Source organism: Pimephales promelas, chromosome 7, assembly GCF_988280905.1.
Source record: "Pimephales promelas chromosome 7, fPimPro1.hap1.1, whole genome shotgun sequence".
NCBI lineage: Eukaryota > Metazoa > Chordata > Actinopteri > Cypriniformes > Leuciscidae > Pimephales > Pimephales promelas.
Window position 1 is genome coordinate 41,180,514 of NC_142775.1, and position 284,839 is coordinate 41,465,352.

The following is a 284,839-nucleotide window of genomic DNA, read 5'->3' on the forward strand; positions in this document are numbered from 1 at the left end:
AAGTGTTAATCCGGTGTGTGTGTTTCCCCTCGCCTCATCTTCTTCCTCATCATCTTCTTCCTCATCTTCCTCACTCTTTCGCTTTCTCTCTGAACATGTTAGAACGAAGCCTCTTTAGGCTGAGGTTTCTGTAAATGAAGAAGTGGCTATATTGTCAAAGTTCAACACACACACACACACACACACACACAGACACACACATGAGTTGTTTGCTGGCACTTCTTCTAATTCGCCACTATAAAAAGATTAATTATTAATCCCCAACTTGAGTGATGCCATAATGAGACCTGTAATAATAAGAGTTCAAACACACACACACACACACACACACAAAGTCACAAACGCACACACTCACTCACACACAAATACACACACCCACACACACTATTAGTTATTAAATGTCATGTATTTTTAAACGGTAAAATATATAAATAATTCTATACATATAAAGCCATATAATAATTTATTGTATTCATTAGTATTATAAATGTTTTATATTATTATGTTTTTAAATAAATAATAATAACTATTTTATTTATTAATTACATTTATTTTTTAAAGTATTTTATATGTATTTAAAGTATACGTATATATACATTTTATTTATATAATGATACAATAATTCGTTGTCTTATTATTAATAATGTTTTATATATAATTGTTTTTAAATAAATAATGATCATTCGTATTTGTATAAATTCATATAAATAAAATGTTAAGTCTTTCAATTATAATATTTAATAATATATTTATAATATTTTATATAGTAAGAATTATTAATAATAAATATAATGTAGTTTTAAACTAGATAATATACAAATAATATTTATATATCTAAGAATGTACTTTAATATTATATTTTTTATTCTTTTATAATTGTATTATTATTATATCTTTAGAGGAAGTGAACATTTCACATTTTCTCCATGCCAAACAGCCTCATTCTCTTATCTCGGACACTCGGCTCAAATGTCAGGAACGGTTGTGTTAAGGAGTGTGTGTCAGAGTGTGTGTCTGTCTCTTCCACTTCCTAATGAAACGCTCCAGTTCTGCAAACTGAAACAAAAGTGTGTTTGAGTGGCAGGACTCGATCCTCTGACCTTCACAGGTCAACTCGCTCGCCTCCGTCCAGGAGAACACGGCCTTCACTCTCGTTCAGCACATCATGTGTGCGAATACAGGAAATAAGCACATGTAGGAGGAACAGAAACACACACACACACACACACACACAAACATAAACACACACACACACACACACAAAGAACGGAAGGAGGAAGTTACTGTGCAAAATAGCTTTAAAGTATTGCCGGAACTTCATGTGCTCAGCTGGAGAGCTGTGAGATATATATAATATAATAGAGCTGTGTGTGTGTGTGTGTGTGTGTGTGTGTGTGTGTGTGTGTGTGTGTGTGTGGTTTATATCTCAGCACTAAATCATCACATATATCAGGATGAATTCCTGCGAAGCTGCTTTAAACTTTGTGTTTTGTAATCTTGTAAAAATACATTTTACTTGACTTCATTTGACTCAAATATCAAGTTATGAGTCAAAGTGCTTGTTTTCGGCAACACTTTATTTTACAGTTACACACTTACATGTACTTACCGTAGTAAAAACAGTAAATTATGCATAATTTCATGCAACTAACCTCTATAGTAAACACATGTAGTTAATTAATATTACTCAGTCCTTAAACATAGCTAATTACACTTTAACATGACACCTTAAAATAAAAGTGTCACTTTGCTTTGTTTAGCGGTGTTTTTATTGACTGTAAACTACATTTTTTTTGTGAGTTTCTTCCAAATAAATTTGCATTACCGTCTTATTTTTGTTTAGCATCCAAAATATACTGTGCAATGATGGACTTTCTGCTTTGGATTTGATTAAATATGATTAAATATGACGACTGATGTGATCGGAGTGAAGAGGAACGTTAAAATAACGTTAGAATAATGTTCTACAAACCAGAAACTAGTGTTCAATTTCCAAACAAACCTTAAAAAATATCATTCTGGGAACCAAAAGTTTAAAGCCGTGTTTATGCGAATAACAAAGTGTGTATTACAAGTGAATAAACGTATATGTTTATATGTGGAAAAAACGCTTATACGAGGAAGAAGCTTTTTAAGTGCGTTGATCTAAAGAGGCTGTTGGTTGTTTCCTCAGCAGAGACACAGGAAGTGATGTCATTATGATGTTAAATCTCACAACGCCACATTTCCTGCTGACAGAAACACGACGCGGGCTTCAGAGACAGGTTTATCAGCGCTATTTGCACAGCTGGTCGAGTCAGGAATGAAATGCTGACCATCATAACTGTAATAGTGTGTGTGACATCCACTGGAGTGTGTGTGTCGTGTGTGAGTGTGTGTTGGCATCAGCTCTTCACATGTTTCCTGGCAGACTGTGTCACACAGCTAAAGCCACAGAGTTAGAAGAAAACTTCTACACACACACACACATACAGAGAGAGAGAGAGAGAGAGCTTTGTCTCGTCATCTTGTGACGATATTAAACACAAACGTCAAACATGCAGTGTGTTCTTCCGATCTCGTTCTCCAGCAGAATATCTAAACATCCTCACACCGAGACACATTTACTGGAGAATAAAACAAAAAATAACTGAAATGAGCAAAAATATAATCTTGTTTTCGGAAAAAAGAATAAAGAGCAATATCTGCTAATGGAGTCGGAAAATGATCATAATTCAAAGGGAATACAAGATTCTGACTTTATTCACAGATATTTGCTCTTGTTTTAAACACAAACTCACTTCCAGAAAAAGTCTTATAATATCTAATAATATAATATGCTGGATATTAAGTTACTTTGAAACATTTTCACTCAGAGATGATAAGACAGAGAGTGTGTAAGTGCTGATGTGCATTAAGGATGTGGGCCATTAAAGGCACTCACAGTCACACACACTGAGCTTTATTCCTTCACTTCTAAAACTACTGCATATCACACACACGTTTATGAACACAGAGAAATTGACAGAGTGATTCGTGCCTGTGCTTGTAAACGCTTGATCGTGTGTCTCGTGGTGCAAAACCGCACAACTTCCTGCAACGCGTTCATTCGCTTCACAGATTCAGATTCCCTGAGCTCTTCTGACAACTCTATTAACATTCAATTAAAGGGAGAGTTCACCCAAACATCTAAACTAGCCCATGATTTACTCACCCTCAATCTACGTGTATATGACACTCTTCCATAAAAGTGGATCTGTCCATCATAAAAGTGCATCTATCCATCATAAAAGTGCATCCGTCCATCATAAAAGTGCATCTGTCCATCATAAAAGTGCGTCTATCATCATAAAAGTGCATCTATCCATCATAAAAGTGCATCTATCCATCATAAAAGTGCATCTGTCCATCATAAAAGTGCATCTGTCCATCATAAAAGTGCATCTGTCCATCATAAAAGTGCATCTATCATCATAAAAGTGCATCTGTCCATCATAAAAGTGCATCTATCCATCATAAAAGTGCATCTATCCATCATAAAAGTGCATCTATCCATCATAAAAGTGCGTCTGTCCATCATAAAAGTGCATCTATCCATCATAAAAGTGCATCTATCCATCATAAAAGTGCATCTGTCCATCATAAAAGTGCATCTGTCCATCATAAAAGTGCATCTATCCATCATAAAAGTGCATCTGTCCATCATAAAAGTGCATCTGTTCATCATAAAAGTGCATCTGTCCATCATAAAAGTGCGTCTGTCCATCATAAAAGTGCATCTGTCCATCATAAAAGTGCATCTGTCCATCATAAAAGTGCATCTGTCCATCATAAAAGTGCATCTGTCCATCATAAAAGTGCATCTATCCATCATAAAAGTGCATCTGTCCATCATAAAAGTGCATCTGTCCATCATAAAAGTGCATCTGTCCATCATAAAAGTGCATCTATCCATCATAAAAGTGCATCTGTCCATCATAAAAGTGCATCTGTCCATCATAAAAGTGCATCTATCCATCATAAAAGTGCATCTGTCCATCATAAAAGTGCGTTTGTCCATCATAAAAGTGCGTTTGTCCATCATAAAAGTTCATCTATCCATCATAAAAGTGCATCTGCCCATCATAAAAGTGCATTTGTCCATCATAAAAGTGCATCTATCCATCATAAAAGTGCATCTGTCCATCATAAAAGTGCATCTGTCCATCATAAAAGTGCATCTGTCCATCATAAAAGTGCATCTGTCCATCATAAAAGTGCATCTATCATCATAAAAGTGCATCTGTCCATCATAAAAGTGCATCTATCCATCATAAAAGTGCATCTATCCATCATAAAAGTGCATCTATCCATCATAAAAGTGCATCTGTCCATCATAAAAGTGCATCTGTCCATCATAAAAGTGCATCTATCCATCATAAAAGTGCATCTGTCCATCATAAAAGTGCATCTGTCCATCATAAAAGTGCATCTATCCATCATAAAAGTGCATCTGTCGATCATAAAAGTGCGTTTGTCCATCATAAAAGTTCATCTATCCATCATAAAAGTGCATCTGCCCATCATAAAAGTGCATTTGTCCATCATAAAAGTGCATCTATCATCATAAAAGTGCATCTATCCATCATAAAAGTGCATCTATCCATCATAAAAGTGCATCTGTCCATCATAAAAGTTCATCTATCCATCATAAAAGTGCATCTGTCCATCATAAAAGTTCATCTATCCATCATAAAAGTGCATCTGTCCATCATAAAAGTTCATCTATCCATCATAAAAGTGCGTTTGTCCATCATAAAAGTGCATCTATCCATCATAAAAGTGCATCTGTCCATCATAAAAGTGCATCTGTCCATCATAAAAGTGCATCTGTCCATCATAAAAGTGCATCTATCCATCATAAAAGTGCGTCTGTCCATCATAAAAGTGCATCTGTCCATCATAAAAGTGCATCTGTCCATCATAAAAGTGCATCTGTCCATCATAAAAGTGCATCTATCCATTATAAAAGTGCGTCTGTCCATCATAAAAGTGCATCTGTCCATCATAAAAGTGCATCTATCCATCATAAAAGTGCATCTGTCCGTCATAAAAGTGCATCTATCCATTATAAAAGTGCATCTATCCATCATAAAAGTGCGTCTGTCCATCATAAAAGTGCATCTGTCCATCATAAAAGTGCATCTGTCCATCATAAAAGTGCATCTGTCCATCATAAAAGTGCATCTGTCCATCATAAAAGTGCATCTGTCCATCATAAAAGTGCATCTGTCCATCATAAAAGTGCATCTGTCCATCATAAAAGTGCATCTATCATCATAAAAGTGCATCTGTCCATCATAGAAGTGCATCTATCCATCATAAAAGTGCATCTATCCATCATAAAAGTGCATCTATCCATCATAAAAGTGCATCTGTCCATCATAAAAGTGCATCTATCCATCATAAAAGTGCATCTGTCCATCATAAAAGTGCATCTGTCCATCATAAAAGTGCATCTGTCCATCATAAAAGTGCATCTATCCATCATAAAAGTGCATCTATCCATCATAAAAGTGCATCTATCCATCATAAAAGTGCATCTGTCCATCATAAAAGTGCATCTGTCCATCATAAAAGTGCATCTATCCATCATAAAAGTGCATCTGTCCATCATAAAAGTGCATCTGTCCATCATAAAAGTGCATCTATCCATCATAAAAGTGCATCTGTCCATCATAAAAGTGCGTTTGTCCATCATAAAAGTTCATCTATCCATCATAAAAGTGCATCTGCCCATCATAAAAGTGCATTTGTCCATCATAAAAGTGCATCTATCCATCATAAAAGTGCATCTGTCCATCATAAAAGTGCATCTGTCCATCATAAAAGTGCGTTTGTCCATCATAAAAGTGCATCTATCCATCATAAAAGTGCATCTATCATCATAAAAGTGCATCTATCCATCATAAAAGTGCATCTATCCATCATAAAAGTGCATCTGTCCATCATAAAAGTTCATCTATCCATCATAAAAGTGCATCTGTCCATCATAAAAGTTCATCTATCCATCATAAAAGTGCATCTGTCCATCATAAAAGTTCATCTATCCATCATAAAAGTGCATCTGTCCATCATAAAAGTTCATCTATCCATCATAAAAGTGCGTTTGTCCATCATAAAAGTGCATCTATCCATCATAAAAGTGCATCTGTCCATCATAAAAGTGCATCTGTCCATCATAAAAGTGCATCTGTCCATCATAAAAGTGCATCTATCCATTATAAAAGTGCGTCTGTCCATCATAAAAGTGCATCTGTCCATCATAAAAGTGCATCTATCCATCATAAAAGTGCATCTGTCCGTCATAAAAGTGCATCTATCCATTATAAAAGTGCATCTATCCATTATAAAAGTGCGTCTGTCCATCATAAAAGTGCATCTATCCATCATAAAAGTGCATCTGTCCATCATAAAAGTGCATCTGTCATCATAAAAGTGCATCTATCCATCATAAAAGTGCATCTGTCCATCATAAAAGTGCATCTCTCCGTCATAAAAGTGCATCTGTCCATCATAAAAGTGCATCTATCCATCATAAAAGTGCATCTATCCATCATAAAAGTGCATCTGTCCATCATAAAAGTGCATCTGTCATCATAAAAGTGCATCTATCCATTATAAAAGTGCATCTATCCATCATAAAAGTGCATCTGTCCATCATAAAAGTGCATCTGTCATCATAAAAGTGCATCTGTCCATCATAAAAGTGCATCTATACATGATAAAAGTGCATCTGTCCATCATAAAAGTGCATCTATCCATCATAAAAGTGCATCTATCCATCATAAAAGTGCATCTGTCCATCATAAAAGTGCATCTATCCATCATAAAAGTGCATCTCTCCATCATAAAAGTGCATCTATCCATCATAAAAGTGCATCTGTCCATCATAAAAGTGCATCTGTCCATCATAAAAGTGCATCTATACATGATAAAAGTGCATCTGTCCATCATAAAAGTGCATCTATCATCATAAAAGTGCATCTATACATGATAAAAGTGCATCTGTCCATCATAAAAGTGCATCTGTCCATCATAAAAGTGCATCTATCATCATAAAAGTGCATCTGTCCATCATAAAAGTGCATCTGTCCATCATAAAAGTGCATCTGTACATCATAAAAGTGCATCTATCATCATAAAAGTGCATCTATACATGATAAAAGTGCATCTGTCCATCATAAAAGTGCATCTGTCCATCATAAAAGTGCATCTGTCCATCAGAAAAGTGCATCTATCCATCATAAAAGTGCATCTGTCCATCATAAAAGTGCATCTGTCCATCATAAAAGTGCATCTATCATCATAAAAGTGCATCTATCATCATAAAAGTGCATCTATCCATCATAAAAGTGCATCTGTCCATCATAAAAGTGCATCTATCATCATAAAAGTGCGTTTGTTCATCATAAAAGTGCATATCCATCATAAAAGTGCATCTGTCCATCATAAAAGTGCGTCTGTCCATCATAAAAGTGCATCTATCCATTATAAAAGTGCGTCTGTCCATCATAAAAGTGCATCTGTCCGTCATAAAAGTGCATCTATCCATCATAAAAGTGCATCTGTCCATCATAAAAGTGCATCTATTCATCATAAAAGTGCATCTATCCATTATAAAAGTGCATCTGTCCATCATAAAAGTGCATCTGTCCGTCATAAAAGTGCATCTGTCCATCATAAAAGTGCATCTATCCATTATAAAAGTGCATCTGTCCATCATAAAAGTGCATCTGTCCATCATAAAAGTGCATCTGTCATCATAAAAGTGCATCTATCCATTATAAAAGTGCATCTGTCCATCATAAAAGTGCATCTGTCCATCATAAAAGTGCATCTATCATCATAAAAGTGCATCTATACATGATAAAAGTGCATCTGTCCATCATAAAAGTGCATCTGTCCATCATAAAAGTGCATCTATCATCATAAAAGTGCATCTATACATGATAAAAGTGCATCTGTCCATCATAAAAGTGCATCTGTCCATCATAAAAGTGCATCTATCATCATAAAAGTGCATCTGTCCATCATAAAAGTGCATCTGTCCATCATAAAAGTGCATCTGTACATCATAAAAGTGCATCTATCATCATAAAAGTGCATCTATACATGATAAAAGTGCATCTGTCCATCATAAAAGTGCATCTGTCCATCATAAAAGTGCATCTGTCCATCAGAAAAGTGCATCTATCCATCATAAAAGTGCATCTGTCCATCATAAAAGTGCATCTGTCCATCATAAAAGTGCATCTATCATCATAAAAGTGCATCTATCCATCATAAAAGTGCATCTGTCCATCATAAAAGTGCATCTATCATCATAAAAGTGCGTTTGTCCATCACAAAAGTGCATCTATCCATCATAAAAGTGCATCTGTCCATCATAAAAGTGCATCTGTCCATCATAAAAGTGCATCTATCCATTATAAAAGTGCATCTATCCATTATAAAAGTGCATCTGTCCATCATAAAAGTGCATCTATCCATCATAAAAGTGCATCTATCCATTATAAAAGTGCATCTGTCCATCATAAAAGTGCATCTGTCATCATAAAAGTGCATCTATCCATCATAAAAGTGCATCTGTCCGTCATAAAAGTGCATCTGTCATCATAAAAGTGCATCTATCCATCATAAAAGTGCATCTGTCCGTCATAAAAGTGCATCTATCCATTATAAAAGTGCATCTGTCCATCATAAAAGTGCGTCTGTCCGTCATAAAAGTGCATCTGTCCATCATAAAAGTGCATCTATCCATTATAAAAGTGCATCTGTCCATCATAAAAGTGCATCTATCCATCATAAAAGTGCATCTATCCATCATAAAAGTGCATCTGTCCATCATAAAAGTGCATCTGTCCGTCATAAAAGTGCATCTGTCCATCATAAAAGTGCATCTATCCATCATAAAAGTGCATCTATCCATCATAAAAGTGCATCTATCATCATAAAAGTGCATCTGTCCATCATAAAAGTGCATCTGTCCATCATAAAAGTGCATCTATCATCATAAAAGTGCATCTGTCCATCATAAAAGTGCATCTGTCCATCATAAAAGTGCATCTGTCATCATAAAAGTGCATCTGTCCGTCATAAAAGTGCATCTGTCATCATAAAAGTGCATCTGTCCGTCATAAAAGTGCATCTGTCATCATAAAAGTGCATCTATCCATCATAAAAGTGCATCTGTCCGTCATAAAAGTGCATCTGTCCATCATAAAAGTGCATCTATCCATTATAAAAGTGCATCTGTCCATCATAAAAGTGCGTCTGTCCGTCATAAAAGTGCATCTGTCCATCATAAAAGTGCATCTATCCATTATAAAAGTGCATCTGTCCATCATAAAAGTGCATCTATCCATCATAAAAGTGCATCTGTCCATCATAAAAGTGCATCTATCCATTATAAAAGTGCATCTGTCCATCATAAAAGTGCATCTATCCATTATAAAAGTGCATCTGTCCATCATAAAAGTGCATCTATCCATCATAAAAGTGCATCTGTCCATCATAAAAGTGCATCTATCCATCATAAAAGTGCATCTGTCCATCATAAAAGTGCATCCGTCCATCATAAAAGTGCATCTATCCATCATAAAAGTGCATCTATCCATCATAAAAGTGCATCTGTCCATCATAAAAGTGCATCTGTTCATCATAAAAGTGCATCTGTCCATCATAAAAGTGCATCTATCATCATAAAAGTGCATCTGTCCATCATAAAAGTGCATCTGTCCATCATAAAAGTGCATCTGTCCATCATAAAAGTGCGTCTGTCCATCATAAAAGTGCATCTGTCCATCATAAAAGTGCATCTGTTCATCATAAAAGTGCATCTGTCCATCATAAAAGTGCATCTATCCATCATAAAAGTGCATCTGTCCATCATAAAAGTGCGTCTGTCCATCATAAAAGTGCATCTATCCATCATAAAAGTGCATCTGTCCATCATAAAAGTGCATCTGTCCATCATAAAAGTGCATCTGTCCATCATAAAAGTGCATCTCTCCATCATAAAAGTGCATCTATCCATCATAAAAGTGCGTCTGTCCATCATAAAAGTGCATCTGTTCATCATAAAAGTGCATCTGTCCATCATAAAAGTGCATCTATCATCATAAAAGTGCATCTGTCATCATAAAAGTGCATCTGTGTGCATCTAGCACACTCCTCTATTATAGTTCTATCACACTCTATTATAGTTTGTGGAAGAGGGTTTGTTGATACTCGTTTGTTGAGAGAGCGGCGTTGGCTGCGTCAGGCTTAACCTTTAACCTCTTGAGTAACTCCTCTAGTTTCAGTGCTGATGTTTGGCTGAAGCAGAACTTAAAAACTAAAGTTCCTCTTTATCTTTTTCTCTGACATTAAACGCACTAAATCTCAAGTGATCGTCACACACTTTTAATCCCGCCTGCCTGTCCTTCCACGTACGGACCCTCAATCCTCCAGAACGTGAAACAAGAGATCATTGTGTGTGTGTGTGTGTGTGATACGGAGAGCAACATTCCTCTCCGGGAGCGACTCTCAGCCGGGGTTTTTTTCTCTCCAGACCCTAATATGGTGAAAGCAGAGATAGCTGTGCGCTGACATCATCAGGGAGGAATTCTGGGAGAAATGTGTGACGTTTTCCTGAAAACAGACTCTGCATTGGAATACAATAGATAAATATGACAAAGGCCAGAGAATCGGCCTCATTCACCGCCTTATAAGGGCCTCGTTTACACTGATTTGATGGAACACACAGAACCACGCTCTTATTGTTATCATCACACAAGAGATGAATGTCTGTCTCACTGCGTCTGTGTTCATGCTCTCTATGAGAAGTGTGAAGGATTTCATATAAGCCCTGAAATAGTGCTTTTACCTCAGGGTTAATACACACCTCGTGCTGTTCTTCCCCAGTGTGCGTGTCTCGGTTCCTGCACCCATACATACACTTCTGGAATCAAGACAGCTACTGGAGAAGTGAAATGACTGAAAACAATAGTGAGTCAAAGTGAAGTGAGTTTGTGTTTAAAACATGAACAAATATCTGCCAATGGAGTCAGAAATGTAAAGGGAAAACCAGATTATGTCTCTTGTTCATGTTTTTAATATAATCATTTTGCTTCTTCTCCAGTAAATGAATTTTAAAATCTGCTTCTCATTCTAAATTTACAGTATATATCAGCATCTAGGCCTATATTCAACAAAAAAACAGAGATTTAATAAGATAAAAAGCACAGAATCAGGAATGGATTGGATCATGAAAAGTTATAACTTTACTCACCAGAATGGAGCCCGGTGATTGGACGGGAAGATCCGAAAAGGAATTCATGACGTCACCTGAAAGCAAAAGTTGTTTTATTAGCAGATATCATGATGATATCATTCCCACATAGCAAAATTTTTCTGGCCCAGCTCCGGCCCACACAATCACTTTTCCCTCGGCCCAAATACCGCAAAGAATGACGGTACTGAAGTGGCCCAGAACTGGATTATAGACAAGGGTCACACATGGGCCATAACTGGCCCGAATCTCAGCCAGTTAATCACCCTTAACTGGCCCTGAACTGGGCCAAAACAGGTTTTATTATTGGTACCAATTCTCAGCCATAAGTTAACCATATCGACACCACTCTTTAACCAGAAACCCCAAAACTGAGCCATAACCCAGCCTAATCTTACCCAAACCATGTGAACTCAATCCTCGGCCCAAGTACCGCAAAGAATGACGGCGCTGAGGTGGCCCAGAACTGGATTAAAGACAAGGGTCACACATGGGCCATAACTGGCCCGAATCTCAGCCAGTTAATCACCCTTAACTGGCCCTGAATTGGGCCAAAACAGGTTTTATTATTGGTACCAATTCTCAGCCATACGTTAACCATATCGACACCACCCTTTAACCAGAAACCCCAAAACTGAGCCATAACCCAGCCTAATCTTACCCAAACCATGTGAACCCAATCCTCGGCCCAAGTACCGCAAAGAATGACGGCGCTGAAGTGGCCCAGAACTGGATTAAAGACAAGGGTCACACATGGGCCATAACTGGCCCGAATCTCAGCCAGTTAATCACCCTTAACTAGCCCTGAACTGGGCCAAAACTGGTTTTATTATTGGTACCAATTCTAAGCTAACCGTTTCAATACCACCCTTTCAAACCCCCAAACTGAACCATATCCCAGCCTAACCTTACCCAAACCATGTGAACAAATAAGTCACAGAAAAATTCTATATTTTATTCAATTTAAATTTTATTTAACAATAATACCACAAATAAATATTACACCTAGAATTGTGTAACAGTGTGAAGGCTATTTTATTTTGTACATTCCAAGTGTAACATCTTATTACAACCTGTAAAAGCCCTTCTTCTCACATTGCTCCTCTCATTGTAACTCCAATTACCAGCCATACCAACAGTCTGTCAAGTTTTCTTGCCCAACCAGTCCTGTAAAAAAATAAAATAAAAATAAAAATAACATTGAAAATGCATCAACTATTCCAGATTTACCAATATAGGATACTAATGTAGCTCTAAAACTCATTTGTATTAATCATCTTGTTAGATCATGGAAAGTGAGTGCCTTAGGCCAGAGTTTCAACTCCTTATAGTCTTTAGAAATAAAATAACATCCACTCAAACAAACAGACAGGAATGGGGGAGCAACTTACATATCATCAAAAATTAAACAATATGAAAGGAGGGGAAAAAGACAACTTTATAGAGTCGTTCATTCCTTATAATGCCCAATATGGTGGAAGAAAAACATTAGCATGCGTCAATGGTTAGCAAATTGAAAAGTTGCCAATTGTTTATTGCATTTAAATTAACCTCTAAACATTACCCAGGTTGAGAACTATTGTTTTAGACAAAAAATAAAAATTATGTGATCAATTTCATTCTTTCAATGTAGATATTTTAATAGTACAGTATTATTATTTTCTCTCAATCGCCTACGAATATAGCATACTGAAATGACTAGCAATACATGACAAGCAAAAATAAATAAGCAGTCTGTGATCACAAATAAAAAAACATGTACTTTTCATGTGAAACAAGCCACGATTAGATTTAGATCTCATACAATTATACAACCACTGAATCACTTTCAGCTTTATAAGTCAATTGCGGTTGCTGGATTTGCTGTGATCTTCCTATAATTTTAAAAGCATTAACATTACATTGTTTCGCACACATGAAGTACCACGCCTCGCCTAGGACGTTCCGCACCGGTCTATCGCACATGATCGCACCCCGTTCGCGTCTGTATAGGCATTCTCATGTTCAGGGGCAACTGAATCAGCTACCAGGCAAAAGTTCACTTCAATAAAGAAAAAAGTGGCATCCGAGTTTGAAATCAGGTATTAAAAAAGCGCCAAAAAGAGAGTGAACTTCACTTACCCGTACAGCGGTTGTCTGAGATGTCGTCTTCTTCTTCAATCTTCAGCGGGAGAAATTTCAAAAGACGCATCACGTGAACCAACCAGAAAAGCTGCTGTTACCATGGAGATCGCGCCGAAATAAAACAATAGTTGACTGCAGTTGTTTTAAATAAACTGTTATTTCGAAAAAAAAAATCCAGATATTACATTTTTAACATGATTTTGTGGTGCTTAAAATAAAAAGTATGGAAAACTTAGACTTGCATGTGGATTTGGTTTTTTTTGTTTTGTTTTTTGTTTTTTTGTTTTTTAATACAAATTTATAAAAAAAAACAAATTCAAATAAATAATAGGTTTAATACTTAAAAAAATCATAGGTCTAATACTTATCATGTTAGTAAATGTATATTTTTTAATGATACAGCATTTTGTAAACATTGCTAAAAAATAAATACTATATTTATTCATTATTAATCATTTTTTAAACAATTGGACATATATTTTTTCACTGACTCATTTAAGTCAATTTATATTATTATTATTATTTATTATTAAAATCTTAACACCTTTCAGAGGGGTCGGGGTGGGGTATAATCTTGCCTTGAAAATATAGTAGCAGGCTTATAATTGTCCAGTACACAGAATATGGCCCACAATCGCTACACTGATCTGGGCCACATACCTCCCATCCACAATCGGCCCAAAAGTTGTCTGCCGTCATGCACTGCCATCATTGCCACACTTGGCCCACAGTTGGCTGACAAGATGTGGGCCACACACCTCCCATCCACAATCGGCCCAGAAGTTGTCTGCCGTCATGCACGCAGTGCCATCATTGCCACACTTGGCCCACAGTTGGCTGACATGATGCATGCCATTGCCGGCAACACGCCAGCAGTGCCATGATGAGGCCACATTTGGGCCAAGTCTGTTTGCTATGTGGGTTGTTTATGCATGTCATACGATTGTGAATGTGGATTATGAACATAAATAGGGTGTTTAAAATCTGTTCTATTAGTCACACACTTGTACAGAGCTATAATCTGCTCATATTCAAGTCTCTAATGTTCTTTCATTAAATATTTCGATGATGAGTTTCCATATTAAAAAAGTGAAGGACTCTACTTTCCATTTAACACATCTTGAATGTGTAAACCCATCTGCCTCTTCAATCTGCTATTGTTGAGAGAAAGCGAGCCATTCTTTGCTATTGCATATGCAGATATTCCCCTGTGAAAAAGAATTCAATGCATATGTAGTGCATTTCAACATTTATAATCTTAAAAGTATAAGTTTTAAAGTTAAAGTAAACTTCAAAATAAAAATAAGTAAGTTTTTTTTTTAAACTGTAATTGCACAGCACTTTAAAAAATATGATATACGCAATAAGTTATGGCAACATGTTTTTTAAAAAAAATCTTTTTAATTTTTAAACTCAGTTTAATGTAATTTAAGTTGAAATGTGGTGATTGTTCTTTAAAATTTAAAGCAGAATTTTATCAAAATTATTTAAGCAATTTACACAAGATTCAACTCAATTTTTTAAGGTAGTTTGATATTATTTAAGTTGAAATAACTTGAACGACCAAGTTGATTTAACTTAAAAATGTAAGGCAGCAACTGAACTTTTTAAGTTTTTAAGTTGAAATAAACACAATTTTTTAGAGCGCAGATAATATGCATGAATGAAATAAAAGGCCACTTAAGTGCACTTAATAGTAGAGCACACTTTCAGGATTGTTTCTTAAAACATGTTTCACAGACCGGGAAGAGAGGGAGAATATGAGGAAAATAGTAATAACGGCGAACTGTTGCCTGCAGAGATGATCTTAGTAATGCCCGTGTTGTGTGGTAATCTGGAGAATATGGGACTGTTTAGCTGCAGAGACAGAAAATAAAAAGGTCTATTGCGTAAGCGACAGCTTGACGGCTGATGTGGTGAAATGCCCGCAGATTTAGGTCAGTTCCTCAGAACAAGCTACTTTTGTGGTCTGGATGTCCGCTTCATTCATTCAGCTGTCGCGGGGCTGGAAAACAAAACAATACACATTCTCAGGTTTGACCTTTGACCTTTCTGAGGGCTTTGAACGCTAAGAGATATTAAAGGGATATCCTGGACTCAATAGAAATTGTGTTGCTGCGGACAATAGTGTACGTGTGTGTGATGAAGGTGATCTCTCATTGCTGATACGACTGATCTTTCTGGTTCTGCATCAGGACGGAAGTCTTACTGGACGACAAACAAAAAGGTTAGAAAAAATGTCTTGGAAAAATCAACAAGATATTTCATAAACATAATCCACACAACAGGTGCACTATTTCTCCATCCTCTAAACATTCCACTGAAAGAATGTTCAGCAATCACATGTAACCAGTGGCGATGACATCATCATATACGTTACACAGGGGATGTAACCCGTGATGATGACATCATCATATGTGTTACACAGTCAATGTAACCAGTGGTGATGACATCATCATATACGTTACACAGTGAATGTAACCAGTGGCGATGACATCATCATATGTGTTACACAGGGAATGTAACCAGTGGCGATGACATCATCATATACGTTACACAGGGAATGTAACCAGTGGCGATGACATCATCATATACGTTACACAGGGAATGTAACCAGTGCCGATGACATCATCATATATGTTACACAGTGAATGTAACCAGTGCCGATGACATCATCATATATGTTACACAGGGAATGTAACCAGTGGCGATGACATCATCATATACGTTACACAGGGAATGTAACCAGTGGCGATGACATCATCATATACGTTACACAGGGAATGTAACCAGTGGCGATGACATCATCATATACGTTACACAGGGAATGTAACCAGTGCCGATGACATCATCATATATGTTACACAGTGAATGTAACCAGTGGCGATGACATCATCATATGTGTTACACAGGGAATGTAACCAGTGGCGATGACATCATCATGTACGTTACACAGGGAATGTAACCAAATAATCGCTTCTGCATGAACTGCTGTTCTTCCTCAGTGTTTCTGTCTCGTTCTCCAGCACTAACATCTAAACCTTCTTAAATCGAGACAGATTTTCTGGAGACGGGAAATAACTGAAGATATTGTGTCTTGTCCGACTCTTTATTACTCCCAGATGTTTAGAGTTATTTTTGGTGTGTGTGTGAGACACAGAGATATTTCACATGATGAATCCTTTGGTCTGAGCTTTATTATCAGTTTTCCCATGAATATGTTCTGGATAAATGAGCAGAAGTGTAAACAAACATGTTCGCCGGATCCCTCAGAGCATTTACAACCAGATGTGTGTGTGTGTGTGTGTGTGAAAAGTTAATTAATGGTTAGTAGGCTGTCTATATTGAAATGAAGTGTATTTAACAGTGATCATATCCACGAGTCTCTGGAATTGAAGAGGCTGATTATTTTATAATGACATTTAACCCAATTTTTCTGGCACAGTCTCTGGAATATTCATAATTGATTTTTTTTTTTTTTATTAATATTTTATCAATTTCCCTGAGCAAGTCATTTTTAAGTACAAGGAAAATGAATGAAAAGCGCTTTGATTGGGATGTTTGTCTCGGTTTAAATGACAAACTGTAAAACACTGTTTTACTGTATGTAAATAATACAGATGTACTCACTGTGACTGATTAACTAACAATCCTCACTCAACTTAATACTATCTGAGAAATGCCAAACGATCAATGTGAAACCAGACTGGACTGTTTCTGTATTTAACCAGATGTAGAGACAAGACAAGCAGACATCTGAAGGAAACTCGTGTTACTCGTTATCGCTGACGAACACATCTCACTGCTTCTCCTTCACTCACTCACAGAGAGTTCAGCAGATAATAAGACATCATCTTATAATGAGGAAGTGAATTATAAAACAATTAACATTTATCTACAATCTCAATTTAGCATAAATGTGTGTGTCAGCAATAACATTCTTAAAGCGATACTTCACCTCTGGAAACCCTTACGAAAAAGAAGTTTATTCAAGTGTGCCATTAGTATACTTCTCTTAAACTAAAAATAAGAAAGTATACTTTCAGTTTATTTTTCCTGTACTTCTCAGAAGTATACTTCAAATTACACTTAAGTGTACTTCACTTATACTAAGAGAAAAGCAAGTATATTTGTCCTGTTCTTGTACTCAATCTTGTGATCCAGAAATACTTAAAAGTATAATTAAGTATTCAAAGTATACTTGTATAAGTATTACAGTAAAAGTAAACTACCAGTATACCCATAAATTCACTTTTCAGTACACATGAGATACATAATTATGAACTAGTTGTGCACTTACTGTTACACTTATAGTACACTTATGTACTAAAAGTGGGCCAATTTAGTCCCAAGCGGTATTAAAATAGTTAAAATAGTCGCTACCCTAGGAGGCCACGCCCACTGGTAACAGAGCAAAGTTTTGATAAACAGGGTTGCAGGTTTACACGACAACGATAAGCTCAAACCTGAGAAGATTTTCCTTTGAGTTTTCTGGCCAAAATAGCATTCGTATTTAGTGGAAAACAGCGTCGTGTAAACAGCTCCAAAGTGCACTGATTTTAAACGAGTAAACAACAAAAACACGACACTCTGAAGACGATGACGTCACGTGTTCAGTCTATAGTGTTTCATCGCCATCTACTGGCCCAGACGCGTTCGCGGATCCGTGTGAATGAGGATTGTTTTGATATTGTTGTCGTTTAATCGTAAGTTTCATACGCCGTCAGGGTTTATTATGAGCAGATTGTCTGGTTGATTTGCCACACCTGTTCTTCATTTCTCTGCTGTTTATCCTGTGTTTACAGTCTATATTCAGCATCGGTGTCCTTGTCCAGCCCTGCCTGATGCTGGACGTCTCGTCCGGAAGCGCTCCTGTCCCCAGGGGTTATTGCTGTTTTATATTATTGTCAAATAAAAGCCCATTTCTCTTCTCTCTCCTGACGCACGCCTGCACTGAAACACGGGGACACGAGCTGCTGTTCTTCATCTGTCAGTTGAGGTATGGATTTCGAAATAAAGAGCAATGATTGTTTTTGATCTGGAATCTGTTCACTTCATATGTGACATGAGCTAAACTCCCTTTCATAGCCATACGAAGAGTGTTTGTGTGTCTCTGTTGTGCACAAACTGTTCTCAGACTAATGACTCATATATATACATATTCATCATCAGATCCTCATATTAGAGTGATTTCTGAAGGAAAATATACTGTAATTTACTGAAAATGTACTGTATTTCTGATCAGATAAATGCATCTGTGCTTATTACAATATTTGATGTAGCTTTAAAGGGTTAGTTCACCCAAAAATGAAAATTCTGTCAGTATTTACTCACCCTCATGTTGTTCCAACCCCGTAAGACCTTCGTTCATCTTCGCAACACAAATTAAGATATTTAAGATATTAAGATCGCTCCTGTATACAGTCCATAGGCTTCTTGAGGGAATGACTCGAAAAGTCATTAAAGACATCGTTAAAATTGTCCAAGTGACTACAGTGGCTCAATCTTAACTTTATCAAACGACGAGAACACTTTTGTGCGCAAAAACAACAAAAATAACGACTTTATTTCAACTATTGGTTTATTTCTCCCTCTGCGCGAGTCAGGTTACTAGTTTAATAGCGTAAGCTTCTGTTATTGTACGTCACAAGCATCACACACATGACCAGCGTCGGCCAATAGTGAGCCTACGTGTGACGTAGCTCTACGCAATCACACTACGTTAACTGACTACAGGCCCATGGAGAAGGAAGTGAATAGTTGAAATAAAGTCGTTATTTTTGTTGTTTTTGCGCACAAAAATGTTCTCGTCGTTTGATAAAGTTAAGATTGAGCCGCTGTCGTCACTTGGACTATTTTAACGATGTCTTTAATGACTTTTCGAGTCATTCCCTCAAGAAGCCTATGGACTGTATGCAGGAGCGATCTTAATATCTTAAATATCTTAATTTGTGTTGCGAACATGAACGAAGGTCTTACGGGGTTGGAACAACATGAGGGTGAGGAAATACTGACAGAATTTTTCATTTCTGGGTGAACTAACCCTTTAAATATGTTCTGAATTGTGGTCACGCATTTTAACGTTCAGTGTGATCCGTCACAATAGCAATAGCAATTAGCCTATTAATAAATGTTGTTATTTTCTCAACTGGTGTAGTTTACCAGTTTCTTGTGAAATGGGATTGCGGTGTGACGACGTGTTTCCACAGATCCATCGTAAATCTGAAACCATGAAATCAAAATGGTTTGTTCAAAATGATGTATCTGTGCTCTTATTGTTTTAATAATCTTGAATCAGAATATGCAGCATCTCTGCTCTCATGATGTGGGCGGGGCTTAACCTGTCACTCACATGAGATCAGCCAATAGCAACCCAGATAGCAAACTGGCATCGAAACAGCGTTGATCTGACATTGTTTTGCTCATCGAATTAACGTTGAACCAACCATTCTTTCAAAACTAACAGAAAATCAACTTGAAATCAACATTGTTTCAACGTTATGAAAGCAAACCAATTTTCGATTTTCATTTAGCTTTGAAGAATGCCGCGTCTGACGTTGGTTCAACGTTAATTCGATGAGCAAAATCAACGTTGTTTCGATGTCATGAGAGACGTCGTTTCCACGTTGATTCAATGTCAGTTTGCTGTCTGGGAAACCACAACCAGCCAATCAAATCCTCACAGACACAATTTTTACAAATGTTCTTTTTTTTTTCTTGATTTTTGCTGTAGTTTCCCATTAGCCACTCTAGAAGTTTAACACAACGATGGCGACTTCTGCTTCTGAACCGCAGATATGTGAAAGCGTGGATCAGAGAGAACTGAGCTGTGATATCACTAATGGAGTTTATCTGAGTCTCACAGCAGAAACACGACAGATGGAGGATCAGCAGACGCCGCCAAACCAGCACACACACACATTTAACTATTTAAGTCCACTTAAAAGAAATGATTTACAGGGACATATAAATACTATAGATGCAGTCAAATGCATGCAGATCTTCACAGTATTGAGCGTCACTCAGTTCTTTATGGATACAACTATAGCGTCGTCTCTGCCAGATATGAGCTAGCCATTCAGCCCTCTTTTGGGCATCCTATAGTTGTTGAAGCCCTTTTACAACCAGCCTGTGTGTGTGTGTGATCTAAACTGCCGAATATGAGCACAAGAAGTCGGCTCTTATAACCTAATTCTGAGATGATGTTTAATCATCTTAGTCACAAAGGCTTCGTCCATGCTATAATCAAAGGTACATAAGGTCACAAAGGTCACAGAGTCAGACCGCACACGTTCAGGTCCGGCCAGTCTGACCAGACGCCATAGCAGGCCCAATGGGGTCACACACACACACACACACACTCACTCAGTGTATCCTCAGGTGTGTGTATCGAGTGTGTTTCCTCATTAGGACGGCATCAAACGCTGATCATAAACATAATAAATATCTGGATGTTGTCCACAGTGTAAATGTTTATCTCGAGTGTCAGCGAGTGTGTATGATCACACACACGGATAATAACTCTGAGGAGACCAAGTGTTTATGATATTAACTTTATGCGCTTCATAATACAAACACACACTCTCCTTTGTACTGTGGAGTGAGTCACACACACTCCTGTTCCACACTGCAGTTAACCTTCTCTAACGTGTGTGTGTGTGTGATGTCAACCTTAATGATGAAATGTCAACTTTTTTTTACAATTTGTAGTGCATTTAAAGGTAGTGTAGGTCAGAATTAAAAAAAACAACAACTTTTTTTTTTTCCAAATTTCTTTAAACTTTCTGTATATATCAATGCATAATTGAAATCTAAGTACTCTGAAAAAGAAAGTATAAAAATCGAGTGTCGGTAGACCTCTCACGACTGTTTTAAAGACAGCTTATTATTTCCATTAACTCCGCCCCCTCCCTTCTGGGCTCCTTCCAGAGCCACGCCCCCAAAACACATGAACGCGCGACTCCGACCGCTGAGCTGAAGACACGTTATTTACCTGACACGAGCGGATTCTGGATACGCGCAAGTATGTCCTGTGTGGCAAAAGGGTGGTTGCCATGGTTGCGAGAGAGTGACAGTCGCCTAAGCCAATCCGTTGTTCCGTTGTTCGAAATAATGAGCTGTGTTTAGTGCAGATTAAACGGTCTAGAGTCACTCGATTTTTATACTCTTTTTTTTCAGAGTACTTAGATTTTAATTATGCATTGATATATATAGAAAGTTTAAACAAATTTGGAAAAAAGTTTTTATAAAATTCTGACCTACACTACCTTTAAGATCAGGATAGACTGGTCTCAGCGCCACATGAACAGTGCACTACACTGGAAACCAGCCATAAACACACCTGACACACACACACACCTGACACAGTCGTAATTAGACACACTAAATGTCACCCAATCAAAGTGCAAAACTACACAGCGAATCTCTCTCCAAAACCAAAGCTATTTCTCAGGCTTTTCAATCGCATGAAACACTTTTTTTCAAAACACCACACACAATTCTCCACCTAAAACACACAAATCTAACAGGAAGTGACTTGCGTTCCTTTTCCAATCAAAATGCTACACTTATTCACCAGGTCACACACACACACACACTCCTCACATGTGCAAACACTAATCACTTTACTTATCACTAACCAATCACTGCTTTACTGTATAGGCCTATAAATAGGTCAAAGGTCAGATTACCTGTTTTGAACAATGCATGCCAACAATGGACAGAGAGCAAGAGGAGGAGGAGGAGGAGGAAGATGATCCCTTAGAGAGGATTTACAGTGGCGTCCATAATTCAAACAGGTATGCAACTAGATAATGATATTTAGTTCATTAAATACGTATGACTGCATAGTATTGTATAGTATTATATTCTATTTATTTTACAGATGTTTACCCAGATAGCAAACTGACATTGAATCAACGTGGAAACATGACATCGAAACCACCATTGTTTTGCTCATCGAATTAACGTTGAACCAACGTCTTTCAAAACTAACGGAAAATCAACTTGAAATCAACGTTGTTTCAACGTTACGAAAGCAAACCAATTTTCGATTTTCATTTAGCTTTGACGTTGGTTCAACGTTAATTCGATGAGCAAAACAATGCCAGATCAACGTTGTTTCGATGTCATGTTTCCACGTTGATTCAATATCAATTTGCTGTCTGGGTATTTGTAGTTTGCTGTAAACAACAGTAATGTTCGTGTGTGTTTTTGTGTGAACAAATGTAGCTGGTTTATAAAATTGTGAACGTGAACGACGCTTAGGAGATTTGACGTGCAAATTGAAATATTCAAGTCTTCAATATTAAAGACACAATAGGAAACTCAATCGATCACTCGTTACCGAATCACACATTCAAACTAGACTCTGTCGTGTCGCGTGTCCTCATGAACACCGCGCGGTGTGTCTCTAGTAAACGCGTGCGTATCGCTCTTAAAGTGACAGTAGCCTAACATTCCTACCGTCTGTGTTTTAATATCAAACAACAAAAGACAAACAATCACTCATTCTCCGAATAACATTTGTAACTTTAACAAGGATTTATCTATTTTTCATGGCTGGTAAAAATATTAACGTCTTGTAAATTTCCGTCCGATGACGGGTGTGGCGCGAGTGAAGACGATCAGCATTGAGGGATTGTTTTTGTCAAATCTTTATGCGTATGGATTAGTTTTGCATACAGGTCTGAGCCTGAATATTACATGTTCAGAAGCATGTATGGAATGTCTGCACATGTCGAAGCGTGTATAGAAGTGACGCACGACTCTTCTAGAATTCACAATTTACTCAAATATTATTATTGATTTTGTCTTCATATTGTGTAGTTGTGCTTGGAGTCGATTGTTTTATGTGATAATAACGCAATGAAACATGACAAACATAATCTTTGTCCAGCCTGTCATAGAAAGCAATTATGAACAGATTTGCATTTGCATTTATAACTGATTATGTTGTATTATTTTCGCACAGTAGCTTCACTTTTTTTTGCCAATTTTGTTAAACACCTCAACCAAGTTTAGCGATTGTTCTTTTCTCATATTTAACATATTTTGATGATTTAATCGATCTTGTAGAGTCATTAAAACAAATTTCTCCTCTAGATGTTGTTTTTGGACACTATTGTACATTTGTAATATCTATAAAAACATAAAATACTGAAAATGTGTTTTTCTGGCTTATGCTAATCTCTAAAATTGATTTGTTTTTGCCAAAAATACTACTTTATATTTTTCTATCGTTTTTCAAAAGTTAAATTGATGAAAACAAAGTGTAGGCTGTAAACGACACGGTTGAAAACGACAAACACAGAACAAACATTTTAAAAGATGTCCATCTGAATATTACAGACTTTTATTTGCATTACAAAACAAAAATTGTGCATTCCAAGACGTCAACATACAAAAAAACACTGCATGACTTTAAAGCATTTGAGCAGAGATGTTACAAGAGCGAGTCTGTTAGGTGTCACTCAAATCCTTGGCTCCGCCCCCCGGCTCCGCCTCCTCGGCCTCCCCTTCCGAATCAACAATCTTCATCAGAATATCAGTGGTGCGGTTTACAAAAAGAGGAGGACGTGGGCACAGAAACAAAAAGGGCTTGTACGGTCGTCTGCATTTTTTTTTTTATTTTTTTTTTGGTTGTCCAATCACAATGCGACTTAGGTCATATTTTTCCGTTAAAAGTTAAACAGCGAAAAGACGTGAAAAAGAAGGCAATGTGGAATGTACAGTGCATAGAAGAGTGGAGAACGAGTTTCATGACGAGCCCGCCTGCTTCTCCTGTTCGATGGCTGGAAAACAAGAGCAAAAAAAAAAGTGTTATTGGGTTTCATAATCATAATTTCATGTTCCTCAAAAGGAAAGTGTGCGGAATCTTACTTTCTTTTGACGGCAAAGGATTTTTCTCCTGAGTTTCTGTTTTCTTCAGCTTGGTTTTGTCAAAGCTGGTCACTTCCTCGAGATTTGGCTTGTCAGACATGTTTGCAGTTGGTCTGAAATGAAATGGCTTGATATTAATGTTGAGAAAGAAACACACACACACACGACGATCCCCATTAATATTCATATACGTGACCGACCAGTATGGGCTAATTCCAAATGTTTCCCCAACAATTGGTATTTGGTTAGAGTTTATGTTCTAATGCATGACTAAATAATCTAAATATGCTATAAAACTGCTCAAAAGTGCAGTAACGCAGTCAGTATGGAAGAGGAAACGCTGCTGTTGCATCACAGTCTTGAGAAACCACCGCCCTTTCCTGCCATTCTTCTCATATTTCACTTCATATCAACGTTTCCGTCAGTAAAAACCTTCTTTCTGCTTTTGCACTGATCTAAGCGTGTAAATTCGAACATTTATGCAGTATTTTGAGGCGTGGGATATAAAAAATGATCACGCTTTACGTCAGTCATTCATGAACAAAGAGAATGCATGCATCTATTGTCTCTGATAAGTTACATATAACGCAAAAATCACCAAATATAGCGATTAACAGTCACATTTCGTGTAAAGCTGATGCATTTATACCACATATAACGTTACATGCGCCAAATGTGCGCGTGAGAAAAAGTAGCGTCTAAAAAAAACCCCGAAATCTAGAATATAATTAAGAGATTATAATAATAAAACGCATGATGTTATGTAATATATAAGAGTATTTAAAAAGAAAAGGAGATATTCGAGAGCTTACCAGAGTGTGTGTTGGTAGTTGAAGTGGTTTATTCTCCTGCAGCAGTGTGAGGAAAAGCGCAGAATCACAGCATTTATAACCAAAGATATGCAAATCAGGCGAGTGACGTCACCGGACCGTTAGAGGAGTCGTTCCTCCGCGGAGTCTGCGGGATCTATAAAACAACCGATTGTCTGAGGAAAACCTCTTTAGTCCAAGAAAGAATGGAAATATGCAATTATTTTGTATTTAATAAGAGTTTAGCAGTGAGGAACGTACAAGGAAGTCGTATCAACGCCGTTTGCTGACTCTGAAGTGAACGACGCCCTCTGTTGTGCGACAGTGACATCTAGTGGACACTACACACATCACATCCGCATTCTTGGAATATGCCCTACAAGTACATACATGTACTGTTTGTGTGAAAAATAAGTAGTGGCCTACATACTTTTGAGTGTGTAGCAGCAGATAAGCTAGATTTGGAACAGTAGGCTACTTCGTCCCGTGTTTCCTATCAGCGTTTAAACTGCCCTGTCAATCATCTTGTCACAATTAAAATCCTGCACATTCAATGACCGCCTCCTCATTGTAAAGATAATGACCAAACGCATCTTTGAAAACGTTCACAATGCTGTTGCAGATGAAATATAGGGTGGAATGGATGACATAAATAAATATATTTTTTGTCAGATAAAATACTGATCATTGATAACTCAAACCCCCTTTATCTCTTTATCTAAAAACTCTGCTTATGGTGGTCTCGCACATCCACCATGTTTGTAGTTTTTTAACACGTTTTATTCGTGTTTGTAGTTTGTGTTCGCATTTCCGGATTCTAATCGGGGGAAGAGTAGAGATTTTTTGGAATACTCATTTCAACATACTACGATTTAGGACACACTAAAACCAATTCTGAAAAGCCTACCTTTGAGGATGGATAGATAGTGTGAATTGGGACCCAGCTATGGATATTGTCACCACAGTAAAAAAAAAAAAAAAAAAATTATTTATTATTTTATTTTATTTTTAAGTTTTATTGTTTGTCTTAAAGTAGGCTAAAAAGTTTTCATAATTGCCTATATAATAGCCTATAACAAATAAATAAACTGAAAGAGTGTTTTTCATTGTATTTTGGATATTCACACAACAGGATCAGAACTGATTGTCCTGGAAAACAAGACAAAAAATAATGAAGATCATTGTTTTTTCTTCTTCTACATCGATTCTTTTCTGGATATAAACTGCTAACCTCCTGCCTTCTGTCAGCTAACAAACGCTATAATGCTAAACGCTAATGCTCAAATAAACAAACAAACAAACATTATTCTGCGCTAATAGATCACACCAAACATGTAGGCTATAACAGAAAGCATATTTTAGTGAAACAGGAAGTGTGTGAGATCATTTCCTGTTAGCTGCTAGCACACCACAGCAGTTCCTTGCTAAATCTGCTGACTTTCCACATCATTTAATGATAAAAATAGGAAAAGTGTTTCTTTGCACGATATCTCTCTCGTGTGTGTGTGTGTGTGTGTGCGCGCGACTGCGCGTGCGTGCAAAGAGTACCATAACTAGTGATTCACAAAAAACGAGTTTCTGTCTTAGATTAAAAAAATAATGATAAAAATTTTTGCAACAATTTTGCATTTCACTGGACCGTTTTGTGATGAAACAATTGGGGGTAAAAATGTTCCTGTGTGAAATATAAACAGAATGTGTGCAAAGAGAAACTGGAGTTGCAAATAACTTTAATAGTTTAAATTTTACAAGATTGTACAAGTGAGTTTCTGCCTTACATAAAAATAAACACAAGTAAATTACAACAAACTAATTAAAACATTAGTAACCAAGTGAAGGATTAATTTAGTTCTCGCTAACATTTACAATAAAGTCCATTATTAATGTTAAACTATCATTAACTAGTTGTTATCATTGTTAACGTTAGTTAATAAAAATGTCACCTCATGTTTTTGGAATAATAAATGTGTTAGTAAATATTGTATTAGAAAATGTCGAACGTAACATTGACTGAGATAAATAAATTCTTTAGGAGTATTTTATTGTTAGTTCATGTTAACTAACGTAGTTAACTAATGTTGACAAATGAAACCTTATTGTAAATGTATATGTGTAATGCATATATATATATATATATATATATATATTTTAGCCTACATCATGTATATATTATGTATACATCATATATACTTGCCTTTTTTGGAAACACAAAGTTTGTTTGCAAAGAGAAACATGTAAAATTAATTTAAAAAAAAAATTTAAATTAAAAAATAATTTCAGTTTCTGCGTTAAATGTTGAATCAGCTTGTTTCTACAAGTCATTTCAACTTAAATTATACTAAACTGACATTTATGAAATCTATTTTGACTTACTGATCATAGAGTGAGTTTCTGCATTAAAAAATAAAAATAAAGTACAAAACTCAATAATTAGTAACCAAGTGAAGAATTAATCTTCAAGTCATGCTTGAAATTTCATGCAGGCTCCAGAATAAAAGTGACGGACGAGTAAAACGACATCTTCTCCCTTTCTTCAATTATTATTAAAGTTTTTAGTCATATAAGCAATTAAACATTGTGCGTGTTTTATTCATGATAATAACGCAATAAAACATGACATCCTTTTTGTCCGAGCGGAGAAATTACGAACATGCAAAAACAAGAAATTCAATCAAATTCAACTTTAGTGTTATGTTCTTCCCTCATATATAATATATTTTCTGTAACACTTTACAATAAGGTTCATTAATCCACATTAACTAAGAATGAACAATACGTATACAACATTTATTAGTTAATATTAGTTTCAACATTTACTAATACATTATTAAAATCAAAGGTTGTATTAGTTAACATTAGTAAATGCACAGTGAACTAACATGAGCACACAATGAACAGCTGGATTTTTATTAACTAATTTTACCAAAGATGAATAAATACAGTAAAAAATGTATTACTCATTGTTAGTTCATGTTAGATATTACATAAACTAATGCTCAATAATGAACCTTAATGTAAAGTTTAACCATAATTTCCTCGTATTTTGATGGTTTAAGGGGGTCATCACTTCAATTTTGCCTGATAGTCATTGTGTGTCGTGGCTCCGATCGGGTCGGGGTCGCGCCTCTACTTGGTGGTGAAGTATCGGCTGTAGAGGTCGCTGTACATGGCCTGGTTGTCGACCCGTACGGCGTTGCGCAGGGATTGCCAGAACCAGGCCTCGGCGCACGGGGAGCGGGGCCACTCCAGGATGCTTCGGGAACACAGCCGTCTGCGCAGACGCAAGAAATGCGAGTGTTGAAGAACGGGCTCCAGGAGCAGCAACACGATCACGTCCTCGTTCTCCTCCAGGAGGCGCTGGTGGGCCAGGAACACGGCCAGCTTGAAGGATCCGCTGGTCACGTAACTCTCGGTCAGCACGAACACGGTTTTGCGGCTGTGCTGGATGCTCTGGGTCAGACTGTCCACCACCGGAGATCCGGGGAGCCAGTCCCGTTCCTCCAGGCAGATCGGAAGAAAGCGCTCGCCCCGTTCCTCCAGCTGCACCCGCAGGTGATTCAGCACCCAGTCGGACACCTGCAACATCCACACCGTCACTGACATGAGCTTAAACTGGGATAGTTCACCCAAAAATAAAAAACAGCCCATGATTTACTCTCACTCAAGCCATCCTAGGTGTGTATGACACTCTTCTTTCAGACGAATGTAATCTGAGATATTGTAAAAAATGTCCTGGCTCTTCCAGGCTTTTTGGTATAGTGAATAACTGTTTCTGTTTTGAAGTCCATAAAAAATGCATCTGTCCATCATAAAAGTGCATCTATCCATCATAAAAGTGCATCTATCCATCATAAAAGTGCATCTGTCCATCATAAAAGTGCATCTATCATAAAAGTGCATCTATCCATCATAAAAGTACATCTATCCATCATAAAAGTGCATCTATCCATCATAAAAGTGCATCTGTCCATCATAAAAGTGAATCTATGCATCATAAAAGTGCATCTATCATAAAAGTGCATCTATCCATCATAAAAGTACATCTATCCATCATAAAAGTACATCTATCATAAAAGTGCATCTATCATAAAAGTGCATCTGTCCATCATAAAAGTGCATCTATCCATCATAAAAGTGCATCTGTCCATCATAAAAGTGCATCTATCATAAAAGTGCATCTATCCATCATAAAAGTACATCTATCCATCATAAAAGTGCATCTATCCATCATAAAAGTGCATCTGTCCATCATAAAAGTACATCTGTCCATCATAAAAGTGCATCTGTCCATCATAAAAGTACATCTATCCATCATAAAAGTGCATCTGTCCATCATAAAAGTACATGTATCCATCATGAAAGTGCATCTGTCCATCATAAAAGTGCATCTGTCCATCATAAAAGTGCATCTATGCATCATAAAAGTGCATCTGTCCATCATAAAAGTGCATCTGTCCATCATAAAAGTGCATCTGTCCATCATAAAAGTGCATCTATCATAAAAGTGCATCTATCCATCATAAAAGTACATCTATCCATCATAAAAGTGCATCTATCCATCATAAAAGTGCATCTGTCCATCATAAAAGTACATCTATCCATCATAAAAGTGCATCTATCCATCATAAAAGTGCATCTGTCCATCATAAAAGTACATCTATCCATCATAAAAGTGCATCTGTCCATCATAAAAGTACATGTATCCATCATAAAAGTGCATCTGTCCATCATAAAAGTACATGTATCCATCATAAAAGTGCATCTGTCCATCATAAAAGTACATCTGTCCATCATAAAAGTGCATCCGTCCTTCATAAAAGTGCATCTGTCCATCATAAAAGTACATGTATCCATCATAAAAGTGCATCTGTCCATCATAAAAGTACATGTATCCATCATAAAAGTGCATCTGTCCATCATAAAAGTGCATCCGTCCTTCATAAAAGTACATCTGTCCATCATAAAAGTGCATCCGTCCTTCATAAAAGTGCATTTGTCCATAATATAATTCTACAAGAAAAATATCCATATTTAAAACTTTTATGATGAACAGATGCATGCATACTCTTATGGACAGAAATGGACAATAAGCTTCAGCAAGAACCAATGAGGTTCAGTCTCGTGTTACTCAGCACGTTTGAGCTTCAGTAAGACATTTTGGGGTGAACTAACTTGTTTATTTTTCAAAACCAATTGGCAGATTTGTTTTTATGGTTTGGTGCTTTGAAACAAGGTGTATAATTATATAAAGCACTATAGAAATAAGGCTGACTTGACCTGCTCGTCCTTGGTGTCGTAGGTGACGAAGGCATCGTAGAGGCAGCTGTCAGAGCTCAGGTGCTGATACCCAATGAATCTGGCTTTAAAATAGTAGAATAAGTAGGAGACGTCCCAGTAGAAAAGGTGCATACCGACAGCCATGAAAGTGGTGCATATAATGCACACAATGGAGAGGAAGTACGCCACAAAGGCCAATTGGTCATCGATGCATTCTTTAATGTCAAATTTTATTACAGGAACACCTTTTCTCTGTTCTGGCATGGCGCACGTCACTCCGGTCACCAATCGAGGGATTTTCACCTTGGTCTTAGAAATCCACTGACTGAATTCGAGTAGGTTGCATGTGCAGTGGAACGGGTTGCCGCTGAGCCACAGCATCTTCAGGTAACTCTCGGTTTCAGGTGGGAATGAGGACTGGTTGACCGTTATGAGCTTGTTGTGACTGAGATCAAGCAGTTTAAGGTTAACTGCTCCCTGTAGAAATCCATCGGAGAGCTTAGATATTTGGTTATGCTGGAGATCGAGGAACTGTAAAGAGGGAACATCACCTGACAAATTACTTGATATTTGAAAGATCTTGTTGTTACTTAAAATGAGCTCTCGGAGATGCGGGAAATGTCTCAGCATTGTCCAGTTCAAGTTGGCCAGTCCATTGTGGCTTAATCGCAACCTCTGAATGCTTCTGGGAAGAAGGGGATAAACTCTATCAGGGATTCTCTCGATTTTGTTGCAGGATATGTCGAGATGAGTCAGATTGGTCAAGTTTGCAAAAAGCCTATCGTAGGTTTTGTCATTTTCCCTCCACATCTTGCCAAGACTATTGTACTGAAACTGCAGCTCCTGAAGAGACGCGCTTGAGATGTTCTTGGTGGTTAATGTGTTGATGTTATTGGAGCTCATGTTCAACACCTTCAAAGAGGGCAAATATTGGATGAAATTCAGATTGTGCGTCACGCCTGGCACAGTGAAATAATGGTCGTTGTAACTAAGGTCCAGCATCTCAAGACTCTGTAACTCTCGGAAGGCGCGATCGTACGCCAGATCAATTTTGTTGTAGGACAAATCAAGGTATTTGAGACCTGGAAGCAATGTGAACTCGGATCCATTCGGAGCTGTGGCAAAGCCATTCCTGGAGAGATTGAGGCAAGATATGTTCCCGTAACTGTCAAACTGTTGCGGAGAAATTAGGAATAGGTTATTTCGACTGAGGTCCAACACTCGGCCGGTGGCGTAGCACTCTGGCTTCACGAGAAATTTTGGAACATCGTAAGAATGATCTTTAGGTTCTGGTTCTGACATCGAGAGGGGTGGGGATTTGAAACCAACACCTGCGTCATTTCTCAAGTTCTTATTTAAGATCACCGGGTAAAATCTGTTTTCCGAAAGATAGAGTAGTTTCACGTGTTGGAAGTTTTCAAATACTTTCAAATCTGCATGCACAATGAAGTTTACCCCTACATCCAACACAGAGAGATTTTTTAAGCCATACAGAGAGCTGAGGGTATCCTTTTGGATTTCTTGAAACACCAAACCTCGAATGTGCAACTTCCTTAGAGAGGTCAAGTTTGCGAAGCTGGGTGATAGTATAATTGTTTCCGGGTAACTCTTGAGGGCATAGTTAAAGGAAAGATCGAGTTTGGTTAGCAGTGGCAGATTACTCAAGAACACTTTCGCTTTAACTGCTTGGGCCAAAAAATTAAACGATAGGTTGAGGTCCTCAAGCTTCGTAATGTTGGCGAGCCAACTGGGGTCTATCGACGTGATCGAATTCCCTGCGAGGTACAGAATCTGCAGCTGTCCAAGGTTGGCAAAAGCTTGTGGATGGATTTTAATAGAATTATTTTTACAAGGAACACATGGATACGGAGCGTTATAACACCGTGGACAGTTTCCTTGGATTTTTAGACATGTCAGATTGTCGAGTCCTTGGAAATCATGCTCTCCGACGTACGCAATTTTGTTTGAATCGAGCTCAAGAGTCCTTAAAGACCCTGGTAATCCTCTGGGCACTTGAGTTAGGTTGTTGTACGACAACTTAAGAACTTCCAATCTCGTCAGGACTGTGAAACTTCCACTTTCTATGGCATAATCTCTTGAGCAAGGATTCCAGTAGTAGCAGTTTTTCGACAGATGAAGATGTGTCAGATTGGGCACATGCACAAAGGATGTCGAGTTCAACTGGGTGATCTTGTTCACTTCAAGAAATAGTTCCAACAGGTTTTTTGGAAGATTTTTTGGTACGGATTTTAGACCGATCCCACTGAGCTCCAGCGTACGTAACTTGGTCAAATTCCAAAACTCCTTGTCAGCAATAACAATCTTGGCCCCCTTATTCGCCCAGTTCAGATTTAAAACGGTCAGATTCTCCAGTTGTAGGAAAACTCCCGATGTTAAGTTCTTGATCCTGTTCTCTGATAGGTCAAGGCTGGTGGTGTTTGTCATGAGCGCCGGCACGTCTTTGAGTCCACGTCCGCGACAGTTCATCACAATCGTCATCTCAGTTTTGTTCTCATGTATATCGCAGGGATGAGTCTTCAGGGTCCTCACGTCCAGTTGGCACAGGGTTAGCGAGATCTTCAATGTCATAAAAAGCCAGACTTCTGATTTTATCACCTTTGGGAATATGAAACAAAGAGTTTTTAAACGACATTGCGCAAAGACAAAAGGAAAATGATTATTTGTTAATAAATATTATTGCTACAGTATTGCAGTTTACTGTTACGGAACTAATAGCACGACAGATCATGCACTTTTTTCAAACATTTCAGGATATATTTATTTTATTGTGTTAGGACAAATACACAAAGTTTTAAATCTACAGCTTATCCTGTTAAAGGGTTAGTTCACCCAAAAATGAAAATTCTGTCAGTATTTACTCACCCTCATGTTGTTCAACCCCGTAAGACCTTCGTTCATCTTCAGAACACAAATTAAGATATTTAAGATATTAAGGTCACTCCTGCATACTAGTCCATAGGCTTCTTGGGGGAATGACTCTTGCTGGCATCGAAAAGTCATTAAAGACATCGTTAAAATAGTCCAAGTGACTACAGGGGCTCAATTTTAACTTTATCAAACGATGAGAATACTTTTTGTGCGCAAAAAACAAACAAAAATAACGACTTTATTTCAACTATTCACTTCCTTCTCCATGGGCCTGTAGTCAGTTAACGTAGTGTGATTGCGTAAAGCTACGTCACACGAAGGCTCACTATTGGCCGACGCTGGTCATGTGTGTGTGATGCGTGTGATGTACAATAACAGAAGCTTACGCTATTAAACTAGTAACCTGACTCGCGCAGAGGGAGAAATAAACCAATAGTTGAAATAAAGTCGTTATTTTTGTTGTTTTTGCGCACAAAAGTGTTCTCGTCGTTTGATAAAGTTAAAATTGAGCCCCTGTAGTCACTTGGACTATTTTAACGATGTCTTTAATGACTTTTCGATGCCAGCAAGAGTCATTCCCTCAAGAAGCCTATGGACTAGTACGCAGGAGTGATCTTAATATCTTAAATATCTTAATTTGTGTTCCGAAGATGAACGAAGGTCTTACGGGGTTGAACAACATGCGGGTGAGTAAATACTGACAGAATTTTCATTTTTGGGTGAACTAACCCTTTAACTGTCACCCCCCATTTATTGAATAGACATGGAAATGCACATTTCGAACTTAAATGGTTGTAATTCAAGAATGCTTTGGAATAGGCATAAAATGGAATAAAAAAGGCATAAAAAAAATTAATCATTCATATTTTATATAAAACATACATTTTCAAGCTACTCTAAAACTGCAGAAAAATAAAAGCCTGAACAAGTTGTGTTTTAAAATAAAACTTTAGGTTGATATCTCAAAAAATGAGCTTTCAGTGAGATTTTGTTTGGGCGCAGTACCACACTTTTCCACTAGGGCACAACCAGACTCCATTACTGCCCATATAAGGGCGCCTCCATTTCCATATGAGTTTTGAGTGATCTGAACCATCATTTACATGATTTTCATACAATTTATTAAGTAGAGATCCTATTGACTTTATGCACAGCTGCAGTACTTCCTGAACTTAAGCCAGCTCCCTTGTTTCCTGTTTGCCATTATTGGCCAAGCTTGATTAATTCAGGTGTGTCTGATTATTGTTGCCGTGACTACTGAGGTCAGGCACACCTGAACTAATCAATTTGGCCAATAATGACAAACAGGAAACAAGGGAGCTGGCTTAATTTCAGATTCTGATGTGAATTCAACCTCTAAGAAACACGTATGTGTGTTATAGCTTCCTGCCACATCACAAATGGTGATTTTTTAAAACATTTCCAGACCTTTTTTTCTAAAATAATTGAATGGATGCTATCTTTTAAACTCTTGGCAGGAAATCAAACTGAGGTTTCTACCTTTTTTTCATGATTTTTCATGTTCATCGCTATTTCAAAATAAAGGTCTGAACCCACCTAAGGAGTATGAAAATATTCTTGTTGCAAATTGATAAATTATGGCTCCTGTGTAATTTATTTTTAAAATCAGTCACCAAATATGGAAACTAGAGATTGTAAGCTTTCAAATGATATATAGTTTTTCAATATTACATAAGGTCTTTTCTATTGTTTTAAAAATATAATGGCAAGCGTCCCACCTGTGGGACGGTGACAGTGAAGGAAAATGTTTCATTCATTCATAAAGTAATAATCATGGGTCTTCTAATTTTCCTTAAAAAATTAAAAGGTAAAAATTAAAAATATTGTGTATATGTCATGAAGAAAAGTGTTGTACAGAAATTTCACTAAGAAAACCAAGAGATACCTTTTCCTAATTTTTAAGAAAATTTCTGTAATCTTCTTTAAGGACACATACACAATTTTGAGGCTTGAGTTGAGGAACCGATTAAGCTGATAAAATTAAGGGGGAAAAGGCTATCCATTTATTTAGAATTAGTTCAATAATGCGGTTTTATTTAGAGACGCCATTGTTCCCAGCATGCTTTGCACATGGCAGGAAATGAAGAGTAAATATAGAATCATGTGTTATTGTTTGTGTTTTTGAGTAAAGGGAAACATCTGTTAATGTTTAATATTCAGTAATGTTTAAAAAGGTTGAAATTGACCGTTACCATTTTAATATTGAGAATAACTGCGTATATTACTATTCTGAAGCATGATGCTTTGATCATTGAACAATAACTTTGCTAGTGATAGTGCGATAACAAGTTTGTTGCTGTGCTAGTATCATAATAGTCTTAATAATCACACAATATATCAGTTAATTTCCATTCACTCCAATTCTCACACTTTAGAGAGTCAACTTAAAGTAAAAATATTAAATTCATTGTGTCTATAGACTAAATAACTTAGGGGACTTGACATTATCGATTGCATAAAAGAAATAAAGCCCTAAATATGACAAGTGTGAGAGTTTTGTTCACATTAATTGTGAAAATTATACCGAAGCGGAAAAAACCCAAACCGTTATCAAATTCCCAGTTAATGCATTAATTGACGATAACTACTGAAACCTTAAAGTGTTAACAAACATTATTCCTTATTAAAGCAATGCATTTTATAAGTGCACAACGCATTTGTTTTTAACTATAAACAACAACATATGCAATCAAAAAATAATATTGTCTCGTTAAAACCAAAAATCACCCCAATCATCAACATTTAACTCATTTAAGTAAGTTTAATGTAATTTAAGTTGATATGACTTAAACATCCAAGTTGATTGTACTTAAATGTAACGCTGCAACTTTTTTACAATGCACAACAAACAACAACTACCACAAATAATTGTATAAATAGAGTTTCTTACCATGGTAGCAATGTCCCTGTGCAACTAATGCACGGCTTACACCCAAGACAAGTGAACACGAGTCTGGTGATGCACACAGTTGCATTTAGAAACAGGAAGTTTTGGTTTAACTGTTAAACTCTTTTAACACCAATAGATCTGTAAATGTCGCGTGTCATTGCCAGCTGCCTGTCCACCACTGATATAAACCGGTGTGTTTGATCAAACTCATTTAATGTCTTTCATCATTAGTCAGATCGTACTGGTCGTGTGGATCCGTGCAGCCACAAACTTTCCATCATAAGAGAGGAAGTTCGGCCTACATGGTTCCTTCTTCTCAGGGGCACGGTTGCACAAATCACATGGACATTTACACACGTTAGAGACTTTACTTCAGAAATCGAAACTGGAAAAGACCTTCATGCATCATAATTTCAACATATTGTTTCCGCTCCGCACGGTCAGTTATGGATCTGCAGTCGGTGTGTTTTGGGGAATCTGTATGAGATGCGGTGTGTTAAAGGTCATGTTTACTGTAAAAATGCAGACTCACTGTAAGTCAATCACTTCCTTATAAAAGTGAAACACTGGGCAAAGCAGTGCCACAGAAATCACACACATGGAAATGATAACATCAGTGTGCATGTTTTGGCAGAATAAAATCAACTATCCTCTGCAAAACCGCAATAGTATTTCTGTCATATAAAAGGCCTGGGGATTTCCACTATGATTATGATGAAACTTCTAAAAATATATTCTATAACTGAATTAGGGGCACTTTCAACATGTTCAATCCCAAACTCACTAACAAATGAACACATGTATATCTGACTCATAAATGCAAACATTCTCTGTTTTCCAACATGATGGAATATCCAAACATTCTTACATCAAGACACATTTACTGGAGAAGCAACATTACTGAAGATATTAAGTCTTGTTTAATGTAAAATTATCGAAATTTAGAGAGTTTACGCATTCAAATCCTTTCCCCCCCTTTAAATTAAGTTTAATTTTCAGATTCACTGGCAGATTTTTTTTTCTAATTCTGAGCATAAACTCACTAAATTTAGATTTATGTAGAAATCAATTACCTCATAGTTCAGGCGAGGACACGCTGTGTCGCTCCGGCCCCTCGGGGCCCCTGCTCAACTCGCCTGTGGAGACTCGACGCTTCAGTGATTCAAAAAACTGAAATATACTTATAAATGTACATTGATTGATCTGCAAGCATGATATTTGACAAAAACATTCTTCTTAATAAAATAGAAATATAAAAAATTCTGAATTTTTTATTTGGAGGACGGAATAAATAAAACACATTGTAATTTCAGACTACAATTTTTTAATAATAAAAAAAAAAACGACAACCTTGATTAGCATTCTGATGGGTGAAAAACATGTAAGAGCAATACTTACATTAGCATACAACTTCTACTATATAAAAACTATGAATATATTATTATTATTATTATTATTACACATTTGCTTGGCCAAGCAGAATATAATGAAACAAATAATAATAATAACAACTTATTATTGTTATTGATCAAACTGGCAGATTCCTTTATTTCGACCAATAACAACAGTAATTTTTTTTTAGTTTTTTGATAGCAATAATAATAATAATAATAAAAATATATATTTTATGTGGACATAAAAACTACACCCAATAAAAAATTATTGGCAAAATGCTGTTTTAATAATAATAAAATTAATTATTATTATTTAAATATTTAATATTACTATGTGTAGAATTAGTTTTACTCTGAGCATGTTACTACTTTCCAAAAGTATGCCAAAAACCCAGAACGGAAAGTGCATTTGTCAGTGAATTTCAACAAAAGACGTGGTTGCGTTTATACATATGTACACGGACAATATAACAGAATCAACCAGAAATATTTTTTTTAAATATTTTTTTACTAGTGTGATCAGGACACTATAGTTCATTTATGTGAGTGAGGAGAGCAGAATAAAGTAAACTGAGATATTATACACAATAACTCTTCCTACAGTGACTATAACATTAATAAACATTAACGACTCCTCCACTATGAGCTGAAGTGTGTTTTCTGTAATCGCTAATGCTCTTTTCACACACACTGAACAACACGAAGCATTGCTTGGTCACTGGTTGAGCTAAACTGGTATTAGTTCAATTTACCAGCTGACAGATATTCAACATAATTCATGTGTGAGAGTCCAACAGAAGGACGGACAAAACCAGTCAGATATCCACTGAGTTCTGCTCAGATTTCATAACTATAGCCAATAAACTGATGATGTGAGAAATAAATTTGTATGCATTAAGGTTTGCCTGTGGTGTTGTGCCGAGTCACAGAGTCTCCTGGAAGAGCTTGTTGTACTGCTGCCTCTCGGTGGACATGAGGCTTCGGAGACTGAACCAGAAGTATCTCTGCGCTTGAGGGTTCCTCGGCCACTCCAGGACCGACTTCTTATACAGTCGCTTCCTCAGTTTGAGGTACTTCGAGTGGCAAGGCATTCTCTCCAAGAATATCAGGACGATTACGTCATTCCTTTCGTCCATGAGTCTCTGGTGGGCCATATAGAAGGCTGTCCTGAAGCTCCCGCTCTTGATATAGTGTCCCGTCAGGATGAACACGGTGCGCTTGCTCAGCTGAATGCTCTGGGACAGGTTTTCAATCAGAGGACAACCAGGCACCCAATCCCGCTCCTCCAAACACAACTGCATCCGTGGATCCCCTTTCTCCTCCAGGTGAATGCGTAACTCCTGCGTGACCCACTCGTGAACGGCTGGATCCGTCGTATCGTAGACCACGAAGGCGTCGTAGACGGTGCTGTTGGACGACAGTCTTCGGTATCCCTTGAGTTTGGCCAAGCAGAAGTGGTAGATGTACCACACATCCCAGAAGAAAAGATGGCTGGAGATGGTGAGCGTGAGAATGCTGAGAATCACCGAGGTCAGAAATATACACAAGATGATGGACAGGGAGTTGTGTTGGCAGGCTTGCACGTTTAGGAAAATGACACTCTGACCTTTCTGGGCACTCGGCGAAGAGCAGGTTACGTCGGTCGCGAGGCGCGGGATGTTCACCGAGGTGCGGTTGATCCATCGGACGAACCACGTGGCGTTGCAAGAGCACACAAACCGGTTGTTGTTCAAGTACAAGGTCTGCAAGTGGTCGATAACGTTTTCCGGGAAGCTCGATTCTTGGATGAACTGGATGCGATTGTAACTTAAATCCAAGACCTTGAGGCTGAATGCATCTTTCAGGAAATCCCGAGGCAGTTTTGCAATGCGGTTATCGTGTAGGACAAGAGTTTGGATTGATTTAGTGTAGTTACTCAGGCACGTGGGAAGATCCGTTAGCTGATTCCCACTGAGGTCTAACAGCTGTAGGTTTTTAAGGTTTTTAAGACCCTCCCATTTAAACGACTTCAGCTTGTTTTTAGTGATGTAGAGTTCTGTGAGGGTCTCTGGAAGACCTTCGAAAACCCCTTGCGGGATGAAGTTCAGGTTGTTTTGAGAAACGTCGAGAGTCTTCAACGCCATGAGTTTCTTGAAGTAGTTGACGTACCTCGTGTCTCCGTCCCTCCACAACATGTCAAGACGGTTGCCTTTAAACTCCAAATGTTCCAAGGAAAAACTCTCCATTTCGGTGTTGGTGGATGTGGATATCTGGTTGTCGTTCATGATTAGTTTTCTCAGCTTAACCAGGCTCTTTGTAAAGTTCAACATGTGAGTTAAACCCTCAGCTACGAAGTAATGGCTGTTACGGCTGATATCCAGAACGACCAAGCTGCTCAGCTCCTGAAACGCTGTGGAGAACATCAAATCCAGGCGATTGTCGGAAAAGTCCAGGTATTGTAAGTTCTTCAACTTGACAAACTCGGAGCCGTTCAAACTCTGGCTCATGGCGTTCCCCGAGAGGTTCAAACACCTCAGCTCATCAAGATCTAGAAATCTGGAATGAAGGAAAAAGATGTTATTCCTACTGATATCCAACGTTTTCCCAAAAGAGCTACATTCGTTGTTGAAAGGACTTGTAATCCAGAGTTCCTTGTCCTTGTACTTGCAGCTGCGCGCATATTCGTCATAGAGGAAATAGTGGATATCCTTCACTTGTCCATTGTGGTACTGGGCACCCTGAAACATCGGGGAACCGTACTGTTTTTCTCTGCGGTTTGAGTGCGAAGCCGCGTATTCTCCTTCAGACGGCATTGAGATTTTGTTGTCGGACAAGTTGATGATCCTGAAGCTTTTCAGCTTCTTCAGGAGACTGAGGTTCGCTATTTTGATGAAGTTGGTGCCGAGATCAATGAATTCCAGGTCGTTCAATTCAGTCAATGGTTTGAGGTCTTCCAGTTTGAGTTCTTGAAACACATAGCCTCTGATTCTTAGGACCCTTAGAGATTTGAGACGGTCGAATGATCTTGAAAGGTTGAGCGATGCGGGATACACCTGGAGCTCGAAGTTGAAAGACAGATCCAACTCTTCTAGAAAGGGCAAAAAAGAAGGAAAAGAGGCGCATGTTATCTCCTTAGCCAAGAAATTGCTTGAGAGGTCTAGAAGAACAAGTCGTGTCAGGTTATGAAACCATTTTGAAGGTATGTTCGTTAAAGAGTTACTATGAAGTCGAAGAGTCTTCAGGTTGTTCAGAGTCTTGAAGGAGTCCGGATGTATCTGAAGGGGAGCATTATTTGGGCATGGAGTGCACGGGAAAGGTGCATTATAACAGCGGGGACAGTTCCCACTCAAGTCCAGTATTTCCAACTCTGTCAGGTTCTGAAAGTCCTCGTCCGTTATTGTCTGAATATTGTTGTTGTAAAGGTACAGCTCTTTTAGGCTTGATGGAAGTTGGTGTGGGATATAGGACAAGTTGTTAGACTTCAGAGAAAGCAAAGTCATCTTGCCAAGCTGCACAAACGCATCCCTTTCAATGTTGTACGACCTGTTGCACGGGTTCCTGAAGTAGCAGTTCTGGCCGAGATACAGCCTTTGGATGTTAGTCAGTTCTGTCAAATTCTCCTTCAGAATTGAAAAGATGCTATTGACCTCGAGACTCAGGAGCACTATGTTGGGAGGAAGGCCTTTGGGAATGCTGGACAGCTGGTTCCCATCCAGGTAAAGCGACCTGAGGTTCTTGAGCTTCCAGAAGGTGCCGTTGTCGATCGTCACGCTCTGGGTGCAGACGCGATCTTTGGGGCCGACTTTGATCGGTACGCAGTTGCATCGCAGGTCGATCTCGGTGATGTTGTGCAGTTCGTGGAATGAATCGTTCCTGATGTGGGGTATGTGGTTGATGGTTAGTGTCAGGTTGGTGGTGTTCGTTGGGATTCCCAGAGGAACTTCGGTTAGGTCTCGTTCAGTGCAGTTGACGCTGACCTCGGTCCCGTTATTAGCCTGAGAAACGTCACACTTCAGACTTTTCGGGTACCATTCAGCTGCCGTCCGCATAGAGATGAGACCGGCAAAGATCATTAATATCCTCTCTGACACCTGAAAGAGGAAGATACAGTTAAATAATTGATTATTTATGAGTTTTACAAGAAAATACACTTTAGTCTTTAAATTTTGTTTAATTCAATGTGTTTCTTGCCATTCCATTTCTACGTTTTTTTGTTTTGTTTTTGAAAGAAGACTCATCAAGCTGAATTATCAAAAATACAGTAAAAATTGTGAAATATTATTACAATGTAAATCATCTGTTCTCTATGTGAATATAGTAAAGTGTAATTTATTCCTGTGATTTTCAGCATCATTACTCCAGTCTTCAGTGTCACATGATCCTTCAGAAATCACTCTAATATGAGGATCTGATGCTCAAGAAACATTTATGATTATTATCAGAGTTTTTCATACTTTTCACATGTTATTTTAGTGTTTCAGTTGTGCTGCTTCAGATTTTTGTGGAATATTCACATATCCATTCCCCCAACAAAAAATCAGTTCAGAAAATGTAAAAATATATTATTATTAAATAAATTCTGAATATAAAAATATGAATACAACAAAATATATAACATTATTTTCCATGAACATACAATTTTTCTTTTTTTTTTTTTTTGCAATTGCACTTGCAAAATATGGAAGCCTGTATTAGACCACTCATGAATATGATTACTTAATATTGACGTCATCACATCCCTTTGCAACCAATTTGCATCCTTTTTGTATTTCTATTTTCATTTTGTTTCCATGTATTTAACTGTACCATACTGTTGTTTCTCCTTTTTGACCTCACAATAATAGTTTTTCTTTTTTTTTTCTAACACTAGCAGTAACTATCTCAGAGCATCTTTGTTTTGACACATTATCATTATATGAAATGAATTGATAAGCGAATATTTAATAACTCACCATCTTCATCAGACCTGGAATCCTTCGAAGGCGAAGCTGGTTGTCCTGTACTTTATGTTGTACAGAGCCTGTGTTACTAGCAGAACAGGTGTTACTAACCAATGATAGAGACCACAGAAAGTACAAACACAAGTGAGAGTGAATATATTTAAACATAACTTCCCCTTTATCTTATAACAAGATTGTTCTGAACCTCTTTTGTTTTGATTCTGCAAGAGATTATATAACTCAACTAAACAACTGTTATCCTGAAGTGTTGTCATTGTATAAATTATATTCGATTTCAACAATATTGTCACTGAAACACCATAAAGAGGAACAATATTGCTTCCATCGGTTTTCTCAAGGGACGAGAGATTATGCAAAACAAGGTCAGGAGTTTAGCGAGTTCTGCTCCGGTTTCCGAATAAATGAAAGCTAAAGCACAAGAAGTCAAGCACTCCGATTATGAAATGTAAAACATATTCTTCGTCCAACACAAAAGTAGTTTCTTCTGCACACCAGGAGAGGAAGAACATCACTTGCAGGATATTTATCAATGATACGACTCGTTAGAAAAAGAAAGACAGTACGATATCAGTGCCCAAGCTGAAATATTTAATGAAGATGATTCAAAGAAAATACATTACGCTTATCATTTAAAATCAACAAGAATTCAAAATCGACATTCCCGGTCTTGATTCATCCGTGCTCATTATTCCGAATAATACGATTTATCATCGAGCGCAGAAATGTGTTGGACAATCATGAATTCCTGATTGTCCAACACATTTTTGCGCTCGAGAACACGTCAAATGACGGAACTACATGTTGACTTTATGTTGTTTGCATTAGCCAAACAGCAAATTAAACAGTGCAAGTTGCGAACATAATTACAGTATTTATAGTGGCAAAAATGTTTTATATAATTTGACAGTTATGACGACTGAAATAAACACATGGAACAAAAAAGGATGCATCCATCAAGTGGTGTGGTGAAATATCGTCTTTTAAAAATTCTATGTATTGTAGAATACTCCCTTTTCATTTTACATATTACACAAAATATACACAAGCACTGTTATCACAGTGTTGCAATGGCCAGATAATCTTGATGACACGTGATATCATATGGCTTTACTATGGCTAAATGAAAAGCAGTGACTCTCGACGTTTGGCCATTGCTAAAACAGCAAATGTAGTTTTGATTTGGTCAGCAAAATAACTTCCCGAAGCCTCGACGCCAAAGAATATAAAGTGACTTCCTGAATCGCTCCAAGTACTTTGAAATGTCCTTTCGCAGCGTAAAAAAACCAGAGCATAGACCCTGAACATGCAGGCTTGAGAACTCGCACACAACGCTAAAATAGACGTGAGCAAGAGTCATCCGAAAGAGGAAGAGATGGACTTGCCTTGTTCCAATGCTCGATATAAATGGAAAGGTTGTCTTGTGGCAAAGAAGTGCTGACGTCAGTATGTCAATCAATCACTCACGCTTCGATTAAAGTCAACAAGAAATCAACATTTGCCCGACTCACTTTCTTAGTGCACATTTGCTGCAGGGATGACGTGTTTTTGTAGCATAAACCCACAAGCGAGTTGCACGTAATTTAGCACGTAAAGCCATGGATTAAAAGGCTGAAATTAAATATTTTCATATTTTATTCTAAGATGTAAAATAGGCTACATCAGTAACACACTCATATGATTTTTTTCAAGCTTTTACGTTCCTTGAAACTCATCTAGCCTACTCACTAGTCGCTTTCACAGTTTATAATCGCGCAAACTATTCTAACTCGACCTGTATGGGTAATGTCTGTAATAGAGACTGTTTAATGAAGCTCAGAGGAATCTTTTGAAGTTTTAAACACAAAATGTGGAATATTGATATTCATAATGATTTTAAAGATATTTTAAATGTGAAATTAAAACCGCCAGTAGGTGGCAGCAGTGATATGAGTGAGTCACTGAATCATTCACTCAACCGATTTGTTCAAATAAACGGATGATTCATTCAGAAATGCATTTGACTCTTAATGAGTGAGTCATTGAATTATTTAAACTATTTATATCGGCGAAATAGAGCTAAAATAGGCAATACTGTGTCTGAAATTTAATATTAACTTTTTGTTTCTTCGACTGTTGTAGGAAATCAATATCACATTTGTAATCATGCTGATATTTGAAGAAAAAAAAAGACACTCTATGTGTGATATTGATTCACTATCTTAAATGACATTAGTAACACTGTGATTTTTCAAAGCTTTTACTTTCCTTGAAACTCATCTACACACTAGTCGCTTCCACAGTTTATAATCGCGCTCTTGCAAACTATTCTATCGCGAACTTTCAGGGAAAAGTCTGAAATAGCCGGTGAAGGTTGATAAAGTCATGCGACGGCGGTGTGGTTCGTTTATAGCCTATGTTTAGCTCTTGCGCCGACTGTATTTAGGCTTCAAAAGTTGTGTTAGTTTACGAAGATTATCTTGATGAACAAAACGTGTAAGCTTTGGTCTGCAGAAATCCAAAAGGAAAAGTGTTATTTTGATGCAAACTTACAAAAATATGGCATCACTGCAGCGCTAACAAATAACAATAAATCCCTTTTCTTTTTCAGCCACCAGACTCCATCCATGCTCACTCTTCACAATCCAACAAAACCCCCGTGGATGCAACTAAATATCACGGTATGGAAGTAAAATGAGTTTCATGTTGACTTTAAGAAGGGCAGGGTTGTGATCGGCTCGGATGATTATGACCATCTGTTGCGGTTTCCATAAAAAGTGTCAATGCTCCCTGAGCCAATAGTTGTCATGTAAAGATTCCCTTTCTGCCTCCAGAGCGGGGCGTCCGAGGCCGAGAGCGTCCCAGACCTGCGATCGCCTCTGGTGGACCATAGGAACCCGTGCTGTGATGAACATGGACGATTCGTGAGAGTAGAAGATCTTCGGCTGTGTCTCCGTATGCAGTGTGCTAGACTGGGGAGGGAAGAGAAGAGAGGGATAGCATTATGTCTCGTAATTTCATGCGTCTGAATCTCCTGATATGTTACGGTAATGACGTCAGTGATAATCCCGCGAGCGACACTGGAGAAACGCTCTACGCTAGCCTTAATGGTCCAAACCAGGAAGTTCTAATTAAGACTTAAAATATGCAAAACACCAGATGAAGGTTAAGCGTGTCATTTCTGCATTAGAGTATAGAACGTACAGTATAGAATTCTGTTTTAGCTCAACATAATTACAGCTCAACATTGAATATTTTCACCTTTAAATAAAGATTAAATATCAATCTGTCATAGGAATTCACCACCTTTAGTATGACACTCCAAAATCAAAATAGTGCTTTGGTTGCAAGTCACGTAACTAGTCAAAGTGCTTTTGTGTAGTGAAGGAGTGTGGACTCATTGCAGCATCAGTGAGTCAGCAGCGCCGCGACTGATGGACCGGCACAGCCGTGGAGGAGCAGTTCAATCAATGATTATCAAATAGAAAAATATGACAGCAGTAAATGCACGAGAGGACGTCCTCAAACGGTGCGTCATCGACAGAGCAATGACAACTGAGAAGATAAAATACTGCAATATTTCAGTTACAGTTTGCCAGACGTAGCGTTGTGCAATATTCACATAAAAAAATCAAAGTACATTTAAATAGATTTTTTTTTTTAATGGGCAATTTTAAACCCAATCTGATTAAATGTATGCATCATCATTCGTGTCAAATTCTTACATTTAAAGGTGGAATACCTAAGATTTTTGCATTAAAATACCCCAAAATCACAAGGCCAGTGTTATATAATTAGTTAAGATGATAACTTACAATATTCCAAATGTTTCAAACAATGTTTAAATCGTGAGAAAATTGAGATTTTAACCAAGGAAACGGGGCTGGGAGTCGCTAGTCAATCGCGTCATATCCGCGTTACCTCGGTTTCCGCTCGTACTGCGTGTAGTCCTGGACAAATGCGGAAGTTGTAGTTGTGCGTTCGCGTCTATCAAGCAACAAACATTAGCTTGCTTCGCGCGTTTGTTATGGAATGGAGCACAATTATTCTTTAGCGATTGCACCTGGTTCTGTCGACAAAGACAAGTCTCATAAACGCAAACGTCAACGAACGGGTCAACCAAACGAGACACAAGAAGAATTTGGGACAAGAGAAATAAAACCAGCTCAACATCGGTGTGGCATTTCCTAAATGGAGAGAACTTCGTGAAAAACTCGAACTAGAAAGAGACGCCGATCTTGCATGTGTTTTACTTGACAGGTGAGTAAAACCTCAAATTTCATGTCGGTAAACGATGCAAAACAATTAGTATTATTGTTAGAATGTCTTCTTGTCTATGAATATGATGTGAAAAATCGTAAGGTCATATTCACAGCGAATACTGTTGGCTGTATCTTAGAGAACGTCGTTTATCTGAAAAGTGTTTCAACCGTCCCGGCTCTCTCCTAACATCTGTGATAATAACTAATTTACTTTTAAACCTTTTTTTTCTTGCGGTTATTTCAGTTTAATGAAACGTTAAACGCAACAGTTATAGAAATCGAAATTTACCTCATCCATGACAACTAATTTTCGATTCCCGTCTGACTGATTTATCCACGGTGGAGTTGAAAACAACAGTTCCCATCATTCCGCGTTCCTCCACGGCATCATCAAGCAAAGCCGTTGTTGTTGTTTTGAATGTAGCGCCCTCTAGCGGCACAAAATCTTAGGTATTGTAGCTTTAATAAAATATAGTTAGATTAATAAGACACAACAGTGTCTTACCAATCAAATTAAATCAGTCGCATTTACACAGACAGTTTAATGAAGCTCAGAGGGATATCGTGGACATTAAACATAAAACGTTGAATATTGCTATTCATAATGATTTTAAAAATGAAGAGACTTCAAATGTGAAATTAAAACCGCCAGTAGGTGGCAGCACTGTTAATGAGTGAGTCATTGAATCATTCATTCAACCGATTCGTTCAAACAAACAGATGATTCATTTGAAATGCACTTGAGCAAATCATTGAATCATACATTCAATCAGTGTCGCTCAGAGACACAAAACAGTCCTGTGTCTTTGTTTGGAACTATTTTCGTAGGCGAAATAGAGCAATTTTGAGTCTAAAATGTAAGTCACTTAATATTAACTTCTTTGTTTATTGAACGGTTGTAAATCAAGATCACATTTGTAATCTTGCCGATATTTAGAGTAAAAAAAATCGACACTCTACGTATGATATTGATAAACTATATTAAATTATATAAATATAAAAGACATACAGGGGTATTTTTGCCCCCTTATCTGGACAATTGAGGGCATTATAAATGCATTAGGTTAGCTAAATGTCAGCAGAAACGAGCAGCACCAATGATCATGGGTTTGATTCCCAGGAAAAGCAAGAAATGATGAAATGTGTACCTTGAACGAAACGTAACTCGCTTCTGCCGAATGTGTAACTCTGAATGTAAATGCAAGTACCTGTAGTTTCTCTGATCTTGGGCAACCTTTGGCATCCCTCCCGGCCCGACTCGGAGCCGGCCTGTCCGTGGTGTTTCCGCAAAAACGTTCCATCTACGCTCTGGCCTTTCAGAGAGGACTCGGCGTGCAGATGGACGCTATCTACCGTGCACAGAGGAGAGTCCATCGGCGTACTGCTTCCCGTACTGCAGCCGGCGTCGATGGACGAGCACTGGGAACTCTGCAGGGAATGATTCCCCTCGCTCTGTAAAGACGACAGCCTTTTGGACAAGTGGTACTCGTACAACCGCGCCACTTCTTGTTCGGAGGAAGCCGGCTTGCTCTGTTGGGGTTCGTTCCGGGATCGCTCGAGCAGATATTGTTCTTTGGCGGGGGAACTCGTGTTCAAGTCCGTTGACTCCTCCAAAGTGGCTTTTTGCGCTACCCTGTCTGCGTGCAATGGACCGCTGTCGCCAGCCACTTCGGAGTAAATGTGCTCTTCGGATTTATCGTTCCGAAGCATATGCAATCTGTGATTGCTTTCGTGAAATGCATAAGACATCCTATCCCTGTCGAAGGGACTCGAACGCTGGGAATCTCGTCCATTGAAGTTGTTGTAGATCCCGACAAGTTCTTCTGATTCTGCGACGTTAATCTGACAGGCTTCCGCATCAGCGCTCGGTTTCCCCTCCTCGATCTTCGGCATTCCCATCATCACATCCCTGTGCATTTTTTTGAAGTAGTCCGTCAACGACTTGGTTTCCATCGTTTCCGGCTCCATCTCGAAGTGATCCGAGTGAAGCGCGGAGGACTGGGGATCGTCTAGGGATCGACACGGCACCAATCGAAACTCGGTCTCCTCTTCGGCTAGAGTTTGGTAGCCTTCCGCCGTGGCTACCAACATTTTCAGAGAGTTTTCGGAGAGTTTCTGAGCCGCGGCCAGCTCTGAGCTCTCCGTCATTTCGGAGGAATTTGTCTCATTCCCAGAATCAGAAGAGGACTCGGGGCTAAAGGACCGAGATATTTCTACACCTGTGTGTCACAAAGAGACAAACATTTTAGCCATCACGCCACACGTCCTGTATACTTTAAAATAGTTTATTTGTACAAAACGTTGCAGGCTATGAAATGCAGCATAAATAATGAAATACATCAACAAAAAGGATCCACAAATTATAATGAGATCACATGTACATAGCAAACAAAAGAAATGCACACCACACACGGGGCTCGCGTCGAAGACAATGGAGAAACAAAACCAAAATAAAAGAATGGCTGGAAGGTCCTACAACGTCAATGAATAAACGTTACTATAGTGTAAGAACCTGAACTATTGTCCGACTGTGGGTGAGACTGTTCCTCGGAGGCGGCCAAGGCCTCGAGAGCTTGTAGTGTGGAGACGACAGCGTCGTTGAACACCTCCTCGCTCCCGCCCGCCACCGTTGGCACCGAGTCGATCAGCGACACGGGGATGTCGTTTTTGCTCTTCCGGTCTTGGTGGTCGTCTTCATCCGAGCTGTCCCTGAACCCGGGCGGCGGAGCGGCGATCGCCAAGTTCAGCGACTCCAACAGGTCGTCGTTGTCCTCCTCGTCGCCCCCTTCAGGAGGCGGAGGGAGCGAGGTGAGGTCGATTATGTCGTCGCTCGACTCCGAGAGCGACAGGAGAGAGTGAGCTTTGTCCTTCATCTCCCCCATCATCATCATCATCATGTCCTCCTCGCAGCTGATGTCGTCGTCGTCTTCGGCGTCATCCGTAGTCTCGGCGTAGCAGATGTCGTGCAGCAGAGGCTCCTCGATGCCTTCCGTGGTGCCGAAGATCTTGGCGTCTCCGTAGACCATGTGGGAGCCGTACTGGAAGCCGTCCACCTCCATCGATGCCTCCAGGGGCTTGTAGTCCTTCTGCTGCGCGTACATGTACCGGTGCTCCTCCAGCACTTCTGGGATGTCCTCCATCAGTCTTTGGTATCCCAAGTTCTGCGGGTTCACGCACTCCAGCGGCGGCTCGCCAAATATGAAGGACACCTTGGCGCTTCTGGGCGATTCTTGAGGTTTGCCTTTGGGGACGCTGAAGTAGGGCTGCGGGTGCACGTGGCTTCCCCGGCTCGCCCTCTCCGCCTTGTCCTCCACGTGCAGACGATGCGACTGGTGGATTTCAGAGACGCTGGGGGCAAAATCACACTCTCTTCGCCCGCAGACGGGGTATTCGGCGTGGGGGTCGTCGTATTCGCCACTTGGAACGTAATTCCAGTCGATTGCCTGGTAGTTGTGCTTGATCCTTGAGTCATGTCCTTAGACAAACAAACAGAAAAGAAGATGCCAACGTCAACGTTTCAGCTTAAATCTTTTTGACTGGAAAAGGACCCCTAATGTCCAATATATTATGCCCTATTATCACTGCAAAACATGATGTTCTTCCTCAGTACTTTTGTCTTGTTTTCCGGTACATATCTATTTCGATGATCCACTTTAAACATTATTTCGATAGTCACTTTAGACGTTCTACTAATTATAAGTAACTTTTCAACTACTTAGAGAGTATTAGTATATTATAGTAGACTGTCAGGTTAGGGTTCGGGTTAGGAGAATAAGTTTACTTGTAGCGCCGAGTTACTTATAGTCAGTTGGGACCAACAAAATAAAGTGTTAGCAGATATTAAGCTGACAGTCTACTAATCCTCTAATGACAGTTAGTTGACATGTAGTTGAAAAGTTACTTATAGTTAGTATAATGTCTAAAGTGGACTATCGAAATAAAGTGTTAAGGCGGGCGTACACGGTGCGTTTTTTTGCAATTTTACGAGCTCGCAGATGATTTTTTTCACTCGGGGGAAATCGCGTGTAAATCGGTTATGCTCGCATGTCGCGGCTCGTATCGTGTGCGAGGAAGATACGAGCCGAGCCGAGCACCTCTCGACCTCCCGATAATTTTTAAGCATGTCGAAAAAGTTCGGGAGCTGTCGGCTTGCATTCGCGAGGTGTATGCGGTTGAATGAGCCGATTTGTCGATCTATCTGAATTTGACCAATCGGGAGCTGAGGAAATCCACAGAAGAAATACGAAAATGGTGTGGACTACTAGAAACACTGCTTCAATTAATGTTTTTATGATGACTTTGTGAAAGGTTAACTAAACAGCATCTGCCGTGTTCCTACTGGCCAGTATTTGGCATATTTCCTTCTGAAACAACTGTAGGCTATGCTATTGTTTTTGATAGTGTTATACATTTCTTACAGATTCTTACACATCACGATGATCATTAGGCTATGTTTGTATCCTCCTAAAAGCAATAACAGTTTGTCTACAGCCTAAGCTTTTTTTTATTAATGCCGACAGAACAATGTTGCCAGATATTGCTACGAAAAACAAGCAAAAACTAACAAACAAAGAAATTAGCCTATATAAAAATCCAAAATAAGTTCAAAGCTTGTGTTTTGAAAATAAGATAAATATATTACGAACCACTTTAATAACTTCCTAAAGCGTGACATTAATCCAAAAAACAAGTCCAGATACTGGCACCTTTCCATTATGTGGATCTTGCAACACGGGATCTGGCACCCGCGCCCTCACTCTCACAACGCGCTCAAGCTCACTCAAGCCCCGTTCACGGCGATAGCTTCTCGGAGCAAAATGAATTGCAAACGCTCACATGAGGTGGTTTAAACGGCTAATTAATCATTCAGAGAGCTTGAAATTTATTTTTGAATGTGTAGCCTACCGTAACTATGTCCGTCCGGACGTCCGTTTCGCGGTGCTGAAAACGAGCCTATAGCAAAATAACCACGGCTTGTATCAATGTTTTATATGCAGTTATGAGAGTTTTTAGTGCGGAACTTTGTGCGATTTCTTCGGAATTCAGCAGGTCGTAAAATCGTGTCGTATATCACTGCCTCCATACGATTTTTGTATAAACGCACTCGTAAAGTGTGCCTGGGCATACGATCTTCCGACCGTCAGAATTCGTACCGTGTACGCCCGCCTTTACCCGTTCTTCTAACTACAGTACAAGTAACTTTACAACGGCAAGTTGCTTAAAACGAGAACGAGTCAATCTTGTTTTCTTTTTGAATAAAGTTTCTATGACTACATTGGCAAATATTTGTCCGTGTTTTAAGCACAAACTTTGATAATTGTTTGACAAAAAATCTAGTAAACCTGTCTTGATTTAAGAGCTTTTAGATATTTGTGCTGGAAAACGAGACAGAAACACATCATCGTTTGCAGTGATATTTGATGTTTAGTCAAGTATTTCTGCTGCAATTATGACAAAGATGCTCAAAGATGAAAAGAAACTGGAGGTATTGGTAACGTACATCAAATTGATTCTGTAAAAAAGTTGCCGTTTTACATCAGTTATGAGGTGGAAAAATTATCTTGATTTTAATGTGTTTTTAGCATTTTAATTAAGTTTTTTTATATCAAATAAAATTTTGCTCTTATATTCTACATACACTATTTTTTCCTACTGTATTCACGCATTTCTTGATAGTTCCTTATATTCTATTTTTCATTATGTATGTATAATTAACATACAGGTGAAACTCAAAAAATTTTAATATCGTGCAAATGTTTTCAGTAATTCAACTTTAAAGGTGAAACTAATGCAAAGTGAGATATTTCAAGCCTTTATTTGTTATAATTTTGATGATTATTTCTTACGTATGGCTTGAATTTGGGGTTTTCATATCTGTAATCCATATTCATCAAAATTATAACAAATAAAGGCTTGAAATATCTCACTTCGCATGTAATGAGTCTTTATAATATATTAGTTTCACCTTTTAAGTTGAATTACTGAAATAAATGAAGTTTTGCACGATATTATATTTTTTGAGTTTCACCAGTAACATATTAAGAGAAAGCGTCACACTTGTACGTTTGCCTTAAATGCCGATAATCATTACTCTAAACTGTTATATGTGCAGATGGCATATACTCTTACCCGCAGCGCTGCTGTTGTTGGCCATGTTGAAGATGGAGCGCCGTGAATCGACCAGCAGTCTGTAGTAGCCGGCCGTCAGACACGCCAGGTTCATCGCGTCACTCGACTCCATTATAAGTGTGATGGGCTTCAGGAACAAAGGATTTAACAATCAGAACATAAACCAGAGATGTCCCTACAGGTAAGATGTGTCCTAAACCATCATTAATAACAGTGCTAACAGACAAATGTGTTGTTTAATAAATGCTTTTAATTTATTAATATTAATTATCAAAAATATCCACCAGATTGTGTTATTTTAGATGACACCTTACAATACGGACTCATTTGTTAATGCATTCCCAAACATGAATGAGCAATGCATCTTTACAGTATTTATTAACCTTTATTCATCTTAGTTATAAAAATGTTTGTGCTGATCTCAGTCCATTAACTAATGTCGACTGATCTTAAAAAGTTGGAGATTAACATTAGAAAAGATTAATACATGCTTGTTCACTGTTAGTTCAGATTAATCACTGCATTAGTATGTGCAAATATCTAAACACTCTTAAATCAAGATTTACTGGAGAAGGGAAATGACTGAAGATATTAAGATTTGGTTTCTGAAAAATGGTGTTTAAAACGAGCAAATCTCCTGTAAAGCTGCTATAAAATGTGCTATATAAATAAAATGAACTTGAACTATCTGCCAATGAATAATCTTAATTCAAAGGGAAAATTATTTTTATTTTTATGACCCCACTGGCACATATTTAATTTCAATATTTTTTTTCAGAAAACACATTATATCTTTAGTCATTTTGCTTCTTCTCCAGTAAATGTGTCTTGATGTAAGAAGAGAACAGCGTTATTGTCAAGTGTTACCGTATTTTATATTATATACAGTATATAATTTGTTTTATAAAACTTTCGAGAACTACGGATTATTAATTCCTGTTTTCATTATTAGAATTAGATTAAAGGGATGATGGAAAAAAAAGGGATATAGTTTGTAAAAACTCTTGTAATTCACGTGGAGGTCTATAAAACAAAACCAAAAATGTGTTATACTCACAAAATCTCTGAATGTCATTGCAAAATATGCAGCTCTGGGTTCGATCCGACGCACCTTAACATCCAAGACGTGGAGCTCGACGCGCACGCTGCGCTCGTCCTCGGTGAACATCTCGATGCGGTTGACGTGGCTGAAGTCGGCCAGCAGAGCCACCAGATTGGTCTTGGTGTTGATCACATGACTGATGCCGTACCGCGGGCCCACGAGCAGCGTCACCTCCGTGTGTTTCTCTCCTTGCTGTCGGGTCAAGGAATTTTATGGTATTCAATTATATTTACGCTGTATTAATAATCCATTAATTCACTTTTTGACCATAGACCATGGAAAATTTAATTTACGACTTTAATATATCATAAATCTTGAATGCTTTTGAGCACAGACTGAAGTTTGGTCTCTTTTTAAAGAAAACACGTGGCAGATTTTTGCTGAAGTGAAAAAAAAAACAACAACAGAATTTTACATTTATTGTTATAAGAAATATTGAAACAAAACTATTTTATATTTATATATGAAATATATATTTTCAAAAACACGTTTAACTCTAAAACTGCAAGAAACTCAAATCCATAAATATAAACAAGTTGTTTTACAAATCTGAGTTGATATCTCACATTTTTTCACTTTTTCTAATCATGTCCATGATTGTTTTTATGTTCACACAGCAAGTGCCAAAATCATTCCGGTGAAGCAAACAATTCTAAAAAAAACGTGTTTTATTTTTAATTTTGGCCGATACCGATAATTATTTATATTTGAACGCTGATAACCGATATATCGGCCGATAAATCTAAATCCACATTTATATATAATTTTTTAGAGCCTTATTACAAAAACAAAAGCCTTATCATTAAAAGGCACGTCCCAAAACACACAGTTATGATGTTCTCATTATAATGTTAAGTAGCCGATATGACAGACTTGTATTTCCCGTTTTTGAAGAGATTCTAATAATTTCAAGCATTTCAACTCCATCATGTTGATCAGTGCGGATCTGAAGGAAATAATACATTAATTATCGGCTTTAATATATCAGACACATTTTCTTATCGGGCTGATAACGATAACATTAAAAATGTAAGAAAAGTTTTAAATTTAAGATAAAAAGAAAAGTGTCTGCTAAGTGAATATATGTAAATGTTCCGCGATAATAAAAGCAAAACTAAAAAAACCTAAGTTGCATATATGTAAAAGTGTAGTTTGTGATGTTCTGCTGATTGTCCTGATCTGCGCGGATGTCCCGCGGCTCAGAGAGCGAGTGTGTGTGTGTGTGTGCACTTACGACCAGCGTGGATTTGAACACTCGTCCTCCGTACAGCCGCAGATCGCTCAGGTACTTCAGGTAGTGGACCTTCGCCTGCAGCGCCGTCAGCTTCAACACATGTGAAACAGTACATTACATCTGATCTGATTATATCTAGAATATCAAACAAAAGTTCATTCATTTCAATAATTCAACTTAAAACGTGAAACTAATTTATTATATTTCAAGCATTGATTTGTTATAATTGTGATGATTATGGCTTACAGCTTATGAAAACCCCAAATTCAAAATGAGAATATTGTGAAAAGGTTTTAATAAGATGTAATCCATAATCATTACAATTATAACAAATAAAGGCTTGAAATATCTCACTTTGCATGTAATGAGACTATAGAATATATTAGTTTCACCTTTTAAGTTGAATTACTGAAATGAATGAACTTTGAGTTTCACCTGTATATATATATATATTAGGGCTGTGCAAAAATTAATTGCGATTAACCGCATCCAAAATAAAAGTCTGTGTTTACATAATATATTTGTGTGTGCTGTATATAATTATTTTGTATATATAAATACACACACATGCATGTATATTTGAGAAAATGTGTTATTCATATATAAAATATTTATATTTATATAATATAGATTATGTATTCATATATATATATATATATACACAATGTAAGCGCAAATAATTCTTAAATATATACATGCATACATAGGTATTTATATATACAAAATAATTATATACAGCACACACAAATATATTATGTAAACACAGATTTTTATTTTGGATGCGATTAATCACAATTCATTTTTGCACAGCCCTAATATATATATAAATATATATATATATATGTATATATATGCACCGATATTAAAATCTTGGCCGATACCAATAACCGATAATTCTTTATATTTGAACGCTGATAACCGATATATCGGCCGATAAATTTAAATCCATATTTTTATATAATTTTTTAGAGCCTAATTACAAAACCAAAAGCCTCATCATTAAATCCACGTCCCAAAGACACAAATATAATGTTCTCATTGTGATGTTAAGTAGCCGATATGACAGATTGTGTTGCACTTTAATGTATTTCCCTTTTTTGAAGAGATTCTAATAATTTCAAGCATTTCAACTCCATCATGTTGATCAGTGCGCATCTGAAGGAAATAATACATTAATTATCGGCTTTAATATATCAGACACACTTTCTTATCGGGCCGATAACGCTAACATTAAAAATGAACATATATCGGCCGATATGGTGGTCTGTCTATATATATATATATATATATATATATCTTGAAATAATTCATTGAGATAATTCATTCATTGTGTAATTCCTCCGCTATCATGACAATCCGACTATATTTCTTAATCTGAGATGCGTGGAGGAATCTGGATTCTCAACGGCAGCTTGAGATCTGGATATGACATGCACATTCACCTTCTTCCCAGGAGGCACCAGGTTCTGGTTGGTTTTGAGGATGTGTGTGAGAGCTTTCTTGATGTTCTTCTCCTTCATGCTGGACAGAACCGCTGGAGGCAGAAACTGGGCCAAACCCCATTCCTTCCTGAGGACACACACTCGGGTCAGACTCCTCTCTCTATTCACATATATTAATATACACACATGCATGTATATTTACCAAATATTGATATTTATATATAATATAAATCTATATACAGTATATACATGAACATATGAAGAGTTCAGATGCAAAAGCCTCTAAATGCCATTTGAAATTTTCTTCTTTAATGATGATTTTTATCAAACTTGTATATTTAAGTCAATTAATAGGTAATTATCATTGCCATTTAAGTGAAATTACTGAACTTAAATATACAAGTTTGATTTTTTTTTGCATCTTTTGCATCTGAACTCTTCATATTTCTTAAATATATGCAAGCATTTGTGTGCATTTATATATATAAAATAATTATACACAGTGCACCCACATATATTATGTAAACACAAACTTTTATTTTGGATGCGATTAATCGTTTGACAGCCCCACTGTAACGTCGTTAGTTCGGTTTATTTATTGTCTTTCTTTGGCTAGTAGAAGTTCTGAATGGCCGGTAAGTTTAAATTCCCGGGTGTGTGAAAGCCTGATGTTGGAGTGTGTGTGTAGTCATCACTGTGTGTGTGAAAGCCTGATGTTGGAGTGTGTGTGTAGTCATCACTGTGTGTGTGAAAGCCTGATGTTGGAGTGTGTGTGTAGTCATCACTGTGTGTGTGAAAGCCTGATGTTGGAGTGTGTGTGTAGTCGTCACTGTGTGTGTAGAACTCACTCGATGTACTTGAGAGACACTTTCTGCGTTTGCTTGGTGCTGAGCGTGAGGATGTACATCTGAAGAGCCGCCAGACGAAGAGCCGTGTCGTATTTGAGCTCGGAGCCGAAGCGTTCCTGAACCACGTCCTTACAGCTCTACACACACACACACACACACACACACTTCAGCAGGAGAAACACTCTTCTCTTCTCAGCAACAGAAGTGAATCGAAACTAACTTTATCTGGACAGTAACTGTATTCTAGATCTGCTGTAAAGTCTCTGTGACTGTAATCTCCTGTAACGCTGCAGTGAAACTCTACACTGTTAAAGCGCTGTGGAGATGAAGGAGACTCCACTTTAACATTTATACTCTACACAGAACTGCTGTTTCTGTCTCGTTCTCCAGCACTAATATCCAGACACATTGTCTGGAGGAGCAGCGAGACTGAAGAGATGAAGCGTTGAGGATAAACTGCACCTGGACGTAGAGGTAATCGAAGGCGACGGCGTCTCTCCTCAGAAGATCCACCGGGTCCTTCGGGAGAAAACTGATGCGGAAAAAACATTTCATCTTGTGTGATCCTGGTCTCTGAGTGACCTGAGAAACAACACCGCACTGTTACTCGATATCTACATCCATCATCCATCCATCCATCACCAATCATCCATCCATCCATCCATCATCCATCCATCATCCATCTGTTAGTGCTAGTGATGTGACACTGACCTGCATCAGCATCTCCTGCTCGTGAAGAAGCATCAGTTTGGTTGCAGATCCGTCCATCTTGTGCTCCAGCATCAGAGAGAAGTGCTCGATGCTTTTAATCGACAGCTTCTCTTGCAGCGTCAGAATAACATCCTTTCAAACAGAAGAGCATCTCTATTATTCCTCTCAGCGGAGACCAACCACATCCACATCCACTTACACTACCTACCGGACAATGTTTAAAAGCGGCGTTAATTTGATCAAAAATACAGTAAAAATGTGAAATATTATTATAATGTAAATCATCTGTTTTCTATGTGAATATACAGTAAAGTGTAATTTATTCCTATTTATTCCTATTTATTTATTTTATTCTTATGGTATTTTTCAGGACTCTTTGATGAATAGAAAGTTTAGCATTTATTTGAAACAGAATCTTTTGTAACATAAATGCCTTTACAGTCACTTTTAATCAATCTACTGTAATGTGAACAAAAGTATTAAAATATAATCTTTAGAACAGTAGTGTTTAACATGAGTGTAAACATTGCTTGCTATTACATCATATATATATGTGTGTGTTTGCCGACCGTTAAATCATTATCCGGCTGCCTCTACAATGTGGCGGCAGTGATTTGTGAATGAAACACTTTTGCTGTGTTTTAATACCTTAATGGAGGTGTTGCAGTCAAACTTGAAGGATTTGGTTTGTCCGTTTTCCAGATACACCTTCAGCACGTTTGGCATGAAGAGCAGAGAGTTATCCTTCACCGATTCCTGCTCGTGAGTTTAATAAATCACAAACATGAGCCTGCATCATTTTAACAAATAACCTCTCGTGGTGCCACTAATTACGAAACACTGTAATGCACTGTTAATAACCAACACAGTGATTTATGTAACGTGTGTCGCTCAATAACACTCTCACCAATCCTCTTACGTTCATCACCTGACTCACAATCCAATCAATCCCAGAACCCCACTGTGTTTTTCTCCCTGAATATCAGAAATGTCACATTCTCCAAGCCAAACGTCTCGTTTTTCACTCACCGGCACTTGTCCGTTAATAATGACTTCTTCAGCAAAGCGCACTTTGACCGGGTTGGATTTCAGCTTGGCCTTTTTAGCCGCACTGATGAAGGCAGATTTGGGCGACTGAAGGGGAATAACAGAGGAACAACGTCACCGACATGCCAATGTCATTTTTGGTTTACTTGAAATAAAATAAACATTAACTGAAATAAAATTTGAAGGAAATAAACAGGTTTAGATGGAATCGGCAGCATTTTATTGGTAACTAACATAAAAATCATAAAAATTTTTGTTATTTAAAAAAAACATTAACTAAAACAAAATTATTTTAAAAAAAACTATTATAAAAAAATAGGCAGCATCGTTAACTAAAATTACAGTTCAAAAAAATGTAAAAACTTGGAATAAACATTAACTGAAATAAAATATAAAAAAAGAGCATTTGAAATAAATAAACAGTTCCCTCTCGAAGGAAACTCAACAATACGTCGAATGACGCTATGGAGAAGTGTTGTCTCGTTCCCTGTTCTCAGGGAACATAGGTTACAGTCGCAACCTGAGGCGGTTTAGATGGAATCTGCAGCATTTTATTGCTAACTAACATAAAAATGTTTGTTATTTAAAAACATTGTTTAAAAATTTCACTAAAACAAAATGTGATATAAAAAAATAGGCAGCATCGTTAACTAAAATTACAGTTAAAAAAGTTAAAAAACCTTTTTCGTTACATGAAATAAACATTAACTGAAATAAAATATATAAAAAGAGCATTCGAAATAAATAAACTGTTTTAGATGGAATCGGCAGCATTTTATTGGTAACTAACATAAAAATCATAAAAATTTTCGTTATTTAAAAAAAACATTAACTAAAACAAATTTAAAAAAAACTATTATAAAAAATAGGCAGCATCGTTAACTAAAATTACAGTTCAAAAAAATTTTAAAACTTGGAATAAACATTAACTGAAATAAAATATAAAAAAAGAGCATTTGAAATAAATAAACAGTTCCCTTTCGAAGGAAACTCAACAATACGTCGAATGACGCTATGGAGATGTGTTGTCTCGTTCCCTGTTCTCAGGGAACATAGGTTACAGTCGCAACCTGAGACGGTTTAGATGGAATCTGCAGCATTTTATTGCTAACTAACATAAAAATGTTCGTTATTTAAAAACGTTGTTTAAAAAAATAGGCAGCATCGTTAACTAAAATTACAGTTAAAAAAGTTAAAAAAACCTTTTTCGTTACATGAAATAAACATTAACTGAAATAAAATATATAAAAAGAGCATTCGAAATAAATAAACTGTTTTAGATGGAATCGGCAGCATTTTATTGGTAACTAACATAAAAATCATAAAAATGTTCGTTATTTAAAAAAAAAAACTAACTAAAACAAAATTATTTTTAAAAAACTATTATAAAAAATAGGCAGAAAATGTGATATAAAAAAAATAGGCAGCATCGTTAACTAAAATTACAGTTAAAAAAGTAACAAAAAACATTTTTCGTTACTTGAAATAAACATTAACTGAAATAAAATATATAAAAAGAGCATTCGAAATAAATAAACTGTTTTAGATGGAATCGGCAGCATTTTATTGGTAACTAACATAAAAATCATAAAAATGTTCGTTATTTAAAAAAAAAACTAACTAAAACAAAATTATTTTTAAAAAACTATTATAAAAAATAGGCAGAAAATGTGATATAAAAAAAATAGGCAGCATCGTTAACTAAAATTACAGTTAAAAAAGTAACAAAAAACATTTTTCGTTACTTGAAATAAACATTAACTGAAATAAAATATATAAAAAGAGCATTCGAAATAAATACTGTTTTAGATGGAATCTGCAGCATTTTATTGTTAACTAAAATTAAAACCATAAAAAGCCATTTTAGCTATTTGAAATTAAATAAACATTAACTAAAACAAAATAAGATATAAAAAAAATTCTGCATCAGCATTATTATCGTTAACTAAAACTAGAGCTAATAACAAATATTTTTGTTACATGAAATAAAATAAAAATTAATTGAAATTGAAATTAAACAAAATTAAGTCAAATTAAAAAGTAAGTTTTAGCTTTATCATATTAATTCCTATATTTTTTCTAAAGGTTTTTGAAAGAGTTGCACACAAATAGATGGATTATTATCATTAATCGTTATACAAAAAAACTAAATAGAGTAGACATAAAACATTTTTTCAAAAAATCCAAAAAAATACTAAAACTTTCAAGTGAAAGTAAAAATCTATATAAAATTAAAATCTATTTCACAATATTAAAAACACTAGTAGTAAATCAATGACGCTGATCTGCAGACTTTTATTGGTGATTTTTAAATGTTAGATTTAAACTCATTCGAGACACTAACGAACTAACATGTTAATCTATAGAGGACGGCGAACATCAGACTCACAGGGTACGGCTGAACCACCGTCAGGATGATCGACTCCTTACAACTCCTGCAAAACACACACACACACACCAGATAAAGGCAAGATCTCTCGTGTGTGTTTGAAAAGCTTAAATCACAGCTCACGGTCATCTGATGATTAAACTCAGATGGGAACAATGGTGTCCAGTACCTGACCAGATCGATGACCCGTTCCCTCGGAGCCGAACTCACGGCTTCATCATTTATCATCACGATCTCGTCTCCGGGGATCAGCCTCCCTTCTGAAGGACCTCCTGCACACACACACACACACACACACACACACACACACACACACACACACACGTTTTATGAGGACTTCCATAGACTTAATGGTTTTATACCGTCCAAACTGTATACGGTATTTTATCTCCTCACACTAACACAACCGCTAAACCTGTCCGTCACACAACACTTTCTGCGTTTTTCATAAAAACGTATAATCTTAATTTAGAAGAAGTTAAAAAGTGATTGATTTAGAGTTTGCTGGATACCTGGAGTGACGGATCGAACCACCACTGGTTTCTCGCTGCCCGCCACGAAGCCGAAGCCGAGAACCGGGTCGCGTCTCATTTCAACCTTTCTGGGCGCTGGAGGCACGAACTTCTCCACATCCACCCGGACCTCCTCCAGAGAGCTGGACTGGGACAGGTGACTGGGAGAAGCAGAGGACCAGAATACACACACTCACTCACGGTACTGAACAGAGGACACACACTCACTCACGCTCACATCGACTCACAATCACTGCTTTAAAGGAGTAGTTCACTTTTGAAAAAACTTTTGCTGATAATTCACTCGCCCCCGTGTCATCCAAGATGTCCATGTCTTTCTTTCTTCAGTCGAAAAGAAATGAAGGTTTTTGATGAAAACATTCCAGGATTTTCTCCATATAATGGACTTCAATGGGGACCAAACGGTTCACGGTCTAAATGAGAGTTTCAGTGCAAACTGTTTAAAGGGCTTTAAACGATTCCAGACGATGAATAAGGGTCTTATCAAGCGAAACGATCGCTCATTTAATAAATAAATAACAAAGTTTAAGTTTTATAAGCTCAAACGCTTGCCTTGCTCTGTTCTGTAACGCACTCCTGTTCGAACTCGTTCATCAAAATGAACAAATCTTTTTCCGAGTCATTTGGTTCATTGAAAAAGAGGTTATAGCATTTGAGCTTATAAAACTTAAACTTTATTATTTATTTATTAAATGAGCGATTGTTTCGCTTGATAAGACCCTTATTCATCATCTGGTGTCGTTTAAAGCCGTTTGAACAGTTTGCACTGAAACTCTCATTTGGACCCCATTGAAGTCCATTATGGAGAAAATCCTGGAATGTTTTCATCAAAAACCTTCATTTCTTTTCGACTGAAGAAAAAAAGACATGGACATCTTGGATGACACGGGGGCGAGTAAATTATCAGCAAAAGTTTACTACTTAAACTACTCCTTTAACTGTCACTAACAGTCAGATTCATCATCTAAACAATATTACACCTCATATTAAATGTTTAAAATATATATATATTGCATAAATACATATATCAATATCTCAAGTCAAGTCAAGTCACATTTATTTATATAGCGCTTTTCACAATACAGATTGTATCAAAGCAGCTTCACAGTGATAACATGTAAGTAGCACAACACAGATCAACAACATTGCTAAACACTAAATAAATAACCCCAACTGAGCAAGCTCAAAGCAAGCCAAAAGCAAGGCGACAGTGGCAAGGAACCAAACTCCATCAGATTGGATGGAGAAAAAACCTTGGGAGAACCCAGGCTCAGTCGGGGGCCAGTTCTCCTCTGGCTTACATTCATATTGTTTAAATATAAATATTAAATATAAATATTATCTGTCAATATCAATATCTGTCAATAATATATGGCTCATATAGTGAGAACATAGAGGGAAAACAGAGCAACAATATGCAGATGCTGATATTTACCTGAAATTCTGATGTGTTTAATGTAAATCAGTGAGATCTTTATAACAGTACAGCTGATACTTACATAAAATATATATATATATATCTATATCTGTCAATGACATATCTTAGTCAGATGATATTTAATGCTTAGTTTCATGATCAAATCTCTGTAGTTTTGAAACACAATACAAAGATGAACGAATAAACCTGATCATATTTAATACATAAATATGAACATGAACGACCGAAGCTTTTCCAAATGATGGTTCGCAATCCAAGAACACAGTGAGTAATATCTGTTCAGGGTTATTTTTATGTTTTAAACAGATGCCCTCCACAACAACATCATCTTAATCATTCTGGAATGAATAATTCTGTGTAAAGTTATGAGACGGTGGTCTTTCACACCGCAAATGCATTTCACAGAAAAACTAAATATCATTTAAAACTGACAAAAACATCTCAATCCCACACGATAACTCAACAATAGAGCTCTGGTATCCAGCAGACGGTATGAGTGTGTGTGTGTGTGTGTGTGTGAAAGAATTACGCTGGAAATAATCCCAGTTGATTCATCATTTATGAAGAATAGCAATAAAGCTTTACGAGACGCAGACTTGCGCAAAACTACATTTCCTGCAGTAAAAACATCATTTACACATTATCTAATGTGTGCGTTTAGTGCGTATAACAATCTTCTGAATAAAACACACTCTTCGGTGTGTGTGTGAAGCCATTATCTGTGTTTAATCGCTCAGCGTAAGATGTTATTGTGATTTTTATAGCATTATATGGAGACGTGTTGTCTCGTTCCCTGTTCTCAGGGAACATAGGTTACAGTCGTAACCTGAGACGGTTTAGATGGAATCTGCAGCATTTTATTGCTAACTAACATAAAAATGTTCGTTATTTAAAAATGTAACTAAAACAAAATGTGATATAAAAAATAGGCTGCATCGTTAACTAAAATTAAAGTTAAAAAAGTTTTTAAAAAAACCTTTTTCGTGACATGAAATAAACATTAACTGAAATAAAATATATAAAAAGAGCATTCGAAATAAATAAACTGTTTTAGATGGAATCTGCAGCATTTTATTGTTAACTAAAATTAAAACCATAAAAAGCCATTTTAGCTATTTGAAATAAAATAAACATTAACTAAAACAAAATAATATCTAAAAAAATTCTGGTATGAGTGTGTGTGTGTGTGTGTGTGTGTGTGTGTGTGTGAAAGAATTACGCTGGAAATAATCACAGTTGATTCATCATTTATGAAGAATAGCAATAAAGCTTTACGAGACGCAGACTTGCGCAAAACTACATTTCCTGCAGTAAAAACATCATTTACACATTATCTAATGTGTGCGTTTAGTGCGTATAACAATCTTCTGAATAAAACACACTCTTCGGTGTGTGTGTGAAGCCATTATCTGTGTTTAATCGCTCAGCGTAAGATGTGTTATAGTGATTTTAATAGCATTATGTTTCTGCTTCACGCTCAGGTAACCAGCAAATGGCCTTTACATCACGTCTCGCCTTTCACTAATGCAATCTGTGCGAGAGGCTCACGACTGCTCAGTCTTTATATCATCTTGCAGTGTGTGTGTGTGGATAATTAAAGCCGTGGGCTGAAGGAAGGCGAGGAAGAGCCATTATTCCCGACACATGTTCCAGCGCTCAGAGAAGAGCTACAATTAATCTTTCAAGCCGCGGCGAGGCGTGTGTGAGACTTCTGAACACACACACACACACACACACACTCAGCAGCAACAGGTTCACGTTTCATGCACTCGAGAGGCTGCGACACACAGTTCAAGGCGGTTTGGGCAAAATCAAGTCGAGTCTCCATCATATGGCAAGCCGTTTTAGCTTTTATTCATTTCCAGGATATGAATTCTTGATATCAACTATTACATTTTTGATATCAATAATTACATTTTTACTAGTGTCGATGTTAATTTCTGATATCATGAATGTGATTGTTACTAGTAAGAAAGCCATTTTAGATATCTGAAATAATATTGATATCAGAAATACATTTTCAGATATCAAAAATAGTCATTTTTACTAGTAACAATTGAATTGTTTAAACATTTCAACTAGTCAGTCCCTCCAGAAAAACGTGATTATGCGATCGCTGAATTCAATGCAAAATCAGGCAAAGTCCGCATATTTATGCGGGGGCCGCATTTTTTTCAAATACGCCGCACTTTTGCCGCATAAATTGCCGATTTCCGTGCAAAATATGCGGGGTTTGCATAATTTCATAATCCTCGCATTTTCGTTGCAAAAAAAGTCACATGTATCTTAGCAGAAAGTTGAAAAATGTTGCGTTTGCTTCACACAAGAGCAGCCATTTCCCCCTGTTTCCATGGGAACGTTATGAAGTGCCGCAATTACGCGACGCCAGACAGACTCACAGAGGCGATTGATCTCACAAATCGAACTCGTATAACTGTCTGTCGAACGTTCTACGATCACATCGTTACTTAATAAACAACATAAGATAAAAGAAGTAGCATCAAACAGAAATGACCCGCACACATGGGGTGTAAGACAGTTCAACAGGGAGCGCGCAGCTCTTAAAGGGGCCACACCTTATTTACACTCTTACAGTCTGAAATAAAACAAGATGAGAAATTAAATATTCCCAGCACTTTCTATGATGTAGTATGCTTGTTTATCAAAGGAAGTAATAAGAAATGACTCTTATATTAACAGGATGTTGGGGGAATCACTTTTTTTCTCTTTTTCATCAAACCGCAATTTTTGCAAGTTCCCTCAATTTTTGTAAATTCCAGCAATTTCATCGCATAAAATTGCATAAATATCCCACATATTCCATCGCATTTGCCCGCAACAATCACAAAAAAAAACTCCGTGTTTTTCAGGAAGGACTGAATTCTAGGTAAATGTTGAATATAAATCGCAAATTTTTTCACAAATTTTTGGAAATTACCACCACAAAATCAGTCATTTTGATCGCAAAAATCACAAAAAAAAATCGTGAAATCCTGGAGGGACTGACTAGTGACAATTTAATTATTGATATCAGGAATTTCACATTTTTACTAGTAACAATGTAATTATTGATATCAAAAATGATATTTCTACTAGTTAAAAATCAATTCTTGAGATCAAAAATTCATTTTGAATGTCACTAGTGAAAATTTAATTATTGATATCAAAAATGAACATTTTTACTAGTAAGAATTATATTTTTGATATGTGAAATAGGAATTTCAACTAGTAAGAAATCAATTCTTGATATCAACAATTGGTTTTGAATGGCAGCCTATGGTGACATTTCACTAGTGAAAATACAATTGTTGATATCAAGAATTACATTTTTGATATCAAAAATGTAATTCTTGATATCAACAATTGAATTCTTGATATCAAAAAATGTTATTGTTGACATCAAGAATTCATATCCTGGGAATGAATAAAAGCTAAAACATCTTGCCAGCCTATGGTGACATTTCACTAGTGAAAATACAATTACAGATTTCAGCAATTCAATTCTTGATATCAACAATTAAATTCATGATATCAAAAAATGGCATTGTTATCAAGAATTCATATCCTGCGAATGATTAAAAGTTAAAACGGCTTGCCATAGATGTGTGTGTGTGTGTGTGTGTGTGTGTCACGCGCTCGTACTCGTGCAGGGGTTATTCTAAACTAAAGCTATGATGGAAACTATTGACTTAAAACTGTACAAACGCACGGTTGATGAAAATCCAGGAGACACTGAAATGAAATACAGTGTGATGAGGCAGACGGCACAGCAAACGCTAAATCAACTCTCAATCGAAGAGTTTTGTGCATTTTTATAATCTCAAACGTCCTGCAACAATAATATCACGCTAGTTTATTTAGCATGCACTCTCAGTTCAAATAGATTAGTTTAGGCTTGAGGTTATGTATATACTCCGGGATGTGTTGTGGACTGACGGGAACTAAAACACGTTTATGTTTTGTTTTATTTTGTCTGTATTTTACATTATTTCTGAATGTAATTATAAAATAGCCTACACCAATGCGCCTTATTTTCTCTCAACAGTTCGACTTATAATCAGGTGCAACTATTCTCAAGGAAAATATGAAATATGCAAAAGATACAGAATATTCTAATGACCGCGCTGAAAACGGAAATAGTGTCGCGCACGATTCATTTTAGGTCGTTACACTTCTAATGCATTAAAAACTCAACACACTTTTTGCATGAAACGTAAGCTTCTAAAACAGTCATAACTTAAACCATGCTGTATCTGATAAGCAATTTTGTTTTAAAGTTTTCATTGTTTTTTTTACCATTATTTTACTTAATTTAATCCCGTTTTTATAGATGAGAAATGTCTTTGAAATTTCTTTAGAAATTTCTTTGAAATGTAAAAAGTTAGAAGATCTACAGCAAATGCCCAGTGTGAAGAAAGAAAACATTATCAATATTTATGAGAAATTGTATTTAAATATATTACTATATGTATAGTGATATCAGTATATCACTCACTCACTGACTCACTCACTCACTGAATCACTGACTCACTCACTCACTGACTCACTCACTCATTCACTCACTGACTCACTGACTCACTCACTCATTCACTCACTGACCCACTCACTCACTGACTCACTCACTCATTCACTCACTGACTCACTCACTCACTGAATCATTCACTCACTCACTCACTGACTCACTCACTCATTCACTCACTGACTCACTGACTCACTCACTCACTGAATCACTGACCCACTCACTCACTGACTCACTCACTCACTCACTTACTGACTCACTCACTGACTCACTGACTCACTCATTCACTTACTGACTCACTGACTCACTCATTCACTTACTGACTCACTCACTCACTCATTCACTCACTGACTCACTCACTCACTCAGACTCACTCACTCACTCACTCACTGACTCACTCATTCACTTACTGACTCACTCACTTATTCACTCACTGACTCACTCACTCATTCACTCACTGACTCACTCCCTGACTCACTGACTCACTCATTCACTCACTGACTCACTAAATGACTCACTCACTCACTCACTGACTCACTCACTCACTCACTCACTCACTCACTGACTCACTGACTCACTGGCTGACTCACTGACTCACTCACTCACTGAATCACTGACCCACTCACTCACTGACTCACTCACTCACTCACTTACTGACTCACTCACTGACTCACTGACTCACTCATTCACTTACTGACTCACTGACTCACTCATTCACTTACTGACTCACTCACTCACTCATTCACTCACTGACTCACTCACTCACTCAGACTCACTCACTCACTCACTCACTGACTCACTCATTCACTTACTGACTCACTCACTTATTCACTCACTGACTCACTCACTCATTCACTCACTGACTCACTCCCTGACTCACTGACTCACTCATTCACTCACTGACTCACTAAATGACTCACTCACTCACTCACTGACTCACTCACTCACTCACTCACTCACTCACTCACTCACTGACTCACTGGCTGACTCACTGACTCACTGGCTGACTCACTCATTGCCTTACTGACTCACTGACTCACTGGCTGACTCACTCCTGCTGAGAGCCGCTCCTGACCCGCGTTTCCCACATCACCAGCCGGGAGCACATCTGATCTGGCCAGAGACTTTCATAATTGCTCTTTTATATGGTTATGTGAATTATTCCGGACAAAAGCTAAATGCATCAGGTAAATGGACTCTCATCCAGAGCATTACAGCATCTCCTCTTACCTGACCAATCACATTAACCAGGTGAGAAGCTCTTATCACTCCCTCAGCCGTCTATCGCCTACCTTAACTCACATTAAACCTCATTTAAAACCTCATTTAAAGCTCCACACAGACAGTGGCGCCTGGGCATTACAGGAGCGGACTGGAGCGCACGTGAAACATGATGCAGAAATGATTTCAATGCAGTTAGTGTTAGTCAGAGCTCAAGACTCGGAAATAACGTGACCGAATGCATCGATAAAGGAGAAACTAGGGTATACGCAAACGATGCACAATATTTAAATAATGTCATGCAACTATTTTAGACATTCATAAACCTCAACTGATTGATTCACTATAATTACAAACTAAAGCCTAAACATGTAAAAAGTAAATATAAATGCATCTCTGAAATAAAAATGAGTATTTTGTGTTGTGAGCGTTGGCCATCTGTAGGTTTGGGAACACAGCCTGTGTTTCTCTTAAACTGTGTGTGTTCATGACTGGAACTGTGTGAAACACACACATTTCATTTTCATTTCAGACTCTGATTTCTCTCCGTCCTGTAATTATAAACGGTTCTCTGCAGAGATAGAGACGGATTGCAGGATTTAAAGGAGCCAAGATCACATCTCTCTTTAGTTCCCAAACTCTCCAGACCAGGTCCCGAATCACCCGCTGGATTCTGACGTTTCCGGAGAGTTATCTGTGCAATTAACAATATCAGAAAATCACAGACTTACACAGCACGCAACAACAGAAACTGTGGCCGGAAGTAAAAACTCCACAGGCAAACTGATATTTACGGATAACTCGTAAAGCTCTCGCGTCCGCCGTACTGTGAGGCTGTTCATCGATCATATCTGCTTCTGCATTATTGCAGCTTAGTTTAAAAATAACCATGTTTAACAGCAACTACATTACCCATGATGCTGTGCAGAAAATTCCACCAATCAAGATCTCGTTAGCTCCGCCCACTCCCAGTAAGCACCCCTCAAATATTTGCATATATATGAGCATATTTTGCAAGGAACTTAACGTATACCGTCTTTACATTTCAATAGATATTTTTAAATAGCAATTTTATATTTCCCCATGGTTTTTATGCTGTTTGCAATGCATCATGGGATTGTAGTTCTTTTCCTCGCTAAAGCCATTCATTTCATAAAATCGTCTGATTTTTAATGCTGGGCAACGATTAATCCCATCAAAAATAAAAGTTTGTGTTTACATAAAATAATTATTTTTTATATATAAATACACACATGCATGTATATTTAAATATATACATGCATGTGTGTATTTATATATACAAAATAATGATACACAGTACACACATGCACATATATAGTGTAAATATAAATACTTTTATTTTGGATGCGATCAGTCGATTTATTTGTTCATTCTCCCCGTAAACTGGTCTGGATCACGGCTGATGACACTGGTTTGAAATCCTCTGATGGGAGAAATGAATGAGGAAACCGTGACACTAATGCACTCACAGAGGTCAACACTTAATGCTCAATATCCCAGTATAAGCAGACTAATAACTCACACACACACACACACACACACACCAGCAAAAACACTCAATCACACCATACAAAAATCCTTTGTTTTGCGACTGCTGTGATTTAAAGTCACGTGACGCAAAAGCTGTTCGTATGAATCCTCAGCTCACCCACACACACACACACAGCAGATTATTCACTGCTCACAGTTTTCAGTTTCTTTATTTCAAAGACTAAGAGTCAACAACCAATCACAGCGCGACTGCATGATATAATTATATAATACCTTTATATATAATGCATTATGAAGTATTTTAAATTACGCGCCTTGTAATGCATTGATCTCATGAATAATTAAATGCACAGTTATAATAATACTTATCTATTCATTATTACACCCTTAGAAATGATAATGCATTGAAACTGCAAATAATCAGCAATTATTATAATGCATTTGAACTATTTAATGCATTATAATCTACATTATGAATGCCTTTATGATGCATTAGACATAAAGGCTTCAAGTAAAGTGTTTCAGGCGGATGAAATATGAACAAACCAAATAAAAATAAAAATATAATAATATACAAATAAAAATATAGATATGAATAAAACTGACTCAAACTCGCCAGGTGCAATAAAATAAACTCTTAAAAGTGCATCTGCAATGATTAATAGACATGTGAGGATTTTTAAAGATAAAATAGTAAACTGTATTTTAAACTAACATTTCTTTTCTGAACGAACCTCATCCAGTGTGAATCGTGCTAGTGCCCTTAACAGTGAGCAGCCCTACGATGAAGCATCACACGCCGCAGTAAACACAGATCTGGCATATATGCAACGAGAACATTTCAGAAACTGAGACTTCTTATATGCTTTGACTCCAGATTAAGAAAATCTTTCATAAGGACGTGAAAGCATGAATTATTACACACCCGAGGATGAAGTTGGGAAGAAGACGAGCCCGACGGGAATCTTCCTGCATCCGATCCGTTGTGTTTCGCTCTTACATAATAATCCCTGGCTGAAGACCCACAACCCTCACACACACACACACACACACACACACTCCTTCTGCTGGGTAATAACTACACAAACCAGACGCTTTCACAGTCACCAGCAGAAGAACACCGAGATCACACAGATCATATAATAACCGGAGCACACTAACCAGCAGAGACGCCTATCTAGTGCACGTCAGCCAGCAGTTGATGCTAATACAGCCCTGGACTCCTGGAGCAAGTTAACAAAACAATACTGCAGCCTTTCTTCTATTCACAGCTGAGCTTTTAAAACTGTTTGAGAAATTTACTAGCAATTTTGGAGTGAAATAAATTTCCCCCGCAGTGTATGTTCATAAGCTCATGTTTCCGTCAGTCAGGCATGTGATGGTTTCAAAAGTTCATATCACCATCAGATTTTATCACCGTATTGAATCCACACAAATGTTTCAGACATATAGGCCTTGTGTAGCCCCGCCCCTTTTCAGACATATAGGCCTTGTGTAGCCCCGCCCCTTTTCAGACATATAGGCCTTGTGTAGCCCCGCCCCTTTTCAGACATATAGGCCTTGTGTAGCCCCACCCCTTTTCAGACATATAGGCCTTGTGTAGCCCCGCCCCTTTTCAGACACATAGGCTTTGTGTAGCCCCACCCCTTTTCAGACATATAGGCCTTGTGTAGCCCCGCCCCTTTTCAGACATATAGGCCTTGTGTAGCCCCGCCCCTTTTCAGACATATAGGCCTTGTGTAGCCCCGCCCCTTTTCAGACATATAGGCCTTGTGTAGCCCCGCCCCTTTTCAGAAATATAGGCCTTGTGTAGCCCCACCCCTTTTGAGACGTATAGGCCTTGTGTAGCCCCGCCCTTTTTCAGACATATAGGCCTTGTGTAGCCCCGCCCCTTTTCAGAAATATAGGCCTTGTGTAGCCCCACCCCTTTTGAGACGTATAGGCCTTGTGTAGCCCCGCCCCTTTTCAGACATATAGGCCTTGTGTAGCCCCACCCCTTTTGAGACGTATAGGCCTTGTGTAGCCCCGCCCCTTTTCAGACATATAGGCCTTGTGTAGCCCCGCCCCTTTTCAGACGTATAGGCCTTGTGTAGCCCCGCCCCTTTTCAGACATATAGGCCTTGTGTAGCCCCGCCCCTTTTCAGAAATATAGGCCTTGTGTAGCCCCACCCCTTTTCAGAAATATAGGCCTTGTGTAGCCCCGCCCCTTTTCAGAAATATAGGCCTTGTGTAGCCCCGCCCCTTTTGAGACGTATAGGCCTTGTGTAGCCCCGCCCCTTTTCAGACATATAGGCCTTGTGTAGCCCCGCCCCTTTTCAGACATATAGGCCTTGTGTAGCCCCGCCCCTTTTCAGACATATAGGCCTTGTGTAGCCCCGCCCCTTTTCAGACGTATAGGCCTTGTGTAGCCCCGCCCCTTTTCAGACATATAGGCCTTGTGTAGCCCCGCCCCTTTTCAGAAATATAGGCCTTGTGTAGCCCCACCCCTTTTGAGACGTATAGGCCTTGTGTAGCCCCGCCCCTTTTCAGACATATAGGCCTTGTGTAGCCCCGCCCCTTTTCAGACATATAGGCCTTGTGTAGCCCCGCCCCTTATATTAGGCATTATATTAGGCATTTTCCAAACTATCGGTATCGGCAGTTTTAATGGCCGATAAATCAAAATTTCAAAAATAAAATAAAAACGGACGAAACACGCTTGAACCATGTCATGAGTGTTGGAGTTGTGTAGTTTGTCCACCAGAGGGCGCTCTACACCGTCCCTGTTGGCAACACTCGTTGAGTTGGTCACGATGCATACATTGCTTGAATAACAATTAAACATCTGCATCAGTTCTCTAAACTCTAATAAGCAGGACAACATTTGACCATCATGTCCAGTTTTGCTGTTAAATAAGCCGAGAGTGTTTAGCTAGTAATAGTTACGTTACGTTGTTACAGTGTCGTTGACTGACTGTCCTTTTAACGTTTGATAATGTGACTGAAGTATTTCTTTAATAGCGCGTGACAGTTATAGCAATGAGACGCATCATCTCTCCTTGGACTGTTGTATTGAAAATGTATGTTCACAGTATGACGTCATCCATTGGTAAATTATGGCTCATCATAGACTAGCTAACCATAAAGCTAGCTAACGCCGCTATCATCAGTCTGTTCTGTTGCGACAATAAAAGAAACAAGTTTCTTTTTAAAATGCATTATCATATTATTTTAGTTAAAACTCATAAATAACTACAAATAACTAATGTTAGGGAATCTGTTAATGTTTTGTTGCGCGTTTCTGAAATAAAAAATAAATAAATAAATATCGGCCGATATATCGGATTTTAAAACCAACAAATATTTGTATCGGTATCGGCCTTCAAAATCCTTAATCGGTCGGGCTCTAGTCCTCATGATGACTTTCGTTAACTCAACAATATGTAAATCCACTTGGCCAGGACAGCGATGCCATAGAGATATAGAGAGCGAACACAATATTCTGAAGATGCTGCGCTCGTTTCTCTAAGGTCTATAATTGTGAAAATGAACGATAACAAAGAATCATGTTTTTGTCCAAATTCAAACGGTAAGATCTGATGTTCCTCCTCAGTATTGTTGTCTTGTATCTCACAATGGAGTCGGAAAAATGATCTTGTTATTGTTTTGAATTAAGATGATCTTTCTGACTCTGTTGGCAGATATTTGTTTTTGCTTTAAACACAAACTCACTTCATTTTCAACTCTTAATATCTTCAGTCACTGTTCTTCTCCAGTCCGAAGTATACAATATACATATACGCAACAACAACAACAAAAAATGAAATGATTTGCAATAATAAAGTATTTTTCATGGTATTGCTGCATGTTCAGTAATATATCAGCATATTCTTTCCATCAAAGCTCATAGAGTCAAACAGAAAAAGCCAAAGCGCATGCAGTTCTCCTTCATCCTCAGATCTGATCATCTCACATTAGAAGTGCAAATAAAGTGCAGGATTAGTGTGTGTTCGTCACTTCAGAAGGCAGACGCATGTTTCATCATGCTAATGTTTCACAAGCTTCACTCAAGCTGCTGTCTCTCGCATACACAAGTCTGCTGTGTGTGTGTGTGCAGTGCGGCGAGGACAGAATCAGTATTCGGGAACGTCTCACTGAAGCGTTGAACATCTGCACTGAGAGAAACACTGAATGCACAACACCAGGAGCTCTCGCACCCGAGGAACCTGTTCAGTCAAAACTACACAAACACTGACCCAGGAGCTGGGTAACACCATAACTACCCTAATACTAATAATAATAATAATAACAGCTAACTTTGCTTTTGTTCCCGACCAAAACGGTTCTGAAAATGCAGTCATTATAAAAGGTTTCTTCAATGTACTGCTTGTTTTTTTCTGTTTATTTCAGTTCATGTTGTCTATTCTCCCAGCCACATATAGAACAGATCTACAGACATTCCTGTTAAATGTTGAACTGAGTCATGGAAGGTGAAATGCCGACTAATGTAACTTTACATCTCTGCTTATTTGAGAAAGTAACTTTTTTTGTAAATTGAAAAAGTAATGCGTTACTTTACTAGTTACTTGATAAAGTAATCTGATTACGTCACTCAAAGTTCAGCCGCGATACTCACTTGCTGTAGCAGTCTCGGGCCTCTCTAGCGGACGCCATCTCCCAGCCATTGGGCCCCTGAAGCCCCGGAGCGGCCCAGCTGCCGGCACCCGACGCACAGCTCGAGGCTTTGGTCCTGGGGCTGCAAACACAAGAGCAACGGTCAGACACGGGTCAGGGTCAAGGGTCAGTCAGAGACGGGTCAGTCAGAGACGGATCAGGGTCACAGGTCAGTCAGAGACGGGTCAAGGTCACGGGTCAGTTAGGGTCACAGGTCAGTCAGAGACAGGTCAGGGTCACAGGTCAGTCAGAGACGGGTCAGGGTCAAGGTCAAGGGTCAGTCAGAGAACGTGATGTCATCATCCAGCTCAGCTCAGTTCTTATATAATGCTGTCAATGCAGCAGATCAATAATATTGTAGCATATTAAATGCAATGTCCCCAGTTTAAGCAATACAGATCGCTTTAAAGCAGCATCGCACAAATGAGCATGAAAATAACAGTCAAATGTTGAAAAGTTCAATTACAAAACTACTTCTGTAGAGCCGCTTTTACACCTGCAAGTGAAGTGATTTCATTATTGACACTGTTATTGAACTGAATCAACACTGAACTGAATCAACACTGAACTGAATCAACAGTAAACTGAACTGAATGAACACTAAACTGAACTGAATCAACACTGAACTGAACTGAATCAACACTGAACTGAACTGAATCAACACTGAACTGAACTGAATCAACACTGAACTGAATGAACACTAAACTGAACTGAATCAACACTAACTGAATCAACACTGAACTGAATGAACACTAAACTGAACTGAATCAACACTGAACTGAATCAACACTGAACTGAATGAACACTAAACTGAACTGAATCAACACTGAACTGAACTGAATCAACACTAAACTGAATCAACACTAAACTGAACTGAATCAACACTGAACTGAACTGAATCAACACTGAACTGAACTGAATCACCACTGAACTGAACTGAATCAACACTGAACTGAATGAACACTAAACTGAACTGAATCAACACTAACTGAATCAACACTGAACTGAAACAACACTGAACTCAATCAAGTTTGAACTAAATTGTGAACTGGGTTAATAATGATGAACTGAATAATGATGACAGCATCGTCTAAGAGCTGATTTACAGATGAAAATCTTTATTCGAATCAATTAAGTAATATAAATGTTGCAAAGTTCATCAATTTCATTCAAAATTCAATTCAACTGAAGAATTCAGCTCTCATGATACAGCTTCATTTTTGAGAATGGCATTTTACACATTTGTAACGTCACATTCAGAACGTGTGTGTGTGTGTGTGTGTGTGTCTATCGTCTGAGTGCAAATCTCAACATTCAACTCCACATTTTATTATACAGGTTTTCACGTCGGAGCTGTGAGTAGTGTACAAGTACACATATTCACATGTACATGCTCTGGAGTTTTACCTTGATCTGCTTCTATTATTGTTGAATATGAGATATATAACAGCATGTGTGTGCAGATCTGAGCCGTCATCTCCTCCTGCCGATAACAGCCTGGACTTCACCCGTGCCAGTGATTTAATTATATTTATTATGTAATGCCATCATGCAAGCCTGAAGATCGCCACGCTCCAGTCGAGTCTCTAAACGCCGTGAAATCTTCCTTAAGCCCAACATTCCCTGGAAAGCCCGAGATCCAGCGGCGTTTGATCAGAGTCGTGTTTGTGCACAGATTACTGGACGCGTGTGTGTGTGTGTGTGTGTGACTCACTGTGTTATTGTGAATGTGAAGCTCCAGGGCTTCATTTAAAGTGCAGCACAGATATAGTTCGAGAATCCGAACACCCACCAAACCAGCCGGAGATCCAGAGAACATCCTCACAATAAAAGAGTCGTGTTTAAAGCCTTTCAAACATGATCATTCTCAATAGGGCTGGAACTATATTAAACACACACACACACACTCACTAACCCGACCCTAAACCTGTCCATCACACACACACACACATTTTTTTTTTTGCATGATATAAACAGCAATTACAGAAAATAGAGGTATTCAAGCAAAAAAATTTGCATTTACATTGGAAAAAAATTTAATTATGTAGAATTCCGAACAAATTAAGATGAAATTGTGAGAAGTAAACTTGTAATTCCCAAGAAAAACAGTCAGAATTGTAAGAAGTGAACTTAAGTTAAGTGGCTTCAAGTAAACTATATTCCAAGAAAAACAGATGTAAATTTAGAATTCCAGTCAAGTATATTTCTACTGTCTACATTACCCTACAAGATCAAATTATCAGGATAAAATTCCAGGAAAGCAGAATTGTGAGAAGAGAACTTCAAAATAAGAAAGTCACATATAAACTCATCGCGTATGTGCCTCGCAGACGGTGTTTAATACTCACAGGAGGAGGTGTGTGAGGAGGCATAACACACTCCAATATTACAACACCATGGCGTCTATGATGGAGAACACTAAACAGTGATCAGTCCCCTCAGATTGGTTGACTCCCAGTGTTCAGCACAGCTCTCCGGCCGGACTCGACCGGGAGAAACCCAACCGGGCGCAGAAACACAAGCCGTGGAGCATTAATAAATCATCTGCTGCACACTAGTGAGGGAGCGCACAAGCCATCGAGTGCACTAAGAGTCAGTGTTTTTCAGCCCTGGATTATTCATGTTTAAAGCTCTGTGTGTGCGTGTGTGTGCGTGTGTGTGTGTGTGTGTGTGTGCGGCTCAAGGGTTGGGTCAGCAAGACTTTTATTTTGAGATTCTGGAGTAATATTTCACTGTTTTACTGTATTCTATCATGTGGGAAATAAAAAGATTACACGAAAAGATCATTTAATTGACTTAATCCAAAAGAGTTCATAGGATATATGAAAGTGTTGTTATTGTAATCTAAAACTATCGATTTTTGGTGATGAAAATAAGACTGAAATAAAATAAAAATTAAATGAAAAAATAAACTTTAACAAATATGTTTCTGAAATTGCTGTAGAAAGGATGCATTGGCCATTTTTTATTTTATTATTTTATTTATAAGTTTAAGTTTAAAATTACTAAAAAATAAAATGAACAAAGCTAAAATATTAAAAAGCGCCTAACAAAATGACTAAAATGCATTCGTAAATGTACAAATATGAATAAATACTATAATAAACTTAAATGAATTAGTTTGTGATTATGCAGTAGAAATGCTGCCTTAGCAATTTTATTTTATTACTTTATTTATAAGTTTAAGTTCTAAAATGACTAAAAATTAAACTGAAATAAATATAAAATTACAGCTAAAATATTAAAAAGCACGTAAAAAATGATTATTTTACATTGATTACGCTCTTTGAAGAAATGGTTCTATTTAGAACCAGAAATTGTTCCATCCCCCGCTTCATATATGGAACTACAAAATGGTTCTATATAGAACCATTTTTTTTTTGGTAAAGCGTTCTATTGGCCAAGTATGGAACCCCAGGGTTCTATTATAGAACCCAGAGGAACCCTTCTTTTAATAGTGTATAGAACCTTTTAGGGGTTCCAAATACGTAGCGCTGATAGAACCTTTTAAGGTTCTATATAGAACCTTTTCTTCTCAGAGTGTATATTATTAAATGTAAAAATCTATTAATAAATTCTATAATAGTAAATCATGACACTGGTATGAATATATATATATATATTGATCTTAATAGTCACTATGATATTTAATTTCTGTCCATCACTATTTCCTACTAGCGGACGATCCTGAGAACTCAATCCAACGTTTTCTTAAAGCTTGACGTGTCATAATGACAGAAGGAAAGTAATTAATTTTCTAAGCACTGAAATGATTGAAATGCAAATGAAGCTGTTAAACTGGGATCCGTTGCCATGGCAGCGGAGTGAGACTGTGAGAGGGCGAATGACAATCAAACTAATATCTCCTGCTAATTAGTATCCGGACAGTTGAGTGCGAATCCCAGGAAAACTGAGGGAAACTAAAGCTTTAAAACTACTGATGAAACTTCATAAACATTAATGATCAAACTTCAGAAACCACTTACTGTGTGTTAATGCTAACCCATGAAGCTAAGTGCTAACTTAAGCTTGATCATTAATCTGCTATGTCATGTTTATGACAGGTTATGATGAATGGTTTATGTCAAGGTGTCATAAAGACATCTCAAACGATGTCATATTTTGCATTCAAAATATCATAATTGAGCGAATGACACTTTATGTTGTCATAAACATGCATAAAACCTCCTTCATATTCATGACTTATGCACACAAGTGTTACCAACACTTTCATTAAATACGACTACTAAAAATACAGGCCCTCATTGACATAGCCAAATCTAGAATTTCACTACACAAAATAATACATAAAAACTGACTCTCTGAATCATTTTGAATTTTAATGAATGATTCATTTAAGCGAATCGATTCATTTAAACGATTCAATGAATCGCTTAAATGAATCAAACACATCAAAATGTTAATATTAATTATATATTACATAACATAATAATATTATGTAATTATGTGGGTTTCAGGCGCTGATAAAAAGTCCCTCAGTAAAAGACAAATCTCCCTTTACACTGAAGACATTATTACATCCAGCTGTAAAAGCCTTGACAATAACAGCATTACACAGCCGATAAATGTTTAATATCTCGGACTGTAATTACTTAATGTTTCTGTTTGTCCAGTGAAGGACACATTCCAGCACATGAAGCCGATCGCTCATGCGTGAGCCGATCAATAATTCAGTCTGAGAGAAGCTCATCATGTTCCCGCAGTCGCGTTTCCATTCCACTGACACTCTAGATCTGAACACACACCCTTCCGTGCTGCTGTCAGTCTGTGAGGGAAACTACACGCTATTGGCTATTTGAAAAGGGGGAGGAGCCATTCAATATGTCCCGCCCTAGCTTCCAGTTTCAGTTAACTTGAAGAAATTATGACAGAAAATATTACCTTTCAAAGAATAATACTAATATTATGTATTAAAATATTAAGCAATAATTACAAATCTTTAAAACAAATGTAATTTAAATAAAAAGTAAACCACTAATTAATTAATTAATTTTTAAATTTAAATCAACCATTAAAACACGAAATATGTAAAAAGAGATTGAAATGAAACAGATTTTGACAGTACATTAGCACACCGGTGGAAATCACCGTCATTCAGTATATTTCTTTTTGTTCAGATGCGACAAAAGAAAACTATAGTCTATTTAAAAACTGTCTCTCAAACAGGCACTTTCAGAACAGAAGGCTTTATTTTATTTAATAACAGCAATTTAGCTGTCGAGTCCCGTGACCCAATAATAGTCAAATCCCGCACTTTCTTTCCTTCGAAATGATGATGGCTTACAGTGACTCTTTCAGCAAAACCAATGCAGAGCAGAGCCAGATTACACCAAAGCCCTGAACACGCCAGCATGCAGTGGAGATGATGTAACCGGCGCACAGATGGAGGAAGAGCAACACCACAGATCTCAGAGGAAGACTGAGACATGAAGAGGCCAGATAAACACCAGAGCGGGGAACGAGCTCGTCTTGCTCCTGCAAATGGGCTGTTGTCAGGTAACATCTCAGACGCTTCGCACTCGAGTCTCGAGACGTGTGTGCTTTACTGTAGTGCTAATGATACCGAACCATCAGGGACGATGAACTTCAGCTTTAGCTCATGAATGCTTTACCTGCCGCTGAGCAGCGTCTCTTAGCCCCGCCCCTCAAACACTAGTCGGCTCGTGTTGTTCGTGTCGAGGAGACGCTGTTTTCTGAGACTGATACGGTAAAACCCACAGATTCGTTACTGTTCGTCGTATCACTGTGATCAAGAGCTGACAGTCAGATATGATAATCTGACCAATCACAACAGACATCTGACCAATCAGAGCAGACTGGGTCATCTGACCAATCACAGCAGACATCTGACCAATCACAGCAGACATCTGACCAATCAGAGCAGACATCTGACCAATCACAGCAGACATCTGACCAATCACAGCAGACATCTGACCAATCAGAGCACACTGGGTCATCTGACCAATCAGAGCAGACATCTGACCAATCAGAGCAGACTGGGTCATCTGACCAATCAGAGCAGGCATCTGACCAATCACAGCAGACTGGGTCATCTGACCAATCACAGCAGACATCTGACCAATCACAGCAGACATCTGACCAATCAGAGCACACTGGGTCATCTGACCAATCACAGCAGACTGGGTCATCTGACCAATCACAGCAGACTGGGTCATCTGACCAATCAGAGCAGACTGGGTCATCTGACCAATCACAACAGACATCTGACCAATCACAGCAGACTGGGTCATCTGAGCAATCACAGCAGACTGGGTCATCAGACCAATCAGAGCAGACTGGGTCATCTGACCAATCAGAGCAGACTGGGTCATCTGATCAATCACAGCAGACTGGGTCATCTGACCAATCACAGCAGACATCTGACAAATAACAGCAGACTGGGTCATCTGACCAATCAGAGCAGACTGGGTCATCTGACCAATCACAACAGACATCTGACCAATCAGAGCAGACTGGGTCATCTGACAAATCAGAGCAGACTGGGTCATCTGACCAATCACAACAGATATCTGACCAATCAGAGCAGACTGGGTCATCTGACCAATCAGAGCAGACTGGGTCATCTGACCAATCAGAGCAGACATCTGACCAATCAGAGCAGACTGGGTCATCTGACCAATCAGAGCAGACTGGGTCATCTGACCAATCACAACAGATATCTGACCAATCAGAGCAGACTGGGTCATCTGACCAATCAGAGCAGACTGGGTCATCTGACCAATCAGAGCAGACATCTGACCAATCAGAGCAGACTGGGTCATCTGACCAATCAGAGCAGACTGGGTCATCTGACCAATCAGAGCAGACATCTGACCAATCAGAGCAGACTGGGTCATCTGACCAATCAGAGCAGACTGGGTCATCTGACCAATCACAACAGATATCTGACCAATCAGAGCAGACTGGGTCATCTGACCAATCACAGCAGACTGGGTCATCTGACCAATCAGAGCAGACTGGGTCATCTGACCAATCACAACAGATATCTGACCAATCAGAGCAGACTGGGTCATCTGACCAATCACAGCAGACTGGGTCATCTGACCAATCAGAGCAGACTGGGTCATCTGACCAATCACAACAGATATCTGACCAATCAGAGCAGACTGGGTCATCTGACCAATCACAACAGACATCTGACCAATCAGAGCAGACTGGGTCATCTGATCAATCACAGCAGACTGGGTCATCTGACAAATAACAGCAGAATGGGTCATTGACCAATCACAACAGACATCTGACCAATCAGAGCAGACTGGGTCATCTGACCAATCACAGCAGACATCTGACAAATAACAGCAGACTGGGTCATCTGACCAATAACAGCAGACTGGGTCATCTGACCAATCAGAGCAGACTGGGTTATTGACCAATCACAGCAGACTGGGTCATCTGACCAATCACAGCAGACTGGATCATCTGACCAATCACAACAGAATGGGTCATCTGACCAATCACAGCAGACATCTGACAAATAACAGCAGACTGGGTCATCTGACCAATCACAGCAGACTGGGTTATTGACCAATCACAGCAGACTGGGTCATCTGACCAATCACAGCAGACTGGGTCATCTGACCAATCACAGCAGACTGGGTCATCTGACCAATCACAGCAGACTGGGTCATCTGACCAATCACAGCAGACTGGGTCATCTGACCAATCACAGCAGACATCTGACAAATAACAGCAGACTGTGTCATCTGACCAATCACAGCAGACTGGGTTATTGACCAATCACAGCAGACTGGGTCATCTGACCAATCACAGCAGACTGGGTCATCTGACCAATCACAGCAGACTGGGTCATCTGACCAATCACAGCAGACTGGATCATCTGACCAATCACAACAGACTGGGTCATCTGACCAATCACAGCAGACTGGGTCATCTGACCAATCACAGCAGACATCTGACAAATAACAGCAGACTGGGTCATCTGACCAATCACAGCAGACTGGGTTATTGACCAATCACAGCAGACTGGGTCATCTGACCAATCAGAGCAGACTGGGTTATTGACCAATCACAGCAGACTGGGTCATCTGACCAATCACAGCAGACATCTGACCAATCAGAGCAGACTGGGTCATCTGACCAATCACAACAGTCATCTGACCAATCACAGCAGACATCTGACCAATCAGAGCAGACTGGGTCATCTGACCAATAACAGCAGACTGGGTCATCTGACCAATCAGAGCAGACTGGGTTATTGACCAATCACAACAGACATCTGACCAATCACAGCAGACTGGGTTATTGACCAATCACAGCAGACTGGATCATCTGACCAATCACAGCAGACTGGATCATCTGACCAATCACAGCAGACTGGGTTATTGACCAATCACAGCAGACTGGGTTATTGACCAATCACAGCAGACTGGGTTATTGACCAATCACAGCAGACTGGGTCATTGACCAATCAGAGCAGAGCAGGTCTCAGAGAGGCGGGGTTTAGAGAGACTGAATCTTCGATGGAAGCGTCACTGAGAGACAGAGCTGACGCTACAGTGGAGATTATGAGGAAATTAATGTGTTTTTTGACCTTGGATGCATATGTAAAATAGCATAATAGTGCACTTAATAGTGCACTGCAATCCTGCACTGTTGAGCACAGTAATAGAACGGGCTCCTCCAGTAAATGTGTCTTGATTTAAGAATGTTGAGGTGTGTGTGCTGGAACAGTGCGGCATCTTTATATCCATCAGTAATGGAGGCTCTTCACACGGATCCCGACAGGCCGTCATTAAAGCGCTCAGACACACCGAATCCGCCCCGTTATTCCCCAATCCCGAGCATCATCTGGGAATCACCACTGCTAATGACACACACACAGCTGCTAATGAGCGCTTCACACACAAATATTACCCCGGAACTGAAGCCTGAGGCAGAGCTGCTCATTACAATACAAACAGCAAATCACCAGAACTACACTGCTGTCATTCACTTCAAACCTGTAGGATTTTTGTTCGTTCTTCAGCGGGACAAAGACAAGAAAAAAAAAATAGACATTTTGAAAAGTAATTTTTGAAGGGATCTTTTGTTTTTATAAAATGATAATTTGGTTTTTACTAAAACACCAAATCCAAAACTAAACTTTTAATTTAACCAAAAAATGAATATAAAGTAACAACAGACATAACTTTAGATTTTAATAATGTATTAGTAAATGCTGAAATGAACATTAATATTAATAAATGCCTTCATTGTTCATTCATATGAATTAATTAAACCTGAAATCTGGAGTAATGATGAAAAATTCAGCTTTGATCACAGAAATAAATGATCCTTTACTATAGAAAACAGCATTTTTAAAGTGTAATAATAATACAATTTTACTGTATTTTGGATCAAATAAATGCAGCTTTTGTGACGCTCTTTCAGAAACGTTAACAAATATTACCGACCCAAAGCTTTTGAAATGTAGTCGTGTGCCGAAGTGTAATTCATAAAGTTGAAAAGCTTTATCCAAGAGAGCGTGTGTATTTTGAGCACTTGAGAAATATTTCAAGTCTGAGCGCTTCTAGCAGGAGTTTGAGCTCATGAATATTCTGCACGTGCATCAGTCTCCGTCTGGCACACTCTGTACCTTCTGAGTGAACAATGACCGTGTTTAACGAGCAGTCGCATGGAAAATCCACACGCAGCAGAAACGCATGCATGCAGTAATAACTGACCGGCGTGAGCTTTCTTACACTTCAGCACGCATCAAAGAATCGCTTCAAACCGCTCAAGAATGTGTTCAGGTCACCAAAATCAACCAAAGTTATAATTCACATAATTGCATTACACATTCTCATGCACATTTCTCCCCTAATTCTCATGCATTCAGTTATTTTGTGAGTATTTGTGCAGCGCTGTTTTGTTACAGCAGATAAAGCACGTAAAAAGGTGATGCAATTGCTAATTTTCATTTGCACAAATCTCACAGAGAATAAAAAAAAGCATTTGCACTGATGAAACTGATAAATGCGATTATAAATGTGGTCATCATTGTCATTGTTTTATCATTGCCAGAGGAAAATAAAGCCGTTAGAATGGCATCTGGACATTATTATCTGAGATCTGAGATCATCACTGCCCTCATCAGACCTTCACTGAAACTACAACATTATAGTTACTTCAATTAATTGTTAAAAAAATAACTGCTTTTCATGAAAATATGATCTGTGAAATCATAATGCAGAACAGATGAAAAGTGTGACTTCACGACGTCATACATGTGCAGATCACGGAGCTTCGCTACAGCAGTAGGACTGTCTTGAGTTCAGAATCAGTTGTTCAGGGGTTCAGGAGTAAATAAACTGATATCCTTCATAATCCTCAGTGCATTTTTCACATCCATCTTTAGCTCTCATTCAAGGCCATTTCTCCTCATGGAAACAGGATTCATGCGCACTTTAATTATTTTAGGCATCATCTTTCCAGCGAGTTCTCTCCAGCAGCGAGGAGATGCATGAATTAAAGATGATGCTTTCATAACTCTCCAAAGTGCTTCTTTTCATACACTGTCTTATAAATAAGATGAAGCGCTCTTTAACCTTCAGCCCATCTTTTCAAAGTCCAGATATTCTTATTGCGTGTGCACCCATATCTGCAGGCTCTGCATTTCCCATCAAGCTTTTGTCCTTTGGTGACAACTTCATTCATTTAGTTTTCCCTCAAGTCCAATATTTCCCTTATGCAAGAGCTATTGTTTTCAGGAGATTAAGAATGCCGCAGATTACGGTTTATAAAGAACGAGTTAGAACGACATGATCACTTCAAAAACATCATGACAACTAACATCACAAGACAGTTGTGTCGTTATTCAACCATAACATGTTCCAGACGTTCATGATTCAGATTCAGAACATGTGCACTAATGCACAGAGACCGCATGTTTTCCTCAGTCAGCTCTATTCCCACCGGGGAAATAAGGCCTCACAATTCATCAAAATACAACCAAAATCGAGTTCCAAAATAAATTAATATTGATTTTTTCTTAAATAGACATTTTTATAATAATAATAATAATTTATTACTCTTATATAATTATTATTGTTGTTAATAATAATAATAAAAATAATATTGCTATTTATAATAGTAGTAATACTATTTTACTTTTCAAATACATTTTTATTTTATTATTAATAATAATAATAATAATAAACAAAAAATATTGTTTATAATAAAAATGCAAAAATTATTATTGTTATTCTTAATCTATTAATAATAATAATAATAGAAAGTGTCAATATTTCTGATTTTATGTTGCGGAAAGGAAATAACATCAAGTGGGATTTGGTGAGTAAATAATGAAAGCGTTTATCTGTGCAGATTCTGGTGATTAAGACAATCATCAAAGAGCTTTGCAGAATTTGAACATTTTGTAAAACATTTCAACATCAACATAAAATGTTTCTCATTTCAAGAATCACAAAACACAGCACTGGGAGCAACACTGGGAGCAACACTGGGAACAACACTGGGAACAACACTGGGAACAACACTGGGAACTCTTGGAAAAACACTGAGACAACTGTTATTAGCACTGGGAACAACACTGGGAACAACACTGGGAACAACACTGGGAACAACACTGGGAACAACACTGGGAACAACACTGGGAACAACACTGGGAGCAACACTGGGAACAACACTGGGAGCAACACTGGGAGCAACACTGGGAACAACACTGGGAACAACACTGGGAACAACACTGGGAGCAACACTGGGAACAACACTGGGAACAACACTGGGAACAACACTGGGAACAACACTGGGAGCAACACTGGGAGCAACACTGGGAGCAACACTGGGAACAACACTGGGAACAACACTGGGAACAACACTGGGAACAACACTGGGAGCAACACTGGGAGCAACACTGGGAGCAACACTGGGAACAACACTGGGAACAACACTGGGAACAACACTGGGAACTCTTGGAAAAACACTGAGACAACTGTTATTAGCACTGGGAACAACACTGGGAACTCTTGGAAAAACACTGGGAACAACACTGGGAACAGAACTGGGAACTCTTGGAACAGCACTGGGAAAACTGTGAACAGAACTGGGAACAACACTAGGAACAACACTGGGAACTCTTGGAAAACACTGAGACAACTGTTATTAGCACTGGGAACAACACTGGGAACAACACTGGGAACTCTTGGAAAAACACAGAGACAACTGTTATTAGCACTGGGAACAACACTGGGAACTCTTGGAAAAACACTGGGAACAACACTGGGAACAGAACTGGGAACTCTTGGAACAGCACTGGGAAAACTGTGAACAGCACTGTAAACAGCATTGGGAACAGAACTGGGAACAGCACTGGGAACAGCACTGGGAACTCTTGAAAAAACACTTGGAAAACTGTGAATAGCACTGGGAAAAACACTGGGAACCGCACTGGGTGGGAACTCTTGGAAAAACAATGGGAAAAATGTGAATAGCACTGGGAATAGCATTGGGAACAGCACTGGGAAAAACACTGGGAACAGAACTGGGAAAACACTGGGAACAGAACTGGGAAAACACTGGGAACAGAACTAGGAACTCTTGGAACAGCACTGGGAAAAACACTGGGAAAGGCACTGGGAAAAACACTGGGAAAAGCACTGGGAAAATCCCTGCGAACAACACTAGGAACAGCACTAGGAACAGCACTGGGAACAGCACTGGGAACAGCACTGGGAACAGCACTGGGAACTCTTGAAAAAACACTAGGAAAACTGTGAATAGCACTGGGAACAGCATTGGGAACAGCACTGGGAAAACTGTGAATAGCACTGGGAACAGCATTGGGAACAGTACTGGGAAAACTGTGAATAGCACTGGGAAGAGCATTGGGAACAGCACTGGGAACACTAGGAACAGCATTGGGAACACTGGGAACAGCACTGGGAACTCTTGAAAAAACACTAGGAAAACTGTGAATAGCACTGGGAACACCCCTGGGAAAAGCACTGGGACCACTAGGAACAGCATTGGGAACACTGAGAACAACACTGGGAACAGCACTGGGAACAGGGAACTGCACTGGAAACAGCACTCGGAACTCTTGGAACAGCACTGGGAACTGTACTGAGAACAGGGAACCGCACTGGGAACAACACTGGGAACAGGGAACTGCACTGGAAACAGCACTGGGAACTCTTGGAACAGCACTGGGAACAGCACAGGGAACTCTTGAAAAAACACTAGGAAAACTGTGAATAGCACTGGGAACACCCCTGGGAAAAGCACTGGGACCACCAGGAACAGCATTGGGAACACTGAGAACAACACTGGGAACAGCACTGGGAACAGGGAACTGCACTGGAAACAGCACTGGGAACTCTTGGAACAGCACTGGGAACAGGGAACCACACTGGGAACAACACTGGGAACCGCACTGGGAACAGGGTACCGCACTGGGAACAGCACTAGGAACCACACTGGGAACCGCACTGGGAACAGGGAACTGCACTGGAAACAGCACTGGAAACTCTTGGAACAGCAGTGGGAACTGCACTGGGAACAAGGAACCGCACTGGGAACAACACTGGGAACCGCACTGGGAACAGGGAACCGCACTGGGAATCGCACTGGGAACAGGGAACCACACTGGGGACAGCACTAGGAACCACACTGGGAACCACACTGGGAAAAGCACTGGGAACAGCACTGTGAATTCTGGGAACAGCACTGGGAAAAACACTGGTAACAGAACTGGGAATTCTGGGAACAGCACTGGGAATAGTCCTGCAGGCCTCTATCCTCCCGTTCACACAGAACAAACCCATTCTTTCGTGCATGAAGCTGCCAGACGAAATAAAGAGCTGTTCTAGAGATGTTTAATCTGGATGATTGTTGTGCAGGAGAAACGCTGGACGAGGCGACGATGCCACTGGGATCCAGAGGCCAATCCTTTAGGAGGATTAGCCCGGATAAAATCAAGAAAAATCAAACAAGCCAAATAGGTTGGAGAGTTTAGAGTCGCAGGGATGAAATGAGCTTAACGTCCGGCTTATATATGAGGGACACGAATTAAATCACAAGCGCCATTCTCCACTGATCAACATATGAGCTTGATAATATATGCAGAATTATCAGAAATAATACAACAGGCCAAGAGATGTAGCTTTCATAAATTAATGCTTAATACATACAATAAATTACATGCATGCAAATGCACACGCATATATGTGTGTGTGTGTGTGTATAGTTGCAAGATGTCTTAACTGCTTAACTGTCTGAGTAAAATGAAGTGATCTAATAGCAATACATCAGTATATCAGTACCATATCATATGTCAAGTTTGACATTATTTGTGATAAGTGCTATTATATTCATCACTTTATTATTGATTTGCACAATAAGCATGTGTGTGTCATCAGTATAGTTTGATACCATTGATTAATGCACACATTTCTGATTTAAAATACAAAACTAGCCTACTATAAATCTCTAAACGCAGGAATTTAAATGAACTGTGTGCGTGTGTAAAACAGGCAATAATATTCACTATTTCCAAAGGTTCGTATTTCAGGCACTTCAACTGTAAGAGATATTTGGATATTTTAAGGCACTGAATGAACGAGAAGATGCGACAGATGCGTTCTCATCAGTTCCCGTGACATCATCATCATAATTATCATCATCATCATCAGCAGCACTTCTGCATATTCATCATCCAGTCAAACACGCGATTAAAACACATCATAATACCAGTGTCCAGACCGCCGCAGACTCACCTCCTCACGAAACTGAACACGTCCATCATGACATGGATCCGAACTCACTCCGATTTCATCCTCAAGAGTCTCGGTGGAAAGGGTTTAGAAAAGAGCGATTGATAGCAGGTCCTGTGGGATCTTCATCTTCATCTTCCTCTGCTCCTGCATGACTGAAACACGATCCGCTTTTCCCTCAGATTACATCCTTCACATCTCCCGATGCTCGCGCGCAACTTTAGTTAATTCCCCATCGCGGCGGAGGCAGCGCGCGAGACGCGGACGAGGGCTGATGATAAAGCGAGGGATCGCATGGAGAGGAGTGTAAAACACAGCAGTTCTTGAGCACGAGAACCCCAGCTGATGGACCTCCATCTAATCTCACATGTCCACGGCCAATGAATGCATGCTCGTGCGCGTGCGGAGGTCGCGTCATCACTAGCGCGAGCCTGCCCTGGGGTGGACCGAGAAGCGCGTGGCCGTTCCGTAAAGAAGAGGAGGAGGATAAACGGAGATGGAGAGAGAGAGAGAAGGGGGGGATGATGAACAGAAACACACACCTGTGTGACTGTCTGTGAGCGCGCGTTCTGTTTGAGCGTGTCAAGTTTTTTTTTTTTTTTTTTTTTTTGCATAATTATAATGAACAAGGAACATGTGGGATACAGAGAAAAGGAAAAAGCTATAAAAAATAAAAAAATGTACATAAAACTTGTTCTATAATAATACCAGATGTTCGCGAGCATTAAAAGATACAGTGCTTAACCAATGGCGTCGGGTTTGGGGGCGGAGCTATCTGCGAGTGTGACCAATAGCAAGCGAGAGGACTGTTCGTGGGAAACCTTTCTGAAAACAATCATATAACTCAAAATTACAACATGTAAACTCGGAGCTCTGATTTGAAGCAGAGTCGGCAACCATCAAAACAAACAGAACATCAGTGTTGACATGCTTCTGCACTTATTATCTATAGTTTCTCCTTTTAAAAAATGTATGCGCGTTTACAACACTGAACTTTCTGTTAGAGCCTGTTACCATGGCATCAGATAACAATAATAAACAGTTCTTGCTTCGTGGAAACACTATGTGGATTCTTTTTGTTTTATTTTTTGTTGCTGTTTGAGCAAATTGAAACACAATTAGTTTCACATTCACTTATGTGTCTCATATTGCAGTTCTTACAATTCCAATTTATTCATGAAGCACATAATAATGTAGGCTACACAAAATACAACTACACAAACAATAAAATAAAGCAAATATTCTGTGAAGCACAGTAATAAACTGTTTGGTCTTGTTTCATACACTGTACAAAATAACCGTGATTTTAACGGTAAAATACTGTAAAAATGCTACAGTGCAAAACTGTTAATTGGTAAACAGAAAGTTTCCGTACTATACACGGTAAATAACCGTGATATAATTTTACAGTAAAATACCGTTAAATTTTCAGTTTTTGAAAGTGAAAAAGAACAACTCATTGTATAATTTACAGTGAAAAAACGTAAATTGACATTCCCACAATTCCCTGTGTGACACTTCACATTTGATGTATTTTTGTTGAAATAACTATAGGTTCCTCATAGTTTTATTGTTTTTTTTCTAATCAGTTATGTACATTAGGGTTATATGTTACATTTAATGTTGTTAAATTAATGTTTATTGCATTTTTTTAATTTCATGTGTGTTACCATGATGGTGCTTAATGTTTGTGTGAATGACATTGTGCGGCTTCTTTAATTAAGTGTTCACTTGTGATGAGCTGTGATTGCTCATGTAACTCATCACTGCTGTGATGATTGTTGGTTGTCAGTGTATTACAATGGTCTAAAACAGATATCAATACATCAATAAGTGTGTAAATCCACATTTAATCAGAAAATAAATTACGGTTTATTACTGTAAATTTTAAGGTAAGTTAAACCATTAACGTTCCTACCGTATTTTTAACGGTAAAGTTCTGGCAACCACAGCTGCCGTTTTTGTACCATAAAATTTACGGTTTATTTTTTACAGTGTACTGTTGATTTCTCCTGTAGCCTAATTGAGTCTGTTTTGGGCTGAATTCTCTAAAGCAACCCAAAATTAGTCATTTTTTCTTGCATAACAGTAGATCTATGTTCACAATTATTCAACAAACCATTAAACCCATAGCAGACATTAGAAAGAGACTGCACTGAAGAGGAACGGGTCTCTATGAATATCAAACGACTTATTATTAATCTAAACCCGAGTCAGTGTGAGACGGCGTCAGATCATTGAGGAAGCGTTGCGTAAGTGTGTGTCACACAGCAACAGTTGAATACTGAGATCCTTTGGCACGTTATTTAGAGTGTGTGACGAGGGAACGCTTCACTTCCACTTGCAGAACGCATGCGGAACATATTTTATTCATATTTTACATATGAGGAAAGAACAAAACACTAAACTTGGGTAAGGGATGACAGAAATGCAAACTACAGCTACAGGTTTAATTTAACCATGCAAAAAATGATTACATGATCATGATGATGAGTTATTAATATTTGTTTGGTTCTCTCTTATTTTTGCATGTGTTTCTTTGCCTGGACAAAAATAATGTTGCATATTTGCTCATGTTGTTTTGCGTTATTATCACTAATAAAATAATCGACTCGCAGAACTACAACAAAATCTATAATAATATTTGAATAACGGGTGAAGATGTGATGTCAGTGTCGGACACTTCTGACCGTACAGTCCTCCAAACACTTCACATCGACACACACACACACACAATACTTTCTGCTGCTTCGTGATATTTTGAGAATTTCTCATTAATGAAAATGCTTGAGTAAATACATTTATAATAACAGTCTTTGAAGGATAAATACACTAAATAAAAACTAAGTCATGTCACTCAGGATTTTTGCATATATTCATATATTCTGGATACAGGTGAAAGTGGTACATTTATTTCAGCAATTCAAAACCTTTTCACAATATTCTTGTTTTGAATTTGAGGTTTCATCACAATTATAACAAATAAAGTCAAAATATCTCACTTTGCATGAAATGAGTCTATAGTTTTACCTTTTAAGTTGAATTACTGAAATAAATGAAGTTTTGCAGGATATTGTAAGTTTCACGTGTGTGTTCCAGCTGAATCGGACAGCGATGAGAAAGATGTGCTGTTACACACACTCTCTGATGTGCAAACCATGCTTTTATGTGTATGGAATAATGCATGAGAAGCAAAACATGAAATGCTGCATGTGTTCATGATGGGAGAACACACACACACACACTTCACTAGAAGTGCGAGCGATAAAAGGTCATATCTCACTCTAAATAATAAACTTCTTGCCTATTTTAAGGACCATTAAGCAGCAAACTGGCCATAGATTATAGATTACATAATGGAAATATAAGACAATAAAAAACATGTTGATGTCAAAAATGTTTTAAAAATGTACATTTTCAAGCAATCTCAATCTTCATCCTTTATTCAAATATTACTATTGATTTTGTTATATTGTGTAGTTGTGCCCTTGAATCGCTTGTTTTATTAGTGATAATAACTAGGGCTGTCAAACGATTAATCACATCCAAAATAAAAGTTTGTGTTTACATAATAGGCTATATGTGGGTGGACTGTGTATAATTATTTTATATATATAAATACACACACATGCTTGTATATTTAAGAAAAAAAGTATTATTTATATGTAAAATATTGATATTTATATATAATATAAATTATATATAAATCTAATATACAAGCATGTGTGTGTATTTATATATATAAAATAATTATACTCAGTGCACCCACATGTATTATGTAAACACAAACTTTTATTTTGGATGCGATTAATCGTTTGACAGCCCTAATAATAACGCAATGAATCATGAAAAAATGTGCAACATCATTTTTGTCCAGGCAAAGAAATGCTGAAATATCCAGATATCAATAACTGATCATGTTTGCTTTTTCCTGAAGATTATTGTTTTCTGTGCATTTTGTTGAATAGTAAAATAAAATACAAATTGGCAAATAATTTCATCAAAATTCACCCTAAATATGTTTAGTGTTTTGTTCTTCCTTCATATTCAATATATATATATATATATATTTTCCTCCCATTTGAATGGTTTAATCAAACTTGTAGGTCATTAAACACAAATGTCTATCTGGACAGGAGATGAATAAAGCGTCTGTCCGTCATCACGAGTGTTTCGCTGATATGCTGAATCATGCGTGTTTATTCGTCTACAAACACATCATTACAGACGTGGACGACTGAGGGAACGTGCCACTATATGTAGGTCACCATAAGCCAAAGCTTTCACACACACACACACACACACACACACACCTCCTCTATCTCTCTAAAGCCAAAAGCTGCTGATTTCAATCATTTAGCAACTCCTAAATCCACCCAGATTATTTCACTCGCTGGAATTAGTGTTTAAAGAAAGTTCAGTGGAGATGTGGACTCAACACACACACACACACACACACTATTCGTCAGTGTTTTATCATCTTGTAATAGTTGTCATGTAATGTGCATGTTTGTTGTGCTGGATTGTCCTCATTCGTTCTTTATGTTTTGTTTTTTTCTGACGTCACATGGGCAAACACATTTGCATATGCCCGCCTCCAGAGCGAGACATCCACCAATAGTTACTAGGCCAAAGATCTTTCTCATCATTTCTCTTTCTTACACTGTAAGTTGTAATGCGGCATTTTTCTGCATCCATGTAATGAGCAAACTGGGTAATGCATCAAATATATCTAAAGAAATGTATTAAAATGAAGGGAGTTTATGCCTCCTTAACCAGAACAAATCTGACAGGGATAAATAATCTTGTTTTGCATTAATTGAAGGTTATTTCTGACTCCACTGGCAGATATTTAAGCACAAACTCGAGACTTTTGCTCCTCCAGTGAATGAATCTTGATTTGAGAAGGTTTGCAGTTCACCAGGTGCATTATGGGATGCTTTTAAACACCAGTGAAGGAGGACTGGCATTATGAGCACTTCATTATTCTTTTACATCTCATGCATTTCTCATGCTGGAGTTACAGTACGCTCTCGTCTCCGGCACACAAGATCAATATAATACTAATACTTTATTATAGTCGTGTTAACATTAGTTACTGCACTGTGAACTAACATGAACACACAATGAACGGATTTACATTCAAAGAAGTTCACAATTACAAAAAACTATTGCTTATAATTTACTCACCCCCATGTCGTCCATCTTTCTTCAGTTGAAAAGAAATTAAGGTTTTTGATGATTTTTTTTTTTCATTCATTGAAAAAAGAATCATTCATTTTGATGAACGAGTTCAAACGGGAGAGTCACGAACGCGCGTCACAGAACAGAGCAAGGCGAGCATTTGAGTTTATAAAACTTAAACTTTTGTATTTATTTATTAAATGAGCGATCGTTTCGCTTGATAAGACCCTTATTCATCGTCTGGAATCGTTTAAAGCCCTTTGAACAGTTTGCACTGAAACTCTCATTTAGACCTTGAACCGTTTGGACCCCATTGAAGTCCATTATATGGAGAAAATCCTGGAATGTTTTCATCAAAAACCTTCATTTCTTTTCGACTGAAGAAATAAAGACATGGACATCTTGGATGACACGGGGGTGAGTAAATTATCAGCAAAAGTTTTTTTAGAGTGAACTACTTTAACATTAACAAAGATTAACCAATACAGTAACAAATGTATTGCTCATGGATCATGGTAGTTAATACGTTAACTCATGAACACTATTGTAAAGTGTTACCGAGAACTCTTTAGTGCTAAAGTATGTTTACAAGCTGATTTATAAGGCCTAAAATTAAATAAAAAATGAATTAGAACACAATTTATTAAAACTAAATCCATAAATTGATCCACTAAAAGGTTTTATTTCTGATCCCTTTAAGAAGCAAGTATGCTAAAATTATTGTTAAAATGTATAAAATATAATGTTTAATTTAACTTTCAAATAATTTTCTATGAATGTACACATACTTTATCACTCGACAAAAACATGAAATAACTAAATGTTGCATAATACAAGCCTAGGACAAGACGGTTCTCCTTATATAGAACCATATGTTCTTTAGAATTGAGTCAAGAATTCTATAGAGTTCTATATAGAACCGTTTAATTCAAAACAGGAACTTGTCTAATCTGAGATTTGGAAACACAACAGTTTTGCGAGCCAACACAAGAGTTCTCTGGGAAATATATCTCATATATAGCCATCATCATGTCCCGTACGTTACACAGAATATGAGCAAAACACACACACTTGGCAAATCTTTTGTTGTCAATGTCAAAAGCTGTGCATCCAATCAAACTACAGCATTTTGGCGGATGTCAACGAGAACCGGTTGTGTTACGCACTCGTGTTCAGAAACAACAAAACTCACCAGAATAAAGAAAATTAGGTCAGTTATTGACCCATGAGAATAAATATGGTTTATGTTGAACTCTGTGGGTTTAGTGCTGTGAGCTCATGAGAGAAATCATCGAAACGTAATCACTTTTGCAATTCACGGTAACACTTTACAATAAGGCTCAATGCCCGAACTGAAGGGTACACGTCACTCGAAAGTGTAATAATGATCATTTATTGGTTCAGGGTTAGTAAAAGTATATGCAGTAAATAACTGTGATAGATCTAACTGTACATGTAATTTTACAGTAAAACACCGTTAAATGGACAGTTTTTGAAGCACTGTATAATTTAGAGTGTATTAATTGTGGAAAAGCTGTTTGTGATGAGTTTCGGTTGATCATGTGACTCTCATCTCCGCTGTAATTGGTGGTTATCAGTTACAATAGTACAAAACAGATATTAGTCCTTTAATAGGTCGGTCAATTAACATTATATCAGATAATAAAAGATGTTTTTTTACTTTAAATTTAAGTTAAGTGTTTAAAACCTCAGATGTTGCTACCGTTTTTTTTTTTACGGTAAATTTATGGCAACCAGAGCTGCCGTTTTTGTCCGTAAATTTAACAGTTTTTAAATGTAATTACAGTATGCATAATTTATAGTTACAGTAATTATACATGAAAGATGCAACACAGACGCTAAAATTAAGTGTTACCGTAATTAACTAGTAAATTTAATATCTTGTTAGTTATTACCTATTATGTTAACAAGTACAACTTTTGATCTCAATAATGTAATAAATCCTAAAGTATTTTTAACTAATGTTGACAAATGAAACCTTATTGTAAACTGTTACCATGATATTAAAGTTGAAGAAATCATCGAAACGTAATCACTTTTGCAATTCACGGTAACATCGGTAACACTTTACAATAAGGGCTCCTTTGTGAACATTAATGCCCGAACTGAAGCTTACACGTCACTCGAAGGTGTAATAATGATCATTTATTGGTTCAGGTTAGTAAAAAGGATAGTGATTGTAACGGTAAAAGAATATACGGTGAATAACTGTGATCTAACTGTACATGTAATTTTACAGTAAAACACCATTAAACGGACAGTTTTTGGAGCACTGTATAATTTACAGTATTAATTACTGTATTAATTGTGGAAAAGCTGTTTGTGATGAGTTTCGGTTGATCATGTGACTCTCATCTCCGCTGTGATTGGTGGTTATCAGTTACAATAGTACAAAACAGATATTAGTACTTAAATAGGTCGGTAAATTAACATTATATCAGATAATAAAATATGTTTTTTTACTTTAAATTTAAGTTAAGTCTGTAAAACCTCAGATGTTGCTACCGTTTTTTTTTTTTACGGTAAATTCCTGGCATTTCGTTTTTGTCCGTAAATTTAACAGTTTTTAAATATAATTATGCACAATTTACAGTAACTACATGAAACATGTAACACGGACGCTAAAATTAAGTGTTACCGTAACTAACTAGTAAATTTAATATCTTGTTAGTTATTACCTATTATGTTAACAAATACAACTTTTGATCTCAATAATGTAATAAATGCTAAAGTATTTTTAACTAATGTTGACAAATGAAACCTTATTGTAAATTGTTACCATGATATTAAAATTGTTGTTGTTTTTTTTTTGCTTGAATTGTTTGATTGAATGTAAAATCTGGATTGTGAATGAAAATTACACTTATTTTTGAGCTCAGTTTTATATAGGAGCCACACATTGAAAAATGCAAGAAATATTGTGAAATCCACAACGCATGAAAGAGAAAACAGCAGCCGGCGGTCAGTGCACTTACTGGATGACGGTGAAGACGTCGAGCTCCTCGCTGGGCTCCGGGTCGGCCGGCAGGGGTTTCGGCATCCTGTGCGCTCTCAGCAAATCCTCCCGGAGACGGATCCTCCAGTCCCTGTTCCTCAGTCGGGGAAAACCTCAACATCTGAGCTGGCCTGGATAAACCAACCAACTAACTACTCGCTCACAGTCCGCCCCGGTCTGGGTGTGTGTGTGTGTGTGTGTGTGTGTGTGTGTGTGTGTCGAGTCCTGAGGCGGAGAGAGAGAGAGAGAGAGAGAGAGAGAGAGAGGCTCAATAATGAAACACAATCACATTACGGGCCAATGCATCAGTGAGCCACAGGGATCGATGCTCAGCAGAAGATGTGTGTGTGTGTGTGTGAGGACAGATAGTGCCAGCAGTAAATGCATCAGAACAGCAGCGGTTCAATATGAGAGCGACGCGCCGCCAGAAATACTTCTGCTCACCGTGAAAAGCTTGTGCTGGATTTCAGAAGTAAGCCTCTCCAGGCCACAGTCGTCCATCACACACACACATTTATCACAGCTCAACATCTCGACCAATACTGATCCAGCTCTAGGAGGAAATGACATCACAAAAATGTCATTAATGCCTAACCCTAACCCAGAGACTCGCTGTGAGTTTAAGGAGCCGATTCATGTGTGAGTGACTCTTCGGGCCCCATCTGAAGCGCGAGTAACTCTGTGGGCGGGTCTCGGAGACGGGACGGGATAAATGACTCTCGCGCTCGACGCAAGTATAAAAGGGGTTGGTCTGAAGAAGCTTCATTATTCATAGGTGTGGTTTGGCCGTGACATGAAATAAACCAATCAGATCACATTCCCTTTAGGAGCGTGATGAACGAGGTGCGCTTCCATGGCGCAATACTAGCCCATTATAACGGCACATTTACTTCAGCATCGGTTCTCAGCACGAGGAGATCGATGTTCTCGTCAGGGCCGTACATTGGGGATGGGACACACACACACCCAAATTAGCTGCAAGATAGGGCCCAAACATGCCCTCCCCGTTTCAGTCTGACGGACCTGATCATGATGTTCATGGTCATCTTAGAAATGAAACGCCACACACTCCATCAATTAGGATTAGAAGAACTGTTGCCAGTAGTGATGCAGTTATATTTAGTTTAGTTTGTTTTAGTGTGTGTTAATAAATAAACATACATGCATACATACATCAACAAGTAATAATATTAATAAAGTGAAAAGTAAAATAATGGTAAAATAAAACATTCCAACGCGTTCTCATCCTATGGCGTCATATAGTGACACTTTTGAAATTTCGTCTAAATCTGACGCACATGCACCCTTTAGCGTCAATATAACACGCACAGAGCTTTGTTCGGTCACGGTAGTTTTAGGGTTAGACCACTAGGAGGCGCCTTCTGGTGCGTCTCATACTGACGTTAAAGGGTGCCATGTGTGTTGGATGTAGACGAAATGTCAAAAGCGTCACTATATGACCAATTCTTAAGGTAGAATCTGTTAAACATTTACAAATATAACACCATAAAACATTAAGTGCAATATACTGTATATCTCCATACATATTTGATATCAGATTCATTCAAATTAAATCAAACAAAAATGTTTTCCAGTTGGTGCCATTGCTGCATTTTGCTTTTGGCAGAAAGAATATTACTTGGACGATTATTTAATATTAATCATTATGTATTTTCGAATATTTGTGTGTCTGTTATCATATCTGTTGTCGTTAAAAGCACTCGCGGCCGACTCCGAGCTTTACGGAGATTTTACACACCCCTCGTCGCTGTGCTCACGTCACTGCAAAGGTTTCAGATGGGTTGTCTGCATACACAGATATACGAGGGTGTGTGTGCACTCTCAGAAAAAAAGGTACAAAAGCTGTCACTGGGGCTGTACCTTTTCCAAAGGTACACTTTTGTACCCAAAGGCTGCATATTGGTACCTTAGTGGTACATAGTAGCACCAAAAATGTACATATTAACACCTAAAATGTACTTATTAGCACTTAAATTTTACATATTACTTAAAATGTACATATTACCACATAAAATGGACATATTAACACCTAAAATGTACATACTAACACCTAAAATTGACATATTAGCACCTAAAATTGACATTTTAACACTTAAAATGTATATAACACCTAAAATGTACATATTAACACCTAAAATGTACTTATTAGCACCTAAAATGTACATATTAGCACTTAAATTTTACATATTACTTAAAATGTACATATTACCACATAAAATGGACATATTAGCACCTAAAATGTACATACTAACACCTAAAATTGACATATTAGCACCTAAAATTGACATTTTAACACTTAAAATGTACATAACACCTAAAATGTACATATTAACACCTAAAATGTACTTATTAGCACCTAAAATGTACATATTAGTACTTAAATTTTACATATTACTTAAAATGTACATATTACCACATAAAATGGACATATTAGCACCTAAAATGTACATACTAACACCTAAAATTGACATTTTAACACTTAAAATGTACATAACACCTAAAATGTACATATTAACACCTAAAATGTACTTATTAGCACCTAAAATGTACATATTAGCACTTAAATTTTACATATTACTTAAAATGTACATATTACCACATAAAATGGACATATTAGCACCTAAAATGTACATACTAACACCTAAAATTGACATATTAGCACCTAAAATTGACATTTTAACACTTAAAATGTACATAACACCTAAAATGTACTTATTAGCACTTAAATTTTACATATTACTTAAAATGTACATATTACCACCTAAAATGGACATATTAGAACCTAAAATGTACATATTACCACCTAAAATTGACATATTAGAACCTAAAATGTACATATTACCACCTAAAATGGACATATTAGCACCTAAAATGTAAATTTTAACACTTAAAATGTACATAACACCTAAAATGTACATATTAACACCTAAAATGTACTAATTAGCACATAAAATGTACTTATTAGCACATAAAATGTACTTATTAGCACCTAAAATGTACATATTAGCACTTAAATTTTACATATTACTTCAAATGTACATATTAGCACCTAAAATTGACATTTTAACACTTAAAATGTACATAACACCTAAAATGTACATATTAACACCTAAAATGTACTTATTAGCACTTAAATTTTACATATTACTTAAAATGTACATATTAGCTCATGAAATGGACAAAAGTTTACCTTTTGAAAAGGTACAGCCCCAGTGACAGCTTTTGTACCCTTTTTTCTGAGAGTGTGTGTGCTGATTATGTAAGCAAAATGCACACATTTAAATTTTTAATCCGCAACACACTATCCATATGCATTCGGTAATGAAGCATGAAATATGCATAATGTGCCCTTTCAATCAGGCCTGGCACCGCCGCGACGAGAGCTGCACATCATCAGTCCAGGGAAAGGATTTTCTACAATAATACTAAACTCATACTGTAATATCTGATACACACACATGCATAAATGAAGTAAGAAAAGTGTGTGCTGTGGATGTGAGAAGGCACTGATTTCATCCGCAGGGCTTCAGCGATTGTGCTGCCGATTCCTCATGCGTGAGCGAATGAAGTCTTCCATTAGTTATGAAGTTAAACGCGTGCAGAACAGCGGCATTCTGGGACTGCGGAGAGTGACGTTACGTAAGGCAAGAATATGAACAGCTCTCATGCAGCCGAGCAAATAAACATCCTCATGCAACATTCAGCAGTTTACATAACGACATGTTCACAACTTTTATTTTTACTTGGTAGCAACAATTCTGATGTATTTTGGCAGTGTTTTGACATTAAAAAGGCAAAATTATGACATAAAAATGTGAATTTATGACATACGACAAAAAGTTGAAATTATGAAAAGTTAAATTTATGACACAAAAAGTCAAAATTATGGCATGAAAAATCTTTTGTTTTACATAAATTGAAATTATGACAAACGTAACAATTTTGAGTGTGTTACGTGTTAATGAAACGGTCATATTGAGTGTGTTAGATGTTAGGAAAGTGTGTTATGTATTGAGTGTGTGTGTGTGTGTGCTAGATTCAGTGTATGTTATAGTAAAGCAGACACGTGACACATGTTCACTTTATAGCCCTTAATCCTGTAATTGTGGACAAATGTGGGCACAGAGGACTCAGGTGTGATCCTAATTTTTATTTATTATAAATGTTCTATCACTGTCTTCGATAAAGTTTTGTCTATCCATTTATGGTGTTTTATTTTATTTTGGGGGTATTTTTTAAATTTATTTACTTTAAAAAGTACCATATATCTGTGTAAATCATGCTTATTTTTATGTTTTATTAATTTTTATTTTTTTAACTACATTAAAATATCATTCCAATAAGTTCTTTGTGCTAAAATCTAAAGATGAAGTGACTTTGCTGTCACCTGGTGTCTTATTTTAGTATGCTCTAAATACAGTTTTCCCATTCATTTCATTTCTATGGGTGCCCATTTTTGACCCAAATACAAGATTAAGGAGGTTTGTTTTCACCCACTTAACATTGTAGAATTGAGTCAAAAATAAAATGTGTGTTCAGGAGGCAAACTTAGGAAAAGTAGCCAAGTCTTGTACCGCTCAGATCAAGGGAGTATTTATTAAAAATAAATCCAAATTATTTTAATACGGTTTTAGGGTTAGATGGTTTAACTTAAAAAAGTAAGTAACCTGGTTGCCTTAAAATTTTAAGTTGATTGAACTGGAAAAAGTGAGTTAATACAATGAAGTAGATTAATTTAACCATCAGAAACTCAAAATTATAGGTTATCTGAACTAAATAAATTATTTAAGTTGATTTGACAAAAAAAATGTTGTGATTACTATACACTGTAAAAAAAAATATTGTTGGTTTAACTTAAAAAAGTCAGTAACCTGGTTGCCTTAAAATTTTAAGTTCATTGAACTGGAAAAAGTGAGCAAATACAATGAAGTAGATTAATTTAATCATCAGAAACTCAAAATAATAAGTTATCTCAACTAAATAAATTATTACAAAGTTGATTTGACAAAAGAAAATATGTTGTGATAACAAATCTTGAAAATATTTTTTACAGTGGTATATTATAGTAACTGTATACATGGTAAACCCACTAAGACAGTTGTATCTGCTTGTCTAAAATGTCTTTGTTTCATGAATATCGATGAAATAAATTGAAAACACGTTTTTGTCGCCCCTCTTCAGTGTCTATGACAGCACACACACACACACACAGGGTCAGAGCAGTGTAATATGGTGTTATTTATCACACACTCGTTCATCCTTACTGAGCTCATAATCTTTCCACTCACATTTTCATCTCTCCTTGACACTTTCACCTCATAAATGTGCAGAAATAAACCTCAGAGAGCTTCAGAGTCTGTAAATAAACTCAGTCTGATAAAAATAACATGATTATTTCCTCCTATGACATGAATATTTAACATGAAGCCATCCAGTCATGTGGCATGACACAAGCCCAGGGCCATGCAGCACAGCATGACGAGCAGTGGCCTGCTTTTCCATCACACACACACACAGTTTGCTTATGCATCTGCTTTATCGTCTCCTGCCAGAGTAAACGACAGGAGAATGTGTTTATCTCATTTATTCATTTATCTGACGCTTTTATCCAAAGCAACTATATATGTCAGAGGTCGCACGCCTCTGGAGAACTAGGGGTCAAGTGTCGTGCTCAGGGACACATCGGTGTCTCACAGTGGATTCGAACCCGGGTCTCTCACACCAAAGGCATGTGTCTGATCCACCGCACCATCATCTCACTGTATGACACAAACGCCAATCGATAGCTGGAATATTCAGCGATCCAGTGGTTTACAGATACAGTCAGAGACACACTGACATTTACTCGTCCCATCACATTATTAAAGCTCAAAATAACGATTCACAGATATGAAAACTTACCAGAGATTCTAAATATTGTCATGAACTCATATCAAACACATAACATTTATCAATGATCAATCCTGCCTTACACAATTATGGTTAACTGAATGCAGTACGGAACAAACCCTTCTAAATATCTATTGAAGAACAATAATGCATATTTTGCTGGCTATATGTGGATCTGAGTGATGCTTTATATACAAACATTTCATGACAAACAACAAAATGTGCATTTGCATATTGGGAGGAGATGCTTGGAGCATGCAAAAAGGTGTGTGTGTGTCTGTGTGTGTGTGTGAGAGAGAGAGAGAGAAAGAGAGAGAGAGAGAGAGAGAGAGAGAGAGAGAAAATACGGGCATAATACTCATACTTGTCACGATTTATGAATTCGCTGTCTCTTTTCTTGTTTCAAAGAATTTGCGGACTGTCCTGGCTGCAGATAAAGTACTAGTTGGTGACTTTAATGAAAAAGATGCAGTGGGATTGGCATTTAAAGACATTATAAACTCAATTGGAGTTAGACAACACGTGTCAAGCCCCACTCCTTGTCTAATCATCCTCTAGATCTCATATTATCACATAGGGATAGATGTTGATGCCGTTCTGCAGCAGAGCGATGAAATCTCAGATCATTATCTAGTCTCATGTAAACTTCACCTAGCCAAAGCAGCAAAGCCGACTCCGTGTTATTAATATGTTAGACCAATAACTTCTGCCATTAAAGATTGCTTTATCAATTTAATCTTCCTTATCAGGTTCATCATCTCATCATCATCCATATATACCGAGATACAGGCCCCCAAAGCCCCTACAGAAGCGAAAAACGCAAATACTGAAAAAAAACTGAACGCATCCGTCGGATGCTCATTTGAACCGTCTCGCCGAACTGAACAAAACCATATGCGTTTCGTCATTTTCGGTGGAGTATTCGCGGAGATATTAGCCGAAAACCGTCAGCCGCGTTCTGAAATGGCGCCACGAGCTCGGGAGAAAATAGCAAATATCTCGGTCAAAAATCAACGTTTCGACGCTAAATTTTTATCGAGTGGAGAACGGGCCGAGACCTTTCGAAAGAGACCACCCCCAGCCTCGTTGGCCCCCAAAGGCCCCCCGGAAGCGAAAAACGCAAATATCTCGTTGAAAACTGAACATATCCGTCGGAGACCGGGGTCATTTGAACCGTCTCGCCGCACTGAACAAAACCATATGCGTTTCGTCATTTTCGGTGGAGTATTCGCGGAGATATTAGCCGAATACCGTCGGCCGCGCTCTAATGACGCCACGAGCTCGAGAGAAAATCGCAAATATCTCGGTCAAAAATCAACGTTTCGACGCCAAATTTTTATCGAGTGGAGAACGGGCCGAGACCTTTCGAAAGAGACCACCCCAGCCTCGTTGGCCCCCAAAGGCCCCCCGGAAGCGAAAAACGCAAATATCTCGTTGAAAACTGAACATATCCGTCGGAGACCGGAGTCATTTTAACCGTCTCGCCGAACTGAACAAAACCATATGCGTTCCGTCATTTTCGGTGGAGTATTCGCGGAGATATTAGCCGAATACCGTCAGACGCGCTCTGAAATGGCGCCACGAGCTCGGGAGAAAATCGCAAATATCTCGGTGAAAAATGTACATAAAAATGAAAAAAAAAAAACGTTTTGACGCCAAATTCTTGTCGAGTGAAGAACGAACCGAAAGAAACCACGCCCAGCCTCGTGAGCCCCCAGGGGCCCGAGATACAGGCCCCCAAAGCCCCTCCGGAAGCGAAAAATGCAAATATCGTGGAAATTTTTATCAGTGAAGGGAACGAGACCTTTCGAAAGAGTCAGATAAACATCTTAACCAAATTTAGTTTTTCTTCTTCCCTCATATTTAAAATGCTTTCCTCATATTTTGATGGTTTAATTGAACTTGTAGTGTAATTAAAAATAAATATTCTATATATTTAATATTATTATAATATATCATGAGCGCTCAACACACGAAACGATGGCGAGTGACATCATCGCAGGGCTGCCGTGTCATGATGTGTAGAAAATCATGAGTCCTTATACAAACCGAAAACACACACACACACACACACACACATCTGTTCTCCTCAGATCAGCTGTTGATCTCGCATCTGTTACTGTCTTTCTTGACCCTAGGAGACACTGAACACACACACACACACACACAGCTGTTTCATGCTAGATGAAAGGCGCGTTCAACTGTTACGTAAGTCAAGTCCACTCTGCTTGTAGTGAAAGATTGGAGTATCCTATTCCTCTATCGACTGTTTCTATTACGTCCACACACACACACACACACACACCTCATTGGCCAGCAGAAGCACTGGGAATATTGGGTTCAGAGTATCTGGCAATTATCTGAAATGTGGGAGAAAAAAATCAATATGCTAGTAAGGTCACAAAGAGAGATGGAGACTGACTTATAATGCAGAAAGCCTCTTCCTCAGACACACACATCTCTGCGCTCACCTCCGTCACATCGCTTTCGTCCCCAGCAAACCTTCCCATGATTCATATAACACATAACGATGAATAGATCCGCAACTGCAGTGGAGGGAGAACACATCGGTGAGGTTAAAGGTCAGGTTATTTGGTTTAGTCTATTCAGATTCCCCCATGATTCTGAACACACAACTCAACTAAACAACATGTCATCTACTCAAGGTTCTGACAAATTATGAATTGCTGCAGTTTATTAAAAACATTTTTTAATCTCTTGAATTGATGATTCTGTGACTAATCCTTAAAGACTTCACTTGATTCATTACTGGATGAATCAGCGTTTTTGAACGAATCTTTTGAATGCATGATTCAATGACTCCCTCATAAATACTTCACTTGTTTCATTACTGGATGAATCAGCGTTTTTGAACGAATCTTTTGAATGAATGATTCAATGACTCCCTCATAAATACTTTACTTGTTTCATTACTGGATGAATCAGTGTTTTTGAACCAATCTTTTGAATGAATGATTCAATGACTCACTCATAAAGACTTCACTTATTTTATTACTGGATAAATCAGCGTTTTTGAACGAATCTTTTGAATGAATGGTTCAATGACTCACTCATAAAGACTTCACTTATTTTATTACTGGATGAATCAGCGTTTTTGAACGAATCTTTTGAATGCATGATTCAATGACTCCCTCATAAATACTTCACTTGTTTCATTACTGGATGAATCAGCGTTTTTGAACGAATCTTTTGAATGAATGATTCAATGACTCACTCATAAAGACTTCACTTATTACATTACTGGATGAATCAGCATTTTTGAACGAATCTTTTGAATTAATGATTCAATGACTCACTCATAAAGACTTCACTTATTACATTACTGGATGAATCAGCGTTTTTGAACGAATCTTTTGAATTAATGATTCAATGACTCACTCATAAAGACTTCACTTATTACATTACTGGATGAATCAGTGTTTTTGAACAAATCTTTTGAATGAATGATTCAATGACTCACTCATAAAGACTTCACTTATTTTATTACTGGATAAATCAGCGTTTTTGAACGAATCTTTTGAATGAATGATTCAATGACTCACTCATATAGACTTGACTTATTTTATTACTGCACATCAGCGTTTCTGAAAAAAACTCTTGAATGAATGATAAACTAATTATTAGGAAATGAATGACAAACATGTATGGAGGCCCATTTCAGTAATATAAGAAAAAAACATGCTTTGGTAAATCATGATTATGACAAAAAGTCATTCTAAGACATAATTATGAGGAATAAGGTCATAAATATGACAAAGTCAAAATTATGACATACTAAGTTGATATTTAAAGTCAAAATTATGACAAAATAGTAAAAAATTATGACATACTAAGTTGAAATTAAAAAAAATTAATATGACATACTAAGTAAAAACGATGACATACCTGATAATATTGACACACTAGGTTGAAATTATGACACAAAAAGTCATTCAAGTCATTCATAAATATGAAAATATGTAAAAAATTATGACATAAATGGTCATATTATCTACGAGATACAATTCATAATTATAAGTAAAGTCTAAGTATAAAAGTATACTATATACTAAGTAATAGTCATGATAAAAAGTCATAAAAAGTCTGTTTTTATGTCATAAATAACACTTCAGTCTAATTATGATTTACTGAAGATTTTCTTCTTCCATACGAGTCAAATGAGTCATCAGTGTTTCCGTTCCCTGAGGAGGAAGACTGCTCTTCTAATGAGTGTGTGTGTGTGTGTGTGTGTCTTTATCTTATTGTGTTTTAAACAGCACTGACTGAGGTTCACATTTACTCCTAAATGGACAGCAACACACACACACACACACACACACACACACACACACACACACACACACACATTATATTTGCTTTACTGATGATCTCTGTATGTGCATTAATATATTAACTGGCTATTTATGAAAAACACACACACACTCTTACCTGGTAAATTAGTCACTATAAATAATGTTAATGCAGTTTAAAAAACTGTCAAGCCATAATTATGAGAAAAAAAAAATCAAAATGACATCAAAATGATGACATAGTTGAATGATGACATAAATTGACATAGTTGAAACTTATGACAAAAAGTCTTAATTATTATAACGTTAAAATTTAGATACTAATTTGAGAAATGATGGCATAAAAAGTCATTAGTTATTCAAAATATGCAAGTAATGAGTCAATTATAATATGAAAAGTCAAAATACTATAAGTCAAAATTACGACATAAGTTAAAATTGACAAAAAGTCATGAAATCATTCATAATGATAAAAACGAATATTTATGAGTTCACAGTGCAACTAATGTCAACAACACAACCTTTGATTTAATAACGTATTATTTAAAATATTAAATAAGATTAATGAATGCTGTATAAATATTGCTCATTATAGGTCATGTTAACTAAGGGAGTTAATTAATATATAAACTAATGAACGTCATTGTAAAGTGTTTCCAATATTCACAGAAATTGCTAGTAAATTTCACTAATAATTTCAAAGAAATGACCTTGAATTAAATGTGAACTAGTATTTTCTTGTAAAACGCACATCAGTCATTGGTTTTATTTGATTATTTAACTTGATGAAAATTATTCAGCAATCCTTCATTGGAGAAATCATAACTTTTTAATCAGAAGCAGGAAAAGGAGTTTGATATTCTTCACCATTGCTTCTTGACGGAGAAAACTTGCCTTAAAGATTAAATGGATTAAAATAAACAATATATTTTACAGCATTTATTAATTTGGTAACATTTACAATAAGGTTCATTAACTACTTCAGTTAACATTAACTAAGAGTGAACAATACTTCTACAGCATGTATCAACATTTACTAATGGATTATTAAAATCAAAGGTTGTGTTGTTAACATCAGTAAATGCACTGAGAACTAACATGAGCACACAATGAACAGCTGGATTATTATTAACTAAATTTAAGAAAGATTAATAAATAGGCCTAGCCTACTATAACACATGCATTGCTCATTGTTAGTTCATGTTAGTCATTACATTAATGTTAACTAACTGTTGTTGTATTGTGTTACTCTTCTGATGAAACACTAAGAGAAGCACCCAGAGTAACAGCGCACTCTAGTGTTCGCTAGCGGAACTGCACTCTAACAGCGCACTCTAGTGGTCACAGCGCACTCTCACAGCGCACTCTAGTGTTCACTAGCGGAACTGCACTCTATCAGCGCACTCTACTGGTCACAGCGCACTCTAGTGTTCACTAGCGGAACTGCACTGAAAGCCAGAACGCAACACTCGTGACACATTACAGCAAATCTCCTCAGGACACTCATGCAAAGTGACTAATATCATCTGAACAAAGGCTGGAAGTGACACACACACACACACACACAGAGATGGTGCAGGTGTGTGTGTGTGAGAAGTAGCTGACGCTGCGTTTACTGTGCATGTCACACAGTCAAACCACAGATCACTCACTCACAAATATTCAATGACATGTCTTAGTCAGATGATATTTAATGCTTACTTTTATGATCAAATCTCTGTAGTTTTAAAACATAATGCTCTGCAATATAAAGATGAACAAATAAACCTGATGATCATATTTGATACTCAGGATTTTTATAATAAATGATGATGGATAATCAAGTAAACCTCAGTTCAGCAGAAATATTACTAGCAACAACAAAACTAAACTTACATTTATTCTTACATTATTAACATTTGAACATCTAATTTCTTTAAAAATAATTTGTCTCGACCAACTTAGGTTTAATAGTGTAATAAATATGTTGGTGTAATTTAAATCAAAAACTATACAGTATAACACAGCAAAGGAATTATGACATAGTTATATTGCAGAATGTTGATTGTAGATTCATAAATCTTTTTGAAGAGAGGGTTAGTGAACACAAGCGTGCGGTTTGTTGCATTAGTCCCCGTGGATCATTGCTGTGAGTTTGTTCCTGAAACAAAGGCCCGAATGCATCATGTCAGTCTCGTTTCCCCAGCAAACCTCAATATTTATGGTGTGGTTGTGCAAGTCTCCGGCCAACGCCGATGTCTTCAGAGTCTGACACAGTTATTGTGCAACGGTTGAGCAAGAGTGCCGAAAGTGTTCAGACGGGACGATCTGAGGAGATGATGTCGTGTGTTTCTTCATCTGTTTTATAGACAAAGGCAACATACTGTTATTGTACACACTTGGGTTACGGCTTTTTCCTCTAGACTTTTTAAAGCCGTGTAGTAAAAAATAAATAAATATATATATATACATATCGGCTGCGTCCGAAACCGCATACTTCCCTACTATATAGTATGGAAAAAGCAGTAGGCGAGCGAATAAGTATGTCCAAATCCTTAGTATCCATAAAAGAGTAGGCGAGAATTACCAGAGTGACGTACTAATTATCGCGAGATTCGGGCATACGTATACTTATAGTACGTCCGAATATTCCTACTTTCGTACTATATAGTAGGGGGAAACAGTATTTGAAAGGAGTAGTATGTCCGAAACCTCAGTACTCATAAAAGAGTAGGCGAGAAGTTCCCGGATGATCTCCTGCTTTCGCCCCGATTTTTGAGTGTTCATCCGATGGATACTCTTCTATCCCAGAAGGCCACGGGAGAGCATACGTAATTATCAACATCGGAGATCAGCAGGGGTTTTCAAATGTGAGTAAACACGGTTTCTTGTGTTTAAATCGTATGTGTTAAACTACTATAGAGTAAACGTTTTAACTGTTGAAGGTCTAAAGGACTTAGACAGTATAGTATAGTTGTGATTTTGCTGTAAACACATGTTTTATTAGTTAGTTAAACTGGGGAGCTCCAGTAAGTACGCTACACGTAAGTTTCTAAAATGGATTTACATAACCATATAACGTTACATCTTAAATACGCTTATTTAAAATGTCTATTTACATCTGAAATGAAAATATTGTTTAAGTATTGCAGATGAGCACATCCCAACATGAAAAATACATCTGAGTGATGTAACGTTATGTGTGCTATTAATATGAAGGATAATTCACTGTTGTCAACACTACTTACATTACACAAATGTAGGCCTACTGTAAATAAGGTAAATAAACAAATCTATAAAGTAACTAAATATGTTATATTTAATTTGTCCCTTATTAGTGTTGATATATTGAGGAACATTTAAGTTGGATTAAAAGTGAGTTAACACATCAACCTCAGCATGTAAATTCAGTGTTGAACTCGTAATGTGAATCTTGTCTGTATGTTACAGGGACAGAAGAACACGCGTGTGTTTATCTGCTGGAGAGAGGCTCATGATGCTGAATGCTGTCATCAAAGGCTCTGAGTGAGTATACTACAGAAATGGATAACAAAATCTATTCAATCTTAAATTGTAGTTTATTTGAATTATTGTACAAATTTCAAGTAGAGAAATTACAACACTTTTCTGATTCTTGATTTCTGTGCATTTGCTGCATAGCTTTTGTGGTGGAGCAAGACCTGCAAGGAAAGATGATGGCAGCATTTGTTTTAGGGATTTTACTCAAATATAAAGTAAGGTTATTTTTAATACATAAATCAAATGACATTGTGTTAAAATTACTGCTTTTGTATAATGTTTGTGCATTTTTGTAGGATCTGAAATGTCTGCAGACTGGTGTGAGCACTGAGGATGAGGAGCCTAGCTGCATCCTGGAAGTGGTGCCATGGATGAGTCCCTCCATCTCTCCACCTGCCCTTACAAGACCCTCTATCTCTCCACCTGCCCTTATTGCCTCAGATTGTGAAGCGCAGCGCAGCAACAAGCTCCGGGACGAAGGCACAGTCCCCTCTGGTGAATTCATCAGAATAAAGCCGCAGAATGGGAACCGCTGTGTTGAGACGGCATTAGGATGTGGTGTTCAGCCCTGTAAATACATGCTTGTAGTTTGAATAAAGCTTTGTTTCATGTGTTGTTGACTTGTATAATGCATTTGTTTATTGTGATGGTTACTTTTATTTGTTCTTTTACTCATTTATTCATTTTTATTATTGTTGTCAGTATATAAAATTGAATTATTTAATTAATGTATCCATTAATTCATCGATTGACTGATAATTGAGATGTTTCACTGCATTTATGAATATAAATGTATTCATGCATAACTGTCATATGACAAAACAAATTACATTTTGCTTGTTATATTAAATTATATTTTTAGTATATAAAAAAGTTATATAATTAAGTATTGGTCAGCATTTAATATTATTATTTTGTTTAAGTTTTGGGGTGGGCTAACAATGCAATTCATTCTGAGGTAATATTAATTTTTAAGGAGTGATACTTACATTTTTCGAGTATAAAATCAACAGTTTTCTCCAAAAGAGATCTTCGAGCAGCTGCCCGTCTCCTTTGTGCAGACATTACAAACGCAGAGGAAAACTGTTCTAGGTTGTGCTGTCGAGTCACTGATGTTATGAAGTGTTAGTACACCTGTCACTCATAATTTAAACTTATAAACGTATTACATACAAGATCATGGAAAGATACCATAATAGTCATAATGACAAAACAGAAAACATAAAGATCATTGGTTTGTTTACATCATAATACAGGAAAAAGGAACAATAACAAGGCTAAATATCTTTAAATAGTTCTTCATAATACATGAAAAATGTTGTTGTTTTGTTGTTATAGGTCTGAGGGATGAAACGAGGTAAATTCATCAAGAAAAGGAGGAAAACTTAAAGGAGAAACGTTTTGGGTATAAAATAAAGAAATTAACAACATATATTCAAGAGGTGACGATTTGGGGGTTTCTTATAAAAAAAATATCAGCTGTTTCTTCAACAATACCACAACAAAATGAGAAAGTTTCATCAATGTCAAGATATTTATAGATAGAAGAATTAAACGTGTCGCTGTTCATTTCTTTGCGCTTGTGATATGATGATAACGCGTCGTAGTAGGTCACATGATAACGTCAACATGGCAGATGTCCGGTTCTCATTCATACTCAACGAGATTTGGCTATAAAGTACCTACTCTTTTAGCGCTCGTTGAGTAAGTACTTATTGAAATTAAGTACCTACTCATTGAGTATGCGGTTTTGGACGCAGCCATCTTTTTTTTTTTTTTCAACATGGCGGAAAGGGGAGGGGCTCTGTAAAATGACGTCCGGAATTGAGTCTGATCTGACGAGGAGACGCAAGTGGTCCTCGATGCAGAGCCAAATGGGAGGAGCTGGAGCTCAAGCTCCTCCCCTCGCTGGAGCTCCAGTTCCTCCCCTCGCTGGAGCTCCAGCTTCACCGCGCACGCGCAGGTTAACTTCCGAGCACTCGGCATGATTTCAAAAGCAACATATTTCAGCGCCAGCTTGATTTTTATTGAACACACACAAAAAAAAAAATACTCTGTTAGTTAGCAAGAGTTGGCTCTGCATCGAGCACCATCTCATTTTATGTGGCGTGAGAGTCACACACCACCTGAAATCCGATCGTTCAGACTGAGACATATGTCCCGGTATTTGAATAGGATTTTAAACCACATATGGATGTAGCTTGCCTTGAAACGGATTTCATGTGCTTTTCTGGGCTGACAATCTGAACGTATGTCGGGATAAGAAATAGAAGGAAGAATTGCAGTATGGGCTAGCTCTCTTAATTTTTTTTATTTTTGTAGTTCTTTAAAGCACTTAGTCAGTGGCAGTTATAAAATGTGCTGTATAAATAAAATCAACTTGAACTTGAATCTTATCTACCAGTGGGAGTACTATGTAAAAAAAAATTGGTTGAGTTCTGTGAAGAGAAATGTTATGTGTTATATGAAGTGTGTACTTCAATGTACTTCTTATTATAGGCTACCATTAAAATGTGAAGCGGATGCATAATCTCAGCACATTTGTTATCTTGTTTTTCCTCTAGACTAGTGTGGGAAGTCACACAGCTGGTTTTAGAGTACTGGACTGCTTGTTTCCATTTCATTAAAATAGCTTAACCCGTTTAATCCCACCGGTCACAATTGTGACCGCAGCTTTTTTCTTATTTCTGGAAGCTCTAAAAATGTTGTTATTGACTTTGGGCAAGAAATTCAACTTTTAAATGACAAAATAGACTGTCTTGATTAAAATCAATTAATGTCATGTGACTAGTGTGAAAGGTCACATGACCAGATCAGGTCACTTCCTGCTTGCACATCTAGAAGAAGATTTCTTCCTCAGACTACTAAAATAAGTAGTATATAAAACATCTTAATTTACAGATAGAACTATCAAATTTTGTACATATGTTCTTTAAAGGGTCTACTACTGATATATTTTGAGAATTATACTCCTGCATTTATATTTTGCTCGTAAGACTTGTAAATTTGTTTACGGTCACAATTGTGACCGGTAGTATAACAGTATAGCAGTGCTTCAATTGAAAACACAGGTACAGTATAGGCAGATATTGGCGGGTATTGGCAATCCTACACTGAATATGCCACATCTGTGATGAGGATGGATGATCACGGCGAAGGAGAAGTGCTCACTAACACAGATTTAGACAGCTTTGTGAACAATATTTGATAGAAATAGGCCTTTTGTGTACATAGAAATGGTCTAGATCTTTGAGTTCAGCTCATGAAAAATGGGGGCAAAAACAAAAGTGTTGCATTTATAATTTTGTTTAGTGCAGTTATCAGTATCCCAGAAACGTTCAATGTGTTGGACCTTCTGGACGTGCATGACCCCCTTCCCCCCACCCCTACCCCCACCCCAAATTGAAAGTGACTGTAATAGTGATGGCTCAGATAGGGAGTCCCAGGGTGGAACGGCCCATTTGCCAGGTAGACTATTGAATGGCGATGCAGATGTGATCTGGAGGATTGTGCAGATGTTCATGAGAACCAAATGGTGTGCCTCACACATGACCACAAACAACCCTTTCTACAACATTCGGCCCATCTTCAGTGCACTGAAAGAGTGCACACACATCTACCTGAAACTGGCCTAGGACAGGGCCCAAGTGTAGACATGGTCTAGCCCATAGGGGTCTAGCCGAACAAGCAGAAGTTCCTCCAGGGTGTAACTTTGTTCATGACAACCTTTTCACCTCACTAAGCCTTCTTCACGAAATGACAAAACGAGATATTGGATGTCTTGTAATGAATTGTGTCAATAGGTCAAATTGAAGAATTTGAATGAATTCTGACTATGTAGTTTCCCACCGGTCACTAGGCATATTGTTTGAGTGTTAGGGAGGTCTAAGGAGTAAAATGCATGTACTCAAGTTGCAAGAAAAAATTTGGGATTAAACGGGTTAATGCATAGCCTATAACATGAAGGTTGAGTCTATCCAATACAGTCAATTGTACACTTTAATTTACAATATATATATAAAAAATACAACTGGCCTATTGGAGTAGCTTATGCTTTTACATTAACGTACAAAAAGGGCAGATTAGGTAACCTGGTCTTATTTTTTATTTAATGAATTAATCAGATGATTTATTTACACAATCTTTTTTTAGATTAATTTACAACAAATAACTCGCGTTACTGCGGTGGACAAAATAAACGTGCACACATTGCCTTTGTCTAGTAATTTACATAATCATATAGCAGACGCTTTTGTCCAAAGCGGCTTTAAAAGTGAGGAAAACAACGAAACTGTTCATCGTAATTAAGAGAAAAGAATACATAGATACAAAGTTTTCAACAGTTTTTAGACGCACAGATAGTGTGAGCAATGTTCTAAGTGTTTACGCGTTTGTCACAGAAACGATAAATCATTGTATAATTTATCATAATCATGACAAATCTTAGAGTAAAATATAATATTATGTTTGCCAGCACCTTGCGCATCAAAACAAACTTGTCCTTTCATCACGGGTGAAACTCGCACTAACATTAACAGGCTTGATAGCGCGTTATGTTCTGTCCACTAGTTCCAGCGAGGGTGAGCTAGAGCTCTAGCTCTTCCCATTGGAAGCTGCAGCGAAGCCCCGCCCACTAAATTTAGTGAGGTGGAGCTGGAGCTCCAGAAAAGGGGGAGCTTGAGCTCTAGCTCCTCCCATTTGGCTCTGCATCGAGCACCATCTCAGGAGACGCCGGATTGATTGGTTTGCTGATGCCTTTAGTATACGATTTTCACTGTTTGCGGTGCCTTAACGAACATATGCAAAAGTGTTGTTTGAGTGCCTTGTTCATTATTTTTTATTTCATTGAAATAAATGTTTGAAATAACTTGATATGGCTTAACAATATTTATTGAGAACTGAAATATATAGGCTATTTGGACAACATACGTTTCATGGACAACATAAGTAATAATAATAAAATAATAATATTACTGTTATTAGTGCAAAAGAACAAATATATTGATGGTGCTTCTCCAAATACAGCTGTTTTGCACTTTGTGTGAGTTTGTTCCTGTAAGGTCCCTTTTCTTTCGCCTTATCTTTTAGCATTGCTTTACTTTCTTCCTTTTTTTTCCTCGTATTCTTAGATCCGTCTCTGTCCTGCCAAAATAATAAATGCGCGAAAATGTTTATACGCGTCTATGGGTTCTAAAGGCGTTGCCCCTGGTAACCGATAGCGTCTCCTACCATCATGGCCGACCGGCTCAGACCCCGCCCAAATCGGCACGTGCTCCTCATTCTCAATTGTTAGCTTCTATTGTTCTTTGGATAAAAGCGTCTGCTAAACGAATAAATGTAAATGTACATTTTTGCACTGATTATATTATGTTCCAATTAAGGTATTAATATGTGTCTGTTTACCTTAATATATTATTTTTGTTTAATTCAAAGTTTATAAGACTGTGCATAAATCTATGCAAGTATACGTAGACTTTTCTGTCAGTATAAGTTTACTCAAGTGTAATTTTTCTGAGAAGTACATAAAGCGTAGACTGATCTCTTATGTTTAAAGAAGTATACCGAAAGCATACATGAATAAACTTCTTTTCTGTAAGAGATTACAAACTGTTTGAAGTTCAATGTGAAAAGTTGCAACGGTTGGTACATCTAAAGTATATTAGTACTTTATGTAAAGACTAATTTCAATAATGAACACAGATGTTTCTTATACATCCATGCATCTTTGCTGTGGAAACGCTCTCAGTTACACCCTTATTTGTTTACGTTCATGGGCCTTAAAAGAGGCCTTCGGAGATCCTTTTTCCTGTGCTAAACGAGATAATAACCCCATGTCGGGAAGCTCGGGGTCTCCTGTAAACTCTGAAATCATATGTTGCAGATCTAACGCAAAGTCTGATGGCTTTTATTATGACTATGAGTTTTTTACCCATCCGACACATCCATCCTTTTCCCCATTGTTTGAGAGAACTGATCTGAGGCTTTATGCAATCATGCATGTGTTATGATGTTCGAATGAAGATGGATTATTCTACTCTGATGGGGAAATATATCAAAACATTAATAAATCAATGCAAATCCTTGGGGACAAATTGCTGTCATGCTGGTGAGTGTAAATTAAACAGCGTTTAGGTGTGGAAGTGAAGAACTGTGAAGTGAGCTCTCTGTGGAAAACAGTGTTATTGTGACTTTTATGTTGTTTGTGTATAAAGCCTTTTAGGAAGTGTCGTCTAATAATGTAAAGTATTTATTAAAAATAGGCCTCTTTCAAATTGGCAAATAGCCTAAATTATTAAATTTATTTTTAATTGCATTGCATTCAAAATTTAATTATAATTCAGCATCATAATTTCAACTCTCATTCTCAAACATTGCATTGCAATCGTTTTACTCGGAAGACGAAAGAAAGTTTAGTAAAGCAAGTGAAATCGGTATGTTACAATTGTATTAACCAAACACACATAAAATTCTCCACCCAAAAGAAGTGGAAAGCTCAGGAGTTTGTTCAAGCCCAATGTTTACGAGTTGAGGCGTGTCGTCGAGAAACACGGCAGAAGGCCACAAACACTGAGGGATTTAGTAGTGGCATTAACAGGCTTTTCTAGTTACAACTAAATAAGCCAACTGTCTGCACTATTGTAATGTGACAATATAATATGTAACGGTAAAGTTCACACTGTCTTTGTATGAAATAAAAACATATAAAGCAGCACAAATTCTTTGTTCTTCAGTTTCTAGAAGCAGAGTTTAAAAACCTTGCTGTTTAAAAAAAACCTGTATTTTTGTATAGTTCATTTAGAGACGGTACAGCGCCATCTAGCACCAACGAAAGTGACGACACCCAAACTCGACTTTCCAATGCGAACGGACTTGAACGCACATATTATCCATAATTCCCCAAGGATGCCCAGACAGCACCATAGTGTCGGCCCAGATCTGGAACATGTGGATTCTATGCGTACCGGATGTGAGCCGGATCTGGGCCGACACTATGCTGTGTGCTATCGGACTTATCATAAAGTTTACTAAAGTTGTGTCATAAACTTTAAACATTGCAGAGGGGAGAACAATTGCTGCTTTATTATTTTTTCCACAAAAGTAGTGCATATTTACATATAAAAATCATTTGAAGCGTTTTGTATATTTTATCCACACCAAAAATTGACGGTATTTGACCGAAGTTCCAGAATTGACTACACTCCGAAAAAAAAAAAAAAAAAAAGGTTCTTCAGCGGTTCTATATAGACGAATCCGACGAGCGTTCTTGTGTAGGCTGCCATCTTGTGGCGACGCCATTACTGAGCTGTTACACGGGCATATAGACATATGCACCGGTATGTAAACAAACCTCGGTGATAACGCGAACTCACCCTCGATGACAGCTACAGCCAGGCAGAATGACTTGTTGGTTTGATCTGTGACTGCAGTGGCCTCCAGTCACAGATGAAGGTACAAACCATCTTACAGATTAACGTTATTTATGAAAATAGCTTGGCAGGCTAGCTAGGCTAACGTTTGCTAACGAGGAAACTATAAAAAGATCTGTCCATTTGGCAACAATAAATAAATAAATTAATGAAATCAAATAAACAAATTCATGTTTTTCATTTGTGTCCATTATTTATCTCATTTTCACATTGCAACAGGCAATGTGAAAATGCCTGTTTCTAGCTGTAACGTAAGGTAACGTTACAGCTAGAAAGTATACATAATATCGACCAATTAGTGTTTTTAAACCATGGAAAGAGGTCAGTATAACAGCAGGAAAACAATTATGTCACACAATGTTACATTTAGCTCAGGAAAGCCATTTAATGACCATAGCATGTTAATTGAATAGAAAAAACAGCAAGAGATGAGATTTTGCTGATCACTATATCACATATTTATTATATTTTTTTTACTTATGTCATTAAATAATTGTTATTATACGCGAATGTCCGCTTCTTGTACTCGCCCAGGAAATCTGTAAACCGTACGGCACCAGACAGGGGCAGTCGACCCGGGGTATTCACAGTGTTTTCTCTTCAAAATTGAAATTTTACTGCCACCATTAAAACAATTTATAACGGAAACTGTTTACCCACTCGACATTATACAAGGGCTAACGTTGTAACGTTAGTGACAGTCGTAAATCGCGGGCTGTTTATTCCAGTGGACGCAAGTTGCAACTAAAACAATAGGAGGCAATGGCGCAACTCTACCCAGCAACAGCTCAGTAATGGCGCCCCGCTTACTTCCGGTAGTTTCGCCGGATTCGTCTATAGCATCACTACCATTTAAAGAACCTATTAAGCCCAGTTTGGTTCTTCAGCGGTTCTCTGGGGTGGTTAAGGTGCTCCATATGACACCTCTTATGGTTCTACATTTTACAAAGATAAGTTAAAGTGGTTCCCTACAAGCCAATAAAGACATTTGCCTCAGACAGTTTTCCAGGAGGAGGGCAGAGCCGCAGCGCGGGAGAAAGAGGGCGGGAACGCTGATGCAGTTGAGAAACTTTACTGACTCACGAGATTTTTGGCTTGAACAGTGAAAACATCCTGGTTAATCTGCTGATATAAACCAATGGCAGAGATGTATGAGAGAATATAAAAAAAATTCTGATAAAATGCATGTTTTCACCTGTCGTTGACACTGACAGCCAAACGTCATCATCGGTTGTTCAGTCAGTCAGTCAGTCAGTCAGGTTCACATGGGGATTGCGGTTAGGGCGTCAGTCTGTGTCTCATATCATCGCAGGGATGAACAGCGTCTTCTCCTGTTCCTCGTCGGGCTCGAAAACGCTCGCAAAGAGAAAACTTCAACAGACTCGAAGTCTGGATTCTGCGTTGAGGAGAAACGGCGCGACGCCCGCAGTCGTGAATAGCGTTCAGCGGTTCTCGAGCTCCACAGCTGGATTTACCACCAACCAAACCATCTCTGAAGACCCCAGACTCAAACAGCGTCTTTCTTCGTCGAGTTTGTCGACGTCTCCAGACGCTTCGTCGATCTCCAGCATTCATTTCAAACGCAACGCGTCCAGGGATTTATCGCTCAACCTCTCCGGTTCAAGCAACATCTTCTCACCGATAAAGTGGCTTCAAAGAAAGTTGCCTCAGGCGGATGCGGTTTCCCACAATATCTGTAAATCTGAGGTAAGATTTCGAAAAAAACATGCTTTGAGTTCAACAATCCAGATGTCGTTGTTGAGATGGATGGAGTCTGCGTCTCGAGTACGTTACGTCGAATGACAGATTAATACTTTTCAAATATCAAATGATAAATTACTTGCCTCACTGTTTCTATTATGTTTTTTTTTTTTTTACAACTTTACACCTTTTCTAGTTCAATTTTAAAGGTCACGTGGTGCACATTTTTGCAGATAGATATTTCATGTATTATTTAACATGAGTTTATAGTAGCCTAGTTTTAAGAGAATTCGAAATGTGAATTTTAATAAAACAAAAAAAAATATTTTATCTTATAATTAATTAACTGTGAGTCTTTGCAGCAGAAGATAAACAGAAAGACAGACATCATGCCTGATCAGATGTGTAGGTTTAGAAGCATTAATCCATGTTTCAGTATTGAGATTGACACTTGTTCTTTTTGTATATCCATAACTTTTGATTCAGATTACTCTGATATTTAGCCCTTAAGCAAGTGTTTTGTTTCAAGGCACTAGAAACTATTTATCTTGCATTAATTAATGTTACTTGCCATGGCAACTTTTAAGAGTTTGCTTGAGGAGCACAAAAACCAGAGTTAAAACTGCACCAATAGAGAACAGCAAGATTTTAAAATATAGTTTATTTGTAGTGACTTTGTAGACACATCTTGAATGTAGTTTTCAGGCTCTACTAGAGCAGGTTTTCCTGCTTGATTGTTGATTATTTTCCTCATATTTTCCATTTACAATAAAAGGTTTACTACTACTATTGTTGCGGCTCCTCTCTTCCCAGTCTGTCAGTATGTAACGCTCTGTTTACTTCCTGTCTCTATGAAGCCCCTCCTCCTGAAAATCACACTGAGCTCTGATTGGTCGGCTGGAGCATTGTGTTGTGATTGGTCGAGCGCTTTGAGTGTGTTTAGGAAATCTCCCGCCCATTTCCATAACCGCCAGTTTAACACACTACTAACTCAACCAGGCCCCGCCCCTTTATTCTGCGCATGAATTATTATAATGAGGAATATTGTGATGTGTTTGTTCCCAGAAGAACAATTAATTTAATTTTACATACATATAGAATTTAGTAACATCTACTTTCTAAACTAGAAAAGTTTAGAAAATGTAACAAAATTAACTTTTTACTCGAACACTTTTTACTCAAAATGTATGCTTATTGTATTGTAAATAATACAATAGATATTGTACAACTTCCATACTGTATCTGCATAATAGAAGTAACATGGCATGTGAACACAGATATCTCGATACTTTGTACACAATACACAATGTCGGCTAAATTCGATAGATCGTTTTTGAGTATGAATGGGTTATTTTGAGTAGAAAATAAATGAAATCTATAACAACAAAAGTAATGATAAAATAGTGAAAAATCAACCTTATTAATTATTAATGCCCCAGTGCATGACGGGAACACCAAGGTTTTGAAAAGTTGAGTAGGTTTTACTTATTTTTTTATCGTTGAGATTTGTTTAAATACTTGTCCTAACCCTTTTCATCTAGAAATAATAACAATTGTTTTTTTTCTGTAGCATTAACTCATTTTTAAAATCAGTTTTATAATCATAATAATTTTTCATGATCAAACAGCAACACAGCACACCAAAGAAAAATTAAAATGTAAAAAAGAAGCATAATAGGAGGTCTTTAAGACTAGTGAAGATGCCTTCAACGGGTTCTTTAAGGTTGTGATGTTTGATCCACCGCTGAACAGCAGAGACAGTGAAGGTTCTGGAAAGCGACTAGTTTCTTATTGTAATGAAAGCAGTGACTCTTGTTTACTGGTCATGGATGACGGGCAGAAACGTAGACCTGTAGAAGCGCGTTGAGGTTCGTTTCCAGTGTCCGTTCTGAAGACTGACGTCAAAGCCTTGAGCTGAAGCCAGTGGAGCGAGACCCAGAGGGCCGAGACTCGGACTCTGTCTGCTTGATTGGAGATCAGACACGCAGAGAGAGAGTGTGTGGAAAGGAGGATCGTGTGTTCTGCTTGTGGAGGAGACAGTGCTGGTATGTGAAGACGGATGATCTGGTGTTGGTTCTTGCCAGCCGCAGGGTTTCAGCTGGGACGTCTCTCTGGAATGTCCACTGCAGACTCCAGTACAAATATAAAATACTAACCCCGAAGACAACTGAAGATATTGAACTCGTCCAGTGGTTTAGCTGCGGATCCCGACTTTAATAAATGCATTATCCTCATTGCTGAATGTGCGCGAGGGATCGAATGTACATTTGTTGCTGTTGTTGTCACTTGATTGAAAGATTGTGTTAGCAAGATGCACTGGGTTAAAAACAACCCAATTTGGGTTGCTTTCAAGAATAGAACACATGTTTTTACCCAGCAAATTGGGTTGTTTTTTTAAACTCAGCATTAATGTTTGTACTAGCTTCTTTTTTGTTTACATAACTAATGTAACTTTAATCATTTAAATAAAAAAATAAAAAATCTTGTGATAAATAACTCAACCCCTGGGATGTTATATCTGACCCAGGATCTGGGTTTCACAAAAACTTCCCAAACATTGGGTTGCTACGTCTGACCCAGGATCTGGGTTTCACAAAAACTTCCCAAACATTGGGTTGTTACGTCTGACCCAGGATCTGTGTAACACAAAAACTACCCAAACATTGGGTTGTTGTCACGTGTCTGTCCTGTCTTGTATTACACTTGGGTGTCTTTGTTATGTTGGAGCATGTGCTCTCGTTATTGTTTGATCCCTCCCCCTTGTTACCTGATTAGTGTTTGAGTTCTTCCACCTGTTCCCTCTTGATTTGTTCCCTTTTTAAGTCTCCTCTTGTTTGCAGTCCTTGTCGGATCGTTGTCATATGTTTCCCAGTTATGGTCGTCGTGTTCAGAGTAAGTGTTTGTTCTTCGAGTTCAGTTTTGTTTTATGTCCCATTTATGGTGTTTTCCCCCTTGTGGGTTTTTGCTTTGTGTTTTGTTTTCTTTTGTAAATAAATCATCCTTTTCTGCACTTGAGTCCTCCCTCCACTTTTTGTAACTGTTCCGTGACAGAACGATCCGACCATTTGAGGACTCAGCAGTATGGATGACAAGGATTTTGAGTGGTTGGATTATGATGCTTGCATGGACGACAATGACTTGGATTGCCCGGACTACACTATCGCTACATTTGGATCGACCCAATTCTCCTCTATCTGTGGTGACAGAAGGACTTCGTCAAACCCTGGTTCCAGCGGTGGGTTTTCGAACTTCTCTTCCCCAGCTACGGAGCGGGAGAGGAGAGTTTTTCAGGGGACCCGCCTGGTCATTTTTCGTGGGACCCGGGGAGGTCGTAGAGGAGGAGGAGGTGGTCGAGAAGAGGTTCAACATCACTCTCCATCCTGGCCCCCCTTCGATCCTGGGCCAGTGAGGAACAGCTCAGAGCCTACTTCTCGCGGTCACGGACGGAAAAGGAGGAAACGCCCGTCTGCCCAGCGAGAGACTGTCCACGTCCCGTCTGCCCAGCGAGAGACTGTCCACGTCCCGTCTGCCCAGCGAGAGACTGTCCACGTCCCGTCTGCCCAGCGAGAGACTGTCCACGTCCCACTGGCAGAGCCAGTGCCTGTTCCAGAGCCGGGGGCAGAGCCAGTGCCTGTCCCTGAGCCGGCGCCTGTCCCTGAGCCGGCGCCTGTCCCAGAGCCGGCGCCTGTCCCTGAGCCGGCGCCTGTCCCTGAGCCGGCGCCTGTCCCTGAGCCGGCGCCTGTCCCTGAGCCGGCGCCTGTCCCTGAGCCGGCGCCTGTCCCTGAGCCGGTCCCTGAGCCTGAGCCGGTCCCTGAGCCGGTGCCTGTCCCTGAGCCGGTGCCTGTCCCTGAGCCGGAGCTCATGTTGGCTCAGGACCCAGCGTTTTTGTCTGTGTTTGTGTCTGTTCTTGTGACTGTGTCTGTTTTAGTGTCAGTTCCTGAGCCGGCGCCTGTTCCCGAGCCGGAGGCAGAGCCAGCGCCTGTTCCCGAGCCGGTGTCTGGTCCTGAGGGATCTGCTCCGTCCTGGCCGCCCGAGGGGTCTTCACTGCCCTGGCTGCCCGAGGGGTCTTCACCGCCCTGGCCACCCGAAGGGTCTTCACCGCCCTGGCCACCCGAGGGGTTTTCACCGCCCTGGCCGCCCGAGGGGTTTTCACCGCCCTGGCCGCCCGAAGGGTCTTCACCGCCCTGGCCGCCCGAAGGGTCTTCACCGCCCTGGCCGCCCGAGGGATCTTCACCGCCCTGGCCGCCCGAGGGGTCTTCACCGCCCTGGCCGCCCGAGGGGACTTCACCGCCCTGGCCGCCCGAGGGGTCTTCACCGCCCTGGCCGCCCGAGGGGTCTTCACCGCCCTGGCCGCCCGAGGGGTTTTCACCGCCCTGGCCGCCCGAAGGGTCTTCACCGCCCTGGCCGCCCGAAGGGTCTTCACCGCCCTGGCCGCCCGAGGGGTCTTCACCGCCCTGGCCGCCCGAGGGTTCTGCTCCGCCCTGGCCGCCCGAGGGTTCTGCTCCGCCCTGGCCGCCCGAGGGGTCTTCACCGCCCTGGCCGCCCGAGGGGTCTTCACCGCCCTGGCCGCCCGAGGGGTCTTCACCGCCCTGGCCGCCCGAGGGGTCTTCACCGCCCTGGCCGCCCGAGGGGTCTTCACCGCCCTGGCCGCCCGAGGGGTCTTCACCGCCCTGGCCGCCCGAGGGGTCTTCACCGCCCTGGCCGCCCGAGGGGTCTTCACCGCCCTGGCCGCCCGAGGGTTCTGCTCCGCCCTGGCCGCCCGAGGGGTCTTCACCGCCCTGGCCGCCCGAGGGGTCTGCTCCGCCCTGGCCGCCCGAGGGGTCTGCTCCGCCCTGGCCGCCCGAGGGGTCTGCTTTGCCCTGGCCGCCCGAGGGTTCTGCTCCGCCCTGGCCGCCCGAGGGGTCTTCACCGCCCTGGCCGCCCGAGGGTTCTGCTCCGCCCTGGCCGCCCGAGGGGTCTTCACCGCCCTGGCCGCCCGAGGGTTCTGCTCCGCCCTGGCCGCCCGAGGGGTCTGCTCCGCCCTGGCCGCCCGAGGGTTCTGCTCCGCCCTGGCCGCCCGAGGGGTCTGCTTTGCCCTGGCCACCTGAGAGATCTGCTCCGCCCTGGCCGCCCCATGGACTTTGTTTTTCGCCCGGGTCACCCAGGACTAAACGCTTTGTCCCTCCCGTCCCGCCCTTGTCTGTCCCGCCCTGGTCTGTCCCGCCTAATGGAGCGTCTGGTAGCCGCTCCGTAGGGAGGGGGTAATGTCACGTGTCTGTCCTGTCTTGTATTACACTTGGGTGTCTTTGTTATGTTGGAGCATGTGCTCTCGTTATTGTTTGATCCCTCCCCCTTGTTACCTGATTAGTGTTTGAGTTCTTCCACCTGTTCCCTCTTGATTTGTTCCCTTTTTAAGTCTCCTCTTGTTTGCAGTCCTTGTCGGATCGTTGTCATATGTTTCCCAGTTATGGTCGTCGTGTTCAGAGTAAGTGTTTGTTCTTCGAGTTCAGTTTTGTTTTATGTCCCATTTATGGTGTTTTCCCCCTTGTGGGTTTTTGCTTTGTGTTTTGTTTTCTTTTGTAAATAAATCATCCTTTTCTGCACTTGAGTCCTCCCTCCACTTTTTGTAACTGTTCCGTGACAGTTGTTACGTCTGATCCAGGATCTGTGTAACACAAAAACTACCCAAACATTGGGTTGTTACGTCTGATCCAGGATCTGGGTAACACAAAAACTACCCAAAATTAGGTTGTTACGTCTGATCCAGAATCTGTGTAACACAAAAACTACCCAAACACTGGGTTGTTACGTCTGACCCAGGATCTGTGTAACACAAAAACTACCCAAACATTGGGTTGCTACGTCTGATCCAGGATCTGGGTAACACAAAAACTACCCAAAATTGGGTTGCTACGTCTGATCCAGGATCTGGGTAACACAAAAACTACCCAAAATTGGGTTGTTACGTCTGACCCAGGATCTGTGTAACACAAAAACTACCCAAACATTGGGTTGCTACGTCTGATCCAGGATCTGGGTTTCACAAAAACTACCCAAACATTGGGTTGTTACGTCTGATCCAGGATCTGGGTAACACAAAAACTACCCAAACATTGGGTTGCTACGTCTGATCCAGGATCTGGGTTTCACAAAAACTACCCAAACACTGGGTTGTTACGTCTGATCCAGGATCTGGGTTTCACAAAAACTACCCAAACACTGGGTTGCTACGTCTGATCCAGGATCTGGGTTTCACAAAAACTACCCAAACATTGGGTTGTTACGTCTGATCCAGGATCTGAGTAACACAAAAACTACCCAAACATTGGGTTGCTACGTCTGATCCAGGATCTGGGTTTCACAAAAACTACCCAAACACTGGGTTGTTACGTCTGATCCAGGATCTGGGTTTCACAAAAACTACCCAAACACTGGGTTGTTACGTCTGATCCAGGATCTGGGTTTCACAAAAACTACCCAAACACTGGGTTGCTACGTCTGATCCAGGATCTGGGTTTCACAAAAACTACCCAAACATTGGGTTGCTACGTCTGATCCAGGATCTGGGTTTCACAAAAACTACCCAAACACTGGGTTGTTACGTCTGATCCAGGATCTGGGTTTCACAAAAACTACCCAAACACTGGGTTGTTACGTCTGATCCAGGATCTGGGTTTCACAAAAACTACCCAAACATTGGGTTGTTACGTCTGATCCAGGATCTGAGTAACACAAAAACTACCCAAACACTGGGTTGTTACGTCTGATCCAGGATCTGGGTAACACAAAAACTACCCAAACATTGGGTTGTTACGTCTGATCCAGGATCTGAGTAACACAAAAACTACCCAAACATTGGGTTGCTACGTCTGATCCAGGATCTGGGTTTCACAAAAACTACCCAAACACTGGGTTGTTACGTCTGATCCAGCATCTGAGTAACACAAAAACTACCCAAACACTGGGTTGTTACGTCTGATCCAGCATCTGAGTAACACAAAAACTACCCAAACACTGGGTTGTTACGTCTGATCCAGGATCTGAGTAACACAAAAACTACCCAAACACTGGGTTGTTACGTCTGATCCAGGATCTGAGTAACACAAAAACTACCCAAACATTGGGTTGCTACGTCTGATCCAGGATCTGTGTAACACAAAATCTACCCAAACACTGGGTTCCTACGTCTGATCCAGGATCTGGGTTTCACAAAAACTACCCAAACAGTGGGTTGCTACGTCTGATCCAGGATCTGGGTTTCACAAAAACTACCCAAAAATTGGGTTGTTACGTCTGATCCAGGATCTGGCTAACACAAAAACTACCCAAACACTGGGTTGCTACGTCTGATCCAGGATCTGGGTAACACAAAAACTACCCAAAATTGGGTTGTTACGTCTGACCAGGATCTGTGTAACACAAAAACTACCCAAACACTGGGTTGCTACGTCTGATCCAGGATCTGGGTTTCACAAAAACTACCCAAAAATTGGGTTGTTACGTCTGATCCAGGATCTGGGTAACACAAAAACTACCCAAAAATTGGATTGTTACGTCTGATCCAGGATCTGGGTAACACAAAAACTACCCAAACACTGGGTTCCTACGTCTGATCCAGGATCTGGGTTTCACAAAAACTACCCAAAAATTGGGTTGCTACGTCTGATCCAGGATCTGGGTAACACAAAAACTACCCAAAAATTGGATTGTTACGTCTGATCCAGGATCTGGGTAACACAAAAACTACCCAAACACTGGGTTCCTACGTCTGATCCAGGATCTGGGTTTCACAAAAACTACCCAAAAATTGGGTTGCTACGTCTGATCCAGCATCTGGGTTTCACAAAAACTACCCAAACACTGGGTTGTTACGTCTGATCCAGGATCTGGGTAACACAAAAACTACCAAAACACTGAAAAAAAATTTACCCAAAAGGCTTAACCCAGGATTTGGGTAGAAAAATAACCCAATATTTTTTAGTGTGTAATGATAAAATAATGCACAATGTAGTGAACGGCACATTCTGAAGTGGAATCTGGTGTCAAGATGTGTTACGTGTTCAGGATGAAGTATTGTGGCATTAATCCCACACGTGTCTAAAGTGCCAGGAGGGGTTATGAAAGGGCTTGTTTGGAAGTCGGTTTTTGCTTCTTTCCAGGGATCAGGAACCAGTGAAATTACGTTATAAATACATATATTACCAGAAGCAAAATCAATACACACCTCTTCATAAACAATGCATGTTTTTTCATCACAGTGGTGCCAAACTACAATATTGAGAAACCAAACCACCAAATTTGTAGATGTCTGTGTTGGCCGGCCCAAAGGGGAGCTCTCTTGAACAGTTACCTAATCTCTCAGGAATCTGGAGTTTATAAAGCTCCTCCTATAAAGCAGTTCGCCTGTGTCTTTTACAGCACTGCTCTTTCTATTATTTGGCCAATGAAACTGACAGGCAGCAAAAGGCAGAGTTTGTTTTTTTGCCCTGTTTAACTGAAATGCATGCATTAAACTGTTAAAAAGACCTGAAATCCTTTTACAGTCCCAATTAAAGAGAGCAAAATGACTGAATCTTAAAGCCAAATGGGAATTGTGTGCGGCGTGGAGACTGGAATATAAGTCTGAAAATTTATTCATGGCTGCATCGCGGTGCGGACGTGGACGATTCTGAATCGATTCACAAATGTAAAAAAATTCATTTTCAATTTAAAAAAAAAAAATTTCTTTAAAGGCAAACGTAAAATGCGCACGTTTGCACGGGCATGAATTCATAATGGTGCGGTAGTGCGGAATAGGTACTGGTTTGTTATTGTGCCCTGTTTGAAAACGAAATCTGATAAGCGTCCCGTTTTCTCACAAATCTCGTTTATGACTTTATTTAAATAATTTAAGACTGCTCTTATGGACATTTTGGCATAATTTGTGTGTGTTATGGTGTGCTAAGCCCGAAAGAGAACTCGTTACCGACTCGTTACTTTTCTGTGGGTCGTGTGTGTGTGTATAATAGGCAGGACTTAACGGATACTGCGTATTTGCGTTAAATATTTCTAAGGCTTTAAACGTTTTTTTTTTCACGGTGTCATGAAACCGGTGTTGCGACTGAACACCGTGTAACGACTACCGTAGCAAGCCTACCGGTCGTTATTAATTTACTACAAGAATGCTCCTAGTTCAGGCACAGATTTATTTTCCTGTCGGTTCTTTGCAATGTTAATAAAATGTATTGTACGTTAATTCTTTTAAAGCACTTTTAAAGCAAAGTATTTATATTCACAGACAAACAGATTCAGATAATCGTTAATCGCTTTAGCATCGAATCGCAATCGGATCGTGAGGCGGCGAGAGATTCGCACCCCTAGAATCCGGAGACAGTCAAATCCCCTTTTCTGTATTTGCGCAGCCACGATGGGTCATTTATTACACTGGCAGAATCATCTTTTTAAAGTCGTGGTATTGCCAGATGTATCAGTATCGTGTATCCTTGCTTCCTTTTGGCCTCGTTGCAGATGGTTTCAGTGAATCTGTTGGAGTTGAGCAGTGTTTAGATCTGGAGGGAGAGTGCTCTGATATATCTCCGAGAGATAAGGCCACAAGTTTTATTGGGTTGCTTTTAACTGGTTTTAAATCAATTCCCATTTTTGGTCAAATTGCATTCAACTGTGTGCTTGTGCAATGCTTTAAGTCCCCCTGTGGTGTAAATCCAGCGTTTAATGTTGTTTATGTGTGTATGTGGTGTTTTTAATCCGTTTTAACACACACCATGTGTAAGTTGGACAAGCATTGCTGAGTATTTCCTCCTTAAAACTGCAGTGAACCAAAAACACGCTTTGAAATCGCTGGTGTTTCTGACGTCACAAACCACCTCGTAACCAATCAGATCAACGTGTGATCGTCAACCAGTGAGTGGAGGCGGGGCTCATTTACATATTCATAGACACGCACATACTAAATGAGGCGAGGGTGTCGAGTTACAGTCAAGCCGATTTTGTTTTAAGGAAAAACATTTGATCAACGATGAGTTTAAGAGATAACACTATTGCCGACGGGGAGTTTAACGTTTAAGCCATTGAAATATTAGCTGTCATGTTCAATGTTTTATTGGCAGTGGTGGAGGAAGTACTGAATCTCAGTACTTAAGTAAAAGTACAAATACCCAGATAAATATTTACTTTAGTAAAAGTAGAAGTAACACAATGACAACCATACTTAAGTAAAAAGTAAAAAGTACTTTATTTTAAATGTACTTTAAGTATTAAAAGTAAAAGTACTTGCATAACAATTTATTATCTTAATGTCTATTTTCTAATGATTAATAAAACTTTTAATTCTAACTCATTCAACCTAATAGCCTACTCCTATAATGATGTTCAATAATGATGGAAAAAAATGTCACCATTTCTGAAACAAGCTTGCAATTAGGCAATATCATGCTTATCCTTACTATATGTTAATAACTATGTTTGGCAGTAAACGCGATTCATTTATGGTGTAATTCTGAACCTCTTGGCTTGCCATAATCCTAACCAAACCAAACATATATTACACACGGTGTGTTTCCTATGCACGTAAAAACAAATTTTCGCGTATGAGTTGCATGATAAACACACTGCGTGCGAGACGCATTTAGTTGATGTATCTATGGCAACCAAACGTCACTGGTGAGACAAACGTGCAACGGACGGACGGTCAGATTACATTTTTGGCAGGGGAAAAACCGATCAGAAAATGTAACGAAAATGTAACAGAAGTTGTAGAAATGTAGTGGAGTAGCAAGTATAATAATTGCTGCAAAATGTAACGAAGTAAAAGTAAAAAGTAGGCACTATTTATTGTACTTAAGTAAAGTAAAGATACGTGAAAAATGTACTTAAGTAAAGTAACAAAGTATTTGTACTTCGTTACATTCCACCACTGGTTATTGGGAAATTGCTGTGACAAACATTTTTGGTATTTTCTTTTTCTGTAGCAACACAAAGACGCAATGAAAACGACATTTTGCACAACAAACAGTTCCTTCAACTTCAACTTTTATTTATTTAGTCTTAGAGTTGCACTCACATTCATTGAAAAGGAGCAAACCGAGTGAACCCTCCGAGTCCGTGCTGCACAACTCTGGAGTGTTTTTCTGTGCGAGAAGAAAGCGTGTAAGAGCGGCAGTTCTTCAGTCGAGTGACATCTGGTTTACATGAAGTCTGCCTGAGCTTCTCTTTCTCACAGCGAGCAACATGACCTGATCTTTGGCAGCGCTTCCCGGGCAAATACTTCTTCCCACTGGAGACTGTCAACCGAGCACAACAGCACTTCAGGGGCTTTTTAAGGTCTTCTTTCATGTTCGACAGTTTCGTGAATCTTCAAGCTCGCGTTGGTCTTTAAAACTGAAGAGTGCAAGTGAAAAGTCTCCGAGGAGCATCTAAAATTAGTCAACAAGTTCCTCATTGTTTTCCCCCTCATTGAATATCATGTTTTCCTCATTTCATGGAAGTGGATTGCGAAGCTCATGTTGACAAGTTAGCATTAGTCACCACTCTGGAATGCAGATAGCAGGATTTTTACAATAAGAAACATTGCCGCATATGTGGTTCGTTCACAGGCCAGTGAAAGTCGGGCATGTTGGTGAAGTCGGACTCACTTTAAACTCTTTTCTGTTGGAGCAGATCCAGGATAAGAGACCACGAGTGGCTCCGTGTTTTCCTTAAGATGGTTTAGATTAATGCAACTCTTTTAGTACTGTTGAAACGTGCGATAAGCATCTCAGATCCGCAAAGTTGTGTATCTGATTTTCAAGAATGATGGATGGAAAAACACTTGAGATTTCTTTTCAAGCAAAAATGTCAGTATCAGAATAACCTTTAACCTTTATATTCTGCCTGCCAATCACTTCAGGGTTTCGCAACACACACCACGTTTAGCTTCAGTGACATACTGCAGATTTGTGGCCTTTTTTACACTTGTTAATAACATGCAAAAAGTGATTTAAAGAGCACGTATAGCGACAGCAAAGTCTGAGGTGTCGAGTTATATTCAAGATATTTTAAGGCATTTTTATTCAAGGAAAAAACATTTAAATATGTCATTTTACTGTTCAAAGATGAGTTTTAAGGGATACAATTATTGACTACAGGGGGACTTTAACTTTCATGTTTCTCTCGGGTCATTTTGACCCGCAATATATATATATATATATTTTTTTTTTGTTTGTTTTTTAGTGTTCATCAGAGGGGTCCAGAACTTTTGTCACATTTGAACCACGAATGCTCACAAAAAAATACAATTTGAATGTATTCGAGGAGTTAAGTGGTTGAAATTGAAAAAAGTAACAAACCCGTTCCCTCGGGTAGGGCTGCAACTAACGACTATTTTAATAGTCGACTAGTCACCGACTATTGAAACGATTAGTCGACTAATCGGATAATTATTACATTTTTTAAAAATTTAGCATGAATTGCTTTAATTCTGTGGAAAATGATAGTGAACACAATAAAGAAGGGGATACTTCAATGAAAAATGCATATTTTATTGAACTCTGCTGCTGATAGGCCGATTCATACTAAAAGTAAATAAAAAATGCCCTGTCTTAAACCAATTAGGCAGAGTGCTTGGTCAGTATAGACATAAATATATAAATAGAGAAACTATCATTTTTATAAAGGCCAGGCACATTTGTTTTACAAGAAAAAATAAATTAAAATCAAGTAAACATTTTCTTCCTGTAAACCAGGGGCAGGCACATTAGCAGCAATAAAACAGTAAACAAAAATATTAAGTGCATTTTGTGAGATACATTCAGTGGTCAAAACAACTTTACTACTCGTGATCCAAAACAAAACGTATTGGCTTCCATGTTATTTGCCCTATTTTCCGCACTTTAAGGCGCACCTTCAATGAATGACCTATTTTAGAACATTTTTCATATATAGGGCGTATAAATTTCTAGTAATTTATTGATCAAATCTAGTAATAAAAAACAGACTATTATCAAAAAGTATAATTTTAATGCTTCAGGTCATTTTGACTCGCGAGGGAAGGATGAGAAAAAAATCTCGACGAAGGTAACACACAAGGGGTCAAAGTTCAGCTGGTTAATACAGTCAGGTTGACCCCTCCGTAATCTTTGGCACAGGTTTTTCTGATGAAATATTTTTTGCAACCACCGTATAAATTGTGAGGATTTCATTTCATTCCACGAGTGTGTGTGCCATGGTTTCACTTCTATATGTGTGTGTGTGTTTCTGGCATCTATGCGTCCCGTGTGTTTTTGCGCAGTGTTGTGTTTGTGTGACCTGCTTTCCAGTCTCGCGTATCAAGCCGATGCAGTGTCAGTCGGGGTCAGCAGTGCGGACGACATCATCATCTGTGGAGAGAGGAAGAGGTGTGTCCGCGCTGCTTGACTCTCATGTGTTCTCCTGATTAACACACTGATGTTGAAACCAGCATCTTCCTGTTCCTTTGTGGCGCTCTGGGAACCAGATGAAGTGATACGAGCGCTCTTACATCACCGCCGCTGAACTCGGAGCTTTTGTTAGTGTGTGTTTGCTCAAAGACTGCATGAAGAATTGGAGATTTTCCTCCTTTTCAGCTCTTTGTAGTGAACGGGACACACACATCCCACGGGATTTATGATTTGGGATTTGTTTGACAGGACTTTTTATGAACTATGAGTCCAAAAACAACATTAAAATGTGCTAAAAACAGATTATAATTTTGTTAAACCTGTAAAATAAACACACGAAATAAATACTTTTATTCAGCGAAGACATCGAGCAATCCTGAAAAACAAAAAAATGTTAATAATCTTGACTGTTTAACACTGATAATAATCATAAATGTTTGTTGATCATCAGATCCTCATATTAGAGTGATTTGTGGAGGATCATGTGACACTGAAGACTGCTGAAAATACACAGGAATAAATTACACTTTACTAAATATTCACATAGAGAACAGATGATTTACATTATAATAATATTTCACTGTTTTACTGTATTTATGATCAGATAAACACAGCCTTGGTTAAAATTATTAATTCTAATGACTACTTTTATTCAAATTTTAAAGAAATTTTTCATCTCTGAATGGAAAATGAATATAAATTTCAGTTTTGAATATTTTCAGCTCAAACAATCTATCATTCCAAACATGTAAATGTGTGTGTGTGTGTGTCAGAAGCACATTTTATAATTGAATGCTCATGAATACCAATGAGCTGATGGAGAGCAGATGTGGCTGAAATTAGCATGGGACTCGAAGGTGACGCGGGTTCGATGGTCCTCGAGTGTCTCTTGTTAACCTGCGGTTGCTCAGCCGTTATGCTAATGAGCGAGGCTTTCATTGATCGTAATTGTGCGGTAATTAAACGGCGCTGCTCGCTGGAGTGGCACTACAGAAACAAACGATCCCCTTAAAGTGCCCTGTGGGGGAAATCACGTTTTTAATGCAGTTTTAATCCGCTTTAACACACACCGTGTGTAAGTTGATAAGTGGACAGGATTGCTGAGTATTTCCTCAGTGAACCAAAGACTAGCGTTGGGTATCGAGAATCGAGTATCGATTGGAACCGGGACTAACTTTTCGTTTTTCCCGTAATCGTTCAAAAGTTAAAATTTCGATTCCTAGTTTCGATATTCACAGTCCGCCGAGCGGAAGAAGAAACCACTGAACAACACCAACGAAGAAGCGTCTACCGGAAGTGTTGGCATAACCACGCGAGTCGAACATGAGTAGCTTACGTCGGCGATCCAAAGTGTGGCTTCACTTTTCTAAAAATAACGAAATCTCGGCAAAATTTGTGACAAAAGGAGTATTTTTACCGAAGGATTATTTCCTTCAGAAAGGCCGTTGGTTAGCAAGGTTAGCTAAACTTTTTTGACCCTGCCTCTTAAAAGAATCGGAATCGAGAATCGTTAGGAACCGGAATCGAAACAAGGAATCGGAATCAGAATCGTTCAAATTCAAACGATACCCAACCCTACCAAAGACAGTCTCAAAAACACACTTTGGTGTTTCTGACGTCACAAACCACCTTGTAACCAATCAGATCAACGTGTGATCGTCCACCAGTGGATATCTGAGTGAGAGAGTGAGTGGAGGCGGGGCTCATCTGCATATTCATATTCAAATGTGATGTGCTGTGCTGATGTGTGTGTGTTACTGAGCAGTGCTGATTAGGGCTGGGTATTGAGACAAATTTCACAATTCGATTCGATTTCGATTCAATATCGATTATTTTGGATATCAGTTCCAATAAATGGCCATTTTTCTCAAGGGAATCAAATCTCTTAAATGCTGTAAAGGGAGTCTAGTTGTAGCCTATAGACTTCATTAGCCTGATATCAAGGTAATAATGAACTGTTTTGTAGCTATACAAACACTTAAATTACACTTTTATTTATTTTTATAATAAGAAGATTATATGAAATATAAACATTTAAATGGTGGCTGTCATAAAAACTTGCCATATTCATTCAAATATGAATTAAATATTGAAGAACATTAAGATTATAATGCATATGTAATATGGTGTATATATTTATCAAAATGCTCCTCTCTAGAGTTACTTTTTCTAGCTGACTAACGAGTTTATGTGGGTTTTCTGAGGTAAATATGACGATGACATTGATTACAAGCTGTTTAACTGACGTCTTTCCTCGGTTGAAACGCTGATTGAGTGAATCAATGTGACCTGATCCGGATTTGGATAAGTTGTACTCTATCTTTAACACACTTTCAGATGCTCATTCATGTTTATTTGGTATTATTAAGCCGGAAGAGAGATCAGCGCTGCTGCTTCTCCAGAGCGATCTCACGCCACAGCGACAAAACGCTATTTATGTTTCTGAATTTCTAAAGAAAATGGACGTAATTTGAAAATTGAGACTTTGTTTCATATCAATAGTAACAAAGGACAAAGATTATTGCAATTTTTTTGGATGCGCGCAGCCGCGATACAATGATCCATTCATTCAAATGAAACAGGATGATAATAATCGATTCTTGAGATTTAAGAATCGATATCGGTTCATAAAAATCGATTAATATCGAGAAATCGATGTTGATTACCCAGCCCTAGTGCTGATGTGTGTGTGTGTGTGTGTGTGTGTGTGTGTGTGTGTGTGTGTGTGTGTGTGTGTGTTCTGAGGGGTCAGGTGATCTCTCCTGATGAAGGGGTCGAGACGCTGCGCTCCTGAACAGGATTGAGCTCAAATCAGACGTGATGCATTTCTAGCTTTAAGGTATTTGTAGTTTCTGAAAGCACACACACACACACACACTCGACGTCACTTGCATCACCCTTCAACTTTGCAGAAACTCCCATTCATCGCCAGAAAGAGAAGATAGAAATATATGATTGTGTTTTTTTGGTCTTATTGTGTGTGTGTGTGTGTGTGTCTCTCTCTGTATGTGAGTGCGTCTCTCTCTCTCTCTCTCTCTCTCTCTCTGTGTATGTGTGTGTGTGATCTGCGTCTGGGAAGGGAAAGCTCAGTGAATGTTAGACTTGTCAGAGATCGGCTTGGGTGGAGAAATGAAATAATAGATGTCAGAAGAATAAAGTTGTGTTGCGCGTCACCTTTGCTGCGCGATGACTCATGATAGCAGGTTATCTCGTGAATAACAGCCGATCTCTCAGTGTGTGACGGATAGTTTACAGTGTTTATCGGGTAAAAGCTCTTTAACTGTACAGACGTCCTCCTTCAGCTCCAGCTTCACGAGTCTGTAAATCTGATCTTCATCAAGGAAACGCAAGAATAACTTTGATATTGTGAGTAATATTTCAGCCGAACTGAGCTTTACTTGATTATCCGTCATCATTTATTATAAAAATCATGGGAAGGTTTATTTGTTCATCTTTGTATTGCATTGCATTATATAAGTTTTAAAACTACAGAGATTTGATCATAAAACTAAACATTAAATATAATCTTACGAAGACATATTATTGGCAGATATTTATGTTTATATGCATTTTATATCAGTCTCTCATTGATTTACATTACAAGCCTCAGAATTTCATATAAATATTAGGATCTGCCGCAGATTTCGCCCAGTTTGGGCTCTGAATATAAAAGCCTTATGAATCAAATATGATCCTCCACACACAACACACACATTTGCAGACTTCCCCGCGGTCTCGCACAGGTTCAGCAGTGCATGAGCGGTGTGTGTCGAGCTGGATCTCGGAGGACTGATGTTGTGAAAGGAGTCGGTCATCCGTGAATGTCAGTTGTTGTGCTGTAATTGCTGGAGAGCCCTGAGACGGGTCAGAGCGATCGGGTCGTAAGCCTCTCGTACGGCGCGGGCGATCAAAGAGAGTTAATCCGGTCCGGGCAGATTTACAGGCCGGCTGATCCGAGGCCGCGGAGATCTGCTGTGTACGTCTGTTTACTTCCTGTGTGTGTGAGAGAGAGTGTGTGAGACTAATTTACTTCATCTGAAATAGGGACGCACAAGATTTTCTGTGATGTCCGATATGCCGATATTCCTTAACTACTTTTGGCCAATGCCGATATATTTTCCTTTTGTTTCTAGAGATGTATTGATTGACCGGAACCGGATGAAAAAATTTGATAAAATGTATATTTTAGAGCCAGACCGATATTATCGGCCGATATTAGGCATTTTCCAAAATATCGGTATCGGCAGTTTTAATGGCCGATAAATGAATATTTCAAAAATAAAATAAAAACGGATGAAACACGCTTGAACCATGTCATGAGTGTTGTGTAGTTTGTCCACCAGAGGGCGCTCTACACCGTCCCTGTTGGCAACACTCGTTGAGTTGGTCACGAGACATTCATTGCTTGAATAATTAAACGAACATCCGCATCAGTTCTCTGAACTCTAATAATCATGACAAAATTTGACTATCATGTCCAGTTTTGCTGTTAAATAAGCCGAGAGTGTTTAGCTAGTAATAGTTACGTTACGTTGTTACAGTGTCGTTGACTGACTGTCCTTCTAACTTTTGACGATGTGACTGAAGTATTTCTTTAATAGCGCGTGACAGTTATAGCAATGAGACGCATCATCTCTTCTCGGCCTGTTATATTGAAAATGTATGTTCGCAGTATGACGTCATCCATTGCTAAATTATGGCTCATCATAGACTAGCTAACCATAAAGCTAGCTAATGCTACTATCATCAGTCTGTTCTGTTGCGACAATAAAAGAAACAAGTTTCTTTTTAAAATGCATTATCATATTATTTTAGTTAAAACTCATAAATAACTACAAATAACTAATGTTAGGGAAATCTGTTAATGTTTTGTTGCGCGTTTCTGAAAAAAAAAATATCGGCCGATATATCGGATTTTAAAACCAACAAATATTTGTATCGGTATCGGCCTTCAAAATCCTTAATCGGTCGGGCTCTAGTATACATAGAAAATAAATAGAAATAAAATCGGAATTTGGCTAAAATCGGTATCGGCAGGTCAAACTCAATGAAAATCAGAAAGGGCCTATAAAATTGTTATCGGTGCATCTCTATTTGTTTCCAAACAACACCATTGTTTTACATTGGATATTTTTATACAGCATGTTAAAGTTGTCGAAGTGGAGGGTGAGCAAAAACGCATTTGTTTTTGTGTGTGTCCCTTTAAATGCAAATGAGCCGCTGCTCCCGGCGCAGGAGGCGGAGCTACAACAGCTTGTGTACTTTTACCTCACACACACACACAGTGAAATTATCAAAAACTTTTAGCCTTTATGTTCAAACCGGAGTTGAATAAACATGTTAGTGGATGTGGAGTTTACGATATTATAGTCATTGATCATCATACAAAGCCTTAAAGTCCCCTGTGGTGTAAATCCAGCTTTTTTATGTGTGTATGCAGTGTTTTAATACATTTTAAGATAAACCATGTGTAAGCTCATAAGTCGACAGCATTGCTGAGTATTTTCTGCTTTGAAATCGCTGGTGTTGTAACCAATCAGATCAATGTGAGTGAGAGAGTGGAGGCGGGGCTTATTTGCATATTCATAGAACAACACATACTAAATGAGGCAAGGGTGTCGAGTTACATTCAAGATATTTTAAGGCATGAAAATGTAATTTTGGGGATCGGTTTTGAAGGATACAATTATTGACTACAGGGGGAAAATAATACTCTATTTTAGTTTCTCTAGTTTTCATATTTGGTGACTGAAAAGCAGAAATATGTTCATTTGCAACAAGACAAGACTTTTATTTTGAAACGCTGGTGCACATGTACAGCCATGAAAGACTGGTAGAAACCGGTGTTAGATTTCATGCCAAGAGAGCAAAATATAACTTTGTTGTTTTTCAAGAAAAGGTCTAAAAATGTGCAAAAAAAAGAGAAATATGATGGATTATCCATTTGTGAATCTTTGCATGCATGTCTTGAGTGCAAACTGAGTTAGAGAGTGAATTCAAATCAAATACTGCCATTAAAAACGTGTGGACTAAAAAAACATTTTCATTCGAAATCTTCAGGTCTGCGCTCAAAAATGGCGACTTTAACTGGTTAAACAAGCTCTATGGTTACTAAATATCTCTTTCTATTTTGTTCTTATAAATAATAATTCTTCTTATTTCTTCTTTCATAGGTAGATTTCACCTGTAAGAAAGCCACGGGTCATAACCTCCACATGCAGTCGGTGCCCATCCAGAGTCTGTCGGAGCTGGAGAGAGTCCGGCTGCAGGAAGTGGCTCTGGTCCGGCTGACCAAACACTTTGATTTGGGTTGCCAGATCACCATCCCTAAAGGTACCCCGACCTCAACACATCGCCCGAGTGAAGGGACGCCCCGACGTGACCCTGGTTTTGATTGTCTCTCAGTTTCTGTTTTATTCCTAATGTTTCGTGTGCTTTACGTCTCTTCCAGATGGCCAGAAGCGGAAGAAGTCACTCCGGAGGAAGCTGGACTCTTTATCAAAGGAAAAGAGAGACAAAGGTGTGTGTTTGGTGTTTATATAGTGATACATTTGTAGCTATGTTGCTCAGCCCTAATTAATATCCACATTGGCATCATTTTATCACCTAAAAATAAAATCTAAAAATAAAATGCCATTTTTGTGTTGTTAGTTTTTAATTGAATATCAAGTCTATAGATTTTCGTGTTCATGCACGTTTCCAAGAGTCACATGATCCCGCATTTCCTCACGTTTGCTCAGTGATCTGGATGATTCCCGCTTTTACAAATCTTTAAACGCCGCGTTTCAAGTGTAAAGTGTGTGCGATGTGCTCTCAGTCTTCCGGTGATATATGGGGCTTCACCCAGAATGCACCTCTGCAGGGGGGATCCGTGTGTGCCGCTCGCGCTGCTCCCAGATCAGTGAAGTTCTGTGTGCTGGAATGCAGACGCTCCCGCTGAGGAATAACATCAACAGTCCGAGGCGCGCGGGTGTGTGTGTGTGTGTGTGTGTGTGTGTGTGCGGCGGCTCGGCGTGAGCAGGATTCGTTCGAGCGCTTATTAAAGGGGTTTCCTGTTTGATGACGCGAGAGGCTCGCTGGGGAATGTCACAACACACAAATGTTTTATTATATGATATATTAAGCATATCAAACGAGCAAGAGCGTCTGTGTGATGTCGCTCAGTGAATGCGGCAGGTTTTTTTTATTTTTTTTATTGGAAATATGGGAACTAGTGCAGGGGTTTTACGAGTCGATTAAACATTTGCTAGTATTTAGTTAAATCACGAAAATGAAAAAAAAAAATTAAAAGTGATTTAAAAATAAAATGTTTACCAAAATGTTTGTGAGCGGATTAGAAGGTAATTATTATCATAAAATGATTAAAAATAAAATATATAAAAATGAAATAAATAATGAAAAAATAAAAACAAAAAAATGCAACACAAAAGTGTTTTGTTTTGTTTTTTACATATTTTGTATTTTCATCCATCATAACACTAAGTTATTTTTTATTGTTTATATTTTTAAGTAATTTACTTATTTTCATTTGACATTTTTATGATTTCTTTAATTATTTGCTAGTATTTAGTTAAATCACGAAAATGAAAAAAAAAAAATTAAAAGTGATTTAAAAATAAAATGTTTACCAAAATGTTTGTGAGCGGATTAGAAGGTAATTATTATCATAAAATGATTAAAAATAAAATATATAAAAATGAAATAAATAATGAAAAAATAAAAACAAAAAAATGCAACACAAAAGTGTTTTGTTTTGTTTTTTACATATTTTGTATTTTCATCCATCATAACACTAAGTTATTTTTTATTGTTTATATTTTTAAGTAATTTACTTATTTTCATTTGACATTTTTATGATTTCTTTAATTATTTGCTAGTATTTAGTTAAATCACGAAAATGAAAAAAAAAAAATTAAAAGTGATTTAAAAATAAAATGTTTACCAAAATGTTTGTGAGCGGATTAGAAGGTAATTATTATCATAAAATGATTAAAAATAAAATATATAAAAATGAAATAAATAATGAAAAAATAAAAACAAAAAAATGCAACACAAAAGTGTTTTGTTTTGTTTTTTACATATTTTGTATTTTCATCCATCATAACACTAAGTTATTTTTTATTGTTTATATTTTTAAGTAATTTACTTATTTTCATTTGACATTTTTATGATTTCTTTAATTATTTGCTAGTATTTAGTTAAATCACGAAAATGAAAAAAAAAAAAATTAAAAGTGATTTAAAAATAAAATGTTTACCAAAATGTTTGTGAGCGGATTAGAAGGTAATTATTATCATAAAATGATTAAAAATAAAATATATAAAAATGAAATAAATAATGAAAAAATAAAAACAAAAAAATGCAACACAAAAGTGTTTTGTTTTGTTTTTTACATATTTTGTATTTTCATCCATCATAACACTAAGTTATTTTTTATTGTTTATATTTTTAAGTAATTTACTTATTTTCATTTGACATTTTTATGATTTCTTTAATTATTTGCTAGTATTTAGTTAAATCACGAAAATGAAAAAAAAAAAATTAAAAGTGATTTAAAAATAAAATGTTTACCAAAATGTTTGTGAGCGGATTAGAAGGTAAGTATTATCATAAAATGATTAAAAATAAAATATATAAAAATGAAATAAATAATGAAAAAATAAAAACAAAAAAATGCAACACAAAAGTGTTTTGTTTTGTTTTTTACATATTTTGTATTTTCATCCATCATAACACTAAGTTATTTTTTATTGTTTATATTTTTAAGTAATTTACTTATTTTCATTTGACATTTTTATGATTTCTTTAATTATTTGCTAGTATTTAGTTAAATCACGAAAATGAAAAAAAAAATTAAAAGTGATTTAAAAATAAAATGTTTACCAAAATGTTTGTGAGCGGATTAGAAGGTAATTATTATCATAAAATGATTAAAAATAAAATATATAAAAATGAAATAAATAATGAAAAAATAAAAACAAAAAAATACAACACAAAAGTGTTTTGTTTTGTTTTTAACATATTTTATATTTTCATCCATCATAACACTAAGTTATTTTTTATTGTTTATATTTTTAATAGGGCTGTGCAAAAGTTAATTGCGATTAATCGCATCCAAAATAAAAGTCTGTTTTACATAATATATTTGAGTGTGCTGTATATAATTATTTTGTATAAATATCTATGCATGCATGTATATATTTAAGAATTATTTGCGCTTAAATTCTGTATATATATATAAATAAATAATCTATATTCTATAAATATAAATATTTTATATAGGAATAACACATTTTCTTAAACATATACATACATGTGTGTGTATTTATATATACGAAATAATTATATACAGCACACACAAATATACTATGTAAACACAGACTTTTATTTTGGATGCGATTAATCGCAATAAACTTTTGCACAGCCCTAATTTTTAAGTAATTTATTTATTTTCATTTGACATTTTTATGATTTCTTTAATTATTAGCTAGTCATCACTCATGAACACTTGGGTTTTCTTTAGATTGTTTTGATTTTTAAAATATTTTATTTTCATTTAATTGCTAGTGTGTGTGTGTTCCTCAGAGTCGGAGGCGCAGGCGTTCGGCGTGCCGCTGTCTCAGGTGATCTGTAACGACCGGCGTCAGAAGCAGCTTCAGGACGAGCAGGACGAGCTTCGGCTCCCGGCGGATCGAGTGTGTTCCCGCAGATCCACCAAACACGAGCTTTCCAGCAGCAACTCCTCGCTCAGCTCCTCCTCGGAGACGCCCACCGACCCCGCGACCCCCGGCACCCCGGAGACGGCCCTGCGCACACGCCGACGCGTACGTGTGTAAAATAACAGTTACTAGCATGATTTAACATGTTGTTAACATGATTTAGCATGTTGTCAGCATTATTTAACATATATTTGCATTGTTTAGCACATTGCTAGCATTATTATGTTGCTAGCATTATTAAACATTGCTAACACGAACATGTTGTTTACATGATTTAGCACATTTCTAACATGTGCCAACATATTGTTATCATTATTTAGCATGTTGCTAGCATTATTTAGCATATTGTTAACATGAATTACCATATTGCTAGCATGATTTGACACGTTGTTTGCATTTTCCTAGCATTATTATCATATTGTTACCATGATTTAACACATTTATTATCATGGTTAGCATGTTTTTGGCACGATTCAATATTGTTCACATGATTTAACATCTTGTTAGCGTGATTTAACACGTTTCTAGCATGTTGATAGCATTATTTAACATGTTAACATTATTTAGCATGTTGTTTAGCATGAGTAGCATTTTTCTAGCATGTTGATAGCACCATTTAACACATTGTTAGCCTAATTTAGCATGTTGATTGCATGATTTAATACGTTGTTAGCGTGATTTAACACGTTAGCAAGACCGGGACGGCGTTGGCTGAAAGCATATCATATTGTTATCATTATTTAGCATGTTGCTAGCATTATTTAGCGTAATGTTAACATGATTTAACACATTTATTAACATGTTGTTGGCACGATTCAACATTGTTCACATGACTTAACATCTTGTTGGTGTGTTGTTAGCATTTTGCTAGCATGTTGTTAAAATGATTTAACACATTGTTAACATTATTTAACACGTTTCTAGCATGTTGTTTAGCATGAGTAGCATTTTTCTGGCATGTTGATAGCACAATTTAACACATTGTTAGCCTAATTTAGCATGTTGATTGCATGATTTAATACGTTGTTAGCAAGACCGGGACGGCGTTGGCTGAAAGCATATCATATTGTTATCATTATTTAGCATGTTGCTAGTATTATTTAGCATATTGTTAACATGATTTAACGCATTTATTAACATGTTGTTGGCACGATTCAACATTGTTCACATGATTTAACATCTTGTTAGTGTGTTGTTAGCATTTTGCTAGCATGTTGTTATCATTATTTAACATGTTAACATTATTTAGCATGTTGTTTAGCATGAGTAGCATTTTTCTAGCATGATTTAGCATGTTGATAGCACAATTTAACACATTGTTAGCCTAATTTAGCATGTTGATTGCATGATTTAATACGTTGTTAGCGTGATTTAACACGTTGTTAGCAAGACCGGGACGGCGTTGGCTGAAAGGACTGTTTTCCCCTGTAGGGCGGCATGTCTGTGGACTGCATCACTGACCTGGACGACAGTCACTCGCGTCTCCTGGAGGCGCTACAGCTGTCGATGCCGCTGGAGTCGCCCAGCGAGAAGAAGAAGATGAGCGACGCTAAGCTAAGCCTGAACCCCATTTACAGGCAGGTGCCGCGCGTGCTGGACAGCTGCTGCCAACATCTGCAGAGATACGGTCAGTGAGCCTCTTAGTTGGGATTATGTACATCCGGCTGGTTGTTATCTCATAATAAACCCCTTTCCTAGCGAGTGTGTAGCGCTGATGTATGTAGCGCTGGTGTCTAATACACAAGAAAAACTACAAAGGACTACAAAACAGGAAATAAAAGTCCACGCAAGACTAGGAAAACATAAGACAGGAATCGTGACGATAACGTTTCGTTTGCGTTTCATGGGGTCTTCAGAGTTTAGTGTGCGCGATGAGTAACGCTGCTGTTATCCGCTGTCCAGGTCTGCAGACAGTCGGGATCTTCCGGGTCGGAAGCTCCAAGAAAAGAGTTCGACAGGTGAGAAGCTGATGTTTTATGTTTTAGAGACTGTATTTAATCAAATCACAGTAAATATAACAAAAATAAATTAATATAATGGAAATAATAGGCAAGGCAAGGCAAGTTTATTTATATAGCACATTTCATACACAATGGCAATTCAATGTGCTTTACATAGAAGAAACTAAAATAATCAAAAGAAATCAGAATAATTAAAACATAATAGAAGAAAATTATTTCATTTAAAAAATATATATTTATGGCATAGAAATTGTAAAGAGAAATTGTTGTACAAAGTGTTTCATCATTTAGTCCTGCGATTCCCATACTTGTTTTAACACTTTCAACCTAAAGATTTTAAGTGAATATTTTAATAGTTAAACCATACATTTGCATATTCACATGACATGCAAACATAGGTAGTAGGTATGCAAACTCTAATGTGTTTTTTTTTCTAATGCTCGAACTTACAAACAAACGAAAAATACAAATGTATTAAGCAGTATTACATTGACAGTCTTGCTTGTTGGATATCGCTTAATTTAAAATTGTGAATATATTTTAAATGTATAAATTAATGTATATTAAATGTATTTATTTATTTTAAAGTCCCCCTGTAGTCAATAATTGTATCCCTTAAAACTCTCTTTGATTACCAAAATGACATTTTTTTTTTTTTTTTTTTTTTTTTTTTACTTTTTGTTTATTTGATTTTTTTTTACAAAACATAACGACAATACATTATCTGGGGCAGGTAATAGAACAAAAAAAAATATATATTTAAATGTTTTATTTTTTTTCCTGGGAATACCTCAAAATATTAATGTATAAATTAATGTATATTTAATGTATTTATTTATTTTAAAGTCCCCCTGTAGTCAATAATTCAATCCCTTAAAACTCTCTTTGATTACCAAAATGACATATATATATATATTTTTTTTTACTTTTTGTTTATTTGAATTTTTTTACAAAACATAACGACAATACATTATCTGGGGCAGGTAATAGAACAAAAAAATATATATATTTAAATGTTTTATTTTTTTTCCTAGGAATACCTCAAAATATTAATGTATATTTAATGTATTTATTTATTTTAACGTCACCCTGTAGTCAATAATTGTATCCCTTAAAACTCTCTTTGATTACCAAAATGACATTTTTTTTTTTTTTTTTTTTTACTTTTTGTTTATTTGATTTTTTTTTACAAAACATAACGACAATACATTATCTGGGGCAGGTAATAGAACAAAAAAAAATATATATTTAAATGTTTTATTTTTTTTCCTGGGAATACCTCAAAATATTAATGTATAAATTAATGTATATTTAATGTATTTATTTATTTTAAAGTCCCCCTGTAGTCAATAATTCAATCCCTTAAAACTCTCTTTGATTACCAAAATGACATATATATATATATATTTTTTTACTTTTTGTTTATTTGAATTTTTTTACAAAACATAACGACAATACATTATCTGGGGCAGGTAATAGAACAAAAAAATATATATATTTAAATGTTTTATTTTTTTTCCTAGGAATACCTCAAAATATTAATGTATATTTAATGTATTTATTTATTTTAAAGTCCCCCTGTAGTCAATAGTTCTATCCCTTAAAACTATCTTTAATTACCAAAATGACATTTTTTTTTTTATTTTGAACTTTTTGTTTATTTGATTTTTTTTTTACAAAACATAACGACAATACATTATCTGGGGCAGGTAATAGAACAAAAAAATATATATATTTAAATGTTTTTTTTTTTCCTGGGAATGCCTCAAAATATTATTTTAAATGTATAAATTAATGTATATTTAATGTATTTATTTATTTTAAAGTCCCCCTGTAGTCAGTAATTGTATCCCTTAAAACTCTCTTTGATTACCAAAATGACATATTTATTATTATTTTTGAACTTTTTGTTTATTTGAATTTTTTCACAAAACATAACGACAATACATTATCTGGGGCAGGTAATAGAACAAAAAAATATATATATTTAAATGTTTTATGTTTTTTTCCTTGGAATACCTCAAAATATTAATGTATAAATTAATGTATATTTAATGTATTTATTTATTTTAACGTCACCCTGTAGTCAATAATTGTATCCCTTAAAACTCTCTTTGATTACCAAAATGACATATATATATATTTTTTTTTTTACTTTTTGTTTATTTGAATTTTTTTACAAAACATAACGACAATACATTATCTGGGGCAGGTAATAGAACAAAAAAATATATATATTTAAATGTTTTATTTTTTTTCCTAGGAATACCTCAAAATATTAATGTATATTTAATGTATTTATTTATTTTAAAGTCCCCCTGTAGTCAATAGTTCTATCCCTTAAAGGTGCCCTCTGGGATTTAAAATCAAATCATACAACATGTTCCATACCAGATGGGGGCAGTATACCTCCAGAAATACCTCCACGGCCACGCGCTCTCTCATGTCTTCAAACAATATGGGCGAGTGCTGTGTTGCTCTGTCTCCCTCGTGCATATTAATCAAATCAATTGACACGATAGTAAAAGTTTGGAAGACCGCAGTTTCACGTGCAGCATTTGGAGATTTTCAGAGATTAGAGACTTAATGAACAACATCTCAATACTAAATTATAAGGGCCGTCTCATAGACAAGTCGGTGCATTTCGACGATATGGGAAAATTAAAGCCCAGGCTATTATTTCTAGTTTTATGATATTCGATTTGTTCATATTACATTTTTATCATTAGTTTGAATTAATTTGACAGACAGCATTCCCTGATGTGGACCAAGCTAGCGTCAGAGCTGCCAACTCTCACAACACTTTTCACACACTCTCACGCCACACATCAATTTTGTCATGCACAGAAAAGGACACGGAGACCGATCTCAGCTCTCAGATTCTGTTCATTTTATTATGCAATTCAAACAATAAATACAGTATTGGCGCTTTACACGACAGATCCCTAGCACACGTGAACCGATCATCTCTACTAGCTAATGGTAAAAGAACACGAACACTGTTGAAAGATACAGTATGCTACAACTTACCAAAATGTATTCCTCATGCATAATATCGACCAATTATTGTTTTTTAACTCTTCCCTGAACTGAAATGTAGTAGTGGGCTGTATTTTCCACACGACTGACGTCAGGTTCAAGTAAACACAAGCTGGCGCGAGCGCGACTCACTCGTGTACTGTAGTTTGGCTGGTGGTAACGTTGCCCGCCCGCATACCGCCTCCCATGGTCGAAACTGGTATTACGACACCTGCCGGGCCGGGGCTAGTAATTTAGCATGCTAATTCAGGTTAATATCTCGGCAGCACTATTACTTGTCAGTTTTTTAATGACATCATCAACCTTATTTCTTCTCAATCTTTTGATGCGTGTAGCTCATTTTTGGGATATTTTAACCTCAATTTTTACAGATGGCACCTTTAAAACTCTCTTTGATTACCAAAATGACATTTTTTTTTAATTTTTTTTTTACTTTTTGTTTATTTTATTTTTTTCACAAAACATAACGACAATACATTATCTGGGGCAGGTAATAGAACAAAAAAAAAAGACATTTAAATGTTTTATTTTTTTTCCTGGGAATACCTCAAAATATTAATGTATAAATTAATGTATATTTAATGTATTTATTTATTTTAAAGTCCCCCTGTAGTCAATAATTCTATCCCTTAAAACTCTCTTTGATTACCAAAATGACATATATATATATATTTTTTTTTTACTTTTTGTTTATTTGATTTTTTTTTTTACAAAACATAACGACAATACATTATCTGGGGCAGGTAATAGAACAAAAAAAAAAGACATTTAAATGTTTTTTTTTCCTGGGAATACCTCAAAATATCTTGAATGTAACTCGACACCCTTTCCTCATTTAGTACACGCAGTTCTATGAATATGCAAATGAGCCCCGCCTCCACTCACTCACTCACCTCAGAAATCCACTCGTTGACGATCACACGTTTACAAGGTCATTTGTGACGTGTGTATATATTTTGGACTAGCTGTAGTTTGTTTATTAAGCATGCAGGGCAACCAAGTTTATTTATAAAGCACATTTCATACACAGTGGCAATTCAAAGTGCTTTACATGGAAGAAATTAAAATAATCAGAATAATTAACTAACCCCTGCAGTAGAGCATTACATAATCTAGCCTTGATGTCATGAGCGCATGCACTAACTGTCCCGCATTGGTCATTGAGAGCATATGTCATAACTTAGATTTATCTTGAAAGTGAATTTTAGATATATGAAGGCCAGTACCATTGTTGACCACGTGTGTGTTTTGTTGTGTTGTGTGTGTGATTCAGCTGCGTGAGGCGTTCGATCAGGGCACAGACGTGGCTCTAGACCAGAGGCACAGTGTTCATGATGTGGCGGCGCTGCTGAAAGAGTTCCTCCGAGACATGCCTGACCCTCTGCTGACCCGAGAGCTGTACTCCGCATTCATCGCCTGCGCATGTGAGTCGCACCGCATCCTGTCAGGGTGGTCCCGAGAACTTGTTGTTGAGACTTTTATATTGACGGCTGAGCGCACAGTGCTCGCATTCTCCGTGTTCATTAGTTTACAATAAATAAAACTGTTATACATAGAACGTAGACAGTAATAAAGTTATTAGCATATGCCATTTGAGTTTCTCCTCAGCATAAAGATTAAGATCTGCTTTCCATATTCGTAGAGTTAGTTTCTGGATTTAATCTTTAAATGTTTTAATAATGGCGTGTGCTGGTGTTTCGCATGCGTTCGGCCGCTGTAGTTCCTATAGCGCTGGTTTAGACGACTCTGAAGTTCCTAATTCCTGCAGTGCGAACAAACACGCCAAAATCCGGGAACGTCCACCTGTAGTTCTAGGAATTATGAAACTGATAATCCCAGACATTCCTCTCGCCTGTGCTCCGTGTGTTTCTACAGCTCTGGAGAAGCCAGACCAGCTCTTGGCCATTCAGCTTCTGATCTGTCTTCTGCCCGCCTGCAACAGCGACACGCTTCAGTGCTTACTTCACTTCCTGTCTGACGTGGCCAATCACGCAGAGGATTCCTGGGACGCTGGCGGGAAAGAGGTCGGGCTTATAACTACACTGCAAAACATACGTTTCTTCCTCAGTGTTTCTGTCTCTGTGGGCACTTCAAAATCTATCTAATACTGATAGGGAAGACTTCCTTAAAAATATTATCTACACCCCAAAATGATGTTCTTCCTCAATGTTTTTGTCTTGTTTTCTAGCACAAATATCTAAACGTTTTTAACCCTCAGGTGCTCTTCGTTTCGGAGTCACACTTGTTATCTTCCCGGACACATAAAAATGAAACTTTCTCCATCCCAGTAAAACCAATGCTGTTTATTTTTGTTCTATAATATTTATTCTTTTTAATTTAGTATTTTGAGACAATTTAATTGAATTTATTAATATTTATGCAATATTTATGGTTTATTTTTGCCATGGAAAAATATATATATTTTCTATATATATATATATATTATTTTTTTCCAAAAATTTTTGTTTAATATAGAGTCTAGGCCTTCAGAAAAAAAATTTTTTTTGAAGAAAATTAGCACCATCTGGTTCCAGTATAGAGAAAAAGCGTAGAATCATGGTGGCATGTACAGCTGTCTATGGAGAGGCATGTGAATTCCCCTGCTGTTTATGAACACATTTTTGTTGTTGTTGTTGTTGGTGGATTTGAATATATAGTTGAAACAATCTCAAAAACTATTTCTTATAAAAAAAAAAATTGACAAAAATTCACTTTTTTTTTTTTTTTTACAATTTCCCATTCATTTCCTATGGGGGTAATTTTTGACCAAAGACCAAAAGTGTGACTATTTTTTTAAGACCGCTTAGCATGCTCGGATTATGACCTCAATTTTTTTTGTGTGTGTGTTCACATACATAATGCCATAAAAGTCACCGAGTTTCGTAACATTCCGATGAAGCTGTGATTTTTAAAATTTCAAAACAGAAAATTTTTCGGTCAGAAATGAGCAAAGAGCACCTGAGGGTTAAATCAAGATAAAATTATTGGAGAAGCAGCAAAATGACTGAAGATATTAAAAAAAAAATCAATTCAGTGAGTTTGTACTTAAAACAGGAACAAATATCTGCAAATGGATTGCAGTGATGGGATAAGCCATGTTTCTGAATGACAGATGCTAGTGATGTCATGTAGATGGAGAACAGAAGCGGTCCCAGCACTGAGCCCTGAGGCACTCCAGAGTAGCTAGATGACAACAGTGATGGGAAAAACCTAATTTTTCATTGAGCTCAGTGCAGGTTGTCACCCGTCCAGCATGACGTGTTTCGGCTCAGTGTTTCTTCTTCTTCAGGTCGTTGGGAACAAGATGACGTCTCTGAATCTGGCCACGATCTTCGGGCCGAACCTCCTTCACCAGCAGAAGATCTCCGAGAAGGAGTTCAGCGTCCAGAGCTCGGCCCGAGTGGAGGACAGCGCCGCCATCATCAGCGTCGTGCAGCGCATGATCGACACACACCACACACTCTTCATGGTAGGAGAACAGATCTCTTCTGATGATACTCACCCAAAGAAAATACAATCGTGAAAATAAATCACTATTGGTTTTGGCAGTTTTATGAAAGTGCTGGAGTTGTAGTTTGTCCGCTGAAACGCTCTGTTTTCCCAACACAGTCCCTGGGAAGGCCTTTGAAGAGTAAAAGTTAAGGAATCGTACACGGGTTCACAAAGATTTATCATTTTAATTATATATTGTATATCATATTAATTAAAAAAATAAATTTTTATTATGTATTTTATTACACATTATTTTTATATATTTTATTTTTTATTTTACTATATAAATATTTTAATATATATGTTATATATTATAATATATTATGTAATATATTATTTTAATATATATATATATATTAGTGTTTATAGTCTTATAGTGTTTTATAGTCTTATAATTGTTTTTATGTTAAACTCACTGTTTTACTCACTATGTACTTTTGTAATTTTTATTGTTTTTTTTAATATCTATAATTGTTTAATTTATTTAAATTATTTGATTTTAGTTTGTTTATTAGTTTTTTATTTTTATATTTAATACAATTTTATTTTATTTAAATGTTTTTATTTTAGTTTGTTTTAGTAATATTGTTATGTGCCTCTGTACTAATTATATATATATATATAAATATAGCTTTAATTCATTTTAATTTTAATTTTTTTTATTTAAGCTTTTGTCATTTTATGTGCTTTTATTAGTTATTTTTATTTAGCCTTAATTTATTTTATTTTTTATTTTAAGTTTTAGTAATTTATATATTTAGCTTTTAATATATGTGATTTTAATTTAATTTTAAATGCAACAGTTTTTTAAGTTCATCTAATATTTATATTTATTTTATTTCAGCTTTATTTCAAATAGCAAAAAACATTTTTTACTTTAAGTTAACAATAGCACTGATTTCATAAATGCTCTTTTTTTCCACTCTGCAAAAAGTTTGAAGTTCTGAAAGTTACTTTAATCTCCGATGATGAATGAAATTTCGATTCCTCGTGATGATTGTGATGGTTAGTTGGCTGTGCATCAGACTGTGTCTCTTAATGTTATACATGCAGAAGAATGTTAAACCGGAGTCGTGGTTCAGCGTTCGCTAGCCGGCCGTGCTAAACGCGTCTCAGTGATGCTTGCAGTGGTTGATGATGTTGTGTTGACTCCTCTAGATCTCGGCGGAGCTGCAGAACGAGGTTCTGGTGAGTTTGTTGGACACTGACAGTGATGTGGTGGATTATCTGATGAGGAGGAAAACACCACAGTGTGAGTAAGTGGATTTGGGTCTCACTCTCAATCAACACTATTGCCATTAGTGACTAATCATCTGATCGTGCTTATTCAGTCTAATCGCAGTCATTTGAGGGAACCTCAATAGTTGTGCAGTTTAAATTTAATTTGCCATCCACATAAGGAAGATACATTTTATATTATATTATTTCTTGGGATGCACGATATATCAACCACCAAATCTGTATCGGCTGATTTTTAATGTTATTATTATCGGCCTGAGAACATTTGGCCAATATATTACATTAAAGCTGATAATTAATGTATTATTATTTCCTTCATCTGAGACTCTTTAGATGCGCACCGTTCAACATGATGATTCTGAATTGCTTGAAATATGATTGGAATCAATTAAAAAAATTTAAATACCGTAAAGCGCAGCGCAAGTTTGTCATAACGGCTACATAAAATGAACATAATAATAGAACATTATAATTGTGTGTTTGGGACGTGGCTTTTAATGCTGAGACTTTTATTTTTGTAATCAAGCTCTCAAAAATAATATAACATTTTGGATTTACATTTATCGGCCGATATATCGGTTATCGGCTTTCAAATATAAATAATTATCGGTATTATATTATATTATATTATATTATATTATATTATATTATATTATATTATATTATATTTAGGACTGTACAAAAATTAATTGCGATTAATCGCATCCAAAATAAAAGTCTGTGTTTACATAATATATTTGTGTGTGCTGTATATAATTATTTTGTGTATATAAATACACACACATGCATGTATATATTTAAGAAAATGTGTTATTGATATATAAAATATTTATATTTATATAATATAGATTAGGTATTTGTATATATACAGAATTTAAGCGCAAATAATTCTTAAATATATACATGCATGCATAGGTATTTATATATACAAAATAATTATATACAGCGCACACAAATATATTATGTAAACACAGACTTTTATTTTGGATGCGATTAATCGCAATTAATTTTTGCACAGCCCTATTATATTATATTATATTATATTATATTATATAGAGCATTAAATGTAAATCAAATGGACCTATTCTATTAAAAATTATTAATATATTATATATGATTCCAAATAAAAAATATTGTATTGGTTTGACATGAACAAAACAGAAATCACTAATTACTAATAACTTTTGATCCACTTCAAATGTTGCGTCCTGTAGATTGCTTGTGGTTAGTTCATGTTTGCTCAAATACTGTCTTCCTCCGCTCATCCACCAACTCCTGCAGCGAGTCCCGGCACTCCAGCGGCGACATCTCTCCGTACGAGAACAACTCCCCGGTGCTCTCCCAGTGGCTCCATCCCTCGGGAACGCCGCATCCCAGTCTGAACATCCCGTCCTCACAGCCCGGCTCCGGTGAGTCTGTCAGCTAATATTGCACCATTTTATAGTTAAATGCTCCTGGGATCAGAAATAGCAGGTTTGAGGAAAGGCATCAAAGCATTCGCTCACAATTTCCGAGATCTTCATGTGTTTCTTTCTTCATTGGAAAAGAAATGAAGGTTTTTGAACACACTTGACCTTTCACCCTTACTCGTAATGTGTGTCGCATCACAGCGAGAGCAAGACCAGCATTAGTGGTTAAAGAATAGAAATGTGTGTTTTGTTGTAAAGATCAGACTCTTATTCCTGGCTGGATCGTGTCGAGACTTTGAAACTCACATCTGACCTTTGACCCGTTTGGACCCCATTGAAGTCCATTATATGGAGAAACCCTGGAGTGTGTTCCTCAAAAACCTTCATTTCTTTCCCACTGAAGTAAATCAGGAAATTGTGAGCGAATGCTTCGATGCCTTTCCTCAAACCTGCTATTTCTGATCCCAGGAGCATTTATTAATCAGAGGACCAACCTTAATCAAATCATTTTTCAAAGATATTGTTTAAAGTGTATAATATAATAAACATAATCTAAACACAGTCATAGCAAACGTCACTTCATGTTTCTTTCTTCTTCACTCCTGTCCTCAGGGGAAACGCTGCATGAAGAGCCCAGTATCTGGCGAACGAGACACACTCTCCTGTCGGGACTTCATGACAAACTCCTCACAGGTACACACACACACACACACGCCAGTTATCGAACATTAGCGTTTAGCTTCGACAGATATTGTTTTATTTAATAATATAGTCATTTTTAGAGTCGTCATGAAAGGGAAGTCTGAAACGCTTCAGGAACTAGAACACATGTGGGCGGGGCTTGATTGTGTCTGTGAGGATTTGATTGGCTGATCTCATATGAGTGACAGGTTAAAGCCCCGCCCACATCAAGAGGACGATATTCTGATTCAAGATTGGATATTGGTTCAAAGTGGACAAAAATGTCTGTCAAAAATCTCAATAATAAAATAAAATCTTAATTTAAGGAATCTCTTAAAAACGTATAAAATCCCCTTAACTGTCATTTTCTAAAGTATAACATAAGGTTTTGTAAACTTCACCGTAAGTGTTACACAAGCGAGCAGCTTCAGTTTAGGCCTTCTAATGAGACTTTATATGATACACAAATGCTAATTGTGATGTTTTTCACATGATTAACACACGCCAGAACAAACCTCATTGGTCCTTTGAGCTTCCGAAATCACCTGATCACACGGATTACTTTTATGTCTTTCAATAAATGGACAGAAATGATGAGTGAATATTAAAAGTCTCTTTATGTGTCTGAAGGTAAGTCTTACGGATGAACATGATGACATCAGTTTCGTCTCTTTCTTATTTGGGTTATTTTTTGTTTTCCTCATCCATGTGATGCTGTTTTCTGTGAAACGCGCCACTCTCTGCATTAACTAGTAATGTTTACATCGGCGAAACCTGTGTCGCAAAACACTCCGCGTTTCCGGGATTATATGCGACACCTTTAAAGGGTTAGTTCACCCTAAAAAATGAAGATGATGTCATTAATGTCGTCCCAAGCCCGTCAGACCTCCGGAACACAGTTTAACCCTCGATAATGAGCCGAAGCGTTTAAATAAAAAAATGTTAAAAATCGAAAACTTGGTGACTTTAATGGTACTTATGAATGTTTAATATGAACACCTCAAATTTAAAAGTCTAAGTGGTCGGAAAAAAAATAGTCACACTCAGGACCTTCGGGTCAAAAATGACCCGCATAGGAAATGAATGGGAAATTGGCAAAAATGTGAAAATGTGAGTTTTTTTGTGCGTATAATCTACAAATCAGCCACGATCTTGAAAAAAAGCACACACCAGTGAAGGGGTGAACCTATAAAACATCAAGAGTGCAAAACAGACACACACACACCAAAAAAATTCAGATTATACATGTGTTTTGCATTTTTAAAAAGCTCAGTTTGTCCACCAGATGGCATCCCTCTCATTTCAAAAATGGCTTTTATGAGGCCTAGGCTTGACTCTAAAATGAAATACAGCTTAAAAAAAATATATATATTTTATAATATTTTTTTCTATTATATTCAATGGGGGAAAATTTGGTCATAATTATTGCATTAATACTAATTATACATTTTTGTATTTTTGCAATTTTCTCAAAACACCAAAAAAGAAAAAATATTATTAAAAAAAAATGATGATTTTCTTTTTTAAATATGAATCCCGCCATTTGGGTCAATTTTGATCCGAAGTTCCCGAGTGTGAGTGTTAAACGAACGAATATTTTAGATTTAGTCCGAGAGCTTTCTGTCCCTCCGTTGAACGTGTGTGTACGGTATACTGTCCTCGTCCAGAAAGGAGATCATCATCAGAGCAGTCATGTGACTTCAGTGGGTTAGTTGCATCGGAAATACATTTTGCTCCAAAAGTAACGAAAACTCGGCCTTTATTCAGACGTGTGTCTCAGTGGATGTGTGTTTGTGTGCCTCAGGTTCAGACGGACACCTGTACAAGCGCGTGTCCTCCGATGTCTTCTACGACGACCACAGCGACGCCAAACCTGCGCTACCGTCCCCTCCAATCACAGCGAGCCGTCGGACTGCCTTCCACCAATCAGAGGAGGCCACGGCGTGTCATGCGGGCCAGGGGGCGGAGTCACGCATCACTCAGCATCCAGACTGGCCAATGGAGAAGTGGCAGATATGGCAGCTCTTGTCGTCGGACAGCTTAGACACACTTCCAGAGACGATGGTGTAAAACAGTATTTAACAACGACATCTAGATGGACAATAATAAAACACTGAGACTGTCCAGTAAATGACACGGTGATTGTTGGGTTTAAGAAGCGTTTCATTTAAAAGCTTGATTTTAATTCGTCCACGACAGAGATTCAGGACCGGTTCGACTGGAAGCGCCACGTTTAGTTAACTTTAGAACAATAAGTATTGATATTAAAATTGGGGATTCATATTTAAAGGTTTTAATGTTTTTTTTTTTTTACTAAATTAATACTTTTATTCATCAAAGATGCATTAAATTGATCAAAAGTGACAGGAAAGATATTTATAATGTTACAAAAGATGCTGTTCTTTTGAACTTTCTATTCATCAAAGAATCCTGAAAAATATTTCCACAGAAATATGAACTGTGTTCAACACTGATAATAATCATAACTGTGTGTTGATCATCAGATCCTCATATTAGAGTGATTTGTGAAGGGTCATGTGACACTGAATTTCAGGAATAAATTACACTTTACTGTATATTCACATAGAGAACAGATGATTTACATTATAATAATATTTCACTGTTTTACTGTATTTTTGATCAGATAAACGCATCTTTGGCGTAATCGGCGAAAAAACATCTTATCCACCCCAAACTTTTAAATGGTAGTGTATATCTATGTTGGGTGTATGAACCTGTTTATTGGTAATTCATACTGAAAATGAAATGTATTATTAACATCTACTCTTACATGAATTGATTTGAATTTCAATTTGGAATTTAATTTCATTCAGTTCGAAGCTCAATTTAAATTCAGGACATAAAAAATGAAATATAAACGCATTCTCAGTTCAGTTCTCGATGGGAAGGATCTGCGTTTCCATCATCATCATCATCGGATGACGTCATCACTTCACGAGATAGCGAGCGGTTAATCAAACATACAGAATATCACATATTTCAAGAAACGAGTTACAATATCAAATGTATTTATTTATGAATGTTATTTATTGAATTAGCCACTAGTGTGTGTAAGGATTTATCGCAGTTATTTAGTGAAACATTTCTGACGGATATCGTCAACTTTCACCCGTTTGATCACGTGACGCACGAATTATGCCTTAATCACATCACCCTTTATGCATTATAGTAATGAGTGACGTATTATTTTCCGTGTTATATTTTATACTCTGTGTATTTGTACAGGCAAGAGCAATGTAATGTTGATCATGCTACTTTTTATAAAACAGATTTATATATTTTGCTGCTCAATTATTTGATCTGAATATTAGAGCGAATATTATTGTGATTGTTGATATCATCATCATCATCTTCATAAGCATGTGTTATAAACAATAAAAGCAATGTCTGTCAAAGCATTTCTGTTCTTATTTGGATTTATCATCTAAATGACGTGAGTTTGTGTGTAAAACATGGACAAATGTCGGCAAATGGAGTCAAAAATAATATTTGAATTAAGATCATTTTTTCAGACTTTTGATTTGTTCTGGTTTTCAGCACAAAGTCACTTTATTAAACAACACTTCATATCTTCAGTCGTTCTGCTTCTCCAGTAAATGTGTTTTTATGTATGTTTGTAAATGTATATTTCAGAATGTTCATATATTAGAGGAGGACGGTCATGTTCATTCAAATGGAAAACCAGATTATTTTTCTGACCCCATTGGCAGATCATTTAGCTTGTTTTAAGCAAAAACGCACTTAATATATTGTTTAAAAATGTTTTACTTCTCAAGTCAATGCTTCTTGATTAAATAATTGTTCGATATTTGGACTGGAAACGAGACAGAAACACTGAGACGTTTAATTAAAAACGTGATTTGTTCTTGTTTGCTGTGAGTGTTTGATCCGCGTTACTCGAGATGAACACTAGAGGGAGACACAGCTCACACACATGAACACAGATCACTTCTTCTAGGGTCTTCTATCGTCATCACCGGCGGCCATCTTGTCACAGTCAAGCGTTCTGGCGGCTCTGTGTTCCTGATGTAAGATACACACACACTCTTATTTCACTGAAAACTTGACGGATTTACAAACGGTTTGGTTTCTTACAAACGTCATTAACGTGGGTATAATTCTGGATGATTATTTATTGATACACAAGTCTGCACCCTGATATCACACACACATGACAGACACGTCTATTTGATGTGTGTGTTTACAGTGTTTGCTCATCTGCAATACATCTATAGGACGTTTCCTGTCAGATGTCAAATAGACGTCTAGAAGATGTCTTTAAGATGTAATGATTTAGAATTCATGATTTAAGATGTTAGTAAACAGCAGATGCTTTCCAGATGAAGTGATCTTTAACACACATCTTGCAGACGTGTGTGTGCGCCATTTGGGCAGTGTCATAACTACATCTCTGACGTTTATAACAAACCAAACCGTTTGAAATTCGGTAGAAAATTGAGCAAGTTATGGTTATTTAAAAAGTGCATGCACCATTAAAACAATGTCATGACTGAGCGAGCTGACTGTGGCAAGATGGCCGCCAGTGCAGACGCGACATCACATGATCCTTCAGAAATCACTCTAATGTGAGGATCTAATGATCAAGACACATTTAGGATTATTATCAGTGTTGAACACAGTTGTGCTGATAAACATTTATATCATTATTTAGTAATATTATTCTTATAAAATGTGTCATATTTAGCCATTTTCTGACATTTTTGAGATGTGAATTACAAACACATAAGCTACACACTCACGACTCACACACACACACTCGCTCACGCACACAGACACACACACACACACACACACACACACACTCTCTCTCTCTCTCTCTCTCTCTCTCTCTCTCTCTCTCTCTCTCTCTCTCTCTCTCTCACACACACACACACACACACATTCTTCATTCTTCCAGTGCTGTTTTCCTGCTGAAACACGTGGAGTTTACGAGCAGAACGACTGTGTGTCTCAACACGCTCCAAGTTTCACTCTAAAACTAAAATAGTAGCCTATCTCAATTATGCAAAAAAAAAAAATAAAATAATAAAACCTTTAAAAAGGATAAAATTGATTTGATAAATATGAATTAAAAAAAAAAGCTAAACTAGTATCTCACAAACACTGTTTAATGTGTAATTTAAATTAAATTAATCGGGATTCAAATAATCAACAAACTATAAAAAATCTCATTAAAAACTCTCAGAAAATGGAATTACTTGAAATAAAGTATGAGCAATCACTGCAGATTCCTGAGGGAAGGGCACGCACACACACACACACACACACGTCTGCGCTGAGTCTGAGCCGCACTGATAGATGAGGTTTTAATAGTTGCACACAGACATGCATGAACTCGACATCGAGTGTAAAACAGCGAGATCTGCAACTATAATCCACATATATACGTGTGTGTGTGTGTGTGTGTGTGTGTGTGTGTGTAATGTTCAAAAGTTTGGCGTCGATGTTTCTGAGAGTCTCTTCTGTTCACCAAAGCTGTGTTTATTTGATCATAAATACAGTAAAACAGTGAAATATTATTATACTGTAAATCATCTGTTCTCTGTGTGAATATACAGTAAAATGTAATTTATTCCTGTGATCAAAGCTGGATTTTTTTGACATATATTTATATTTATATATATAAAGCTCCTGCTCCGGCTCCTGTGTGAACCTGTCTGCAGATCTGCTCCAGTGTGAGGTGTGTGTATCATAAACACACCCTGATCTGCACACACACACACACACGGCAGGAGTTTCACTGCAAGAACATCATCATCACGTCCTTCCTCTGAGACACTGGATCTGACCTTCATCTTCATCACCATGGGGAAGCCGGTAAGAACGACATCAGGCTCATTTTCATATTCATATTCACGTCTGTAATTGTAAACACAGGCTGAGAATATTTCCCGTTGATCCCAGAAGTGATTCCTGCTGAAGTGTGTGTGACAGTGCTTATTATTATCCAGAACTACTGCTCAGATTCTCTACGGCAAAGTTTTATTTCCTGGAATGAATCAACAGAAATATGAAGATGATTTATGATCATCTGAGGTCTGGGCTTCTGCACTTTGATTTGCTGTAGTTTTGATGTTCAGTTGTTATATGTGTTAAACACACGGATGTTCAGAGTCAGATGCATGTCTCCGACAGCCGCAAATCTGGACCACATCAACTCCAAAACTATAAATCTGTAGAGGACATTAAACTCTGCGCAGCTGTCTATTCAACAGCTGACTAAAACATATCATAGAATTATCAATGCATAAATTAATATTTACATAGAATTATTTACATAAGTTTAAAATTAATTTAATGTCTAGTACCAAAACATTTGGATCGAAACATTCTACTTTTATTTCTTTTCTTTTTCAAAGATTTTTTCCTTCATTGGAATGAACAAAACTTGGTAAATGTGTTCTGAATGGTTGCTACTCGGCTACTGTTAGGGTATTCTGAGTGGTTGCTAAGGTGTTGCTAAGCAGATGCAATGTGTTCTGAATGGTTGCTACTCGGCTACTGTTAGGGTATTCTGAGTGGTTGCTAAGGTGTTGCTAAGCAGATGCAATGTGTTCTGAATGGTTGCTACTCGGCTACTGTTAGGGTATTCTGAGTGGTTGCTAAGGTGTTGCTAAGCAGATGCAATGTGTTCTGAATGGCTGCTACTCGGCTACTGTTAGGGTATTCTGAGTGGTTGCTAAGGTGTTGCTAAGCAGATGCAATGTGTTCTGAATGGCTGCTACTCGGCTACTGTTAGGGTATTCTGAGTGGTTGCTAAGGTGTTGCTAAGCAGATGCAATGTGTTCTGAATGGCTGCTACTCGGCTACTGTTAGGGTATTCTGAGTGGTTGCTAAGGTGTTGCTAAGCAGATGCAATATGTTCTGAATGGTTGCTACTCGGCTACTGTTAGGGTATTCTGAGTGGTTGCTAAGGTGTTGCTAAGCAGATGCAATGTGTTCTGAATGGTTGCTACTCGGCTACTGTTAGGGTATTCTGAGTGGTTGCTAAGGTGTTGCTAAGCAGATGCAATGTGTTCTGAATGGTTGCTACTCGGCTACTGTTAGGGTATTCTGAGTGGTTGCTAAGGTGTTGCTAAGCAGATGCAATGTGTTCTGAATGGTTGCTACTCGGCTACTGTTAGGGTATTCTGAGTGGTTGCTAAGGTGTTGCTAAGCAGATGCAATGTGTTCTGAATGGTTGCTACTCGGCTACTGTTAGGGTATTCTGAGTGGTTGCTAAGGTGTTGCTAAGCAGATGCAATGTGTTCTGAATGGTTGCTACTCGGCTACTGTTAGGGTATTCTGAGTGGTTGCTAAGGTGTTGCTAAGCAGATGCAATGTGTTCTGAATGGTTGCTACTCGGCTACTGTTAGGGTATTCTGAGTGGTTGCTAAGGTGTTGCTAAGCAGATGCAATGTGTTCTGAATGGTTGCTACTCGGCTACTGTTAGGGTATTCTGAGTGGTTGCTAAGGTGTTGCTAAGCAGATGCAATGTGTTCTGAATGGTTGCTACTCGGCTACTGTTGGGGTATTCTGAGTGGTTGCTAAGGTGTTGCTAAGCAGATGCAATGTGTTCTGAATGGTTGCTACTCGGCTACTGTTGGGGTATTCTGAGTGGTTGCTAAGGTGTTGCTAAGCAGATGCAATGTGTTCTGAATGGTTGCTACTCGGCTACTGTTAGGGTATTCTGAGTGGTTGCTAAGGTGTTGCTAAGCAGATGCAATGTGTTCTGAATGGTTGCTACTCGGCTACTGTTAGGGTATTCTGAGTGGTTGCTAAGGTGTTGCTAAGCAGATGCAATGTGTTCTGAATGGTTGCTACTCGGCTACTGTTAGGGTATTCTGAGTGGTTGCTAAGGTGTTGCTAAGCAGATGCAATGTGTTCTGAATGGTTGCTACTCGGCTACTGTTAGGGTATTCTGAGTGGTTGCTAAGGTGTTGCTAAGCAGATGCAATGTGTTCTGAATGGTTGCTACTCGGCTACTGTTAGGGTATTCTGAGTGGTTGCTAAGGTGTTGCTAAGCAGATGCAATGTGTTCTGAATGGTTGCTACTCGGCTACTGTTAGGGTATTCTGAGTGGTTGCTAAGGTGTTGCTAAGCAGATGCAATGTGTTCTGGATGGTTGCTACTCGGCTACTGTTAGGGTATTCTGAGTGGTTGCTTAGGTGCTGCTAAGCAGATGCAATGTGTTCTGGATGGTTGCTACTCGGCTACTGTTAGGGTATTCTGAGTGGTTGCTAAGGTGTTGCTTAGCAGATGCAATGTGTTCTGGATGGTTGCTACTCGGCTACTGTTAGGGTATTCTGAGTGGTTGCTAAGGTGTTGCTAAGCAGATGCAATGTGTTCTGAATGGTTGCTACTCGGCTACTGTTGGGGTATTCTGAGTGGTTGCTAAGGTGTTGCTAAGCAGATGCAATGTGTTCTGAATGGTTGCTACTCGGCTACTGTTGGGGTATTCTGAGTGGTTGCTAAGGTGTTGCTAAGCAGATGCAATGTGTTCTGAATGGCTGCTACTCGGCTACTGTTAGGGTATTCTGAGTGGTTGCTAAGGTGTTGCTAAGCAGATGCAAATGTGTTAATTATTTCATTTAAAGTAACGAAAATGTTTCTTTTTCTGGTTTTAGTTTTATATTGTAGTATTTCTGATGATTTCACAGAGAGAGAACAGAGCAGATTCAGTTCTTATCTAATGTTTCAAAATAAGCGTTTGATAGCAGTAACCTGAGGAACTCTGCGCTGGTAAACCCACGTGTGTGTGTGCGTGTGTGTGTGTGTGTGAAAGAGAGAGAGAGTGGGCGTAACATCTGAAGCGGTGACTAGTTGCATGTAACCGGCTTTATTTCTCCAGCATTTAATTGAACACAGCAGCTTTACTGGGACAGACAGGAAAGGAATAGTGTAAAATGCATCATCTAATTGAATTTAATCTGTGAAGTGGCAGAAACCCATTTTAACATAAATGAATAAACTTCATGTCATGTGCATTTGTCAGTCATGCATAAATGAAACTGTGTTGTGTTGTAAATACTCAACAAGTTTTATATATTTATTATCAATCACATTTGATCTAATCAGATGAATGCATGTAATTGAACAGATTTATGCTGATTCTAAGCCATTTGAATATGAAATATGAAGGCATTTGAAAATGCCTTGTTGATGCAAGAGGTCAGAGGTGAATGGGCCGACTGATTCAAGCTGATAGAAGAGCAACTTTGACTGAAATAACCACTCGTTACAACCGAGGTATGCAGCAAAGCATTTGTGAAGAAGACACAACACACACAACCTTGAGGCGGATGGACCCCACCGGGTACCACTCATCTCCACTACAAATAGGAGAAAGAGGCGACAATCTGCAAGAGCTCACCAAAACTGGACAGTTGAAGATGGAGAAATGATGAGTCTCGATTTCAGATGGTAGAGTCAGAATTTGGCGTAAACAGAATGAGAACATGGATCCATCATGCCTTGTTCCCACTGTTGGGCTGGTGGTGGTGGTGTAATGAATGTTTTCTGGGCACACTTTAGGCCCCTTAGTGCCAATCGGGCATCGTTTAAATGCCACAGCCTACCTGAGCATTGTTTCTGACCATGTCCATCCCTTTATGGCCACCATGTCCCCATCCTCTGAATTGGTTTCAAATTGGTTTCTTGAACATGTCAATGAGTTGACTGTACCAAAATGGCCGCCACAGTCACCAGATCTCAACCCAATAGAGCATCTTTGGGATGTGGTGGAACGGGAGCTTCATCCCACAAATCTCCATCAACTGCAAGATGCTATCCTATCAATATGGGCCGACATTTCTAAATAATGCTTTCAGCACCTTGTTGAATCAACCCACGTAGAATTAAGGCAGTTAGGGGGTCAAACACAGTATTAGTGTGTGTTCCTAATAATCCTTTAGGTGAGTGTGTATGCTATTCAGAAACTGAGGCTTTGTTTGAGTGCAGAATGTCGTTCCGGACACAAAGCGGTTAAACTTCAGCTTGAAGTCGACGGCTCATCCGTTCAGTCTCCTTTTCACGGCCTGTTGTAATCGCGTGAAGTGAATGCAGTCTGGCATGAGTTCAATGCAAATGAGCGCTGGGAACGAGAGTCTCCAGACACAGACTCGCGCTGTCTGTCCTTCTAGTGTGTGTGTGTGAGCGCAAACGCTGAACCTCTGAGACAAAACACAAAAACAGACAAAAACACAGAGCTTTTCCAGCATCTGGGAGATTTGATGAGGCTGAGGAACACGTTTAGCTTCTGCTCTCGGTGGAGGTGTTCAGGAGATGCTGGACAGGAGGAGTGCGGATGATCATCACACACTCTTTTCACTTTTAAAAAACCTTTAGCTGATAATTTACTCGCCCCCGTGTCATCCAAGATATCCACGTCTTTCTTTCTTCAGTCGAAAAGAAATGAAGGTTTTTGATGAAAACATTCCAGGATTTTCTCCATATAATGGACTTCAATGGGGACCAAACGGTTCAAGGTCCAAATGAGTTTCAGTGCAGCTTCAAAGGGCTTTAAACGACACCAGACGATGAATATCAAGGACCCTTTGAGTCATGAATCGAAAAAAGATTTGTTCATTTTGATGAACGAGTTTGAACAGGAGAGTCACGGATGCGCATCACAGAACAGAGCAAGGCGAGCATTTGTGCTTATATAAAACTTAAACTTTGTTATTTATTTATTAAATGAGCGATCGTTTCGCTTGATAAGACCCTTATTCATCATCTGGAATCGTTTAAAGCCCTTTGAACAGTTTGCACTGAAACTGTCTTTTGGACCTTGAACCGTTTGGTCCCCATTGAAGTCCATTATATGGAGAAAATCCTGAAATGTTTTCATCAAAAACCTTCATTTCTTTTCGACTGAAAAAAGAAAGACATGGACATCTTGGATGACACGGGGACGAGTAAATTATCAGCAAAAGTTTTTTTTTTTAAAGTGAACTAATCCTTTAAAGCATCAAACTGTTTTCTTTCTGGGATTCGCCTCGGGGTTTGTTGTAAATGACCGTAAGTTTCAAACCTCATGGACTTCTACATTAATTAAGCCTGAACTGGTTTCCTTTTTGAACTTCTGATCATTATAGATGCAACTATTTTATTATTTTTTATTCATAATTTTTCTAATTATTTGTGAAATTTACTTGCAATGAAAGTAAATCCTTCAGTGAATGTTACAATACAGCATAAAAATGCATGCACAAAAAAAAATGCTCTATTAAAATAGATGATGTAGTGTCATATACTGATGCTTTTGACATTTCGTCTACATCCAACGCACACGGCAACCCTTTAGCGTCAATATGAGACGCAGATATATATAGGCCAGAAGGCGCCTCCTAGTGGTCTAACCCTATAACCGAACAAAGCTCTCTGCGTGTTATATTGACGCTAAAGGGTGCCGTGTGTTGAATTTAGACGAAATGTCAAAAGTTTCACTATATGACGCCCTAGGATAGGATGAGAACATGTTGGCATTTCTCAGTAGTTTTTCCAGCACATCTGAATTTCACGGGCAGCTTTTTATTGGCATTTGACTCACAATAGAGTTGGGCTCTAATAAACATATTATGGCACACTCTAATAAGCGTAAAATTGCACTGCACAAAAAAAAATGGATAGGGTTTTGTACTTTTAAAAAACTAAATAAAATAAGATTATTTTAAAAAATCCCCGTTGATTTGCATTATTTAAAAGTTCACCATTCAAATTTGCATACTGAATTCTGATTGGCTTGCATCTGTTTAACTGATAGATTGTGTGTCTAGGCTGAAAAATTGAACATTGAATTTATCTAAAACTTTATTTGTGCAAACAGTGATCTTTCCTTCATGCAGCTCCATTGCATTTGCAGGAAGAAATGTGAACTGTGGCTTGAGATCAACACTGAGCGTCACTCCCATTAACTCTCCCTTCACAAAAGACAGATTTCATGATCTCATCTGGGATGGACGTGGACTCTCAGCTGCAATGGGCCTTGCACACACACACACACACACTCTCACACACACACACCGTTTGAGGTAGTTATGGTTGTGTGGACGGTTCTCGACGAGACTTTGGTTTGTGTTGCTGTGGTTTGGCTGAAGGTCTTCGGACAGCTTTAGTGAGGCTTGGAAAAAATGCTCGATCTGGGCACAGATCCACAGATCCTGCATTTGCGCTCGAATGTGGAACAATCAATCATTATCACAATCCATATCAGATGCTGGAGGTCTCCGTCACACTGAGCTGGACGGGCAGTGTTATCTAAGCGGAGGACCGCGAGCGAGGACGAGGAGTTTCTGTTGAACTCGCCTGACTTCAGATTCCAGCATTCTTCTGTGTTACCGCAGACTGGGAGAGAGCCGATCCCACAGCACACACACACACACACACACACACACACACACACACACTGACTGGAAACACCAACGCTTTTACACAGAGCAGAACAAACGTTTGTTTAGTAGAGGCGGTCGAGTTTCTCTGGAGCTCATAAACCGGCTCAGACTGCGAGTGTTTCCTCACTTCTGGCGTTGTGGAAATAACACACACACACACACACACACACACACACTGTTCGATTATCCCCATCACATCTCAGATTTAGACAACATCCTGTGGTTTAATTAGTTCATTTCACTTTAGTGCATGTATATTTATTTATTTTGCATCATTTGACGTTTATAAATTAATAAGAGGCAACATTTCGAGTGATAATTTTGCATGTTGAAAACTTTATAAGTTTGTCGTTTAAAGATGTTTTATTTCATATTTCGATTACTATCTTGTGTTAATGTTGACAGTCTGAGTCAAATCTGATGCAAGGATGATAAGAAGTTTCAAATGCGAATTTGATGTGAGCTTCATCTAGAGATGGTTGACCTGTGAGTGTGAATGAAGCTCGGCTGTGAAAGTGAAGCTGAAGTCGTTGAATGTGTTGCTCATTCGCACTAATGCTGGAGAGAGGAAGAGCAGAGCACGGAGAAATGCAGTGTTGAATATCATCTTCCAGAGACACTCGCCTGTCGACACACACACACACACACACACACACACACTGATCGACAGCCGTGGGATCACACTAAACTGATTTCTCCGTGTGGTCTTCCTGTCATCATGTATTAAAGTGAAGAAGAACTAGAGTCTGTGTTTTATCACGTGTTCTTCATCTGGTTAAAACTTGTTGCATGTAGGAAACACTTTTTAATTTATTAACATTAGGTAACATAAACTAGGCTACTAGAAATGAAACATAATTTTAAAGCATTTAACAATTAACTAATGTTAATTCAACATTTAATGACGGTTTATCATAATGAAAAGTTGCGTAATGTAAAGTTGCGGCCCTCTGGCGGTCAGATGGTGAAACTGCAGGAATCTCCCGCGGAAGAACATTAATTGTTTGTTCTTCGGTTCTGCAGCTGAATCTGTCCCGACTGCTTTTCGCACATTCTCATTAATAACAAGTTATTGTTTATATAGGCTATATCAAGTAGAGGAGGAGCTTTAATGAGCTCGAGCTGACATCAACTAACAATGAACAGTTGAATTTTTATTAACTCACTTCAACAAAGATTAATAAACAGGAGCTTTTCCACAGTTCACTGTGGGCATGTCGAAAACCGCTTGTGATAAAAATGTAATGCCACGGATCCCTATTCGAAGACTAGCTATTTTCATGTAAAGATTTGATTTATACTGTGACAATATGACAAAGTTTAAAACAATGATAATGTATTTCCTTCTAATCTGTTTTATTATTGATTTTTTTTTTACATTTAGTTTAATCTTATTATTTATTTATTTATGTATACGTTTATATCGGACCCCAGTTTGAAACCCCGCCCACGCGGTCACACGGCCCGCCCCCGCGCTCTGATTGGCTGGTTCGGCTGTCCGTCATGAGGCTGTTAGAGATGCAGAAACTGAAGCGACACACAGACTGAAACACAGCGAAACATACACACAGCGGCTCTTTGACAGGCTGAAACTGGACACTGGCCGAAACTCTTAGCCGTTTGCGCACTGTTATCAGACTTCATCATGTCGCAGGTAAGAAGAAACACCGCATTCCTTCAGCTGTGGGCTGTTGTTTCAGTCAGTGCTTTATTGAGGACAGACATGGAGTTCTGAGGAGTTCTGTTGCAGATTCAGTCTGTGAAAGTCATTATTAAGTCTCTGGACTTCATCAGTGGATGGACAGAAAGAAAAAAAGAAAGAAAGAAAGAAAGAAAGAAAGAGCGAGCCTCGGATGTCTTGAAGTAATTGGTGAAGTTTATCTCGGGACATTCCTCTTCTTTATAACAGATGTCAGTGTTAAGACTCATTCTGTCCTCAGTCCACATCAGCAAATCATCATGACGAAACATCGCGTTTAGCGCCAGAAGCTGGTTTATTTAACTGCATGCTATAAAATATGTTGTTATTAGATACATCTAAATATTTGTCATTGAATTACATGCAAACATTTTTTTTTTCATTTTTCATTCCGGAAACATGCAAGTATACAAACATTCAGGAGAACATACGAGTTAAAAAACAAAAACATTTGTAGTAAAGTCAGATATCTATGAAGTAATAAGAATCACTCGCATACAAATGAAGAGGACACATAAAATACAAGGATAAGAAGAAAATAAAAGATTAAGTAGCCTATATTTTTATAGGGAAACAACACGAAGATAATCAGAAAAAAACATATATGACAGAAAGCTGGTTAAACCTGAGCCATTACAAAATAATATTTTATTTTGTTTCAGGAATATATCACATTTATTATTGCTAGTTACACTAAATGCAAAATACCAAATCATAAAATAATTCGACTTGACAAGTAAAACTCTTCAAGGTAATGCAGTGTTATGGTGGAAATGATGTGTTGGTTGTCAAAGACTTTAATGTGAAACTTCATGTGAAAATCCCTCAAACACCAGTTGATCAAAGACTGATGAAGTTGTGTGTGCAAAACATGGAGACCCGCAGCATTCAGCATCCGAGTGAGACACTGACATATTTCTGCTGAGATCAGGAGGATGTGAAAGAGCATGTGATCATTTATCAGACTCTGCCAGTGATCCTGCCAGTGATGCTGGATGTGATCCTCCAGTGATCCTGCCTGTAATCCTGCTAGTGATCCTCCAGTGATGCTGGATGTGATCCTCCAGTTATCCTGCCAGTGATCCTCCAGTGATGCTGGGTGTGATCCTCCAGTTATCCTGCCAGTGATCCTCCAGTGATGCTGGATGTGATCCTCCAGTTATCCTGCCAGTGATCCTCCAGTGATGCTGCATGTGATCCTCCAGTGATGCTGGATGTGATCCTCCAGTGATCCTGCAGTGATCCTGCCAGTGATCTTGCCAGTGATCCTGCCAGTGATACTGGATGTGATCCTCCAGTGATCCTCCAGTGATGCTGCATGTGATCCTGCCAGTGATCCTCCAGTGATGCTGCATGTGATCCTCCAGTGATCCTGCCAGTGATCCTCCAGTGATGCTGCATGTGATCCTCCAGTGATGCTGCATGTGATCCTGCCAGTGATCCTCCAGTGATGCTGGATGTGATCCTACAGTGATCCTGCCAGTGATCCTCCAGTGATGCTGCATGTGATCCTGCCAGTGATCCTCCAGTGATGCAGGATGTGATCCTGCCAGTGATCCTCCAGTGATGCTGCATGTGATCCTCCAGTGATGCTGCATGTGATCCTGCCAGTGATCCTCCAGTGAAACTGGATGTGATCCTCCAGTGATCCTGCCAGTGATTCTCCAGTGATGCTGCATGTGATCTTCCAGTGATCCTCCAGTGATGCTGGATGTGATCCTGCAGTGATCCTGCCAGTGATCCTCCAGTGATGCTGCATGTGATCCTGCCAGTGATCCTGCCAGTGATGCTGGATGTGATCCTGCCAGTGATCCTGCCAGTGATGCTGGATGTGATCCTCCAGTGATCCTCCTGTGATCCTCCAGTGATGCTGCATGTGATCCTCCAGTTATCCTGCCAGTGATCCTCCAGTGATGCTGCATGCGATCCTGAAATGACCCTCCAGTGATCCTGCAATGATCCTGCCAGTGATCCTGCCAGTGATCCTCCAGTGATGCTGCATGTGATCCTCCAGTGATGCTCTAGTGATCCTCCAGTGATGCTGCATGTGATCTTCCAGTGATCTTCCAGTGATCCTGCCAGTGATGCTGGATGTGATCCTCCAGTGATCCTCCTGTGATCCTCCAGTGATGCTGCATGTGATCCTGAAATGACCCTCCAGTGATCCTGCAATGATCCTGCCAGTGATCCCGCCAGTGATCCTCCAGTGATGCTGCATGTGATCCTCCAGTGATGCTATAGTGATCCTCCAGTGATGCTGCATGTGATCTTCCAGTGATCCTCCAGTGATCCTCCTCCAGTGATGCTGCATGTGATCCTCCAGTGATCCTCCAGTGATCCTCCATGTGTTCAGGATCCTGAGCTGATCAGAAGCTGTGGATGAAACTGTCTGCCAGTGTTCCTCCAGTGTTTCTCCAGTATTTCTCCAATGTTTCTCCAGTGATTCTGCATGTGTTCAGCATCTGGAGAGCTGATCAGACTCTGTGGATGACACTCTTCCCAGCATTGATCTGTTCATAGACTGGCACTCGCTCGGCTTCAGTGTCAGGGTTTCTGAGGGAACTGTGGAAAGATCGATCTGTGAGATCAGGCCATGTCAAGTGACTAGTACAGTAAATAGGGGTGTCACAATATATCACAATACAAAAAAGCATCAATGTGCACGACACGACACCGGACTCACGACTCATGGCATCAGGATCACAGTGACCAGAGCTGGCAGAAGTGTGTGTGTGTGTGTGTGTGTGTGTGTGTGTGTGTGTGTGTGTGTGTGTGTGTGTGTGTGATGTTGTGCAGTCTGTCAGTGCTGGTCCTCAGGCCACATGTGTGTGTGTGTGTGTGTGTGTGCGTGTGTGTGTGTGTGATGTTGTTCAGTTCGTCAGTGTTGGTCCTCAGGCCACATCTGTGTGTGTGTGTGTGTGTGTGTGTGTGTGTGTGTGTGTAATGTTGTGCAGTCCGTCAGTGCTGGTCCTCAGGCCACATGTGTGTGTGTGTGTGTGCGTGTGTGTGTGTGATGTTGTTCAGTTCGTCAGTGTTGGTCCTCAGGCCACATCTGTGTGTGTGTGTGTGTGTGTGTGTGTGTGTGTGTGTGTGTGTGAGATGTTGTGCAGTCCGTCAGTGCTGGTCCTCAGGCCACATGTGTGTGTGTGTGTGTGCGTGTGTGTGTGTGTGTGTGTGTGTGATGTTGTTCAGTTCGTCAGTGTTGGTCCTCAGGCCACATCTGTGTGTGTGTGTGTGTGTGTATGTGTGTGTGTGTGTGTGTGCAGTCCATCAGAAACGAGCTGCTCTGAAGCTGCTATTAAAAACACACTCTCACAGCTCGTCCTCGATGAGAGAGAGAGAGAGAGAGAGAGAGAGAGAGAGAGAGAGAGAGAGAGAGAGAGAGAGGGACGAGTGATACTGCAGACGAGTCACGGAACACATTCTATTTATGATTCATATTTAATAAGTGTCACTAATGGGAGTTTGACCTATATCTCCAAACCTGTCAAGAACATGCTAATCATATGTAATAATAATACACATATACAATAAACATATTTTGCACTGGAATATTTTATTTATATTTTAGCATTTTTTGGACAATTAAGCAAATTTTCACTCAAATTCTCATTAGTATACAAATACGCAGATATATTATTTTAAATTGTAACATCTGGTAGTTGATGTTTGTACTGCAATAATTTACGCTTTAAATGTAAATTATAATTAAGATTTATATGAATTGAATTCTATATATCATAACAGTCACAGACAGGAAAAAAGCAATGCTAAGGTCAATCTAAGGTCATGTGTCCAAACAAATTCTATGATATTTTGTAACAAATCCATCTGTCACTTGGTATTATGGCTTATATAAAACAATATTTGTTCAGTGTATCCGGGGGGAAATCTGCTGTTTTTGCATTTCTCTCTTGAGCCTGTCATGTGAATGGGGCTTTTTGTTGGACTCCGGTTTGTGGTTCGTGGTAATATTAATTTAACATTAATTTATTTGAAGGCATTTTTATATCCGTGTAATATCGGCCTGAAGCAAAACCAATCGACTGGACAGAAGGAGAGGAGGAGGAGAGTCGAGTCTCTTTCATCAGTATATAGAGTTTGACAGCAGCTTTACAGGAGATTACAGTAACAGAGAGTGTTTGGACTTTACAGCAGATCTAGAATACAGTTACTGTCCAGATAAAGTTAGTTTTGAGTTATTAATTTCATCTAGTTTTGAACTGCCAGAGTGTGTCTGCTTCCCGGACAATGTTAGGAAGATTGTTCCAGAGTTTTGGTGCTAAATAGGAACAGGATCTCCTGCATGAACTACAGTAACTGTCCCGCATTTGTCAATGAGAGCATATGGCGTAATTTAGATATACTTTTAAGATGGAAAAATGCGGTTTTACTGCTGGAGAGGAGAATAAGAGAAGAGGAGATGAGAGGAAGGAGAGGAGAGTTTTATTCCCTGTCAGATCCAGCATTGTGTCTTCAGAAGAGAAGCTGATGGACGGACACCGACTCTCTCCGAACTCTTTCCACTCTTCCTCTAGGCGGAGTCGCTTTTCCTGGAATTATCAGGCAGCTTTTCCTGTTGTGCTGACTTTACTTACTCTCTCTCGCTCCCTCTGAGTCTCTGCGTGTTTATTAGGGATGTACGATTCACCAAAGAATCATTCTTTTGAGTCGAGTCCGCTCATGAACCAGTTCACAATACCGCACTCAAAATGACTCGGTTAAAGAATCGTTTTGAATCGTTACGAACGGATCTTCAGTCAATTCCTCTTTCGGACTCTTCATAGTGAATTTTTTGTTTGCTTTTTGTCAAACATTACGATAAACACTGAGGTCATAACATATATACATTTTAGTGCTTGTCATAGTTAATTCTGCGAATTAATAATTTGAACAATTTTACTATCTATACACATGCCTTTTAAATATATGGTAATTATATGCTAATATTAAGATCATTAATACTTTCACATTGTACTTGCCACATTATTTCACATAGTATTGTCTTTTAAAATATGATTTCCACAATATTTGGTTATGCAACGTACAGTCAACAGTTTTTGATAATTCAGATTTTGATAATCATGCAAGGATTTGATTGATAATTTGCTGTATAATCGGCACATACGGATTATAATGTGCTGAAATATTTACAACTTCAACATGCAAAAGATGCTGAAAGATGCACATTAATTTTGTGAGATGGTTTATAAATAATTCTAGTATTTTCTATATTCATAATTTTGTTTACTGTTTAATAAAATATTTTGCATTCATTTGTGTCACAAAATAGGGATTTATTTATGTTGATATTGACTAAAACTCTTCCTTTCCAATTCAAGGAGGCGGTCTGAAGTGCTTTTATGATTTTTTTGTTTGTTTTGCTGAATATTTGCTGCAATAACTTGAACTGACATCAATGTAATTATAATAAACTTCTATAAAAAGCTTCATGGTTAAAAAACATGGAAACATAAATATATAAATAAAGTCTAAATCTGAATATTTACAAAGACTATATAACACTAAAATAACTCTGATATGCTTTTTTTATTGAATACAAAATCTCAATACAACAAAATGGCATAAAGAGTCAGAACAGAGGAAGAAAAGGCATGATAAAATAAACATAAAATACCTACAATTAAATAATTATAATTACAATAGAATATAATTCAAATAAAGTTCATAATAAATACTTCACCAGATTATGTAATTCAAATAAATTACAAAGTTGCACTGCATTTTGATTTTTTTCATTGTAATGCGAGTCAATTCATTATTCATTTTTTTTATTTCTGAATATAATACAATATGTACATTTATGTATACAATATTTAGCCAATAGTCCGATATGCTTACATATTTATTTGAATGTTTCAGAAATACCGCGCCGTGTACGCGATGACGTAAAAGCATCACAGAATCTGGTTCACTGAATCGATGTGTTCGAAAGAACCGATTCGCGGAAATGGGTCGGACTTCCCTCTGTAGTGTGTGCGAGTGTGTGTGTGTGTGTGTGAGTTCAGCGTCTCGCTCTGGCAGTGACTTTGGATTAAGCGTGTTATGTGGGAATGAACCATCTGGAATTCTTGCTCTTCCACAAGAGCTTTTCTCCGAACAAAACAAGCTTTCTGAAATCTGAACAGAAGTTCTGGAAATGGCTGTGAAGCGCGAAGAGAAGCGAAATCCATCGGTGGGTGAAACACTTCTGCGTTACTGTAGTGTGTGTGTGTGTGTGTGTGTGTGTGAGTGACAGCAGACTGTAGTGTGTATGATACTCTGTATGATTCTGTCTCCGTGTATGTCCCGCTATCATGTGAAGCATCGCGTTGCTCTCAGCGGGTTTGGGAAACTGTTTACTTTACTAGGTTTAAAGTTAATTTCTGTGATTTTAATAATTTTGTTCCGCTAAGTCAATGAATGATTAGAGTAATAGAAGATTGGGTAACACTTTAATTTACAATGGCATTGTAGTTACTGTAGTAGCTAATAATAATTATAAATTATGAATAAGCATGCAACAAACCCTATTGTGTGTACATGTAGTTAATATTACTCAGTACTGAAGTGTGTAATACAGTGTTACAAAAACACCCTAAAATAAAGAGTGTAAGCGAAGATTGTTTTTGGTCTGTTGCTCTGAAGGGATTTTAAAAGTTAAACATTAATTCCTCCTGATGCTTCGATTTAATACTGTTTAATCCTTACATCTTACTCATGGACATAATAATAAACTAATCTTATGATTAATGATCTTTTATGGCTTCGTTTAGAGTAGAAATGGTGTGCGCTGCTGCTGTTTGGTCTTCACATAATTCATTTCACATGCATTTCCATAATTTATTATACTGTGTTATTGAGAGTTCTTGGCTCTGTTATTCTAAAATGTGAAATATGAAAGCAGGGGCATATTTGTGTGCATAATTTTGATTAAAGGAAGGTTGATGTGTATTCCATAAAATGCATGATTTATTTGAACTTCTTTACTGTGGTTTAGATTGGTAGATTCGTCACATAATAAACGAAGGTCATTGTTTACTGAAGGCAACTGTTTCTGTGCACATTTTTACAGATATTGTATTAACTTCAAACAATCGGCCTTTTGTTCGGCGATGGCTTTGGAGCAGTAATTACTGGATCTTCACAGGTCATCACAGCTTCATAATGAGTGTGTGATGGGGATGCGTGTGATTGAGTGTGATGGACATCCGTGCATCTGCTCCCGAACAAAGAGTCGCGGTTCTGCTCGGCTGAGCCGTCAAGCTCATATTATAATATTACACAATCATAAACACAATGCTATAACCGGCCTGGTGCTTTAATGACATGCATTTGTGGCTGTTTAATAGTTTAGGAAATATCAATTAATTTCAGATAATACATTAAATGAGTCAATAGTTGTCAGTCACTGGTTCTGTCTATTTTTAAGTTGTCCAACAATTGTAAAATTGTTTGCTTCGAAGTTGAATTTTGCTTGGTTTTAAAATCTTAGTTATACACTATAATTCATCTGTGAAAATATTAGGTTGCTCCCACCAGATATAATCAATTAACATAAAATTAGGGTACTATTATGCAGTTTTAAAGGATGCTAACAAAAGATTTACTGCATCTAAGGTCAAAAAATCAGCTCTTCCTCTCAGTGTCTGAAACGCTTCGATTAAAGATTCAGTCTCTCTAAGCCCCGCCTCTCTGAGAGCTGCTCTGCTGTGATTGGTCAGAGAGCAAACGCTCATTATCAGCTCTTGATCACAGTGATACGAACAGTAACGATGGCGTGGGTTTCACCGTATTAATCTCAGAAAACAGCGTCTCCTCGACACGAACAACACGAACCGAACTCTTCCAGTGTCAGAGACACTAGTGTTTGAGGGGCGGGGCTAAGAGATGCTGCTCAGCCAATCAAGACCACAGGCTGGCATTATGCTAATTTCAGTAGGAAGTGAGACTGACCTTTGAAACAATTCCCAAACTCAGCTTTATTACACAATACAAGAAAGGGAATGACCTAAAAAGCATAATAGGGGGACTTTCAACTTTGTCTTCATTAAAAGTGAAAGTATATAAGGAACAAGTATGTGCAAAATATTGACCTTGTGAAGCACCTCGGATCATCCAGAACTGAGATATTGAGGATTCCCGAAACGTCCGTATGACTAAAATTTGTCCGGTGGTTTTGCAAGACCAATAATACATAGTTAAGCACTCAAAAATAATGAAGCAATCTTTATTTGGCCACGTGAGATGTATTGAACGCATTCAGTAAGAGTTTTAGATTTAAAATGAATGTGGATTCTCATTTGATGAGATCTCTTCTGAAACACTGGAGCATTTTCCTGTTACTGGGATCTTATCTCCGGAGGAACATTGGAGTAGTCGGATAAAGAGCTCTCACTTTAGCTTTTTCTTTCCTAAAGCCTATGATTATCAAATATAAATGAGTCATGAAAGCTTTGAGTGGTTTGTGAGGCGAAATACACCGCCGCTCAAAAAGTGGAGGTCGGCTAAAAGAAGTCTCACCAAAGCCAAGGCAGTGTTTAACTGATTGATCCAAAATACAGTAAAAAAGTGGAATATAATTAGAATTTAAAATAGTTGTTTTCTATGTGAAGTGTAATTTATTCCTTTTAAATAGTATCTTTAACATTATAAATGTCTTTACTGTCACTTTTGATCAGTTTTCGTGTTTGGATGTGTTTTGAGTCATCGGTTCACATATGATGATTTGAAACATTTATGATTATTATCAATGTTCATTTTTTTTCAGGATTCTTTAATAAATAGAAAGTTCAGCATTTATTTGAAATGTAATCTTTTGTATCGTTATAAAAGTCTTCACTGTCACTTTTCACCAGTTCAAGTGCTTGAATGGATGTGTTTGAGCAAAAGTGAAGCCGTCTTTGATTCCTCCACAGACGGCTAAACGGCTTCCCTGGGTTTCGCTGGCGTCCCGATCGCTTCACTGAAGATGGACACACTGGAGTCGGAGTTGACTTGCCCAATCTGTCTGGAGCTGTTCGAGGATCCTCTTCTTCTGCCCTGCGCCCACAGCCTGTGCTTTAACTGTGCTCACCGGATCCTGGTGTCCCACCGAAGCTCATCCGACGAGTCCAAACCCGTCTCCGCTTTCCAGTGTCCCACCTGCCGGTATGCCATCGCCCTCGACCCGCAGGGCCTAGACGGGCTCAAGCGCAACGTGACTCTGCAGAACATCATCGAGCGCTTCCAGAAGGCCTCGCTGAGCGGCCCGAACTCCCCGAGCGAGACCCGGCGCACGAGCATGAGTTCCCCGGTCCAGTGCCAGTTCTGCGAGACCGACCCGCCCCAGGAGGCGCTGAAGACCTGCGTGACCTGTGAGGTCTCGTACTGCCAGGAGTGCCTGCGGGCCACGCACCCTAACAAGAAGCCGTTCACGGGTCACCGGCTGACGGATCCGGTGCCGGACGCTCGGGTCCGAGGACTGGCCTGTGCCGAACACGCGGAGGAGAAGGTCAACATGTACTGTGTGACGGATGAGCAGCTGATCTGCTCTCTGTGTAAACTGGTCGGGCATCACCGAGAGCACCAGGTGGCGGCGCTGGGGGAGCGCTTCGACAAGCTGAAGGTGAGCCGCACTGGGGAAATACAGTAAAAATCTCAAATAAAACAAAAAATACAGGTTTTATCCGATTGTTTCAGAGGTGTTTTGTGATTAATATATCAATATGACTATAAAATATTAATAATAATACGCTTCGACAAGCTGAAGGTGAGCCGCACTGGGGAAATACAGTAAAAATCTCAAATAAAACAAAAAATGCAGGTTTTATCCGATTGTTTTAGAGGTGTTTTGTGATTATATATCAATATGACTATTAAATATTAATAATAATACGCTTCGACAAGCTGAAGGTGAGCCGCACTGGGGAAATACAGTAAAAATCTCAAATAAAACAAAAAATACAGGTTTTATCCGATTGTTTTAGAAGTGTTTTGTGATTATATATCAATATGACTAAAATATTAATAATAATACGCTTCGACAAGCTGAAGGTGAGACGCACTGGGGAAATACAGTAAAAATCTAAAATAAAACAAAAAATGCAGGTTTTATCCGATTGTTTTAGAAGTGTTTTGTGATTATATATCAATATGACTATAAAATATTAATAATAATACGCTTCGACAAGCTGAAGGTGAGACGCACTGGGGAAATACAGTAAAAATCTAAAATAAAACAAAAAATGCAGGTTTTATCCGATTGTTTTAGAAGTGTTTTGTGATTATATATCAATATGACTATTAAATATTAATAATAATACGCTTCGACAAGCTGAAGGTGAGCCGCACTGGGGAAATACAGTAAAAATCTCAAATAAAACAAAAAATACAGGTTTTATCCGATTGTTTTAGAGGTGTTTTGTGATTAATATATCAATATGACTATAAAATATTAATAATAATACGCTTCGACAAGCTGAAGGTGAGCCGCACTGGGGAAATACAGTAAAAATCTCAAATAAAACAAAAAATGCAGGTTTTATCCGATTGTTTTAGAAGTGTTTTGTGATTATATATCAATATGACTATAAAATATTAATAATAATACGCTTCGACAAGCTGAAGGTGAGCCGCACTGGGGAAATACAGTAAAAATCTCAAATAAAACAAAAAATACAGGTTTTATCCGATTGTTTTAGAAGTGTTTTGTGATTATATATCAATATGACTAAAATATTAATAATAATACGCTTCGACAAGCTGAAGGTGAGACGCACTGGGGAAATACAGTAAAAATCTAAAATAAAACAAAAAATGCAGGTTTTATCCGATTGTTTTAGAAGTGTTTTGTGATTATATATCAATATGACTATAAAATATTAATAATAATACGCTTCGACAAGCTGAAGGTGAGACGCACTGGGGAAATACAGTAAAAATCTAAAATAAAACAAAAAATGCAGGTTTTATCCGATTGTTTTAGAAGTGTTTTGTGATTATATATCAATATGACTATTAAATATTAATAATAATACGCTTCGACAAGCTGAAGGTGAGCCGCACTGGGGAAATACAGTAAAAATCTCAAATAAAACAAAAAATGCAGGTTTTATCCGATTGTTTTAGAAGTGTTTTGTGATTATATATCAATATGACTATTAAATATTAATAATAATACGCTTCGACAAGCTGAAGGTGAGCCGCACTGGGGAAATACAGTAAAAATCTCAAATAAAACAAAAAATGCAGGTTTTATCCGATTGTTTTAGAAGTGTTTTGTGATTATATATCAATATGACTATTAAATATTAATAATAATACGCTTCGACAAGCTGAAGGTGAGCCGCACTGGGGAAATACAGTAAAAATCTCAAATAAAACAAAAAATACAGGTTTTATCCGATTGTTTTAGAAGTGTTTTGTGATTATATATCAATATGACTAAAATATTAATAATAATACGCTTCGACAAGCTGAAGGTGAGACGCACTGGGGAAATACAGTAAAAATCTCAAATAAAACAAAAAATGCAGGTTTTATCCGATTGTTTTAGAAGTGTTTTGTGATTATATATCAATATGACTATAAAATATTAATAATAATACGCTTCGACAAGCTGAAGGTGAGACGCACTGGGGAAATACAGTAAAAATCTAAAATAAAACAAAAAATGCAGGTTTTATCCGATTGTTTTAGAAGTGTTTTGTGATTATATATCAATATGACTATAAAATATTAATAATAATACGCTTCGACAAGCTGAAGGTGAGCCGCACTGGGGAAATACAGTAAAAATCTCAAATAAAACAAAAAATGCAGGTTTTATCCGATTGTTTTAGAGGTGTTTTGTGATTATATATCAATATGACTATTAAATATTAATAATAATACGCTTCGACAAGCTGAAGGTGAGCCGCACTCATGAAATACAGTAAAAATCTCAAATAAAACAAAAAATACAGGTTTTATCCGATTGTTTTAGAAGTATTTTGTGATTATATATCAATATGACTATTAAATATTAATAATAATACGCTTCGACAAGCTGAAGGTGAGCCGCACTGGGGAAATACAGTAAAAATCTCAAATAAAACAAAAAATACAGGTTTTATCCGATTGTTTTAGAAGTGTTTTGTGATTATATATCAATATGACTATTAAATATTAATAATAATACGCTTCGACAAGCTGAAGGTGAGCCGCACTGGGGAAATACAGTAAAAATCTAAAATAAAACAAAAAATGCAGGTTTTATCCGATTGTTTTAGAAGTGTTTTGTGATTATATATCAATATGACTATAAAATATTAATAATAATACGCTTCGACAAGCTGAAGGTGAGCCGCACTGGGGAAATACAGTAAAAATCTCAAATAAAACAAAAAATGCAGGTTTTATCCGATTGTTTTAGAGGTGTTTTGTGATTATATATCAATATGACTATTAAATATTAATAATAATACGCTTCGACAAGCTGAAGGTGAGCCGCACTCATGAAATACAGTAAAAATCTCAAATAAAACAAAAAATACAGGTTTTATCCGATTGTTTTAGAAGTATTTTGTGATTATATATCAATATGACTATTAAATATTAATAATAATACGCTTCGACAAGCTGAAGGTGAGCCGCACTGGGGAAATACAGTAAAAATCTCAAATAAAACAAAAAATACAGGTTTTATCCGATTGTTTTAGAAGTGTTTTGTGATTATATATCAATATGACTATAAAATATTAATAATAATACGCTTCGACAAGCTGAAGGTGAGCCGCACTGGGGAAATACAGTAAAAATCTCAAATAAAACAAAAAATACAGGTTTTATCCGATTGTTTTAGAAGTGTTTTGTGATTATATATCAATATGACTATTAAATATTAATAATAATACGCTTCGACAAGCTGAAGGTGAGCCGCACTGGGGAAATACAGTAAAAATCTAAAATAAAACAGAAAATACAGGTTTTATCCGATTGTTTTAGAGGTGTTTTGTGATTAATATATCAATATGACTATAAAATATTAATAATAATACGCTTCGACAAGCTGAAGGTGAGCCGCACTGGGAAAATACAGTAAAAATCTCAAATAAAACAAAAAATGCAGGTTTTATCCGATTGTTTTAGAAGTGTTTTGTGATTATATATCAATATGACTATTAAATATTAATAATAATACGCTTCGACAAGCTGAAGGTGAGCCGCACTGGGGAAATACAGTAAAAATCTCAAATAAAACAAAAAATACAGGTTTTATCCGATTGTTTTAGAGGTGTTTTGTGATTAGTATATCAATATGACTATTAAATATTAATAATAATACGCTTCGACAAGCTGAAGGTGAGCCGCACTGGGGAAATACAGTAAAAATCTCAAATAAAACAAAAAATACAGGTTTTATCTGATTGTTTTAGAGGTGTTTTGTGATTAATATATCAATATGACTATAAAATATTAATAATAATACGCTTCGACAAGCTGAAGGTGAGCCGCACTCATGAAATACAGTAAAAATCTAAAATAAAATGAAAAATACAGGTTTTATCCGATTGTTTTAGAAGTGTTTTGTGATTAGTATATCAATATGACTATAGAATATTAATAATAATACGCTTCGACAAGCTGAAGGTGAGCCGCACTGGGGAAATACAGTAAAAATCTCAAATAAAACAAAAAATACAGGTTTTATCCGATTGTTTTAGAGGTGTTTTGTGATTAATATATCAATATGACTATAAAATATTAATAATAATACGCTTCGACAAGCTGAAGGTGAGCCGCACTGGGGAAATACAGTAAAAATCTCAAATAAAACAAAAAATACAGGTTTTATCCGATTGTTTTAGAAGTGTTTTGTGATTATATATCAATATGACTATAAAATATGAATAATAATACGCTTCGACAAGCTGAAGGTGAGCCGCACTGGGGAAATACAGTAAAAATCTCAAATAAAACAAAAAATACAGGTTTTATCCGATTGTTTTAGAGGTGTTTTGTGATTATATATCAATATGACTATAAAATATTAATAATAATACGCTTCGACAAGCTGAAGGTGAGCCACACTGGAGAAATACAGTAAAAATCTAAAATAAAACAAAAAAATACAGGTTTTATCCGATTGTTTTAGAGATGTTTTGTGATTATATATCAATATGACTATAGAATATTAATAATAATACGCTTCGACAAGCTGAAGGTGAGCCGCACTGGGGAAATGCAGTAAAAATCTAATACAAATTGTGATTGCGATATAAATGTAATTGTGATTTGAAATTGTTGTGCTGCACAATATAAGAGGAGTTTCAAAATGTACATTTGATTCCATTTTAAGAGATTGATTAAACTGTTAAACTTTAATGCGTTCATTTAATTACCACCATTTTTGACATTCAGATTACTATTAATTCATCAAAGACAAGCTCATAAAACCACATCTTTATGTTTTTATTTTTATTTTATTTTTTATAAATCTGCTCCTGACATTTTGGCTAAAAAAAGCTCCTTCTATTCCAGGTTTTCGGGCTACAATCTCAATCTCAACATCTATTAATGTGCCAAGATTCTAGTTCGCTTGCCAACTTCTAGAGTAACACACTTTTTTTTTCTTGGCAGGACAATTTTTTAAATATTTGTCTTTTATCATATATTGCATGCCCACGTTTTATAAAAACAATAAGCCCCTCCAGGCTGTGAAATAATCACTGTAACATAAATCATAAAGTGTTTCTGAAACTCACAGTTATGAGTGCAGAAGACGAGACGATCCTGGTGATGTATATATATATATTTACATTTGTTCTGTAATGCTATACATCATATTATATAATATAAGAACATGAAACGTTTTAGAATAAAGAATACAAAACACAACTGGGTGACAGCGTGAGGGCAGATCCTGCTGCGTGTCACTGATGCGTCATGTGACCTACTTTACAGGGTCACTGAATCCAGCATGGGTGGACACACACACACACACACACACACGCCTGATCATGCCGTCGGACGAGACGCTTACATTAGCGTGGGTCGACACATGCACGCACACACACATTTACGCTCTCACACGGACACACACGCACTCTCTCTCTCTCTCTCTCTCTCTCTCACACACACACACACACACACTAAAGCCATTATAACTGTTGTGTATTCTGATAAATAATAGACGGAAGGTTATATTTACTGCTGGAACATTTCAGAGCCTAAAGTGTGTTATAAAACATTCAGACGCAGCGTTTCTGACACGCGTCAGACTCCAGAAAACACTCTTCTATTAACACACCAAACGCTGTGAATCTGGAGTCACACACTTTCTTATCATTTGAATAAATGATGTTGATCTAATCTAGATGTTCATTTGACTGAGTGCTGCAACACACACACACTGTTGTCTCTGCAAGCGTCCCGTCACACTCTCGCCGGGAGACCGTCCGGGAGTGGAAAGTAATTGGAAACGGATGAAAAAGGGAAGTCAGGCGTTTTCCTCTTTTTGGAGAGTGTGTTCGGCTCTACAGCTTTTGTCCCGTTCCTTCCTGAGAAAACCCGATGTTTGGGAATGAGTGAAGCGAGTGGAAGCTCAGTCACACACACACACACACACTCATAGTTTCCAGCTGGGGTTTTGTCAGATGCTTGTACTCGGTCTGTGCTTTCAGAGCAGATTTTCGAGTGTGTACAGCAGGAATATCAGAGTTATTTGTAACATGCACATTTAAAGTTCTATTTCTCTGTACTAATATATGAACAAGACCTGTGGAATTCAGAACTACTTCATCTGGAGTTTAAAAACCCAGAAATCTGATTAAATGGAGCTCAAACAGAGACCTTAATTAAAGTCTCATGTAAAACAAAAGTCATAATAGAGGTGATCGTTCAGAAAGAGGACATCTAACTTTTCTCAGAGTCGTGATGTGTGTCAGGCTCTCCTAGAACAGGTTCTCCTGCTTGAATGTTGATTAAAGCTTGTCAGGAACGCTCTGTTTACTTCCTGTCTCAATGAAGCCCCTCCTTCTGAAAGCACACTGAGCTCTGATTGGTCGGCTGGAGTAGTGTGTTGTGATTGGTCGAGCGCTTTGAGTGTGTTTGGGAAATGCCCCGCCCCTTTCCATAACCGCCAGTTTAACACACTACTAACTAACTCAACCAGGCCCCGCCCCTTTATTCTGCGCATTAATTATTATAATGAGGAATATTGAGACGTGTTCAAACTCAAGATACACTGGAGGCGTTTCAGGAGTTCAGAAATAGAGGAGAACTGGAACAGCAACATCACACACTGAACACAGAAAAGATGAAGATCTCATTAAGATCTGATCTGAGAGTGAGTATATAACTAAGCACTGTTGGCTTTGCTCTGAGATGTCAGTGTTTTCTGCTTAAAGGACCCCATTTTGAAGCGTCTCTAATGCCTGCTAACAATAGGAGGTCGACCGTTCTCCCTCTTTTCTATGGCTCTTCTTCACACCTCTACATGTATTGCATAAATGATTCAGTTTCAGATAAAAGCCTCTATTTTCGTTCAGGCCGAGGCTCTCTGAAATGCTGTGGCCTAAAAAACTTGCTGTGAGGGATTTGAGCCATGTGGGATTTTCCTACTTTCTATTATAATAGAAATCCTCAATGCTTTTAACCCTCATCCTTCTGTAACGCATCTTTTGTGTATTTGTGGTTCGAGTGCGACAAAGTCTTGGGGTCTCAGACTCTCTGATGAACACTCAATTCTTTGAATTATTTCATAAAAATATTCCGGGTCAAAATGAGGATGAGACGTACTGTATATGATCACTAATGTAATACTAGTTAGTTGTTCAGTTTTCAGCAAATGTCTCCTGAGGGTGAATCATGCATGCTGTCATGTCTACAAGCGTATTATTATCAGCAGTGAGGTTCATTTACAGTGTGTTGCACATCTACAAACGCCCCTGAACAGGTTTAATCATGTAGAAACATTGATGGAAATGTGGCAGAATCAGGGCTGTGGTGGGCTGTGATAAAGTTGCAATAAAACTATTGTAGTAGCCAAGATAATAATGCAGATGTTCATTTTAAATTAGAATCAACTTGTCATTTTGTAAAGTGCAAAATCTTGCATTGCAGGAATGAGCGTTTAGGATTAATTCTGCATGCATACTTCCAAACATGGAATAAAAAGTCTGGATTATGTCAAATCTATAATTTAATACCTGGTTTGATTTTTGCATTATTGTTACACTTACTAATTAAAGAAATTACTCTAATATTCCTGATTAAAGTATGTTTGTTTTTCACATTTGCTATTTGGGTTTAAATCCCAACGATAAACCGAGACGTATAATCTGATGAAATGAAATATCATACAGTAAATCAGCGCTCTGAGAGTGTGTGTTTTCCGTCTCTCTGATCATCTATTTTTAGCGTTGTGCACATTACACATGCTCTCTTTGCTCTCTTGTCATCGCTTGAACCCAGCGACCTCATTTCCTATCCTCACAACTCAACATCTCAAATTTTATATTTTATTTACTGGCCAGCCCAATGATGCTATCAGATGCTATTCATGTTAAAGATTCTTCACGAATAAATTAAGAAATATTTAATATTCCACACTGTTTCTGGGTCGCTAAACAATTAAGCAAATTAGTGACACGCTGTATACTTCCAGATTCTCTTTAGAAATTTTTTTTCATACTGGAGAAAATGAGCATTATTTATAAAACTTACATTTGTAAAGTATATTTACTGTGTCACATTTATAATGTTACAAAAGATTGTATTTAAATGATCAAATAAATGCATTTATTGCATTATTCAGCATTATTTATTCAGTGTTTTTTGTCTTCCATTTAAAAATCAGATTCTCTGAAACATTTCAAATCACACTTCATCATGACGTTTATTTCTCACTCGTATTGTTCAGCATTTTATATCATTTGTTGCATCTTGTATCAAAGGCATTTGCATCCGTGTTCTGGGATATTAAGCAGGAACTTAATCTGCGTTGAAGTTAAATCTCATCAAACGGACTCAATCTAGTTAAATTCCCAATCCTCGGCGCCGCTCGCCTCCCTCCCCCACGAAGGGTTATCGCTCGGCCCGAGGCTTCGGGAGCCACACACTCGCGCGTCGCACGCCAGACACAGACCAGCTCAAACACACCGAATTATGGACGTAGGATGTTTGGTAGATCATCATATTTTTTCCATCATTGTCTTAAATTGTGCTGCACATGTGAAGCGCCGCTTTCCTGATGTTGCTGTTGTTTTTCCTCAGCAAATGTTGGATTCCAACCTCAGCAATTTGATCAAGAGGAACAGCGAGCTGGAAAACCTCATGGCGAAGTTGATCCAGACGTGTCAACATGTGGAGGTAAACAGATGTAATGGAAACAATATGATCTTGACTCGTGAATGTCCACTATAAAATATAAAAACGGATGAAAAAGGGAAGTGAGTTTGAACATGTGCAATGTATTTGTTTTACTTATTTATCACAAAATATCAATGTTTTTATTGTTATTAATCTCTTGTAAGCTGTAAAACGTGCTGATTCTCTGATTGGATGAGCCGTTGTCATGAATGTCATCATGTCACTGTTATTGTTGTGGCATCCGGCTGTGGTCGTACCTGGTCTGCCACTTCACTGCGGTGGGACTCTACTTGCCCTGTTTTATTGTTTGCACAAATCATGTTGTTATATTTGACATAATTTCCGTTATTCTGCTTCCAGCACAACGCGGCTCATCAGGAGAGCAAACTGACGGAAGAGTGCGACACGCTGATAAACATCGTTCAGCAGAGGAGACAAATCATCGGCACCAAAATAAAAGAAGGAAAAGTACGATCATCAACATAATTATCTCATTTGTAATGAAATCAATGCGTTCAATTGATTAAAAGTGACAGTAAAGACAATTAAAATGTCTATAAAGTTTTTGTTTCAAATAAATCTTGAACTTTCTTTTCATCAAAGAATCCTGAGAAATAAAATGTATCAGTTTCCTCAGAATCATGTGTATATAACAGTAAATATAACTGTTTAAACACTGATAATAAATGTTTGTTGATCATCAGATCCTCATATTAGAGTGATTTCTGAAGGGTCATGTGACACTGAAGACTGGAGTAATGATGATAAATTACACTTTACTGTATATTCACATAGAAAACAGATGATTTACATTATAATAGTATTTCACTGTTTTACTGTATTTTTGATCATAGAAATGAAGCGTTTCTGATTCTGAAATAGAATCTTATGTAACATCATAATTGTCTTTACTGTCACGTCAACGCATCCTTGCTGAATAAAAGTAAGCACCTCAATGAAGCATCATTATAAAGCCTCTTACGTGCTGATGTTTTAATGCTGAGTTGTTGTGAAATGGGAAAGAACAAAAGGCTTTGGGATTTTCTCAGAGGAAACTCTGCTTCCTTCCTCACTGCACGTCAGGGTCAGAGTTCACTAATGTATCGCCAGAGCCAGAGGTTATTATTCAGGCCTTATGATAATACAGATTTAGCTTTCACATCTGAATTTATGTTTACACAATAATCTTTTATATTTCATGACAAAATGGAGGATAATTTGCTGGTTTAGAAAAGTCTGTGTGCACGTGTGTATCTGAACGTGTGTGTGCCTGTTTTCAGTCTGCTAACATGTGTTTGTGTGTGTGTAGGTGGTTCGTGTGAGAAGGCTAGCTCAACAGATCGCTAACTGTAAGCAGTTTGTGGAGAGATCGTCCTCGCTCATCGCTCAAGCGGATCAAGCTCTGAAAGAGACAGACCACGCTCGATTCCTGCAGACTGCAAAGAGCATCTCAGAGAGGTGAACAAACATGACACACCCCTACTGTTAGACACGCCCCTACTGTTAGACACGCCCCTCCTGTAGACACGCCCCTCCTGTTAGACACGCCCCTACTGTTAGACATGCCCCTCCTGTTAGACACACCCTGTTAGACACACCCCTCCCGTTAGACACGCCCCTACTCTTAGACACACCCTTCCTGTTAGACACGCCCCTACTGTTAGACACACCCCTCCCGTTAGACATGCCCCTACTCTTAGACACGCCCCTACTCTTAGACACACCCCTCCTGTTAGACACGCCCCTACTGTTTGACACGCCCTGTTAGACACACCCCTCCTGTTAGACACGCCCCTACTGTTAGACACACCCTGTTAGACACACCCCTCCCATTAGACACGCCCCTACTCTTAGACACGCCCCTACTCTTAGACACACCCCTCCTGTTAGACACGCCCCTGCTGTTTGACACGCCCTGTTAGACACACCCCTCCTGTTAGACACGCCCCTACTGTTAGACACACCCTGTTAGACACACCCCTCCCATTAGACACGCCCCTACTCTTAGACACGCCCCTACTCTTAGACACACCCCTCCTGTTAGACACGCCCCTACTGTTTGACACGCCCTGTTAGACACACCCCTCCTGTTAGATACGCCCCTACTGTTATACACGTCCCTACTGTTAGACACGCCCCTCCTGTTAGACACACCCCTACTGTTAGACACACCCCTACTGTTAGACACGCCCCTACTGTTAGACACACACCTACTGTTAGACACACCTTGTTAGACACACTCCTCCCGTTAGACACGCCCCCTACTCTTAGACACGCCCCTACTCTTAGACACACCCCTCCTGTTAGACACGCCCCTACTGTTATACACGTCCCTACTGTTAGACACACCCCTACTGTTAGACACGCCCCTACTCTTAGACACACCCCTCCTGTTAGACACGCCCCTACTGTTTGACACGCCCTGTTAGACACACCCCTCCTTTTAGACACGCCCCTACTGTTAGACACGCCCCTACTGTTAGACACACCCCTACTCTTAGACACACACCTACCGTTAGACACGCCCCTACCGTTAGACACTCGCTTACTGTTAGACACGCCCCTACTGTTAGACACGCCCCTACTCTTAGACACACCCCTACTCTTAGACACACACCTACCGTTAGACACTCCCTTACTGTTAGACACGCCCCTACTGTTAGACACACCCCTGCTGTTAGACACGCCCTGTTAGACACGCCCCTACTGTTAGACACGCCCCTAACTTACTGTTCAGCAAACCCCCTTCATTTTGATACGCCCCTACGTTTTATCACGCCCACTTCTGTTAGACACGCCCTCTGTCTTTCGGCAGATGACCACAATTGGCTGCAACAGCTTTTGCAAAAAAATATATAGTGCGAGTAAATAAGTAAGTTTATGCATCAAATTGTGGCCTTAATTAGTTTGTCTTAACCCATCTTATGTTATATATCATTACAGAGTCTCAATGGCAACCGCGTCCTCACAGGTCCTGATTCCAGAGATCAACCTGAACGACTCGTTCGACGCGTTCGCACTGGACTTTTCCAGAGAGAAGAAGATGCTGGAAGGTCTGGATTACCTCACAGGTCAGTTCAGTGCTCAACGTGGTTTGAATGTAAAATAATGCAGCTATCGGTGTGTGAATGAGTGAGGGAATGGCTTTATGAAAGCGCTATTTAAATGCAGTCCATTTACCATTTATTAATATTTAAGGTTTTATCTTTATTTTTTTCTTCTTTTTTTAACTTTATTTATTGTATTTTTTGTTAAGACATATCAAAACCCTACAACACATAAACCAACCACTACTCACTCACACATGCTTTCCACAACATCTAACAACATATACAATATATCAACATATACACAAATGTAAAAAACAATAGATTCTTAAAAGTAGATTCTCGTTGTTCAAAGTAATTCAGTGTCTCTTTTTCAAGAAATGATCCAACATAAATGTTTGATTTTCTCCTGCATGTGTTTTACTCTGCGGATTCAAGAATTTCTTTCAACATCATGTCTTTATTTTTCCATTATAAATTAAGATTTTTTCTGATGTCATTGTGCAGCAACAGTTTAGGGCTTTTCATGTGCTTGTCCTTATTTTTCCTTACGATTATGGCTTACAGCTTATGAAAACCCCAAATTCAAAATTAGAATATTGTGAAAAGGTTTTCAGCTGGAAGCCATAATCATCAAAATTATAACAATTAAAGGCTTGAAATATCTCCCTTTGCATGTAATGAGTCTATATAATGGGGCTGTCAAATGATTAATCGTGATTAATCGCATCCAAAATAAAAGTTTGTGTTTACATATATGTGGGTGCACTGTGTATAATTATTTTGTATATAAATATACACACACACACACACACATGCTTGTATATATTTAAGAAGGATTTTCATGTATGTACTGTATATAGATTTATATATAATTTATATTATATATAAATATAAATATTTTACATATGCATAATATTTTTTTCTTAAATATACATGCACGTGTGTGTGTATTTATATGTATAAAATAATTATACACAGTGCACCCACATATATGTAAACACAAACTTTTATTTTGTATGCGATTAATCGCGATTAATCATTTGACAGCCCTACTATATAATATATTAGTTTCACCTTTTAAATTTAATATTTTTTGTGCACAATGTTTTAATTTTTAGTTGTAGTTGTTTGTTATGGTCACATGTAACAGTGTCACATTTCCAGTCGTGATGGTATTCAGCCTATTGGTCGTGTGATGTTTAACGGTATCATATGTTAAACTCCACATGAATTTTTACAGCTGTATATTCACTGAGTTTCTTTGTTTGTGTTGGCAGTCCAATTTTAATTAAATAATAATAAAAAATCAATTAAATTCAATTTTAAATGAATATTGTAAGTAAACAACAATGGCCCAAATTTAGAAAAAAACTTTTTTTATTAAGGCTTCTGGATGTATTATTATGTTGGCTACGCCTATGTGTCTGAGTAATGTTGTTTAACAGAAGAGCAGGTATGACATGTTACTGCATGCACACAGGTCAAGCGTGTGTTTCTGGCCTTTTGCACACAGTGTGAATAATACATGCGGCGGCATGAATACTGAAACACGTGAGATGTGTGAGTTCACCTAACATGAGATTGAGTTATACACTGTTTGCTTAAAACAAGCTAAATTATCTACCAATGTTAATTCAAACAGAATCAAGATTATTTTTTGTTTCTTTATTAGATATTTGGACTGGAAACAAGACAAAAAATACTCTCTGTAAAGTCTCTGGGACTTAAATGTGTGTGAAATGTGTTGTTTTTTCTCAGCTCCGAACGCTCCCACCATCCGCGAGGAGCTGTGCACGGCCTCTCACGACACCATCACAGTCCACTGGACATCAGAGGACGAGTTCAGTGTGGTGTCATACGAGCTCCAGTACACCATCTCCACCGGCCAGGCTAACGTCGTCAGTGAGTAACCCAGCCGACACAAACCCAAGCTCGCTCCGTATGAGCCGTCTGTAACACAACAACCCGTCTGTAGCGCACAATCTGTAACTCACCGTCTGTAACTCGCCGTCTGTAACTCGCCGTCTGTAACTCACCGTCTGTAACTCACCGTCTGTAACTCGCCGTCTGTAACTCACCGTCTGTAACTCACCGTCTGTAACTCGCCGGCTGTAACTCACCGTCTGTAACTCACCGTCTGTAACTCACCGTCTGTAACTCACCGTCTGTAACTCGCCGGCTGTAACTCACCGTCTGTAACTCACCGTCTGTAACTCACCGTCTGTAACTCGCCGTCTGTAACTCGCCGTCTGTAACTCACCGTCTTAACTCACCGTCTGTAACTCACCGTCTGTAACTCGCCGGCTGTAACTCACCGTCTGTAACTCACCGTCTGTAACTCACCGTCTGTAACTCACCGTCTGTAACTCGCCGTCTGTAACTCACCGTCTGTAACTCGCCGTCTGTAACTCGCCGTCCATAACAACTCACCGTCTGTAACTCACCGTCTGTAACTCGCCGTCTGTAACTCACCGTCTGTAACTCGCCGTCTGTAACTCACCGTCCATAACGCACCGTCTGTAACTCACCGTCCATAACTCACCGTCTGTAACTCGCCGTCTGTAACTCACCGGCTGTAACTCACCGTCCGTAACTCGCCGTCCATAACGCACTGTCTGTAACTCACCGTCCATAACGCACTGTCTGTAACTCACCGTCCATAACTCACCGTCTGTAACTCGCCGTCTGTAACTCACCGGCTGTAACTCACCGTCCGTAACTCGCCGTCCATAACGCACTGTCTGTAACTCACCTTCTGTAACTCACCGTCTGTAACTCACCGTCTGTAACTCGCCGTCTGTAACTCACCGGCTGTAACTCACCGTCCGTAACTCGCCGTCCATAACGCACTGTCTGTAACTCACCTTCTGTAACTCACCGTCTGTAACTCACCGTCTGTAACTCACCGGCTGTAACTCACCGTCTGTAACTCAACATCTGTAACTCACCGTCCGTACTCACCATCTGTAACTCACCGTCCGTAACGCACTGTCTGTATCTCACCTTCTGTAACTCGCCGTCTGTAACTCGCCGTCTGTAACTCACCGTCTGTAACTCACCGTCTGTAACTCACCGGCTGTAACTCACCGTCTGTAACTCACCGTCTGTAACTCACCGTCTGTAACTCACCGTCTGTAACTCACCGTCTGTAACTCGCCGGCTGTAACTCACCGTCTGTAACTCGCCGTCTGTAACTCGCCGGCTGTAACTCACCGTCTGTAACTCACCGTCTGTAACTCAACATCTGTAACTCACCGTCCGTACTCACCATCTGTAACTCACCGTCCGTAACTCACCGTCTGTAACTCGCCGTCTGTAACTCACCGTCTGTAACTCGCCGTCCGTAACTCACCGTCTGTAACTCGCCGTCTGTAACTCACCGTCTGTAACTCACCGTCTGTAACTCACCGTCTGTAACTCACCGTCTGTAACTCGCCGTCTGTAACTCACTGGCTGTAACTCACCGTCCGTAACTCGCCGTCCATAACGCACTGTCTGTAACTCACCTTCTGTAACTCACCGTCTGTAACTCACCGTCCGTAACTCACCGTCTGTAACTCACCGTCCGTAACTCACCGTCTGTAACTCACCGTCTGTAACTCACCGTCTGTAACTCACCGTCTGTAACTCGCCGTCTGTAACTCACCGTCTGTAACTCGCCGGCTGTAACTCACCGTCTGTAACTCGCCGTCTGTAACTCGCCGGCTGTAACTCACCGTCTGTAACTCACCGTCTGTAACTCAACATCTGTAACTCACCGTCCGTACTCACCATCTGTAACTCACCGTCCGTAACTCACCGTCTGTAACTCGCCGTCTGTAACTCACCGTCTGTAACTCGCCGTCCGTAACTCACCGTCTGTAACTCGCCGTCTGTAACTCACCGTCTGTAACTCACCGTCTGTAACTCACCGTCTGTAACTCACCGTCTGTAACTCGCCGTCTGTAACTCACTGGCTGTAACTCACCGTCCGTAACTCGCCGTCCATAACGCACTGTCTGTAACTCACCTTCTGTAACTCACCGTCTGTAACTCACCGTCCGTAACTCACCGTCTGTAACACCGTATCCGACTCTAATGGCGTGATCTGAAAAAACAGAACTTAAAAATCCTGCGCTTCATAAAGCACTGCAGGGGATGTGATTGTGAGGGTATTATGACACAAAAGCAAAACAGAATTTAGCCAGAAGTGTGTGTGTGAGTTTTGTATCTGCGTAGATGAATGGATTAGACAGAAGTAGAGCAGATTATCTGTACAATATGAGCGTAGACCAGCCTGAAGAGACACAGACAGAGAAGCTTACTGAGTGAATAAGGTCACATCGTACTTAAAGAGCAGCGAGCCGCTGTGGCGGGTGTGTAATGCAGAAGTGAAGCGCGGGGACATGAGGAGCATCTCTCGCTGCCGGGATCATCGTGTGTGTGTGTGGAGAGAGAGGCAGTAATAGATGTTTACTTGTATGCTTTTGCTCACTCAATCCCAATGTGTGCGGGCGAGTGTGACGTTTAAGTCGTTTTATTAAACCCGTCTTCTCTCGTGCATCTGTCCCTCACACACTCAACAACATTACACACACTCCAGACACGCTATCCCGTCTGACTGACATAAAGTCATTTATTCACAAATATCATTTGTGTGAATTGATCTGAATTTTATTTGTTGTGTGTACATATGTATGAATAAACATCAGTGCCCCCCGGATTTTGTAATTATTTGAATTTCCAGGCTGCAATTCCAACATTTTTCCTCAAAAAATCTCTATCTGTAAGTATACAGTAAATATGGTGCACATACACCTGTTCACGGGTTTATGTAAATTATGTTAGGGTTGGTGATGTCACTAACCCGGGAGGAAGCTCGTGTAGTTCTACCAGTCGTTTGTTGTAGTCCTTAAAAAGCGATTTCTATAAAAGCGAATCTCTCCCTTTGCTCTGAACTTTGAGCGCTGTAACTTTGCAGATGTTGTTTATGATCAACATTACACACTAACTACAGCGAGACAAGTGACATCATAATCACCTGTGCTCCAGAACCGTACTGACGCTCGTGTGGTTCCAGGTCTGTGTAACTCGCTGGACAGCTGGATGATCGCGCCCAACATTAAGCAGAACCACTACACCGTCCACGGCCTGCAGAGCGGCACCCGCTACATCTTCATCGTGAAGGCCATGAACCAGGCCGGCAGTCGCAGCAGCGCGCCGGGGAAACTCAAGACCAACAGTGAGCTCGCACATCCTCGTAACACTTACTATAAGATTCAGTTACGTGAGGGATCATGATGATCCAGCCGTTTGTTATCTCAGAATAAACCCCACAGGGTGATCGGCGTCAGGTCTCCATCAGCCTGAAGGGGTGAGAACACACACACACACACACACCTGAAGGGGTTTATTCTGAGATCAAAGTGTTTCCGAGATGTTCTGTATGAATAGAGTAAAAGGCTTTAGGATTCCTGCATGTTCAGCTCTCAGGAACAGACGCGATCACGGTTTTAAAGTTTACACGGAGATGATCACGTTTTACAAAACTTGCACCTCGGATCCTGTTTTAGTGTGTGTGTGTGTGTTCTCCAGCTCAAACACTGCTGAATGAGCATCCAGAACACACTGACGTCTTCAGTAGAGCGGGGTCGTGTCTAAGTTAATCACTAATGATCTCTGCGACGGAAGTTAATCAATCGAAACTAACTTTATCTGGACAGTAACTGTATTCTAGATCTGCTGTAAAGTCTAAGCACTCTCTGTGACTGTAATCTCCTGTTCTCACTGTAAAGCTGCTGTGAAACTCTGTATAAAGCGCTATATAGATGAAGGAGACTTGACGTTGTTGTTGAATCTCAGGCCAGCCGTTCAAGCTCGACCCGAAGTCGGCCCACCGCAAGCTGAAGGTTTCCCACGACAGCCTGACGGTGGAGCGCGACGAAGCCTCGTCCATGAAGAGCCACGCCCAGGACCGCTTCGGCTCCGGGAACTACGGCGTCACCGGGAACGTGTTCATCGACAGCGGACGCCACTACTGGGAGGTCCTGATCGGGGGGAGCACATGGTAACACACACACACACACACGTTTTATATTTCACTTTTTCCTCATCCTTTCCTCACTGTTCAAAATGTCCCGAAGACGGAAAATTATACTCTTTTTCCCCCCGAAAGCTTATTTAAAGGGATAGTTCACTCTGAAATTAATGTTTGATATGTTTTATCTTCCCTCAAGGGCATCCAAGATGTAGGTGTCTTTGTTTCCACAGTATTTTCAATTTTGCAATTTTTCAGTCAAACCGTTGTTGTCCATCAGTCCTACACTGGAGGCTAAGGGGGTCCACCAAAGAGCAGCACAGAGAAGTCCAAATTAAACATGATTTAATGACTCGTAAATGTAAGTACACATTGATGGCCTAAGACACGAAACGAGCGGTTTGTGTGAGAAAACCAACAGTATATCGTTTTTACCTCGTGTAATCACAGCCATGACAAAATGATCTGACGGCACGGGCACTTCGGTCTCAAAAGTGATCGCTCCGACGTCACTCTTTTTTTATACAGAGATTTCGTAAGTTTTACCTTTCACTAAACATATTTAGATATACGGGAAACCGCAATGGAAGACGATTTCGGGATATCTAAATATGTTTAGTAAAAGGTAAAACTTCCGAAATCTCCGTGTAAATATTGAGTGACGTCACACGCAAGCGATCACTTCCGGCGTAACAGTGAACTGATTCAGTTCGGTTCAGTTGGACATTGAACAACTGATTCAGATCACTGTGATTACACGAGGTAAAAACGATATAAATACTGTTGGTTTTCTCACACAAACCGCTCGTTTCGTGTCTTAGGCCATCAGTGTGTACTTACATTTACGAGTCATTAAATCATGTTTAATTTGGACTTCTCTGTGCTGCTCTTTGGTGGACCCCCTTAGCCTCCAGTGTATGACTGATACACAACAACGGTTTGACTGAAAAATGACAAAATTGAAAATACTGTGGAAACAAAGACACCTACATCTTGGATGCCCTTGAGGGAAGATAAAACATATCAAACATTAATTTCAAAGTGAACTATCCCTTTAAATAATATTTTTCTATTTTTTATGCTTTTTTTGTTTTATTTACCTTTAAATTACTAGGTTTGATTAGGAAATAGAGTAATTTAACACATTCAAACTTTCAATTTCATGCATAACCCTTTTAATTCAGCTCTAAATATCTTACATTGGAAGTGTTTGCCGACCTCTTGTGGAATAAAGTATTAAAACATGATATTTCATGACTCTAGATGGCGTTATATCTCTATATGGAGCAGAGGAGCACTTTCATTCAGTATGCATTTAGACACACAAGTAGACATTATGAAAAAAGTTTTATTTTGGATGCAGTTAGTCTCGATTGATCGTTGCCCAGGTCTAGCTATATTGTATATTTCACCGTTTGTACTGTATCCGCCATGATCTAATAGGTCTGAACTGTAGATGTCACAGCTGTCATGAGAGCTCTGTAATTCCTCACAGGTTCGCGATTGGCGTGGCTTATAAATCGGCTCCCAAACACGGCTGGGTGGGGAAGGACTCGACGTCGTGGGTCTTGAGCCGCTGCAACACCTCGTGGGCCGTGCGTCACAACAGCAAAGAGTTCCCCATCGAGCCGTCTCCTCACATGCGGCGCCTGGGGGTTCTGCTGGACTACGACTCCGGGTCGCTGGCGTTCTACGACGCCGCGGGAACGCAACACCTCCACACCTTCGACATCTCCTTCTCTCAGCCCATCTGCCCCGTCTTCAGCGTGTGGAACAAGTGCTTGACCGTCCTGACCGGGCTGCCCATTCCCGACCACCTGGAGACCGGCGACCTGCACGACTGAACCCACGTCACGAGCCTCCGTCACTCACCTGCTGTTAGCATGCGTCTCAGATGACGTCAGTGTACCAGAACCAGCGCAAACGCCAGTCAAAAACAGCTCAAACCAAGCCCTTCGATATCGAAACTCAACTGGCATTCCTAAAGTACACACTCTTTCATCACGTTACTCGCGCCGCGCGATAAATGGCGTCTTTTCCATCCTAATCAACGTTTTTATCCTAACCAGCCGCGACGGCGACACGCAACGATTCTATTTTCGAAACGGTTTCTATTTTTCTGCGACGTCGCGCTGGAACAACAAACACAAAGAGTGGCAATGATAACCTCAGGCGCTGTTTATGCACTTTATTTAATGTTAAAGCGTGTCATGTGACTCTGAATATCAGCTAGCTAGAGCTCCAGCGTTGCAGCTGTAAAAGCAACAATGGAGAATTGTTTGAAAGAAAATTGTTTGAAAATTGTTTGGAGAAATGGAAATTGTTTTAGTAACTCAGTAACCATATGTATTTGAATAATGTTAAATAATGTAATAGCCTATTTGTGAATATGATTTTAGCTATTTATCCATGTTCTCGCAGATTACTCTCGCGGGACTCCGCCCACACGCTGCTCTGATTGGCTGTGGGGTTTGATTGATGTTTGCGCATCTCGCAGTCTAAAGTGTGGCAGACGCTGGAACGATCACGTCTTGTTAGGACACGGTATCAGGCTTTATACACAATTTGAAATGTTCAAAACACACATTTCAGTCAATTAAAATTCATGCTATATGTCAAATCTTTAAACTGCAAGAGTTTACAACAAGTAACGTTAGCATAAGTGAACAAGAAAACCAAAAACTTGGAAACCCAGTATGAAGTGCAGATTTATAGGGAGAGTTCACCTCAAAATCTAACAGGAATTATGAATCTGGTTTTATCCTGGCTTAATGTGGTGGTGTATGCAAATTAGTGCGTTTTTAATCAGATAATGCATCATTTGCATATTTAAACATTTCAGAAAACGCAGCATACATTTTTTTTGTCAATTCTTAATATCAATGATCTGAGCAAGTCTGATGATATACGAGTTATATGATTGTGTTGAGCTGAACAGTGACGTGTTTCTGACAGATGAGACGGATGCTAACGCAGGAGTGGAACGGCTCTTCAAACCCGCACAAGAAAATACAGATGGTTCACTATACTATTCCCGGTTTCCCTAATAATATTCACTTTGTCTACATAATTAAGCACCTTGAATGGTAGTAGTTGACATCCGAGCAGTCACTGACGACTCTTCTGTCTCCTGCACCTCGAGTCACTTTATTTACTCGTTCTTTAGGGTTGATGATCCGTACGATGATCCGTATGATCTGGAATCAGTGCTTACACTCACACGATTTACTCTTCTGACCCTCAATATTAGAACAAACAATGATTTGAATGAAGATGTAGAAGTACACAAACAAAATACAACACATGTTTTGTTGCATCTTCAGTGCTGAACCTCATCAACTATATAGACACAGTTTACATAAAACTGGTTTATCTTGGAAATAAGGTTATTTTCCCTTTTTTTCTTACAATTTGATAAAGGGTTAAGGTGTTAAAGGGTCTGTATGTAGGATTGAGAAACCCTTGTTGTAAACTTAAACCTCAACCGACAGGTTTCTCTATCGAAGCTTTTCTGCCACCGAATAAAACATTTTAAAAGATAATTGCCACTTTATTTCTCAGAATTGTGTGTTATAAAGTCAGAATTGCGAGATAAAAACAAGCAATTCTGAGGAAAAAAGTCACAATTGTGAGGTAAAACCGAGGAATTCCTGAGGAAAAAAGTCGATTGTGAGGTAAAAATGAGCAATTCTGAGGAAAAACGTCGATTGTGAGGTAAAAATGAGCAATTCTAAGGAAAAAAGTCGCAATTGTGAGGTAAAAATGAGCAATTCTGAGGAAAAAAGTCACAATTGTGAGGTAAAAATGAGCAATTCTGAGGAAAAAAGTTACAATTGTGAGGTAAAACCGAGCCATTCCTGAGGGAAAAAAGTCGATTGTGAGGTAAAAATGAGCAATTCTGAGGAAAAAAGTCGATTGTGACCCAGACAGCAAACTGACATTGAATCAACGTGGAAACGACGTCTCTCATGACATTGAAACAACGTTGATTTGCTCATCGAATTAACGTTGAACCAACGTCAGACGCGGCATTCTTCAAAGCTAAATGAAATCGAAAATTGGTTTGCTTTCATAACGTTCAAACAACGCGTTGATTTCAAGTTGATTTTCCGTTAGTTTTGAAAGAATGACGCATCTGACGTTGGTTCAACGTTAATTCGATGAGCAAAACAATGTCAGATCAACGTTGTTTCGATGTCATATTTCCACGTTGATTCAATGTCAGTTTGCTATCTGGGGAGGTAAAAGTTAGCAATTCTGAGGAAAAAAGTCGCAATTGTGAGGTAAAAATGAGCAATTCTGAGAAAAAAAGTCACAATTGTGAGGTAAAAATGAGCAATTCTGAGGAAAAAAGTCACAATTGTGAGGTAAAAATGAGCAATTCTAAGGAAAAAATTCACAATTGTGAGGTAAAACCGAGCCATTCCTGAGGAAAAAAGTCACAATTGTGAGGTAAAAATGAGCAATTCTGAGGAAAAAAGTCACAATTGTGAGGTAAAAATGAGCAATTCTGAGGAAAAAAGTCACAATTGTGAGGTAAAACCGAGCCATTCCTGAGGAAAAAAGTCGATTGTGAGGTAAAAATGAGCAATTCTGAGGAAAAAGTCGATTGTGAGGTAAAAATGAGCAATTCTAAGGAAAAAAGTCTCAATTGTGAGGTAAAAATGAGCAATTCTGAGGAAAAAAGTTACAATTGTGAGGTAAAAATGAGCAATTCTGAGGAAAAAAGTCACAATTGTGAGGTAAAAATGAGCAATTCTGAGGAAAAAAGTCACAATTGTGAGACAACAACAAACAATTACCTTTTCAATGTTTTTATTCTGTTGCGTACACAAGCTCACACATTGGCACAAAAAAAAGTGATTAATAGATGACCAGTTCTTGCATATAGCCCTTTAACTTTACCCGTCTTATTAAATGCCGAGTGATTGACATGCAGTCGCCGAACACTGCACTCCTGTGTCGGCTTTACTCGGCAAGAAAACTGTGACGTTTCAGTTGATTAATTTAATTGTTTTGGTCCCGCTTTGCTTATCATGTGTGACATGAAAGTATGGATATATCCTAAAAGTCAAGTAACTATTTAACTGAGGTTTGTGTTGATAAAGGGATGCTCGTTAATAATCAGTTGGACAATAAATCAGTGTTTTGTTAGTCGTATTGCAGATTGAGCTGCACTTATGCATGATTTAATTTACTTCTCCTTTTTTTGCCCTTTTCTGGAAATTCTTCTAACATGTTGTTCAATGTACAGTGTTACAATTATATTTTGTATTTCAAATGAATTTTGTTTTCCCTGAGTTAATTTTCTTTTGTTGAAAAATGTCCTGCCCTGGAATAATAAACTGGTTTGTCCCATTATCAGTGTGAATGGCTCCAAATATTAAATATGATGACTCCAAAACATTTAGATGTGTACAATGGAAGATTAAAACACTAAAGAAGATTAAAATGAAACATGGTACAGTTTAAAGCTTTCAAATTTATAGGCTCCAACCATTAATATTATGTATATAATGCCGCTCTTTTGTTTTTTATTCATCAATGAATCCTGAAAAAGTAGCTTATTGCAGTTTTCACAAAAAATATAATAATCATAACTGTGTGTTGATCATCAGATCCTCATATTAGAGTGATTTGTGAAGAATCATGTGACACTGAAGACTGGAGTAATGATGATAAATTCAGCTTTGATCACAGCAGGAATAAATTACACTTTAGATATTCACAAAGAAAACAGATGATTTACACTGGAGTAATATTTCACTGTTTTACTGTATTTATGATCAAATAAATGCAGCCTTGATGAACAGAAGAAACTTCCAAAAACATTTAGAAAGTCCTATATCCTATATAATTTTAGTAGAATATATTTTCTACAACCATAATACGTGAATTTCTTTACAAATCTACTCTGTTTATTTTGTTTTTATTTCAATATACCTGAAATAATAATGCTGTTTAAATGAATGTATTAACTGGTGGTGACGAGGAAGTGAACCCTGTTCACTGATTGGTCGCCGGCGCATTGACTCCGCCCAACACGGAAGCAGCGTCCCTGTAGGTGACGTGCTGACGTCGAGTGTTGTTGTCCATGATGGCGTCTTCCACAGAACAGAGTCTCCTAGATCTCACTGATAAAGAGACCCGAGAGAAACTCTCACACTGGGACTGTCGTGCTGATCCAATGGCGCCGTTAACGGACAAACAGACCGACTCGGTTCTGGAGATCCGCGCAGCCGCAGAAGAGACGCTTCTCCCCGCTGAGGCGAGTCTGCTAACATAACATCACACACACAACATTCTCATTTATACACACAATTCTGCTGTGTAGTGCACTCGGATCAGCTCCAGCCCTGGGTAGATAGGGTGTGTTATGATCTGTTAGTATGTGTGTGTAGGCATGCCACGTATGACATCCATTCAGTATGCAAATTAACTAGTCTGTTTAGATAAACTAGACTTGCATTTAACCAGAAGAACCCCTATATGACCTAAAATAAATGCGTTTCAAACTACGGGAAGGTTTAGTGAAAAACAGGGTAAAAGTGTAATATATATACACAGTATGCTCAATAATATTACAATTTTATTGTTGAATATTAAATGAAATAAATGTTTAATATTGGTGAATGTTTCCTCAGCTGCCGATCGAGGACATCTGCGGTCTGACGTCTCGCTCTCTGCGCTCGTGTTTCTCAGCCACTCTCCCGGAGTCCACTGAAGAAGCTCTTCTGCAGGGCTTCCAGATGCTGGAGATGGAGAACCACACCATCCAGACGGCACAACAGGTTCTGACATCACACTGGCACCACACTGACACCCACACTGACACCACTGGCACCACTGCACCACACTGAGACCACTACACCACTGGATCCACTGCACCACACTTGCACCACACTGGCACCACACTGACACCACTGGCATCACACTGGCACCACACTGACACCACTACACCACTGGCACCACTGCACCACACTGACACCACTACACCACTGGCACCACTGCACCACACTTGCACCACACTGACACCACTGGCATCAAACTGGCACCACACTGACACCACTGGCACCACTGCACCACACTGGCATCACACTGGCACCACACTGACACCACTGGCATCACACTGACACCACTGCACGACTGGCACCACACTGGCACCACACTGACACCACTGGCATCACACTGGCACCACTGGCACCACACTGACACCACTGGCACCACACTGACACCACTGCACGACTGGCACCACACTGACACCACTGCACCACTAGCACCACTGCACCACACTGGGACCACAATGACACCACTGGCACCACACTGGCACCACTGGCACCACACTGACACCACTGGCACCACACTGAGACCACTGGCACCACTGGCACCACACTGAGACCAATGCACCACTGGCACCACACTGGCACCACTGCACCACAATGACACCACTGGCACCACACTGGCACCACTGGCACCACACTGACACCACTGGCACCACACTGAGACCACTGGCACCACACTGGCACCACTGGCACCACACTGAGACCACTGGCACCACACTGACACCACTGCACCACTGGCACCACACTGGTACCACTTGTGACTGGCTAGGGTTGATGTCTTCTTGATTGATTCAGACATTCAGCAAAGGCTTTATATTGAAGTGCAACATACAGTAGTGTCCAAAAGTTATTTCCAGCCTATTATTATAGGTTTTGTAGTTATATTGCATGGTTGTACTTGGAGTCGATAGTTTTATTGGTAATGACAACACAATGAAACATGAAAAATTGTGCGACATCATTTTTGTGCAGACTGTCATACGAATGAAAGCGTTCACACACTATCTGTAGTTCTTGTGTCTGTTGTTTCATTCCACGAATGCTGAACGACATCATCATCACATGACTAATGACATCATCTGTCTGTCAGTTCTTCTCCTGGTTCTCGAAGCTGCAGGCTCAGATGGATCAAGACGAAGCCACTAAGTACAGGTGTGTGTTCGTCTCCACGTTCTCATTGTGCACACGTCAGAAAGGTCAATAATAATAGTATTATTAATAATAAATAACGAGACTTGACTTGAGTGTGCTGGTGTTCCCTCGCAGGAGGACCCGGGATATTCTGAACGGGTATCAGGAGCAGTGCGATGCGATCCTGACGGACGTGAACGCGGCGCTGGAGCGGCTGGACTCTCTGCAGAAGCAGTACCTCTTCGTGTCCACCAAAACCGGGACGCTTCACGAGGCCTGTGAACAACTCCTGAAGGAGCAGGTCTGAGGAGATCTCCTCAATCACAAGCACACACACACACACACACACACACTGGTGTGTATTAATCGTCTCTCTCTGCCGTCTACAGTCAGAGCTGGTGGATCTGGCCGAGAGCATCCAGGAGAAACTCTCATACTTTAATGAACTGGAGAACATAAACACGGTAATCTGCCGCCGCCTCCGTCACGTGTCCGTCATGCGCTGTCATCCACTAATCCCCTCTCCTCCTGCAGAAACTCAACTCCTCCACGCTCTCCGTGAACAGCGAGGGATTCATCCCGATGCTTTCCAAATTAGATGAATGCATTGAATACGTTTCATCACACGTAAGCGAAGCGTTCTGTGCTCTATCCTCCTGTTCCCGCCGCATCTTTCCAACCTTTATAATCTGTTCCTCGTCTTCTCTTTCAGCCAAACTTCAAAGATTACCCAGTGTACCTCAGCAAATTCAAGCAGTGCCTGTCCAGAGCCATGCACCTCATCAAGAGCCACACGGTCAACACCATGCACAACCTCACCAGTCAGCTGACCAAACGAGTGCGTCTACAGGAAGTGAAGCCGTGCTGGTTATTATACCTCAGCTGGCTGTGTAATCATGTGTGTGTGTTGATTGACAGGACCCGCTGGGCGCGCCGAACGCAGACAACGCCTTCACGCTCTACTATGTGAAGTTCAGGGCAGCGGCTCCTAAAGTTCGGGTGAGTCTCGACCTCTTCTCCCCTTTAACCCTGCGTGTGCACGAATAGTCTTCTTTGGAAATGGAATAGTTTATTAAACCTTTTAATTAAAAATCATTTAATCATATGGCTCGTATATTGAGAATATGGACACACACGCGGTCTGATGCAGATGTTTATTAGAGCCAGACCGATAAAGGATTTTGAAGGCCGATAGCGATACAAATATTTGTTGGTTTTAAAATCGGATATATTATTTTTATTTCAGAAACTCGCAACAAAATATGAACAGATTTCCCTAACATTAGTTCTTTATATATGAGTTTTAATTTAAATAATATGATGATGCATTTTAAAAAGAAACAACAGAACGGAGGAACATCAAAATATATTAAAGTTCTGATAAATAAAATAATAATTAGTCCCTACATTGCCTTATAGTTATAAGCTACCTCATAATTACAATGTCAGCTTGCTTATCCCTTTACCTGCACTTTTTGACAACACTCATGACATGTTCAAGCGGGATTCGGACGTTTTTTTATTTATTTTTTAAATATTCATTTATCGGCCATTAAAACTGCCAATACCGATATTTTAGAAAAAGCCTAATATCGGCCGATAATATCTGCCTGCCGATACCGATATTTTAGAAAAAGCCTAATATCGGCCGATACCAATATTTTAGAAAAAGCCTAATATTGGCCGATAATATCTGCCTGCCGATACCGATATTTTAGAAAAAGCCTAATATTGGCCGATAATATCTGCCTGCCGATACCGATATTTTAGAAAAAGCCTAATATCGGCCGATAATATCTGCCTGCCGATACCGATATTTTAGAAAAAGCCTAATATCGGCCGATAATATCTGCCTGCCAATACCGATATTTTAGAAAAAACCTAATATCGGCCGATACCGATATTTTAGAAAAAGCCTAATATCGGCCGATAATATCTGCCTGCCGATACCGATATTTTAGAAAAAGCCTAATATCGGCCGATAATATCTGCCTGCCGATACCGATATTTTAGAAAAGGCCTAATATCGGCCGATAATATCTGCCTGCCGATACCGATATTTTAGAAAAAGCCTAATATCGGCCGATACCGATATTTTAGAAAAAGCCTAATATCGGCCGATAATATCTGCCTGCCGATACCGATATTTTAGAAAAAAGCCTAATATCGGCCGATACCGGTATTTTAGAAAAAGCCTAATATCGGCCGATAATATCTGCCTGCTGATACCGATATTTTAGAAAAAGCCTAATATCGACCGATATTTTAGAAAAAGCCTGATATCGGCCGATAATATCTGCCTGCCAATACCGATATTTTAGAAAAAGCCTAATGTCGGCCGATAATATCTGCCTGCCGATACCGATTTTTAATTAAAAATCATTTAATCATATGGCTCGTATATTGAGAATATGGACACACACGCGCTCTGATGCAGATGTTTATTAGAGCCAGACCGATAAAGGATTTTGAAGGCCGATAGCGATACAAATATTTGTTGGTTTTAAAATCCGATTTATTATTTTTATTTCAGAAACTCGCAACAAAATATGAACAGATTTCCCTAACATTAGTTATTTATATATGAGTTTGAATTAAAATAATATGATAATGCGTTTTAAAAAGAAACAACAGAACGGAGGAACATCAAAATATATTAAAGTTCTGATAAATAAAATAATAATTAGTCCCTACATTGCCTTATAGTTATAAGCTACCTCATAATTACAATGTCAGCTTGCTTATCCCTTTACCTGCACTTTTTGACAACACTCATGACATGTTCAAGCGTGATTCGGACGTTTTTTTATTTATTTTTTAAATATTCATTTATCGGCCATTAAAACTGCCGATACCGATATTTTAGAAAAAGCCTAATATCGGCCGATAATATCTGCCTGCCGATACCGATATTTTAGAAAAAGCCTAATATCGGCCGATACCGATATTTTAGAAAAAGCCTAATATTGGCCGATAATATCTGCCTGCCGATACCGATATTTTAGAAAAAGCCTAATATTGGCCGATAATATCTGCCTGCCGATACCGATATTTTAGAAAAAGCCTAATGTCGGCCGATAATATCTGCCTGCCGATACCGATATTTTAGAAAAAGCCTAATGTCGGCCGATAATATCTGCCTGCCGATACCGATATTTTAGAAAAAGCCTAATGTCGGCCGATAATATCTGCCTGCCGATACCGATTTTTAATTAAAAATTATTTAATCATATGGCTCGTATATTGAGAATATGGACACACACGCGCTCTGATGCAGATGTTTATTAGAGCCAGACCGATAAAGGATTTTGAAGGCCGATAGCGATACAAATATTTGTTGGTTTTAAAATCCGATTTATTATTTTTATTTCAGAAACTCGCAACAAAATATGAACAGATTTCCCTAACATTAGTTATTTATATATGAGTTTGAATTAAAATAATATGATAATGCGTTTTAAAAAGAAACAACAGAACGGAGGAACATCAAAATATATTAAAGTTCTGATAAATAAAATAATAATTAGTCCCTACATTGCCTTATAGTTATAAGCTACCTCATAATTACAATGTCAGCTTGCTTATCCCTTTACCTGCACTTTTTGACAACACTCATGACATGTTCAAGCGGGATTCGGACGTTTTTTTATTTATTTTTTAAATATTCATTTATCGGCCATTAAAACTGCCGATACCGATATTTTAGAAAAAGCCTAATATCGGCCGATAATATCTGCCTGCCGATACCGATATTTTAGAAAAAGCCTAATATCGGCCGATACCAATATTTTAGAAAAAGCCTAATATTGGCCGATAATATCTGCCTGCCGATACCGATATTTTAGAAAAAGCCTAATATCGGCCGATAATATCTGCCTGCCGATACCGATATTTTAGAAAAAGCCTAATATCGGCCGATACCAATATTTTAGAAAAACCCTAATATTGGCCGATAATATCTGCCTGCCGATACCGATATTTTAGAAAAAGCCTAATATTGGCCGATAATATCTGCCTGCCGATACCAATATTTTAGAAAAAGCCTAATATCGGCCGATAATATCTGCCTGCTGATATATCAGTCTGGCTCTAATGTTTATATGAAAATAGGATGCTTGTAATGTACCGTAAATCAGTGAGATCTTTATAACAGTAAAGCTTAAAATGCATATATCTGTCAATAATGTGTCTTAGTAAGATGATATTTAATGCTTAGTTTTATGATCAAAGCTCTGTAGTTTTAAAACATATAATGCTGATGATCGAGAGACGAACAAAGTAGGATTTAAAAGCAATAATTCACTAAATAAATCTCAATTCTGTCATTTATTCACACTCATGTTGTTTCTAACCCTGAATAATTTAATTCTTCACTTAGACCAAAATGTGTTCACACACCTTCATCATTTCTCACATCATCAGTGTATTGGCTATAGTTATGAAATATGAGCAGAACTCAGTGGATATGTGACTGGTTTTGTCCGTCCTTCTGTTGGACTCTCACACATGAATTATGTTTAATATCTGTCAGCTGTTAAATTTAACTACACAATTAGATAATACCAGTTTAGCTCAACCAGTGACCAAGCAATGCTTCATGTTGTTCAGTGTGTGTGTAAAAAGAGCATTAGAAATAGTGTGTCCTGATCACACAAAAATGAAATCTGGTGTGTGAATGATTTTTGGTTTGTCTTTCTTATATTTTGTTTGTTTGTGTCAGAGGCTGATTGAGCAAGTCGAACAGCGGTCTGAAAGAATCCCAGAGTGAGTGATGGAGAATGACCTCCTTCTTTCATTTGAGTATTGTGGGAAGGTTTGGATCCTCTTCCTTCCACTAATGCCCTGTGACTCCTCGCTCAGGTATCAGCAGCTCTTGGATGAGATTCACCAGTGTTATTTGGACCAGAGAGAACTTCTGCTCAGTCCCAGTATAAACTCCACCATCACGGACCTCACCGGCCAGAACAACAAGGATCACTGCGCTCTGGTGAGCGGGTCCACTTCTGCCTCTCAGACTAAAATCATCGTTAGTTATTCTCTACGTGAGTTTATGGCCGCTCACAGGAAAGGATGAAGTTTGGCACGAAGATAGAGAACAGTTTCTAGCGCCACCAAGTTGCACTTATGTTTATGATAATAATCAGGATGATTCGATTGCACCATATGCAATGAACGCTTATTTTTTTGAACACGTTCCTGACGATTATTCTGATTTGGGAAATAATTGGTTCAGATTGTGTTTGCACAGAGTTAGGTTAAAGCTTCTGGATAGACCCAACCGTTTCTGAATAACACGCGAGCGGATGTGAGGACGCAGAGCTAAATCTCGTAGACAAAGAGCATGTGTCAAAATTAGCTATTTTTTGACGAAGCTGCTTGGACACACACTCTAGTTTCTAATGTTTTATTGGTTAATGTTTTTATCTTGTGTTTTAATCGGGATCTTGGTACTTTGTTTTGTTCCTTCATGTCTAAATGTGTATGGCATGACCTTGTAATGGATGCAAGGCTAAATCTCCACAACGCTCTAGTGTATTGGAACAAATATTGGTACATGTCGTCTCAAGCATGACCTGAGGATACTTGCAGAGTTTCGGCACAGCGCCACCTACTGGTCACGAGATATTTAAAAAAATTGGTATTGATAAAACAGTGCAGCATACAGACTCAAATGATCCAATTCAGGGCGTCGCCCACGTAGAATTCTGTGTATTTTTGGAGCTCATTAGCATATTGCTATGAAACTGGTATGTGTCTTTGGCACCCTGCCCTGAAGGGCCTCAAAAAGTTTACAGACAGCGCCACCTTGTGATCAAATTATAATGACATTTCAAAACAAGCTAATGTTTTTGATCAATTTTGCTTATTTTAATTAAGCGTTAAGTTTTCGGCGAATTCCTTCCCAATTATGTCATATTTGGTCAAAATTGCTGTCCAGTATTTTGATTGTCTTTGAAAACTTACAAAACTTTTTTTTTAAACCAAATTTCACCAAAATCGTCTCTGATCATATTCAGACTTTGCTGGCAAAAACTTATTTAAAGTTTTTTGATAGACCAAACACATCAAAATCGATGGCATGATGATTCTTAAACTCATGTTAACACCAAACTTTGTGTGTCATTGTTTCTTCAAACTGACCACATGACATCAGTTTGGTTTCAGCACCACCTATTGGTCAAAAGTCATAAGCACTTAATTCTATTACAATCGATTTGATAATTTTCACCCATTTTGGCTAAAATAACGGATATCGTATCATGCCTGTCTTGTGCTTGGCATTTAGTTTAGTTTTCCCTGAGCTTTACATGTGTCTGAAGTTGTGGAAGTTCAGAATGACCGTTTTTGCAGCTCTGCTTTTGTGTTCGCTCTGGACTGAGAGTTGCGGGACGATGACATGAGCTCATTCCCGCTAATGTTCAGCTGGTGATTGGTGTTGTGTTGTTTCAGGTGCGCAGTGGCTGTGCGTTCATGGTCCACGTCTGTCAAGATGAACACCAGCTCTACAACGAGTTCTTCTCCAAACCCTCGTCCAAACTGGAGTGAGTACCAGAAACCCCTCAGGGTCAACACACCATCCAAACATGAGAACTGACCCGGGATTATCGTCTTTACTGAATGAAAGACAGTCTTTTCTTTTTTTTTTTAAAGATATGAACACTTTTAATAAACAAGGATGTATTAAATGTATCAAAAGTGACAGTAATATACCGCTGTGTGTGTGTGTGTGTGTTCAGCGAGCTGCTGGAGAAGCTGTGCCTGTCCCTGTACGACGTGCTGAGGCCTCTGATCATCCACGTGGTGCACCTGGAGACGCTGGCGGAGCTGTGTGGGATCCTGAAGAACGAGATGCTGGAGGACCACGTGCACAACAACGGTACGTCATGCCCATATAACTAATCCTGAAATGATCTTAGTCTACTTTCCTGACAGTTTCTGAAAGTGCCTTTATTATGCTCTTTTTGGATATGACCTGTAATAAAGCTTTTATTAAAGGAGTAGTTCACTTTTGAAAAACTTTTGCTGATAATTTACTCGTCCCCGTGTCATCCAAGATGTCCATGTCTTTCTTTCTTCAGTCGAAAAGAAATGAAGGTTTTTGATGAAAACATTCCAGGATTTTCTCCATATAATGGACTTCAATGGGGTCCAAACGGTTCAAGGTCCAAAAGACAGTTTCAGTGCAAACTGTTCAAAGGGCTTTAAACGACACCAGATGATGAATAAGGGTCTTATCAAGCAAAGCGATCGCTCATTTAATAAATAAATAACAAAGTTTAAGCTTTATAACAGTCCCTCCAGAAAAACGCGATTATGCGATCGCTGAATTCAATGCAAAGTCCGTATATTTATGCAGGGGCCGCATTTTTTCAAATACGCTGCACTTTCGCCGCATAAATTGCCGATTTCCGTGCAAAATATGCGGGGTTTGCATAATTTCATAATCCTCGCATTTTCGTTGCAAAAAAGTCACATGTATCTTAGCAGAAAGTTGAAAAATGTTGCGTTTGCTTCACACAAGAGCAGCCATTTCCCCCTGTTTCCATGGGAACGTTATGAAGTGCCGCAATTACGCGACGCCAGACAGACTCGCGGACGCGATTGACATCTCACAAATCGAACTCGTATAACTGTCTGTCGAACGTTCTACGATCACATCGTTACTTAATAAACAACATAATATAAAAGTAGTAGCATCAAACAGAAATGACCCGCACACATGGGGTGTTCGAGGCGCACATATAACACTGCAGAGAGCTCTTAAAGGGGCCACACCTAATTTACACTCGTTACAGTCTGAAATAAAACAAGATGAGAAATTAAATATTACCAGCACTTTCTATGATGTAGTGCTTGCTTATCAAAGGAAGTAATAAGAAATGACTCTTACATTAGCCGAGTGAGAACAGGATGTTGGGGGAATCACTTTTTTTCTCTTTTTCATCAAACCACAATTTTTGCAAATTCCTGCAATTTCATCGCATAAAATTGCATAAATATCCCGCATATTCCATCGCATTTTTAAAGAAAACGGGCCGCGTAATCAATCAATTTTTGCCTGCAACAATCACAAAAAAACTCTGCGTTTTTCTGGAAGGACTGACTACTATTATGGCAAATGTTATATATAAATCGCAAATTTTTTCACAAGTTTTTGGAAATTACCACCACAAAATCAGTCATTTTGATCGCAAAAATCACAAAAAAAAAAATCGTGAAATCCTGGAGGGACTGTTATAAGCTCAAATGCTCGCCTTGCTCTGTTCTGTGATGCGCGTTCGTGACTCTCCTGTTCATCAAAATGAACAAATCTTTTTCTGAGTCATTTGGTTCATTCAACGAACAAAACGAACGATTTGATTCGGAATAAGATTTGTTCATTTTGAAATCTTTTTCTGAGTCATTTGGTTCATTCAACGAACAAAACGAACGATTTGATTCGGAATAAGATTTGTTCATTTTGATGAACGAGTTCGAACAGGAGAGTCACGAACGCTCATCACAGAACAGAGCAAGGCGGGGTTTTATTTCATCAAAAACCTTAATTTCGTTTCGACTGAAGAAAGAAAGACGTGGACATCTTGGATGACACGGGGGCGAGGAAATTATCAGCTAAAGCTTTTTGAAAAGTGAACTACTCCTTTAATGTAAAAGCGCTGAAAGATTAATGTGGAGTTAAAAGAGAGCTGTCTTCCTGCTGACTCTGCGTAGGTTTGTAACTAATTAGCATAATACCAGCCTGTGGTCTTGATTGGCTGAGCAGCATCTCTTAGCCCCGCCCCTCAAACACTAGTGTCTCTGAGACTGGAAGAGTTCGGCTTGTGTTGTTCATGTCGAGGAGACGCTGTTCTCTGAGAGTAATACGGTGAAACCCACGCCATCGTTACTGTTCGTATCAAGAGCTGATAATGAGCGTTTGCTCTCTGACCAATCACAGCAGAGCAGCTCTCAGAGAGGCGGGGCTTAGATAAGCGTTTCTGAAATGGAAACCTACACCAAAACAAGATTAGGAACCTTTAAAATCACATTAACTGTGGAAAACATGAACGCTAGTGAGTTGGTTTGTGTGTAAGTGAGCTGTGATTGGTCGGTGTGTGTCAGCCGTCCAGCTGTCGGCGTTCGACGCGCTCGTGAAGCAGATGCTGGAGGACGTGCAGGAGCGGCTGGTCTACAGGACACACATCTACATCCAGACCGACATCCTCGGGTACAACCCTGCCCCGGGAGACCTGGCCTATCCCGACAAACTGCAGATGATGGAGGTGAGCGAGACCCGCAGGTGTGTGTGTGTGTGTGTTCAGCGCTCAGATCTCATCCTCTGTTTGTGTTGTAGAGAATCGCTCAGAGTCTGAAAGAGGAGCAGATGAAGATGAGCTCGAGCTCCTTCTCTGACGTTCAGCTGGAGGACGATCACAGGAAGCTCATCGGCTCTGGTGTGTGTGTGTGTGTGTGTGTCAGAGAGCATGAGCTGACCGTCCATCTATCCGTCTGAAACACACATCAGTAACGCTTCACTGTACACTCCTTTGTTAATGCATTAGCTAACATTAATCAATGTTTATTCTTCTTTGTCAGTGTTAGTTAATAAAAATGCAATTAGTCACGGTATAATTTTATACATTTAAGATTATTGCAGTACGTTTTACAAGAAAACACAATTTCATTTTTTTTTTTTCTTAAAAACTGTGTTTCTTACCGTTTCTTTGAAATGATTTGTGGAATTTACTAGCAATTTCTGAGTGAAAATTAGTTTCTGCAGAACTTTTGATTTAAAAAATGTATTAGTAAATGTTAACTTAATGATAGGAATTGTTATACAGCATTTAAACTTAGTTAAGTTGAATCAGTAATTTTTGTCTTGTTTTTTCCAGTACAAATATTAAAAAAAAAATAATTATATTTTTACTAGAGAAGCAAAATGACTGATTTTCCTTAAAACAAGTATAAATATCTGCCAGTGTGGTCAGGAAACTAAACTAAATAAAAATATAAAAAAAACAAGATAATTATGATTGATGATTTTTAAATCAAGACAATATCTTCAGTCATTATTGCTTAACTGTGTCTTGATTTAAGAATATTTAGTTATTTTACTGGAAAACAAGATTGTTTAGATTATATTATTTAAATTAAATAATATATTGTTTTTTACATATTATATTATTTATTATTTACCTATATTATTTATTTAAATTAAAATGTTTTTTATTTTAGTCAAATACATTTATGTTATTTTTTTTTGTATTTTATTCAAACATTTTATGTATTTTATTTAAAGGTATTATATTATTAGTTTTTTTTTTTATCTGATTTATTTTTCAATTCTAATAAAATGTATTTATTAATTTAGAAAGTCACTTTAATCCTCTTATTGTATTGATTATTTGATTTATTTTTGAGGTCATCAGATGATGATCTAGTCATTACACTGCTGTTGTTCCCCCAGAGGCTCGAGTGCAGAGCTCAGTTTCTCCGGCCGATCTGCATGGCATGTGGTATCCGACGGTTCGCCGCACGCTCGTCTGCCTGTCCAAACTCTACCGCTGCATCGACGTGAGCTATTCACAATTACACACTCATTACATCTAGCTGTCTGTTGTTTTAGATGTGCTTTTATAAGACAATCGCAAGCAGTTGAGATAAAAAAAACACCAGTTAAACACCAATGTGACTTTCTGATTAGATATAGTAAATAGGGTGTTAAATGCAACTCTATGCTGATAAATCACCAAACTTAAATGTTTATCATCTTATACTCGCTCTCATATTGCTCTAAAGCTTTCTTTTTTGGTAATTTGTAGTTATTAACAGTATTAACAAGAGCAGTTAGGGTATCTTCTGAGCACTTTTATGATGGACGTCAAAACAGAAACACCCATTTACTGCCATTTTAAAGCTTGGAAGAGCCAGGGAATTTTTAAACATTTTAATATGTAAGATTGCATTCGTCTGAAAGAAGAATGTCATACACACCTAGGATAACTTGAGCGAGAGTAAATCATGGGCTAATTTTCATTTTTGGGTGAACTATCCCTGTGGGCGATATGTAATATGGGCTTAGTAAATACTGCCCTCATCTGTGTGGTCATGTTTGTCCTGCAGAGGGCAGTGTTTCACGATCTGTAATAACATGTTTGTCCTGCAGAGGGCAGTGTTTCACGATCTGTAATAACATGTTTGTCCTGCAGAGGGCAGTGTTTCACGATCTGTAATAACATGTTTGTCCTGCAGAGGGCAGTGTTTCACGATCTGTAATAACATGTTTGTCCTGCAGAGGGCAGTGTTTCACGATCTGTAATAACATGTTTGTCCTGCAGAGGGCAGTGTTTCACGATCTGTAATAACATGTTTGTCCTGCAGAGGGCAGTGTTTCACGATCTGTAATAACATGTTTGTCCTGCAGAGGGCAGTGTTTCACGATCTGTAATAACATGTTTGTCCTGCAGAGGGCAGTGTTTCACGATCTGTAATAACATGTTTGTCCTGCAGAGGGCAGTGTTTCACGATCTGTAATAACATGTTTGTCCTGCAGAGGGCAGTGTTTCACGATCTGTAATAACATGTTTGTCCTGTAGAGGGCAGTGTTTCAGGGTCTGTAATAACATGTTTGTCCTGCAGAGGGCAGTGTTTCACGATCTGTAATAACATGTTTGTCCTGCAGAGGGCAGTGTTTCACGGTCTGTAATAACATGTTTGTCCTGCAGAGGGCAGTGTTTCAGGGTCTGTCACAGGAAGCGCTGTCGGCCTGTATCCAGTCTCTGCTCAAGGCTTCTGATGTCATTCAGAAGAACAAGGTGAGGATCAGTCGTTTCAATCACATCTCACTGATTCACAGATTATTCATTAATTTAGCAAAATTGAAAATAATGTTTATTTAATAATAAAGTCAAGTCACCTTTATTTGTGTAGCAGTTTATATAATAGAAATATTAAATTGAACAAATATCTCTATATTAAGAGAGTGAGTCTGAGTGTGAGAGAGTGACATTGAGAGTGAGTGTTTGAATGAAAGCAGCACATTAATATAGAGCGGTGATTAATCTGACATTACCTGTGCTTAGACGGTTTTAATGCAGACCTTTCGACCAATCAGAATGGAGTATTCTGACAGACGATGCTATAATCTAGATACCATTATATAATATAAACATTTAAGTAATTTAGTTCTGAATATTATATTGTATTTGTAGTATATTATCTGTAATATTCTATAAAAACAGCATTCCTATAGAAATGAGAAGTGTCTGATAATATGACTGATGTTTTTGTTTTGTAAAATAAATATTTAAATGTGTAATTATTTATTGTTTTCTAAAATGTTTTAAAAGTGTAGTGTCTGAGTGTAAGCGTTGTTGTGATCCCCAGACTCAGATAGACGGGCAGCTGTTCCTCATCAAGCATCTGCTGATCATGCGAGAGCAGATCGCCCCGTTCCACGCCGACTTCGCCATCAAGGAGATCTCGCTGGACCTGAAGAAGACCCGAGGTACGAGCTCACGCGTGTGTGTGTGGGATTATGGGTCATTCGAATGGTAGGGGTGTAACGAGATCCTCATGACACGACACTGAACTCACGATACAATATTATTGCGATACTCCAAGACATATGAGCTTTTTTTAATATTCATTAAAATGCTAAATTAGTTTTTTCATTGTAAATAAGAATATTCTTGGACTTGGTGCTGATAAACCCAAAGCACAGGACAACAGAGACACCAGAATAAACATTCATGATTCTGAAGCTGAAAACAGAAAAATAATATCGGCCACTATTTGGATATTTGCCGTTATCAGAACATATAAATTATTATACATTATTTTCAGCATTATATATATTAGTTTATTGTAGTACTGACACTAAAACTCTGAAAACATGAATTTTCCACAAAGTATCGACGATGCATTTTTGTATTGCGATGTATTGTGACACTCCTACTCAATGGTCATTCGTCCACTGCTGTATTTTGGTCAAACAAACAATGAAAATCAGATTTGCTTTTTTTTTATTCATACAGTAAAGAACAAAAAGAAAAAGTAATTTTTTGGAGACATAAAAGTCTTAAAGGGCCTATTGCAGGTTAGAGGACCCAACCAACCAGTCAATGTATAGAAAAATAATGTAGATCTAGATTTTCTAGATGTATACACGTTTGCTAACGATATTGTAGATTATTACCATCGGCCAGCAGACATGAGTGTGTTTAGGGTAGATGTACTATTATATGGATAATAACTGTACTTGAGTATGTTTTTAGTACAATACAAACAAGTACATTTTTAATACATATTTTTCACCTGGGTTAAAGCATAAACAGAAAATTAAAGATTTGAATATTTTATCTGAGTATGTAAAAGCCGTTTTTACGAGCAGTCCAAGAAACGCTCACTTCATCTACTAAATTAGTGCCCTTCAAAACATTTAAATTAACTTTCATATGGTATTTTCATACAAGGTTATGTATTAATTTAGATTTTTTTTTTAACCTGCAATATGCTCTTTAATGATCAAACGTTTGACCGGCAATGTATAAATAATAAAACAAAACAAAAATTTGGCTTTTGAAACCCAATTAGACTGAATAGTGAGTATTGAGATGGTTGTGTACTGTGTGTGTGTGTGTGTGTGTGTGTGTAATGTCAGTGAATAAGCACCAGATGGCAGAGCGACTCCAGTGTGTCTTCTTCCTCAGACGCCGCTTTCAAGATCTTCAACCCCAGAGCCGTGCACCACTTCTTCCGGCTGAACAGCCACAACGCCATCCTGGAGTTCCTGCTGGAGGTGAGCCGTTATATATAAATCAACTAAATTAATAACTTTATTACCGCAGAAATGAACTGAACTGACTTTAGCCGGACTGTGACGCTATTCAAACACACATTGTTTTCCTGTTGTCTCTGTAAAGCTGCTGTGTGTTGTGTGTCGGACCGGATTGCTGGTCCGTGACCGTGACGAGTGATCTATGTGTGGTTCTCACAGGGTTCTCCGGAGATAAAGGAGCATTACATCGACTCCAAGAAGGAGGTGGACCGGCACCTGAAGTCCAGCTGTGAGCAGTTCATCCAGCAGCAGACACACACGCTCGTGGGGAACCTGGAGGACTTCCTCCGCAAGGTCAGAGCCAGAGGGCATTATGGGTCGGCAAACACATTTGTGGATCAGACACATGCCTTTGGTGTGAGAGACCCGGGTTCGAATCCACTGTGAGACACCAATGAGCACGACACTTGACCCCTAGTTACTCCAGAGCTGTGCGACCTCTGACATATAGAGTCGCTTTGGATAAAAGCGTCAGCTAAATGAATAAATGTAAATGGTGTATAGTGAGAGCGACTCTGCTTTTGTTCCATGCTCAAGTGCAAGTTTTTGCTAAATTACCCCCCAGATATAAAATCAATATATAATTTCTAGTAAATGCTTCTTGATTTAATAATTTTTGATATTTGGATCAGTGTGTGATGTTGCTGTTTCAGTTCTCCTCTATTTCTGAACTCCTGAAACGCCTCCAGTGTATCTTGAGTTTGAACACGTCTCAATATTCCTCATTATAATAATTAATGCGCAGAATAAAGGGGCGGGGCCTGGTTGAGTTAGTTAGTAGTGTGTTAAACTGGCGGTTATGGAAAGGGGCGGGGCATTACCCAAACACACTCAATCACAACACACTGCTCCAGCTGACCAATCAGAGCTCAGTGTGCTTTCAGGAGGAGGGGCTTCATAGAGACAGGAAGTAAACAGAGCGTTACTGACAGACTGGGAAGAGAGGAGCCGCAACAATGGAGAATATGAGGAGAATAATCAACATTCAAGCAGGAAAACCTGTTCTAGGAGAGCCTGAAACACATCACGAGTTCACGACTCTGAGAAAAGGGCGCTTTAAAAATTATTGAAGTTATTTGTCAGTAGAAAACTATGGAAGCTTGTTTACGCCACAGAATAAAAAAATAAAAAGATAATTATGACTTTTTTATCTTACAATAGCATTATATAAAGCGTTTATCTCCCAATTCTGACAACTGCGATATAAAAAGTCCTAATTATCTTTTAAAATGTTTTCTTCTGTGGTGGAAACAAGCTTCCATATAAATCATCAATCAGTGCTCAGTGGGCACTTCTCATTTGGTATTTTATTTTAGTCTTAAAACTGAGTTTGATTTATAGGTCTGTGGGTAACAGCGAATCCTCTCTGAACCCTTTCTGTGTGTGTGTGTGTGTGTGTGTCGCAGGTAGAAGCTTTAAAGACGATGGCTGTTGAAGGAGGGCCGACGTATAACCTGTCGCAGCAGCCGTGGGCTCAGCCTGGTGAGACGCATCACAACTCACAATCACTCAAACACTTTACATTAATGTGAACAAGCAAAGGTGCATTGCAAAAAAATGCTTTTCTTGCTTTTAATAAAATAAAATAAAAATTAAAATAGATTTTTTTTCAGTAGGATCAGAAAAATAATCATTAATTATTATTTATTTATTTTTTACAGAAAATAAGATATATTTTAATGTCATTTTACTTCTCTAGTAAATGCTTCTTGATATAAGATTATTTTGATATTTGGACTGGAAACAAAACTAATATGTACGATAAGCATTTTTTGCAGTGATTGTTATTCTGGACCTTCTTGTGTGGTTTGTGCAATTAGACGATAACGAGGCAGAACTGAACTGTCAGGATGTGTGTGTTATCTGTGCTTTCAGCCAAGATTAATGACGTTGTGATGAGCACCTACCGGATCCTGAAGAACAAGCTGCCAATCACCTTGCAGAGCCTGTCCCTGTATCTGGCCAATCAGGACACAGAGTTCATTCTGTTCAAGCCGGTCCGGGTGAGTCACGCTTCATGTTATTGTTTATAAGTGTGTTTTCTTCAAGATTATCTGCCTAATCATACAATACTAGTGATGTAATCCAGTCTTGGTTTTAATTGAGCTTTCCCTCAGTCACTGTAGTTCAGACGCTGCAAAACATGCTTTTCTTACTCTGTGTTTCCGTCTCGTTTCCAGTCCAAATATCTAGAATTTCTTAAATCAAGAAGCTTTTACTAGATTAGTAAATTACTAGAAATTAGATAATTGTTTTCCTGGAGAAAAGAAAATTACGTTTTTGCTTAAAATAAGGAAAATGATCTGGTCAGGTGGGGTTTGGAGGCGGGGCCAAGGGCAGGACAGTGGGGTTTGGAGGCGGGGCCAAGGGCAGGACAGTGGAGTTTGGAGGCGGGGCCAATGTCAGGTCAGTGGGGTTTGGAGGCGGGGCCAAGGGCAGGACAGTGGGGTTTGGAGGCGGGGCCAAGGGCAGGACAGTGGGGTTTGGAGGCGGGGCCAAGGTCAGGTCAGTGGGGTTTGGAGGCGGGGCCAAGGGCAGGACAGTGGGGTTTGGAGGCGGGGCCAAGCGCAGGTCATGTGACGCAGGATAACGTGGAGACTGTTCCCTCTGTTCCAGAATAACGTGCAGCAGGTTTTCCAGAGGCTGCATGTGTTCCTGCAGGAGGAGTTCAGTGGAGAAGACCTGCAGATCATCGCCTGTCCCTCCATGGAGCAGGTGCAAATATTACAGTATAATATCACGATATGTGTGCGATAATAATGATGAGTGAGTGTGTGTGATAATGATGAGTGTGTGTGTGTGTGTGTGTGATAATAATAAAGAGTGTGTGTGTGGTAATGACGAGTGTATGATGGTAATGATGAGTGTGTGTGTGATAATGACGAGTGTGTGTGTGGTAATGACGAGTGTGTGTTGTCGTCCTCAGATCAGCCTCCTGCTGTCGGTGAAGTAGCCGGAGATCCTGAATCTTCCAGAGATGTTGGAGACAAACCACTGTTGATCACCACAGACTGTGTTTGACCCGTTCCAGCGCTTAAAGACACTCAGCGTGTGTGTGTGTGTGTGTGTGTGTGTGTGCGTGACATTCATACTAAATCAGTTTGTACAGATTTAAATTATTGGAAGATGGGAATTCTGAATTATGTGTCTGTGCTGATGGAGGAGCGACTCGATGAACGGCACCGTTGTCCAGCAGGGGCCGCTGTGTGTGTGTGTGTGTGTGTGTGTGGAGCTGTTTCCTCACGCAAACTTGAGTTTTAGGGATAAAAGAGGAGATCTAGACTGATAAGAGCATAAAGAAGGAGATTTATTATTTCTGTATTATAATATCCTCTCTCTCTCTCTCTCTCTCTCTCTCTCTCTCTCTCTCTCTCTCTCTCTCTCTCTCTCTCTCTCTGAGCTTTTTCTAATTAGAGTTTGATGTAATATTTGATATGCGCTGTTCTGTCGGGGTGATTGTGAGAGCTCCTGAACTAAAGCTGCAGGTTTATACACACTTGTCCTGACGCGTGTGTGATTTATTATCTTCCACAGAACTGAAGGTTAGTAAATGAGACCCGGTCCAGGAGCATTAAACACTGATTCAAATCTGTGCAGAAGAATTTATAAAAACTAGCTCTACACGCTTTTAAAATGGGGTTTTAGGGCCGACATAAATCTTCATTTTTATCATTGCATTATGGGATGTTTCCGTTACTCCAGTGTCGTCAGCCCTGCAGGAGAAGCGTCATGAGACCTGAAGCTGATTTATGGAATTAATAACTCATATTTGACATAGAAAATATCAAATCTTACATTGAAAATGTGCTTCATGCTGAAGTCAATCCATCAGGAAGTACAGTCTATTACAGTGGAAAGATGACATTTACGACTCAAAATAATGTTTCCATGAGCAAAGATGTTTAAATGATGAATAATGCTCAATACAGGTAAGAAACATCTGTGACTGTTCTGGGTTCAGCCAGCTGTGCACTGCCTGCAGGTGTGCCGAAACACCCTCGGGTGACGACTAAACACCACAGAAGCAGAAGCTCAGTGAGTGTTTTCGGGATGATGACTGGTGATGTCATCAGCCTTTCCCGCTCTGTCTGCGTTGTGCTGGTTGCCATGGCGATGACCCTGTCATCAAACCCCTTCGCCACACTACACCAGTGAGTCAAAAGCTCCAGACAAACACATCAAACGGATCAGAAGACAACACACACCAGAGATGTGCTCGCGTCTGCAGGAGGAGGGAAACAACAGAGATGTGTTTTATTAACGAACACATCAACATGTCTACCCAATCAGCTATTGAGTGAGGCCTATATATGTGCACACTCGACTCGCCTTGGTTTAATTATTTTCTTCTAAAAGGGTTGATAAATAAGCAGATCTAGCCGTTTTAAGGCCTGTCTGTATGCGATCGAGCTCTCCTTCCATGAAATGCGAAATACCTCTAGTTTAGTTTTCTTCCAGATACGCTCCATGTTTCTGGCTGCTCTCGTAAGGGTGTGTGTGTGTGTGTGTGTGCTCATTGTACCACGGCGTTGGACTATTTTCTTTAATCTTCTTTAAGCGCAACGGAGCAACTGCGTCTAAAGTGCTGGAAAAGAGAGAGTTAACTTAAAGTTAAAAGTAGCAATGTCGAGTTCTTCTACACTGTAAAAATGAATATGCTTTATCTAATCAATAAAATTGTGGCAACATATTACAAGCAATATTATTTATTAAATTGAACAAATTAGAATTGAGTAATAGTTATTCAAATTAACATTCTAATTAATTCTAATTTGTTCTAATTTAATTAATTCTAATAATTAATTCTAATTTGTTAATTCTAATTTAATTAATAATATTGCTTGTAATATGTTGCCACAATTTTATTGATTAGATAAAGCATATCATTTTTTTCAGTGTAAGCTATCCGGGATGCTGAGATGATTAAACTGATCATTATTGATAAAGCAATCTTTAGTGGCAGAAATGATAGGTCTAACATGTTTGTAACACTGAGCCTGCTAAATAAAGTTATCATTTGCTCATTTGTATCATATTTGATTTTTATTTGTTGAATATCGATTAAATGTTTACCCTGAGATGGGTTTGGAAGTTTTTTGTATGTCCTGATTCGGGGAACAGAAACAGTCTCTATATGATATCTAGGTGAAAGAGTCTCTATGTGCTGGGATGTATCTGACCTTGGTGACGCGAGGCCGCTAGCAGACGGTGGGTTTAGCCAGTCCTGACCTGAGCCTCAGATCGTCACGTTTGAGCTCTAAGACTAGAGAGAAGAGCAGCACCAGCCCAGGAGGGATGAATACCATCTCTGTTCAACAGGTCAGGTCTGCCCCAAAAACTTTTACTATTGTCTACGAATTCTATAGTATTTGTTATCATTATATTATTATCATTTTCTGAACGGATGGATGGTGTGTTTGTGTTCAACACATTCACAGCTGTTTAATCACTCAGTGTTTAGTAAAGCCTGTGAACATCTGGACACACCAGGAAGAATGAGCAGCACTGACTGTGTGTGTGTGTGTGTGTGTGTGTGTGTGAATCCTGTGAAAGCGTTGCATATACGGCTTCATGGAGGCAAGATCACACTGGAAACAGTGTCTCGACCCGCAGGTGTTTGAATGACACACTGAGTCTGAGATCGGGCAAAAACACATGATTTATTGAGCCGCTGTCAAAAGACTTGCGTATATAAACACACACACACACACACTCGTGTATATAAACATACACCTTCACCTACAAGACTCAAGAGCTGCAGGGAACAAGCATCTCAAACATTATTCTTCAGCATGAGACCCGATTAGAGCCGGATTTCTCTCAGAGTCTTCGACATGTTGGTCTCCGTCACGGTGCTGTTATTGCTGTGTGTTTATAGTTCTGCTGGGTTCATTAGTGCTCAGACTGCAGATCCGGGAGTAAAGAACATCTCGTGGAACTCCCTGGACGGCACCTGGAACAGAACCTGGTGGAACTCCCATGAAAGCACCGGGAACAGAACCTGGTGTAACTCCCTGGACGGCACCGGGAACAGAACCTGGTGGAACTCCCTGGACAGTACCTGGAACAGAACCTGGTGGAACTCCCCTGAAAGCACCGAGAACAGAACCTGGTGGAACTCCCTGGACAGTACCTGGAACAGAACCTGGTGGAACTCCCTGGACAGTACCTGGAACAGAACCTGGTGGAACTCCCTGGACAGTACCTGGAACAGAACCTGGTGGAACTCCCTGGAAAGTACCTGGAACAGAACCTGGTGGAACTCCCCTGAAAGCACCGGGAACAGAACCTGGTGGAACTCCCTGGACAGTACCTGGAACAGAACCAGGGTGGAACTCCCTGGACAGTACCTGGAACAGAACCTGGTGGAACTCCCTGGACAGTACCTGGAACAGAACCTGGTGGAACTCCCCTGAAAGCACCGGGAACAGAACCTGGTGGAACTCCCCTGAAAGCACCAGGAACAGAACCTGGTGGAACTCCCTGGACAGTACCTGGAACAGAACCTGGTGGAACTCCCTGGACAGTACCTGGAACAGAACCTGGTGGAACTCCCCTGAAAGCACCGGGAACAGAACCTGGTGGAACTCCCTGGACAGTACCTGGAACAGAACCTGGTGGAACTCCCTGGACAGTACCTGGAACAGAACCTGGTGGAACTCCCTGGACAGTACCTGGAACAGAACCTGGTGGAACTCCCCTGAAAGCACCGGGAACAGAACCTGGTGGAACTCCCTGGACAGTACCTGGAACAGAACCTGGTGGAACTCCCTGGACAGTACCTGGAACAGAACCTGGTGGAACTCCCTGGACAGTACCTGGAACAGAACCTGGTGGAACTCCCTGGACAGTACCTGGAACAGAACCTGGTGGAACTCCCTGGACAGTACCTGGAACAGAACCTGGTGGAACTCCCTGGACAGTACCTGGAACAGAACCTGGTGGAACTCCCCTGAAAGCACTGGGAACAGAACCTGGTGGAACTCCCCGGACGGCACCGGGAACAGAACCCAGAGGAAATCCACTGAAAACACCGGGAACAGAACCTGGTGGAACTCCTCAGACAGCTCCAGGAACAGAACCCGGAGGAACTCCCCTGACAGCACCGGGAACAGAACCCAGTGGAACTCCCCGGACAGCACCAGGAACAGGACCCGGATGTGCTCGGCACCGGTGCGGATCAGAGACGCCTTCAAGTACATCAACAGTGTGGTCTCGGTTCTGGTGCTGCTGCTCGGAATGCTGGGAAACGTGACTCTTCTGAGGATCATCACAGAACACAAAAGCATGAGAACTGGACCCAATATTCTCATCAGCAGTCTGGCTCTGGGAGATCTCCTGCACATCGTCATCGCGATTCCCATCAATGTTTATAAGGTACCCAATGTTGGGGTAACTCATTACAAGTAACTTGAGTTACGGAATCAGATTACTCTTTCAAGTAACTAAAGTAACGCGTTACTTTTAAAATTGTCATCTATTAACAGACAGCTCTCCTGTCCCAATGTTAAGACAAATTGAAGCGCAGAGGCGTTGTGTGTGTGTGTGTGTGTGTGTGTGTGTGTGTGTGTGAACATGATGGTCATTGTAGTTCTAGACTAAATGTGAGCATTTACATGCACAAAAAAAGGATTCAATATTCCTCAAAATGAATAAAAGCACCAAAATACATTTTTATGCATTTAATGCCACTTTATTGACTAATGTACTTGCTTCTGACCTTCGATGATTCAATTAAATCAGAAACAAAAATAACGATAGATTTTTTTGTTTTTATTGGTGAAGTAAGTGTTAAACTTTTTTCTCTTGCATCTTATTGTTCTTTTACCCAGAACAGCAGCAGCTGAAATGTTTGTTTGAGTGGCGCCCTCTACTGTACCTATACTGTACTTCTTCTGTACCCTACTGTACTCTACCTCTACTGAAGTGTACTCTACTGTACTCTACCTTTACTGTACTCTACTGTACCTATACTGTACTCTACCTCTACTGTAGTGTCTCTACTGTACTTCTACTGTACTCTACACTACTGTACTCTACCTTTACCGTACTCTACCTTTACTGTACTCTACACTACTGTACTCTACCTTTACCGTACTCTACCTTTACTGTACTCTACACTACTGTACTCTACCTTTACTGTACTCTACACTACTGTACTCTACACTACTGTACTCTACCTTTACTGTACTCTACACTACTGTACTCTACCTTTACTGTACTCTACACTACTCTAGCTCTACTGTACTCTACACTACTCTAACTCTACTGTACTCTACTGTACCTTTACTGTACTCTAGCTCTACTGTACTCTAACTCTACTGTACCTTTCTGCAGCTCCTGGCGGAGGATTGGCCGTTCGGTGTCCTGATCTGCAAACTCCTGCCGTTTATCCAGAAAGCCTCGGTGGGAATCACAGTCCTGAGTCTCTGCGCTCTGAGTATCGACCGGTGAGTCTTTTAGATCAGTGCTTCTTTATTGTTTCATATTGAATTTTACATCCCTAGAGCTAGTTTCCGTGTCCAGGAATCGGGTTGCCGAGGCCCCCGCCTTCGACTGCTGCCCGATCCACTACGCACCGGCCCCTTACGGTCCCTCCTGCAGGTGGTGGGCCCACGGGAAGGCGACCCCACGTCGCTGCTTGGACCCCATGGGGAGAGGCCCAGCCGCTCGCATACGAGCCCCATCCTCGGGCCTGGCTCCAGGGTTTTTAAGGGTTTTTAACCGCTCTTAGTCTGACCCGTCACCAAGGACCTGTTTGCCTTGGGAGACCCTACCAGGGGGATACAGCCCCAGACAACATAGCTCATAGGGTCATCCGGGTACTCAAACGCCTCCACCACGGTCGGTAAGGTGGCAGTTTCTCAGTCGGAAAAGGGTGGCTTTCCCACTTCAGGTTGGTGGAGAGATCCTTCCTCAAGTGGAGGAGTTTAAGTATCTTGGGGTTTTGTTCCCGAGTGAGGGAAGGATGGAACGGGAGATTGACAGACGGATCGGTGCAGCTTCAGCAGTAATGCGGTCGATGTACCGGTCTGTTGTGGTGAAGAAAGAGATGAGCTGTAAGGCAAAGCTCTTGATTTAATGGTCAATCTATGTTCCTACTCTCACCTATGGTCATGAGCTTTGGGTCATGACCGAAAGGACAAGATCTCGGATACAGGCGGCCGAAATGAGCTTTCTCCGCAGGGTGGCCGGGCGATCCCTTAGAGATAGGGTGAGGAGCTCGGTCACTCGGGAGGAGCTCAGAGTAGAGCCGCTGCTCCTCCACATCGAGAGGGGTCAGCTGAGGGGGCTCGGGCATCTGTACCGGATGCCTCCTGGATGCCTCCCCGAGGAGGTGTTCGGGCACGTCCCACTGGGCGGAGACCCCGGGGAAGACCTCGGACACGCTGGGAACGCCTCTTTGTCCCCCTAGAAGAGCTGGACGAAGTGTCTAAAACATGTTTTCTATTTAAATGAGTTACTTACAAATTTTAGTCTGTCGATTATTACAGATTTCATTACTGTTTGGGTCGGTAAGATTTGTAAATGTTTCTTGAAGAGTCTCTTCTGCTCACGAAGGCTTCACTTAATTGATCAAAAGTACTGTCATTTTTTTTATACTTCTCCAGTGTAAATCAGCTGTTTGTGAACAGTAAAGTGTATTTTATCAATATAATCATCAAAGCTGAATTTATCATTATTTACTCCAGTCTTCAGTGTCACATGATCCTTCACAAATCACTCTAATATGAGGATCTGATGATCAACACACATTTATGATTATTATCAGTGTTGAAAAGAAAATTGTTTTTTATATATATATAAAAACCGTCATGCATTTTTTTTTCAGGATTCCCTGATGAATAGAGTTGAACAGAAATAGTATCTTTTGTAACATTATAAATGTTTTTAATATCACTTTTGATCAATTTCATGCTTCTTTGATGAATAAAAGTATTAATTTCAGATAAAAATACTTTTGAACAGTAGAATTCATCACAAAAAATGTAGTTAGTAATGCAATCTATCAATTACACCATTTTTTATTACTTTTGACCTAACTTGGATTATTTTGTATCTCATATCAGAAAACATATATTTTTTTTAAAGCAATGCATAAAAAAGAAAATTATAAAGAATTTGATCAAGAACATGAAGGAGCTGCAGGGATTATTTGTCTGATCACAGACACTTATTTGGTGTAATCTGGCCACTAATGTAGAAGCGTGTCGTTCTGAAGGTACCGGATCGTCTCATCCAGGACTCGGACCAAAGCTCCGGGTTTTCCCAGGTGGATCGCAGTCCAGGTGTGTTTAATATGGACGATCTCGACTCTCCTGGCCGTTCCCGAGGCCGTGGCGTTCGACCTGATGGAGATGGATTACAGAGGCCAGCGTCTGCGGATCTGTCTCCTTCATCCTCTACAGTCCTCATCCTTCATGCAGGTACACTGAGACACACCCCCCTTCATCCTCTACAGTCCTCATCCTTCATGCAGGTACACTGAGACACACCCCCCTTCATCCTCTACAGTCCTCATCCTTCATGCAGATACACTGAGACACACCCCCCTTCATCCTCTACAGTCCTCATCCTTCATGCAGGTACACTGAGACACACCCCCCTTCATCCTCTACAGTCCTCATCCTTCATGCAGATACACTGAGACACACCCCCCTTCATCCTCTACAGTCCTCATCCTTCATGCAGGTACACTGAGACACACCCCCCTTCATCCTCTACAGTCCTCATCCTTCATGCAGATACACTGAGACACACCCCCCTTCATCCTCTACAGTCCTCATCCTTCCTGCAGATACACTGAGACACACCCCCTTCATCCTCTACAGTCCTCATCCTTCATGCAGATACACTGAGACACACCCCCTTCATCCTCTACAGTCCTCATCCTTCATGCAGGTACACTGAGACACACCCCCCTTCATCCTCTACAGTCCTCATCCTTCATGCAGATACACTGAGACACACCCCCTTCATCCTCTACAGTCCTCATCCTTCATGCAGGTACACTGAGACACACCCCCCTTCATCCTCTACAGTCCTCATCCTTCATGCAGATACACTGAGACACACCCCCTTCATCCTCTACAGTCCTCATCCTTCATGCAGATACACTGAGACACACCCCCCTTCATCCTCTACAGTCCTCATCCTTCATGCAGATACACTGAGACACACCCCCCTTCATCCTCTACAGTCCTCATCCTTCATGCAGGTACACTGAGACACACCCCCCTTCATCCTCTACAGTCCTCATCCTTCATGCAGGTACACTGAGACACACCCCCCTTCATCCTCTACAGTCCTCATCCTTCATGCAGGTACACTGAGACACACCCCCCTTCATCCTCTACAGTCCTCATCCTTCATGCAGGTACACTGAGACACACCCCCCTTCATCCTCTACAGTCCTCATCCTTCATGCAGATACACTGAGACACACCCCCCTTCATCCTCTACAGTCCTCATCCTTCATGCAGGTACACTGAGACACACCCCCCTTCATCCTCTACAGTCCTCATCCTTCATGCAGATACACTGAGACACACCCCCCTTCATCCTCTACAGTCCTCATCCTTCCTGCAGATACACTGAGACACACCCCCTTCATCCTCTACAGTCCTCATCCTTCATGCAGATACACTGAGACACACCCCCTTCATCCTCTACAGTCCTCATCCTTCATGCAGGTACACTGAGACACACCCCCCTTCATCCTCTACAGTCCTCATCCTTCATGCAGATACACTGAGACACACCCCCTTCATCCTCTACAGTCCTCATCCTTCATGCAGATACACTGAGACACACCCCCCTTCATCCTCTACAGTCCTCATCCTTCATGCAGATACACTGAGACACACCCCCCTTCATCCTCTACAGTCCTCATCCTTCATGCAGGTACACTGAGACACACCCCCCTTCATCCTCTACAGTCCTCATCCTTCATGCAGGTACACTGAGACACACCCCCTTCATCCTCTACAGTCCTCATCCTTCATGCAGATACACTGAGACACACCCCCTTCATCCTCTACAGTCCTCATCCTTCATGCAGATACACTGAGACACACCCCCCTTCATCCTCTACAGTCCTCATCCTTCATGCAGGTACACTGAGACACACCCCCCTTCATCCTCTACAGTCCTCATCCTTCATGCAGGTACACTGAGACACACCCCCCTTCATCCTCTACAGTCCTCATCCTTCATGCAGGTACACTGAGACACACCCCCCTTCATCCTCTACAGTCCTCATCCTTCATGCAGATACACTGAGACACACCCCCTTCATCCTCTACAGTCCTCATCCTTCATGCAGATACACTGAGACACACCCCCCTTCATCCTCTACAGTCCTCATCCTTCATGCAGGTACACTGAGACACACCCCCCTTCATCCTCTACAGTCCTCATCCTTCATGCAGGTACACTGAGACACACCCCCTTCATCCTCTACAGTCCTCATCCTTCATGCAGATACACTGAGACACACCCCCTTCATCCTCTACAGTCCTCATCCTTCATGCAGATACACTGAGACACACCCCCCTTCATCCTCTACAGTCCTCATCCTTCATGCAGGTACACTGAGACACACCCCCTTCATCCTCTACAGTCCTCATCCTTCATGCAGATACACTGAGACACACCCCCTTCATCCTCTACAGTCCTCATCCTTCATGCAGGTACACTGAGACACACCCCCCTTCATCCTCTACAGTCCTCATCCTTCATGCAGATACACTGAGACACACCCCCTTCATCCTCTACAGTCCTCATCCTTCATGCAGGTACACTGAGACACACCCCCCTTCATCCTCTACAGTCCTCATCCTTCATGCAGATACACTGAGACACACCCCCTTCATCCTCTACAGTCCTCATCCTTCATGCAGGTACACTGAGACACACCCCCCTTCATCCTCTACAGTCCTCATCCTTCATGCAGGTACACTGAGACACACCCCCCTTCATCCTCTACAGTCCTCATCCTTCATGCAGGTACACTGAGACACACCCCCCTTCATCCTCTACAGTCCTCATCCTTCATGCAGATACACTGAGACACACCCCCTTCATCCTCTACAGTCCTCATCCTTCATGCAGATACACTGAGACACACCCCCTTCATCCTCTACAGTCCTCATCCTTCATGCAGGTACACTGAGACACACCCCCCTTCATCCTCTACAGTCCTCATCCTTCATGCAGGTACACTGAGACACACCCCCCTTCATCCTCTACAGTCCTCATCCTTCATGCAGATACACTGAGACACACCCCCTTCATCCTCTACAGTCCTCATCCTTCATGCAGATACACTGAGACACACCCCCCTTCATCCTCTACAGTCCTCATCCTTCATGCAGGTACACTGAGACACACCCCCCTTCATCCTCTACAGTCCTCATCCTTCATGCAGATACACTGAGACACACCCCCCTTCATCCTCTACAGTCCTCATCCTTCATGCAGATACACTGAGACACACCCCCTTCATCCTCTACAGTCCTCATCCTTCATGCAGGTACACTGAGACACACCCCCTTCATCCTCTACAGTCCTCATCCTTCATGCAGATACACTGAGACACACCCCCTTCATCCTCTACAGTCCTCATCCTTCATGCAGGTACACTGAGACACACCCCCCTTCATCCTCTACAGTCCTCATCCTTCATGCAGGTACACTGAGACACACCCCCTTCATCCTCTACAGTCCTCATCCTTCATGCAGATACACTGAGACACACCCCCCTTCATCCTCTACAGTCCTCATCCTTCATGCAGATACACTGAGACACACCCCCCTTCATCCTCTACAGTCCTCATCCTTCATGCAGGTACACTGAGACACACCCCCTTCATCCTCTACAGTCCTCATCCTTCATGCAGGTACACTGAGACACACCCCCCTTCATCCTCTACAGTCCTCATCCTTCATGCAGGTACACTGAGACACACCCCCTTCATCCTCTACAGTCCTCATCCTTCATGCAGATACACTGAGACACACCCCCTTCATCCTCTACAGTCCTCATCCTTCATGCAGGTACACTGAGACACACCCCCTTCATCCTCTACAGTCCTCATCCTTCATGCAGATACACTGAGACACACCCCCTTCATCCTCTACAGTCCTCATCCTTCATGCAGGTACACTGAGACACACCCCCCTTCATCCTCTACAGTCCTCATCCTTCATGCAGGTACACTGAGACACACCCCCTTCATCCTCTACAGTCCTCATCCTTCATGCAGATACACTGAGACACACCCCCCTTCATCCTCTACAGTCCTCATCCTTCATGCAGAGACACACCCTCCTTGTATTTTTATGCGATTTTTTTTTTTATACTAAATTATATTTAATCTGTATTTATAAAATCAATTTCCAATTTAAATTGTCGTAAATCTTGAATTCTTTAGAATACAGACTTAAGTTTCTATTTACATAGACGAAACTTGGCAGATTATTGCTGAAGTAAAAAAACTTAAGTTAACTTTAAAAAGTAACAGAACTTTTATTGTTATTAAAAATGCACAAAAATACTATTTCAAACTTTTATATATGCAAAAAGATTAAGGCCATAAATCTTCACCAGTGTGTGTTCTGCACGTGAGTGTGATTTCTCAGTAAACGAGCGTTCAGAGTGTGTGTGTGTGTGTGTGTGTTCGGCTGCAGTTCCACACGTTTCCACTAGAGGAAACTCTCATTCATTTCCAATGCGCTCGTTTCTGACCGCGAGCAGCACAAATGGTACTATTGTTTCAGGACCATTAAACCTCTTCACTTCATGGCCATGATTTATTTGTGTGTTCACAAAGCACGTGCAAAACCTTTACCAAGTTTCGTACCATTCCAATGAAGTAAAAAACTCTGTTAATTCAATTAAATTTTATCAGAGGGTGAGTAATATGAATGTGAGGAGCTGTTGATCGTTCCCTCATAAACATCTCGTGGTTTCAGTCTGATAATGCCCTGCTTCAGTTCATCAGTAACTCTGTGTTGTGTTGTTCTAGTTTTATAAAGTGTCCAAAGACTGGTGGCTGTTGGGGTTTTACTTCCTGGTCCCGCTGGTGTGCACCTCCGTCTTCTACTCCCTGATGACCCGCAGGATCTTCAGCCGAAGCGTTCTGGACACACACATGAAGCAGGTCTGTGTTTCGAAATAACTGTATTCTAGATCTGCTGTAAAGCCCAAACATTCTCTGTTACTGTAATCTCCTGTTCTCACCGTAAAGCTGCTGTAAAACTCTGTATAAAGCAGTGCTGTAGAGATGAAGAGTTTATAAGTTCCTTCAGCGCTTCACACTGTGAGCCGTGGATCAGACAGAAGCAAAATCAAAACATATCATATCACATATTTAAAATAGAATAATGTAAATATAATGATTTATAATTTATTTTGACTCATCGCTTTTCTTAAAAAAATGGTTTAAAGGCTTGAAATGTGAGGTTTATCATTTTATAAAAGTTTTATTTTTGTCAAAACCTGTTTGAACTGAAGCTGTTTTACTGTAAATCATGATTTGTCCAGTTTAGATGTGACCATAGACACTGCTCATATGGCATTGGTCATATTTATTATTCTTTAAAAGCTTTTTTCCTATGTTTGTTTTGATGTGTGTGTGTGTGTGTGTTGTGGCAGAGGCGCGAGGCGGCCCGGACCGTCTTCTGTCTGGTTCTGGTGTTCGCCGTCTGCTGGTTCCCACTTCACCTCAGCCGGATCCTCAAGATAACCATCTATGATGAGCACGACCCCGACAGATGCAGCTTACTGAGGTAACACACACACACACACACACACACTGAACACTACATGTGACCAGCGCTGTCTTATAAACACTGTCTCAGGAACTGAAGAGTTGAACATGATGATGAGATGATCAGTGTTTCTCCACAACAACTACACAAACGTCTCCGCTAACATTCAGAAACGTGTACAAGTGCAGCTCTCCCCGAGTCTCTCCGTTACTCCTGATCCTGGATCAGTCAGATCCGCCTGTGTGAAGGCCCCGCCTTCTTCTCAATGGAGGCGGAGCTAAAGCTCATTTGCATTTAAAGGGACACACAAAAAGGTGCATTTTTGCTCACACCCAAAAAGGGCTAAATATGTCAAGCTTTAATAAATGATCTGGGATTTTGAGCTGAAATTTCACACACACATCTTGGAGACGCTATAATACATCTGGTGTCAAATGTGTCACCTTTAAAATCCTGTGTTTGGGACCGTAGACTTTCAGTGAACGCTCACTTTGCGTTTGTTGTGAATGTGATGATCTATTTTGACGCTGTGATGTTGTTTTAGCGCTTTCCTTGTTCTGGACTACATCGGCCTCAACATGGCGTCGGTGAACTCCTGCATCAACCCCGCGGCTCTGTACGCCGCCAGCAAACGCTTCAGGAACCACTTCCAGGTGAGACGCGCTTCTCACTTCCGCCGTGCTTCACTTCAGTATTAAAGGGATAGTTCACTTTGAAATTAATGTTTGATATGTTTTATCTTCCCCCAAGGGCATCCAAGATGTAGGTGTCTTTGTTTCCACAGTATTTTCAATTTGGACATTTTTCAGTCAAACCGTTGTTGTCTATCAGTCATACACTGGAGGCTAAGGGGGTCCACCAAAGAGCAGCACAGAGAAGTCCAAATTAAACATGATTTAATGACTCGTAAATGTAAGTACACACTGATGGCCTAAGACACGAAACGAGCGGTTTGTGTGAGAAAACCAACAGTATTTATATCGTTTTTACCCCAAGTGATCTGAATCAGTTGTTCAATGTCCAACTGAACCGAACTGAATCAGTTCAATGTTACGCCGGAAGTGATCGCTTCGATTTCGGAAGTTTTACCTTTTGCTAAACATATTTAGATATACCGAAATCGTCTTCCATTGCGGTTTCCCGTATATCTAAATATGTTTAGTGAAAGGTAAAACTTACGAAATCTCTGTATAAACAAAGAGTGACGATCACTTCCAGACCGAAGCGCCCGTGCCGTCAGATCATTTTGTCATGGCTGTGATTACACGAGGTAAAACGATATAAATACTGTTGGTTTTCTCACACAAACCGCTCGTTTCGTGTCTTAGGCCATCAATGTGTACTTACATTTACGAGTCATTAAATCATGTTTAATTTGGACTTCTCTGTGCTGCTCTTTGGTGGACCCCCTTAGCCTCCAGTGTATGACTGATAGACAACAACGGTTTGACTGAAAAATGGCAAAATTAAAAATACTGCAGAAACAAAGACACCTACATCTCGGATGCCCTTGAGGATCTGATGATCAGTGTGTAGAATAGAATGTTTTATAAATGTTATATTCTTAACTGTAGTTTATCTTAATTACTCTGTTGCCTTGTCATTAAGATTACATCAGTGTGTGTGTGTGTGTGCAGGGGTTCATTTCCACAACATCATGCAAAAAACACAAAGGAAACTCAGCAGAATGAGTTAGCATTTTTATTAGCATCGTCTGTAAACGCGGCACTGAGAGCGATTAAAGGGGATCGGATCTGTAGATTAACCCTTATGCTGCATTAGGGACATTTTTGGTCTTTTGCAGTTTAATTTCTTTGACCATTTTGGCTGTTTTAATGCAAATGGTATGAAATTTGGCAAAATTGTGACTTTTTGGATACATGTAAAAAATGTGATCCCATTTTGCAAAATATGTATAACACACACTGTGTAGATCAAATAGTAACACTCAGCACCATAAAGACCAAAAATGGCCCATTGAAACCCATTAAAACGTTGTTTAAATCTGAGGCTGTCAGTAATACATGAAACATGATTTTTGCACAAACATCCTTTCATTTTGAAGCAAAAGCATTATATTTGCATTATATAGTGTATTCCACCAGATGACGTCACTACATATTTATTCCCTATGGGTGGAAATGCACCTTATTTTAGGCAATAGGCAATGTTTAATAGGTGGCCATTTTTGGTCTCTAACGCGCTAAGTGGGATTTTTTGCAAAGTGGGACTGTGATAATCCAAATCTAAAGTTTTCTCTTTGCATTTAGTTTATTGAAAATAATTGAATTTTTGTGTTTTTTCCTCATACAAATTGATGGTTTTGCAAACAAAACTGGTAATTAAAGGGTTAAAATCCTGAAATTGAATACATTTTTGGTAGTTATGATGAGGACTGATGCTGGTTAAAAGATTTAACTTGGTAAAAGTGGAAAATAATAATAATATATAATATTTTAGGCAATGTTTAATATGTGGCCATTTTTGGTCCTTAATGCACTCAACGGTGTTAAAAATCTAATGCAGCACAAGGGTTAACTGAGGCGGGTTCACACACACACACACACACACACACACACACACTGTTTACAGCTGAATTATGGATAAGTGTGTTGTATGTCAGGAAATGGGATGCGACGGCAGGAGAACTGTGGACTCTTCATGTTATTCTCCCTGACAGAGAGAGAAGTTTGAGTTTGACTTTCCATGAGAGTGACCTTGTGCACAGCATCTCCATAAATCCTGCATGCGCGCGCGTTAATCTGCTCAGCCGCGGCATTTGCATATGTTTAGTGAGACGGAAGAGTGTGTGCCGCGACTCCTCTGTTCTAATCGCGTCTAATCCCGATGACAGGCGTCGCTCGGCGTCTGCTCCGACGAGAGGAGCTCCAGGAGGTCAAAGGTCACGGACGACTTTCGGGAGGTCAAAGGTCACAGCGGAGTTTCAGGAGGTCAAAGGTCACAGAGGAGTTTCAGGAGGTCAAAGGTCACAGAGGAGTTTCAGGAGGTCAAAGGTCACGGATCCGCTCTCTGACGTCAGTGACTCGTCTGACCGCGAGAGGAACGTCACGTGTTTCAGAAGTTCACATTAGATCAGATCTTTCTGTCACTTTAGTTTTTGTAAATACAAGATTATGTGTGTGTGTGTTATAATACACTAATTTTGAACCAAATGTGAAACATTTCATATTTTTGTGGAAACCATCATACATTTTATTTCTTATGATTCTTTGATGAATTAAAAGTTCAGGATTTATTTGACTCAAAACCTTAATTGAATGAATAAAAGTAGCGTATTAATGTCCTACCGCACAAAAATAAAATAAAATCTTTCTGATCCCAAACTTCTGAGTGGTTTTCAATTTTAATATCCTACTTTATGCAGACAAGCTGTGTGTGTTTGTGTGTGTGAGAGAGACCCGAGACTCGTTCCGGGTCAGAACAGAACCGTCTTTTGACTCAGTCAGCCATTATAAAGTGCTGTGTTTTCCTGCACAAATATATATATATATATATATATATATTGTATATATATGAGGTGAAGCCGGTGTTCTGTCGATTTTTGCTGCCTTGTCAAAAAATGCTACCGTAGCGCGAATTGATCACAGAATGCCGATTAAAGTCGTATGAAATACAATTATAATACAATTCTAAGTTATGAGTAGCTACTGTATACTGTAGACTACTGTTTTTATTTTTAAAACGGTGTGAAAAGTAAAAATTATCATAAAATATTCATCTTTGACTTGTCAAAGTACACCTTTCCTCATAGTAACTGAAACTTTCAGTTATTCTTTTTCAGCTGGCTGACCGTACAAATATTCATATGGTAGTAAGCATTTTTAAAGGGAAATTATACATTATAACAGGAAAATGTACCTTTTGTAAAAAAAAAAAAAAAAAAAAAAAAAAAAAAAAACTGTGAGTCTGCACATGCGCATAACCGGTAAGTAGCAAATCTCGATGGGTAGCATGAATTGTCAGAACACCGGTCATGAATCCTCACTCAAACATCAGGTGTTCGTGGATAAAACTGCGTAATTGGCCCGATTCCAATCCATAAATATATATATATATATATCAGCACGACCCGAATAATGAAGTCAGGTGTGGTTGATGTCGATCACGTGACTGTGACTCTTCTCATCTCTGCGTTATCCGTCACTCTACAATAAAGATAGAAGTGCACGTCTAAATTGGTGTGTTTCCTTCACACCACGAGAGCCTGAGTGATGACTCGCGTATCTATAATGCATGTGTACATGTGTTGTGCATTGGGACACTTACTTTTGAGGAGAGTGTGACAGAATGAGGCCAGGAATCGGGAAACTCTGAGTGGAGGATCTCCCGCTTTGACCCAACATTCCCATCATCCTGTCAGAGAGATCTGGCTCTGTCTGCATGAACACTGGAGGATGAACCGTGAGTAGACGGAGAAGCGCTGCTGTACTTCATGAGCGATAATAACATTAGTATGTGCATCTGTTGCGATTGAGAAACATGATTGCTTAAATAAATGACTCTGAGAGAACAACCGAACACTTCTTTCTTTCTTAGTTTGTTCTACTTGCGGTTCAGAGTAGTTTTCCCCACATTAATTTCACGTCTAGTACAATTATGTGTTTTTGTTTTATTAAAGGGGTCAACTTATGACGTTCGCTTGGTTTTTTACATTAAAGACATCAAAATTATTAAGTAGGGCCTAATAGGCTATTTTCTAGCCTAGTGTTGAGCCCAGCTCGAAAACACTCGGTTTTTATTGGCGTGGGTGTCTCGCACTGAAGACTTGAAAGTGAACACCCGCTGCTGTTAGTGCAACAGTTTTACATATTATAATGAGTTTTGGCCTGTATCTCGGGCCCCCGGGGGCCCACGAGGCTGGGGGTGGTCTCTTTCGAAAGGTCTTGGTCCGGTCTCCACTCGATAAACATTTAGCGTCGATACTTTGATTTTTTGCCGAGATATTTGCGATTTCCTCCCGAGCTCTTGGCGCCATTTCAGAGCGCGGCCGACGGGTTTCGGCTATTTTCGGTTATCTCCGCCAACCGAAAAAGACGGAACGGAACGCATACGATTTTGTTCAGTTCGGTGAGACGGTTGAAGGAGCCATCGAGTTTTCGCCGAGATTAAAAAGATAAATTAATAAAAAAATCTCAAAAGAACAGCATTTATTTGAAATAGAATCTTTTGTAACATTATAAGCGTCTTTACGGTCACCTTTGATCAGTTTAATGCATCCTTGATGAATAAAAGTACTAATTTCTTTCTTTTTTTTTTTTTAAATACTGACCCACTGATATACTGTATATGAATTGAAGATAATATTTTATGTATCAGCTTTAATTCACTTATCAAAATAATAAAAGCAGTTTAAATGTAAAAACATACTTTAATTTTGAATAACAAAAATCCACTTTGAGGCTTTTGCTGTCAACTAAAACTATGTAAAGAATTAAATAAAATAAAGTTTAAATAAAATAAAATATAATTATTGGATTAAAAACCGTAGACTAAATGACAATTAGAAATGTGTAACAGAAGTAGGCTACACTAAAATTCTAAGTAGTTTATTTATTTTGCTATTTAGATAGATGTATAGATTTAGATTTTTTTAAAGAAAAAAAATTACAAAGCACAAAATTACTACAAATTAAAGTGAAAGTAAAATGAAAACTGAAACTATAGAAAATAAACCGATTGACATATTTAATTAAATGACTTTATTAGCAATGCTTGATTAACACTGATTTCAGATCTGAAGAATAAAGGGTTAGTTCACCCAAAAATGAAAAATCTGTCAGTATTTACTCACCCTCATGTTGTTCATAACCTCTGTGTGTTTATTTGTTCTGCTGAACACAAAGGAAGATATTTGGAAGAATGTTTAAATCAAACAGATCTCAATCCCCATTGACCATAGTAGGATGATAGTCAGTGGGGAATGAGATCTGTTTGATTAAATATTCTTCCAAATATCTTCCTTTGTGTCCAACATAACGAATAAACACACAGAGGTTATGAACAACATGAGGGTGAGTAAATACTGACAGATTTTTCATTTTTGGATGAACTAACCCTTTAAGATTAATTTTACTGTCCTTTCAAAGGAAGAAATGACTTCTGTTCCATATTCCTGGAAAGTGGAAAATATTTTTAATGCATATTTGAATTGAAGACTTTAATTGGGTCATCTCTGTCTCGTAGTTTGGGGGTTAGTTATACAGTGTAGAGTTAATTAAAGAGTGTAGAGTTAATTAAACAGCAGGTCCTCATGCTCTCATTCGCTAAACGGGCGTTTGATACGAAGTGACAAGAGTCGTTTACGGTGTGTGTTATATAATGTGTGTGTGTGTGTGTGGAGGGGGGAGATGTGCTCACAAGTTATCAAAATCAAATCTGTCTCATAAATTAATTAGAAGTGTTCTGTATAATGATTTGCTGTAAATGAGATGGAAATGAGATGAAATATTCATTGAGTCTCCAGACGCGTCCATACAGAAGTGTTGGTCTGATGCCTCTGGCACGTGTGTGTGTGTGTGTGTGTGTGTGTGTGTGTGAGCCAGAGATAATGAGATTGTTGTAAGTACAGAAGCTGCCTCGGGGTTTGAGCGTCTGCTGTTGTTTGTGTTTAAAAACCCATTTACTTCTTATTCTTATTCTTTACAAACTTCCCCAGTCCTCCGAGTGCCGCGGCTCCTTCTGGCGTCCGAGTGTGTGTGAAGCTCGGGATTAAAACCTTTCCAAAACATTTGCTGTTGGAATCATCATTCGTGATTTGAAATATGGGATTGCAGGATAAATGAGTGTCGATCCATGACCCGGTGTCGAGAAATCCCCCAATATTGGTGGAAAAGTACCGAATAATGTTCTAATACTCTTATATTTTCAACAGTAAAATTGTTAATTAAAGATAAACTCTTAAAATAGTTGTTGGTAATAAAAACTGGGTCAGATTATTAGGAACACACACTAATCCTGTGAAATGTGTGTGTCTGCTAAAGTCCTCAAGGGTAAAGATGATCTCAAGATGAATATGAATATATAAAGCCACTCAAGTTCACTCCTGATTTTATGTGTGCTTTTACTAAAGCGAGTTTGTCATAATAAGTGAGATGCCATAACATCTAAACACGCTGGAAATGCACCTCATAAATACGCTCGAGTGAGTATCCAGAGCGTAATGTTATTAAGCAGGAGGTAGCCAGCTTTCTCAAACACAGAGATGTAAATGAGCGGATGGACGATGCTTTAGGTTAATGGACTCGCCGTCGGGCAGAGCTCGGAGAACAGCGGGCGAACTGTGCCAGCGTGCGGAGATGGCAGCGGCCAGCCAACCGTGAGATTAAAAACATTAAACCTGAGGACCACATCATAGCGTTCATAAATTAGCACACCAAAAACTGTGCTGTACTGTACTGTGTGTGTGTGTGTCCTTTACTAATGCTTGAAACAAACTGAGGAACTAGTGAAAGAGGCGAAAACATTCGTTTTGTTAGAGGACAGTCAAACGTCCCATCCAATCTTATAATAAATCAGTTTTCTGTTCAGGTTAATATTAATACTTTCCAGTATTTCCTTTATTTTTAACACTAAGGCCTCTAAATGACCAATGTTTGGGGTTTCTGTGAAATCTTTAAGAATAACTTTGATATTGTGAGTAATATTTCAGCTGAACTAGGGTTTACTTGATTATCCGTCGTCATTTATTATAAAAATCAAATATTTTGAGGAAGGTGTATTTGTTCATGTCTCAATCATCTTTGCATTGCATTACAAGTTTTAAACCTACAGAGATTTGATCATAAAAATAAATATCATCTTACTATTAGACATATATATGCATTTTATATGCAATACTGCTGTAAAGATCTCACTGATTTACATTACAAGCATCTGAAAGTCATATAAATATCACACACTCTAAACCATGCTGGGTTCTTTTAACCCAAATTTGGGTGTAATATGGACAAACCCAAATGTTGGGTTAAAAATGTCATTTCAAATTTTAACCCAGCTTTCACTTTCAACTGTCATTTTGTAAAGTGCATTTTTAACCCAACATTGCATGGGGTTTGTCCATATTTTACCCAGATTTGGGTTAAAACAACCCAGCATTGTTTAGAGAGCATGTTTTTGCCCAGTTTGTTTCTCCATATTCTCACTATAAGAGCCATAAAGACCTGATGAATCATATGATCGGCTACTCAACACAACTTTTGTTGTTCAATGCACTGTTCCGTTTAAAAAAAAATAAAAAATCATATAAACAAATAATTAATTCATAAAAATTAATGATCCTGACTATTATTTTATAGAGTATACTTTTAAAGTTTGGGGTCAGTTGGATTTTTTTTTTTTTTTTTTTTTTGTTGAAAAAATAAAATAAACTTTTATTCATCAAAGATGCTTCAAACTGATCAAAAGTGACAGTAAAGACATTTATAATGTTACAAAAGATTATGTTTCAAATAACTGCTGTTCTTTTGAACTTTCTATTCATCACAGAATTCTGAAAAATAAACTTTGACAAAACACAAATAAAATCAACACTGATAATAATCATAACTGTGTGTTGAGCATCAGATCCTCATATTAGAGTGATTTGTGAAGGATCATGTGACACTGAAGACTGGAGTAATGATGATAAATTCAGGAATAAATACTTTACTGTATATTCACACAGAGAACAGATGATTTACACTGGAGGAATATTACACGGTTTAACTGTATTTATGATCAGATAAACACAGCTTTGGTTTTGCTTTTTTTCTCCTGTGTGTGTGTGTGTGTGTGTGTGTTGTTTATGGCTTCACCTGTCGAGTCTCCAGGGGAGGTTTGACTTTGAGATGAAGCCGTTGTGAAGAGTTTCTCTCGGCTGAAGGACACTCACACACACTCACCCTCCTGACCCGTCACACACACTGGAACACACACACACGCTGAATGTGTGTGTTCAGGAGAGACATAATATATATGTGAGTGTATAATCATTTTTTATATATACATAAATACACACACATGCATGTATATATTTAAGAAAAACGTGTTATTAATATAACATATTTATATTTAAAAATAATAAATATATACATGCAAATATTTTCTTAAATAAATACATGCATTTGTGTTTATAAATAAAAAATCATTATACACAGTACACACACGCACATAAATGATGTAAAGTACACTTTTATTTTGGATGTGATGAATGGTTGCCCAGCTTTGAACACAGGGACGTGCACAGGGGGGTTGCTCAGGTTGCCCGGGCAACTGCCCATATGCCCTTCTCGACTCAGGTTGCCCTTCCGAGGAAAAAAAAAATCGTACAATGGATGTAGAATTTCACGTATAGGCCTAGACAAAAAAATAATATAAAAATCGCAAAGCCTCATTCACTTCCATTCGGGCACTGAAAGGGAAAGTCAAACTGTTTACGTGGCTGTAGTGCCGCACGCGACCATAGACTGCACGCGACCGGTGTGTATGGTAACACGCAAATTACTCAGGCCGCGCCTCCATCTCGTGTCGCGCGCTAATTAATGTGTACGAAGTCCATGACAAAATGAAGCGAAACTATCCTTCTCGTCACGAAAAGAGGAAGAAGAAAAACATGAGAGTGAATTGCGGGAACAGCAGTCAGGTAAACTTGTGTTCTCTCCTCTCTAGTTTGATGTCAGCAAAGTTTGAAGGTTTTTGGTCTTGCTAACCTATCTGGGCAGGCAGTGCATCTCTTGCATCACTTTTTGCCTGACAAAAGTGAGAGTAAAATACCATTATTTATTACGTTTTGTTTTTTATAAACGACAAAGTGCAACAACAGTGTTTGTTTACTACAGCTCGGAAAACATAACCGCGTCGCGTGTGTTGCGTTCATATGCGCGTGCACGAAATTAAACTCGCATTTTTCAAGCAGAAATGTGGAGACCAGAAATACTGTACAATACGTGAATGATGGCACTCCCAATCAAAGTACACATTATAAAGGCACTGATTATCTAGTCTCAGTGTAGTTAAAAACTCTAAACAACTGCACTAATTATGCAAGATAGAAACCAATGTATTGGCAATTTGACATTGATTGACTATTGATTTATAGGCTATATTGAAATTAAAATGATGATTAGCTGGACATTCTGGTCAATATGAATGCAAATCCCTCAGTAAATAACAATAAATCAAGATTTGCTTCAACATGCATAAAAAAATAAATAAATAAAAATCATAGGCTACTGATTCCAAAAAATACCCAGGCTGTAGAGTGAATCAAAATTAATCCCAAAAGCCAAAGTTCAGGGTTGTACTTTATTATTTTCTTCTTATTTATGTTTACGTTAATATTCACTTGTTATCTTAACATTCTATAAAAATGCTTTATTCAGTAAATATTATTTGTTTGAACCTCATTCTGTTCTATATTGTTGTACTTATTCTTTGACTGTTTTGTTTAAAGGAGGGAGGATTGTATGGGCGGTATTGAGTGGCAATGGCAAATGGTTTACATGGCTCACGGCATCACAGATCAGGTAGAGGGCCCCATAGCAGAATTTTGCTTAGGGCCCCAGGGGGAGGTCAGGATTGGCAAAAAAGGATTGTATTTTTTCCCGAAATCTAAGCGTTTTTTATTTTTTCGAGTTTTTCCATTCAATCCAGATTATTTCTTTTCCAATAAATAAATAAATAATAATAATAATAAAAAAACAATAAACAACAATATGAGGAACTCTTTTGCTCATTTGTCTCATCTCTGACATTTTGCAATCTTTATAAAAAATAATAAGACCATAAGATGAGGCATTGCGTTTGGACATAAACACGGCCAGATAAGGCAATTTGGAAGGTGACAAATTCAACTGAATATATTCCTTCATATAGCCCATGAGGGGGGGGGGGGGGTGCCCTTTTTTCAGGTCAGAGCAACTGCCCCTCAAAATTCCTGTGCACGTCCCTGTTTGAACATCATCAGTGCAGTTTTAGTGCATGATTAGATGTGACGAGAAGACGCTCATAAATGCGTCTCGCAGGATATTCATCATGTGAGAATCTGAGATTACTCTGAGATTATTTTTCCCAGCACAGATGGTGTAGATGTTGTTCTGTTCTCTATTACATCTCGACTGCAGTCACAGACAGATAGTTTAAAGTTTATCTCAGATTGTAACAGATTGGCATGAAACAAGAGGAGTTTTTCATGCCAATAGTTTTGCCGCATGTCACGTGTCCCAGAGCCGATCCTCGCGCCGCGTAGGCCCCGCCTCCCCGTGTCAAAGCGCGCCAATCAAAGTTTACAACATTGATGAGATAATTAGCGGAACTATCCTTCACGAAAAGAAAGTGAATAGTGGGACCGCGATCATCTATATCTTAAGAAATCATTGTCGGAGGAACAGAGAAAGAGGAACCCGTAGACTGACCGAGCGAGGAGTCAGACGCGAGCATAGCCGTAATGTGTGTGTGATATCATGTCCCCATTGAAACATCTTGCAGCAAACAAATTAAACATCTCCAGGTAACTCTAGTAGATTCATCTAGTTCGTTTGTTAAATAAGAGGCGATCTGAAATGAGTTGTTTTTGAAATCCAGTGACCGAAGTGCTCGTTGGCGCTGCGGTCAGCTTCAGTGATTCAGTGTTCTGTGGTGACGCGCTCATTGCTCAATCCGTTACGGGGACTGAGAGACTCATTACGGTGAAATCACAAAACCCAATGCACAAAAAACACGTCCCTGCTCGAAATACAGCCACTAATAAACAATCGGTTTTGATGAGGAAAATAAACTATACTACCCAGAACCTGTGACACACATGGCAAAAGTTCTTCCTCTGGACCATTATAGACGAATCCGACGAGCGTACTTGTGTAGGCTGCCATCTTGTGGCGACGCCATTACTGAGCTGTTACACCGGCATAGACATATGCACCGGTATGTAAACAAACCTCGGAGATAAGGTGATAACGCACCCTTGATGACAGCTACAGCCAGGCAGACTTGTTGGGTTGATGATGTTAGACATTGGCCTCCAGTCACAGATGAAGGTACAAACGATCTTACAGATTATTTATGAAAATAGCTTGGCAAGCTAGCTAGGCTAACGTTTGCTACCTAGGAAACTAAAAAAAGATCTGTCCATTTGGCAACAATAAATAAATGAAATCAAATAAACAATTTCATGTTTTTCATTTGTGTCCATTATTTATCTCATTTTTACATTGCAACGGGCATGGGTAAGGTAACGTTACAGCTAGAAAGTATAACTTGCATAATATCGACCAACTACTGTTTTTAAACCATGGAAAGAGGTCAATATAACAGCAGGAGAACAATTATGTCACATAACGTTACATTCAGCTCAGGAAAGCCATTTAATCATGACCATAGCATGTAAATTGAATAGAAAAAATAACAAGAGAGGAGATTTTGCTGATCACCATATCACACATTTATTATATTTTTTTACTTATGTCATTAAATAATTGTTATTATACGCGAATGTCCGCGTCTTGTACTCGCCCAGGAAATCTGTGTTTACCGTACGGCACCAGACAGGGGCAGTCGACCCGGGGTATTCACAATGTTTTCTCTTCAAAATTGAAATTTTACTGCCACCATTAAAACAATTTATAACGGAAACTGTTTACCCACTCGACATTATACAAGGGCTAACGTTGTAACGTTAGTGACAGTCGTAAATCGCGGGCTGTTTATTCCAGTGGACGCAAGTTGCAACTAAAACAATAGGAGGCAATGGCGCAACGCTACCCAGCAACAGCTCAGTAATGGCGCCCCGCTTACTTCCGGTAGTTTCGCCGGATTCGTCTATAGAGAGCCTAAGCCCCGCCCCTTCCGGTCGACCACCTTATTTCGGAAAAATATTGAATGGTAGTCAATGGCGAGAGACAACAAATATTTTGATCTGGTTTGAATTGTGCCCTGAATTACACATATGATGTTTGTTAATTTGAAAGATACATTTTAAAGTCAAGAAAGTCGCAGTTTGATGTAAAACCGTTGAGGTATAAGACTGTGAAAATACGGAATTACAAAGACTACAAACCCCAAAGGCGCACATTTTCTCCCAATGAATGAAGCTAACTTTACTGAGGCTGTCTGTCATTGTTTCTACAGTTTTACGTTATAATCGTAACGTTACGAGTGTTTTGTACCAGACTGCACACACACGAGCAGCGGATCTCGTTTCGCTTCTGGGAGATGTAGTTCACAGAGCGATTTTCACATAAAACTAAATGTTACTCTTCTGTTTTATGACAAACTGAATCAGAATTATCTTTTAAATTGACAAACATCATATGTGTAATTGAGGGCACAGTTCAGATGGAATAAAAAGATAAGTTGTCTCTCTGACTACCATTCATATTTTTTCTGAAATAAGGTCCCATGAGCCGGAAGCGGAGGGGCGGGGCTTAGGCTCTCTATAGTTCACGGGGATATGTATTTAATCACGTGAAAATTCTCACCACTAACAACATATTAGATCTCATTAAACGACAAATTAAACACAATGTACGATTGTATACTATGTAACACGTCACGCTCTCCGTGAGTGCTATTTACGACAGTAACGTTAAAAACAAGTACTCCACAGTTACTCTAGGGGTCGCTGTTTGACAAAAACAGCATTCCTGCCTAGTGTCCCTTTAACAGAGGTTTGCTTAGGGCCCCGGGGACGGCTCTGGGCTGATCTCAGAAATCAAGCGTTCAGTGTGTGTGTGTGTGTGTGTGTGTTCAGCTGCAGTTCCACACGCTTCCACTAGAGGAAACTCTCATTTCCAATGCGCTCGTTTCTGACCGCGAGGAGCACAAGTGTGAATATTGCTACAGGACCATTAAACCTGTTCACATCATGGCCATGATTTTAGAGAGAGAGAGAGAGAGAGAGCGAGAGAGAGAGAGAGTGCAGGAATCTGAGTCTGTTTGCCTATTATGATTTGCTTCTGTCTGAAGGTGAAGCACAGAGAGACTCTGTTCTGTTCCCCGGGTCCTCGTTCTCCACACACACACACACACACACACACACACACACACTGATAACATTCTGTGTTTCCTTCATTACAAGCGTTCTGTGTTTCTCCATCAGAGACTCGGGAACCTCCTGGACACTTTTCCTCCTCAGTGTTTACAGGTGGTTCTGTTCACTGTCCTGTGTGTGTGTGTGTGTGTGTGTGTGTGTGTTCTGGGCTCAATGTGTGCTGCTTTATTTGACATCTGAACACACACAATCGCTGCTCCAGAGCATATAGGGCTCTATTGTAATGATCTCAGCGTACGGCGTAAGTGCACTCAGTGTGTGTCCGGATCCACTTTTGCTAGTTTAACGACGGGACACGTGTTCAGCGCTAAAAGGGTCGTGCCTATTCTCTTAATGAGTGATGTGGGCGTAACGGGAAATAAACCAATCAGAGTCTCGTCTCCCATTCCCTTTAAAAACCAGTTGCGCTCGCGTCATGGTGTTTGAATAACGTAAAACACTGCGCCGCTGACTAGCGGATTCACGAACGGCTCAGTGTGTCTCAGTCGCTCCCACAATGCACCTGAACACACACTCGTCTCACACCAGCTGCTCACGGGCGAACACGTGCGTTTGCTATTTAACAGCGCAGGACGTGGAGACGATAACTGCGTCGGGCTGACTCTTAACGCCACACGAGTGTGTGTGTGTGTGTGTGTGTGTGTGCGCAGACATTACAGCCCTCTGCGATCACATGCTCAAAACTGCACTGCGGAAAAGTGTTTCCAAGATGAGGACGATCTCGTGCGATGTTCCTCGGATAAATGCTGCATTAATGTGTGTGTTCATTCAGTGCTCGAAATCAATGATAAAAAATATTTCTAAAGAAATAAATGCACTTTAAAAAAATGTTGGTTTTTTTTAAAGATGTAAATGTAAAGATTAATGCGGTATATTTTATAAGAAGTTAAATTAGTAAATCCTGCACTTTTTTCATGCAGAGTTAAGTCAAATAGACTCAATAAGTGTCTTACGAACGCCGATGACTTATGAGCTGCCGTGTGGCGTCAGGAGTTTTTACTGTAAATTTAAGTTTAGATTGTAAAAGCTCAAATGTTGCGACCGTGTTTTTTACGGTAAATTTCTGCCAACCGCAGCTGCCCGTTTTTACCGTAAATTTAACAGTTGTTTTTTTTACAGTGAATTATCCATCTTCCCATCCTCTTCTTCATCTTCAACTTCACAGGCATGTGTGTGTGTGTGTGTGTGTGTGTGTGTGTGTGTGTGTGTGTGTGTGTCGTGCTGCTGTAAGTGTGTCTGGCAGGCGTGGGTGTGTATTAATATTAGACGGCCTCCGGAGAGCCTGTCGTATCAGTTATGAAGCGCTGAGATCATGTGGACCGCACACACACACACACACACACACACACACTCTCCTGCGCTGAGCGGAAAACAACATCCTCGACGCGACAGCAGCTAACGGTTCTGGATCGGGAGATTATTCATGTTTTTAAAAGAGTCTCTTCTGCTCACTAAAGCTGCGTTCATTAAACATAAAATAAATACAGTAAAACAGTAAAAAAATGTGTTATTTTATATATAAAGTATTGATATTTCCAAATTATATATATATATATATATGAAGAGTTCAGATGCAAAAGCCTCTAAATGCCATTTGAAATTTTCTTCTAGAATGATGATTTTTATCAAACTTGTATATTTAAGTTCAGTAATTTCACTTAAATGACAATTAATAGGTAATTATCATTGCCATTTAAGTGAAATCACTGAACTTAAATATACAAGCTTGATAAAAATGATCATTCTAGAAGAAAATTTCAAATGGCATTTAGAGGCTTTTGCATCTGAACTCTTCATATATATACAGTATACATGCAAATATTTCTTAAATATGTGCATGCATATGTGTGCATTTATATATACAAAATAGTTCTACACAGTACACACACACATAGCCTATATTATGTAAACACAAACTTTTATTTTGTATTTTAGTTGTTCTGCATATTTGACCACAGATTGCCATGTTTGATTAATCCGTATCGAGTATTCCTGAAAGCAGCACCGTTCTTAACTCTATTCTATTAGCCTGTCGCGCTTAATGTCGGCCTGTATGTGCTGTCGTGCACTAGATAGGCGTCACCGCGTCAGCTAAACTCCAGCAGGTCATGACCTTCACAGGGAGAAACTTCTCAAATATCTGAGAAATATCGATGCCAGAACATCTCCGTCTGCGCTAATGCTGACGTGTGTGAGCGTTTTCTGAACGCAGTGTGTGTTTGTTGACTTCTGACACACTCACACACTCTCACACACTTCCTGTGGTTCCCAGTAGATGCTGGTGTGACTGAAACTCTGCTTTATACATCATTAAACCTCCTCTTCTGGAGCGTCGAGAGCCTGTTTGTGGAAAAACAATAAATAATGAATAATAAATAAATAAATGAAGACCGAGACTAGACAGCCTTCAGATTATTGAAGTGGATGAGGTGTTTTTATATGTCATATTTTATTCAGATGTGTTTCTCGGGAAGTGTCGTGCAGAACTCATGTTGGTTTAGGCTGATGAGGAGATTCACACTCGGGAGAAACACGTTCTGCACACACACACCTGCAGTATTTACAGAGCGATTTCTGCTCCTCTTTACATCATTCATGTGTTTTATGTGTCAGAATCACACAGTTTTTAACATGCATATTTAAATGAAAGATTTCACTTTGCTCTCAGACGTTTCTCAGAGAAATAGACGAGCTTTAAAATCCAAACCTGAAGTTAAACACACCAACACGACAGAGGCGTTTCTCCACATGAATCTCACACACACCGTTTAATATCTCAGTGTTCGTTCATGGATTAGCTGAGCGCTTATACCGTCGTGTTATCTTACACCAGCCTAAGCTTGATGAGTTATTAGGATTTAGGAAAATTAGGTTGCAACTCTTAAACCCCAGACGACATTAGTTTCATCCTCAGAAGTCGTTAATCGCCGGCGCCTGAAGCGGATAGTTTACCGTTTGCAGTTCATACGTGCAATGAAGATACTCGTGTTCATGTAGTTGTTCATGTAAAGCTGATTTAATTTCGGCACCACTTGCATTACAAACATCACTGAATGACACTGGCGGGTCTAAACTCAGAAATAATAAAACACACTTTACATTCGGTTAGCATTAGCTAATGCATGAGCTAACCATGTTTTCACCGCATTTATTCACATTTATTTATCATTAACTTTCAGCTCAGTATACCAGATCATTTCTAGCCTGAGAGATGCTGTTCTCCGGGTCGGCAGACGCACTGGGACTTAAACACGGACAAAGTCAGATTCTCATGACGTCACCTTTAATACATGTTCATTTTAGTTCATAGTGCAGTAATGTTAACAGTTCAAGGAAATGTGACCTAAAGACAGTCACAAGGGTCAGTTTTTTGAAATTGAGAGAGATACACATATTGAAAATCTGCAAAAAAAAAAAAAAACTAAACATTGTGAAAATCTCTTTTAAAAATGTCCATTTATGTTCATGATTTTGCTGCATCCACTCACAAAAATATATTTGTATTATTACTGGTAGGAAATGTACAAAATATCTTCATGGAAATGATTTTTGTCATATAAGGAAACTGGATGATTTGACCCGTGACTGGGTCTGTGATTCAGTCACACATGTAGAAGTTTACTAAGATTACTAAATACTGCATTAACCTATATAGTTGCCGTCTAACCTTCTTGTAAAGTGTTACCTTAACGTGTGTATCGTTCAAAAAACACTAAAAACACTGTTATTCAAAACATATTCTCAGCTAGTGCTAGTTATATGTTTATTAGTATATCAAAACACATCGAAGTCTGACATTGGTTACATTGGAGCTTTGAGCCGTTTCCCAGCATGCAACTGTGCGTCTGAGAACACAGCCTGATGTGTCTAAGCTAAACCAAGAGTTTGGGCTGTCAGTGAACATGTAATAAACCTTCGCCCAGCAGAGATAACAATGAGAAATGAAGAAATGAAACCAAACACCTCGTAATCCCTGTTTACTTGGGTTACATCGCAAATTATTCTGGCAAACACGACATGTAACCAAATCAAGGTCATTCTGGGTGAAGTGTGTTACTCACAGCGGGTCTATAGTTCACCGAGACGGATACACTGCAACACTGCTTTTCTTACTCAGTGTTTTTGTCTTGTTTCCAGTCCAAATATTTCCAGATATATCCTGTTATATATGTATCCAATTTGCCAGTGGGGTAAGAAAAATAATCTTCATTCAAGTGGAAAACAAGATTATTTTTCTTACCCCATTGGCAGATAATTTAGCTTGTTTTAACCCCCCACATTTTTCAGAGATTTGGACTGGAAACAAGACAATAATACTGCGTAAGAGCATCACGTTTGTGCAGTGTACCGCCTGCTGGGCTGTTGTTGAGGATGTCTGAGGTCACGGAGGATCACACGAGGCCCATGACGCGGGCGGCCCACCATCGGCAGGGCATGATGACCCGGCACACCGGCCGGCACCCGTGGTAGTTGTAGGGCCAGGGCCAGTAGCCTCCGTGCGGCTCACACACACGCTCGCAGTGTGTGTAACTGCGGTGACATTCGGTACAGCAGATCCCACGGTGGTCCAGCATCGGATCGAACGCCATGTGGCCTTCAGAACCCTCCTGATTCTGCTGGAGAGACCAGATCAAGCACACGTGAGCCAGCCGCCATAATAATTGAAAATCATACTTTCGTCTAAGACTACAGGAGATGATATTGTTGTGTTGCGGTTTTGTTAAGTGGCCCGGGGTCTACGTTTCTAAAAGAGTCTTAACTGCTCACGTAGACTGGGTTTGTTTGGTCAAAAATACAGGAAAAATTGTGAAATATTATTACAATGTAAAATAATGGTTTTCTAAGTAAATATATAGTAAAGTGTAATTTATTCATGTGATCAAAGCTGAATTTATTTTAATAAAAAATACAGTAAAAATTGTGAAATATTATTAGAATGTAAAATAACACCTTTCTATGTGAATATATTGTAAAGTGTAATTTATTCCTGTGATCAAAGCTGAATTTATTTTAATAAAAAATACAGTAAAAATTGTGAAATATTATTAGAATGTAAAATAACACCTTTCTATGTGAATATATTGTAAAGTGTAATTTATTCCTGTGATCAAAGCTGAATTTATAAAAAAAAATACAGTAAAAATTGTGAAATATTATTAGAATGTAAAATAACAGTTTTCTAAGTTAATATATTGTAAAGTGTAATTTATTCCTGTGATTAAAGCTGAATTAAAAAAAAAAACAGTAAAAATTTTGAAATATTATTAGAATGTAAAATAACAGTTTTCTATGTGAATATATTGTAAAGTGTAATTTATTCCTGTGATCAAAGCTGAATTTATAAAAAAATACAGTAAAAATTGTGAAATATTATTAGAATGTAAAATAACAGTTTTCTAAGTTAATATATTGTAAAGTGTAATTTATTCCTGTGATTAAAGCTGAATTTAAAAAAAAAACAGTAAAAATTGTGAAATATTATTAGAATGTAAAATAACAGTTTTCTATGTGAATATATTGTAAAGTGTAATTTATTCCTGTGATCAAAGCTGAATTTATAAAAAAATACAGTAAAAATTGTGAAATATTATTAGAATGTAAAATAACAGTTTTCTAAGTTAATATATTGTAAAGTGTAATTTATTCCTGTGATCAAAGCTGAAGTTATTAAAAAAAATACAGTAAAAATTGTGAAATATTATTAGAATGTAAAATAACAGTTTTCTATGTGAATATATTGTAAAGTGTAATTTATTCCTGTGATCAAAGCTGAATTTATTAAAAAAATACACAAAAAATTATTGTGAAATATTATTAGAATGTAAAATAACAGTTTTCTATGTGAATATATTGTAAAGTGTAATTTATTCCTGTGATCAAAGCTGAATTTATGCGATCAAAAATACAGTAATTTTTAAAAAATATTATTCCAATATAAAACAGCTGTTTTCTATGAAACATCTCTGATTATTATCAATGTGGAAATGATTGCTAATGTTGGCATTGCTCACGTGATAAGGGTTCTCCGGGTTATACTCGGGCCGCTCGTCCTCTCTCACTGAACTCGTGGAGTTTCGACGTCTCGTTTGCTGCCGGTTTACTCCTGTATTCTGTCGTCTCACTCGCGTCACACTTCTCCTCTTCCTCAGTGCTTCAGAAGCCGAGACCGAGAACAGAGATGAGCATTAAAGAGAGCGGCGTTTCTAAGCTTTAGATGGTGGAACTGCATTCAGGGCTTCTGATCCTCTGGGATCGCTGTGTTTGTGTCTGTAAACATGTTTATGTGCTTTGAGTGGCTCATGGCTCACACTAAACTATCAATCGTACAATATAAAGGTTAATACTTTCATCATAGTAATGTGTGTGTTGCAGGTTTATTTGGTTGTATGAAGTACCTCTGGAGTTTGCCGGATGATGCCAGTAAATGGGAAGATCTCCACAGAATCTGAGTATTTCAGCGCTCAGGAAACTGCTGTCCTTCAGCGGCTCGTCCGACGCGATCCACACCAGAGACTCAGGTTTCACCGCAACATTGGCTTCCTCCTATCATTACAACATAACACTGAACACTAGAACTTCTGCCTCATCCTGGCTTAAAGGCATATATTTATATATACACGTGTGTGTGTGTGTGTGTGTGTACAGTAGTCAATATTTGAAGTGGATCAAAACCTTTCATCAAAGTTATACATGAATTTTGATCAATGCTGTTCTTGTCTGAGGACAACTTTGATGAACTTTTTTGATACACTTCAAATGTTCAAAACTGTATATATAGAGAGATTCCAGATCCCACCCTGCTTGAGTTGGAAAGGTAATGAGCGGACCGGAAAGGTAGGGGGCGTGTCGAAAGTTAGTGGGCTTGTTTGAAGTTTAGGGGGCGTGTTTGAAAGGTAGGGGGCGTGTTAAACTTTAGTGGGCGTGTTGAAGATTAGGGGGCGTGTTGAAGATTAGGGGGCGTGTTTGAAGGTTAGGGGGCGTGTTTGAAAGGTAGGGGGCGTGTTGAACTTTAGTGGGCGTGTTGAAGATTAGGGGGTGTGTTTGAAAGGTAGGGGGCGTGTTGAATGTTAGTGGGCGTGTTGAAGATTAGGGGGCGTGTTTGAAAGGTATGGGGCGTGTTGAAGATTAGGGGGCGTGTTTGAAAGGTAGGGGGCGTGTTGAACGTTAGTGGGCGTGTTGAAGATTAGGGGGCGTGTTTAAAAGGTATGGGGCGTGTTGAAGATTAGGGGGCGTGTTTGAAAGGTAGGGGGTGTGTTGAACATTAGTGGGCGTGTTGAAGATTAGGGGGCGTGTTTGAAAGGTAGGGGGTGTGTTGAACGTTAGTGGGCTTGTTTGAAGGTTAGGGGGCGTGTTTGAAAGGTAGGGGGTGTGTTGAACGTTAGTGGGCTTGTTTGAAGGTTAGGGGGCGTGTTTGAAAGGTAGGGGGTGTGTTGAACGTTAGTGGGCTTGTTTGAAGGTTAGGGGGCGTGTTTGAAAGGTAGGGGGCGTGTTGAAGATTAGGGGGCGTGTTTGAAAGGTAGGGGGTGTGTTGAACGTTAGTGGGCTTGTTTGAAGGTTAGGGGGCGTGTTTGAAAGGTAGGGGGCGTGTTGAAGATTAGGGGGCGTGTTTGAAAGGTAGGGGGTGTGTTGAACGTTAGTGGGCTTGTTTGAAGGTTAGGGGGCGTGTTTGAAAGGTAGGGGGCGTGTTGAACGTTAGTGGGCTTGTTTGAAGGTTAGGGGGCATGTTTGAAAGGTAGGGGGTGTGTTGAAGATAAGGGGGCGTGTTTGAAAGGAAGGGATGTGTCAAGAGTTAGTGGGCGTGCCGAAAGGAAATGGGCATGTCAAAAGGTGGTGGGCATGCCTGAAAAGTTGTGGGCGTGTTAAAAGGTAATGAGAGTGTAATAGGGGGGACGGGAGGGGGGGGGGGGGGCTGAAAGGTAGTGGGTGTGTCAAACGTTAGGGGGTGTGTCTGAAAGATAGGGGCCATGTCGAAAGGTAGTGGGTGTGTCAAACATTTGGGGGCGTGTCTGAAACGTAGGGGGCATGTCGAACATTAGTGGGCGTGTTGAACATTAGTGGGTGTGTCTGAAAGGAAGGGGTGTCTCTGAAAAGTAAGGGGCGGGCTAAAGGTAGGGGGCGTTTTAAATGTTAGTGGGCGTGTCTGAAAGGAAGTCTCTGAAAGGTGGGGGTGTGTCTGAAAAGCAGTGGGCGTGTCAAATGTTAGTGGGCGTGTCTGAAATGAAGGGGCGTGTGAAGAGTTAGTGGGCGTGTCTATAATGTAGGGGTGTGCTAAAAGATCTTTGCAATTGGTTGTGAAAGCTGGCTGTTAGGGTGTGGGCGGGGCTAGGCATTGTTTACGCCCATTTCTGACCCTGTCTCAGAATAAACAGAACTATAGTGTTGTGTTGGTGTAGACACTAATAGTTATCGTTATAGTTATTGTCCGTTATTAAGCATGATGAAGATGTAGAGTAATTTCTGCATGACTATTTTTAGACATTTCAATTTCATTAAAATGAAAAACAATTGATACTGTCAAAATAGCCACTAAATGTGCAGAGAAACGGATGGCTGTTACAGTAATGACTGATAAATTGGACACATAGTGATGATAATGGCGGTTCTCACCTCAGAAAGTTCAGATCTGACTTGTGATTTGATGTAACATTTCTCTTTTCCAGGGAACTTGACCGCCGTAATGCCCTGTGAATGAGGCCGGGAGACGGCTGTCAGTCGGTGAACAGCTCTGCCGTGATGAACAGGTTTGTTATGTGATACTCACAGCTTTATAGTCTCGGACTTCCACAAGTTTGTCGTCTCCGGCGTCAGAGAGATCTTCGGTCGTCTTGATGTCGATGTTCCGGCTGTAGTGAGCGCTGATCGCCTGTCGACACACACATGCTCCGCTGTAAAAACCCTTGGGTTGATTTTGGACCCAACCGTTGGGTTACACATATTGGGTTGCCATGTTGGGTTATTTCCGAAAATGTCGGGTCGTTTTTTTTAAAATCGTTGGGTATTTTCTTGTAATGACCCAGCTGTTGGGTTAAACTCGTATATTGTATGTACACTTGCGTATTTTGAATTTATGCACTCAATTATGTATATTTACATTAAATTCTAGACTCCCCAATATTTATGTTTTTAATTAAAAAAAATATTTGTTGAGACATAATTATTGTTTTAAACAAATAAACAATCTGTATTTGAACAACAAAGTGTATTTTATTTTTTTTAAATAATGTCAAGAATAAAAATAAATAGTTACCTTAACTGTTTAACCCACTGGCTTTTAACCCAATGCATTGGGAAGGTGCATTATTGCATAAATTAAAGTGTAATTTATTCCTGTGATCAAAGCTGAATTTATTAAAAAAAAATATATATACAGTAAAAATTGTGAAATATTATTAGAATGTAAAATAACAGTTTTCTAAGTTATTATATTTTAAAGTGTAATTTATTCCTGTGATCAAAGCTGAATTTATTTTTTTTTAAAATACAGAAAAATTTGTGAAATATTATTAGAATGTAAAATAACAGTTTTCTATGTGAATATATAGTAAAGAGTAATTTATTCCTGTGATCAAAGCTGAATTGATTAAAATAAAATACACTAAAAATTGTGAAATATTATTAGAATGTAAAATGACAGTTTTCTATGTGAATATATAGTAAAGTGTAATTTATTCCTGTGATCAAAGCTGAATTTATGCGATTAAAAATACAGTAATTTTTAAAAAATATTATTACAAATATATATAAAAAAATATATTATTATTATTATTATTAATAACATTTAATTAAAAAATATATATTTGTTGAGACATATTTATTGTTTTAAACAAATAAAACAATCTGTATTTGAACAACAAAGTGTATTTTATTCATTGAAATAATGTCAAGAATAAAAATAAATAGTTACCTTAACTGTTTAACCCAATGCATTGGGAAAGTGCTATACCACCCTATAGTTGGGTTACTCGTTCGTTGGGTTATTTTTAAGTGTAGTTGTCAAAGGGAAAAGAAAAATCTTCCAAATTGTGTTATTGGCTAAATGTATAATAATAGCTATAATAATGTGTGACATGCTTTCTTTTGTACATTAAACAGTTTTTGCCTGAGGCAAACCTAATTAAGAACCACTGCTTTCATCCATATAAAGCACACAATATCCCTGTATGTTTAGTGCTCGACGTCTGCCTGGTCGTGTGTGTTTCTGTGGGGAAGCGGTGCCTGCTGTGTGTGTGTGTGCGCTGTTAACACTGCGGGATTATAACCCAGCACACACACACCTCTTTGTTTGCCAAATTCCAGAGGTCCTGAAATCAATGCACTCTATTGATCCAGCCGGACACTTTCCCGAGACAAACTGCAATCTAAATATTTCCACTTCAGCCTGAAACTCACTGCATGTGCGCTTTCAAAATCGCCACGTCTGCACTTTTGCATCCACTGGGCAAAGTGGCATTCTGGGTGATTACGCAACGTGGAATATTAGAAATCTAGCAGTGTTACAGAATCCCCCACGACCGCATGCGTGCAGATTAAACACAAAACACAGAACAATTTTGTTTTCATGGTTCCACAGCGGCATCTGTGTTTCGACTGCAAACTCTGTCACTGATTTACTTCATCAGGTTCTGCTTTGATTTGCCTTCAAACGTCAATGGAGCAGAATTTGACAGACACTCGCAAAAGTGATATTTCTGTGCACTTATTTTGAGCTCGGCTTTGCTAGTGCGGGATCGTCCACCTACTTCTTTTTCTGTGACTTTCCACAGGTAAAAACCTCCAACGCCTCCGAACAGCAGAAGAGTGGCTCCTGCGATGAAGACGAAGACCACGGTCCTCCTGAGGCGCAGAAACCCTCCAGGCTTCAAGCTCACGTCACCGTAAGCCTGATCCAACACACACACACACACACACAGATGAAGAATAATCGAGTTATGATAGAGATAGAGATACGGGGAAGCTGGTTTACCTCGGCCGGCGCGTGTGCTGCTGTCTCCTCCATGGTGTTCTCGCGTCCTCTGAAAGCAAAGCTTTGTGACTTTCTGCAGCTCCTCTCGAGTGTCTGTCATCTAGGTGAGAGAGAAGAGAACTCAGGGAAAGTCAACAAGATCCCGGAGAAACTCAAGACTGGAATTCCTCTCCAGGGATTTTCTGTGGCTTGAGAAAACATTCGACTGAGACTCGATTTGGGCCATTCATGCGCATTTTAAACGAACCCGTGCACTGACCGGCCTGAGTTCACTTTACTAGATCTACTGGAGATGCTTTCAACAAAGTTAAGTAATGTGCTTCAGCTTTAGTTAGATCTGATCTCATTCATTCATTCCCATGACCAGTGTGCATGATAGAAATATAGTAAACGTATTAATGCAGAATATTAAACATGTATAGCAGTGCTGCAGAATTCCCCTTATGACTATATGCATGCAAATTAAACCCAAAACACAGAACAATTTGCAGCACATCAAGAAGAACAAATAGTCCACGGTACAAACGTTCTCGTGGTTACGCGGCAGCGTCTTTATTTCCATCCGTTTAACTCGATTTCGCTGTAAAATCACGGGAGGCTTTTGAAAGGACATTTTTTATTTCAACTCGGCAAAGTCAAATAATATTCCTCAGTTTTACTAGGGTTAGATATGATCTCATTTATGCATCAGAAGTCATTCCCATCACGACTATTTGCATGTTAGAAGAATGATGTGTGCGATTTCTTTGCGAGTTTCATGTGGATTAAGTGGATGTTTATTGGATGTTGATTGTTGTAAACATAGATACAGTCTTGCAAGAAAAATTCAGACTTGTCTGATAATAAAGTATTATATCACATCACATCAATAATCAGAAATGGCGTAAATGGGAATGATGAAAGCATGACACAAATGAGAACTCTTATATTTGAGCTTTGTCTGGATTTCTGCTCTTTCTGGACATTCATCCGGCGAAGGAGGAACGAGACTTTCGCTTTATCTGGCAAACTTCAGCTTTTTTAACATAATGCCATTTGAAAATCTATGACAAAACTGTATTGTCATAGATTTTCAAAAGGTTTATAAGATCATAAATACTTTTCACTGGTTTCATCAAGGATACACAACACTGTTGATTTGATCATAACTTATTTTATTCATCATGTTTTTTAAGTAAATGTTATAAAAGTACTAACATTTGCAGCTTTAAAAAAAATCACATTTCATGTGCTACAGTGCGACCAAAGTGACGAACACAATCACATTATAATCATCCAAAACATGCATGAGACAAAACAGGTAATATTGTTAAAAATATATATATTTTGTATGTACAAAACACCAATGCAGTCAAAGATAAAGTATGTACAGCAAATTTGACTTTTTTTTATCCTGTAATTCTGAGTTTATATCTCAACATTTGGACTTTTTGTCACGAGGATGAGGTTCTGCCTCAGGCTGAGTCTGTGAATCTGGCGGGACTGTGTGTGTTGATGGGTTTGGTGGAGTGTGTGTGTGTGTCCTCAGTGTCTCGTCTCCTCTGAGACTGTGAATCTGTGTGTGTGATGGGTTTGGTGGAGTGTGTGAACAGGTGTGTGTCCTCAGCGTCTCGTCTCTGTCTCTGAGACTGTGGAGAGCAGATGTGTATGTAATCGCACTGACTCTGCTGGTCTCCTGTGAGGCTGTGTGAGGCCACGCTCTTGGGCGTGTGTGTGTCCGAGCCTCTGGGCGTGTGTGTGTCGGAGCTCCTGGGCGTGTGTGTGTCCGAGCCTCTGGGGGTGTGTGTGTCCGAGGTCCTGGTCCTCGTGAAGGTCGAGAGGTGCCTCATGTTCCCGCTGGTTCTGCTGGCCGACGGGCTCCAGCACCGGTCCGAGTGGCCCAGGATCCTGCATTCACTGGTACAGGCCCACAGACCTGGGAAAACAGCGTTCGGCACTGATTACTACACTTCTAGTCAAGCTTTACACAGATCAACGGGAGAATAACAGAATCAATGATGCAAGGGAAGAATATCAAAATTGTGAGATGTAAACTTAGAATCCAGGAAAAAATATCAAAATTGTGAGATGTAAACTTAGAATTCAGGAAAAAATATCAAAATTGTGAGATGTAAACTTAGAATTCAGGAAAAAATATTAAAATTGTGAGATGTAAACTTAGAATTCAGGAAAAAATATCAAAATTGTGAGATGTAAACTTAGAATTCAGGAAAAAATATCAAAATTGTGAGATGTAAACTTAGAATTCATGAAAAAATATCAAAATTGCGAGATGTAAACTTAGAATTCAGGAAAAAATATCAAAATTGCGAGATGTAAACTTAGAATTCAAGAAAAAATATCAAAATTGCGAGATGTAAACTTAGAATTCAGGAAAAAATATCAAAATTGTGAGATGTAAACTTAGAATTCAGGAAAAAATATCAAAATTGTGAGATGTAAACTTAGAATTCATGAAAAAATATCAAAATTGCGAGATGTAAACTTAGAATTCAGGAAAAAATATCAAAATTGCGAGATGTAAACTTAGAATTCAAGAAAAAATATCAAAATTGCGAGATGTAAACTTAGAATTCAGGAAAAAATATCAAAATTGTGAGATGTAAACTTAGAATTCAGGGAAAAATATCAAAATTGCGAGATGTAAACTTAGAATTCAGGGAAGAATATCAAAATTGCGAGATGTAAACTTAGAATTCAGGAAAGAAAATCTAAATTGTTAGATGTAAACTTAGAATTCAGGAAAAAATATCAAAATTGTGAGATGTAAACTTAGAATTCAGGAAAAAATATCAGAATTGTGAGATGTAAACTTAGAATTCAGGAAAAAATATCAGAATTGTGAGATGTAAACTTAGAATTCAGGAAAAAATATCAGAATTGTGAGATGTAAACTTAGAATTCAGGGAAAAATATCAAAATTGCGAGATGTAAACTTAGAATTCAGGGAAGAATATCAAAATTGCGAGATGTAAACTTAGATTCAGGAAAAAAAATCTAAATTGTTAGATGTAAACTTAGAATTCAGGAAAAAATATCAAAATTGTGAGATGTAAACTTAGAATTCAGGAAAAAATATCAGAATTGTGAGATGTAAACTTAGAATTCAGGACAAAATATCAAAATTGTGAGATGTAAACTTAGAATTCAGGGAAGAATATAAAAATTGCGAGATGTAAACTTAGAATTCAGGAAAAAATATCAAAATTGTGAGATGTAAACTTAGAATTCAGGGAAAAATATCAAAATTGTGAGATGTAAACTTAGAATTCAGTAAAAAAAAATATCAAAATTGTGAGATGTAAATTTAGAATTCAGGGAAAAATATCAAAATTGTGAGATGTAAACTAAGAATTCAGGGAAAAAAACCTAAATTGAGAGATGTAAACATAGAATTCAGGGAAAAATATCAAAATTGCGAGATGTAAACTTAGAATTCAGGGAAAAATATCAAAATTGCGAGATGTAAACTTAGAATTCAGGGAAAAATATCAAAATTGCGAGATGTAAACTTAGAATTCAGGAAAAAATATCAGAATTGCGAGATGTAAACTTAGAATTCAGGAAAAAATATCAGAATTGCAAGATGTAAACTTAGAATTCAGGGAAGAATATCAAAATTGTGAGATGTAAACTTAGAATTCAGGAAAAAATATCAAAATTGTGAGATGTAAACTTAGAATTCAGGAAAAAATATCAAAATTGTGAGATGTAAACTTAGAATTCAAGAAAAAATATCAGAATTGTGAGATGTAAACTTAGAATTCAGGAAAAAATATCAGAATTGTGAGATGTAAACTTAGAATTCAGGAAAAAATATCAAAATTGTGAGATGTAAACTTAGAATTCAGGAAAAAATATCAAAATTGTGAGATGTAACCTTAGAATTCAGGAAAAAATATCAGAATTGTGAGATGTAAACTTAGAATTCAGGAAAAAATATCAAAATTGTGAGATGTAAACTTAGAATTCAGGAAAAAATATCAAAATTGTGAGATGTAAACTTAGAATTCATGGAAAAATATCAAAATTGTGAGATGTAAACTTAGAATTCAGGAAAAAATATAAAAATTTTGAGATGTAAACTTAGAATTCAGGAAAAAATATCAGAATTGTGAGATGTAAACTTAGAATTCAGGAAAAAATATCAAAATTGTGAGATGTAAACTTAGAATTCAGGAAAAAATATCAAAATTGTGAGATGTAAACTTAGAATTCATGGAAAAATATCAAAATTGTGAGATGTAAACTTAGAATTCAGGAAAAAAAATCAAAATTGTGAGATGTAAACTTAGAATTCGGGACAAAATATAAAAATTGTGAGATGTAAACTTAGAATTCAGGGAAGAATATAAAAATTGCGAGATGTAAACTTAGAATTCAGGAAAAAATATCAAAATTGTGAGATGTAAACTTAGAATTCAGGGAAAAATATCAAAATTGTGAGATGTAAACTTAGAATTCAGTAAAAAAATATCAAAATTGTGAGATGTAAATTTAGAATTCAGGGAAAAATATCAAAATTGTGAGATGTAAACTTAGAATTCAGGGAAAAAAACCTAAATTGAGAGATGTAAACATAGAATTCAGGGAAAAATATCAAAATTGCGACATGTAAACTTAGACTTCAGGAAAAAAAAACTAAATTGTGAGATGTAAACTTAGAATTCAGGGAAAAATATCAAAATTGTGAGATGTAAACTTATAATTCAGGAAAAAAAACTAAATTGCGAGATGAAAACTTAGAATTCAGGGAAAAATATCAAAAACCGGACAATTTCATGAATTCATAAACCCCCCTGGACGCCCCGGACCGTACGTAAAAAAGTGGACATGTCCGGGCAAAAGAGGACGTTTGGTTTTTATTTAGGGGCCGAAATAAGCTTCCATACACCAGTGCCATCAGAGTCCTGACTCTCCGCGTGCACACACTCTTCAGCTGTACCAGTGCCAGTGTGACGCTCACACTCTGTTTCCCCGCGGATAACAAGGTTGCTCTAGGAACAAACTGACCTTGACGTGAACCAATCCAATCAGCATCTCATTAACTGAGCGTCTCTGTGTCACTGCAAGCTGACTCATCGTTAGCCTGACGAATCCATACGACACCTCATCAACTCGTACAGGCAAACCACAGATCGCTCACACACCAGATATAACTTTTGATATGTTTCCACTAGTGTGTCTATAGTTCATTTCTGTGAGTGAGGAGAGCAAAATAAAGTAAACTGTGACATATTATACACAATAACTCTTCATACAGTGACTACAGTGACATTAATAAACAATAACGACTCCTCCACTTTGAGCTGAAGTGTGTTTTCTGTAATCGCTAATGCTCTTTTTACACACACACTGAACAACATGAAGCATTGCTTGGTCACTGGTTGAGCTAAACTGGTATTATCTAATTGTGTGTAGTTCAATTTAACAGCTGACAGATATTCAACATAATTCATGTGTGAGAGTCCAACAGAAGGACGGACAAAACCAGTCAAATATCCACTGAGTTCTGCTCATATTTCATAACTATAGCCAATAAACTGATGATGTGAGAAATGATGAAGGTGTGTGAATAAATTGTGGTTTAACTGTAAATACTGTATATTTGCATGTGTGTGAGTGTGTGTCACCTTTATACGAGGTGTAGTCCTTCTTGAGTCCTTCACTGATGTCAGAATCGCTGTCATTGACGTCACTGTCTCCTTTCCCGCTGTCTTTCCCGCTGATCTGAGGATCTCTGACGGCAATGGTCATCATGGAATTTCCCTTCCACACTGTGATTGGCCGAGCGCCGTCCCTGCCGTATCCCGGGAGAGTGGAGTATCCCTGCGGACACACGGGGCAGCGGATCATCATCGAGAGCCGGAGGAACAACCACAGGGTTCTGCTTCTATACTAACGGTTTATGCGTTCACACTGAGCTCTTCATGCAGTGTTCAGCGTCGGTACTCTACATCTGCTCAGGCATCACACGCAAGTCTCCGACGGGTCTCTCTCACTTTATGTTCGCATCCCATTAGCCTTTTTACTTGCAATAAAAAAGACAGCTTAAGACTTTTTATCCTGGAATACCGAGTTTATATCTCACAATTTGGACTTTTTCCCCAGAAATTACAAGATATAAACAGAATTCTGGTAAAAATGTCAAAATTGTAAGATGTAAACTTGCGAGAAAAACAGAGTTTAAAGTTAAGCCCAATTTATACTTCTGCGTTGAACTCACGCCGTAGCTACGCCGTAGGCTGTGTGTAGCACGCGTACCCTTCGGCGTACCTCTCCAAAATTGTAACAACGCGTCAATTCTACGCATACTGCAAGCGCTGTGATTGGTCTGCTAGAACCCCTCCCTTGGGTTTCACAGGCTCCCTCTGCAATTGAGCGCCAACGAAGACAACGTATAGTCTATAGCGTAGAGGCTCCGCCGTAGGTCCGACGTAGAAGCATAAATCAGCCTTAGCTAGCCTGGGTTTCCCCATTCTGCCTTGCCAGGATTTTATTTGCGCTGCTAGGCAGTCTGGATACCATGAACCAAATTTTCCCCTGAAATAGGGAACCAATCACAGAACGGGGAGGGAGCACAGGCGCATTTGATAGACATTCGTAGCAGCCAATAATACGGCTCTGGGCATTCATAAACCACGCCTCAAATACGAGAAAATGAACATGTGGTTTCCACGTATCATTGAGAATAAAACGTCAAACGTTAGTCAGGCTAGCCTTAAGCAGTTCTATTATAGAATTCTAGAGTAGAAATGATCAGACACTATCACTCATTACTTTTGACTGATAGTGTACATTAGATGCACATTAGACACGCTCTCTCTCTCTCTCTCTCCCACAAACACACACTTACATCTATGTCCCCCACCACGCTCCTGTAGGAGCTCTTGAAGGTGTGTGTGGTGTCGGTGAACACTTCCCCGGTCACCTGAACACTGTTGTGGAGTTTCTCCGGAGAGCCGGAGTGAAGCACGTGTGTGTGAGTGTGTGTGTCGAACACACTCGGGGTCCGGTTGGAGATGATAGAGACGGTGTTGGTGTCAGTCGCGTATGGAACATCCACCGAGTGCGGGAGATCCGCGCATCGCTTCTGAACGTTTTTGCGACTTTTACACAGTAGATATGACAAAACTGCCAGAAACAGCAGCGAGGAGCTCGTGAGGCCCGAGATCAGAACCAGCGTCCACTGATCCGGTCCACCATCCTCCCGCTCCTCGTAGAAGTTCCCGTTGGCGGGCGTGGACTCGGTTAGGGTGAAGTGAACGGTGGCCGTCGAGGTCTGCGCCGGGTGACCGTTATCGTTAACCGTCACTACGACTCTCCACATGTCGAACTCATCGTAAGCGATTTTGCGATTTATATATATTTCTCCAGTATTCGGATCAATCGCGAAACCGACATCCCCTCCGTCGTAAAGTTTATAAGTGAGTTCTGCGTTCAGACCGGCGTCTGGGTCTTTAGCAGTGATTCGGGTCACGATGTACCCGACCGGCGCGTCTCTGGGCAGCGCGATCTCCGCGGATCCGTTATTGAGAAGCGGTGGCTGCGTTATAACCGGCGCGTTGTCGTTCTGATCAACTATATTGATTACGAGAACGGCGTTGTTGTGTAGCTGCGGCCATCCTCTGTCGCTCGCGTGCACACGCAGATCCAGCCTCTGCGTCACCTCGTGATTGAAGCTTTGCAGCGCATACACGTTTCCCGCTTGATTCATGATGGCGAACCGGGAAACGGTATTCGTGTCCGCATCGAGAAGCTCGTAGGTTATTTCCCCGTTCAACCCGGAATCCTGATCGCTGGCCAGAATCGTTGTGATGTACGTTCCTGGAAGTTGATTCTCCTCAATGAAACCTTCGTATATCTTAGCACTGAATACCGGCGCATTATCGTTGACATCCGTAAGCCGTATAATGTAATGAGTAACGGTGCGTAGCGGCGGAACGCCAAAGTCCTCCGCCACTACGGTTAGATTATACTCCGCAATCTGTTCCCGATCCAAAGGTGCCATCGTGACGATCGTATAGCTTCCCTCATACGCGCGCTTGAGCCGAAAGTTCCCGTGTCCACCGTTCAGAGAACAGCTGACCTGCGCGTTCACGCCGCTGTCCCGGTCTTTAATGCTAATCAGAGCCACTAGAATATCTGGACCTGTGGCTTCACTGATGCGCGCGACCCCGTCGGTAACCGTCGCGATGGACGTGAGGATGATGTCCGGAGGGTTATCGTTCACATCTCGGATGTTAATGATGATTTTACACACTGACGGAACCGGATTGTTCCCTAAATCACTTGCTTGCACGTCGATTTCATACACCGTTTCATCTTCGTAGTCCACAGGGCTTTGTAAAGTTAAATATCCAGTGTTATAATCCAGTTTAAACAGCTTTCTGATCTTTGTTGGGACTTGTTTGCCAAATTCATACACAACTTGTCCGTTTAGACCCTCATCCGGGTCTTCCGCGTTGAGATTTAGAAGTAGGGATTCGGGAACGGTGTCCTCTGGTACATCCACGGTGTAGCGGCTGAGCTCAAACCGCGGGCTGTTGTCGTTTGAATCCTTCACTTTGACGGTTACGTTAGTCGCGCCAGTTCTCTGAGGATTCCCGCCGTCTGCCGCGACGAGTTTAAGCGCGTAAAAAGCGCGGGATTCTCGATCCAGCGGTTTGACGAGCACAAGCTCTGCATATTTAACTCCATCAACGCGCGTTATGACTTCAACGGTGAAGTGCGTGTTTTCACTCAGGTCGTAGCGTTGGATTGAGTTCGATCCCACATCCGCGTCCTCGGCGGCGTCCAACGCGACGCGCGTTCCCAGCGGCGCGCTCTCGGAGATCTCCACCGTGCACTCCGCGCGCGGGAACACTGGAGAGTTGTCGTTCACGTCCAGCACTTCCACCTCAACGTGAAACAGCTCGAACTGCGCGGCGGACACGAACGCGACATCAAACGCGATGACGCAGCGCGGGTTGCGCTTGCAGACGCGCTCGCGATCGATGCGCTCCTCGAGCGTCAGCCGCCCGTCGCTCTCCCGGAACCGGAGGAAGGAGCCAGTGGACGGGCTCATCAGCTTGAAGCGGACCCCGGGGCTCCGGCTCGCGTTGCCGGAGAGAGTCCCGATGAGGGTCGGCGGCAGAAGCTCCTCGCGGATCTGAAACCGCACGGTCCGCTCCTCACACACACACACCGGCGCCGAGACCCAAAGCAGAAGCGCCGTAACTCCGAGGATCCGCGCGAGCTCCATCACCACCAGCATCACCTGCGAGTCTGACAGTCTGAAGCGCGAGTCACTTTCTCTCCCGCGACTCTCTCTCTCTCTCTCTGTCTCTCTCTCTCTCTCACACACACACACACACTCTCTCTCACACACACACACTCTCTCTCACACACACACACTCTCTCTCTCTCTCTCTCACACACACACACACACACACACACACACAGAGAGAGACTCTCTCTCTCTCTCACACACACACACACACTCTCTCTCTCTCTTTCTCCCTCCTCTCCATCATCTCCACCTGCGCGTCTGAGAGTCTTGAAACGCCTCCCGCGACACACACGCACACACACACCAGTGACATTTACAGTTCACACGAATGATCAACGCACCTTCGCACAGAGGGAACGGGCTGAGCGAGAGAGAGAGAGAGAGAGAGAGAGGAGACAGGACAAAGAGAAAGAGAGAAAGACCTTATTTTCTTTTCTCCTGCATTTTCATCGTTTGCCTGCTGGAATTGCTTCTGTTTGACTGTCCTTATTATGACATGCAGAAAGTATTATAAATAAATGCAAATAATGTAAATTTACATAAAGTAGCGTACATGGAGCATATATAACCTTAAAATGTTGCTAGACTCTCAATGTTCCCTAAGGGTGTGTGTGTTAGCCTGTGATGATGGAGGAGTCTGCAGCTTTACAGGTCTGATGTTAAAGCTCATCATCGATGCTGTAGTTTCGGAGTGTTAATTTGACCTCCGAATATCCAGAATAGAATTGTGTGAGAATAAGGCTGACGTTTCTGCCTGTTTTCCATCATTTTGACACTGATTTCATTCAATACAACTGTAAATGTAAAGCGTGTAAATGGACCTGCAGTGCGACCGACCCAATCATAACCCGCTCATATCGATGAATTATTCATGTGGAGAGAAATGCTATTTTAATATATTGCTATGATCGTAAAAATGACAGGACTTATTAAATAAATGTACAGTTTTCTAATGCATTATATGGTATTAATAATGTATATTATAATGCATTACATCTTATCATAAGTAACGGATCGAAGTTAAACCGGATAATATTTGAAGACTATTTCAAAGCTGTGAATGTGAAACAATAATTATCATAATTTATTATAAGTGGGGTTACAATTATTCATGAGACCAAAGAATGCGCCATAATTCATGCACTGATAATACCTTTAGTTAGTTTTATTTCAGGCATAGTTCCAAAGTCACAACAGCATGACAGATGCTCTTTTTTATTCCATGATATATACAATCCCAATCTCCACAAACATCAAGTGTCAGATCACTCAAATATGCAGATCCGTGGATAAAGAACATGCTTCTCGTCTTGGATCTCAGAGGTATAAGATGCTCTCTGTCATTGGTGTATTGATCCATCGGCTCGTTTCTAAACAGTGTCCTGAGATCGGACCAACTCCACAGACGGAGCTCTCCCGTGCCAACATTGACTTGCATTGAGAATATATATATTCAAATTCTTATTATCTAAAACTGATGTGTTCATGCATTTTGAGCTCTTTCTCTCAATCGCTGATTCAGAACAGATGAATCAGCGATTGAGAGAAATCCTCCTCCTCTTTCTAACTATTTGTTCTTTCTAGCTAATCTATCCATCAAACGGTAAACTACTTTAAACTTCTTGGTCCAGCTTTCTCAAGCCAACTTAAAGTCAATTGGATGTTTTTGACCGACATGTGAACAGCATTTTCAGATTGTATTATTAATTATGTGTTCAGTTTTCATGGCCTCGTTAATTGAGAGACTGTGCTTTATATAAATTAATTCATCACACTGCAGGCTTTTTAAAGTGATCAAAACATGCACTTTCCCATATGCAAAAATATGATTTGCATACGTTGATATCTCTTATCACACATCTCTCCAATCGTAACTGTAATGTATTCATCTTTAATCTAATCCAGTCTGCAGGGCTTCAGATCTAACCCTCACTGCGAACGGTCCAGGACGGGATGCAGAGAGAGCGTTCCCCGAGTCCGGCCATGTTCTGAATCCGAGGAGCTGAAAGGGGTTTTGTGGAACGCTGTGCAAGTGTTGGAGGCGAGATACGGGGTCCACATTTATAGTCCGCTCACACACATCATTCCATTTTTAATAGGATTCTGAATGCATTTGGTTTCAGGGGATATTTCTTTTTGCATTTTCAAGTTTGCTAATCGCATCCGTCTATGACATGCTGGGAGAAATGGCACAGACGTCGACACATAAAGCTGGGAACGCGCTTCAATAGGGCTGAAATCCGAATCACATTATACGCTGCCGATGCCCGAGTGCTGATTTAAAGGACTGTTCCTCAGCCGCATTAAGATTCACAGCTCGTGGATTGTGTGTGTGCCGTAAATCTGACGGTGATGACAAAGAAAATATGGGAATGACCTTTGCTTTGCATATTTGAATGGCAGTTCATGCACTGAAACTCTTCTTTGGCTCATCGTGACCCGTGCGGAAGAGTTCCCAACACTGTTCATACTTCATCCTTCCCACAATGCTTCACTCCTGGTTATGTTCCCCAGGCGCTCTTTCTTTGCTTGGCCGTCTTCCATTAGCGCTCGCTGTCATCAGAAGAGCTGAGAAACACACACACACACACACACACACACACACACTCCAGTCTTCATTCAGTGTCACATGATCCTTCAGAATCACTCTAATATGAGGATCTGATGATCAACACACAGTTATGATTATTATCAGTGTTGAACACAGCCCATATTTATGTGAAACATTTTATTTTTCAGGATTCTTTATGGAGTAGAAAGTGGAAATAAATTTGAAATAAATGCGCAGGGTTGATTTACAGCTGGAAGTTTTTCAGAGATGTTGAGCATCGTTCTTCTCTCCGACACGCGGGATTCGTGAACCGTCTCTCAGAAAACATGCGATCCCAGGTGTGTGTGTGTGTGTGTGTGTGTGAGAGTCTCAGGTGTGTGTCAAATCTTCCTCTTGAACGCTGAGCTGATTAACAGAAAGATCAAAGCCCATCAATCCTCTGTTGTGTGTGAAAAGAAGAACATCAGTGTGCGGAAGTTTCAAACAGATTAAATCTCACGAGGGACCAGCGGATCCTTTCCAGGAGACAATAAAGATGAAGAATTCTTCTCTGAACCTCTTTTTCCAACCCTGCAGTGTTTCAAAGAGAGATGAAGGAGAGAGAGGAACGAAGAAGAGTGGAAAGAAGTGATGAACGAAGTGAAGAAGAAGAAGTTGCTGAAGTGCAAGTGGAAGAGGAAGTGAAGTAGTGGAAGAAGAAGTGGAAGTTGCTGAAGTGGAAGAGGAAGTGAAGAAGTGGAAGAAGAAGTGGAAGTTGCTAAAGAGGAAGAGGAAGTGAAGTAGTGGAAGAAGAAGTGGAAGTTGCTGAAGTGGAAGAGGAAGTGAAGAAGTGGAAGAAGAAGTGGAAGTTGCTAAAGAGGAAGTGAAGAAGTGGAAGAAGAAGTGGAAGTTGCTAAAGAGGAAGTGGAAGTGAAGAAGTGGAAGTTGCTGAAGTGGAAGAGGAAGTGGAAGTGAAGAAGTGGAAGAAGAAGTGGAAGTTGCTGAAGAGGAAGTGGAAGAGGAAGTCTCTGTGGAAGAGGAAGTCGCTGAAATGCAAGAGGAAGTGGAAGTGAAGAAGTGGAAGTTGCTGAAGTGGAAGAGAAAGTGGATGAGGAGGAAGTGGAAGAGGAAGTGGAAGAGGAAGTCACTGTGGAAGAGGAAGTCGCTGAAATGCAAGAGGAAGTGGAAGTGAAGAAGTGGAAGAAGAAGTGGAAGTTGCTGAAGTGGAAGAGGAAGTGGATGAGGAGGAAGAGGAAGTGGAAGAGGAAGTTGCTGTGGAAGAGGAAGTCGCTGAAATGCAAGAGGAAGTGAAAGTGAAGAAGAAGCGGATCATTTCCAGGAGACAATAAGATGAAGAATTCTTCTCAACCCCTTTTTCCAACCCAAAGAAGAGTGGAATGAAGGAGAGAGGAACGAAGAAGTGGAAGTTGCTGAAGTGCAAGTGGAAGAGGAAGTGGAAGTGCATTTCGAGTTCATAAAAACGTTACAGGCCGACTGGTGCTCGAATGTCAGTGTGTGGACCTGCTTTTGCTTTGTTTTCAGTTCACCATTTTTGTCTGGCATTTGCATTATGTGTGTGTGTGCGTGTGTGTTTTTGAACCATTTTTGAGAAACACATGCTTCAAATTCCTAAAAATTGGGGGCGTGGCCGCTGCTTTATTTGGTACTTCCTAATTTTAATGTAATTGTAGCCTCTTTTGTAATGAGCATCACCGGAGAAAGACGCGTTTATCCTCATCATCAGGACTGAGGAGTAACGGAAACCTTCCCATCCTCCCAAAGCTTTGAACTGCGGGAAACAATCCCGGGTTCAGACATTCTCTCTGAGCTTCACTGGCGCTCCGACAGACACACACTTACACTATTAAACATTTCATGCTCTTCCTTCACCGTTCCTGACAGATCTGAGAGAGAACGAGAGCGGGATGTGGAGATCAAACCCAGTCGCATGTTATCCGTCAGGATTCACAGAACCAGAGTTTCAGAGCGCTACACATCCGTCATCCAGATCTGGGTGAGCAGAATCAGACGAAATGATTAAATATGGATTAATAATCAGAAAGCACACACACAGAGGATAAATGTGACTCTAAATATGCATCAAAGAGCAGTGTTGGTGAATATTAATGAACGACAAGCCTTCGGCTCTTCAAACTTGACAAAAAAGCCACACAACAAATCAAACACACACACAAATACTATATTTTCCCAATTAATAATTTTTGCATGGCGTAAGAAAACAGACGCTTTATCATTCAGCACAGCATACGCAGAATATCAATGAGTTGCTCTGGGGATTTTAACATTCAAAAAGTGGAACCAATAAACTTCAGCGAACATGAAGTCAAGCTGGCATTCGTCTCACACACACACACACACACACACACACACGGTTAGTGCAGGACGCCACAGCGTTAGAGACACGTTCAGTCATGTTAGTCTCTAAACATTTGGATGTTAGAGATTGTAAACCCGGCCGTGTTCCAGAGGGAATTAAACTGAACATTTGGAGAATTAATGAAGTTTATAAAACGGTGAGTTCCAATCCTTGATTGTGATTGGTCAATAGCTGTGCTGTATTGATGATTAAACACAACGCCTTTATGTATCACTGCGGTTGGTGTTTATATTTGAGCTTTCATGCGTTGTTACTGTTCACGGTCAGGGACTAGTTTTCCTTGCGGAAGGATCGAGCATCTGTTTGCACTCGCTGCGTTCTGAACTCAGCCCAAATAGAATCTAGCTCTATTTATACTCTACACTATGATCGTGTAAAGAGCGCCTGTCTTAATTACGCTGAACATCACTGGCCTCCTGAAATGTGAGAGCTTCTGAAAGTCACCGGACCCTTATACGCCTTCATACATGTTATCTGTCAGGGCAATAATACATAATAAAGAAAGGAAGAAATCAGATTTCTGAAACTAGAGCGAGTTCACAGGCGCCGGACGAGGGACGAGCTCAGTCTGATGAACAACGCCATTGGCTGATTCATGGCTAGGCTCGTCCTGATTGGCTGATTCATGACTAGGCTCATCCTGATTGGCTGATTCAGAGCGAGGCTCATCCTGATTGGCTGATTCATGACTAGGCTCATCCTGATTGGCTGATTCAGAGCGAGGCTCATCCTGATTGGCTGATTCATGGCTAGGCTCGTCCTGATTGGCTGATTCATGGCCAGGCTCATCCTGATTGGCTGATTCATGACTAGGCTCATCCTGATTGGCTGATTCAGAGCGAGGCTCATCCTGATTGGCTGATTCATGGCTAGGCTCGTCCTGATTGGCTGATTCATGGCCAGGCTCATCCTGATTGGCTGATTCATGGCTAGACTCGTCCTGATTGGCTGATTCATGACTAAGCTCATCCTGATTGGCTGATTCAGAGCGAGGCTCATCCTGATTGGCTGATTCATGACTAAGCTCATCCTGATTGGCTGATTCAGAGCGAGGCTCATCCTGATTGGCTGATTCATGGCTAGACTCGTCCTGATTGGCTGATTCAGAGCCAAATTCAGGCATTAGGAGGATTTTGAAAATAATTCTCAAGGGTCCAAATTACAGGGCATGAAAACAAACCTCTCTCTCACTCACTCACACATACACACACACACTCTCTCACTCACTCACACATACACACACACACACTCTCACTCACTCACACATACACACACTCTCTCACTCACTCACTCACACATACACACACTCACTCTCTCACTCACACATACACACACTCACTCTCTCACTCACACATACACACACACACTCACTCACACATACACACACACACTCTGTCACTCACTCACACATACACACACACACTCTCACTCACTCACACATACACACACACTCTCTCACTCACTCACACATACACACACACACTCTCTCACTCACTCACACATACACACACACACTCTCTCACTCACTCACACATACACACACACACTCTCTCACTCACTCACACATACACACACTCACTCTCTCACTCACACATACACACTCTCACTCACTCACACATACACACACACACACACACTCTCTCTCTCTCTCTCTCTCTCTCTCTCACTCACACACCGAGCAATAGAAGAACCAGTGTAGGAGAATAGTTATTATGCACAGAAAATGTATATTTGTGTGCGCATGTCAAAAATATATTCTGATTTGAAGCTTGTGACATGTAAACCAGACTGATCTCATGAAGTAGCGTGTGTATGACACGCCAATTCGTATTTCCATTTTTGGCGTGCTATCAAGATGCATAATCGCCTTTCAGCGTGTTTATGAACGCCGTTGACTTAACGCTATATAAATATATGACTTACCTCAACCCCGTCCCTAAACCTAACCGTCACTGGGGTTGATGGCATTTATGACTGGAGATTTGACGGCGTGTACGGACACGCGGAATGACCGCAGACGTTTATGGCGTAGACATACACGCATACACGCGGATACACGCGGATAGCACAAAATGCGTGGAGATAACACGCCACCTGACTCGAAAGTGGCATATATGTTTACGCAAAAGTCATGATGTCATGTTGTGTAAACACACACATCAACCCGATCACATGTTCAGTGTTTATGTAAACACTACATTCAGATTCATCAGAAGGAAGTTCAGTGCGACTGACACAGAAGCTGTGCCGCTCACTCGACAACATGGAGGACATCTGGCCAATCTACTCAACCTCATCAGCGCTATTGTGTGTGTGTGTGTGTGTGTGTGTGTGTGAAGCCTGTTCAGTGAAAAGCTAAGAGGACTGGCTTCCTCATGCTGAGAGTTTTTGCTCTTCCTCACAGCGTTATGAATGACGGACTGCGTTTGCGCTGTATAGCACAGCTGTAGTGAGGACTCGTAGTGTGGGATAATGCAGGCTATTGTTGGATCGGCTTATTTAAGAGAGAATGTTTTCCGTTCTGAACACAGCGTCTCTCTCATGCCAGTGTTTGTTGGAGAGCTCAATCACTCTATCAGAGAGAAGCTTTATTCCCGAGACTCCAGATCACTCCGCATCCATAATATCGTCGCTCTCAGAAACGTTGATCTACGACTGACAGAGCGAGTGTTGATGAACAGAACTGGGAAAAATGGAGAGAGAACGAGACAGAATGGGACCGAGAGAGAGACTGATGCGTGTCGACACACAACATCTCTCGACACGACCTCAACGGCACCAGAGTGTGTGTGTGTGTGTGTGTGTGTGAGAGAGAGAGACTGATGAGTCTCGACGCACAACATCTCTCGACACGACCTCAACGACACCAGAGAGTGTGTGTGTGTGTGTGTGTGTGAGAGAGAGACTGATGAGTCTCGACACACAACATCTCTCTCGACACACTCTCAACAACTCGCACAATTGGTTCAAGGAAAAATGTACAAATGTGTTCGACGCAGCTCGATTATATAGAAGACATGTTTGTCGTTTTATTGTAAAAATATAGGATATCAACATAATGATGTAGTTGTTTACTTTGTATATTTTTAGCTTCATTGCAAGCCTATGACATTTGGTATAAAAATCCCCGCCCACTGACTGTGATAAATAGGCAAATATTATATTTATTAAAGTATTTTTGTTTCATTGATTCTAATTAAATTACGAGTAACTATGATTACAACTTCTTAAATCCTATAATAAATAAAATGTGTTTTTGGATAAGGCTTGATTGACAGCGTGTTCTAGCGTCTTGTACATTTCGTGCCTGGGTGAAAAACAACAACAACTCGTGCATTGGTGAGTTCGTGTACGTTTATTATTTTTAGTTTTGAGTCATAAAATATTAGAAAACAGCACGAACATTTAACAAAGTTATGTTTCAATGTACATTAAAAAAATAATTATAAAAAAAAACTGGCGCGAGAGAACTTCTCTCAGATAACGGCCGCACTTTTCAAACTCAAGAAGCCCGCGAGTCTCCACATCTTTCTGGAGCAGGTAAGCCGCTTTCTCTGCAAACCAGATCTATTTTTGTGTTGTTTTGTGGACGGGTGTACAGTAGCTATACTAGCTGGTGTTGTTTGTGATGCTCTGTATGACTTAAGTGACTGGGTCTGTGTTTTGTGTGTTCGTAATCGTCGAGGAAACGTACTAGCGACCTGAATCTTTCTACACAGCTTTGTTCTAACTGTATTGTAATCCTTAACAGTATAGTGATTGAGGCTATTGTGAACATAGATATATCTATGATTGTGAATATATATTTCTCTTATGTTGACACTGGACAAAGTTACGCGAATCATTTGTTTCGAATCAGTGAATCGGAGCAGTAAAGTCACGTGGTTTCAGTAAACGAGTCTGTCATAACTGTTTCGCCGCTAGGGGGCGATGATCTCCGCGAACCCATTAACCCGAGTCATACTGTAGTGTTGCAGTTTAAAAGAACATATATGGCGTACTCCGCTATACAGTATATCATAACTCCCTCGGATGATGATTGCTGTTCTGATCAGATACATAAAAGTCTTTCTATTAAATGACAGACGTACTGACACTCTTTTCTTTCCTTCACTCTGTGATAATGTGAATATGTAATACAGAAATGATCGATATTGTGTGTTTGTGAAGCACTAACGCAGATCTGTGTGTTCCGGTGGGATTTTGTCAAAGGTTTTATAGACACACATTTAGGAATAAGATCACGTGGGTGTTTTAATCGAGATCTCCATCTTTTAACGACAATTGCTTAAAAAAAAATGACAAAACACAACAAAATGTAAAATTAAAACAGAAAAAAATCTGTGTATATTAATGATACTAAAATAACATTAAACAGTGTTATATTTGCATGTAGTGCTAGAAAAATAGATTTTAAATGGGATTACGTCTGTTTTGCATATAGTGTGAATGTAAATATGTATATAGTATGAATTTAAATTTTTGTACACATTATTGTTGTTATAACTTCCATGTGTTGAGGCAGGACAGTTGTAATTGATCTGTATTGTGCGTTGTTCCAGTGTGGCAAAAGTTTTTTCATTTGAGCAGAATTTAGTCATTTAGCAGAAACTTAAAAATGAGCAAATATTGCAACCAATGTGTCGTAAGAGGAAACTACACTACGGTTTCCAGTTCAAATATCTAACAATTCTAATCTCGATGCATTTACTAGATGAGTAAAATAAATAACACAAGAAATTCTGTCTTGTTTCCTGATAAAAAACAAAACTGTGAGTTTTAAGCAATTTTATTCTTTTTTTTTATCAGGAAACAAGACAGAACTGTGTTATTTCACTCATGTAGTAAATGCTTCTTGATTTAGGAATTGTTAGATATTTGGACTGGAAGCAGGATTGCAGGATCTCCAGTTTCTGAGCGCGTCTGCAGAGATGGATGATGATGAGGATGATGATGATGATGAGTTGCGATCTTCGCTCCGGGACGAAGTGCTCCGACGGCTCGGATTACGCCGTCTTTACTCCCGATGTTCCTGATCTGATGTCATCGCTCCTCTCTTTCTACTCCACTGCCTTCCTCAAATCAGAGATGTCAAATATCTCTTCTTCCAGGAAGGAGTGTAGGACGTTCAGTCTGATGATGCAGTGATGATTCCTGCGTACTGAGGCAGACCTGATCATGCAGATCCTGAGAAGCATCCAGGACATGATTACAGGTCAGGGGTCAGGGGTCAGCACACTGCTGGACTGGGGAAAGAAGATCTCTGAGCAAACAGCCAGATCCTGTTCTGTGTGTGTGTGTGTGTGTGTGTGTGTGTGTGTGTGTGTGTGTGTGAGAGAGAGCAATCACAGACAGTCTGCATGTTTGGAGGAGGTGATGTCACCTCTATCCATACTCTATTTATTTACATATTCATGAGGTTGTGACTATTGTCGATGTGTGTGACGTCATTCAGATGGGATCTGAGTGTGTGTGAGAGTGTGTGTGACGTCATTCAGATGGGATCTGAGTGTGTGTGTGTGTGTGTGTGTGTGTGCGCCCCAGCCGCAGTAACAGGATTAGAGCGTCTCAGATCCGGCCTCATCTGCATATTCATGAGGAACATTGGATTATTCAAATCTCTTCTCTAAATCTGAAGTAATTTGTGACGTGACAATTTGCCGCACTTTTAGCGTCGTGTTCTCGATCCGTGGACACATGATCTCCACTGATGAGCATCTGAGGCTGTAACACAGGAGTGCCAACTCACACATGCAGAGGGCGCTCTCGTGTAGCTCATCATCATCATCATCATCATCATACAGAATAACCAAATGCCAATATTGAGGAGATGGTGCTCGATGCAGAGCCAAATGGGAGGAGCTAGAGCTCAAGCTCCCCCTTTTCTGGAGCTCCAGCTCCACCTCGCTAAATTTAGTGGGCGGGGCTTCGCTGCAGCTTCCAATGGGAAGAGCTAGAGCTCTAGCTCACCCTCGCTGGAACTAGTGGACAGAACATAACGCGCTATCAAGCCTGTTAATGTTAGTGCGAGTTTCACCCGTGATGAAAGGACAAGTTTGTTTTGATGCACAAGGTGCTGGCAAACATAATATTATATTTTACTCTAAGATTTGTCATGATTATGATAAATTATACAATGATTTATCGTTTCTGTGACAAACGCGTAAACACTTAGAACATTGCTCACACTATCTGTGCGTGTTTCTAAAAACTGTTGAAAACTTTGTATCTATGTATTCTTTTCTCTTAATTACGATGAACAGTTTCGTTGTTTTCCTCACTTTTAAAGCCGCTTTGGACAAAAGCGTCTGCTATATGATTATGTAAATTACTAGACAAAGGCAATGTGTGCACGTTTATTTTGTCCACCGCAGTAACGCGAGTTATTTGTTGTAAATTAATCTAAAAAAAGATTGTGTAAATAAATCATCTGATTAATTCATTAAATAAAAAATAAGACCAGGTTACCTAATCTGCCCTTTTTGTACGTTAATGTAAAAGCATAAGCTACTCCAATAGGCCAGTTGTATTTTTTATATATATATTGTAAATTAAAGTGTACAATTGACTGTATTGGATAGACTCAACCTTCATGTTATAGGCTATGCATTAACCCGTTTAATCCCAAATTTTTTCTTGCAACTTGAGTACATGCATTTTACTCCTTAGACCTCCCTAACACTCAAACAATATGCCTAGTGACCGGTGGGAAACTACATAGTCAGAATTCATTCAAATTCTTCAATTTGACCTATTGACACAATTCATTACAAGACATCCAATATCTCGTTTTGTCATTTCGTGAAGAAGGCTTAGTGAGGTGAAAAGGTTGTCATGAACAAAGTTACACCCTGGAGGAACTTCTGCTTGTTCGGCTAGACCCCTATGGGCTAGACCATGTCTACACTTGGGCCCTGTCCTAGGCCAGTTTCAGGTAGATGTGTGTGCACTCTTTCAGTGCACTGAAGATGGGCCGAATGTTGTAGAAAGGGTTGTTTGTGGTCATGTGTGAGGCACACCATTTGGTTCTCATGAACATCTGCACAATCCTCCAGATCACATCTGCATCGCCATTCAATAGTCTACCTGGCAAATGGGCCGTTCCACCCTGGGACTCCCTATCTGAGCCATCACTATTACAGTCACTTTCAATTTGGGGTGGGGGTAGGGGTGGGGGGAAGGGGGTCATGCACGTCCAGAAGGTCCAACACATTGAACGTTTCTGGGATACTGATAACTGCACTAAACAAAATTATAAATGCAACACTTTTGTTTTTGCCCCCATTTTTCATGAGCTGAACTCAAAGATCTAGACCATTTCTATGTACACAAAAGGCCTATTTCTATCAAATATTGTTCACAAAGCTGTCTAAATCTGTGTTAGTGAGCACTTCTCCTTCGCCGTGATCATCCATCCTCATCACAGATGTGGCATATTCAGTGTAGGATTGCCAATACCCGCCAATATCTGCCTATACTGTACCTGTGTTTTCAATTGAAGCACTGCTATACTGTTATACTACCGGTCACAATTGTGACCGTAAACAAATTTACAAGTCTTACGAGCAAAATATAAATGCAGGAGTATAATTCTCAAAATATATCAGTAGTAGACCCTTTAAAGAACATATGTACAAAATTTGATAGTTCTATCTGTAAATTAAAATGTTTTATATACTACTTATTTTAGTAGTCTGAGGAAGAAATCTTCTTCTAGATGTGCAAGCAGGAAGTGACCTGATCTGGTCATGTGACCTTTCACACTAGTCACATGACATTAATTGATTTTAATCAAGACAGTCTATTTTGTCATTTAAAAGTTGAATTTCTTGCCCAAAGTCAATAACAACATTTTTAGAGCTTCCAGAAATAAGAAAAAAGCTGCGGTCACAATTGTGACCGGTGGGATTAAACGGGTTAAGCTATTTTAATGAAATGGAAACAAGCAGTCCAGTACTCTAAAACCAGCTGTGTGACTTCCCACACTAGTCTAGAGGAAAAACAAGATAACAAATGTGCTGAGATTATGCATCCGCTTCACATTTTAATGGTAGCCTATAATAAGAAGTACATTGAAGTAGGGCCTACACACTTCATATAACACATAACATTTCTCTTCACAGAACTCAACCAATTTTTTTTTACATAGTACTCCCACTGGTAGATAAGATTCAAGTTCAAGTTGATTTTATTTATACAGCACATTTTATAACTGCCACTGACTAAGTGCTTTAAAGAACTACAAAAATAAAAAAAATTAAGAGAGCTAGCCCATACTGCAATTCTTCCTTCTATTTCTTATCCCGACATACGTTCAGATTGTCAGCCCGAAAAGCACATGAAATCCGTTTCAAGGCAAGCTACATCCATATGTGGTTTAAAATCCTATTCAAATACCGGGACATATGTCTCAGTCTGAACGATCGGATTTCGGGTGGTGTGTGACTCTCACGCCACATAAAATGAGATGGTGCTCGATGCAGAGCCAACTCTTGCTAACTAACAGAGTATTTTTTTTTTATTTGTGTTCAATAAAAATCAAGCTGGCGCTGAAATATGTTGCTTTTGAAATCATGCCGAGTGCTCGGAAGTTAAGTTAACCTGCGCGTGCGCGGTGAAGCTGGAGCTCCAGCGAGGGGAGGAACTGGAGCTCCAGCGAGGGGAGGAGCTAGAGCTCCAGCTCCTCCCATTTGGCTCTGCATCGAGGACCACTTGATATTGAGTGGGTCATATTTATCCCAGAATCAAAAGAAAAACAAGATAATTTGCATAAGAAGTGTTACGGCCACTGAGATGAACCTTCCTTCCACATAATGCACAAATAAACACACACACACACACACATTAGATGCAGCAGTGTGGGAATGAGGCTCTTCCTCAGTGTTTCTGTCTCCAGCACTAATATCCAAACCTTCATTGTTTACTGGAGAAGAAGCGACTCGAGATATTCATATTGAAAATGCCTCAAAATAGAGTTTGTGCTCAAAACAGGAGATGGAGAGAATAAACTGCAGATATTCACAAACAACACTACATATCGCCAGTCACTTTCCTCTCCAGTAAATGTGTCTTGATTTAGGAAAGTTAGATGTGTGTGTGTGTGTGTGTGTGCTGGACCGTGTGTGTGATGGTTGTTTGAGGAAACAGTTGTTCGCAGTGTGTGTGGATGTTACGGGTGAGCGTATGACCATAGTTCTGTTTCACAGTATGACTAATTTTATTTCACTAACAATATATTTCACGATATAGTTTAAACATGTAATTTTTCTTGAAAAATCGACAAAAAGAGCTTTGTATAATAAATAAACCCAAATACTTTAGAAATGAATGAATTAAATTGAAAACCAAATACAATAGAATAAAGATACCAATAAAGAGAAAAGTTTTTGCTGGTCTGACACCAGTATTCAGAAATATACTACAGAGACTGAATAAAGCAATCAAATGTAAAATAACACTGAGTAGTGTTTTAGTCCTGAGAACTAAATTAAATAAAATGAAAGCTATGTTTTACAGTTTTGACCACCAAATTAATGACAAAACCAGTCACTGTGAGAGCTCGTGCACAGGTCCTGTAGCCATTATACGTATATATTAACATTATACGGTCTCGTGCGATGTACGCTTATTGAAGACACAACCGAATGCGTTTAGAGGATACTCACCAAGACCGAAATTGACATAATTTCCGCATGTTTTTGACTGTTAAAGGCAGGGTAGGTGGAATTCCCCCCAAAATGTTTTCCCAAATTTGTTTAAACTAGTCCTCTCAGCACTGTAATCTGGCAATATCATTGTTTTGACTTTATTGCTCATAATTGCGTCTTATAAAGTCAGAGTTGCGAGATGTAAACATGATATTCTGAGATAAAAAGTAAGAATTGTGAGTTAAAAAGGTCGCAATTACCTTTTTTATTTGTTATTCTGTGGCGATTCCTATGAATTAATATCAGTATAAATTAAATTCCTTTTTTTCCTTTTAGAATTTTAAAACACCAACACTTGATTGTCACGAAACTAATGTTCTTTTCTTCATGCGCAATATAACTTCTCTGCATTTTTAGGATGAGATATGAACGTCTGTTCATTAGATGTGCCGTAAGGTCTTCTGAAGGACTTGATGATTGATATGCTAATATATGCATGGATCTGGCAGGAGAAATGTGTGTATGGTGTGTGTGTGTGTGTGTACGCTACAGGAGAGAGCGTGCAGGAAAATAGGACAGTTATGTGACTCAGAAATCCCACATGAAAAGTCTCTTTTAATTTGTTCCTGCGCTCTAAATATTCAA

General features: G+C 39.0%; 11 protein-coding genes across 24 annotated transcripts in view; 4 read left to right on the top strand and 7 right to left on the bottom strand.

Annotated features, from left to right (window-relative positions):
• egfl6 (EGF like domain multiple 6) overlaps positions 1-11,310 on the bottom strand; it is a 37,679-nt gene extending 26,369 nt beyond the window's left edge. Inside the window, exon 1 of the mRNA XM_089133517.1 lies at positions 11,294-11,310. The gene's annotated coding sequence lies outside the window, so the exon portion shown is untranslated. The remainder of the gene's footprint in view (positions 1-11,293) is intronic.
• A 12,439-nt stretch (positions 11,311-23,749) lies between these two features.
• tmsb4x (thymosin beta 4 X-linked) lies at positions 23,750-25,259 on the bottom strand. Its single transcript, XM_039671450.2, has 3 exons — positions 25,111-25,259; positions 24,299-24,411; positions 23,750-24,210 (listed from the first exon to the last, which is right to left on the bottom strand). The coding sequence occupies exons 2-3, from the start codon at positions 24,396-24,398 to the stop codon at positions 24,176-24,178; spliced, it is 135 nt and encodes a 44-aa protein (XP_039527384.1). The 5' UTR covers positions 24,399-24,411; positions 25,111-25,259; the 3' UTR covers positions 23,750-24,175.
• Positions 25,260-26,820: 1,561 nt separating this feature from the next.
• Positions 26,821-36,466, bottom strand: tlr8a (toll-like receptor 8a). The gene is made up of 3 exons (XM_039671471.2): positions 36,185-36,466; positions 30,385-33,000; positions 26,821-28,683 (listed from the first exon to the last, which is right to left on the bottom strand). Exons 1-3 carry the CDS (start codon positions 36,185-36,187, stop codon positions 28,234-28,236), a joined length of 3,069 nt encoding a protein of 1,022 aa, XP_039527405.2. The 5' UTR covers positions 36,188-36,466; the 3' UTR covers positions 26,821-28,233.
• A 1,019-nt stretch (positions 36,467-37,485) lies between these two features.
• tlr7 (toll-like receptor 7) lies at positions 37,486-43,020 on the bottom strand. The gene is made up of 2 exons (XM_039671470.2): positions 42,510-43,020; positions 37,486-41,648 (listed from the first exon to the last, which is right to left on the bottom strand). Exons 1-2 carry the CDS (start codon positions 42,663-42,665, stop codon positions 38,502-38,504), a joined length of 3,303 nt encoding a protein of 1,100 aa, XP_039527404.2. The 5' UTR covers positions 42,666-43,020; the 3' UTR covers positions 37,486-38,501.
• A 72-nt stretch (positions 43,021-43,092) lies between these two features.
• Positions 43,093-98,717, bottom strand: frmpd4 (FERM and PDZ domain containing 4). Of its 5 annotated transcripts, none has more exons than XM_039671466.2 (17): positions 98,489-98,715; positions 75,497-75,616; positions 62,171-62,331; positions 61,828-61,930; positions 61,659-61,704; positions 59,252-59,356; positions 58,871-58,978; positions 58,223-58,354; positions 57,974-58,093; positions 57,512-57,648; positions 56,664-56,790; positions 55,222-55,311; positions 53,997-54,179; positions 52,886-53,012; positions 49,269-50,231; positions 47,965-48,975; positions 43,093-45,466 (listed from the first exon to the last, which is right to left on the bottom strand). In XM_039671466.2, the coding sequence occupies exons 1-17, from the start codon at positions 98,551-98,553 to the stop codon at positions 45,462-45,464; spliced, it is 3,603 nt and encodes a 1,200-aa protein (XP_039527400.2). In that variant the 5' UTR covers positions 98,554-98,715; the 3' UTR covers positions 43,093-45,461. The 5 variants fall into 5 exon arrangements, with proteins under 5 accessions (XP_039527400.2, XP_088989647.1, XP_039527402.2 ...); XM_089133521.1 differs by lacking the exon at positions 98,489-98,715 and adding an exon at positions 77,883-77,986; XM_039671468.2 differs by lacking the exons at positions 75,497-75,616; positions 98,489-98,715 and adding an exon at positions 71,807-71,916.
• A 21,970-nt stretch (positions 98,718-120,687) lies between these two features.
• On the top strand, positions 120,688-159,683 carry arhgap6 (Rho GTPase activating protein 6). 2 transcript variants are annotated; one of them, XM_039671472.2, is made up of 13 exons: positions 120,691-121,360; positions 140,898-141,057; positions 141,176-141,244; positions 144,310-144,548; positions 145,875-146,070; positions 146,346-146,401; positions 150,717-150,867; positions 151,319-151,467; positions 152,733-152,912; positions 154,094-154,191; positions 155,456-155,583; positions 156,196-156,276; positions 158,069-159,683. In XM_039671472.2, the coding sequence occupies exons 1-13, from the start codon at positions 120,839-120,841 to the stop codon at positions 158,332-158,334; spliced, it is 2,295 nt and encodes a 764-aa protein (XP_039527406.2). In that variant the 5' UTR covers positions 120,691-120,838; the 3' UTR covers positions 158,335-159,683. The 2 variants fall into 2 exon arrangements, with proteins under 2 accessions (XP_039527407.2, XP_039527406.2); XM_039671473.2 differs by lacking the exon at positions 158,069-159,683 and having other exon boundaries at positions 120,688-121,360; positions 154,094-154,187; positions 156,196-156,281.
• A 578-nt stretch (positions 159,684-160,261) lies between these two features.
• On the top strand, positions 160,262-203,136 carry mid1 (midline 1). Of its 6 annotated transcripts, none has more exons than XM_039671441.2 (11): positions 160,262-160,313; positions 161,935-162,123; positions 179,295-179,983; positions 188,614-188,709; positions 189,070-189,177; positions 190,019-190,167; positions 191,653-191,780; positions 193,518-193,661; positions 196,819-196,980; positions 197,601-197,805; positions 199,271-203,136. In XM_039671441.2, the coding sequence occupies exons 3-11, from the start codon at positions 179,348-179,350 to the stop codon at positions 199,617-199,619; spliced, it is 1,977 nt and encodes a 658-aa protein (XP_039527375.1). In that variant the 5' UTR covers positions 160,262-160,313; positions 161,935-162,123; positions 179,295-179,347; the 3' UTR covers positions 199,620-203,136. The 6 variants fall into 6 exon arrangements, 3 of the variants coding, with proteins under 3 accessions (XP_039527375.1, XP_039527376.1, XP_039527374.1); XR_016169362.1 differs by lacking the exons at positions 160,262-160,313; positions 161,935-162,123 and adding an exon at positions 176,367-176,572 and having other exon boundaries at positions 199,271-202,352; positions 202,476-203,136; XR_016169363.1 differs by lacking the exons at positions 160,262-160,313; positions 161,935-162,123 and adding an exon at positions 176,367-176,572 and having other exon boundaries at positions 199,271-201,489; positions 201,532-203,136.
• Positions 203,137-203,830: 694 nt separating this feature from the next.
• On the top strand, positions 203,831-223,063 carry cog3 (component of oligomeric golgi complex 3). Of its 2 annotated transcripts, XM_089133523.1 has the most exons (23): positions 203,832-204,043; positions 204,420-204,566; positions 205,708-205,769; positions 205,884-206,049; positions 206,138-206,212; positions 206,283-206,375; positions 206,461-206,586; positions 206,667-206,747; positions 210,469-210,512; positions 210,609-210,735; positions 212,199-212,290; positions 212,486-212,625; positions 214,851-215,011; positions 215,083-215,182; positions 216,196-216,302; positions 217,454-217,543; positions 218,115-218,235; positions 219,440-219,528; positions 219,727-219,861; positions 220,974-221,049; positions 221,443-221,570; positions 222,184-222,282; positions 222,494-223,063. In XM_089133523.1, the coding sequence occupies exons 1-23, from the start codon at positions 203,870-203,872 to the stop codon at positions 222,518-222,520; spliced, it is 2,460 nt and encodes an 819-aa protein (XP_088989649.1). In that variant the 5' UTR covers positions 203,832-203,869; the 3' UTR covers positions 222,521-223,063. The 2 variants fall into 2 exon arrangements, 1 of the variants encoding a protein (XP_088989649.1); XR_016169365.1 differs by lacking the exons at positions 221,443-221,570; positions 222,184-222,282; positions 222,494-223,063 and having other exon boundaries at positions 203,831-204,043; positions 219,391-219,528.
• Positions 223,064-224,894: 1,831 nt separating this feature from the next.
• Positions 224,895-238,679, top strand: ednrbb (endothelin receptor type Bb). The gene is made up of 8 exons (XM_089133524.1): positions 224,895-225,897; positions 225,935-226,944; positions 227,905-228,017; positions 229,790-229,994; positions 234,597-234,731; positions 235,226-235,359; positions 235,886-235,994; positions 238,196-238,679. Exons 1-8 carry the CDS (start codon positions 225,402-225,404, stop codon positions 238,373-238,375), a joined length of 2,382 nt encoding a protein of 793 aa, XP_088989650.1. The 5' UTR covers positions 224,895-225,401; the 3' UTR covers positions 238,376-238,679.
• A 14,700-nt stretch (positions 238,680-253,379) lies between these two features.
• Positions 253,380-260,432, bottom strand: cnmd (chondromodulin). Of its 2 annotated transcripts, none has more exons than XM_039671445.2 (7): positions 260,349-260,432; positions 260,125-260,265; positions 258,147-258,248; positions 257,993-258,067; positions 255,781-255,928; positions 255,397-255,536; positions 253,380-253,998 (listed from the first exon to the last, which is right to left on the bottom strand). In XM_039671445.2, the coding sequence occupies exons 1-7, from the start codon at positions 260,379-260,381 to the stop codon at positions 253,777-253,779; spliced, it is 861 nt and encodes a 286-aa protein (XP_039527379.2). In that variant the 5' UTR covers positions 260,382-260,432; the 3' UTR covers positions 253,380-253,776. The 2 variants fall into 2 exon arrangements, with proteins under 2 accessions (XP_039527379.2, XP_039527378.2); XM_039671444.2 differs by having other exon boundaries at positions 253,380-254,001.
• A 1,113-nt stretch (positions 260,433-261,545) lies between these two features.
• Positions 261,546-269,769, bottom strand: pcdh8.2 (protocadherin 8, tandem duplication 2). 2 transcript variants are annotated; one of them, XM_089133526.1, is made up of 3 exons: positions 267,280-269,769; positions 265,982-266,177; positions 261,546-262,263 (listed from the first exon to the last, which is right to left on the bottom strand). In XM_089133526.1, exons 1-3 carry the CDS (start codon positions 269,602-269,604, stop codon positions 261,803-261,805), a joined length of 2,982 nt encoding a protein of 993 aa, XP_088989652.1. In that variant the 5' UTR covers positions 269,605-269,769; the 3' UTR covers positions 261,546-261,802. The 2 variants fall into 2 exon arrangements, with proteins under 2 accessions (XP_088989652.1, XP_088989651.1); XM_089133525.1 differs by having other exon boundaries at positions 267,205-269,769.
• Between the last annotated feature and the right edge of the window lie 15,070 nt (positions 269,770-284,839).

What these genes read in the sequence shown, in the direction of transcription:
- mid1 (XM_039671441.2), top strand. Translation starts at nt 179,348, where the DNA reads ATGGACACACTGGAGTCGGAGTTGACTTGCCCAATCTGTCTGGAGCTG. An exon ending in CGGCCAGGCTAACGTCGTCA is followed by an intron (nt 193,662 to 196,818) that starts GTGAGTAACCCA and finishes GTGTGGTTCCAG; the next exon opens with GTCTGTGTAACTCGCTGGAC. An exon ending in CTGATCGGGGGGAGCACATG is followed by an intron (nt 197,806 to 199,270) that starts GTAACACACACA and finishes AATTCCTCACAG; the next exon opens with GTTCGCGATTGGCGTGGCTT.
- tlr7 (XM_039671470.2), bottom strand. Translation starts at nt 42,665, where the DNA reads ATGTTTAAATATATTCACTCTCACTTGTGTTTGTACTTTCTGTGGTCT. An exon ending in TTCCAGGTCTGATGAAGATG is followed by an intron (nt 41,649 to 42,509) that starts GTGAGTTATTAA and finishes TTCCTCTTTCAG; the next exon opens with GTGTCAGAGAGGATATTAAT.
- arhgap6 (XM_039671472.2), top strand. Translation starts at nt 120,839, where the DNA reads ATGTTTTCACCTGTCGTTGACACTGACAGCCAAACGTCATCATCGGTT. An exon ending in CACACCACACACTCTTCATG is followed by an intron (nt 152,913 to 154,093) that starts GTAGGAGAACAG and finishes TGACTCCTCTAG; the next exon opens with ATCTCGGCGGAGCTGCAGAA. An exon ending in GTCCTCACAGCCCGGCTCCG is followed by an intron (nt 155,584 to 156,195) that starts GTGAGTCTGTCA and finishes TCCTGTCCTCAG; the next exon opens with GGGAAACGCTGCATGAAGAG.
- tlr8a (XM_039671471.2), bottom strand. An exon ending in ACGACACCAAGGACGAGCAG is followed by an intron (nt 28,684 to 30,384) that starts GTCAAGTCAGCC and finishes TGGATGTTGCAG; the next exon opens with GTGTCCGACTGGGTGCTGAA.
- cog3 (XM_089133523.1), top strand. Translation starts at nt 203,870, where the DNA reads ATGATGGCGTCTTCCACAGAACAGAGTCTCCTAGATCTCACTGATAAA. An exon ending in TCCTGGAGTTCCTGCTGGAG is followed by an intron (nt 219,529 to 219,726) that starts GTGAGCCGTTAT and finishes TGGTTCTCACAG; the next exon opens with GGTTCTCCGGAGATAAAGGA. An exon ending in CCTGTCCCTCCATGGAGCAG is followed by an intron (nt 222,283 to 222,493) that starts GTGCAAATATTA and finishes TGTCGTCCTCAG; the next exon opens with ATCAGCCTCCTGCTGTCGGT.
- pcdh8.2 (XM_089133525.1), bottom strand. Translation starts at nt 269,604, where the DNA reads ATGCTGGTGGTGATGGAGCTCGCGCGGATCCTCGGAGTTACGGCGCTT. An exon ending in GCGTGGTGGGGGACATAGAT is followed by an intron (nt 266,178 to 267,204) that starts GTAAGTGTGTGT and finishes GTGTGTCCGCAG; the next exon opens with GGATACTCCACTCTCCCGGG. An exon ending in GGACTACACCTCGTATAAAG is followed by an intron (nt 262,264 to 265,981) that starts GTGACACACACT and finishes CTGTTTTCCCAG; the next exon opens with GTCTGTGGGCCTGTACCAGT.
- frmpd4 (XM_089133519.1), bottom strand. Translation starts at nt 98,553, where the DNA reads ATGCCGAAACCCCTGCCGGCCGACCCGGAGCCCAGCGAGGAGCTCGAC. An exon ending in TCGATTACCTCTACGTCCAG is followed by an intron (nt 57,649 to 57,973) that starts GTGCAGTTTATC and finishes GTGTGTGTGTAG; the next exon opens with AGCTGTAAGGACGTGGTTCA. An exon ending in ACAGTCGGACAATAGTTCAG is followed by an intron (nt 48,976 to 49,268) that starts GTTCTTACACTA and finishes TGTGACACACAG; the next exon opens with GTGTAGAAATATCTCGGTCC.
- ednrbb (XM_089133524.1), top strand. Translation starts at nt 225,402, where the DNA reads ATGTTGGTCTCCGTCACGGTGCTGTTATTGCTGTGTGTTTATAGTTCT. An exon ending in TGGACACACACATGAAGCAG is followed by an intron (nt 234,732 to 235,225) that starts GTCTGTGTTTCG and finishes GTGTTGTGGCAG; the next exon opens with AGGCGCGAGGCGGCCCGGAC. An exon ending in GACAGATGCAGCTTACTGAG is followed by an intron (nt 235,360 to 235,885) that starts GTAACACACACA and finishes ATGTTGTTTTAG; the next exon opens with CGCTTTCCTTGTTCTGGACT.
- cnmd (XM_039671444.2), bottom strand. Translation starts at nt 260,381, where the DNA reads ATGGAGGAGACAGCAGCACACGCGCCGGCCGAG. An exon ending in CAGCACACGCGCCGGCCGAG is followed by an intron (nt 260,266 to 260,348) that starts GTAAACCAGCTT and finishes GTGTTGGATCAG; the next exon opens with GCTTACGGTGACGTGAGCTT. An exon ending in AAGTCCGAGACTATAAAGCT is followed by an intron (nt 258,068 to 258,146) that starts GTGAGTATCACA and finishes CCTCATTCACAG; the next exon opens with GGCATTACGGCGGTCAAGTT.
- tmsb4x (XM_039671450.2), bottom strand. Translation starts at nt 24,398, where the DNA reads ATGTCTGACAAGCCAAATCTCGAGGAAGTGACCAGCTTTGACAAAACC. An exon ending in TCCTTTGCCGTCAAAAGAAA is followed by an intron (nt 24,211 to 24,298) that starts GTAAGATTCCGC and finishes CTTGTTTTCCAG; the next exon opens with CCATCGAACAGGAGAAGCAG.